This window comes from Loxodonta africana, chromosome X (genome assembly GCF_030014295.1).
Source record: "Loxodonta africana isolate mLoxAfr1 chromosome X, mLoxAfr1.hap2, whole genome shotgun sequence".
Classification (NCBI taxonomy): domain Eukaryota; kingdom Metazoa; phylum Chordata; class Mammalia; order Proboscidea; family Elephantidae; genus Loxodonta; species Loxodonta africana.
In genome coordinates this window covers 135,872,225-136,150,375 of record NC_087369.1, presented here as the reverse complement: position 1 = coordinate 136,150,375, position 278,151 = coordinate 135,872,225, and the positions used below count along the sequence as shown (strand labels likewise).

The 278,151-nt window shown below is 37.2% G+C and overlaps 1 protein-coding gene across 1 annotated transcript; it reads right to left on the bottom strand.

Moving 5' to 3' along the window:
- Positions 1-70,228: 70,228 nt before the first annotated feature.
- Positions 70,229-219,761, bottom strand: HTR2C (5-hydroxytryptamine receptor 2C). The gene is made up of 4 exons (XM_003414794.4): positions 219,727-219,761; positions 213,667-213,980; positions 127,656-127,856; positions 70,229-71,055 (listed from the first exon to the last, which is right to left on the bottom strand). Exons 1-4 carry the CDS (start codon positions 219,759-219,761, stop codon positions 70,229-70,231), a joined length of 1,377 nt encoding a protein of 458 aa, XP_003414842.1.
- Positions 219,762-278,151: the final 58,390 nt, after the last annotated feature.

Below are 278,151 nucleotides of genomic sequence, written 5' to 3'. Positions count from 1 at the left end.
AGGCTTTTTTGAGCAGGGTATTGTTCAGTTTCCAAGTATTGGATTTCTTTTCCCTAGTTTTTCTGTTACTGATTTCTACTTTTATGACCTTATGGTCAGAGAAGATGCTTTGTAATATTTGGATGTTTTGGATTCTGTTGAGGCTTGCTTTATGACCTAATATGTGACCTATTCTGGACAAAGTTCCATGTAAGTTGGAAAAGAAAGTATACTTGGCTGCTGTTTGGTAGAGTGTTCTGTATGAGCCTATGAGGTCAAGTTATTGATTGTGGCATTTAGATCTTGCATGTCTTTATTGAGCTTCTTTTTTTTAATTAATTTATTTATTGTGGGTTAGGTCAAAGTTTACAAAACAAGTCAGTCTCTCATACAAAAAGCTGTACAGACCCCACCGTGCACTCCCACCTGCTCTCCCCTTAATGAGACAGCACATAGTTCCTCTCCACCCTGTATTCCTCGTGTCCATTCTACCATCTCCTGTCCCCCTCTTCCTTCTCATCTTGCCACCAGAGAGGAGTTGCCCACATAGTCTCATGTGTCTACTTGAACCCCGAAGTTCACTCCTTATCAGCATCATTGTCTATCATATAGTCCAGGCCAATCCTTGTCTGTAGAGTTGGTTTCAGGAATGGTTCCAATCTTGGGCTATCAAAGTGTCCAGGGACATTGACCGTCAGGGTCCCTCTGGTCTCAGTCAGACCTTTAAGCCTGGTCTTTTTATGAGAATTTAAGATCTGCATCCCACTGGTCTCCTGCTCCATCTGGAGTTCTCCATTGTGTTCCCTGTCAGGGCACTGATCAGTGGTAGCCAGGCACCATCTTGTTCTTCTGGTCTCAGGCTGATGGAATCTCTGGTTTATGTGACCCTTTCTGTCTCTTGGGCTCATATTTATCTTGTGTCTTTGGTATTCTTCATTCTCCTTTGCTTGAGCTTCTTTCTGGATGTTCTGTCCTTCACCGAAAGTGGTGTGTTGAAATTTCCTACTATTATTGTTGAGCTGTCTATTTCTCTTTTCAATGGTGTTAGAGTTTGCTTTATGTATTTTGGAGCCCTGTGATTGGGTATGTAAATATTCATTATAATTATGTCCTCCTGGTGTGTTGACCCTTTAATCCTTACATAGTGTCCTTCATCCTTTGTGGTAGATTTTGCTTTAAAGTCTATTTTGTCAGACATTACTATTGCCACTCCTGCTCTTTTCTTGATGTTTGCTTGATATATTTTTTTTCCATCCTTTGAGTTTTAGTTTGTTTGCTTCTTTAAGTGTAATGTGTGTCTCTTGTAGGCAGTATATAGACAGATCATGTTTTTTTATCCATTCTGCTACTCTCTGTCTCTTTATTGGTGCACTTAGTCCTTTTACATTCAGCATAATTATTTTAAAAAAAAATCTTTTTTTTCTTTTATGAGTTTAGTTCTGTTATTTTGATGTATTTGTGTGTGTGTGTGTGTTATTGACAGTTTCTTTGTTACACTTAATTTTCTATACTGAGCCATTTCTCTTCACATATTTTCTTTTTATCTTTTTCTTTGTTGTTGATTTTTTATTTGCTGAGTCTGTATGTTTTTCTTGTTTCTTATTTTGATGTGTAGGATTGTTAGTTTCCTTTGTGCTTACCTTACTATGTACCTCTGTTTTTCTAAGTTTAAATTAATCTTTTATTTCTTTATATCACCTTGACTTCCTTTCCTTATGAAAGTTCTATGACTACATTATTTAGTCCCTCTTTTTTGTTTTAATGTTGTCATTTTTTATATATTGTGGTCTCTGTTTCCCTATTTTCAGTGTTTTAGTTTTGTGACTTCCATATCTGGATTGATATCTGGTTGTTCTGTCCTGCGTTCTAGTTTTGGGTTGTTATTTGATGTTATTGATTTTCTAACCAGAGGACTCCCTTTCGTATTTCTTGGAAATTTGGTTTGGTTTTTGCAAATTCCCTAAATTTCTGTTTATCTGATAATGTCCTAATTTCACCTTCATATTTGAGAGACAGTTTTGCTGGATATATAATTCTTAGCTGACAATTTTTTTCCTTCAAGGCTTTATGTATGTTATCCCATTGCCTTCTTGCGTGCATGGTTTCTGATGAGTAGTCAGATCTTAGCCTTACTGACTCTCCTTTGTAGATGACTTTTCGTTTATCCCTAGCTGCTCTTAAAATTCTCTCTTAGTTTTTGGCAAGTTTGATTATAGCATGTCTTGGTGATTTTCTTTTGGGATCTACTCTGTGTGGGGTTCTATGAGCTTCTTGGATAGATATCTTCTCATCTTTTGTGATATCAAGGAAATTGTCTGCCAACAAGTCTTCAACAATTCTCTCTGTATTTTCTGTTATCTTCCCCTGTCCTGTACTCCAGTCTCTTGTAGGCTATTCCTCTTGATAGAGTCCCACATAATTCTTAGGGTTTCTTCATTTAAAAAAAAATATTTTATCTGATTTTTCCTCAAATAAGTTGGTGTCAAGTGCTTAATCTTCAATGTCACTAACTCTGATTTCCATTGCCTCGATTCTGCTCCTATGCTTTTCTATTGAGTTGTCTAATTCTTAAATTTTGTTGTTAATCTTTTGGATTTTTGTTTGTTGTCTCTCTATGGATTCTTGCAGCCTGTTAAATTTGTCATTATGTTCTTGTATAACTTTCTTAATTTCCTCTGTTGCTTTGTCTGTCTGTTCCCTGGCTTGGTCTGCAATTTGCCTGATCTCCTTCCTGATATCTTAAAAAAAAAAAAAAAAAGAGTTCCACATATTAATCTTTTGAATTCAACCCCCCCCACCCCCGGTACTTCCAAGAAGTTATCTTCTTCTGGAAAGTTTCTTGGTTCTTTGTTTTGGTGTCTTGCTGAAGCCATCATGGTCTGCCTCTTTATGTGATTTGATATTGGCTGTTGTCTCTGAGCCATCAGTAAGTTTTTATATCAATTTATTTTATGTTTGCTTGCTGTGTCTTAGCTTCTTGTTTTGATATGTCCAAATAGACTGGTTGTGTGAGCTAGCTCGGTTATTGGCATCTTTGAAGCTCTCACATCCTGCCATCAGGCCATTAAAGCTGTTAGTAGGTATGTGAGCCCAGGAGTCCATTTTCTTTTCTTTTGTTGATTCAGCTCAGGTGTCCAGGTTGTAGGTCACTGAGTCTGTGATGCAGGCTCTCACCTACAGTCCTAGACGGGCAGGAGTGATTGAAGTAGGCACATTTATCTGGCTGTATTAGAGGGTCATGTGCTGAGCAAGTCTGGGGGCTGCTGTCTGCCCCTGAGTTTCTGGGTGGAAGGAGTGTCTCTGTTCTCACGGGTGCATAGGTGAGTGGGTTTTGCAGCTGGACTATGGGCACCCAATGCTGTTGGCTGTAAGGACTGGGAGGCACCACTTATTCTAGAATTCCTGTCGTGGGTGGCTCAATGGAGTGGGTGGAGACACCAGTCAGACCCCTGATGACAGTAGGTAAGGACTGTGCTTAATGGGCAGGGCAATGTCAAATATCATGAAATGCCACTCCCCCTTATAGCTGATGCAGTTGAAAATAGGCTTCAGCTATATACCCTGTTGTACAGTGCTAATGGAAAACCCTGGTGGTGTAGTGGTTAAGTGCTACAGTTGCTAACCAAAAGGTCAGCAGTTCAAATTCACCAGGTGCTCCTTGGAAACTGTATAGGGCAGTTCTACTCTGTCCTATAGGGTCACTATGTGTTGGAATCAGCTCAGCGGCAATGGGTTTTTATGGGTTACTGTGCTAATGATGGCCTATGCTGTTGAAATGGGCCCACTCATCTATGCAGGGGTGAAAGGCATTCAAAGTCTGTGGACCCCTTATGCCTATGCCTAGATTTTTTACTATTGTTATAAATGAAAATGTCAGATAACAAGATAGTTGATAAATGAGGAGTAGGTGTATTGATTTACAACAAGAAATATAACTACCAAGAGTACCAGAAAACTAATATTGTGACACTGCATGGGGGTCAAGGCAGAGATTATTTGCTCCCCATTTTCTGTTCGCTCTTTCTCTTAATTTTTAGTAATTAGGTCATCATATTGCTTCCTAGGATAAAGACTAAAATTCTGTGTAGTCACTAAATAAGTGGAAGTGATATATGCAGCTTTGTGTTGCCTAAAAGAGAAGATGAAAGTCGTCCCCTTCTCCCTTTTACCTTCCTGCTGGCTAGAAATTGGACATGGTGGAGAGCCATCTTGGACTCTGCAGAAGAATAAATACCCTACAGCTGACTGAACAAAAAGGTAGAAAGAGCATGTGTTATTGAGGGTTTGTGGAGTAGAGCCACCATAGTACCTTGAATTTTTAAATGGGAGGATAAATAAACACCCTTGTTTAAGCACTGTAAATTTTGGGTCTCTGTCACATGCAGCTGAAACTATATTTTAAGTAAATTAGGAAAAACAGAGCTATTTGAGAATATGTACTTTCTCCAGAAATATATGCCTATGCACATACACTTAATATTTAACATACATTTTCAGGTAACTCATCAACTCCTTTAAGCCTATCCGTGGTCCCCTTTTCCCCATTCCTACTTAACTGGCATTCCATGTACCCCAGGTTAAGAACCCTTGCTATACAATAATATATAGGTTCTAACATAGGAAGGCAAATCATAATCAGAAGACTGGCAAGTAGGGAATCAGAACTGGGGAAGTTAGTTGTTTCTTAGCTAAGTTAACTTCAACATAACCTTTCTAACTACAGGAATAATCTTTCAAATGGGAACAGAAATATTTGAAGTCCATCATATACGACTTCCTCTTCCATAGACAGTGTCAATATTTGCCTCTGTGCCTCTCCTTTTGCTGTGCTTCAATGGCTGAACAATCCCTACTGCCTGACAGATTCTTTTTCTCTATGTGTAAATTAGATCATTTTCAGGCTTTGCTCAGCTGGAAGCCCTTCTTTCTCAGTAGTTGGAATATTTTTTTAAATAATTTTTACTGTGCTTTAAGTGAAAGTTTACAAATCAAGTCAGTCTGTCACACATAAGCCTTTATACACCTTACTACATACTCCCATTTACTCTCCCCGAATGAGTCAGCCCGCTCCCTCCTTCCAGTCTCTCCTTTTGTGACCTTTTTGCCAGTTTCTAACCCTCTCTACCCTCCCATCTCCCCTCCAGACAGAAGACACCAACACAGTCTCAAGTGTCCACCCCATACAAGCAGCTTGCTCTTCATCAGCATCTCTCTCCAACCCATTGTCCAGTCCCTTCCATGTCTGATGAGTTGTCTTCAGGAATGGTTCTTGTCCTGGGCCAAAAGAAGGTTTGGGGACCATGACCGCTGGGATTTTTTAGTCTCAGTCAGACCATTAAGTCTGGTCTTTTTATGAGAATTTAGGTTCTGCATCCCACTGTTCTCCTGCTCCCTCAGGGATTCTCAGTTGTGCTCCCTGTCAGGGCAGTCATCGGTTGTGGCCGGGCACGATCTAGTTCTTCTGGTCTCAGGATGATATAAGTCTCTAGTTCGTGTGGCCCTTTCTATCTCTTGGGCTCATAGTTATCGTGTGACCTTGGTGTTCTTCATTCTCTGTTAGAATTTATTTTTTTATCTCTGGTTTGTTTGATCAAGTCCTTCTTGATTTTGTTGTTGTTGTTGTTGTGTGCCATTGAGTTGATTTTGACTTATAGAGACCCCATTTTTCAGAGCAGAAGTGACCCATGGAATTTTAGTGGTTGTAATCTTTACGGAAGGAGCCTTGTGGTACAGTGGTTAAAACTCTGCTGCAAATGAAAAGTCAACAGTTCAAACTCACCAGCTACTCTGTGGGAGAAAGATGTGGCAGTCTGCTTTTGTAAAGATTACAGCCTTGGAAACCCTATGGACTAGTTCTACTCTGTCCTATAGGGTTGCTATGAGTCAGAATCAACTTGACACCAATGGATATGTTTTGCTTTTGAATCTTTAGGGAAGCAGATAGCCAGGTCTTTCTCCCAAAGAGCTGCTGGGTGGTTTCAAACCACCAACCTTTCAGTTACCAGCTGAGCACTTAACCATTGTATCACCAGGGCTCCTTCATTGCTGAACCGAAATTACCTAGTTTCATGAAATGCTAATACTTTAACACAGAACAATAAACCCCTAACGGTATTATTATTAGAGACTTAGTGAGTGGTAAATGACGACACTTGCATGGAGCAGGCAGTAGACTTCCCCAAAGTACTTCTCAGATCACAATATATAGATGAATGCTTACATTTCTAATGCCCAACACAGTCCCTGAATATGTCCAATGTATGCATTTATGTAGCATACTATTTTTTTTTTTTACTATAGTAGTTAATTGCTTGGATTCTGGAGTGACACTGATTAGGTTCATCTTTTAGACTCACTTCTACTGCTTCATGATGGGACAGCTAACCTTTCTGATCCTCAGTTTCCTCATCTGTATAATAGGGATACTACCATTAAAATAACTACTACACCACCATCACCATTTGTAAATTAAAAAACAAACAAACAAAAAAAACAGTGATTAAAAGGAATTATCAACTCTACTTGTTTGGTCATAAATGAACATGCACACAGCAACTATGACATTTTGTCTCAATCATTCTTAGCACATGTCCTCATTAAGAAGAGTGGTAAATTATTTCCATTTCCAGCTGAAAAATCAGCAACAGCGATAGCAGCAACAGGTCTTGAGGCTTTGCTAATTTTAGCTTTGTCAGATCTTGGCAGGAATGCATATTATCCCTTTAGAAAGTAGAGAGTGTTCTGTCATTTTTTTCCTTAAATACACACACACGCACACACACACACACACACACACACACACTCCACGCACACTACTTTTCTTTAGGTTGAAAGGAACCTAAGATCCTGTTAAACATCAATTGGCTTTTTCATTTCAAAAGTTTTCAATTGGCCCTTTTCCTACTAAAAAAAGCAGACTGATTCCATTCAGGAAGTTTTGTAGAAATTCAGTTCTTTAACTTGAAATAAAAATCAATTTCAAATGCAGAGAATGTATAAAGTCATTATGGCTGAATCTATTTGTCAAAACTGATGTCTCTTACCAACCAGTTTTTTATAATTTTGGACTTAGTTTCTTGAACTGTCTATGTCAGGATATTTTAAGTTTCTAGAAGGATTTATTTATTTATTATTATAATTTTTTAGAAAAAGCAATATTTAGACCTATGGCAAAAGACCGAATGTACATTAAAATGATCGCTTTTCTAGGATCCACAGACAGCTTTTGAGACCTTAACATTCCCTCATGTTCTTACAGTCATCAAAATAATAATAGCAAGAAAAATAGCAAACACTATGCACAAAGTGTTATTCTTAAATTGTTTTTAAAAACATAATTCTTATAAATAGTGGGGATGTTCAAAATTTTACTTATTAATGAGGTAGCCTGTAGAAAACAAGAGAGCCAGTTCAAAGTACATTATAAAAGCAGATATGTACTAAGTCAGGAAAGGAACATAAAGCCATAATTTCTTTGGAGTTTAATTCTTTACCAGGCCAAAAAAACCCCATAAATTTTAAAATTTCCTTTAAGTTAATTTAGGGTTGCCAGATTTAGCGAAGAAAAATACTTGTTGTCCAGTTAATTTGAATTTCATGTAAACAACAAATATTGTTTTTTTAAAGTATGTCCTATGAAAAACGTGGACATACTTATACTAAACAAATTATTGGTTGTTTATCTGAAATTGAAATTAAACTGAGAGTCTTGTATTTATCTGGCCACCTGCAACTTCTTAACTTTATAAGATTGTAGAATGCTTGGGCTGTTGTGAGTCAAACAAAGGTCCCTGAAGGAGAGTCAGATGAGAGTCAATGAGTTTATGAGAAAATGCTGTAGCATGCTGTGAATAAGTCAAGCAGTCATCATTTTGCCTTATTTCTAAGTTTGGAATAAATTATTCTTTAACTGTGAAACCTCATTGAGTATTGATACTGTATCAGGCACTGTTTTAAAGGAGTTTATACTTATCATGGCATTTCATCCTCAAAACCTCATGAAGCTAGTGCTATTATTATCCTCATTTTACAGATTAGGAAAATGAAACAGAGAGAAGTTAGATAACTTACCCAAGCTCACAACAGGAAGTAGAATTTAAAACAAGTAGAATTCAAAGCAAGTATCCATCCTGAGTCTGTGCTCTAAATCATTATGCTATCTTGCTTGTTTATAAAGCAAACACTTTAATATAAAGTATATTCTATTAATCACTGTTCAAACGATTTGATAATATCTGTGGAATAACGCCATGGTCATAATTCCTATATGTCTCAGTTAGCTGTGTTCTATTTCAATGGTCTTCAAGCACTTTTACTCATGTACCCCCTTCAATAATTTTGAAAAACTATGTACCCATTTGCCCAATTTAGAGTTGACAGCTAAATTTTTTCACCTTAAATTTAGGTATTGCAAAATAGATAGTTTTTCATGTGTTTCAATGTGTGAGAGTTCCAAAATTGAGGTACCTGACTAGTATTAGAATGATCGACCCATGTCTGAGCCCCAACTCCATTTTAGCTTTTGTTTTATTTTCCCTGCAACCATCAAACCCTAAGTCAGACTTAAGTACATAACAAAGGATTTTTCTTGCAATCATCAAAACCTTGTTGTTGCTTTAGGCATCCTGGAGCATTCAGACTCATAGCAACCCTATGTACAACGAAACAAAACACTGCCTGGTCCTGCGTCGTCCTCAGAATTGTTGTGCTTGAGCCCATTGTTACAGCAACTGTGTCAATCCATCTCATTGAGGGTCTTCCTCTTTTTTGTTGACCTTCTATTTTACCAAGCAAGATGTTCTTCTCCAGGGACTGATCCCTCCTGATAACATGTCCAAAGTATGTGAGACTAGTCTTGCCATCCTTGCTTCCAAGGAGCATTCTGGCTGTACTTCATTAAACCCTTAGAGGGACTTAAGTACATAACAAAGGAAACGTTTTTCTCTGTGGCTATCTAAAGATATGGAAAGAATGTTTCTAATGAAGCATCTTGACACAAGACCCTTATCAGGAATCCCCTTAGCCCTTTTCTTCACATCATATCAAGGTACTTAGTATCAGCATGACTTGTTACTATTGATGTGGACCATCATCACCTGACTGAGATAGTGGTTGTCAGGTTACTCTACTCTAGTTACTTTTTTTCCCCCCATTGCCATATTAGAAAGAAGTCACTATGTGTGGCTCACACTTCAAGAGTAGGAAGTTATTCCCCACCTCTCTGAGGGTACAGTGTCTACATAAATTATTTAGAATTCTTCTGCTTGGAAGATTTGTCTGTTCTCTCTATTTATTCATTCAATCATTTATTTATATCAGCATAAAAAACCCGAAACAAACCCGTTGCCGTGGAGTTGATTCTGACTCATAGTGATCCTATAGGACAGAGTAGAACTGTCCCACAGGGTTTCCAGGGAGTGCCTGGTGGATTCAAACTACTGATCTTTTGGTTAGCAGCAGTAGCTCTTAACCACTATGCCACCAGAGTTTCCCCTGAACGTGCCTGATCTCCTGTTATCTTAGAAGCTAAGCAGGGTCGGGCCTGGTTGGTACTTGGAGGGGAGACTGCCTGTAAATACTGAGTGTTATATATATATATATATTTTATATATATCAGCATGGACTCACGGATATTTATTTTTATACTTTGGGTTATAATCCAATAGTATTTCATTCATTTTGTTGCTCAGATTGTTGCAGCTTTGGCCATTGGGAGCTCTTTCACTCAGCATCGGTGTCTCTTTGACACGCCCCCATCATTGTGGATTTTCTTTTATTTTAAGCACTTCTTCCTTTTTGGCCTTACAATATGCTCCAGTCTCATCTTGTATATTTCTTGCCGTAGCCCAAAAATCAGCCATTTCTCCAAAGAGCCCTTGTTCCTTTTATAGGAGAATGGTATTAGAACCAAGATCGGGGCTTTAGGTGTACTCATTCTACTGGAATGCCATTACTTTTAAGTCCTCTCAGCTGACAGAAGAAGTAAATATATATGTGTATACTAACCCATGTATATACACATATCTATATTTCCACCACGTGTCTATCAGTTTGTCATACTGTAGTGGGTTGTGGGTTGTTGTGATGCTGGAAGTTATGCCACAGTTATTTCAAATACCAGCGAGGTCACCCATGGTGGGCAGGTTTCAACAGAACTTCCAGAATCAGACAGACATGGTGGTCTACTTCTGAAAAGAATTCACCAGTGAAAACCTTATGAATAGCAGTGGAACATTGTCTGACATAGTGCCAGGAGATGAATCCCTCAGGTTGGAAGGCACTCAAAATACAACTCGGGAAGTGCTGCCTCCTTGAAGTAGAGTCGACCTTAATGACATGGATAGAGTGAAGCTTTTGGGACCTTCATTTGCTGATGTGGCATGACTCAAAATGAGAAGAAATAGCTGCAAACATCCATTAATAAGTGGAACATGGAATCTATAAAGTATGAACCTAGGAAAATTGCAAGTTGTCAAAAATGAAGTAGAATGCATAAACATCAATATCCTAGGCATTAGTGAGCTGAAATGGACTAGTATTTGTCATTTTGAATCTGACAATCCTATTGTCTACTATGCTGGGAATGACATATTGAAGATGAATGACATTGCACTCATCATCAAAAAGAACATTTCCAGATTTATCCTGAAGTACAATGCTGTCAGTGACAGGATAATATCCATACGCCTACAAGGAAGACCAGTCAATATGACTGTTATCCAAATTTGCGCACCAACCACTAATGCCAAAGATGAAGAATTTGAAGGTTTTTACCAACTTCTGCAGTCTGAAATTTGTCGAACATGCAATCAAGATGCATTGATAATTACTGGCAATTGAAATTTGGAAGTTGGAAACAAAGAAGTAGGAACAGTAGTTGGAAAGTGTGATTTTGGTGATAGAAATGATGCCAGACATTGTACGATAGAATTTTGCAAGATCGACGACTTCTTCATTGCAAATACCTTTTTCCACCAACATAAATGGCAACTATACATATGGACCCTGCCTGATGGAATACACAGGAATCAAATCGACTACATCTGTGGAAAGAGATGATGGAAAAGTTGAACATCATCAGTCAGAACTAGACCAAGGGCCAACTATGGAACGGAGCATTAATTGGTCATATGCAAGTTCAAGTAGAAGCTGAAGAAAATTAGAATAAGTCTATGAGAGTGAAAGTATGACCTTGAGTATATTCCACCTGAATTTAGAGACCATCTCAAGAATAGATTTGATGCTTTGAACACCAGTGACCTAAGACCAGATGACTTCTGGAATGACATCAAGGACATCATAAATGAAGAAATCAAGAGGTCATTGAAAAGACAGGAAAGAAAGAAAAGATGAAAATGGATGTCAGAAGAGGCTCAGAAACTTGCTGTTGAACGTTGAGTAGCTAAAGGGAAAGGAAAAAAACCATGAAGTAAAAGAGCTGAACAGAAGATTTCAAATGGCAGCTCGAGAAGGCAATGTAAAGTATTATAATGATATGTGCAAAGACCTAGAGTTCTAAAACCAAAAGAGAAGAACACTCTCAACATTTCTCAAGCTGAAAGAACTGAAGAGAAAATTCAAACCTCATATTGCAATATTTCAGGGTTCTATGACAAAGGAAGCATCAAAAGAGATGGAAGGAACACACAGAGTCACCATACCAAAAACATTGGTTGACATTCAACCATTTCAGGAGGTAGCATATGATCAGGAACTAGTGGTACTGAAGGAAGAAGTCAAAGCTGCACTGAAGGCATTGGCGCAAAACAAGGCTTTAGGAATTGATGGAATACCAATTGAGATGTTTCAACAAATGGAGGCAGCAATGGAAGTGCTCAATCTCCTATGTCAAGAAATTTTGGAGACAGCTATCTGGCCAACCAACTGGAAGAGATCCATATTTATGCGTATTCCAAAGAAAGGTGATCCAACTGAACATAGAAATTATCAAACAATATTGTTAATATCACAAGCAAGTAAAATTTTCCTGAAGATCATTCAAAAGTGGTCGCAGCAGTGCATTGACAGGGAACTGCCAGAAATTCAATTGTGTAATAAACCAAAACCAAACCAAAAATTAAAACAATAATAAAATACTATAAAAAACAATAATAAAAAATTGCGTAACAGTATTTTATTATTGTTTTAATTTCATCGCTTTTTAAAAAAAGTTGTCATTTCTATGTTGTCATTGTTTATAGCACTTACATTGTATTTGATTACCATAGTTTTCACATCTGTTTTATCCTTAATCATATATTTAATTAGATTCAGTTCTCACTAGCAGATTTTTTGGTGCTGTTTTTATAATCAGTTCTTCATTTGATAAATCAATCTTCTAATAGTTTCTTCATGAAGGGGTCATTCCCTAGGTCTTGTATATTTATAGTTGAACAACGTTGAACCACATCTTCTATTCCTGAGTATTGCTTTGCTCACTAATGTTTAGTGTTCCTAAGGAAAAGTTTTAGCTCAGCCTGATTTCCAGCCCTCCCATCCCTTGTATTGTTCGTTTGTGTTTTTTCCCAATCGTTCTAAGAAGTCATTCTGTATCTTTGAAATCCAAGAACTTTACTAGGATAAAGTCTTCATTATTCCTGGAATGTCATGTTTCCTTCAATCTATATATATATTCAAGAATTTTTTGAATTTTAGGAAATTTTCTTATATTGTACCTTTGAATAATTTTTCTGTCCTAATTTGTTCTGTTCTCTTTTTCTAGGAAACCAATTATGTATGTGTTGGAGCTCCTGTTTCTGTCTTCCAAAGTCAACGGTTTCTCTCTAAATCTTCTATATTCTTTTCCATTTTGTTTTGATCACTTTTCTCAAGCCAGTCTTTGTTATCCCTTACTGTTAATTTAATGATATCTTTTCTCCTTTTTGCTGCTTGTACAATAGTGTCTTTATTTCTATGATAGTTTTATTTTTCTCTTCCACACCTTTTCTTAGCTCTTCCAATTCATTTCAATCTTCTTTTATCTTATCCTTTATTTCTTGAACACGTATACATATTTTTGGGTTCTTGTTTTTTTAAGAGACAAGATATTTTTCCCATTAATTTCTTTGGATTCTTAGCAATATGTTTGGTCATGTTTTTCTACTGTTCCATAGTAATATGTTATACTGACTGTTCTTCCTCTGCTGTTTATTTGCCTTTCCTTCCCTCTTTTTGTTTTCTTTAGTGCATATTTGCATATGTATTGGTTTCTTTTGAATTATTCTGCACCTTTAAGTAAAGCAGTTCTTCCTGCATCATCTGTTTGTGGGTATATACAATGTCACAGCAGCTAGGGGAGCCCTTTAAGCCAGCAGAGTCTTCCTGACATACTGAAAATATGTAAGCACAGGGTTTTGTGTCAGTTTGTGTGTTTGATTGTAGTATAGTACTCAGCACTATTCCTGCCCCCTTCTATGATCTTTCCTATATTGCTGGAATTGGAAGCTTGGGAGCTGCATTTCCCATCTCATTGAGATTTTGCTAATGAAGTACTTACATGAGATTTACAAGGTGTTTTTTTTTTTTTAAGGGAGTACCCTGGTGGCATAGTGGTTAAGTGCTACGGTTGCTAACCAAAGGGTTGGCAGTTTAAATCCACCAGGAGCTCCTTGGAAACTCTATGGGGCAGTTCTACTTTGTCCTATAGGGTCACTATGAGTCAGAATCAACTTGATGGCACTGGGTTTGGTTTGGTTTTGGTTTAAGGGAGTAGAAGTCATTATTCCTTCTTGGTAGTGGTGACAAAATTTTGTCCTTTGGGAGGTGTGAGGTGTGAAGTGTGAGATTTAAATTCAACTTCTCACAGCAAGCTGTGACTATTGATTGTATTTTCTGCAATTTCTAACCTGGATGACATTAACAACTTCCTGATTCCCTGCGAACTAGCAGTGTCTAAGTTATCTAGTGCTGCTGTAACAGAAATACCACAAGTGGATGGCTTTTACAAACAAATTTATTTTCTCACAGTTTAGGAGGCTAGAAGTCTTAATTCAGGGCACTGGCTCTAGGGGAAGGCTTTCTTTCTCTGTAAGCTCTGGAGGAAGGTCCTTATCCCTTCTGAGCTTCTGCTTCTGGGCAATCTTCATGTACCTTGGTATCTTTCTTCCCCAGTCTCTTCTTCCTAGTTTGAGTTTAATCTCTTTTATATTTCAGAAGAGATTGACTCTAGATACACCCTATACTAATCCTGCCTCATTAACATAACAAAGACAATCCATTTGAAAATTAGCTTATAACCACAGGCATCAAAGTTAGGATTTATAACAATATTTTGGGGGAACACGATTCAATCACAGTGAAACTGAGAACTAGCTGTGTACTTCCCTGATATTTGATCTTCTAGTCTTTCCAATAGTATTATAAGCACTCAATTTCCCTTTCTCTTTTCTTGACCAAATTCTGTCTGATATATTATGATCCAGCTTACCTTTTCTTTCCCATAGCAGTCAAAGATCAGCAGCTGAAATGCTGCTTATCACTCACAGAATTTCCTCCACTCTGAATCACAGTTGCAAATAGGTATATTTTAATATTTTCCTATGTAGTCTCACTTTCCTTACTACTCCCTGAAGTTAAAAGTGTTCAGAAAGGCTTTTCTGGCTGGACATACTCCAAACTGATCCAATCTGATTGTAGACAAAGAGTAAATGGTTTTGCATTTCAGGGTATGCCACTGACTTTGAGGGCTGTTTGCTTTGTTTTCTCTGCATGTGATCTACAGCCACAGACATGCTCTGTGCACGTTATACATCACTGTTGTCAAATATCTGTCCTCAAGGAAACATTTTATATTTGTTTATTCAGTCAACAAATATTTAGCAAGTACTTACTATGTGTTCTGCAATTTTTAAGGTGATGAGGATATCTAGGTTTTCTTTAATACTTTAATACTCAACAAAATTTTGTAATTTTCTTATTTGTTTCCTCTTTGTTCATGTTTAAGCATCTCTTATTTATTGAAATATATTAAACAATATGATGTTGAATTTTGTTTCTGATAATTCCATTGTTATAAGTTCTGCTTGTCTAATTCTTCTATTGTTTTTCTGCCTGTTTATTAATCAAGATTCTTTATCACCTAATGTATTTAAATATTGTTTGTGGTCTGTTCACTTTCCTCAGAAGTTTTTCTGTGGAAATTTTCTGAGGACTGAAATAATGGAGTTCTTCCGGAAAGGATTTTAATTTATTCTGTCAGGCTAAAGCTTTGATTTGAAGTTTTGTGAAACCACTCAGTTAACGTGAATTTAGGCTACTGACTCATAGGAGGGCTGGCTATGGTTATTAATTCTGAGGGACGTTTCCCCCTTCTACTCACAAAGTTCAGCATAGGCAATTTAACTTGCAGCCCCTCAACTCCATCCCTCTGGTAGGAGTTGAGGTGAGTTTAATTCAAGTTTACTCTCATCCTAATGGTAAGCTTTGTTATTCCAGTTTCATGTGGGGTCTTCTATGGGACTTTGAGCACTTAGATTTTGCTTCTTGTCAGATCCTATAAGCCTGCAAGTAAACCCCGATCTCAGATTCACAGAGTTCATTAAATGCTGTTAAGAGTAAAGCCAGCTTTTGTGCTCTGGGTTCTTGACTTCACTCATTCCTTATCCTGAGTATTTACATTTTTTTGGTGAACTTGTGGGTACACTTGAGTTTTTTTTCAGCACTTTACCTTGTTCTCATTTGAAGGGCCAATCCGACCACCTAATTTTCTGTTATGACAAATGACCTGTACTTGTGTTCATCAACTGCTCCTCTGAATTCTTTTTCTTTCTCAGTATAATTTACATAGAGTGAAATTCATATATTTTGAGTGTACAGTTTGCATTCTCTTTTAAAATATAAATACCCTTGGGAAGGTTTCATGAACATCTTATTTTTTATCTTTAGCAGTCTTTGGCAACTTATTATTAATTAATAATTATTTTATTAGTTTTCTTCTCACCCTATCAAAGTGCTTTGTACTGAGGGAAAGGGAAATTCCATTGGAAAGTAAGGATAGGCTATAAAGAAACACCAGGATGTATGCTTCTGGATGTTTAGCAAGCAGTGTGAAAGTCTTATGCTTGTAGAGGAAGTGATGTTTAGAAAGAAGAGTTAGGATACTTGGATTTTACTGTACGACTTCTTTTACTGCATGACTTTAAGGAAACCACTTCTTAACACATCACACATCTGTGCACATAAAGATAAGAGGTGTTTGATGGCAGCTTAAAGGATAAATCACTAACAACTCCATTCAACTACAAAAAGGTAGAAATCAATAGTTTTAGTCCATAAATCTGCCTAGATCTGTAGGCAGAACACCTGCAGCACAGCAGGCCAGAGGGATTCCTTATCCTCCTGGAAACCGAGGTTCAGAGAGTCAAGAAATGAGACAACTATCCATGTTTTTTCTATTACCTTTGGAAAAATACAAGCTGGACAACTAAATCATTTCTAATACCTGTGAGTAATAGGGACTATTGGTTCTCATATACTTCTTTTGAGATTTTGAGATGATATTATACTGGTATCAGATCTAGACCATTGCTGGCCCTTCTAGGCCATAACTGGATGTTTACTTCATGAGACGTATCAGCAAAAGACTCATCTTATTAGAAATCTCTTTTCCCACCAGAACATCAAAATATCTGAAGTCCTTACACTTACTTGTTTTCCTCAAGATTAAGGCTTCATTAAAAACACGTGCATTTTCATTGTGTTGACACAATCTCTTCTTTGGCAAGAGTAACACAATAGCAAGCAATATGTTGATAGGTATTGATTTATCTGATAAATTATTTTAATTAAAATTTAAGTAAAACAGAGTAAGGTCATAGACGAATAAAACACAGGCCAGCAAAATTTTCCTAGAATCATACACACACAAATATCAGAGTTCAAAGGCACTTTAATGACTCTGTTCCAGCCCAGTTTTTACATATTGCAAACGGGAAAACCGAGGCTCTGATATTGAAACCAATCATTTCAAATTCACTTATGAAAGTGCTGGAACTAGATGCAGATCTCTGATTTCCTACTCCATTGCTTTTTATACTACTTTATATTACTTCACGGTATTCCTTATTACAGAAGGAAACAGGAAGCCTGGATAACTGATACACCATTAGGCACTGCTTTGGAATCCTGAGCAGCCAGGAAGCAGCATGAGAAAGCTGAGTACTTGGTAGTGGTGGAAGAGGAGCGGTGGAGAAATGGAAGGTCATATAAATTGCAAATCAAGCCTCAGTTCTTGGGACAACCTTATTTATTATAGACTTGGTCATTCTTCGCTGACTCTTAACAGCCTAATAATGGAAAAATAATACACAGTATTCTTCCTGGGCTGCTGGTGGCACAGTGGTTAAGATTTCAACTGCTAACCAAAAGATTGGCAGTTTGAATCCACCAGTTGCTCCTTGGAGCAGTTCTTCTCTGTCCTATAGAGTCGGTATGAATGGGAACGGGTTTTTTAAATTTTTTTTTATTCCTGGGCTGTAGCCTTGAAAAAAAAATTTGGTTTCTCCCCCGGGTTTCAGCTTTCAGTTACAAAATCCCTTTTGCTTCATATAACAAAGATTCCAGGTTTATTTGTTCATTGAGCTCATGTCTTCTGCATGCCAAGAATCCTTGTACAATGCAGCTGCTGACTAGAATTTGAGTTTATCTGACATAAAGGTTCAGAGCCCCCATAAAACAGACTGCATCAGGCTATTCAAAGTCCTGTCCAAACAACCCTGAGATGACCAGGATGGTGTTGCTGTTGGGCACTAACGGGGGTTTTCATGCTTTTTACAGTATGTGTACAAACATGTCTTTAATTGTTTCTAGCAGCAAAACTATAAGGTATTTAGGATTAATCATGATGACATTTAAAAACAAAATTCTCGACCAGGATGCTAAATTCCCAATTATGATCCAGGCTCATATACCAGTGGTATAAGAGCTTCTGGAGAGAACAGAATACATACTCCACGCAAAGGAGAGCTGTATATTACTAAATGAGGCTTTGTGCACCCCATTGCTGAGCTGGACTGTTGTTGTTGTTAGGTACTTTTGAGTAGGTTCCTACTCGTAGCGACCATATGTACAACAGAACAAAACACCGCCCGGTCCTTCGCCATCCTCACAATCATTATGTTTCAGCTTATTGTTGCAGTCACTGAGTCAGTCCACCTCATTGAAGGTCTTCCTCTTTGTTGCTGGCCTTCTACTTTACCAAGCATAATGTCCTTCTCCAGGGACTGGTCCCTTCTGATAACATGTCCAAACTCTGTGAGATGAAGTCTCGCTATCTTTGCTTCTAAGGAGCATTCCGGTTGTACTTCTTCCAAGACAGATTTGTTTGTTCTTCTGGCAGTGAGCTGGACTGCACTGTTCATTTATTCTCTTTTACAACAGTATTTAATGAGTGTCTTCAATGTGTCAGACACTGCTAGTTGCTGGGAATACAGTGTAACAAAATATAAGCTAGAGCTTCCCCCACTGAGCTTGCATTATAGGGAAAGTGACAAACCTAAATAAATAAATAAATAAATAAATAATGATAAATAAAGATTGCAATCAGTGCCTTAAAGAAAATAGTGTACTATGAAAATGTGTATGTGGATTCTTTATGTATTCTAAACACGAGGCATTTGTCAGGTGTGTGATTTGCGAATATTTTCTCCTAGTCTGCAGTTTGGTTTTTCATCCTCCTAAAAGGGTCTTTCGCAGAGCAAAAGATTTTAATTTGATCAAGTACAGTTTACCAGTTTTTCCTCTTATGGATCAGGCTTTCAATGCCATGTTTAAGAACTCCTCGAGAAGCTCTTAGTGTGGTGATTTTCTCCTATTTTACCTTAAAAACTTTTACATTTAAATTTATGATTTATTTTGAGTCAAATTTTGTGTAAGGTGTGAGGTTTAGGTTGAGTTTCTTTGTGTGTGTGTGTATGTGTGTGTGTTAAGAAGATGATGTCACCCTCTAAAAAGGCAGAGGCCCTTGGCCCCTCTTACTACACTGTTGTATGGGAGAACATGTCAAAAAGCATGAATTAGCAGAACAAATACAAAAGAATTATAACCCAAGAAGGGAAAAATATGAACTCCATTTCCTCTTCACACAGAGAGCTCCAAGTTTTTGTGGAAAGCCCAGGAATATTTTAGGCTTTAGTTGTCTCTCTCTACCAGCATTCATTCTCAGAGTTTAAAAAAAGTGAGATAGGTGAAAGAGTGGGCTGTGGGATTTGAACTCCTCCTAGAAACTAATAGGTAACATAGCTAGTGGTGGGGAAATTGGGACATGGCAAGGTTTAATGATTTGTGAGGATCACAGAGAAAGGCAGCTGTGGAGGGCAATAGAAGCCAGTCTTCTACTCTAAAGCTCTATCTGCTGTACTATCCTACAGGAAATGAATAGGGGCTCAGAAAGTGTTTGGATAGTGACCAGAAAGAGTTAAAATCCTTACCCTATAAAGGAAGACGCAATAGCCTGAATGAAGAGCTTTTTTATTTATTCATTCCCTGCACTGTTCATAAAATTAGCCTAGGTTATTTTCCATCATTCAAGGAACATCAAAAGTTCTTGCAGTTTTTTTTTTAAATGTCTTACATTGAACAGTTGTCTGTGCTACTATGTCAAAGAAATTTAGTCTGCAATTCAAGTTTACTGAAGACAGTTAGAATTGCAAACTAATTAAGTAAAATAGACTTTTAAGGTGAAATAGTGCTTAAAACATGATACCAACTAACAAAGAAAAGCTGAAATACAGATTTCTACTTTTTCAAGTGCTAAATTAAAAGATGTTTGCAAGCTATTTTCTGGAACAGACAACATCAGTTTGGAAAGTGACTCTTTAGAACAAGAGTTGCTCTACTAAGCACTAATAACAACTCAGTGTTTAAAGACAAAGAAGGTTACTGGAGAATTGCATGTCGCTAAGTTTGAATCCGCCAGGAGCTCCCTGGAAACCCTATGAGGGGCAGTTCTACTCCATTCTGTAGGGTAACTATGAGTCAGTTTTTGACCTAGGAATGATTCCCAAAATGTGAAGATTACTCATATCATTGCTTTTTCACTTCCCCATTGTCTCTGACACCAGCTATTCACGTGGCACTTTCTCTCTCTGACTCTAACCACCCAGAGTTAGGGCAGACCTTACCAGTTAAAAAGACTCTGTCCTTCAGATAGATTGCCTTGAGCAGTCCTTCTCTGTCCCCCAGCCACGCAGAGCTGGGTCTTCCCTAGTTAGAAGTACTCTATCCTTCAGACTGCCATATAGGCAGACACCAGCCCTTGCTGGCTTTCTCTGCCCCCTGTGGGTTTGATTATTCACTAGGACAAATCACAGAACTCACAGAAAGTGTTATACACACCATAACAACTTTAATACAGCCAAAAAAGAATGCAAACAAAGACAAAAAACGGTCTTGGAGAGTCCCCGACACTGGGCTTCTATGTCCTAGTGGATGTGTCATCCACCACGTGCATCAATGCTTTTCAACAACCAGGAAGCCTAAGGGAACTTTCATGTTCAAAATGCTTTTATTGGCTTCACCCTATAGTCATGGCTGGGGCCTAACTGTGGAGTCAAGATTGAATTAATCATTGAATATGTATGATCAATTGCATTATGCCCCCCTCCCTTTCTGAGGTTTTCTGACCAGGTGTGACCTTGTGGTCCCCACTCATTTGCACACATTTAAGGGTTGTCTGGCTATTTTAGAAAACAAAAGACATCTAGATTGCTGGGGAATTCCAAGGGCTGTCTTTCAGGAAACAAAGACAAAAGCCAAATTGAGTTCTTTGTATCTCAGTTCTATGGAACATCGTCTGCTGGATGTTAGTGTTTCAAGGAAAAAGCATTCTGGTATCAAATACTTGGGGACATTCTGGATTAAGCAACCTGAATTATTTTTTTTAAAAACTACAGGATTTTGCAAAGCCTAAGAAACTTTAATAATGCTAATATGTGTTGTAACTCTCCAATTATAATATTCAGCATTTTCCAAAATCATTTGACTTGGGAACCCCCCCCTTTTTTTCCCTAAAGATCATAGCTATTTACATCTCCCAAGAGAGCATCTCAGGGACAAAACAGTTTGAGGAATGTTAACAGCTCCAAAGCCCTGATTGTCTCTAAAGTGAGGTGATGCTTACTCTGAGGACTGGAGTATCATTTAGGAAGAGAAAGCCATTATGGGAGAGTGCCTGTGTAACCTGGGCACATGGGGGTTTAGATTTGTTATAAAAAACAAAAAACTATTGCCATTGAGTTGATTCTGACTCATGGCAACCCATTAAAAACCCAAAACAAACAAAAAACTCGATGGCATCAAGTCAAGTCTGACTCAGGGCAACCTCACGTGTTACAGAATAGAACTGCTGCTGCTTCCTAGATTTTTCTGGCTGTAATTTTTACAGAAGCAGATCACTGGGGCTTTCTTTTGTGATGCTGCTGAGTGGGTTCAAATTGCTAACCTTTAGCTTAGTAGTCAAGCGCAACTCTTTGTGCCACCCAGGGAGACCCATTGAAACTGGACCAATGGGTCCATGCCCAGTGTGCAAGAAGTCAAACTCTCAGACGCTGGTTTTAAGAGGAAGAAGTTTATTTCACAGGCCAGCAAGTGGGAACTTAGAGGTATCGGCCTCAGATTGAGTTCCTCAATTTGATGAAGCATTCACATTTTATAATTATACATATTCATGCACTTATGGAGGAAGGCAGTGGGCAGGACCAGGGAATTTTAACTATTCATAGTTTCTATTGATTATTCATTACAAGGTGGGGCTAAGACTCGGCATAGACATGACCAATGGACTCTTTGCTTTTGAAGTGGGTTCGCCTACTGCAGATGACATATGTCCGGTGACTTTGGTTCCCTGACATGAGCCTTTCATTCCTTCACATGAGTTCTCTTGTGTTATAGAGCATGCATGTTGGTCCGGAGTCATCTGCTGGTCATCTTTGTCTGTTCTGCATATGTCTGACCACTCAGCTGGTTAGACCTGGACCCATACAGGGCTCTCCAGAGGGTTTGCAAAACAATTTAGAGGAAGTGAGTGACGTGGTGTGGACGTGACTGGGAGTGGCCTGATAACTGGTGGAGTATCAATTAATTAGGTGTCTTCAGCCTCTAGGGTCCCCTAACACCATTAAACTAAAAAAAAATTTTTTTTTTTACTGCCCACTTAATCAAAATCTCTGAATGAATCTGATGCTGAATGAGAAACAAGTTGGCTTTTAGAATCCTCAAGGATGGGATAAAAATGTATATGTGACATGACAGTCAGTGTATGGTGGAATTCATACTCCTCGTCCCTCATATATTGTCTGGCTGATGAGACAGTACATAGAGCAAAGCAAATTTATGGGCAACTTGTTCTCTGCTTACTTCCCTAGCAATTTTTCCTCCCTTTGGCCCTGTTCTTGCCATGTAGCCAGATCCCAGCACTCTGTCCTGAACCTATTCCCTTCCCTTCTCTTCCTTTTCTTCACTTCTTCCTTGAATAACCTCATCCATTCTCTTGGCCTCTGATGCCACCTTCCAAATCTGTGCCTCCAGCCCAGAATTTTGACCTGATTACCAGACCTGCGTCTCCATTCAGATGTCCCATCCAAAAACAAAACCAAACTGATTGCCTTGGATTCCAACTCACATAGGACAGAGTAGAACTGCCCCATAGGGTTTCCAAGGAGTGGCTAGTGGATTCAAACTGCCAACCTTTTGGTTAGCAGCCAAGCTCTTAACCTCCGTGCCACCAGGGCTCCTAATATACTAGAGTTTGCCATAATACAATTTTGAGGCTAACTGACCTGTAAACCCTTTCAAATAAATAAATAAAAGTACATTTTAAATTATATAAGAAATGTTAAACATTACTCATTTGTGCCTTAAGCATTCTCTTTTCTCTCATTGTCTTTAAATAGGAATCAGTTTAGGTAGGAGAGCAACAAAGCTACTCAGACTTCTCTGTTCTGGCATTTGGCAAATCACCATTGCCAATATCACTTTGTGCACACCTGGCCTTTTGTAATTGCATCCACTTGAGGGAACTGATGAATATTTAAATGCTATGTTTCCAATGCCCAGGCTTTGTATGTTATTCTCTGAGTTCCACGGTACCCTCATTGTTAGGGAGAAGCCTCCAGGCCAACAGGTTCAGATATGCCTATTTGAGGCTGGGCAGGAGAGCTTCCTGTGCTATCTTCTCAGTGTTCTTCAGGCCTTCAGAAGGCTCCTGGAAGAATAGAAGGATACAGAGCTTCATATTTGGCTTCCTCACATTTCGGAAATTCCAGGTATCTCTACACTGGACTTCATGACAAAAACTCCTTGAAATGTACTTCTGGATATCAATATACTCAATTAAGATTCATGTTGGCTTTCTGAAAATCCCCTAAAGCTGGAGGACCTTCATGATTGAATGGTGAGAAAAAAGCAACACAAGGCAAAATAGTGATTTTCAGGTCAAGTGATACACCTCTCTACCCCTTCTCTTTTCTCCTGCCCCACGCCCTTAGCCAGGAGAGGTAGCTGTGGCATGAATGTGACCTTTACTTACTTCTCTCAATCCTCAGTTGGCCAGTACGTCAGTTATTAAGTTGCTGTCTTCAAATCTACATTTCTACTTTCCTTGAGATGCTGGTGCTGGAATCTACAAACTGTATTTTTTTGCTTGCTCCTTACTAGGCTTCTGCCAGTGTAGAAAACTAGAGGAACGCAGAAAAAGGGACTTGCTCCTTCCTATTTTGCCTGCTGCTTCTATCAACATTACTCCAGGAATGGCCCTTTACCATAGTCTCTACCTTCTTTTAGCACTCCAGAACCAGCCTCAATGTACCCCTCAGATGTACCAGAATCATTTGGGCAGTGCCCCCTCCTTAGAGGTCTGAGGCCCAGCCCTGTGTTGCCTTAGCATCCCCTTTTTGCTTTTTCAGTCTGCCACTGCTTCTTTAACCAATTCCTTATGTTGGTCTCTCTGTTGAAATACTTAATATGATTTCTGTTTTTCTGTGGGAGCCTTTTATTCAGTGTCTTGATGTCAAAAATAGATGACCTCAATCAATCAGGAGCCTTGTTGCATTTCCCATAATTTTCCTGCTTTTTGTCACTGACCCAAATTCTTGGCAACAAAAGAGGCCCAGAGAAGGTTAATAGGGCAAAAAAAAATTTTTTTTGCAAGATTCCCATTGATCTCACTTGATTTAATCATCTGTAGTTTGTCTTCAAGGAAGAGAAACACATGTAGGTCATTTGTGGGAGCGTTTTGGTCTACTTGCAGCTTCCTGACCTATATTCCATGTGTTGGAGGATTACAGTAGTGCTGAGACAGTGATCCTCTCAAACACTCCCCTCTCCTGGTCAGTGATTTCGCATCCATTTACCTTCTCATGCCACAAACATGTTAACATTTCTTTCCACAAATATATTAACATTTCTATGTGTGTGAAGACAGGAAGTGATTGGGAAGCATTGATCTTTTGCATATTTTCTTAAACCTCCTTGCTTATTGTTCTCCAAAGTGTTTTCTTTGGAATAATATTCAATCAAGAAGTTAGCAGATGTTACTAGGGGAAAAAAAGTTCTGTGGAAATTGCTGGATAAAACAGCAGGCTAAACTTAGGTCCCAATTTTCCCAGGATATTTCCAGTTATGTGCTTATCATCCCAGTGTGATTGTTAACAACATTCCCTTTGACACTCAGAAGTGGCCCAGTTTGGTTGATTAATTATAGGCATGTTATCTTTGAACTTCATAGATTATGCAGTATTTCCAACACTTGTTTAACCATGGAACTTTTTTTCATTGTCTTATGGGCTCCATGAAATATTTTTAGGAAATTTTGTCTTAGATCTATTTGCTCTCTATGACTGTTAGCATCTTGAGGACATTTAGTTTAGTAAAGGAAATTTAGTTTTTATGAGGCCTATCCCCATTTCTTCTGGGAAGAACAGGGGAAATGTGACCCTTTACTTTTTCTTATAATCTACAAGATTGGCCCAGGACAGGTTTCTTGGGTTGGAGTCTGAAGCTGATTGGGATAGTTAGGAGATAGGGAACTTGATTTGCAGCTATTAAATTTGGGAGTATCTGCTTTTTCTATACTTTGACATCAGAGACTGGAACTACCATAGGAGAGAGAGAAAAGAGATCCTTGCGCTTCACACAAAATGCCCTGCTGGATTTTGTATCAGGTAAAGAAAAAAACATTTTTTTTTCTTTAATCACAGCTACACTGATCCCAGTATCATTCTGGAATCTCATTTCCTCTGCTCTCAGATGATTGTCAACTAGTCTCTGTTAAGGTATTGTTGTTGTTGTTAGGTGCCAAGGAATTGGTTCCAATTCATAATGACCCCATGTACAACAGGACGAAACACTGCCCAGTCCTTCACCATCCCCACTATCATTGCTTTGTTTGAGCTCATTGTAGAAGTCACTGTGTCAATCCATCTCGTCGAGGACCTTCCTCTTTTTCACTGACCTTCTACTTTTTTTTTTTCTACTTTACCAAGCATGATGCCCTTCTCCAGGGACTGGTCCCTCCTGATAACATGTCCAATGTACGTGAGATGAAGTCTCTCCACCCTTGCTTCCAAAGAGCACTCTGGCTATACTTTTTTAATTAGCTGACAAAAATTTAAAGAAATAGATTTATATATCTTTTAAAATGGTAAGATGCTTTCTTCATTTGAAATCTTAAGTGGAACACTAAAACATAAAACAGATAAAAGTGAAGTTGCTCTAGCTGAAGTGTAAGAGCAGTGGGAAACAGAGGCATACCCTCTCAGCCTCCCTTCTGCTCCCCCTATCAATTCCTTCCTCTACATGATGACCCTTGACACACATACACAAAGCCATAGTGTTCTCTGAGGAATAGTTGGACAACTACTGGCTTATGTTATGACAGTTTAACGGTATAGACTGGTGGTTAAACACACAGAGTTAGTATCAGAAAAATCTAGATCTGAATCCTGCCTTTGCTACCTTCTATTCTGTACGTGTATAATCACTGGAAATTTAAATAAAAGCTTTGAGTTTCTTCATTTGTAAATTATAGATAAGGTTACCTTTTGGCAGGTTAGTTTGAAGGTTAAATGATAGCTTGTTGTTGTCAGGTGCCATCGAGTCACTTTCGACTTACAGCTACTCTATGTACAACAGAACGAAACACTGCCCAGTCCTGCGCCATCCTCAAAATTGTTGCTATGCTTGAGCCCATTGTTGCAGGCACTGTGGCAGTCCATCTCATTGAGGGTCTTCCTCTTTTTTGCTGACCCTCTACCAAGTATTCTGTCCTTCTTCAGAGGCTGGTCCATTTTGACAACATGTCCAAAGCGTGTGGGATGAAGTCTAGCCATCCTTGCTCCTAATGAGCATTCTGTCTGTACTTCTTCCAAGACAGATTTTTTTGTTACTCTGGCAGTCCATGGTATATTCAGTATTCTTTGCCAATGCCATAATTCAAAGGGTATCAATTTTTCTTTGGTCTTCTTATTCATTGTCCAGCTTTCACATGCATATGAGGTGATTGAAAACACCATGGCTTGGGTAAGGCACACCTTAGTGCTTAAAGTGACAACTTTGCTTTTTGACACTTTAAAGAGACCTTTTGCAGCAGATTTGCCCAATGTAACGCATCATTTGATTTCTTGACTGCTTCTTCCGTGGGCATTGATTGTAGATCTGAGTAAAACGAAATTCTTTACATTTAAATGATATAGTGCTTACAAAATGACTGGCAGAGTTCCCAGCATATAGTAGGAACTATATAACAGGTAGGAGGAGCCCTGGAACTGCAGTGGTTAAGTGTTTGGCTGCTAACCAAAAGGTCGGCAGGTCAAACCTACCAGCCACCCTGCGGGAGAAAGATTTGGCAGTTTGCTTCCGTAAAGATTTACAGTCTTGGAAACCCTATGGGGCAGTTCTACTCTGTGCTATGAGTCAGAATCAACTCCATGGCAATGAATTCTTGGTATATATTTATTTATTTTTATAACAATTAACTAGAAATATTAGAAAGTATAGGCTTAAGAGTCAGATTTTGGAGTGTGACCATTCGCAGCTAACTTAATCTACGGGTTAGTTGCCTTCTCAGTCAAGTTGGGGTATTAACAGTACCTAACTCATGTGGGATTTTGTAAGGTTTAATTGAGAAAATGTACGTAGTATTTAGCACGGTGCCTAGCACATAGAAAGTGATGCACTATTAGAATTATTTATGTTCCTATTTTTATTATTATTTATGATTCTATAGGGATTTGAAGATGACGAAAAATTTGGGAAACCAAAGAATGGTTCTATGTCACTGGAGTTGTGTAAGTTCCATGACAAACAACAAAATACCAAACCCAATGCTGTCGAGTCGATTCCGACTCATAGCAGACCTATAGGACAGAGTAGAACTGCCCCGTAGAGTTTCCAAAGAGCTCCTGGCGAATTTGAACTGCCAACCCTTTGGTTAGCAGCCGTAGCACTTAACCACTATGCCACGAGGGTTTCCAAATTCCATGACTGTTAAGTGGAATAGGGGCCCAAGTAGAGCTGGGTATCTTTACTGAAGTAATTCCTTCGGAAATGAAAGCTATTCAGGCGATTGGACATGAGGGTCACTGCATTACAGCTACTGTAAGATCTTAAAAAACGTGGTAATATAAGTTCTAGGGTGAAGTTGGTTGAGACAACTTCTTTATGGACAACCGATTCCAAAATAATGATGTGTTAGGATAAATTATGAAAGAACATTCAAAATTTTCATTCCTTCAATTAAAGTATTATAAACTTAAACACTGTTTAAAAATAGAGCGCCCACTTAATTCACTGCCTTAGGAAATTAGCAAAGATGAGTTTTCTTGTGAACTATATACCCTTCATGACCCCAAATGAGGTACTTACTTGACCTGGGTAATTTATGTCACTGCTTATGAGTCATCTATGGCCTTTTTGTGAGCTGATTCAGCTTGATCCTAGAGTAATTTAGATTGTCAGAATCTCTCCTAGAGCCCTTTGTATTAATGTTTCGATGCTCAGAACAAAGCCAGACTGGCCATGAAAATAGAAATTAAGTTCAAGAAAAGTTGAGCAGAATAAAACCTTCCTTCTGTGAGAAGTGAGTGTTTTTTTTTAATTGTACTTTAGATGAAGGTTTACAGAACTAACTAGTTTCTCATCAAACAGATAGTACATACATTGTTTTATGACACTGCTTAACAACCCCACGACATGTCAACACTCTCCCTTCACAACCCTGGGTTCCCTATTACCAGCTTTCCAGCTCCTGCCTGCCTTCCGGTTCCTGCCCCAGGGGTTGGACTGTTTTGTTCAACTTTACCCTTGTTTTTTTCCATGGGCCTGTTCAATCTTTGGCTGAAGGGTGAACCTCAGGAGTGACCTCATTACTAAGCTGAAAGGCTGTCCAGGGGACATACTCTCAGGGTTTCTCCAGTCTCTGTCAGGCCAGCAAGTCTGTTCTTTTGTTTTGAGTTAGAATTTTGCTCTATGTTTTTCTCCAGCTCTGTCCAGGGCCCTCTATTGTGATCCCTGTCAGAGCAGTCAGTGGTGGTAGTCGGGCACCATCTTGTTGTACTGGACTCAGTCTGGTGGAGGCCGTGGTAGATGTGGTCCATCATTCCTTTGGACTAATCTTTCCCTTGTATCTTTAGTTTTCTTCATTCATCTTTGTTCCCAAAGGGGTGAGATCAGTGAAGTATCCTAGATGGCCCCTCACAGGCTTTTAAGACCCCAGACACTACTCATCAAAGTAGAATGTAGAACATTTTCTTTATAAACTATGTTATGCCAGTTGAGCTGGATGTTCCCCAAGACCATGGTCTTGATTTTTCTGTAATGCAAATCTGATTATACAATTCCTCTGCTTAAACCTTTCAATGTGTTCCTGTTTCTGTCAAGATAAAGACCAATTCAACTGCATGAGATACAAGGCCTTTCATGAGCTGGCCCGTGAGTAGTTCTTACTACATCTCTTATTTCTGAATGCATATGTTTCCTCCACTCTCCTTTACTGGTCCTTCCCTGTCTCTCTCTACCTTTATCTCTCTCTCTCCTTCATATTTTAGGCACTGTCATGGTTAAGATTGTGTTAACTTGGCTGGGCCATGGTCCTCAGTGGTTTGGCAGTCATATAATGTTATGATTACTTCCCTGTTGAGATTCAATAGGTAATCACCTCCATGATGGTATCTGTGGGTAGCCAATCAGTTGAAATGGAATTTCCTTGGGAGCGTGGACTGCATTCAATATAAGTGGACATTCTGGCAAGCTTTTGCTTGCTCTGGATCCTGCAGCTGGCTCCTGTTTGTCTGACCTCTGATTCTTGGGATTTGAGCTAGCAGCTTACCTGCAGTCTTTTCCTGCCAATCTTGGAATCCATTGATCTTCACAGCCTGTGAGCAAGATCCCTGCTTTCTGACCTGCCAATCTTGGGTTTGCCAACCCATGTAGCTAGGTGAATCTGGAGAAGCCTTCCAGCCTGACCCACAGACTTGGGACATTCCAGTCTCTACAACTGCGTGAGCTTTTTCCTTGATATAAATCTCTCTGTATATATATTTATATGCTTACTGGTTTTGCTTCTGTAGAGAACCCAGCCTAAGACTGGCATGCTGAACTATCTGCAGTTCCTTAATAAGGACGTGATCATTCTTGCCTCATGTCCTTAAAACTTACCACCCTCTCTCTGCCTGAAACACCCTTCAAACACCACCTCTTTGGTTCACCTTGATAACTACTAATTGTCCTTTGTAGGACTAAATGTCTTTTCTCCAGAAAGCCTTATCTGAGACTAGATTTCATTCCCTTCAAATATGTTCTTATTGTTTTCCAGCCTTTTAAAATTCATATGCATTTTAGATCAACAAAGTCATATTACCTTTGTAATTTAAAATATGAAACAAAATTAGGTGCATTTTCCTTCCAAATAAAAATTATATTTTAACAATTTATATGTTTGAAAATATACCCCTCCCCCATTCTAGAGACTCTGCCAACACTCCTTCCTGATCTCCCTTAGCGTCTACCCATATGGCTGTGAATCACTGTTATAGGTAGTAACATTTTCCTTGGAGAGAGAATGAAGGAGAGTGCCAGAAAAAAAAATTGTGATTATGTATGGAACCTCATCCTTTCTCAGGGATTCAGGCCCATTAAAGGCATAAGGGAGCCCTGGTGTCACAGTGGTTAAGAATTCAGGTGCTAACAAAAAGGTCAGCAGTTTGAATTCACTAGCAGCTCCTTGGAAACCCTATGGGGCCATTCTATGATGTACTAGAGGGTCGCTATGAGTTAAAATCTACTCTACAGCAACAGTTTTTTTTTTTTTTTTGGAAAGGCATAAGAGGAGGGAGCTCCAGATATAGAAGCTGGTGTGATAAATAAGTTAGAGTTCTGCCTCTTCCACTAAGCAGCTTTGTTTGTTAATTTGGGCATTTCACAAACAGTCTCGGTCTTTTTTTCCCCTCATCTTTAAAACGAGAAAATTGGACTTGATTAGCAATTCCTGGAATATATTGAGGTATACTAAAAATATTTTGGTTATTAATATTTGGCTTTGTTGTTGTTGTTAGGTGCCATCGAATCAATTCTGACTTATATTGACCCTATGCACAACAGAACAAAACACTGCCCAGCCTTGCACCATCCTCACAATTGTTGCTATTCTTGAGCCCATTGCTGCAGCCACTGTGTCAATCCATCTCATTGAGGGTATTCCTCTTTTTTGCTGACCTTCTACTTTACCAAATATGATGGGCTTCTCCAGGGACTGCTCCCTCCTGATAACATGTCCAAAGTATGTTAGAGATAGTCTTGCCATCCCTGCTCCCAAGGAGCATTCTGGTTGTACTTCTTCTAAGACAGATTTGTTCTTTCTTTTGGCAGTCCACAGTATATTCAATACCCTTCAACACAATTCAAAGGCATCGATTCTTCTTCCGTCTTCCTTATTCATTGTCTAGCTTTCACGTGCGTATGAGGCAATTGAAAACACCATGGCTTGGGTCAGGTGCACCTTAGTCCTCAAGGTGACATCTTTCCTTTTCAACACTTTAAAGAGATCTTTTGAAGCAGATGTGCCCAATGCAATGCATCTTTTGATTTCTTGACTGCTGCTTCCATGGCTGTTGAGTGTAGATCCAAGTAAAATGAAATCTTTGACAACTTCAGTCGTTTCTCCGTTCATCATGATGTTGATAATTGGTCAAGCTGTGAGGATTTTTGTTTTCTTTATGTTGAGGCGTAATCCATACTGTGGTCTTTGATCTTCATCAGTAAGTGCTTCAAGTCCTCTTCACTTTCAGCAAGCAAAGTTGTGTCATCTGTATAAAGTACGTTGTTAACGAGTCTTCTTCTAATCCTGATGCCCTGCTTTTCTTCATATAGTCCAGCTTCTCGGATTATTTGTTCAGCATACAGATTAAATAGGTATGGTAAAGGAATACAACCCTAGGGCACACCTTCCCTGGCTTTAAAACAATGCAGTATCCCCTTGTTCTGTTCAAAAGACTGCCTCTTGATCCATGTACAGGTTCCTCATAAGCACAATTAAGTGTTCTGGAATTCCCATTCTCCTCAATGTTATCTATAATGTGTTATGATCCACACATTACAGTCAAAACACAGGCAAACATCTTTGTGGTATTCTCTGCTTTCGGCCAGGATCCATCTAACATCAGCAATGATATCTCTGGTTCCACGTCCTCTTCTAAATCTGGCTTGAATTTCTGGCTATATACTGCTGCAGCCGCTTTTGAATGATCTTCAGCAAAATTGGCTTGCGTGTGGTATTAATGATATTGTTCAATAATTTCCATATTTTGGTTGGATCACCTTCCTTGGGAATAGGCATAAATATGAATCTCTTCCAGTCGGTTGGCCAGGTTGCTGTCTTCTATATTTCTTGGGATAGATGAGGGAGCACTTCCAGTGCTGCATCTGTTTGTTGAAACATCTCAGTTGGCATTCTGTCATTTCCCGGAGCCTTGTTTTTCGCCAGTGCCCTCAGTGCAGCTTGAACTTCTTCCTTCAGTACCACCTGTTCATGGTCATATGGTCATTAGGGTTCAATGCATCAGATCTATTCCTGAGATGATCTCTAAATTAAAATGGGTTATACTCAGGGTCGTACTTTGGCTCTCGTGGACTTGCTCAATGTTTTTCAGTTTCAGCTTGAACTTGCAGATGAGTGATTGATGGTCTGATCTGCAGTCCACTGCCATCGAGTTGATTCCAACTCATAATGACCTTATAGGACAGAGTAGAACTGCCCCATAGAGTTTCCAAGGAGCGCCTGTTGGATTTGAACTGCTGACCTTTTGGTTAGCAGCCACAGCTCTTAACCACTATGCCACCAAACCCTGGTGAAATCCTTCTCATTGAGAATCTCTTGTAGGCCTAGTATTCTGTGGAACACAATTGGACTAGATGATCTCTAAGTTCCTTTCCTGGACTGACATATTTTGATCCTTTTAATGAAATCGATTGACACTTTGCCCGTAGGTTTTGTTGAGACTTTTTTTTTTCTACCCAAAGCAGCCTTAAGCATTCTCTTCCAGTTCAGTGATAATCCGATTATTGACACACCCTACACAGCTGCTGGTGTACAATTTTCATGATTCAGTTTCTTACGTCTTTTCAAATGACTGGACATTTTTGGAATGCAGAATTAAGAGGATGGTGACTAGCTTCAATTAATTGCTTTTCCGTATACAAGAGGCTTTGGAGTGTTCTATGTTTGTCATTAGTTATGCAACATAGGGGGCTGTGCTGAAAAGCTTTCCGGAGAAAGTACCTTGGGAAACCACCTAAAGGAATATGGAACTTTTAACTGTGCTCATGAGTTCCTATTGCCCAAAGGCCTCAAGACCCTTTTTCTAGATTTAGAATGATGTGTTGCTGTTGTTAGGCGCCAAACATTTGGTTCTGACTCATAGTGACCCTAAGCACAACAAAACAGAAAACTGCCCAGTCTTGCACCATCCTCATGATCGTTGTTATGCCTGTGCCCATTGTTGCAGCCACTGTGTCAATCCATCTTGTTGAGGGTCTTCTTCTTTTTCACTGACCCTCTACTTTACAAAGCATGATGTCCTTTTCCAGGGACTGGTCCTTCCTAATAACATGTTCAAAGTTTGTGAGATGAAGTCTTGCTATCATTGCTTCTAATGAACATTCTGGCTGTAATTCTTCCAAGATGGATGTGTTCATTCTTCTGGCAGTCCATGGCATATTCAATACTGTTCACCAGCACCATAATTCAGAGGCATCAATTCTTCTTTGGTCTTCTTTATTCATTGTCCAGCTTTGGTGTGTATATGAGGTGATTGAAAACACCATGGCTTGGGTCAGGCATAGCTTAGTCCTTAAAGTGACATCTATGCTTTTTAACACTTTAAAGAAGTCTTTCCCAGTGGATTTGCCCAGTGCAATATATCCTTTGATTTCATGACTGCTGCTTCCATGGGCATTGATTGTGAACCCAAATAAAATGAAATCCTTGAAAACTTCAATATTTTCTCTGTTTTTCATGATGTTGCTTATTGGTCCAGTTGTGAGGATTTTTGTCTTCTTTATGTTGAGGTGTAATCCATACTGAAGGCTGTGGTCTTTGATCTTCATCAGTAAGTGCTTCAAGATGTTGGTGATTGGAATGGGAAAGTTGGAAACGAAGAAGAAGGATCAGTAGTTGGAAAGTATAGCCTTGGTTTTAGAAACTTGATAGCCTTGGTTTTAGAAACTTATTGATATAGTTTACTTTAAATCTATTATCTTATTTTCTTTCTACTTGTACCCCTGTTTTTTGCCCACTCTTCTTTCTTTATTGCCCTGTTTTAATTTGATTATTTTATTATTTCACGTTTTCCTATATTAGCTATGTACATATACATTCTTGTAATGTTTTTAGCAGCAACCCTAGATATTACAATGTGAGTCCTTGATTACCCAGGTATTATATAAATTAATACTTTTACCTCTTCCTGGACAATCCAATGACCATAGAATGTTTTAACTCTACCTTCTTGGCATGTATTCTAATTCTCTATATTTTTAAACCACTCAATACCTTATTGTTCAACCTAATCAATACTAATTTTCTTGTACTCACCTTTTTATCCATTTGTTGCTTTTCCTTTTTTCCTGTGTCTTCAAAGTTGTTATAGTCCGTCTTCTTCTGCAATATCATCCTTTAGCAGTATTTGAACTGTGGGTGTGCTGTTGACAGATTTTCTGTTTTTATCTAAAAGTGTCTTTCCTTCTTAAGGGATATTTTTGTTGTGATAAAATTATAGGTTAGTCATTTTCTCTTTTCGTAATTTCAAGATATGCCACAGATTTCTGACTTTTACTTTTCATTTACAAAGTCAGTTGTCAGTCTTACTTGTGCTGCTTTATAACAAATCAGTCTTTTAATCTGGCTGTTTTTAAGATACTTTTTCTTCATCTTTGGTTTTCAGAAGTCTTCCTATGATGTGCCTAGGAGTGATTTTGTTATTATTTATCATTCCTGAAGTTTGTAGTTCCTCTTGAACCTGTAGTTTGATGTCTTTCCTCAGTGTTGCAAAATTATCTGCGTTTATTTCTATTGATATTGCTTCTTTCCCATTAGTTCTTTCTTCTCCTTTTGGGTCTCCAATTACATGTTTATTTGGTGTTTTCATTACATCCCCATGAGCATTTAAAATGTAAAACTACCTAAACCTAAAGTCCTCTGAACTATTTAAACTGGGGAGTGACACAGAGTCTGACACTGAAAATATAGCTTTAATAGTTGATGTAGAAGATGCCTTTGAAGCACAACCATAGTGGAGGCGGCAAGTACAGTTATAAAACTATAACTGTAATCCTATTTTTGATCACTTATAATGTGTTTCTTTTGCTGACTTCTCTTTGTCTTCTTTCTAAATGTGGATATTATCCAAAATTATATTTTTGTCTCTTTTATCTACCCATACCTCAAACCAAAGACTTTCAAGCCAAGTATTATTTCTGCTATATGTCAATGTTTTTCTTCTGATTTCCTGTTTCTGTTAATGGCATCACCATATATCCTTAAGCCCAACATTCAGTAAGTTCTAAGATCTGTAGCATTTTTCTCAACATTGTCTCTCCTATCCTTCTCCATCTTTCTGTTCCCAAGATCCAATACCAACTCTCATCTACTCCACGATTTTAATAATTTTCTAACTGGTCTGTCCATATTCAATCTTTTTCACTCTAATTCACTTAATACAAAGGTACCAGGCTAAGTTTCATAAAGACTCATATAATGTTGTTTGCCTTTTAAAAACCTTCAACGTGTCCCATTACTTACCAAATAAAGTACAATTACTCTGCCTGACATTCAAGCCTTCCATAATAAGATCCCAACTCACTTTCCATATTTATCCCTCATCGTACTTCAACACAGACATTTTGCTTCAGGCAAATTGGACTAATTGCCATTCTGTATACACATGCCATGCATTTCATCCTTATTGTATCCATCTGGGATTTTCCACCTTCAGCCATGAAAGCATACCACAATGAATTACATCTTCTACCTAGTGAAATGGTAAATTATTCTTAGGGAGGTGCAGAATATTTTGGCCCCAAGGCAGATAACATTCTGTACTCTTCTGCTTTCATCTGCCAAGTTGTTTATCCTTAAAATCTGGTCAAAATGAATAATAACACTCCTTTGAATCAGAAGTCACCTAATGATTTGAAAATTGGCAGAGAATTATAATAGAAAGGAGGGGCAGTTATGCTCAGAGTTGTACAAATTTTTAATCTCAAAGTGGCAAAATTTAGTGCTCAGAGAAATGATGTGGGTTGTAAAAACTGCCAAAAAGAACTTGAAACTAGGCCCGGGAGGTGAGTGAGTGTTTGAGCTGTTTAGTGGCAAAATTAAACTGTGGTTCCCAAGCAGAGTTTATTTTTATTTGTATCTTTGGTTTACAGGCTCTGACAAAAATTCCAAAAGAGCAATTCCAAACATGCCTTGAGCAATATGGTCCTTGTTGAAATTAGAGTGTATACTGTAAGGTGTCTACTTTGAAAAACAACCTTTCTTTGATTCCAAATCCACCTTGGTTCTGATGAGCTTTGTCCTTATAAGTTTTATAAAAACAAATTACATTGGTCTTTTTTCACTAATACCACATTCTAATCTTGATCCCTGAGATCTTACTACTCTTATATTACCGCTGCCATATATTGAGCATTTAATATGTACCTGGCATGTGCTAAGCATTTTAATTATATAATTTAATGATCATAGCACACTTATGGGACACTTGTATCTTTAACATTTAAATATAAGAAGATCAACTCGAAGAAAGGTTACGTGACAAGCCCATGGTCACATAGCTTAGTAAGGGGCAGAGGTTTGTTTTACACTCTAAAGCCTTGATCCCTAAATGTTCTAAACAGTAACTCCAAGGAAATGTGTTGTTAAATATCGGAGCTTCCCCCCTTCCCCAAGTCTAAAACAGAGCTTGCCTGAGCTATCTATTCTAAATTCTTTTGCCTTGGACATTGTAGGTTTTTTAAGAGCAAGCTTCTTCAAAGTGGGAAGGATCCCCAGACCCGTTTTATTACAACAGTTGTACGAAGTTTCAAGAGACACTCTTTAGAGAGAAATCTCCAAAGAAAGGAATTCAGATGGTACATGGAAGCTAAAGTTTGTAACCTCATTACTCCTCACATTGAAAATCCCACTGTGTAGCACTATTGAAGAATAATGTTCTTGTGCCAATGCTCTTTCTTGACATTGAAAGCTACGTTAAGTTTGGAATGTGCAGATAGTTCACCACATATCTATGTATGTTGCTTACATTTACCTACATCATTAGCAAATTAGTTCTGAAATTTGGCAGTCATAAGTACAAATAGTATGTTAAATGTTTTGTTGTTGTTGTTAGATGCTGTCGAGTTGGTTCCAACTCATTGTGACTCTATATACAATGGAAAGAAATAGCTATCCTCACAATCATTGCTACGTTTGAGCCCATTGTTGTAGCCACTGTGTGTCAAGCCATCTCATTGAGGGTCTTCCTCTTTTTCACTGACCCTCTACCTTACCAAGCATGATGTCCTTCTCCAGGGACTGGTCCCTTCTGATAACGTGTCATGCTTCTAAGGAGAGTTCCAGCTATACTTCTTCCAAGACAGATGTCTTCCTTTTTCTGACAGTCCATGGCATGTTCAATACTATTCGCCAACGCCATAATTCAAAGGCATCGATTCTTCTTGGGCCTTCCTTATTCGTTGTCCAGCTTGCACAATCATATGAGGCAATTGAAAACATTATGGCTTGGGTCAGTCACACCTTAGTCCTCAAAGTGACATCTTTGCTTTTTGACACTTTAAAGAAGTCTTTTGCAGCAGATTTGCCCAATGCAATGCATTATTTGATTTCTTGACTGCTGCTTCCGTGGACATTGATTGTGGTGGATCCAAGTAAAATGAAATCTTTGACAACTTCAATATTTTCTCCTTTTATCATGATGGTGCTTATTGGTTCAGTTGTGAAGAGTTTTGTTTTCTTTATGTTGAGGTGTAATCCATACTGAAGGCTGTAGCCTTTGACCTTCATCAGTAAGTGCTTCAAGTCCTTTTCGTTTTCAGCAAGAAAGGTTGTTTTACTCCTGTTTAATTAAAAAACATTTTATGAGGAGATAATTAATTTTTAAATGGCATATGCAGATATTCCAGGTCATGCAAATTTTAAACTGGATGGAAATAGAATGGTAACTGAGGCTTGAAGTTAATCTAATACATAGTGTAAAAAAAAACAAAACCAAACCCGTTGCCACCAAGTCAATTCGACTCATAGTCATAAGGGCTTTACTACGGAAGATGTTAAACTTCTTCCACTAACAGACTTAATTAGTTCATTTTTATGTGGTGATTTCATGGCACAAGCTACTAACTTATTGGCCCTTACTGTAACAAAATCTTCTTCCATAATAAAACCTTTTTTCCAAGTACGAGTGATATGGACATGAATGTTAAGGGGATAAAGCGAGTTGGTAATAATGTCACGTATAGTGCTTACTGTTTTCCAGGGACTATTCTAACTGATTTACCTTCATAATTACCCTAAAATGTAGGTGTTATGGATTAAATTGTATCCTCCGAAAACATGTGTTGTAAATCCTAACTAACCTCTATGCTTGTGGTTATAAACTTATTTGGTAATGGGCTGTCTTTGTCAGGTTAATGAGGCAGGACTATTGTAGTATGTGTCTTGAGTCAATCTCTTTTGAGATACAAAAAGAGACTAAATGAAAGTTAGCAAGCATAGATGGGGGAAGAGAGTTGCCAAGCCATATGAAAATGGCTCAGGAGCAGAAGCTCAAAGAGGCAAGGACCTTTCTCCAGAGTGACAGAGAGGGAAAGCCTTCTTCTAGAGCTGGCACCCTGAATTCAGACTTCTAGCCTCCTAAACTGTGAGCACATAAATTTCTGCTTCTTAAAGCATCCACTTGTGGTATTTCTGTTATAGCAACACTGGATAACTAACACAGTAGGTAATTATTTTTATTTTCATTTTGCACGATGAGAAAACTGAGATCAAGTAATTTACTCACACAGATCAAGTAATTTACTCATAGCTGGTAAGTGGATGAAAGCCAAACCCAGGCAGTCTGTTTCTAGAATTCATGCTCTTGTCTACTACACTATACAATGTAAACTTCATTTTTCCAATACATTCAGTCTATGGGAAAGAATAGCATTCTATGGGAGGGAAGGTAAGTTCTCCTTTAAGAATGAATAGATAGTCCAAATTCAACTGAAACTGTCTAAACCAAAAAAACCAAACCCATTGCCATTGAGTGGATTATGACTCATAGCTTCTCTACAGGACAGAATAGAACTGCCCCATAGGGCTTCCAAGGAGCAGCTGGTGGACTCGAACTGCCAACCTTTTGGTTAACAGCCAAGCTGCATAGTAGAAACTGTCTACGATGGGATTATTCTATTTGCCCTTCATGATCTACAGCATGTACTTTAGGACTTTTTCTTCCCTAAGCCCACAGTAGTAACCAACTTCCATTTGCCAACCTGATGACCAATGTTCATCTTTACCTCATCATCTCTGCATCTATTTTTTCCACATCTGTTGCTACCTTCTGAGAACACTTGACTTATAGTCTTAATTTCCCTTTAATTTCACCATATATTTCTCCTCCATTTTGGTTATGTATCCCCTGCTTAGAAAGGAAAAACCCCAGCATTTCTCCTCAGAGAACAGTTACTCATTAACCCGTTGCTGTCGAGTTGATTTCCGACTTATAGCCACCCTATAGAGTAGAACTGCTCCACAGGGTTTCTAAGGCTTTAATGTTTACAGAAGCAGACTGCCACATCTTTCTCCCTCAGAGTAACTGCTGGGTTCAAACTGCCAACCTTTCCATTAGCAGAAGAGTGCTTAACCATTGTGCCACCAGAGCTCCCTCATAGAACCCTAGTTAATAGATTTTGCTTTAATTAATAGATTCAACATGAAATAAAAGGATTTTCTGGTGAACTAAGTTTGAAAAATATTGAATTCAAATCCTGAATCTGCCCCTTACTAATTGTGTTAACTTGGTAAAATCTCTCTGCATCTCATTTTTCATCTTCATTAAAATGAAGCTAAATATATTATCTATTTCTCCAATTTGTTGCAAATATTATATGAGGTAATACATGTAAAGCACTTTGTTCAGTGTTTTGCTCAGTTAATATTCAATACGTGGCAGCTGCTATAATTAAATTATGATCGTTATTATTATAAGCCAGGAAAGATCCACAAAGTTTGAATTATGACCAAGTTTGAAATTTCCTGGTGGAGCAGGTAGCCCAGGTCTTACATGCAGTGTATCCCAAATTCTGTTCTATGAATCTCTCTGCTTCAGAATCCCTGCAGATGCTTTTAAAAAATACAGACACCCAAGCTCTGTTCCTGGAAATAGTTTTAGTACATTTTGTGCATTATTTTTATAACACTCCATGGATGATTCTGATTTGCAGTCAGATTTGGGAACCACTAATTTAGAAAAGGAGCCCTGGTGGCACAGTGGCTAAGATGTATGGGCTGCTAACCAAAAGGTTGGTAGTTGGAATCCACCAGCCAAGCCAGTCCTTGGAAACTCTATGGGGCAGTTCTACTCTGTCCTATGGGGTCACTATGAATCCGAATCGACTCGACAGCAACGGGTTTAATTTAGAAAATAATATTCCCCAGCACAGAATTCAAAGCTTTACTTTATCTGGCTGTATCTTCTCTTTCCTTTGGTAGCTTTCTGCTGTTGTAGTAGGGAATACTTTAAAAATAGAAGTTTTGGGACCCCCACATGGCATCTAAAAAAGAAAAGAGCTATAATTGATAGACAAAAATCCTCCAGTGCAGATTTCCAGTACTTTACAAGCGGGCATTTCAAACTGGATACACACAAAAAATCACCTGGAGGCACTTGTTAAATATCCACATCCCTGAGCTGAACCCTGGAGCTTTCGTTGGGGCAGATATGATGGGGCTTGGGAATGTAAATTCTTCAAAAGCTCTTCATATGATTACAATGAGGAGCAAGGTTTGGAAATCCCAGTTTTTTTCCTCTATCTAGATCTGCATTTGTTGAAAGCTGAGACTAGATAATTTTTACTTCTTTGTATTGTCCACAACCAGTAGCCCATTGATCACACCGAATAAGCGCCAATTTTTGATCCCAGTAAGAGAGGAGGGCTGGTTGGTTCAGAATGGATGATATCTTTTTGCTGTGCCACCAAAATGTCTTAATATGTATCAGACACATCCTTCTCTGAAATGAAGAAGGAGAAACAAGACAATCGAATATTCCTCTATTCCAGACTTCCCTGAAACCACTTGTAAGGACACTAAAGATATAAATTTATGCTCTTTAATGGTGTCAAAATCCAAATGTAACCAACTTGGACTAGCCATATTCAATTAAAACTATTACAATTTTTCTTTTTGTAGTCTCTTGTTTACGAAAGCAAGGCAAATGAGCTATTCAAATCCAAAGCCACAGGATGGTAAATAATACAGGCTCTGGATTCATGTTTTGTGTCTAAATCTTTTCTCGGACCCCTGCCAGCTGTGTAACCTTAGGCTACTTAACTTCTCTGTGTCTTAGCTTCCTCAACCATGTTGTTGTTGTGTGCCATCTCCAAGTCGATTCCTATTCATATCGACTGCATGTGACAGAGCAGAGCTGCCTCCACAGGGTTTTCTAGGCTGTAAATTTTTAATCTTTATGCGAGCAGATTGCCAGGCTTTTTCTCCTCTGGGGCCGCTGGGTGGGTTCAAACACATGACCTTTAGGTCAGCAGAGGAGCACTTAACAATTGCGCAACCAGGGCTCCTTTCTTCAACCATAAAATGTGAATAATATTAATACCTACTTCATAGGATTATTTGTGAGAATTGAATGAGATAATGCAAATCGAGCACTTAAATACTGCCTAACACGTAAAAGATGCTGAATACTTATTTATTCAAGTGTCTCTTCCTATCTAATGAAGAACTTCTTACATACATATATCACAAATTTCCAGAGAGTTCTAATCCCATGCCTTTAAATCATACACTTTGATCAATTAAACAACCTCTCGTGTTGAAGCCACGTTTCCCAAGTAGTGACAGAAGGAAAAAATTGACAGTGCATTCTAGAGGAAGGGTTTCCAGTTACTGGTACTTGCTGAAGTTTTCACTAGTCTGTGAAAAGTGGAGAAAATAAAATGGTGTAAGATTATCACACTGTTGTGTCTTGAGACTGATTGTTCTTTAGACTTTGATTATTGCATTCCTATATTTTCGATGTTACTGTACCCCCTTTTACGGAATGGTATGATTGCATGTGTTTTTTTAATCATGTTTGGAATTTTTTTTTTAAAAAGCAACAAACCTGTTAGACCTCCAAAAAACAATTTTTTTTTTGAGATTTTACTGGTCCATGAAATACAATGGTTTAAGAACCACTATGTTAAGGCCTATAATCACTGTGAGATACACTTAAAGCTAAAACATCAAAGCAGAAAGTCTCACTTCCCTTGGCTATCTACCATCGCAAACACATATTTCTTCCAGCTGTCTTCTAAATGTGGTTTTGATTTTCAGTTGACAATTTCCCAGAGCAGTTGCCACCTTGACAAACACAGTGATGAATTTTGCTCAAACCCTGACAAGAGACGAGCTTCATTAATGATAGTATCGGTGATCTTTATGCGTCATTTCAGGATTATTTATGCACTTCACAAGCACCAAAATGACTTACTGTACTTTTATCAGTTAAATAGTTAAGACATGAGAATATTATAGGAGACTATTGATTCTGTCATTTAATGATTGCATGTTAATTCTACTATAAAAAAAAAGAGTTTTCTTGTGTTGCAATAAGGTATCACACAAGGTGTTCAAAATTCTCTGTAAAAATTAAAGCACTAGAAAAATGCAAAATCTTATTAGTACCCACTTGAAAACTACTTCCTTTGCTTTTTTTTTTGATACATCTCTCATAGCTTAAATATTACATGAATATGACGTTTCATGTGCTATAGAAAAGATCTAGGCAGTGTGTTTGAGTACTCCCTATACAACACAGCTTTTATGATTTCCATTATGTTTAAAATTACATCAAAAATATTGAAACTGTTGCTTCTTGATGGTTGGTTAATAAATAATATTCTTTGAAATTTCTGTACCTTACAAATTTAAAAAAAGTATTACCTATATAAAGGAAAATATAAAAGATAATTAAAACAAAAATAGTAAAATCATTCAGTAGAGTTGGCAATGAAAATCAGTATATACACCAAGCTTGCTTTATATCAGATTACCACTGGGTGTCAGCAATGTGTGACTTTCAACCTACAATCTATGAATAAAATTGGGTAATAATCCCAAAGTTTATTTTTTTATTAGTATTTAACCTAATATTTATTATCACTTGAGATTTTTTTGAACCAATCTTTCCCTTATCTATTAGTTGTCATTTTATTCCCCGTCTGATAATGCTTCATAATCACCACGATATTATAGAAAGTATAATAAATGACACTCTCTTATAACTTGATATCATAAGATGTTGAAGACTTCAAGAAGGTAAACAAAATGTAATCAAGCCGTTGCTTAATTTTTTGTAGATTCAAGCAAGGTAGGCACTAGATGGAGCAGGATTGCTCATGTTGTTGATAGGCGCTGTGGAGTCACATCAATTTTTTATTTATAGTGACCTCATGTGACAGGATAGAACTGCCCCACAGGGTTTCCTAAGCTATAATCTTTATGAAGCAGATCATCAGGTCTTTCTCCCCCAGAGCCACTGAGTGGTTTGAACCACCAACTTTTTGGTTAGCAGCAGAGTGTTTAAGCATTGTACTACCAGGGCTCCTCTTGGATTGCTCATAAAACAGATTAAAGAGGTCATTCACCGATTCAACAGTACAGTTATACAATCAACAAACACTTACTAAATGCTTAATGTGTCCTGGGAATTGTTCATGGTATATCATCCCTTCTTTCAAATTGTTCACAGTTTAGTTGGGAAGTCAAATACGTACAATCACAATTGTAGGGAATTTAATATGTGACATGCACTATGAAGGAAACCCTGGTGGCATAGTGGTTAAGTGCTACGGCTGCTAACCAAAAGGTTGGCAGTGCAAATCCACCAGGTGCTCCTTGGAAACTCTATGGGGCAGTTCTACTCTGACCAATAGGGTCGCTATGAGTCGAAATCGACTCGATGGCAACGGGTTTGTTTGTTTGTTTTTTTTAATGCACTATGAAAAAGGGAAGCAAGGACATCATTAGGTTTAAATGCTCTGGCTCTGGAGTCTGGCTCTTTGGTTGGATTCCCATCCCTGTTTCTACCGGCCATGTGACCTGAGCAAAAATATTTAACTTCTCTTCATTTTTTCCCATGTGCAATGAGTATAATAATAGTTTCCATCTCACAGGGTTGTTGTAAAGATTGAGATACTCCATTTAAAGCATTAAAACAAACAAAAAACTGAACCCTTTGCCATTGAGTCAATTCCGACTCATAGCGACCCTACTGGACAGAGTAGAACTGCCCAAAGGGTTTCCAAGGAGCGCCTGGTGGATTCGAACTGCTTACCTTTTGATTAGCTGCGGAACACATAACCACTGGCACTACCAGGGCTCCAATAGGAATCAACTCCTCAGCAACGAGTTTTTTTCTTTAATAATAATATCTAAAAATAAAGTAGCGAGGATAATTTGTAAACAGCCACACAAAATGTATACAGAAAATTTAGTCACGTTTTCTTCAAAGTAAGCATCTTTTGTAAATATTAATATGATTTTTTTTTCTTTTCCTTCTCCTGATCTCTCTCATATTCTGAAAGAGTCATACCCAGTGAGGTTTAGGACGGTGAAGGAGGGATTTGAAAGGACAGTCTGTTATTAGTTTCTAATATTCAATATAGTTTAGGTTAAGATCTTCGTGTGAGAGATTTTAGGAGTGAAGTTGAAGGAGCTATTTCCTCTCAAAAGCCAGGCTTTGTTGAGGGGTCGGAGTTTTTATCTCCCCATCTCTTTGCTCCACTTATTTGTACGGGAGATTTTGTTTTTAAATAGAGTTCAATCAGAGGACTTTTGGAATGGGAGCAGGGATTTCAGGGGGAGATGAAGGCATTGGTGACAGAAAAAAATGTCATAACTGTCCCCTCCCTGGTCAGCTCCATGGACTAGATTGAACTCCTAAGGTGAGAAATTTTGAAACTGAAGTTGAAGGAGCTATTTTCAAAAAACATGGTAAAACTTTCTGTCTTGGCTGTTATTTTTATAAGAGATGGTGAAACTTGCTGCATTAGATCCCACATATAAAGGTGTGACAGCAACTTAGAAAGATTGTTTACCAAGAAAGGGATACCTTACTCGATTATCTCTGATCAATGGACTGTGGACAATGAAAAAATCAATCCTTCATCCCATCGGACAAATAGGGACATCACTTTATGTACTTCTGGCATGCCGAGTACTGTCAGGAAACCAGGTAAAATGGCCAAGTTATCAAGATAGTATGTGAAGTGGAATATTACCTAGTAGCTTGGCAAATATAAATACTATTATATCCAAGTTCTTAACTGTTCTCGAGTCCATGTGTGCTGACACTGATTCAGCCCCATGTCCAACAAAGTACAAAGCTCAGCACCAGCTCTGATTTTCACAGTAAGCTCAAGCATATTGTGGTTTGTGTTGGTAGCCTTTAAGTTTTGTGGGCGCGTGGGGAGGGCACACAACATTCCACTAAAAATCCATGTTAGACATTTTTTTTTTCAAAGACCCTTCTTAGGCAAGCCACGTACAGGATACCGTACCCTTAAAACGTCCCTACAGACCAGAAAGCTTCTGGCTCCTCCCTCTCTTGTATTCTGCGGACCAGCCATCAAAACAAAACAAAACAAAAACCAAACTCATTGTTGTTGAGTTGATTTCAACTCTTAGTGAATCTATAGGACAGAATAGAACTACCCCATAGGGTTTCCAAGGAGCGGCTGGTGGATTTGAAACTGTCTACCTTTCGTTTAGCAGCCGAGCTCTTAACCACTGAGTCACCAGAGCCCCTGCCATCATGTTCAAATTCTTCAGTTATACCCTAGCTTTTAGCCCTGAACATCCTTGCAGGAGCTCATCTAAGTGCTCAAATAAAAAGGGTCCCACATTTATCTGGACTCTCCCCTTAGAAGGCCATTTAAGGGACTAATTTTTGTTCTTCAATACACACTTTGGAGATTCATTAGTTACCCCTAGCAGTTTATCAACATGCTCCTTCCAAACAGTGAATTCTTAGATTAGACATTTTTTTAAAAAGAGTGTTATGCCTTTCATTATATTATTATTTAATGATTCTGTGATTTTAAACATATTTGTATAAAAATGAGTTTGAAAACTTTAGAATCAAAGTGTGTTATCTGAACTCCAAATGGGGGAATTTTTTCCAGATGTCTTCTGTTACTGATTTCAAATTTAGTTCTGTTGTGGTGAGAGAACACACTCTGGAGTATTTCAATCTTTTAAAAACTTATTTGAATCATTTTTGGCTGAGCATGTGGTCTATCTTGTTGAAAGTTCCATGTGCAAGTTAAAAGAATGTGTATCTACCATGGTGGTCTGAGTGTTCAATTTGGTTATTAGTGTTGTGATTTTTGGTCTACTTTATCAAATGAACTACTGAGAGAAAAATATGAAAATCTCCAACTGTAATTGTGGATAGCTCTATTTGTTCACCTCAGTTCTGTCAGTTTTTGCTTCTTGTATTTTGAAGCTCCACTGTTACTTTCATACGTCTTCTTAATGAATTAAACCTTTCTCACTATGAAATGTCCCTCTTTATCCATAGTAATATTCCTTGTTTTGATGTTTCCTTTGTCTGATATTAATATATCCTCTTGTCTTAGCTACCTAGTGCTGCTGTAACAGAAATAACACAAGTAGGTGGCTTTACAGAACAGAAGTTTATTTTCTCACAGTTTAGGAAGCTAGAAGTCTGAATTCAGGGCAGTGGTTATAGGAGAAGGCTCTTTCTGTTGGCTCTAGGGGAAGACCCTTGTCTCAACTTCTGTAGTCCCAGCATTCCTTAGTTCCTTGTAGATTTTCACATGACATCTGTCTTGCCCCAATTTGCACTTCCTTCTGTGTTTAATCACTCAGAAGTGATTAGGTTTAGGACACATTTTGCATTGATATAGACTTATTAACATAACAAAGAAAATCCTATTCCCAAATGGGATTACATCCATAGGGGTTAGGATTCCAACACGTATTTTGGGGGGATGCAATTTAATCCATAGCATCTCTCTATCTTTATTCTGATTATTCTTTTCATAATGTATCTTTTTTTTCATTTCTTAGCCTATTTATGTCTTTACATTTAAAGTGCATTTCTTTTTTTTTTTAATTCAATCTATTTAAACTTAGTGGGATTATCATTATGTTGGTTTAAATCTGCCATCTTGTTATTTGCTTTCAATTTGTCCCATCACTTCATTGTTCTATTTCTTATGCATGAATTATTATTTTTCATCTTTTTAGAGTTTTAGTTATAATCTTTTCTTGTGTTATTTTAGTGGTTTGCTTTAGGGTTTATAGTATACACTATTAATCTATTATACTCTACCTTTAGGTGATATTACACTAACTTACATAGAGTATAAGAACCTTACTACAGCATACTTTCATTTCTCTTCTTTCAGTCTTTATGTCATTATTGCTGTATGTTTTGTTTCTACGTATGTTGCAAACATATGTAGACGTACGTTTGCTTTAAATAGTTTTCATGGATTGAATTATGTCCCCCCAAAAATGTGTGTATCAGTTGGGCTGGGCCATGATTCCTGGTATTGCGTGATTTTCCTATAAGTTGTAAATCCTGCCTCTATGATGTTAATGAGGGAGGATGGGTGGCAGTTGTGTTAGTGAGGCAGGACTCAGCCTACAGGATTGGATTATATCTTGAGGCAATCTCTTGAGATATAAAAGATAGAAGCAAGCAGAGAGACAGGGGGACCTCATACCACCAAGAAAGCAGTGCCAGGAGCAGAGTGCATCCCTTGGACTCAGGGTTCCTTCCCAAAGAAGCTCCTAGTCCAGCGGAAAATCAATGAGAAGGCCAACGGAGAGAGAAAGCCTTCCCCTGGAGCTAACACAATGAATTTGTACTTGTAACCTACTAGACTGTGAGAGAATGAATTTCTCTTTGTTAAAGGCATCCACTTGCGGTATTTCTATTAAAGCAGTACTAGATGACTAAGACAATAGTCGATCAGCTTTTAAACAGACTTTAAATAAGAAATAAGTCTTTATACTCATCCGTATAGTTACCATCTCCAATCTCTTCATTCCTTTGTACAGGTTCAGACTTCCATCTGATATTGCTTTCCTTCCACTTAAAGGATGTTAACATTTCTTGTAATGCAAGTCTTCTGGTGATAAATTCTTTCACCTATTATGTATCTGCTATTCATAAGATTTTCACTGGCTAATGCTTTTCAGAAGTAGACTGCCAGGTCCTTCTTCCTAGTCTGTCTTAGTCTGGAAGCTCAGCTGAAACCTGTCCTACTTGGGTGACCCTGCTGGTATCTGAATACCAGTGGCATAGCTTCCAGCATCACAGCAACAAACAAGCCCCCACAGTGCGACAAACTGACAGACACGTGGGGGATCAAAGATCAAAGACCACAGCCTTTAGTATGGATTACACCTCAACATAAAGAAAACAAAAATCCTCACAACTGGACCAATGAGCAACATCATAATACACAGAGAAAAGATTGAAGTTGTCAAGGATTTCATTTTACTTGGATCCACAATCAACAGCCATGGAAGAAGCAGTCAAGAAATCAAAAGATGCATTGCATTGGGCAAATGTGCTGCAAAGGACCTCTTCAAAGTGTTGAAGAGCAAAGATGTCACCCTGAAGACTAAGGTGCGCCTGACCCAAGCCATGGTATTTTCAATTGCATCATATGCATGTGAAAGCTGGACAATGAATAAGGAAGACCGAAGAAGAATTGATGCCTTTGAATTATGGTGTTGGCAAAGACTACTGAATATACCATGGACTGCCAAAAGAACGAACAAATCTGTCCTGGAAGAAGTGCGGCCAGAATGCTCCTTAGAGGCAAGGATGGCGAGACTGCGTCTTACATACTTTGGACATGTTGTCAGGAGGGATCAGTCCCTGGAGAAGGACGTCATGCTTGGCAGAGTACAGGGTCAGCGGAAAAGAGGAAAGACCCTCAACAAGGTGGACTGACACAGTGGCTGCAACAATGAGCTCAAGCATAACAAAACGATTGTAAGGATGGCACAGGACCGGGCAGTGTTTCGGTCTGTTGTGCATAGGGTCACTATGAGTCGGAACTGACTCGAAGGCACCTAACAACAACATTGTGTATCTAAAACTGTCTTCATCTAAAAAATATTTTATTGTTTATATTTTGCCATTTTAACTATTTTTAATGGTCAATTCAGTGACATTAATTAATTGCAATATTATGCTACCATCACTACTATCCAGTTCCAAAGCTTTACATTGCCAAAAAGTCAATTGAAACTGGCTCAGAAAACCCAGGTGTTGGACTTACTAGACAAAGACTTTAAATCAGTTATTTTAAATAAGTTCAAAGAACTAAAACCATGTCTAAAGAACTAAAGGAAAAATTGAGAATGATGTTTCATCAAATAAATAGTATCAAGTAGACAAGTGTTTACTTCAGTGTAGGGAAAGACAGCACACAATATAGAGGAAGTCAGCACATCTTGACCAAGGCAAAGTATAGAAGCTTCCTAGACATAGCCAAACACCTTGAGGGACTGAGCTACTGGGGCTGAGAGCTGGGGACCGTGGTTTCAGGGGACATATAGGTCAATTGGCAAAACATCGCTCATAAAGAAATGTTCTACATCCTACTTTGGTGAGTAGCATCTGGGGTCTTAAGAGCTTGTGAGCAGCCATCTAAGTTATATCTATTGGCCTCATCCTGTCTGGAGCCAAGGAGAATGAAGAAAAACAAAGACACAAGGAAAACATTAGTCCAAAAGACTAATGGACGACATAAACTACAGCCTCCATCAGCCTGAGCCCAGAAGAACTAGATGGTGCCCAGCTACCACCCCCGACTGCTCTGACAGGGATCATAACAGAAGGTCCCAGACAGAGCGGAAGAAAAATGTAGAACAAAATTCAAATGAAAAAAAAAAAAAAGCAACATAAAAGATCAGATTTACTGACCTGACAGAGACTGGAGGAACCCCGGAGTCTATGGACCCCAAATACCCTACTAACTCAGAACTGAAGCCACTCAAGAGGTTCATTTTTAGCCAAAGATTAGACAGGGCTATAAGATAAACAATTACACATGTGGGGAACATGCTTCTTAGTTCAATCAAGTATAAGAGATCAGATGGGCAACACCTACCCAAAAGCAAAAATGAGAAGGCAAGAAGGGACAGGAAAACTGGGTGGAGGAATGGACACGGGGAACCCAGGGTGGAAGGAGAAAAGGGTAGAGTGCTGACACAATGTGGGGTTGTAAACAATGTCACAAGACAATTTGTGTGTAAATTTTTGAATGAAAAACTAATTTGTGCTGAAAACTTACACCTAAAGCACAATAATAATAATAATAAAATGAAATGTTGGGAAGGAAGCACATTCGAATTTCTGAACATATGTATGTTATTGCTGACTTTCAGCTTTGGGCCATTTCATTGGGAAACCAACAATGTCACTAACGTTGGATTGATCTGGTCAGATTCCCGGAGAAGCCTCTTTCATTTCCCAATTGGAAGGTTGCCCACATTTTCGTTGCCCATTGGAGGAATAGGGGTACTGTCCTCAGCATTTTATTTTCAGTATTGTATTGGCCATGGTACCCTGACCTCAATAAGAAACATGAGGAGAGTTTTTTGAAACACAAATTCCTGGGCCCCACCTAGACCTAGAAAATGAGTATCTCCTGCCCTGAGTGATTAGGTTGCAGCCCAGGAATTCAGTTTTGTTCTTTTTAAAACAAACTCCCCTGGTGAATAGGTAACCTTTGCCCCTCTACCTTTTTGTAGATAAACATTTGAGAATCACTGCCCTGGAGTGTTTCGGTTGTTTCTCCTGTCATTGATACCTAAGTAACCGGGAGAAATCTGCTGAAACATGCCGACTATCTATAATGACAAAAGATTCTTACTGGATGTAAGGTGAAACTAGGTAATTTCTTCAATACCTATGAACAGTACCTTCCCAGATGTGGAACTTGGGTATGGCATGTATGCAGATATTGCACCGTCCCTGGACATGTGGCATCACTGAGCAGTTTCTATTAACCCAGTACCACCAGTGGTGTATCTATGGAAAATGGCCCCTATGGTGAGCAATGAAGTTGTGCCCCTGTCCAAACATCTGACACCCCTCTTCTATCATAATATCAGCTCAAAAATACAAGTCAAGCTCGTTAATATTTTAATTAACATATTACTGTACTTGAGGAAGGACTTTGGGCCATACCGGGTTAATAGAAACTGCTCAGAGGCACCGTATGCCCAGGGCCAGTGCTATATGCCGTGGTCATCAATGCCTCCATGTCCATGCGATAAAGAAATAATTCATTCTTCCAACTAATCTCAGAAAGACATATTAGAATTCAGCTCCTGTGTTGTGATCAGTGTTGTCAGTCAGAAAATCTTCTCCTGTCATTCAAAAATTTCATGAAGTTGTAGATAAGGCTATGGAAGAAGACTCACTTATGTGGGGAGCAGGATGTCATAGCTTCGAGCCAAAATGTTGCAGCTTAGAGCCAAGATAATAAAATACTTCTGAGTGGATGTAGCCTAGCATATATGTGTGTAGCCTTTTAGATCCCCAGGGTTTAGCATGATCTTAGCTGGATCCTTTTTGGTTATCTCTGTTAAACTTCTCTCGGGTCTGCTGTTTTTGTTGTTGCTACTAATTTCACTGAGATAATAGATTTCTCTTGATTGCTAACCACTAACTAGCCACTCTGTGGGAGAACAGACCTGGCAATCTGTTCCCTGAAAGATCACAGCCTAGGAAACCCTATGGAGCAGTTCTACTCTGTCATATAGGGTGGCTATGAGTCAGAATCTACTCAACAGCACACAACAACAATATCTCTGTTGCTTTCAACAATGCCTTTTGGAATGATTTCCTCCATGTCAGTCCCCTCTCGCGGAGATGTAGAGCAGCTGGTACTTGAAGCATGCCTCTCCTCCTTGGCAGATCATCTGTGCTACCCCACTGGAGCTGAGGATGAGAATTGTGGCCTGAGTGATACCTTTGCATATAAATGGGAGTTGGGGAGTGGTGGTGGATGGTAGATCCCAATCTTCTCAACTTGTCATTCCTGTCATGCAACTTCCACTCCATGAGCAGAAGCTGGACAGAATGGTAGCCCCCAGTCTTCTTGACTTGTCTCTTTCCACAAGGAACCTCCACTTTACAAGTGGGAGTTAAGAGGACAGCAATTAGGGTCCCAGTATTCTCAGCCTGCCATACTTTGGATGGAGTCTCTGCTCCATGAATGGGAACTGAGTGGGAGAAGGGAGTTTAATCTTCTCAGCCATGCCCACCCAGAATAGAGCTTCACCAGCTGTGATCAGGGGCAAGGTGAGAGATGCTGATGGCCTGCCCCTCCTGGAGTGAAGCTGTAGATATAGAATGGAGCTGGGAGAAAAGGAAGCCTCCATCTTCTTGGCCACACTCCCCAGAATAGAGCTTTTGTATATAACATGAGGATCACGGGAAGTGCAGTGGTTAAGAGTTCAGCTGCTAATCAAAATGTTGGCAGTTTGAAACCACCAGCCGCTCCTTGGAAACCCTACAGTTCTATTCTGTCCTATAGGGTCACTACAAGTCGAAAGTGCCTTGACGGCAAACATTTTTTTTTCTGCTTTAAGTGAAACTCTACAATTCAAGTCAGTTTCTCATACAAAAACTTATACACCCACTGTTACGTGACCCTAGTTGTTCTCCCTACAATGTGACAGCACGCTCCTTCTCTCCACTCTGTATTTCCCGTGTCCATTCAACCAGCTCCTGTCCCCCTCTGCCTTCTCATCTTGCCTCTGGACAGGAGCTGCCCACATAGTCTCATGTGTCTACTTGAGCTAAGAAGCACACTCATCACCAGTATCATTTTATGTCTTAACCCACCCCAGTTTATGTCTTATAGTCAGTCTAATCTCTGTCTGAAGAGTTGGCTTCAGGAACAGTTTTAGTTTTGGGCTAACAGAGAGTCTGGGGGCCATGACCTCTGGGGTCCCTCCAGTCTCAGTCAGACCATTAAGTCTGGCCTTTTTACTAGAATTTGAGGTCTGCATCCTGCTTTTCTCCTGCTCCATCAGGGATTCTCTGTTGCATTCCCTGTCAGGGCAGTCATTGGTGGTAACCGGGCACCATCCAGTGCCTCTAGTCTCAGGCTGATGGAGTCTCTGGTTTATGTGGCCCTTTCTTTCTCTCGGGCTCATATTTTCCTTGTGCCTTTGGTGTTCTTCATTGTGCTTTGCTCCAGGTGGATTGGGACCAATTGATGCATCTTAGATGGCCGCTTGCTAGCTGTTAAGACCTCAGATGCCACTCACCAAAGTGGGATGCAGAACATTTTCTTAATACCTTTTGCTATGCCAATTGACCTAGGTGTCCCCTGAAACCATGGTTCCCAGACTCCTGCCACTGCTTCTCTGCCCCTAGAAGTGTTTGGTTGTGTTCAGGAAACTTCTTAGCTTTTAGGATTGTGCAGTGGTGCTGTCTTCCCCTGTATAGTGTGTTGTCCTTCCCTTCACCTAATTCTTGTCTATTATCTAATTAGTGAATGCACCTCCCTCCCTCCCAACCCTCAACATAACGATCAAAGAATGTTTTCTTCTGTGTTTAAAACTTTTTTTTTTAGTTCTTATAATAGTGGTCTCATAAAATATTTGTCCTTTTGCAACTGACTAATTTTACTCACCATAATGCCTTCCGGATTCCTCCATGTTACGCGATGTTTCACAGACTCATCCTTGTTCTTTATCATTGTGTAGTATTCCATTGTATGAATATACCATAATTTGTTTATCCATTCATCCGTTGATGGGCACCTTGGTTGCTTCCATCTTTTTGCTACTGTAAACAGTGCTGCAATAAACATGGGCGTACATATATCTGTTCGTGTAAAGGCTCTTATTTCTCTAGGATATATTCCAAGGAGTGGGATTGGTGGATCATATGGTAGTTCTATTTCTAGCTTTTTAAGGGAGCACCAAATCGATTTTCAAAGTGGTTGTACCATTTTACATTCCCACCAGCAGTGTACAAGTATTCCAATCTCTCCACAGCCTCTCCAACATTTGTTTTGTGTTTTTTGGCTTAATGCCAACCTTGTTGGAGTGAGATGAAATCTCATTGTAGTTTTGATTTGCACTTCTCTAATGGTTAATGATCTTGAACATTTCCTCATGTATCTGTTAGCTGCCCAAATGTCTTCTTTGGTGAAGTGCCTGTTCATATGGTTTGCCCATTTTTTGATTGGGTTATTTGTCTTTTTGTTGTTGAGTTTTTGCAGTATCATGTAGATTCTAGAGATTAGACCCTGATCGATTTTGTTGTAGCCCAAAATTTTTTCCCAGCCTGTAGGTTGCCTTTTTACTTGTTTGGTGAAGTCTTTGGATGAACAGAAGTGTTTGATTTTTAGGAGCTCCCAGTTATCTAGTTTCTCTTCTGGTGTTTGTGCATTGTTAGTATACTGTTTATGCTATCTATTAGGGCTCCTAGCATTGTCCCTATTTTTTCTTCCATGATCTTTATTGTTTTAGATTTTATATTTAGGTCTTTGATCCATTTTGAGTTAGTTTTTGTGCAAGGTGTGAGGTATGGGCTGTGTTTCATTTTTTTGCAGATGGATGTCCTGTTATGCCAGCACCATTTGTTAAAGAGGCTGTCTTTCCCCATCTAACAGACTTTGGGCCTCTGTCAAATATCAGCTGCTCAAAGGTGGATGAATTCGTGTCTGGATTCTCAATTCTGTTCCATTGGTCTACATATCTGTTGTTGTACCAGTACCAGGCTGTTTTGACTACTGTGGCGGTGTAATAGGTTCTAAAATCAGGTAGTGTGAGGCCTCTCACTTTGTTCCTCTTTTTCAGTAATGCTTAACTTATCTGGGGCCTCTTCACTTTCCAAATGAAGTTGGTGATTTGCTTCTCCATCTCATTAAAAAATGCCACTGGAATTTGGATCAGGACTGCATTGGATGTGTAGATCGCTTTGGTTAGAATAGAGATTTTCACAATGTTGAGTCTTCCTAGCCATGAGTAAGATATGTTTTTCCACTTATGTAGGTCTCTTGGTTTCTTGCAGTAGTGTCTTGTAGGTTTCTTTGTATAGGTCCTTTATGTCTCTGGTTAGATTTATTCCTAAATATTTTATCTTCTTGGGGGCTATTGTAAATGGTGTTGATTTGGTGGTTTCCTCTTTGAAGTTCTTTTTGTTGGTGTAGAGGAATCCAACTGATTTTTGTATGTTTGGTTTGTTTCCTGATACTTTGCTGGAATCTTCTATTAGACCCAATGGTTTTCTTGTGGATTCTTTGGGGTTTTCTGTGTCTGAGATCATATCATTTGTAATTTGGGATACGTTTACTTCTTCCATACCAATTTGGATGCTCTTTATTTCTTTTTCTAGGCTAATTGATCTGTCTAGGACCTCCAGCACAATGTTAAATAAGAGTGGTGATAAAAGGCATCCTTGTCTGCTTCCAGCTCTGAAGAAGAATGCTTTCAGACTATCTCCATTTAGGATGTTGTCTGCCGTTGGCTTTGTATAAGTGACCTTTATTATGTTGAGGAATTTTCCTTCTATTCCTATTTTTCTGACAGTTTTTTTTTTTTTTATCATGAATGGGTGTTGGACTTTGTCAAATGCCTTTTCTGCATCAATTGATAAGATCATGTTGATTCTTTTGTTTTATTTATGTGGTAGATTACATTGATAGTTTTTCTAATGTTGAACCATCCCTGCATACCTTGTATGAATCCCATGTGGTCATTGTAAATTATTTTTTTGATATGTTGTGGAATTCTATTGGTTAGAATTTTGTTGAGGATTTTTGCATCTAAGTTCATGAAGGATATTGGTCTGTAATTTTCTTTTTTTGTGGTGTCTTCACCTGGTTTTGGTATCACGGTTATGCTGGCTTCATAGAATGAGTTTGGTAGTATTGCATCCTTTTCTGTACTGTGAAACACCTTTAGTAGTAGTGGTTTTAAGTCTCCTCTGAATGTTTGGTAGAATTCTCCAGGGAAGCCATCAGGGCCCATGGCTTTATTTTGTTGGGAGTTTTTTTATTACATTTTCAATTTCTTGTTTTGGGTTTATTTAGTTGTTCTACCTCTGTTTGTGTTAGTTTAGGTAGGTAGTGTATTTCTAGGACTTTGTGCATTTCCTCTAGTTTTTCAAATTTGTTAGAGTACAATTTTTCATAGTATTCTGTTATGATTCTTTTAATTTCAGTTGCGATTGCTGTGGTATTGCCTATTTCATTTCTCATTCAGGTTCTTTGCTTCCTCTCCTGTTTTATTTTTGTCAGTTTGGCCAGTGGTTTATCGATTTCATTGATCTTCTCAAAGAACCAGCTTTTGGTCTTGTTACCTGTTTCGATTGTTTTTCTGTTCTCTATTTCATTTAATTCTGCTCTAACTTTTATTATTTGTTTTCTTTTGGTGCCTGAGGGCTTCTTTTGCTATTCTCTTTCTATTTGTTCGAGTTATAGGGTTAATTCTTTGATTCTGGCTCTTTCTTCTTTTTGAATGTGTGCATTTATTGCTATAAATTGACCTCTGAGCACTGCTTTTGCTCTGTCCCAAAGATTCTGGTTGGATGTGTTTTCATTCTCATTTGATTCTATGAATTTCTTTATTCAGTCCTTAATTTATTCTATAAGGCAATAGTTTTGAGCAAGGTGTTGTTCAGTTTCTAAGCGTTTGATTTTTTCCCTTGCTTTTTCTGTTATTGACTTCCATTTTATGGTCAGAAAAGATGCTTTGTAATATTTCCATGTTTTGGATTTTGTTAAGGCTTGCTTTATGGCCTAATATGTGGTCTATTCTGGAAAATGTTCCATGTGCATTGGAAAAGAAAGTATACTTGGCTGCTGTTGGTTGGAGAGTTCTGTATATGTCTATGAGATCACGTTGGTTGATTGTGGCGTTTAGATCTTCCGTGTCTTTATTGAGCTTCTTTCTGGATGTTTTGTCCTTCACCAAAAGTAGTGTGTTGAAGTCTCCTACTATTATTTTGGAGCTATCTCTCTTTTCAATGCTGTTAGAGCTTGTTTTATGTATTTTGGAGCCCTGTCATTGGGTGCATAAACATTTATTATGGTTATGTCCTCCTGGTGTATTAACCCTTTAATCATTATACAGTGTCCTTCCTTATCCTTTGCGGTGATTTTACCTTAAAGTCTATTTTGTCAGAAATTAATATTGCCACTCTGCTTGTTTGTTGTCTGCTTGATATATTTTTTTCCTATCCTTTGAGTTTTAGTTTTTTTGTGTCTTTAAGTCTAGGGTGTGTCTCTTGTAGGCCCCATATAGATGTATTCTGTTTTTTTAATCCATTCTGCCACTCTCTGCCTCTTTATTGGTGCATTTAGTGTGTTTACATTCAGCATAATTATTGGTAGCTATTTTTTATGAGTTTTTTTAAAATATTTTTTATGAGTTTAGTGCTATTATTTTGATTTTTTTGTGTGCTGTTGACAGTGTCTATGACGAGTAGTTTTTCTTTATATATTTTCTTTTCCTCTTTTTCACTGTTGTTGATTTTGTATTTGTTGTGTCTATGTTTTTCTTGTTTTTTTTTTTTTAATTTTGGTGTGTAGGATTGGTAGTTTCCTTTGTGGTTACCTTAATATTTACCCTATTTTTCTAAGTTTAAACTAATCTTTTATTTCTTTATATCACCTTGACTTCTTCTTCATATGGAAAATCTATGACTACTGTTTTTAGCCCCTCTTTTTTTTTTTTTAATGTTGTCATCTTTTACATAATGAGGTCTCTGTTTCCCTGTTTTGAGAGTTTTGGCTTTGATTCATTTTTGTGACTTCCCTAACTGGGTTGATATCTGGCTGCTCTGTCCTGTGTTCTAGTTTTTTGTTGTTATCTGATGTTATTGACTTTCTGACCGGAGGACGCCCTTTAGTTTTTCTTGTAATTTTGGTTTGCTTTTTGCAAATTCCCTAAGTTTCTGTTTACCTGGAAATGTCCTAATTTTTCCGTCATATCTGAGAGACAATTTTGCTGGATATATAATTCTTGGTTGGCAATTTTTTTTCCTTCAAGGCTTTACAGATATCATCCCACTGCCTTCTTGTCTGCATTGTTCCTGCTCAGAAGTCTGAGCTTAGTCTTATCGACTCTACTTTGTAGATGACTTTGCTTTTATCCATAGCCATTCTTAAAATTCTCTGTTTATATTTGGTTTTGGTAAGTTTGGTCATAATATGTCTTGGTGACTTTCTTTTGGGATCTGCCTTGTGTGGGGTTCAGTGAGCATCTTGAATAGGTAGCTTCTCATCTTTCACGATATCAGGGAAGTTTTCTGCCAACAATTCTTCAATGATTTTTTCTGTTGCCTCCCCTCCCCCCCGCCCCATTCTGGTACTCCAATCACTCTTACATTATTCCTCTTGATAGAGTCTCACGTAATTCTTAGGGTTTCTTCATTTTCATAAATTCTTTTATCTGATATTTCCTCAAATATCTTGTTGCCAAGTGCTTTACCTTCAATCTTACTAATTCTGATTTCCATTGCCTCAATTCTGCTCTTGTGACTTTATTGAATTGTCTAATTCTGAAATTTTATTGTTAACCTTTTGGATTTCTGTATGCTGTCTCTCTATGGATATTTACAGTCTATTAAATGTATAATTATGCTCTTGCCTAATCTGCTTGAGTTCCTCTAATGCTTTGTTTGTGTGCTGCTTTGCTTGTTTTTCATTTTGCCTGACCTCCTTCCTGATTTCTTGAAGAGTTCTGTATGTTAATCTTTTGTATTCTACCTCCAGTAATTCTAACATCCTGTCACCTGGTGGTTAGAGCTGTTAGTACGTATGTGAGCCCAGGAGTCTGTTTACTTTTCTTGTATGTTTTCAGCTCAGGTGTCCAGGTACTTGGTCACCGAGGGTGTGGTGCAGGCTCTCACCTACAATCCTAGACGGGCAGGGGTGATTGGAGTAGGTACCAGTATCTTGCTGCAGTAGAAGGTCACTCACTGAGCAAGACAGGGGGCTGACAACCACCCCTGAGTGTCTGTGAGGAAAGCATGTTCCTGTTTCCTAGGGCACATAGGTGGGTGGGTTTTGCAGCCGGACTATGGGCACCCAATGCTGTTGACCTTAAGAACTGGGAGGCACCACGTATTCTTGAACCCCATCGCCAGTGACTAGGTGTGGGTGGAGCCACCACTTCTCATGCCCCTTATGTGAGTAGGTGGGGACCCTGCTTAATAGGCAGAGTGGTGTCAAATGTCATGAATGTGCCTCTCCACCACGTAGCTGAACCAGTTGAAGTTAGGCTTCAGGTATATACCTGTGGTACTGTGCTAATGAGGGCCTAAGCTGTTGAAATGGACCCGTGCAAGCCTATGCAGAGATGAAAGTCATTCAAAGTCCATGGACCTCTTATGCCTGTGTCTAGGCAAAGGAGTTTTTTCTGTCCTGAGTTCCTGGCTAAGGGGAGCTGGGAGATTATTTTTTTTCCTGTGTTTGTTAATTTGTTCACTCTCCAAGGCTGGGAGAATGGCTCAGAGAGAGTGCAGGCTCCTTCTTCCAGCCCAGGGGATGCAGCCAGCTGGGACCCAGTGCACAGCGGGAAGGGAGCAAGTACGTGGGAGAGAGGTTTTTCCTGAAGCAATATTTTTGTTCCATGTGATAGGTTAAACACAGGTACTTAACTTTTGCCAGTTGAGGGCCTATTCTCACTTGTTCTGGAGGGTTGAGCAGACTCTTGGCCACTTGTTCTCTCCCGATGTGGAAAATGCATCCCTAACACCACTGCTCGCTTCACCGTGCTTGGGCCAGTTGAATTGTCCTGCATGGTGCCGGAGCCTGCAGGGTCAGGTCTGGCAACTCCTTACTGCTTCTGAACTATCTCTTCCTCCCCATGCAGCTCAGTCTGATTCCTCAACTTTGCCTTTGTTGTTCAGGGCTCCTAGCTTGTCACATATAGTGGATTCACTTGTTTTTTCAGGTCTTTGTTGCAAGAGGGATCACAGGAAGCATCTGACTACTCAGTTATCTTGGCCCTGCCTCCTGTATTTTTATTTTTATCTATACATAACATGAAGCTAAGATGGGATTAAAAGCAGATCCTGACACAAATGTCACAGACTGCTGCTGTTTCTGCCAATATTTAGTAGGTTGTTTTGAATAAATGTTTCTCAGTTTGCTATGTGCTCACAGGTCAACTTCCAGTGACTTCAAATGGTTGGTTTTTATAATTTTCACAAGTTAAATGGTTGTTTTGCTGGAGTGAGAGTCTGCCTAGCTCCTCACACAGCTATTGTAAAATATGCCACTCATATTCTTTTTTGATTAGTATACACCTCCTTTGCTAGAATATAAGCCCAATTAGGGTTATTACTGTATCTATTCATAGCCACCATTTTTGCCCCAGTATCCAGTACTGTTCCTGGCATTTAGTAGGTTCTCAATACATAATTTTAATGAATAAAATAAAAAAAAACTGGTATGTTAATTTTCTATTTTTTGGGTCAGAATTAGAAGATTCTTCTATATTTCAAGGGTATAAAATTGTTCACCTATAGTTCCTTGGAACTTTATAGTTTTTTGTTTTATTTCTAAATATTTAATTGATCAGAATTTTATTTTAGTATACTGTAGAATTGTGCTGGACTACTAACCTAAATGTTGGTAGTTTGAACCCACCCAGCAGAGCTGCAGAAGAAAGGCCTGGCAATCTGATTCTGCAAAAATTACAACCAAGAAAACCCTATGGAACAGTTCTACTCTCTAACACATGGGGTTGCCATGAGCTGGAATAGACCCCATGGCAATGGCTTTGGTTTTTCCTTTTTTTGGAAATATAATGTAGTTTAAGAAGAAATAATACAAATTTTATAGAGTAAGTGTGAAAAACCCTATTCTTTGCCTTCTTCAATTGCGCTTATTGCCTCAAAGGTCAATATTATTGGTCTTTTTAGGTTTTCGATTTAATCAATATTGGTAATTTATATAGCAGGAAAATTGACAGGTAGGTCTACATTTTTTAGGACAACCATAGTCTTGGTATGATAATTCTTCGATCTCTGCCCTCTGTTCCTATACACCTCTACCCCAGGTAATAGGCACTCCATCTTCAGGCTTGAAATTCAATATCCCTCCTCCTGAGATTGCCTATGAAACCTGTTGTTTACCAGATCCCTATATAGAAAGGAAAATCAGATATTGATCTATAACTCCAGCACCTCTGAGTGCTAAGAACTGTTGCTATCCAGAAACTCTTTCTTCTAGCTTTGTCCAGGCTCTTGAAATCATACTTCTCAGACACTAACAACAGTCTGAAGAGGATTAGGTTTACCTATGACCATTTAGGCAAAGTGGAGAGATTACTTCATACCTGAAATAAAGTACTCGGATATGTAGGCTAGAATCCAGAAGTCTTATCCTTGAATATTACAGAGATAGTGAATTATTAGTCAAAGAGTGTAGGCAGAAGGCTGAGCTAGAAAATTTGGGGAATTTTTTTGTGGACAAGGATTAATGAAGGAAAGAGTTCTGTGTAAACCCAGTGCCCTGAACTGGCAAGTAATATGTAAATAATTTTTTTTTTCTGTATTCTTCTTTGGAGCTCTGGTGATACAATGGTTGAGGACTAAGGTGAGCTATGGCTGGTAACCAAAAGACTGGCAGTCCATATCCACCAGCTGCTCTGTGGAATCCCTATGGGGACGTTCTACTCTGTCCTATAGGTTTGCTATGAGTCGGAATTGACTCGATGGCAACTGTCTTTTTTTTTTTAATTTATTCTTTAATCGCCAAAAAGAAAATGGCTTGCATTTGGGAGCAGGAATGCTATTGATTGTCTTGTGGCAGAGAAAGGAGCCAGAATTTTCCTAAAGTGAACCACAAGGACAACAAAAGAATGACCCAATATTATTCTGTCGAGGCAATATCTTTCTGACATAGCTTCTAGCCTGTAGTATCATTTTGGAAGGGCCAGAGGAAGGACTGAGAATATGTGTAGATACATAGACATTTACTTCTCAGCTGGCATAGTAGGGGTACTTTCAAGGCACTTGGCTCACTCCAGTTGTTAAAACCATATATTCCTGAAGAGCCATTTCTGAGTTGGGACAATAGAGCCAGCAAGCTGTTGAGTAGGCTATAAAACCTTGTGCGCTATATCACAGCAATGGGAGGGAGGGGTAAAAAAGGGTACGAATCTTCTGGAGAAACAATTAGACTTACCAAAACCTTAAGTTCCTACCTAGATAAGAGATCTCACTGCCACGAAGCTCCAGTGGCAATATGGGCTGTTGTTTGCTCAGGGGGTGCCAAAATCACTGGAGTGGTATCTTTGGACTCATTACCTGCTTTAATGTATTGTTCACAGTGCATCCACTCAAAATGCTACAAACATTGTAACTACAGAATTCTATAATTTTCGGGAGATTGATAGAGTTGTGCAGCCAACACCAGAATCCAGTTTTAGAACATTTCCATCACTTCCAAGCCTTCCTCATGCTTGTTTTCAGTCAATTCTGCTCCTACTACCATCCCTAGGCATGTAGATTATACATTAAAAAAAAAAAAACCAAATCCATTGTGAGAAGAGTCAATTCTGGCTCGTCAATTCTGACTCATAGCGACCCTACAGAACCGAGTAGAACTGCCGCATAGAGTTTCCGAGGAGTGCCTGGTGGATTCGAGCTGCTGACCTTTTGGTTAACAGCCATAGCACTTAACCACTACACCACCAGGGTTTCCTATACCTAAAAAAACTCTTAAAATTAAAAAAAAAAAATCTAAATGAAATCTTATTTTGCTTTCTGCAATATTGATTTTATTTTTGTTAAAAAGTGAAATACTATAAATCTAAAAAAAAAAGCAAAACAATGGTACAGATTAGAAAGAAGAAAGTAGTAAGCATTAGAGGGTAAATGTTTAATGATGGGGTCTGGAGACAATTGAAGCTGGAGTAACCTCATACTCTAAAGATTTGCTGAGTGCCCATGCCCCTGATGCTTAAAGGCCTGTAAAATTCTCTTTAAAACCATATTGGAGACTCCAGAATATTTTAGTGTCTAGCAGCAACTTTTATGTAAGTTATTGCCACTTCTTAAACAAACTGCTTAGGAGGTTTTGAAATTGAATGTCTTCCCGACTCTTTTTTTCCTTTAGATATTTGTGTTGACCACCCCTATTAGGTTCTCCTAGATGGAAAGAAAACCCAAGCTGGGAAGGGTTAAGCTTGTTTTGTGCATAAAAACCATATAGTTTACTTATGAATTAAGTATTTAAATAAGATCATATCCCTTTTAGCTAGGAAGTGTTAAACTAATCTTAGGATAAGTTCCCTGTTGAAATAGTAATTTCATTTTGTTCGATGTTAGAGCATCATTGTCAATAACATACTCTTCATCATCATCATTATTTTATTGTGTTTCAAGCACCCTGGAGTGGGTTGCATAGTACCCCGCCCAAATTCATGTCTATCTAGAACCTCAGAATGTAACCTTATTTGAAAATAGGGTCTTTGCAAATGTAATTAGTTAAGGAGCTCAAGATGAAATCATCCTGAATTTCGGTTAAACCTTAAATCCGATGACTGATGTCCTTATAAGAAGAGGAGAGGACACATAGACCCAGAGAAGAAGGCCTTGTGAAGAGGGAGGAAGAAATTGGAATGATGCTACCACAAGTTAAGGGATGCCAGGAGCCATCAGTAGCTGGAAGAGACGAGGAAGAATCCTCCCCTAGAGCATTTGGAGGGAGCGTGGCTCTGCTGACACCTTGATTTTGCACTTCTGGCCTCCTGAAGTGTGAGAGAATAAATTTCTGAGTTTGTGGTGATTTGTTATGACAGCTGTAGGGGACTAATATACACTCCTGTTCACCTTAAGCATAAATAGGTCACTTCCGAAAGAGATGTCTTTGGGGGTATTTATTTTTTATAGCTGCTTTGTCACTACGAATCTCATGTTAGTAGCTGTTTGTTTAATCTTTGTCCTTCTTTCCAATCTCTTTAGTGAAGGGCCTTCTCATGATAGGGATTTACAGGGGTGTATACACAGTCACTTTTACTATCAATAGGAAAGACATCTTAGCGGCAGGAGTGAATGAATTGTAAAGGCTTATTCTCTTTCACTCTCATCTACTTCCTTACCCCATTTTGAAGGGGTCATACTTGGGAAGACACGCTTTGAAATGTCATATGGTTTCCGCTCTGGGAAAGCTAGTTTTGCTTCTGGGACACTAAGAATGACCAACACACCAGACTGGGAACAGCACATGCTTTGAAATCAGACCGTTCCATCTCTGCCTCTTTCTGTCAACTGCTAACCAAAAGGTTTGTGGTTCAAAACCACCAGCAGCTCTGCGGGAGGAAGATGTGGCAGTCTGCTTCCAAAGATATTTACAGCTTTGGAAACCCTATGGGGTCGCTCTAAGTTGGAATTGACTTGATGGCAGTGGGTAGACATAGGTGAAGACCCTTTACCTCTCTGATCCTCAGCTTCCACAATACTGAAGTGAAGATTTTAAATGTAACAACATATTTACCTACAACAATGGTGGCGTAGTGGTTAAGAGCTCAGCAGCTAACTAAAAAGTCGGCAGTTCAAATCCATCAGGCACTCCTTAGAAACCCTATGGGGCAGTTCTACTTCATCCTATAGGGTCGCCATGAGTCAGAATCAACTTGATGGCAACTTTTTTTTTCTTTAAATAGGGTTCTTGTAAGAATTAAATGAAGCAAAGCATGTTTGTGTCTGGCACATTGTCAGTGCTTGATAGATGATAGTTATAATACAATTAGTAATAACAAGTTAGGGTGTCCTGGGACTAAGCAGCAGGGAACAGATCATATAATTTACTTCTATGTCTTCTAGTTCAGCTTCACAGGCTTGTTGCAAAAAGAGAGTTTTCCAGAATAAAATGGAAATAATTAGTGGTAGAGTTTTGGCTTAGGTGTAAGGTTAGAAGTAAGTTTACAGTCAGCCCTAATGGAGTGTTAAAAGCACGGGGAAGTGTTAGATCTAATGATAAGAGTAGGCTTAGAGTTGGAGTAAAGTTAGAATTGGCAGAAGGGCAGGATCAAGGTTAGAGGTTATGTTAGGATTTAGAGGAAAAGTTAGGGTCACAACTAATTATAAAGTTAAGGCTGGTGATAGGATTACATGTAAGGCTAATTACAAGGATAGAGTTAAGGACAATGATGTTATAGGTAAGGTTTAAGGATATGGATAGTTAGAATTACAGAGAAAAGGAGAGGTATGGTCAGCTTTAGTGGAAGAGATAGGTTCACTAAGTTCCTTTCCCACTGAAGCATGGAAGCACATGTCAAGAAGGAGCCCCCATCAGCCTTTTTATTCCAGAGTAATTATGATAAGGAGAGGTGCCCTGGTAACCTGCATTGGACATGTTGTGTGAGCAAGAAATAAACATTTGTTTTATTAAACCACTGAAACTTTGGGATTATTCATTAATGCAGCATGGCCTAAGCTATCCAAAGTGGATTCAGAAATCTAAGAATCCTAATAAGCTTCTGGATTGGAAGCACATTTAAGAAGCAAAAGAAACCACGAACAAAAAACGTATTCCCTTTCAGCTCTGTTTTGGCTGAACAGACAGCCAGCCAGGTTGTTTGTGTTATATAGGTGGTGAACTTGGTGGTGAATCTTTTCTACCCAATGAATACACTATCTGTTATGGATGTGAAAGGTCTATTCACCAGGTGCTGGAAAGTTTGTGGACTGAGCTCCCAGCTATAAGTCCTCTTTGGGAATTGCCTCTGTTGAAAAGAGCAACCTGGCACAAGGTCACACATCTCTCTTGGGCAGCAGCCACATACAATGACTGGTCTCACTAGAGGTATAGATGAGACCTGGCCCCCTCATCTCAACTTAGGACAACTCTGAAGGATTATGGTTATCTCAGATTCAAAGATTCCCACAGAGGTCAGATAAATTATGGTTGCAACTACATCACAGCCCAACTTCTCCCTCTGTCTAATCCTGTTTTCTTCTTCTTTGCCTATGCATGTGGATTCTAAGAGCACTTCCCAATAAACCTCTTGCACACTGATCTTCATCTCAGAATCTGCATCCTGGGGATCCTAACGAATCTCTTAGGCCTCTTTATAAATGTGCAATAGATCACATATTTGGGAACAATTAGGATGCCCTGGGGGTGCAGTAGTTAAGAGTTACGGCTGTTAACCAAAAGGTCAGCAGTTTGAATCCACCAGCCGCTCCTTGGAAACCCTATGGGGCAGTTCTACTCTGTCCTATAGGGTTGCTATGAGCAGGAATCGACTAGATGGCAACATGTTTGATTTTTTTTTTTTGGTTTATGATGCCACCTACGCTTTTTGGTGTTGCTTATAAAAAATACTTCCTCATATATCCAGCTCCCTAGGTAATATTTAATATATATTTAGGAATAATACACCAGAACAAATGGGCCTAAACCTTGTAAATTGCATTGGGATAGGTGGGAGCTATAGAAGCCCTGTGTGGATATGAGATATCCTATTGCTACTTGCTGGCAAGAAGCGTGCTTCTTTCTTTCCTCAGACTACAGAGACCTCCCAGTCCTATGAGATGAAGTGCTTCAGCCTTTCCTTGGCCACCTCCACTTCTGTTGATAGTACTGACTCCAGTAGTGTGCCATGAGAAATTCCAGTTTCTCCTCATTGCCTCACTCTTGAGCTAGAGTAGCCCCTAGCTTCCCACAGTACAAGACATCTCTGGGCATGGCAGCAGTGACGCTATTGTGGTGTTAGTTGTACATCTCTGCCCCCCTTCCTTACTCTTGGCAGCAGTGTTTCTATTATTTCAGGTGGCAGTTCAAACTTTATCTCTTTGGCCAACTGTAGGAATGAACCCAGGCGTGGTTATAATGGAATGAGATATTCCTGCCTTCTTCTCAGGGAACTGAAGTCACGCCCATATCTTTTAGGCTCACCCAACATCAGGAAGGCATAAATGTTGAAACAGAAGGCCAATGTATTATACCATCCCAGGCTCCAGGTATGGAGGAACAGAGGGCTTATGTAGTATTGTGACTTTGATGATTGCAGAGGTATATAAAGCCATTTGTGATTGAGTTTAATTAAGGCGACCTTGCCACGCTGGCATGATTGAAGCATGGGGAGTTGTAAGGCCCATTTTAGCAACAGGAACAGATAATACAATGCCTGCACATGTTGATGTTCAATACATATCTGTTGAATAGAGAATGACTAGTAAATGCTGGTGATAAAGCCATCAACAAGATAGACAAAGTACTTTCAATGCTTAGGACCCCCAGTGGCGCAGTGGATAAAGTGCTTGGTTTTGAAACCACCAGCTGCTCTGCAGGAGAAAGACATGGCAGTGTGCTTCTGTAAAGATTTACAGCCTTGGAAACCCTATGGGGCAGTTCTACTCTGCCCTATGGGGTCTCTATGAGTCTGAATGAACTCAACAGCAATGGGTTTGGTTTCGTTTGGTTTCTGTGCTTAAGGGGCTTAGAGTCTGGTGCGAATAAGATAGTAACAACACCTAGAGCAAGGAGAGCATGTGAGCCACCCCAGGCCAATGCTTGGGTAAGGAAAGCACTCGAAATAATTTGAGGGTGCAGTGTTTCTGCTCATGAGGAGTCGGAGATGTTTTCCTTGATACTGTTTTTGTTGTTCACACCTCTTAATTGTCTTTTCTCTGCGTGTTGTAGCTAATCAGGAAGAGCGGTATTTTCTGATTGTATTTGTCTTTGTGAACTTATTTTAAATAATTCAATATAATTTTCAATGAAAAGGAGGTGAAGTGGTATATTTTCCCCTGCAAAGATAAAGGGGAAAGACAGGCACATGACATATTAAGCAACATTTAATAAATTTAATAAATTAATTTTATCACAAAAACCTGCAGTGGATAACACACAGGAGCCAGGAATAAGACAACACTTTGCAACCATTCACAAAAAGTACCATTTGACGAAGGAGAAGATTTACAGGAAATAATATAAGGCAGTCTGTTGCACGTGTATTAAACAGATATACATATATCATAGTACATCAAAATGATTTGTTTGATGGGAAATTCACCACGTTTACATTTATCACATGGACTTTTTTAAAACATTTATAAAAGTTTGTAGATTTAACACCGAACTGTAAGATTTATATCCAAATGAGCATATTTGTTTCATACCAAACTGCACGGAATTTAGGAATAGCACACAATTTGAAGATATTTTGCCAGGTACTATTAAATACTACTACTTGATGACAGAAGAATTATTAACAAATGTGCTGTAAGCTATCATCACTCAACTTATTGCTAGTGCTTTCGAAAATTCATGGTTTCTATTTTTCTTCTTTGTAAAACATGTGCTATGCGCTTGCCCTGATTGTTAAGAAATCAGATGTTTCCAGTTTTCACCACTACTCACAATCCTTCTCATCTGAATGCGTGATCTCCTTAAGGACTGCTGAAGGATTTTCTGTAGTCCTTTTTATATCAGCTACCCTGCCCTACGTTAATACAAATTGATGGATTCATGCAGCATACATGGCATCCATGCAGGGCACCATCTGTATGGGCAGAACTCATGCTAAGTGCATGCTGTGTTGCTTCAGACATTTTCATCTCAGTAAGAATTAGATCAACTCATTCAGTTTCATATAATTGTTTTAACATGCAGTTCAACAGAGCTAACAGGCAGGTGGACTTTACCTTCACGTAAATATCTGGGCATGCTCAAGCAATTGACTGACATTTGGCAGTGTTGCAAATCAAGTAGAGACTGTATGAGTTTCCTCAAATACAGCACCTCTCCCACTGCCCCTGGGACAGACTGTTGGATTTACCTATGCTGTGTGTTGAGGACGCACACCAGAGTTTTAGAAATTCAGATTCTGCAGTCACCAATTCCAAGAAACTGAGAGGCACACTCTAAGGTGTGCAAGTAACTGTCAGGTGGAAGAAAGAGCATCATGAATTCTTCAGAAAATTAGCCACAGTTGTCTAAAATGGGCACACATGGAAATACAGTTACTGGACACACTTGTATACTCTGCACATAGCATAGACTTAATGGTCTGACTTTAGCAATGCTTGAAAACCTTTTATGGTTAACAAACTATTACATGGCACTGAATTCTTTTGAGAGCAGTAGGCCCACGAATGAAACGATGGCCAGCACTTATTGTAACACAACAGTATATTTTAACAAAGATTTAAATTTCTGGTACGCAATTGCAGTACAATGAAGAGCTTGCCACTTTCACAAATTAGCTGCAGCCTTTGCCTGCACTAGAGAGTTTGGAAGGATCTGAAAGTGTGATCGATTTTGTTTAAAATCCAAATGGAAACTCTGAATTTCTGTTATTCCCAGAGTTCAGTAAAAGCTTCTTTTTAATTAGTTTTTTTGCACATTCTAAGGGCCTAATTCTGTAGTCCTTAATCAAGTAACACCTGCAAAGTTTTGATCGTCCTATGCTTCCAATACAAGTTTTACTCCAAAATGGACTACGAAATCAGGTCCTGTAGATAGAGGTACTGTAACTAAGAAAATATTTTAATAAGGCTCGAAATGCTAATTTCACTTTGTGTGTAGCACACAAATTTCCAGGATCCGGAGATCAAAACCCAATTGATGTTGAATACTGGATTGGGGAACAGCCCTGGGACTCATTTCCCAGTTTAATCATGGAATTAGGTATTTACTAAGGACCAGAATGAAACCACTAATTCCAGTTTGCTTTTCAGAATTGCTAATCAGAATTTGAATATCGTCTGTAAGAAGTGAAAAGCTGTTGGTGTAGATCTCTTACCATCCTTCCACTTCTGTAGTCTTGGTTAACCAGCTGCTGTGTGAAAATACCACTATGTTTGGGGACAGACATTGCAGTAAAATATCAACACAACATTCTGACAATGTCAAATTTTGCCCCATATGTAACAACAAGGTTAAGTTCTGCCTTTGACTAACTGATAGATGTGACAAGGTGTCAGAAGGCAGAACCTATCTTATTGTGTTTACATGTGCACATGAGCTGAGCTAGAATTTAAAGTATATATTTACTGTTAACCCGGAAAAAGATTCCACTGAATTTGTTAATTTTGCTGTGGTTGAAATATAACCACTGTCATGTGTATCATTCTGGTCTCCTGCAAATCCCACCTGAGATAAACATCAACATTTCCTTATCCATAAAAAGAAAAAGAGGAAAGAAGGAAGGAAGGAACGAACGAACGAACGAAGGGAGGGAGGGAGGGAAGGAGAGAAAAAGAAAAAAAAATCAACGTTCTCTATTCATCAAGAAATCAAAATAAGTTATTTTTGATCTATTATAAACAGTAAATATAGAACCCTAAATCTCACTATTATGCATGATTGTAAAGTATGGGATTGCAAAGCTATCTATAAAAACCCTTTTTTTAGACAACAATATTTACAGTAGTTATGTCTGACAGAAGAATTAAAGAAGAAAAATTTCCTACGCTTGTAGTGTTAGTGTAGGAAAAGACTGTGCTGCTCTTTCTTACACACTACTAATCCTTTCACTAACTACATTAGAGGGATTTACTGGTAGCTCCAAATTCTCAACTTGCATCTCTATACCGGGCTCACTGTCACTGGCTTTCTTCATCACCGGTTCATTGGTATGCCGGTAAATGTTAACATTAAGCTCCCTCCCGGATAAAGCAGTGGCGGCAACTCTCGGAATTTGTCTGACTGGAGGCTTTTTTTCTGCCTTGTAATTGCAGCGCAAATAATTGGAGAAAGCCCTTCGGTAAATTTTGTTGAAGAGCGTATACACCAGAGGATTAATTCCTGAACAAACATAGCCAATCCAAACAAACACATTCAAAAGCTTTTCCATGAGCTTTTGGTTACAAGCCTTCTCACACAGAACCGACATGATATTGGTAATAAAGAACGGGCACCACATGATCAGAAAGACAAAGAAAACAATCCCAAGGACTTTTGAAGCTTTCTTTTCGTTGTTGATAGCCTGCATGGTGCCCCTAGGACGTCGATCTTTCTTCTTTCTTCGGCGTTGGTTCGAATCTTGGTTAGGGTTTGCGGAGTCTTCTTCATCAGCAGTATTCCTCTTGCAGCACTTCAAGAAATCCAAGCTTAGTCCAGGTGGTTCCTCGGTGTGGCCGTGCAGTAACATCAAAGCTTGTCTTCGAAGGACGTGAATCGTCAGACAGTAGGTAATCACCATGATCGTCAACGGAATGAAGAAAGCTACGAAGGACCCAATAAGAACGAAATTTGGGTCATTCAGCACGCAGGTCGTGTTGTTCACGAACACTTTGCTTTCGTCCCTCAGTCCAATCACTGGGATAGGAACTGATACTCCTACAGGAATTAAAAGGTAGAACATTGTTACAGCCTATTGAATGGGTTGAATAAATTGGTAAAATGGCATACATTCATTTGCATTTTATTGAAAAAAATTTAGAGCTCATTTTTGTTGAAAGCTATTCACAGCACAAACTGATAGTAGCATGTTAGGAATGCCTTTCCCTCTCCAATTTCTGTAGAAGGCACGGAATTACGATTATTGAACTGTTGTAAATATGGGTATAAGAGAGAATTCTATCTCTTTTGCATTATTTCCTGTTCCTGGAAGTGTCCTGGCTCATAGAAGGCAATCAATAAGTATTAGTTGAATGAATGATTAAATTTATACCTGTACTCAGTGACATTAATGAAGCCAATCATTCCTTCTTCTAGCATACCATTTTCCAAATTCAATAAAAATGAGATATATACCACCTATCAGAGTAATAATAATGCATCAGGGTGGGCTGGGATGAGTTTGAGATGAGTTTATAGCTGACTGCATTTGTCTGCACGTCCCCTCTTTCCCAAGGTAGGGGTCAAGGAGAAGAAATTTTATATCTGAGTCCCTTGGAAATGGGACTTGAGGGCTCTGGAGTTACTGAGAGAGAGGACAGTATGGGTGCCCAATGTGCTATAGGGAGTAGGTATGACCACTAAACAGAAATAGTCTGTAAACAGAAACTGCAAGAGTTCTTTTTTCGCAAGGGTTTTTGTGAGACTCTGGGCATAAGCAGTGTTGGTTCAAGGCCAAGAGACAGAGTGAATTTCAGAGATAGGGAGAGGTACAGTCTTCCCATTTCTGAGTGGAACACTGAGCATTTTGTTGATTAGTTGATTGAAGAATACTGAGAGGCGGTACCCTAGGTAAGTGCCTCCTTCAATAAATAGGCTTGGAGGCAAAAACTGTCCACAAGGAGGTGGGAGCCAGAAGGTGATCTTGTTCCAGAGGATCAGTGAGAAACCTGGGAACTTGCAGACAGAGCCACGGTAGACCTTGAAGAGGCCCTGCTTCAATAACTAGGTATACCTTGCAAGTGAAAGCCATAATTTTAATGTTAATTTGTCCTTTCTTGTGTGCCCTTGGAACGTGGAAACCTGGGCAAAGTCAGATTTCGCTTTTGGGATTTGATCACAAATTGTTAGGAATGCTGAGCTAATGCATATCTACACCATGAAATGTGACAAGGGATGGGAGTAGACTTTCAGAGATAATTGCTGGCCTTAGGGAATAGCAGGGAACTGTGATGAACCTGAAACATCTGCAGTCAGGTATAGAGTGTTTGGCTGGATTGTCAAGAAGAAAAAAAAGATCAGTGCTTCTTTCCTAGAGTTTGCTGAGAATGCTGATCTCTTGAATCTCTGGGAAGATACAAGGAAGAGAGAGTGTTTGGAAAGCTATCTTTACGTGGTCTTCCTTAAACACTTTATTTCTAAAACGACTGGCCTTTTTCTAGAGAAAGAGGCCAAGTGATACAATAAAGACTCCTCGGGGTGTTGGTCCATGCCTACAACTCTGAACTTAGCTGTGCCATTCGAGAAAGTAGGAAAGGCTATGAAAATTAGGAGACACTGCAAATTGAAAGTATTCTCAGGTAATACACTGCCAGATCCTGGGAAAGAGACCTGTGAACCCTGGGAGGGAAAAGTGGCAGGTATCAGAAGGGGAATGCAAAAGGTAATTTCTCACCAAATTTGATGAAATATTTGGGAGAACTTCAACAAGCCTTTTGTAATATAGAGAGCAGCAGAACCACAGAGGTTCCATTTCTTAAGAGTTATAAAAAGGTAGGTAAGAAAGCTGCCAGCTGCATATCGTATAAACAAAAACAAAAACCTTTATTTCAAAGTCAGAAATATAAGACCATCTCTAGAAAGAGTGCAGATCAAGTTTGCCAGAAAAAGGTCAGTACTAGTCTACCCTTAATGAAATGTTTTGGTGAAGGGTTAGGCTGCAGGAAATTCTCTGGAATTCCGGAAACTAATATGGGATTGTGTCACCTGCGTATTGCTTGCTGAGAGTGAAGAGGGTTTGAAGTACTTGCTCTCAGGACTAAGATGCGCCTAACCCAAGTCGTGGCATTTTCAATCACCTCATATGCATGTGAAAGCTGGACGATGAATCAGGAAGACTGAAGAAGAATTGATGCCTTTGAATTATCGTGTTGGTGAAGAATATTGACTATACCGTGGACTGCCAGAAGAATGAACAAACATGACTTGGAAGAAGTACAGCCAGAATGCTCCTTAGGTGGGAGGATGGCGAGACTTAGTCTCACATACTTTGAATATGTTATCAGGAGGGACCAGTCTCTGGAGAAGGACATCATGCTTGGTAACATAGAGGGTTAGTGAAAAAGAGGAAGACCCTCAATGAGACGGATTGACACAGTGGCTGCAACAATGAGCTCAAGCATAGCAACAATTGTGAGGATGCTGCAGTACTTGGCAGTGTTTCATTGTGTTGCACAGAGGGTTGCTAAGAGTTGGAACCAATTCAACGGCACCTAACAACAATATGGGATTAAGAAAAGAGGGAAGAGTTTCTTTAAAATAAATAAATAAATTGTAAGAGGAAAAAATTGGAGGGAGAACCTCTAGAATATAAGAGACTTAAAAGACCTATCAAAGGATTGCACTGTGTGAATCTTATTGAGATCTTGATGTAAGCAAACTTTAAAAAATATTCATGACATTCATGAGTCAGTTAGAAATCTGAACAGTGATTTTTTTTGATGGTATTAAGGAATTATTGTTCATTAATTTTTTAAGTGTGATGATAATATTGTGGCTATGTAGAAAAAGAGTACTTATATTTTTAAATATACACACAAATATTTATGGATGAAGTATTATGATGTCTGGGGTTTATTTCAAAATAATGTGGAAGGGAGAAGTGGAATGTGAGTATGGATGAAACAAGACAGTCCGTAAGTTGATAAATGTTGAAGCTGGATACATTGGGCTTTATTATATAATTTTATCTATTTTTTAGCCTTTGGAATTTTCCCTAACAAAAAGTTTTAAAAGTTCTAAAACATGAAAACAAGAGAAAGAAGATTTGGAGGTTTCTTTCTGAAAACAACCTCAGATCAAAAGGTCGCCAAGACTTAGTGGCTACTGTTAACCTTGAATGTGATTACTTCTGGAGCAAAAGACTTGGACTCCAAAGTGGAAACACTCATCACTTAGGTATAATTGGAGGGAAAAAAGCCATTTTCTGACACAATATGGTAGAAAGCTCTGTTGTGCATTTTCAGGATCCCACAGTAAGACCAGGGGAAGTGTGAGGAGGAGGTGGCTCAAAAGAGGCAGGAGAACTGCTCCTCTGCTCCCCGCCCCCACCCCAAGCAATGTGGTAACTAGAGCCTGAGGCTAGCGACTTAGTCTAAAGAATTCACCTTCACCGTGACCATTCCTTCCATTTCTTGCTTTTAAGCTTTAGACAGGTGCCTGCTTCTAGCATCCAGAAGGGACTTTCTCAGGCTCTGGAGGAGTATTGACTAGGGTAGAGATACCTATGCCCAGGAAACAGGTGCTAGAGTGGAGATCCAGTTCCCCACAGGAAATGCTGCACAATCTTCTAGGTATTCCTGGCGATTCCTGAAGTACCCAGGGAGGGCCTTAGTCACTGGCCAAAAGATCATCGGAAGTCAGCGTTCCACAGAGCCCAGCTCTGGAATAGTATTAGCTTCCTTCTGTAAAAGATGGCTTATTTATTCACCTTCCTAGGAGGGACTTTGGGGCCTAAGGGTGTGCCTTTTCAAAAGTAAACAAGAGAAGATAGGTCATTCCAGTTGAACTGAAGCTGTTATTGGATATGTGAAGCCAGCTTTTCCCTGGCATCTATTTGTATAATTTTATGTACATTGAAGAAAGGGTGATTTTAACAGCTGCCATCTATTGAAAAAAAATTTTTTTTTTTATCTATTGAGTCCATCTTATGTGCCAGGCACTGAGCTATGCATGTTACTGACATTCCAGATTTAAAATGCATTGTCTCAATTTGGTCAAAAACTGTATAAGACTGGTATTATTTGGTGAAGTAGTTTAGCCACTTTACCAACGTTATACTATCATTAATTTTCTTTTCTTGTTTTTACGAGAAACCATGAATGCAGTCAACAAAACAAGTAGAAATTCAAGCTTTTGATAATACCCACCACTGCTGTAGAGATAATATCAGATAATTATAAATAATAACAAGAGCAGCATCAATAACAAAAAAACACACTGCACAGATTATTCATTCATTACTTAAAACAATTTAAAGGCTTGTGTCAGCAGTTCTCAAAGTATGGTTCAAGGACCCTGGGGGTCTCTGAGAACCTTTTAGAGGGTTCTCTAGGTTTCCCTTTCCAACTATTTTCCTTTAAGACTTCATTTTCCTCAGAAACTTGACAAGATCTTGCAACATGTAGAATGCAGATACAGATATGAGAATCCAGCCCTGTTTCTACAGAACTAGATATTAAAAATATTTGCAAAACTATAAAACAATGCGTCTCTTTTCTTTAATATTTTTGTTTTGAAGATGTACTTAGTTTTCATAAAGATATGCTAGTTAAACATTAAATGGGCTTATTATTGTTATATAAAGTGAAATGACACATATATAATTTAAACTTTTTTAATTTTAATGTCTAGTACAATAAATATCAATACATATAACTCACATAAACAAAAGCTCATTGGAGTCCTCATTTATTTTTAAGAATATAAAGGGCTTTTGACACTGAGGAAACCATGGTGGAGTAGTTGTTAAGTGCGACAGCTGTCAACCAAGAGGTCGGCAGTTCGAATCCACCAGGCGCTCCTTGGAAACTCTACAGGGCAGTTCTACTCTGTCCTATAGGGTCGCTACGAGTCGGAATCGACTCGACGGCAGTGGGTTTCGTTTTTTGGTTCTTGACACCGAAGAATTTGAGAACTGCTGTTCTATGTTACTGTATGAAGTTACTTAAGCAGCAAATGCATCAAGTCTTTCTTAGTATTTTTCAAACTTTAATTTGTCAACCAGTAGAAATTCAGGTGATATTATAATATAAGGTATATATAAATAGAAACAATACCAGCAACCAAATACTTTACATGCATTATTTAATTCATTCTCATAAAAATTCTGAAAGGCACATGTTATTTGGTGACGTTAACCTCAGAACAGTTAAGTAAGTTTAGTAAATATGATTGAGCACTGTTTAATATTTTTGAAACCCTTCATTTGGCCAAAGACGAAAAGTTTAAATTAAGTACCATTAAAAATATCAGGTACCAATAACTACATTACAATACGAAAAACAATTACATTTTACTGAGTGTTTCTTATTTGTCATATACTGAGCCAGGAATTACATATTTTTTATATGTTGTTGTTGAGCGCTGTTGAGTCAATTATTGACTGATAGTGACCCCATGTGACAGAGTAGAACTGCCCCATAGGGTTTTCTAGGCTGTAATCTTTACGGGAGCAGATCTCCAGGTCTTTCTCCAGTGGAGCCGGTGGGTGAATTTGAACCACCAACCTTGCAGTTAGCTGCTGAGTATTTAACAATTGCGTCACCAAACTCCTATTTTTATACGCTTTCATATGTTATTTTATTCAACCCAGACCAAAAAACGTAGAATAAAGGAATTATTAGGTGAAATCACTTAATTTTTTTGAGATTAACTTCAAGAACTCTGTATCATCCTCCTCAGAATATTAGAAAAAACAAAGACAAGTTATAATTCACATCCTGCTGAAAATCTCAGGTACTACATCAGCTAATAAAGTCACGTATTTTGCATGCATTATCTCATTCAATTCTCATAAAACCCTGAAAAGTGGTTATCTTGTAGTAAAGTTACTTAATCGCAGTAAAGTACCTTCAGTACACATGCAGGATCTTACTTAGCATTTTAAAAACCTTTAATTCAGTAACAAAGTTATAGTTCAGGCATCACTGAAAATATACTGCACTGCTACTAAAATAGTACTGCTACTACTACTACTACTACTACTAAAAAAAAAACCTACTATTAACTCTCGCTCACTGAGTGCTTATTATGAATGCTTACTGACTGGCACTTTATCTGCATCACATACTTTACATGCATTATACCATTCCAATCTCATAAAAGCCCATCAAAATGGGTACTATTTAGTAAAATTACTTCAAAGAAGGCAAATAAATTCAACAGCTGTATAAAAATGTTTATATTATTTCTTTAAGTATCGAATTCAGGCAACACAGATCAGTTTCCTTCAAATAATCACATAATAATACCATATGCCAATGATTTGAAGATGCACATTTCTTTCAGATTTTAGTGTTTTGGGAATTGTGATGTGTCGTGCAACTGATGGTGTCTTACAATCGTTGTCTAGGCAACAGTCGATACATAGTTGTCACTGTTAGTGCATGGGTGAACCTGGTCTGAATAAACTTTCTTTTGCCGTCTTCTGGTAACATCAGAACAGTACCAGCAGCAAAATTTGAAAAACAGATGTTAGCATCATGGAAATAATCCAGTGGAAAAGAAAATTTATCTTGTAACAGGCAACAGGAGTGAATGTTCCAAAGAAGGCATCATCAACAGTGTGAAATGTTACAGAGGAGTCTAGAATTGGAAACGTTTCCTGTGTGTTTCAAAATTAGGAGGTCACTGGTGATTATACAGAGAACAATTACAGTTGAGTTGTGAAGACAGAAAAAAGACTGCTAAGAGATGAATAATAAATAGTGATAAGAAAAAAGAGAGATTAAAAAACCACCTATATGAGACCAAAAGGTCAACAATTACTCTAAAGCAAAAATGAGAAAATAAGGGGGTGGAGAAATTAGAGTACTGGAAAAAGAACAACAAGAACACAAATAAATGATAGTGACTGCAACGGTAGTAATAAGGAGAAATCCTTAATTGAATTTGAGAGAAGTTGACCTAAAAGAGGAAGATTATATACAGGAAAGCACGAGCAGACAATCCATGAGCTGACAAGAGGAATTCCCAGGGATTGTAAAATGTACCTGGATAAGAATTTGCAGAGAGCTGGTTAGGGGAGGTCCTGGTATTCAACTACAATATAGCTAACGGCATGAAGCAATGGAATTTGAGGTAGCACTGGAAGATGACCGTGTCTGACACACAAGTTAATGAAAGTGCAAGAAACCAAGGTTATTTTTAAGCCAAGATAAGGTAGTTACACATTAGAGGAAAAATCCAGTAGAGTGGAAGAAATTAAAGATACAGAAGAGAAAGCTTACAAATGATGGAGGAAGGTCCCTGAGGAGCAAAGTCAGAAATATTTGGAAGGAATTATGCTAGGACAGAGTATGACTATTACTTCCTATTAGGAGAGATGGTAGTATGAATGGGTGACAAAAAATATCAAGGCCTAAATGAAAACAATGAGAGGGGGATAGAGATAAGAAGTATTAGGTGGCAAAATGAGCAAGCACAGAAAGTAAATAAAATGCATCTGTGAAGCAATGAGAAATAGGGATCACAAATGCAGATAGATGGGTGTAGATAGTGACCTTTTCTTAAAGACAAAATCAGACATTTGAACTATTATATGCTATTGGAAAAATATTCAGGAGACAGAGTTTGAAGATACAGGATAAAAAGACAATGGGTAATGAAGCAAGACCCTGAGGACCTGAGAAAAGATGGATTCCTGGGTCTAGGAAGAAAGTTAAGACTTGGATAGATGGTAGCAGAAGAAAACAGATGGAAGATAGAGATTAGAATACAAGAAGAAGAGCATCTAAATTAAGGGAGTGGTAAAGAGGATTATAGGAGATAGGCAAATTTTTGAGATATTTAGGAAGTTCCATTGAGAGGACATGGGGGCTGATTGGATATGGCATGTGAGGGAGAGAGAGAAGTCTATGAGTAATTGCACATTCCTGGTTTGTGCCTTTAGGTGGATGGGGTTGCCACTAAGCATGAGAACATAAGCAAAGGGACAGGATTGTGGCAGGGAAGGTAATGGACTCATTTGGGTTGTATTAATTTGGAGGTGCTTGTGGGGTATCCATATGAAAATCTAGGTGAATATAGGTGTTTGGAACTCAGGAGACAAGCGTGGTTTGGGGACAAGATTTTTCTTACAAGAGTTAATTATGAGGCCACGATCTTTTAAGGAGAACTTTTGTGAAAAGAGAAGATCAAAGAAGAACCTAGAACAAGAGTTCTAAACCCATTTTTGTGCCTATGGACTCCTTCTTAGAATAACCTTTTAGAATGTACAAAATAACATGCAAGGAATTACAAAGGAATTATTTTAACATTCCATTATCAAAATATTAAAAACAAATACATTTTAGAAATAGAAATATATGTACATCTTAGCACATTAAATGATAAGATCTAGTGGTGGGTCTAATAACTACTGAAGTTTTGAAATAGTGACGAGCATCAATTATATGTCAAGATATCTGCCACAACTGAAGTGGTATAAAAACATCTCTTATTCCTATTCGTGATAATGGTTAGATACTGCAAATTACTATTCTGGTTTATTACTTACATTTGTAATTGATGTAAATCCCAAATTTCAGTTATAGGTTAGCTAAAATAAATATACAAATTTTTTCACCATCAAAACATACAAATCCCAGTTACAGTTATATTGGCGTAGCTGGTATCAGTTTTAACTTCCTGCCACAAACAACTATGAAAGCTGGTGAGAAAAGACTATCATTTTGTAAATATGGTGGATAGCTGAAGACGAATACTCCTACTGATAAGAATCAAACTCTGAAAAATATTTAAACAAACAAGTGTTTTTAGGGGCTTGAGAGTGAGCAAAAAGCAGGTAGAAACTACAGGATACTCAGCCATTGAAAGATGGGAACTATGCTGGTTGAGTTCCAATTTTTTATGTCTCTTCGCCTGAGGACATTTCCCAGTCTGGGTGGCATGGAGGTTAGATCTCAAGCAGAAAGTGTTAGTTTAACGGAATTGAGGAGACAGATAACAGAATTAAGGACTGCCAGAACAGCTGGAATTTGAAGGGCAAAATCAGGGAAAGGAAGAACCATGTGGGGAGTAAGTCCAAATTTTAATACAAAGTCCCCTGAAATTCTTGCTTGACACCTAGATCCTGTAGGTAAGAGACTCTAAGGAAGCCATGGAGAAAGCATCACTTAGGAGGTTGAAAGAATTGAGCAGAGATTTCAACAGTTGTCTACTACAAGGGAAACATAATTGGGAGTTTGCATGGCGCCACGTTAGAAGGACTTAGTAAACACGTCTGGCTTTTCATTGATACTCCAGATGGAGTATGCCTTAGGAGGAAAGGATTTGCTTTAGAACTAAAACAAATTTGAAGCCCATCTAAAACAGCAAAAAACAAAGCCTCAATAAGAGCATATTTATAAAGTTACTATAGAGACAAAGAAACAGAAAAATGTGACCCATAGTCAAAAAGAAAATAAACCAATAGAAACAGACCTACACATGATCAAGATATTGAGATTAGCTGATATGAACTTTAAAATAACTACCATAAACATATTACACAGTCTACTAGAGAATCATAAATATAGTGGTTGTAGAAATGGGGATTTCAGGAGAGATGTGAAAACTAAAGAAGGAAATTCTGCAGTTGGAAAAATGCAGTATTTAAAATAAAAAAATCATTGGATGGGATTAATAATAGAAGCAATGATAAAGGAACTCGAAGTCAGTGTAAGTCATCAAAACCTATGTACAACGATAAAAAAAATTTTCAAAAATTGTACTTCAGTTTCCAGCCATGACAGAATTCCTGGTACCAGAGTTGCCATCCCCCAAACAACTGTGAACCCGGACAGAATATATAAGACAACCATTTTCAGTCATTTGACAATAATTAATGCAGGATTATGATTTTTTGAGATAAGGGAAACACATAAGATAAGCCCTGTGTTTACCCTGTATTTCTGCCTAGAAACAATTTCTTGACTGTGGCACAGGGAAGGTGGAGCCCAAGCAGGGATTGACTACCCTGAAGAACTAAGACGGCAGAGATTAGAGTTCAACACTATGAAAACAACTTGAAGTTCCTGGGCAAGGTATAGGAGAGGAGTGAGCTGTGCAGAGTGGAGGACCTAGAAGTATGCATGGGTGTACTTCTGGGTTGCACACCCACAAGGTGAGACTCCACAAAGTCTATGAAAGAATCGCAGGTGTGCAACATTCTTTCCAAGAAAACGAAACATTCCACACTCCTTGCCATGTATCACCTACTATGCTTTGCATAAAATAATATAAAAGAATAGATATACTAAGAGGAAATTGTGACCTCAGTCACTAAAACGCAGTCAATAAAACAGATCTCTGCATCAGCTAAAAGAAGCCTTGTGGCACAAGCAGTTTGCTATCAGCTGCTAACCAAAGGTCGAAGGTTGGAACCCACCCCAGCAGCTCCACAGAAGAAAGGCTTGGCGAACATCTTTCAGGAAGATTACAGCCAAGAAAACCCTATGGAGAAATTCTACTCTGTAACATATGGAATGGCCATGGGTTGGAATCTACTCGATGGGAACGGGTTTCTAGTTTTTTTTTTTTTTGAGTTTACGGTAATGGTAGTGGAATAAGTCAGAAAAGGATAGGGACAATGATTGCACAATATCAAGATTGTGGTCAATGTCATTGATTATACATGTAAAAAATCATTGAATTGACAAATGTTTTGTTATGCGTATTCTTACCACAAAAATGTAAAAAGAAAGAAATAAATGTAAATTTGGAAAGAAAAGGTAAAATGAGACAGGTTGGGATTGAGATCTACTGAAGGAAGGAAGAGCACTTGAAGTGGTAAATATGTAAGTAAACTTAAAAAAATACCTTTTGTTTCATTTTACTTTTTTTAAAGGGCAAATGACATTTTGAAGCCAAATACTTTAATTTTAATATTGTGCCTATCCCATATATAGAAATAGCATACATGAGAACAATCACTAAAAGAACAGACTTAGTAAATGAAATTATACTGTTTTAAGTTTCTTACATTTCTGAAGTCTGAAGTGAGAAAGACCTTATTAAACTTAGTTTAATAATGCAATAAATAAGTTGCAATACAATACTAAAAATATTTGATACACAGAAGAGACAACAAGAAAAAAGGAACAGTGGGAAAAAATCAGGTGAAATAAATAGAAAACAAAGAGCAAGCTGTTAGACTTAGACTCAACCATATCACTTTCCATGATGTGATCCGATGTGATCAGCCAATCAGTTGAAAGGGGAGTTTCTTTAGGAGTATAGCCTGCTTTCAATATATAAATGATGTTCTGGCAAAACTCACTCTCTCTCAACCCTGCACTCTTCTTGTCACCTGACCTCTGATTTCTGCGATGTAAGCCAGTAGAGGTCTCCAGCCGGCCGCTTGACCTATGTATTTGGAACTTGCCAGCCTCCACAATCACACGAGCCATTTCCTTGAAATAAATCTCTCTCTCTCTATGGAAAACCTGGTGGCATAGTGGTTAAGAGCTATGGCAGCTAACCCAAAGTTTGGCAGTTCAAATATACTAGGCGTTCCTTGGAAAGTCTATGGGGCAGTTCTACTCTGTCCTATAAGGTCGCTATGAGTTGGAATTGGCTTGAGGGCAATGGATTTGGTTTTTATTTTTTTACACACACACACACACACACACACACACACACACACATGCCTCACTGGTTTTCCTCCTCTAGAGAACCCAGACTAAGGCACCAACTAATTTTCAAGTTTCTCTATTAGCTTTAAATTCTACCACCTAACAGTTCCCAACAATGAGGCACATGTTTTTGGCTGTCCAATCTGAGTACAGTTCTGTTCCTACTGAGATCTTCAGGTTTGCTGTGCATTTGAGCAAGAGAGTTCCTCGACCTGTACAAAACCTGAGTAAATAATCTACAAAATTATTGCTTGATCTTTAAACTACACAGGCATAAGAAAGACCTTAGTGAAACACACTAAAAAAAGAAGCAGCTGGAAGCCAAGAAAATTGCACAGCAGCATCAGCTTCTGCAGGATATAGACAAAACAAGTTTTACAGTTTGAGACTAGGAAAGTTACCTGTCCAATAGAAGAGAAAAAAACAAAATGAAACAACTGTAATCCTCAGAAGAAGAAACACATTCCAGGCTATCTACAATGTATTAACAAAGTCCAATTTTCAATCAAGAGTTATAGCACATACAAAGAAACATGAAAATGGAAATCATAAATAGGAAAAAGAGAAGTCAATAGAAATAGACCAAGATTGGTTACAGATGTTGGGTTCAAAAGATCAAGATCTCAAAAAAGATATTTTAAGTATATTCAATGAATCAGAGGAAATATGGCATTAATGATTGGAGAGATTATATATGCCAACAGAGGAATGACAGCTATAAAAAGACCAAATGGAAATTGTAGCATTTGTAAAGCTCAATAATCAAAACAAAACAAATCACTAGATGGCACAGCTGCATACTTAGAGGTCCAGCAGAAAGAAAAAATAACTAAAAGATATTAAAATTAGCAATCGGAAATGTATATTTCATACACAGACACAATGATGTAATTGTCAGCTGAGTTCTCCTCAGAAAGCATGAAGGCCAGAAGACACTCAAATGACATATTTAAAATGCATAAAAAAAACAACAATCAATAATTCTATACCCAGTGAAGTCAGCCCTTAAAACTAAAGGTAAAATGAAAATATTTTCAGATTAAAAAGAAAATGCAGAGATAATTATTACTAGCAGACCTGCATTACGACAAACTTTAAATCAAGTCCTTTAGGTTGAAAGGAAATAATATGAGACAGTGTTAAAGATTGAATTGTGTCCCCCCCACCCCCGACACACACAAAAAAGTTGAAGTCCTAATCCTCAATGCCTGTGAACATGACCTTATCTGAAAATAGAGTCTTTAAGATGTTACCAGTTAGGTTAGGTCAACATGTCATACCAAGTTGGGTTCTAATCCCATCTGAGTGGTGTCTTAAAAAGAGGAGAAAGACACAGAGACACACAGGAGGGTGTCATGTGAAGATGTACCTACAAGCCAAGAAATGCCAAGGATTGCCAAGAACCACCAAAAGATAGGAGAAAACAGTTTTTTTTCCACAGCTTTCAGAAGAAATCAACAAGACTAATACCCTGATTTGGAGGTCTAGCATCCAAAAATGTGAGGCAACAAATTGCAATAAATTTATGTTCTTTCAAGCTATCTGTTTTCTTCTCAAGTGCACATGAAACATTCTCCAGAATAGACCATATGCTAGGCCCTAAAACCAACTTCTATGACTTTAAAAGGATATAAATAAAACAAGCTGCATTCTTCAACCACAATGGAATAAAATTAGAATTCATTAACAGGAAAAAATGTGGGAAACTCACCAATAAGTGGAAATTAAACCACAGACTCTAAGTAACCAATGAGTCAAAGGAGACACAAAAAAGGAAATTAGAAAATACATTGACAAAAATGAAAATAAAAAACAATACACCCAAACTGCTGTATGTGAGTCTGGAGCGAGTAGGTGGCATAAGCAGTTCCATGGTCCTGTCTCCCCACAAAAATACTAAAACAAACAAACAAAACCCCACACACAAGCAGAAACTGGCAGAACCAACTTTGTCAGAACTCTGGAAACCTCTCAAAGGATTACAGTAACTGATTAAATGCTGAACCAAGGAAAAAGGCAACCTCTAAACAGTAGAAAAGATTTGGTTTTCTTCTCAATTGTGTCAACTCCCTCCTCGATCAGCATGGCCACCATAATGTGTAACAGTGGTCTGCACTACTAGAGAGGAGCCTAGTCTCTGGCTTTACATGGAACAGAACAGACTTTATTGGCAAATTATTGTTTGTCTGCTCTAACCTGTCCAGAAGCTGCTTGCAGGACTGAAGCAAGGCACTCATCTTGGTTTTCTGGATTGCAGCACTCACACAGATCTAAGAAGCAGCAGGCAATGACCTAATGCTATAATTGCCTTGGCTGCCTGAAAACTCAGGCTTTGAAAACCACTGTGTATGTGGTAGAATTGAAAAAGCCACCTGCATGACCAGAACAAGATGCATGCTCAGGACTTATCCTAGGCTCAGTGAAAGTCTGGCTAAGTGTTGAAGGAGAGCCTCAGCACATGCCAGTTGCAAAGACTGGGATAAGTTTTCTTGTTGTTGTTTTATTTTTCCTCTGATGGTATGCGTTCAAAGAAATCTGTGAAAACACTAGCTGGACACACATTCAGGAAGGCAGTCTTTGCAAAAATAGCTAAGGAAAGGACCTAAACAAATGGATGACTACAGCCTTCAATGAGACAGATTGACACAGTGGCTGAAACAACGGGCTCAAGCATAACAATGATTGTGAGGAAGGCACAGCACAGGACCAGACAGTGTTTTGCTCTGTTGTTCATAGGGTTGCTATGAGTTGGAACCAACTCAATGGCACCTAACAACAACAACAGTCTTCAACAATTAAAAGAAACAAATCCTGGGAAATGGGAAGAATCTGATTCCCACCGTTACTATGTGATAATATCCAAATGTCCTGGTTTCAATGAAAAATTAACAGGCATACAAAGAAACAGGAAAAAGCTCATTCAATAGAACAAAATACAGTAACAGAAACTGGACCCTGGAAGCCCAGGTAATGAATTTATTAGAAAAAAAAATTAAAATAACAGTATTAATATGGTCAAAGAGCCAAAGGAAAACACATACATGCACACAAATATATATATATATGTATATAGGAAATCAGGAACATGATACATTAAAAAAGGGAATATCAACAAAGAGATAGAAGTTATAAAAAGAAATCAAATAGAAATATTGGGGGTGATAAGTACAATAACTGAAACTGAAAATTCACTGAAGGGATTGACATCAATTTGAGCTGTCAGAAGAAAAAATCAGTAAACGCGTATATAAGGCAATTAATATTATTGAGTCTGAAGAGTGAAGAAGATAAAGAATGAAGAAAAGTGAACAGAAGATAAAGGACTGTGGACCATCATCAGGTAGACCAGCATACGCATATGGAAGTAACCAGAAGGATAAAAGAGAGAAAAAAGGATAGAAAGATTATCTGAATAAATGGACAAAAACTTCCTAAATTTGACAAAAGACATGAAACTACAGAACCAATAAAACCAATGAACTCCAAGCAGGATAAACAAGAAGATTCACACTGAGGCACATTATAATCAAACGCTCAAAAACCAAAGACAGAGAGAATCTTGAAAGCAGCAGGAGAGAAGTGAATTATCACACAAAAGGGATCCTCAATAAGATTGAGTGCCTGTTTCTCCTCAGAAGCCACAGAGGCCAGAAGGCAGTGGAATGATATTTAAAGTGCCGAAAGAAAAGAACTGTCAGATGCATATATATATTTATAATCATATGTCTTTTTCATAAATTGACCCTTTTATTATTACGAATATATGTATGCATCTAACAACAGAGCCCTAAAATATATGAAGCAAACATTGAGAGAATTGTACGGAGAAATAGACAGTTATACAATAATAGCTGGAGACTTCAGTACACATCAGTAATGGACAGAACACCTGGAAAGAAGATTAATAAGGAAATAGAGGACCTAAACAGCACTATATGCCAATTGGAGCCCTGGTGGTATGGTGGTTAAACATTTGGCTGCTAACCAAAAGGATGGCAGTTCAAATCCACCAGCTGCTCCCTGGAAACATTGTGGGGCAATTCTACTCTGCCCTATAGGGTTGCTATGAGTCGAAATTGACTTGATGAAAACAGGTTTTTTTTTTTTTATACACCAACTAGAACTAACAAACATAAGAATCTCTCCACTCAACAACAGCAGAATACACATTCTACTCAGTGCACATGGATCATTTTCCAGGATAGAGCATATATGAAGTCTGAAATTATACAAAATACCTTGTCCAACCACAATGAAATCAAACTATAAGTCAGTATCAGAAGGAAAAATGAGAATTATGCAAATATGTGGAAATGAAGTAATGCACTCATTACTTATTAAAGAACTTATTAAAGAACTTATTAAAGAACTCATGTGTCAAAGAAGAAATCACAAGAGAATTTAGAAAAAAGCACACCATATCAAAACTTTTGTGATGCAGCAAACACAGCCCTCAGAGCAAAATTTTAAGCCTACATTAAAAAGAAGAAATATCTCAAATCAATAACCTAACTTTATCCTTTGTGTAGCTAGAAAAAAGAGCAAATGAATCCCAAAGTTAGCAGATAAATGTAAAAAACAAAAATCATACCAAAGATAAATGAAATAGAGAATAGAAAACCAATAGGCAGAATCAACAAAACCAGAAGTTGGTTCTTTGACATGATCAACAAAACTGACGTACATTTAGCTAAACTGAGAAAGAAAAAAAGAAAGGAGATACAAATGATTAAAGTCAGAGATAAAAATGGGGACATTACTACTGAAACTACAGGATAATAAAGGATTTTAAGAGAATACTATTAACAATTGAACACTAACAAATTAGATAACTTAGATAAATTAGACGAATTCCTAGAAACAAACTACCGACACTGACTCAAGAAATAATAGAAATCCTCAACAAATCTTTAAGTGAAGAGATTAATTCAGTAACCAAAAATTTACCAATGAATGTCTTTTTAAAAAAAATTTTATTATGCTTTAAGTGAAAATTTATACCTCAAGTCAGTCTCTCATACAAAACCTTATATACAACTTGCTGTATACTCCTAGTTGCTCTCCCCCTAATGAGACAGCACACTCCTTCTCTCTACCCTGTGTTTTTCCACGTCCATTCAGCCAGCTTCTGTCTCCCTTGGCCTTCGCATCTCCCCTCCAAACAGGAGCTGCCCGGATAGTCTCATGTGTCTACTTGATCCAAGAAGCCCACTCCTCAACAGTATCATTTGCTGTCTTGTAGTCCAGTCCAATCCCTGTCTGAAGAGTTGGCTTCGAGAATGGTTCCTGTCTTGGGTTAACAGAAGGTCTGGGGACCATGACCTCTGGGATTCCTCTGGTCTCTTTCAGCCAGACCATTAAGTCTGGTTTTTTACTAGAATTTGGGGTCTGCATCCTACTGCTCTCCTGCTCCTTCTGGGATTCTGTGTTGTTCACCCTGTCGTGGCAGTCATCAGTTGTAGCTGGGCACCATCTAGTTCTTCTGGTCTCAGGTTGATGTAGTCTTTGATTTATGTGGCCCATTCTGACTCTTGGCGAAGAAAAGTATTGAATCAGATATTTTCACTGGTGATACATACTAAACTTAAGAAGAATTAACACTAACCCTTCCTAAACTATTAAAAAAAAGACAAACAACAGGAAGGAACACCTCCTATCTCATTCTATGAGGACAGCATTACCCCAATACAAAAGCCAGGTAAGAATGCTACAAGAAAAAATACTGACTAATATCCCTTATGGAACACTGGTGGCTTAGTGGTTAAGTGCTGTAGCTGCTAACCAAAGGGTCAGCAGTTCAAATTCCCCAGGCACTCCTTGGAAACTCTATGGGGAAGTTCTACTCTGTCCTATAGGTTTGCGATGAGTCAGAATCAACTCAACGGCACTAGGTTTGGTTTTGGTTTAATATCCCTTATAAAAACAAAAACAAATCCATTGCCCTCAAGTCAATTCTGACTCATAGCAACCTTACAGAACAGAGTAGAACTGCCCCATAAGGTTTCCAAAGAGTGCCTGGTGGATTCAAACTGCCAAGGTTTTGGTTAGCAGCCGTAGCTCTTAACCACTACACCACAAGGGTTTCCTAAATAAAAGTGCAAAAATACTAGTAAGCTAAATCTAACCAAGTGGGGTTTATCACAGGAATGCAAGCTTAGTTAAACATAAAAAAAAAAAAAACAGAGGTGGGGCCAAGATGGTGGAGGAGTCAGACGCATCCTTTGATCCCTCTTACAACAAAGACCCCAAAAAACAAGTGAATTGATTATATATGACAACCTAGGAGCCCTGACCATCAAAGGAAAATTTGAGGAATTGGACTGAACAGAAGGCGGAGGGAGAGACAGTTCAGAAGCAGTGAGGAGTTGCCAGACCTGACCCGGCGGGAACCAGCACCCTGCAAGCTGGAGTGGCTGGTGTGGGTGGTGAGGCAAACAGTGGTATCTGGGACACGTTTTCCACATCAGGACAAACCGAGTGGCAGAAAGTCTACTTGAGCCTCCAGAAACACTGAAAACCAGCTCTCAATCAGCAAAAGATAAGTACATGTATATAACCTATTGCACAGATCTCAAAACACCCCCTTTGGAAAGAACCTCTCTCCCGTTTACCTGCCCTCTCCCCACTCTGCACTGGGTCTTGGGCCAGCTTCAGAGATTGCCACGTCCCCTGGGCCAGAGGTAGGACCCATAGCATGCCCTCAGCCATTCTCCTGGCTTTGGAGAAGGAACAAATTAACAAACAGGGAAAAATAATCTGCTAGCTCCCCTGAGCCAGGAACTCAGGGCAGGCACAGAATATTTTTGCCTAGGTGCAGGCATAAGGGGTCCACAAACTTTGAATGCATTTTACCCTTACATAGACCTGCATGGGCCAATTTCAGCATAGGCCCTCATTAACACAGTACAACAGAGTATATACCTGAAGCCTAATTTCAACTGTATCAGTTATAAGGTGGAGTGGCAGATTTGTGACATTTGACACTACTCTGCCCATTAAGCAGGGTCCTCACCTACCCACATCAGGGGCCTGAGGTCTGGTGGTTCCACCCATGCCACCTAGTCACCCACAACAGGGCCCCAAGAATAAGTGGTGCCTCCCAGTCCTTGCAATCAACAACATTGGGTGTGCATAGTCTGGCTGCAAAACCCACCCACCTATGTGCTCTAGGGAACAGGGACACGTTTTCTTCCCAGATACTCAGGATCAGGTGTCAGACTCCTGCCTGGCTCCATGCATGACCTCCTACTGCAGCCAGATCCCTGTGCCTACTCCAATCACCCCTGCCTGTCTAGGACTGTAGGTGAGAGCCTGTACCACACACGTGGTGACTGACTATCTGGACAGAATCCATACAAGAAAAATTAATGGACACCTGGGCTCACATACATAGTAACAGCTCTAACCACCTGGTGACACGGTGTGAGAGTTTCAACTGCACCAATAATCAATCTAGCTTACACAACTAGCCTATGGATATATCAAAACAAAACAAAACAAAACAAAACAAAACAAGAAGCTAGGAAGCAGTAAGCAAACACAAAATAAATAAATATAATAACTTATTGATAGCCCGAAGACAACATTTGATATCAAATCACATAAAGAGGCAGGCCATGATGGCTTCAGCAAGCAGCCAAAACAAAAAATCAAGAAACCTTCTGGAGGAAGAAAATTTCTTGGAACTACCAGAGGTAGAATTCAAAGGATTAAAATACAGAGCTCTTCAAGAGATCAGGAAGGAGACAGGCGAAATGCAGAACAAGCCAAGAAACACACAGACAAAGCAATAGAGGAACATGAGAAAGTTATGCAAGAGCATAATGACAAACTTAACAGGGTTCAAGAATCCATAGAGAGACAGGAAACAGAAATCCAAAATACCTATCCAAGAAGCTCATTGAACCCCACACAAGGTAGATCCCAAAAGAAAATCACCAAGATATAATATAATCAAACTTGCCCAAACTTGCCAAAACCAAAGATTAAGAGAGAATTTTAAGAGCGGCTAGGGATAAATGAAAAGTCATCTACAAAGTTGAGTCAATAACACTAAGCTCAGACAACTCGGCAGAAACCATGCAGGCAAGAAGGCAATGGGATGACATATATAAAGCCTTGAAGGAAAAAAATTGTCAGCCAAAAATTATATATCCAGCAAAACTGTCTCTCAAATATAATGGTGAAATTAGGACATTTCCAGATAAACAGAAGTTCAGGGAATTTGTAAACACCAAACCAATATTAAAAGAAATACTAAAGGGAGTCCTCTGGTTAGAAAATCAATAACATCAGATAACAGCCCAAGATTAGAACACAGGACAGAACAATCAGATATGGACCCATATAGGTAAGCCACAAATGAATCAAAGCTAAAACACTGAAAATAGGGAAACAGAGTTGCCAATATGTAAAAGATGACAACATTGAAACAAAAAGAGGGATTAAATAATGTAGTCATAGATCTTTCATATGGAAAGGAAGTCAAGGGGATATAAAGAAATAAAAGATTGATTTAAACTTGGAAAAATAGGGATAAATATTAAGGTAACCACAAACAAAACTGACACAATACAACCACTAACACAAACTAACTAATCCTACACATCAAAATAAAAAACAAGAAAAACATAAAGACTCGGCAAATACAAAATCAAGAATAATGAAAAGAAAATACATAAAGCAAAATGACTCAGCACAGAAAATTAAGTGGAACAAAATGTCAACAACACACACACAACAGTACCTCAAAATGACATCACAACAGCCCCAACTGAAATTAAAAGAATCATAACAGAATACTACGAAAAATTGTACTCTAATGAATTTGAAAACCTAGTGGAAATGGACACATTTCTAGAAACACATTCATATGGAAATGAAAGATATCCAGAATAGCCCAAACAATCTTTAAAAAGAAGAATAAATTTGGAGGACTCACACTTCTTATTTCAAAACTTGTTATGAAGTTACAGCAATTAAAACTGTGTGGTTCTGGCATAAGGATAGCCTTGAAGATCAAAAAAAAATTTTTTTTTTTAAAGATCAATGGAATAGAATTGGGAGTCCACGAATAAACCTTTACATTTTGCATAAATTCGTTTTTGACAAGGGTACCTATACAATTCAACGGGGAAAGATCAGTCTTTCTTTTCTTTTTTAACAAAGGTGCTAGGGCTATTGTATAACCACTTGCAAAAGGATGAAGTTGGACCCCTATTTCACAGTATATACAAAAATTAACTTAAAATATATCAAAGGCCTAAATGTTAGAACTGAAACTACAAACTGCTAGAAGAAAACACAGGAGTAAATCTTCATGACTTTGGGCTATACGAAGTCTTCTTAGATACAACACCCAAACGGTAATATAAAGACAAACAATCTAATAAAAAATGGGCAAAATATTTAGACACTTTACCATAAATTATAAAAATTTGGCCAAAATACTCATGAAAACATACTCAAAATCATTAGTTATTTGGGAAGTGCAAATGAAAACCAGAATGTGATACCCCTACACACAAATTACAAAGACCTACCAAACTAAGTTTTGGTGAGAATGTGGAGGAACTATGACTCTCATATACTTCTGGTGGAAATAAAAAATGGTACAAGTAATTTGGAAAAGTTTGGCAGTTTCTTAAAAAGTTAAATATATACCCATTATACAACCCAGCCATTTCTCTCTTTCTTGTTAACCCAAGGGAAACAAAAGCAAACGTCAACATAAAGACTTGCACACAAATTTCCATAACATCCAAACTCTAGAAAAAAACAAATATCTATGAAGAGTAGAATTTGAAAACAAATTGTGTAATAGCCATACAATGAAATATTATTGTGCAATAGAAAGGAACTAACCTTTTGATATATACAACAAGATGGATGAATCTCAAAATAATTATGCAAAGTGAAAGAAGCTCTTCACAAGAGTAGATACAGTATTTTAGAAAATACAGGCTACTACATAGTGAAAGAAAGTAGACCATTGATTGCCTAGGTACAGGTCAGTATGGTAAGGAAGGGAAGGATTACAAATGGACATGAACAACGATGATGAATATTTTCATTGTGGTGATGGTTTCACTGGTTTACATATATATGCCAATAATCAGCAAATTGAGCACTTTAAAGAAGTGCAGGTTATTTTAGCATTAAATATAACTCAATGAATTATTTGTTAAAAGAGAGAATAACGAAAAATAACAGAAGAGACTAATGGAAAACAAACAGCAAGAGGACAGATGTAAACATAGCTATACCATTGAAATGGTCTAAACACCCCAATAAAAAGCTAATCATTTCCAGATTATATTAAAAACAATGACTATATGCCATTTATAGATTATTTACTTTAAAATATAGGGACATAAATGATTTAAGAGTAAAAGGATAGAAAATAATGTATCCTGGAGACACTAACTGAAAGGAAGTTTGTGTAGCTTAAATCAAAGTAGCTTATATCAGATTTAAAGCAAGATGTATTAGGTGAGAGAAAAAAAGGTTATTTCATAATGGTAAAAGAGTCACTACTAGAGGAAGCTATAATGGTATTATTTATTTAATAAGCCCAATAACATAAATAAGATCATTATGTTTTCAGTCAACTCATATGCATGTGAAAGCTGGACAATGAATAAGGAAGACTGAAGAAGAATTGATGCCTTTGAATCATGGTGTTGATGAAGGCTACTGAATATACCATAGACTACCAAAAGATCGAACAGATCTGCCTTGGGAGAAGTACAGCCAGAATGCTCTTTAGAAGCAAGGATGGTGAGACTTTGTCTCACATCTGTTGGACATGTCATCAGGAAGGACCAGTTCCTGGGGAAGGACATCATGGTTGGTAAACTAGAAGGTCAGCAAAAAGAGGCACACACTCAACTAGATGGACTGACACAATGCCTGCAACAATGGGCTCACGCATAACAAAGATCGAGGATGGTGTAGGACCTGGCCGTGTTTCCTTCTGTTGCACATAGAGTTGACAGCACCTAACAACAACCACAATAACATAGCTTCAAAATTAATAAAGCAAATGTTAAAAGAACAAAAAGACATAGTACGCATTGATAGTTGGAGGTTTTTAACACAATTTTCTCAATAACTAATAGAAAATGGACAGAATACTTACATAAGATTTCTGTTACTATATCCACTGACATCAGAATACATATATTTTTTTAAATACACATAGAATTTATCACAATAAACCATATGCAGAGCTATAAAGCCAAAGTAAACAAATGCCAAGTGATGGAATCATACAGTGTATATTCTCTGACCACTGTGAAATTAACTATGACTCAATAAGAAAAAACATCTTGAAAATTTCCTCAAATCTAGAAATTAAAGCAAACTTCTAAATAATGCAAGGATTAAAGAAGAAATCACAAGGGAATTACTATTTTGAAGTGAAATGAAAATACATGTCAAAGTTTGTGGGATGCAACTAAAATAGCACATAGAAAAATAATAGAGGTTTAAATGTTTATATTAGAAAATAAGAAAGGTCCTAAGTAACAGATACAAGCTTCCTTCTTAAGGAGTTTAAAAAAAGGAACAAATTAAAACCATAGTAAGCAGAAAAAAGGATATAACAAAGATAAAAGCAGATATCAATGACATAGTAAATAGATAAACAATAGAGAAAATTTTTGACATCAACAGGTGTTTCATGGAGAAGCTTAATACAAATTTTAAATTCCTAGTAAAATGAAACAAGAAAGAAAGGAAACAGCAATTACCACTCTCAGGAAAGGGAAAGAGGAAGTTAAGACAGATTATATAGATATTAAAAGGGTGATAATAGGATATTATAGAACACTTTTTAAAAATAAATTTAACGCTTTAGATGACATGCACAATTTCTTGAAACCACAGTTTACCAAAACCGACATGAAAAAGAAAATGCTAATATTTTTATTCATAGTGAAGCAATTGAATACATAAGAATCTTTTTATGCACAAACACACAGATACACACCTGCAGGCTCAGATGACTACAGTATCAGTTGGCTACACTCCTTAATTCTTACAAGCATTTAAATAAGATGAAATAACATCTTACACAAACTCAGAGGATAGGACAAAGGGATGAGTTTTAAACTTATTTTATGATGTTCCTATAACTTTAGTACCAAAACTGGACAAAGACACTACCAAATAAAGGGAAATGGCAAAGTTGTATCTCCCATTACAATAGATGCAAAAATCCTAACTAAAATACTATAATGAACAATCCAATGATTAAAAAAAAAATCCCATAACCAGGTGAGAATCCTTCCAGGAATGCATGACTGCTTATCATTCCAAAATTGATATAATTTACCATGCTAACACCAATTCCTATGTATTCCCTGAATACGCAGGAATCAAGTCAGCTACATCCTGTGGAAAGAGACGATGGAAAATCTCAATATTATCAGTCAGAACAAGGCCAGGTGGCTGACTGTGGATCAGACCATCAATTACTCATATGCAAGTTCAAGTTGAAACTGAAGAAAATTAGAAGTCCACGAAAGCCAAAGTATGACCTTGAGTATATCCTACCTGAATTTAGAGACAATCTCAAAAATAGATTGGACACGTTGAACACTAATGACCGAAGACCAGACGAATTGTGGAATGACATCAAGAACATCGTACAGGACGAAAGCAAGAGGTCCTTAAAAAGACAGGAGAGAAAGAAAAGACCTAAATGGATGTCAGAAGAGACTCTGAAAGTTGCTCTTGAAAGTCTAGTAGCCAAAGCAAAAAAAAAAAAATGGTGAAGTAAAAAAGCTGAACAGCAGATTTCAAAGGGCAGCTCACGAAGACAAAGTATTATGATGACATGTACAAAGAGCTGGAGATAGAAAACCAAAAGGGAAGAACGCACTCAGCATTTCTCAAGCTGAAAGAGCTGAAGAAAAAATTCAAGCTCCAAGTTGCAATACTGACGGATTCTATGGGGAAAATACTAAATGACCCAGGAAGCATCAAAAGAAGATGGAAGGAATACACAGAGTCACTATACCAAAAAGAATTGGTCGACGTTCAACCATTTCAGGAGGTAACATATGATCAGCAACTGATGGTACTGAAGGAAGAAGCACAAGCTGCACTGAAGGCATCGGTGAAAAACAAAGCTCCAGGATTGACGGAATATCAATGGAGATGTTTCCAAAAAACAGATGCAGCACTAGAAGTACACACTTGTCTATGCCAAGAAATTTGGAAGACAGCTACCTGGCTAGCTGCCTGGAAGAGATCCATATTTATGCTTATTACCAAGAAAGATGATCCAACTGAATGTGGAAATTATTGAACAGTAACATTAATGTCACATGTAAGGAAAATTTTGCTGAAGATCATTCAAAAGCAGTTGCAGCAGTGTATTGACAGGGAACTGCCATAAATTTAAGCCATATTTAGAAGAGGACGTGGAACCAGGGTTATCATTGCTGATGTCGGATGGATTCGGGCTGAAAGCAGAAAATACTAGAAAGAAGTTTGCCTGTGTTTTGTTGAGTATGCAAATGCATTAGACAGTGTGTGTGATAACAAATTATGGATAACATTGCAAAGAGTGGGAATTCCGGGACACTTAATTGTGCTCATGAGGAATCTGTACATGGATCAAGAGGCAGTTGTTCGAACAGAACAAGTGGATACTGCGTGGCTTAAAGTCAGGAAAGTTGTGCATCAGGGTTGTATCCTTTCACCATACCTATTCAATCAGAATGCTGAGAAAATAATCTGAGACGCTGGACTATATGAAGAAGAACTGGGCATCAGGATGGGAGGAAGACTCATTAACAACCTGTGTTATGCAAATGACACAACCTTGCTTGCTGAAAGTGAAAAGGACTTGAAGCACTTGTTTTGAAGATCAAAGACCACAGTCTTCAGTATGGATTACACTTCAACATAAAGAAAACAAAAATCCTCATAACTGGACCAACGAGCAACATCATGATAAATGGAGAAAAGATCGAGGTTGTTGTGCATTTCATTTTACTTGGATCCACAATCAACACCCATGGAAGCAAATCAAAAGATGCATTGCATTGGGCAAATAGGCTGCGGAAGATCTCTTTAAAGTGTTGAAAAGCAAAGATGTCACCTCGAGGACTGAGGTGTGCCTGACCCAAACCATGGTGTTTTCAGTCGACCCATATGCATGTGAAAAGTGGAGGATGAATAAGAAAGACCAAAGAAGAATTGACGCTTTTAAGTTGTGGTGTTGGTGAAGAATATTGAATATACCACGAGCCGCCAAAAGAAAGATCAAATCTGACTTGGAAGAAGTACAACCAGAACGCTCCTTAGAAGCAAGGATTGCAAGACTATGTCTCACATACCATTGACATGTTATCAGGATGGATCAGTCCCTTGGGAAGAACATCATGTTGGTAAAGGTGAAATACTGGACACTTTTCCACTGAGCTCAGGAAAAAGACAAAATGTTCACTAGCTCCACTTTCATTAAACACTATTCTCAAATGAAGCGGTTAACATTCATGTCTAACATGACTGAGTATGCAGAATATTCAAATGACTCTATTTTAAAACAAATACTAAGCAAATTTAGCCAGATAGCTGGATGCAAAGTTAACACACAAAATTCTATGTATTTGTATATACAGCAACAAACACATGAAAATGAATTTTAAAATACTGGTATTAATTAGAATAGCATCCTAGGAAATCAAATTGTTGCTGTTGTTGTTATGTGCCTTTGATTCTGACTCATAACAACCCCATGTGACCGAGTAGAACTGCCCCATAGGGTTTTCTAGGCTGTAATTTTAGTGGAAGCAGATTGGCAGGTCTTTCCCCCTCAAGGTCATTGCATGGGTTTGAATTGCTAACCTTTTAGTTAGCTGCCGAGGACTTAACCATTATGACAACAGGGCTCCTTGGTATTGGTAAAAAACTACCTAGGGATAAACCTAACAAAAATATTCATGACTTCTAAGGTGAAAACTAAAAAGTCTAAAATGTGTAACAGGAAGACCTAAATAAATAGAGGACTGTTTACACGCACATATGTACATGTACTGAAAGCCTTAATATTGTTAAGATTTCATTTCTCACTTAACTAATTTATAGCTTCAATACAACTCTGATTTTTAAAAAGCTGCAATTTTTTTTTCTGGAAATTGACAAGCTAATTTAAATTTTGTATGAAAATGAAAAGGACGTTTATATGAAAATAGCCTGCATAATTTTAAACAACAGGGTTGGAGAATTTAGTCTACTAGATATTAAGTCTTAGTACGAAGCTATTTTAATTAGAACACTGTAGTACTGGTGCAGAGACAGAATATCAGACCAAAAGAATAGAGCAGATAGCCCAGTAGAAACAACTTAAGTAAGGTCACCTGACTTATGACAAAGACTCCATTCTAAAGTAGTGGGAAAAGATAATCTTCAATCATTTGTTGAAATGGTGCAGCGTCAATGCGATATCTATATGGTAAAAGAAAATTCCAACTCCTAGCTCACATTAGGTGTAAAAGTTGAGATGGTTCCAAGGTCTAAATGTGAAAGTTAAGATCATCAAGCTATAAGGAAACAAAACCAAAAGAAAAGCAGAGGGAGCTATCTTCTTGAACTTTGGATAAGCAAAATTTTCTTAAACTGGACAAAAAAACCACTTACCATTAAAGAAAACTCTGACAAATTGAACTTCATTAAGAGAGGAAGAAGCCCAGGATAAACTGGGAGAAAATATTTGCAATGCATATTCCTAACAAAAGACTCAAATCTAGAATATATAAAGAACTCATAGAAAAAAAAAAAGAACTCACAGAAATCAAAACAGTCAAATTGAAAATAGGCAAATGGCTAAAAAAGACACAAGAACAGATATCCAAATGCTTAAAAAACATAAGAAGAGGTGCTCAGTATTATGAATCATCAGAGAATTAAAAATAAATGCTAAAATTAGATATCACAAATCAAGAGAACAATCCCCTTTCCAATAAAATCTAAATGAATAAAATACCTAGACATAAACATAACCAGTTATATAAAGGACTTATAAGCTGAGAACTATAAAACACTGCTGAAAGAGGGACTAAAGCCTACCTAAATAAAAGGAAAGACATTCTGTGCTCATGGTTTGGAAGACTTAATATTGTGAAAATGTCAATACTACCCAAAGTGATCTATAGATTCAATGCAACCCTGATCAAAATTCCAGCAGAATTTTTTTACAGAAATGGACAAAGTAGTCCTCAACTTTATATGGAAAGGCAAGAGGCTCCGGATAGACAAAGCAACTTGGAAGGACAACAAAGTAGAAGGACTTATATTTCGCAATTTCAAAATATTCTCTACAATTACATTAATCAAAACAGCCTTCAGGAGGCGGGGCCAAGATGGCGGACTAGGGAGAGGCTACCTCGGATCCCTCTTGCAACAAAGACTCGGAAAAACAAGTGAATTGATCAAGTACATAACAATCTACGAACCCTAAACAACAAACACAGATTTAGAGATGGAAAACGAACAAATACGGGGAAGCAGTGATTGTTTTCAGAGCCTGGAGCCAGCGTCCCAGTCAGGTAACCTTTGGCGCCCGATTTAGGGGAGAGCCCAGGGGAGCTGAGGGCGCAAACAAGGGGCGTGATGACGCAGCCGGTGGGAGAAGTCCCTGGGAGGCAGTGACTGGTCTTGGAGCTGGGAGAGCAGTGTCCCAGCCAGGGAACCATCCCGCCGGGATTTTGACTAGGCGCTGGCACGGCACAAGCACGGAGAGCTGCTCCACTCCCCTGAACTAACCCCGGGAGTGGGCCCAGCCAGTCCGCGGAGGTGGCGCGGTGATGGCTGGCGGGACGAGAAGTCCCCAGGAGGCAGCGACCGATTTTGGAGCCAGGAGTAAAGCGTCCCAGCAGAGGAACCTTCACGCTAGGATTTAGACTGGCAGTGGGTGGTTTCAGAGGGCCAGACCGCCGGGGGCAATCTCCACACAGCCAGCACACATAGGTGACACGTCCCACGGGAATCTCAGATATAATAGTCATTCCAAGCAAGACAAGCAACTCTGGCTATATTCTGAGGTGCTACTCTCCTATCTCTCTGATGCCTCCCCCACCCTTCCCAGGCGGCTTCATTAACATTAGAATTGCCTGAGCCAGAGGGAGAATGGCTCCGCAGCGGCTTTGCTTCCCCCCCTTTTTTTATTCTCTTTTGGTCTTTTCCTAACCCAATCTTTCGGCCTGAGAGAAGGAACAAAACAAAACAAAACAAAAAAACCCAGGGACCAAAAATCCACCCCTAATTGGACTAAAAACACAGAACCAGCTACAGCCAAGCATATATAATCCAAATCTCAGACTTTCATCCCTACAGGGAACAAGGTGGCAGTTATAACCCAAAGGCAATTCTGATAGGGATCTGACTGCATTTTTTTTTAGCGGATTGTCTGGAAAAACTGGTTTCCCAGTGATGGCTCAGAGACAGCAGTCCATATCAAACCACATAAAGAAACAGATCATGACAGCTTCTACAACCTCCCAAACAAAAGAATCAAAATCTTTCCCAAATGAAGATACAATCCTGGAATTATCAGATACACAATATAAAAAACTAATTTACAGAATGCTTCAAGACATCACAAACGAAATAAGGCAAACTGCAGAAAAAGCCAGGGAACACATTGATAAAACAGTTGAAGAACTCAAAAAGATTATTCAAGAACATAGTGGAAAAATTAATAAGTTGCAAGAATCCATAGGGAGACAGCATGTAGAAATCCAAAAGATTAACAATAAAATTACAGAATTAGACAACGCAATAGGAAGTCAGAGGAACAGACTCGAGCAATTAGAATGCAGACTGGGACATCTGGAAGACCAGGGAATTAATACCAACATAGCTGAAAAAAAATCAGAAAAAACTATTAAAAAAAATGAAGAAACCCTAAGAATCATGTGGGACTCTATCAAGAAGGATAACTTGCGTGTGACTGGAGTCCCAGAACAGGGAGGGGGGACAGAAAACACAGAGAAAATAGTTGAAGAACTCCTGACAGAAAACTTCCCTGACATCATGAAAGACGAAAGGATATGAACCCAAGATGCTCACCGAACCCCATTTAAGATTGATCCAAAAAGAAAAACACCAAGACATATTATCATCAAACTCGCCAAAACCAAAGATAAACAGAAAATTTTAAAAGCAGCCAGGGAGAAAAGAAAGGTTTCCTTCAAGGGAGAATCAATAAGAATAAGTTCAGACTACTCAGCAGAAACCATGCAGGCAAGAAGGGAATGGGACGACATATACAGAGCACTGAAGGAGAAAAACTGCCAGCCAAGGATCATATATCCAGCAAAACTCTCTCTGAAATATGCAGGCGAAATTAAGATATTTACAGATAAACACAAGTTTAGAGAATTTGCAAAAACCAAACCAAAGCTACAAGAAATACTAAAGGATATTGTTTGGTCAGAAAACCAATAATATCAGATATCAGCACAACACAAGGTCACAAAACAGAACATCCTGATATCAACTCAAATAGGGAAATCACAAAAACAAATTAAGATTAATTAAAAAAAATAATAATACACATAACAGGGAATCATGGAAGTCAATAGGTAAAGGATCACAATAATCAAAAAGAGGGACTAAATACAGGAGGCATAGAACTGCCATATGGAGAGGGATACAAGGCGATATAGAACAATATAAGTTAGGTTTTTACTTAGAAAAATAGGGGTAAATATTAAGGTAACCACAAAGAGGTATAACAACTCCATAACTCAAGATAAAAGCCAAGAAAAACGTAACGACTCAACTAACATAAAGTCAAACACTACGAAAATGAGGATCTCACAATTTACTAAGAAAAACGTCTCAGCACAAAAAAGTATGTGGAAAAATGAAATTGTCAACAACACACATAAAAAGGCATCAAAATGACAACACTAAACACTTACTTATCTATAATTACGCTGAATGTAAATGGACTAAATGCACTGATTAAGAGACAGAGAGTCTCCGGCTGGATAAAGAAACAGGATCCGTCTATATGCTGCCTACAAGAGACACACCTTAGACTTAGAGACACAAACAAACTAAAATTCAAAGGATGGAAAAAAATATATCAAGCAAACAATAAGCAAAAAAGAAGAGGAGTAGCAATATTAATTTCTGACAAAATAGACTTTAGACTTAAATCCACCACAAAGGATAAAGAAGGACACTACATAATGATAAAAGGGACAATTGATCAGGAAGACATAACCATATTAAGTATTTATGCACCCAATGACAGGGCTGCAAGATACATAAATCAAATTTTAACAGAATTGAAAAGTGAGATAGACACCTCCACAATTATAGTAGGAAACTTCAACACACCACTTTCGGAGAAGGACAGGACATCCAGTAAGAAGCTCAATAGAGACACGGAAGACCTAATTACAACAATCCACCAACTTGACCTCATTGACTTATACAGAACTCTCCACCCAACTGCTGCAAAGTATACTTTTTTTTCTGGCGCACATGGAACATTCTCTAGAATAGACCACATATTAGGTCATAAAACAAACCTTTGCAGAGTCCAAAACATCGAAATATTACAAAGCATCTTCTCAGACCACAAGGCAATAAAACTAGAAATCAATAACAGAAAAACTAGGGAAAAGAAATCAAATACTTGGAAACTGAACAATACCCTCCTGAAAAAAGACTGGGTTATAGAAGACATCAAGGAGGGAATAAGGAAATTCATAGAATGCAACGAGAATGAAAATACTTCCTATCAAAACCTCTGGGACACAGCAAAAGCAGTGCTCAGAGGCCAATTTATATCGATAAATGCACACATACAAAAAGAAGAAAGAGACCTGTCCCTACAACTTGAACAAATAGAAAGTGAGCAACAAAAGAATCCATCAGGCACCAGAAGAAAACAAATAATAAAAATTAGAGCTGAACTAAATGAATTAGAGAACAGAAAAACAATTGAAAGAATTAACAAAGCCAAAAGCTGGTTCTTTGAAAAAATTAACAAAATTGGTAAACCATTGGCTAGACTGACTGAAGAAATATAGGAAAGGAAACAAATAACCCGAATAAGAAACGAAAAGGACCACATCACAACAGAACCAAGTGAAATTAAAAGAATCATATCAGATTATTACAAAAAATTGTACTCTAATAAATTTGCAAACCTAGAAGAAATGGATGAATTCCTGGAAAAACACTACCTACCTAAACTAACACATTCAGAAGTAGAACAACTAAATAGACCCATAACAAAAAAAGAGATTGAAACAGTAATCAAAAAACTCCCAACAAAAAAAAGCCCTGGCCCGGACGGCTTCACTGCAGACTTCTACCAAACTTTCAGAGAAGAGTTAACCCCACTACTACTGAAGGTATTTCAAAGCATAGAAAATGACGGAATACTACCCAACTCATTCTATGAAGCCACCATCTCCCTGATACCAAAACCAGGTAAAGACATTACAAAAAAAGAAAATTACAGACCTATATCCCTCATGAACATAGATGCAAAAATCTTCAACAAAATCCTAGCCAATAGAATACAACAACATATCAAAAAATAATTCACCCTGATCAAGTGGGATTTATACCAGGTATGCAAGGCTGGTTTAATATCAGAAAAACCATTAATGTAATCCATCACATAAATAAAACAAAAGACAAAAACCACATGATCTTATCAATTGATGCAGAAAAGGCATTTGACAAAGTCCAACACCCATTTACGATAAAAACTCTCACCAAAATAGGAATTGAAGGAAAATTCCTCAACATAATAAAGGGCATCTATGCAAAGCCAACAGCCAACATCACTCTAAATGGAGAGAACCTGAAAGCATTTCCCTTGAGAACAGGAACCAGACAAGGATGCCCTTTATCACCGCTCTTATTCAACATCGTACTAGAAGTCCTAGCCAGGGCAATTAGGCTAGACAAAGAAATAAAAGGCATCCGGATTGGCAAGGAGGAAGTAAAATTATCTCTGTTTGCAGATGACATGATCTTATACACAGAAAACCCTAAGGAATTCTCCAGAAAACTACTGAAACTAATAGAAGAGTTTAGCAGAGTCTCAGGTTATAAAATAAACATACAAAAATCACTTGGATTCCTCTACATCAACAAAAAGAACACCGAAGAGGAAATAACCAAATCAATACCATTCACAGTAGCCCCCAAGAAGATAAAACACTTAGGAATAAATCTTACCAAGGATGTAAAAGACCTATACAAAGAAAACTACAAAGCTCTACTACAAGAAATTCAAAAGGACATAATTAAGTGGAAAAACATACCTTGCTCATGGATAGGAAGACTTAATATAGTAAAAATGTCTATTCTACCCAAAGCCATCTATACATACAATGCACTTCCGATCCAAATTCCAATGTCATTTTTTAAGGTGACAGAGAAACAAATCACCAATTTCATATGGAAGGGAAAGAAGCCCCGGATAAGCACAGCACTACTGAAAAAGAAGAAGAAAGTGGGAGGCCTCACCCTACCTGATTTCAGAACCTATTATACAGCCACAGTAGTCAAAACAGCCTGGTACTGGTACAACAACAGGCACATAGACCAATGGAACAGAATTGAGAACCCAGATATAAATCCATCCACGTATGAGCAGCTGATATTTGACAAAGGACCAGTGTCAGTTAAGTGGGGAAAAGATAGTCTTTTTAACAAATGGTGCTGGCATAACTGGATATCCATTTGCAAAAAAATGAAACAGGACCCATACCTCACACCATGCACAAAAACTAACTCCAAGTGGATCAAAGACCTAAACATAAAGACTAAAACGATAAAGATCATGGAAGAAAAAATAGGGACAACCCTAGGAGCCCTAATACAAGGCATAAACAGAATACAAAACGTTACCAAAAATGACCAAGAGAAACCCGATAACTGGGAGCTCTTAAAAATCAAACACCTATGCTCATCTAAAGACTTCACCAAAAGAGTAAAAAGACCACCTACAGACTGGGAAAGAATTTTCAGCTATGACATCTCCGACCAGCACCTGATCTCTAAAATCTACATGATTCTGTCAAAACTCAACCACAAAAAGACAAACAACCCAGTCAAGAAGTGGGCAAAGGATATGAACACACACTTCACTAAAGAAGATATTCAGGCAGCTAACAGATACATGAGAAAATGCTCTCGATCATTAGCCATTAGAGAAATGCAAATTAAAACTACGATGAAATTCTATCTCACTCCAACAAGGCTGGCATTAATCCAAAAAACACAAAATAATAAATGTTGGAGAGGCTGCGGAGAGATTGGAACTCTTATACACTGCTGGTGGGAATCTAAAATGGTACAACCACTTTGGAAATCTATCTGGCGTTATCTTAAACAGTTAGAAATAGAACTACCATACAACCCAGAAATCCCACTCCTCGGAATATACCCTAGAGAAACAAGAGTCTTCACACAAACAGATATATGCACACCCATGTTTATTGCAGCTCTGTTTACAACAGCAAAAAGCTGGAAGCAACCAAGGTGTCCATCAACGGATGAATGGGTAAATAAATTGTGGTATATTCACACAATGGAATACTACGCATCGATAAAGAACAGTGACGAATCTCTGAAACATTTCATAACATGGAGGAACCTGGACGGCATTATGCTGAGTGAAATTAGTCAGAGGCAAAAGGACAAATATTGTATAAGACCACTATTATAAGATTTTGAGAAACAGTAAAAACTGAGAAGAACACATACTTTTGTGGTTACGAGGGGGGAGGGAGGGAGGGAGAGGGTTTTTTATTGATTAATTAGTAGATAAGAACTGCTTTAGGTGAAGGGAAAGACAACACTCAATACATGGAAGGTCAGCTCAATTAGACTGGACCAAAAGCGAAGAAGTTTCCGGGATAAAATGAATGCTTCAAAGGTCAGCGGAGGAAGGGCGGGGTTTTGGGGAACATGGTTTAAGGGGACTTCTAAGTCAATTGGCAAAATAATTCTATTATGAAAACATTCTGCATCCCACTTTGAAATGTGGCGTCTGGGGTCTTAAATGCTAACAAGCGGCCATCTAAGATGCATCAATTGGTCTCAATCCACCTGGAGCAAAGGAGAATGAAGAACACCAAGGTCACACGACAACTAAGAGCCCAAGAGACAGAAAGGGCCACATGAACCAGAGACTTACATCATCCTGAGACCAGAAGAACTAGTTGGTGCCCGGCCACAATCGATGACTGCCCTGACAGGGAGCACAACAGAGAACCCCTCAGGGAGCAGGAGATCAGTGGAATGCAGACCCCAAATTCTCATAAATAGACCATACTTAATGGTCTGACTGAGACTAGAGGAATCCCGGCGGCCATGGTCCCCAGACCTTCTATTGGCACAGGAGAGGAACCATCCCCGAAGAGAACTCATCAGACATGAAAGGGACTGGACAGTGGGTGGGAGAGAGATGCTGATGAAGAGTGAGCTAATTATATCAGGTGGACACTAGAGATTGTGTTGGCATCTCATGTCTGGAGGGGGAATGGGAGAATAGAGAGAGTGGGAAGCTGGCAAAATTGTCACGAAAGGAGAGACTGGAAGGGCTGACTCACTAGGGGGAGAGCAAGTGGGAGTACGGAGTAAGATGTAGGTAAACTTATATGTGACAGTCTGACTTGATTTGTAAACGTTCACTTGAAGCTCAATAAAAGTTAATAATAAAAAAAAAACAGCCTAGTACTCCTTTGGGGATAGACACATAGACCAATGGAATAGAATTGAGAGTCCAGAAATAAATCGATATATCATGGTCTACTGATTTTTGACAAGGTTGCTAAGTCCATTCAGTGGGGGAAGGAAGGATTTCTTCAACAAATGGTGCTGGGAAAATTGGATTCCTACATGCAGAAAAATTAAACAGGATCTATACCTTATATAAAAAAAAATATTACACAAAAACTAACTCAAAATGGATCAAGAACCTAAACGTTAAATTTAAAACAATAAATTTTTTGGGAGAAAATGTAGGAGTGAAGCTGTGGGTCCTAGTTTTTTATCAAATGTAACAACAAATGCACAAGCTGCAAAAGACATAATTAATTGGGACATCATGAAAATTAAATAATTATGTTCATCAAATGACTTTACCAAAAGAGTAAAGACAACCTAGAGATCAGAGAAAAATCTTCAGGGATCATATATACAATAAGAGTCTAATATCCAAAATTTATAGAAAACTTATACAACTTAACAACAAAAAGAGAAATAACCCAAATAAAGAAGGACAAAAGACTTGAACAGACATTTCACCAAAGAGGATATGCAATTGGCCAACAAGCAAGTGAAAACATCCTCAATATCATTAGCCATTAACCAAACCCATTGTCATCGAGTCGATTCTGACTCACAGCGACCCGGTAGGACAGAGTAGAACTGCTCCATAGGGTTTCCAAGGAGCGGCTGGTGGATTCAAACTGGTGCCCTTTTGGTTAGCAGCTGTAGCTCTTAACTGCGGCGTCAGAAATATGCAAATCAAAGCTACAATGACATACCAATTCACTCCTTCTAGAATGGCAATGGTCAAAAAAAGAGAAAATAACAAATGTTGATGAGGATGTGGGGAGATTGGAACTCTTATCTATTGCTGGTGGGAATGTCAAATGGTACAACTGTTATGGGAAACAGTATGGTGATTCCTCAAAAAATTAAAAATAGAGCTACCACATGACCCAGCAATTCTGCTCCTAGATATATAACCTACGAACCTAAAAGTAGCATCGGGAGCAGACACGTGTACACCTATGTTCATTTCAGCACTATTCATGATAGCAAAACTGTGGAAACAACCTAAGTGCTCACCAAGGGACGAATGGATAAACAAAAGGTGGCACATTCATCCAATGGAATACTACTCAGCTATAAAGAGAAATGAAGTCCTGATACATGCTGCAACATGGATACACCTCAAAGACATTATACTGAGCAAAATAGGTCAATAACAAAAGGACAAATACGGTATGGTCTCAATTATATGAAATGGCAAGAACAGGTAAAAGCATAGAGACCAATGTTTATTAGCAGTTACAAGGTGTGGGGGGGAGGGAAACCATTTTTTAGAAGTAGTAAGTTTTTATCTATGATGATGGGGAAATTGACATCAAATAAGGGTAATGGTTACTGTTATGGATCGAATTGTGTTTCCCCAAAATGTGTATTAATTTGGCTAGGCCATGATCCCAGTATTGTGTGGTTGTTCTCCATTTTGTGATCTAATTACCTATGTGTTGCAAATCCTAACCTCTATGATGTTAAGGAGGCAGGATTAGAGACAGTTATGTTAATGAGGCAGGACACAATCTACAGGATTATGTTGTATCTTGAGTCAATCTCTTTTCAGATATAAAACAGAGAAGCAAGCAGAGAGGAGAAGGACCTCATTGCCATCCAGCAAGAAGAGCCAAGTGGAGTGTGTGCTTTGGTCCTAGGGTCCCTGCACTGAGAAGCTCCTAGACCAGGGGAAGATTGATTACAAAGACCTTCCTCCAGAACCAACACAGAGAGAAAGCCTTCCTCTGGAGTTGGAGACCTAAATGCAGACTTCTTGCCTCCTAAATTGTGATGATAAATTTCTGTTTGTTAAAGCCATCCACTCGTAGTATTTCTGTTATAGCAGCACTAGATAATTAAGACAGTGATATAAATTGGCTAATGTAACTGATATCACTAAGCTGTACACCAGAAAAAGGTTAAATTGATTAATGTTATGTTATATAAAATTGTACAACAAGAAAACAAAAAGGGGTGGGGAGGTGAAAGTACCTGCTGATGCTACTTAGAATCTGCCGATACTAGTTTGGTCCAACCGAACACCTCATGGGATTAGTTTTCTTGGTTCAGAGGTTTAAGGTCATGGTTTCATGGGAACAGTTCACTCAATTAGCCTAATTTTTTTTTAGAGTTTCTGTTCTACCTCCTAGTGCACTGAGTAGTGCCTGGGATCTTAAAACTTTGTAAGCATCATCCGAAGTACACCAATTGGTCTCTATTTGCCTGGAGCAGCAGGGGAAGAAGACCTAGGAATTGGAGGCAGAACTGAATCTCAGGTCTAACTGCTTCTATGAAATATTGCTGCTTTGCCATGAGACCAGAAGAACTGAATGGTGCCCAACTACCATTACTGAACATTTCAATCAAAGAGTCAACAGATGGCTCCTGATCAAAAGGGGAAATATGTGGAACAGAATTTAAATTTTTATGGAATCCAGACTTCCTGCATCCATTGAGACAGGAGCAACTGCCGAACCTATTGCCCTAAGAAAATCTTCAAATCTTGAACTGAAACTATTCCCTGAAGACTTCTTTAACTCAAACAACAGCTTAGTTCAATTAGTAAAGAATGATTACCTTGAGCATTGCACACTTAAAGAATTATACATATGAGATTAATTTGACAGTAGTAACTCTACAGCACAGATGGTAAATTAGGGGGCAATGAGTCTAAGTTAATAAAAAAAAAAAGTTAATAGTGGTGAAATAATTTGGAAAAAGATAGTGAGAATGATGACACAATGTGAAGAACGCAACCGATTTCTACATGTGCTGAATTGTAGAAACAGAAATTATTGAATGGTTATATGTTTTGCTGTGTACATTCTCACCAAAAAAAATTAGATATCATTACACACTTACCTGAACAGATTTTATGATTAACACCTGGGGTCAGCAAACTGTGGCCCATGGGCCAAATCTAGCCCACGGCTTATTTTTGCATGGCACATGAACTATGAATTATTTTATGTTGTTATAGGGTTATTAAAAATATATGCAACAGAGATAGTATATGGCCCACAAAGCCTAAAATATTTACTATCTGACCCTTATAGAAACAGTTTACTGGCCCCTGATTAAAATCGACAATACTAATTTTTATCAAAAATGTAAAATCTCTTACATTTTGATGGCTTTGTGAACAGATACAATGAGTTTTGAAAAATGCTTGACATTATATACTAAAGGAGTCTAAAATGATTCTCAGATTTTTATTTTAGATATAGGCACAATGGAAATGTGTGCTTATATCCGACAAAATAACTATTTTATTTGTAATAGACAAAAACCGGAAACAAACCAAATGTCCATCAACAACAGTAGGAAGGTAAATTAATTCCGGTGTGTTTATACAGTAAGGCCTGGTTGCAGAGTGGTTAAGTAACCACTGCTAACCAAGTAACAGCTGCTAACCAAAAGGTCGGCAGTTCAAACCCACAAGGCATCCTTGGAACTCTATGGGGCGGTTCTACTCTGTCCTGTAGGGTCGCTATGAGTCAGAATTGACTCGATGGTGATTTTTTTTTTTGTTGTTGTTTTATGCAATAAAATACTACATGACAATGAAAAAGAATCAACTATTAATGAATGCAACAATATGGATGAATCATTCAGACATAATATTGATTGACAGAAGTCAGATGCAAAAGATTACATATTACAAGCTTTCACTTATATGATGTTCCCAAACAGGCAAAACTAATCTATGGTTATAGAAGTAAGAATAGTGGTTACCCGTGGAGGATTACTGAGAAAGATGGGACAATAGAAGTCCTCAGGGTATTCAGAATGTTCTATATCTTATTCTGGGTGTTCATTACAAAGGTGAACACATTTTTAAACTTTCCTCAAGCTGTACAATTAAGATTTGTGCACTTTACTGTATATAAATTGTACTTAAGAAAAAAAAAGTTCACAGGTACAACTGAATTCTCTTCACAGATTTGGACCTCTTACTAGGGTGAAAATGATATATAAGATACGATTGGAAGATGAGATATTCCAAGGGCAAGGCTTGAGCTTAGTAAACCAAAGCTGCTAATGGGCTGTGGAGCTACACAAAATTCCTTAGTCCAAGATTTCTTATTGGGGGAAATTATTAAATCACTAATATGATAGGGAATTTTATATAACACAAAATAGCTCCTTGGGAGAAAGATGTGGCAGTCTGCTTCTGTAGAGATTTATGGCCTTGGAAAACTTATGGGGTTGCCATGAGTCAGAATCAATTTGAAGGCAGTGGGATTTTTTTTTCTTTTTTTGGTTGAATCTAAATGACAGACTATACAAGTTCACTTACTTTAGACACTTCATCAAGAATGATAAATCACTAGAAAAAGACATATTTGGTAATGTAGAAGGTCAGTGAAAAAGAGGGGAATCCTCAATGAGATGAACAGCCACAACAATGGGCTGAAGCATACCAAGGATCATGAAGCTGGCATAAGACCAGGTGACATTTCATTTTGTTATACATAAGGTCACCATAAGTCAGAGCTGACTCAATGGCAACTAACACCAACATTTTTAAAATGTTAATTTCTTCCTGAATTTATAAATAATCAAAATATATACAGGCTTTTACTGTGGAACTAAGAAACTTAATGTTAAAGCTTATATGGAAAGTTAAACATTCAAGAACGTCTAAGAAATCTCTGAAAAATAAGAGTAATGAGTGTGGACTAATCATATAAGATAATAAAAATTTATTATAATACATTTATAATTAAAATAGTGAGGAATTGGCACATGAGTAAACAGATCAGTGGGATAGAACGTAAACTTAAGAAATAGGCTCAGACACACGAGGAAATTCAATGTATTACAAATGTGGCATCTCAAATCACATAAGTAAAGAGACTTTTTAAAAAATGGCATGAAGCAACTGAATAATTATGTGGAAGAAGATAAAATTGAATGCATACCTCACATGACATACAAGAATAAACTCCAAATGAATCAGAGGTTTAAATGGAAAAAAAAATTAAGAAAATATGGATGGATTGCTTTTCTAACCTGGTATGCAAAAATAATTTATAACTATCACGAAGCATGCCAATGAAATAAAGAAGATGGTTGATAAAATGAACTGCATAGTAAGAAAATAACTTTGCATGCTAAAACCACCATATGCCATCACAAATAGTAAAAACAAAATGTTTGCATTTGTAACATGTAAAATGGTTGCTATCTGTAGTATATAAAGAACTCTTAAAAATTATAAAATAAAATGGTAAAAAAAAAACCCAGAAAAATAAGCAAAAGGTGCGCTGCGCACACTTTAATATCTTGATTTTTTTCACTTGATAATATATCCTGGGAATCACTGTATACAATAAATAGCAAGATGGTAGATGTAAACCCAACCGTGTCATACAAATGGTCTAAACACTCCAGTTAAAATTCGTGTTTTTCACATGCACTAGTACTACATTGTGTACATAGACCATAATTATTTAATCAATATTCTGTGTATGAGCATTTAAGTTGTTTCCAATATTTTGTAATAACAAATAATTCCACAAGGATTAATCATGTGCCATGTGCACCACTACCACATGTGCACAGGTGCATCTTGATATCTGTGTGTGTGTGTGTGTTTGTATTTTTTTCATACTATTTATCTTCAGGAAAAACTCTTGGAAGTTGAGTTGATTGATTAGAGTGATAATGTATATTTAGTTAGGGGATAAATAATTTTGCATTCTCACTAGCAATGCAAGAGACCCTCTGTTTCACCAAAGCCCAAAAACAGTGTATTTTTAAACTTTTAAAATTTTGCAATTTGATAGGTGAGAAATATCTCCTTGTAGTTTTAATTTGCATTTATTTTGTTATGATTGAGGTTGAGCTTCTTTTCATATGTCCAAATGCCTTTGCAAAATCACTTTTTTTTTTTGCAAAGTGGACCTGTACTATTTGGAGCCCTGGTGGCTCAATGGTTTAGGGCTCAGCTGCTAACTAAGAGGTCAGCAGTTCGAATCCACCAGCTGCTCATTGGAAACTCTATGGGGCAATTCTACACTGTCCAATAGGGTCACTACGAGTCAGAATTGACCTGATGGCAAAGGTTTTTTAATTTTATCTTTTACCTAAGAAAGAACAAACACTGATATATGTGTGTATGTTTCTTTTCATAAAAATAAACTCAAGAATACTACTCCAGATAGTAATGAATGGGTTAACCAAGATGATAGAAGGAAAACGGAAAGAATGCCACTTGTATGATTATGCTATTTACATAGCTTAGACTTTTGGCATACTATATTAAGGTTTGATATATTAAAAAATGAAGTCAACAAGGTTGGGGGAAATCAATACTGACTACATAAAAAACAAAAACAAAAAACCCCAAACAACTAGCTGTATAAAGATTGATTAAAAAAATATATATATATATAAATGAATCACAACTTAAAACGAGAAGAAGCAGTGGCAAACATCTATTAATAATCGGAACTTGGAATGTACAAAGAATGAATCTAGGAAAATTGGAAATCATCAAAAATGAAATGGCATGCACAAGCATCAATATCCTAGGCATTATGAACTGAAATGGACTGGTATTGACCATTTTGAATCAGACAATCATATGGTCTGCTATGCTGGAAATGATAATTTGAAGAGGAATGGCATTGCATTCATCGTCAAAAAGAACATTTGGAGAACTATCCTGAACTACAACACTGTCAGCGATAGGATAATATCTATATGCCTACAAGGAAGACTAGTTAATACGATTATTATTCAAATTCACACACCAACCACGAAGGCCAAAGATGAAGAAATTAAAGATTTTTACCAGCTTCTGCAGTCTGAAATTGATCAAACATGCAGTTAGGATGCATTGATAATTATTGGTGATTGAAATGTGAAAGTTGGAAACAAAGAAGAAGGATTTGTAGTTGGAAAATATGGCCTTGGTGATAGAAAGGATGCAGGAGATCGCATGATAGAATTTTGCAAGACCAAAGACTTCTTCATTGCAAATTCCATTTTTCACCAACAAATAGTGACTATATACACATGGACCTGGCCAGGTTGAATACACAAGAATCAAATCGACTATATCTGTGGGAAGAGATGATGGAAAAGCTCAATATCATCAGTCAGAACAAGGCTAGGGGCCCAATGGGGAATGACCACCAATTGCTCATATGCAAGATCAAGTTGAAACTGAAGACAATTAGAACTAGTTGACAAGAGTCAAAGTATGACCTTGACTATATCCCACCTGAATTTAGAGACCATCTCAAGAATAGATTTGATGCGTTGAACACTAATGGCCGAAGATCAGACAAGTTGTGGAATGACATTAAGGACACCATACATGAAGAAAGCAAGAGGTCATTAAAAAGACTGGAAAGAAAGAAAAGGCCAAAATGGATGTGAGAACAGACTCTGAAACTTGCTCTAGAACTTTGAGAAGCCAAAGCAAAAGGAAAAAATAATGAAGTAAAAGAACTGAGCAGAAGATTTCAAAGGGCAGTTTGAGAAGACAAAGTAAAGTATTATGGAGTAGCAGGGTCAAGATGGTAGAGTAGTCAGATGCTTCTGGTGAACTCTCTTACAACAAAGACCTGAAAAAACTAGTGAAAAGATTACATTTATGATAAGCTAGGAGCCCTGAACATCAAAGGGAAAGTTAGAAAACAGACTGAGAGGCAGGGAGAGGGAGAGAAGGTCCATAATTGTTGGGATCCCTTAGGCACCATTCCTGGAAGCAACTGTAGTGGGCTGCTGGTAGTGTTTGGCTGCAGTTTCCTCACAGAGAAACAGCCACCCACACAGCCTACTCACACCTCTGGAACCAGAGAAGAATGCCACTTTCTACAAAAGCTAAGTACTTGCATATATTTTACCTCATTCCCCACCCCAAAGCTGGCTTCAGTGGCTGTTGATTTCCCTGGGCCTGAGATAGTGCCTTCTGAGCACTCTGAGCCATTCTCCCAGCCTTGGAGAAGGAATAAATTCTCAACTGGGGGAAAGATAATTTGCCAGATCCACTAACCTGGGGAGCTCAGGATAAAAGCGGCTCCTGTCCAGGCATAAATGGTCCATGAACTTTGAATACATTTCCTTCTGCATGGAACTGTGTTAGCCTATTTCAGGAGAATAGGCCCTTGTTAGCAGACTGCAACTGTTTCAGCTGTGTGGTGGAGAGGTGGGTGTTTGATGTCTGACGCTGCTTTACCTATTAAACAGGATCCTTACCTACCCACATCAGGGGCCTAAGTAGTGGTGGCTCAACTCAGGTCACCCAGCCACCTGCAACAGGGGTTCAAGGATAACTGATACCTCCCAGTCCTTACATTCAAAAGCATTGGGTACTCATGGTCCGGCTGCAGAACCCATCCATCTGTGCACTTTAGGGAAAAAGGATGCATTTTCCTCACAGACACTTGGGGGACAGTTGTCAGCAACTGCCTTGTTCAGAGCATGACCCCCTTCTGCAACCAGATACTAGTACCTACACCAACCACACCTGGCCCTCTAAGACTGTAGGACAGAGCCTGTAACCACACACTTGATGACCAGCTACCTGGACACATGAGCTGAATCCATGCAAGAAAAGTGAATTGACTCCTAGGCTGATATACCTGATAACAGCTCTAACCATCTGGTGACAGGACATCAGAGCTTGAAAGGCGAAAATAAGCAAGCTCACTCAAGTAACCCATATGGGCATATCAAAACAAAACAAAGCAAAAAACTAGGAGACAGTAAGCAAACATAAAATAGACTAATACAATAACTTATAGATGGCTCAGAGACAACAGTCAATATCAAGTCACATAAAGAAGCAGACCATGATCACTTCAACAAGCTCTCAAAACAAAGAATCAAAGAATCTTCTGGATGAAGGTGCATTCCTGGAATTACTAGGTGCAGAATACAAAAGATTAATATACAGAACTCTTCAATACATCAGGAACAAGACTAGGAAGGAGATCAGGCAATATGCAGAACAAGTCAAGGAACACACAGATAAAGCAGTTGAAGAAATTAAAAAGGTTATTCAAGAGTATAATGAAAAATTTAATAAGCTGCAAGAATCCATGCAGAGAGAGCAATCAGAAATTCAGGATATTAATAAGAAAATTACAGAATTAGACAACTCAATACAAAGTCAGAGGAGCAGAATTGAACAAGGGAAGGCAGAATTGGTGCATTTGAAGATAAAGCACTTGGCACCAATATAGTTGCAGAAAATCAGATAAAAGAATTAAAAAAAAGGAAGAAACCTTAAGAATCATGTGGGACTCTATCAAGAGAAATAACCTACGAGTGATTGGAATATGAGAACAGGGAAGGATTACAGAAAATACAGAGAGAATTGTTGAAGATTTGTTGGCAGAAAACTTCCCTGATATGAAAGATGAGAAGATATCTATCCAAGATGCTCATCAAACTCCACATAAGGTAGATCTTAAAAGAAAGTCACCAAGACATATTATAATCAAACATGCCAAAACCAAAGATAAAGAATTTTAAGAGCAGCTAGGGATAAATGAAATGTCATCTACAAAGTTGAGTCAATAACACTAAGCTCAGACAACTCGGCAGAAACCATGCAGGCAGCAAGGCAATGGGATGACATATTTAAAAAATTGAAGGAAAAAAATTGCCTGCCAAGAATCATATATCCATCAAAACTGTCTCTTAAATATGAAGGAGAAATTAGGACATTTCCAGGTAAACACAAGTTTAGGGAATTCGTAAAAACCAAAACAAAACTACAAGAAATACTAAAGGGAGTACTTTGCTTACAAAATCAATAATATCAGGTATCAACCCAAGACTAGAACACCGGGCAGAGCAACCAGAAGTCAACCCAGACAGGGAAATCCAAACACACAAAGCAAGAGCATAAAAAAAAGCTCAAAACAGGGTAACAGTGATGTAACTATATAAAAGAAGACAACATTAAAACAATAAGGAGGGACTAAAAAAAAAAAATTTTTTTTTTTAAGACATGTAATTATACACCTTTTATATGGAGAGGAAGATACAGAGATACAAAGAAATAAAAGTTAGGTTTAAAGTTAGAAAAATAGGGGTAAATAATAAGGTAACCACAAAGGAGACAAACTACCCTACTCATCAAAATAAAGTGCAAGAAAAAAATAGAGACTTAGCAGAAACAAAATCAACAACAAATATGAGGAAAGGACAATATATAAAGATACTCTACTCTGCACATAAAATTAAGTGGGAAAAAGAAACTGTCAACAACACACAAAAAAAGACATCAAAATGATAGCACCAAATTCATACCTATCCATAATTACCCTGAATATAAATGGGCTAAATGCACCAATAAAGACACAGAGAGTGGCAGAATGGATTAAAAAACAAGATCCATCTATTTACTACCTACAAGAGACATGCCTTAGACTTAGAGACACAAACAAACAAAAACTCAAAGGATGGAAAAAATATAGCAAGCAAACAATGATCAAAAAAGAGCAGGAGTGGCAATATTAATTTCTGACAAAATAGACTTTAAATCCATCATAAAAGATAAGGGAGGACACTATATAATGATTAAATGGACAATACACCAAGAAGATTAAGCCATATTAAGTATTTATGCACCCAGTGACAGGGCTGCAAGATACATAGAACAAACTCTATCGGCATTGAAAAGTGAGATAGACCAGCTCCACAATAATAGTAGGAGACTTCAACACACCACTTTTGGCGAAGGAGGGGACGTCCAGAAAGAAGCTCAATATAGACACAGAAGATCTAAATGCCACAATCAACCAACTTGACCTCATAGACATATACAGAACACTCCACCCAACGGCAACCAAGTATACTTTCTTTTCTAGTGCACATGGAACATTCTCTAGAATAGACAACATTTTAGGTCATAAAGCAAGCCTCAGCAGAATCCAAAATACTGAAATATTGCAATGCATCTTCTCTGACCATAAGGCCATAAAAATGGGAATCAATAACAGGAAAAGCAGGGAAAAGAAATCAAACACTTGGAAACTGAAAAATACCCTGCTCAAAAAAGACTGGATTATAGAAGACATTAAGGATGGAATAAAGAAATTCGGAGAATCCAATGAGAATGAAAACACTTCCTATCAGAACCTTTGGGACACAGCAAAAGCGGTGCTCAGAGGCTAATTTATATCAATAAATGAACACATCCAAAAAGAAGAAAGGGTCAAAATCAAAGAATTATCCCTACAACTTGAACAAATAGAAAGAGAGGAACAAAAGATACCCACAGGCACCAGAAGAAAACAAATAATAAAAATTAGAGCTGAACTAAATGAAATAGAAAACAGAAAAACAATTGAAAGAATTAACAAGACCAAAAGCTGTTTTTTTTTTTTTTAAATCAACAAAATTGATAAACCACTGGCGAAATTGACAAAAGAAAAACAGGAGAGGAAGCAAATAACCCACATAAGAAATGAGATGGGCACTATTACAACAGACCCAACAGAAATTAAAAGAATCATATCAGATTACTAGGAAAAATTGTACTCTAACACATTTGAAAACCTAGAAGAAATGGATGAGAAACACAGTACCTACCTAAACTAACACAGAGGTAGAACAACTAAATAGACCCATAACAGAAGAAGAAGTTGAAAAGGTAATCCAAAAACTCCCCAAAACAACAAAAAAAGTCCTGGTCCAGACGGCTTCACTGCAGAGTTCTACCAAACGTTCAGAGAAGAGTTAACACCACTACTATTAAAGGTACTTCAGAACATAGAAAAGGACGGAATACTACCAAACTCGTTCCATGAAGCCACCATATCCCTGATATCAAAACCCCGTAAAGACACAACAAGAAAAGAAAATTATAGACCTATATCCCTCATGAATGTAGATGCAAAAATCCCCTAACAAAATTTTAGCCAGTAGAATTCAACAACATATCAAAAAAATAATTCACTATGACCAAGTAGGATTCATACCAGGTATGCAGGGATGGTTCAACATTAGAAAAACAATTAATGTAATCCACCACATAAATAAAACAAAAGACAAGAATCACATGATTTTATCAATTGATGCAGAAAAGGCATTTGACAAAGTTCAACACCCATTCATGGTAAAAACTCTCAGCAAAATAGGAATAGAAGGAAAATTCCTGAACATAATAAAGAGCATTTATACAAAGCCAACAGCCAACATCACCCTAAATGGAGAGAACCTGAAAGGATTCCCCTTGAGTTTGGGAACCAGACAAGGATGCCCTTTATCACCGCTCTTACTCAACATTGTTTTGGAGATCCTAGCCAGAGCAATTAGGCTAGATAAAGAAATAAAGGGCATCCAGATTGGCAAGGAAGAAATCAAAGTATCTCTATTTGCAGATGACATGATCTTAGACACAGAAAGCCCTAAGGAATCCTCCAGAAAACTACTGAAACTAATAAAAGAGTTCAGCAGAGTATTGGGATACAAGATAAACATACAAAAATCAGTTGGATTCCTCTACACCAACAAAAAGAACATTGAAGAGAAAATCACCAAATCAATGCCATTTACAGTAGCCCTGAAGAAGATAAAATACTTAGGAATAAATCTAACCAGAGATGTAAAAGACTTATAGAAAGAAAACTACAATACACTTCTGCAAGAAATCAAAGAGACTTACGTAAGTGGAAAAACATACCTTGCTCATGGATAAGAAGACTTAACATTATAAAAATGTCTATTCTACCAAAAGCGATCTATACATTTAATGCAATTCTGATCCAAATTCCACCGACTTTCTTTAATGAGATGGAGAAACAAATCACCAACTTCATATGGAAGGGAAAGAGGCCCCGGATAAATAAGGCATTACTGTAAAAGAAGAACAAATTCAGAGGCCTCACTCTACCTGATTTTAGAACCTATTAAACCGCCACAGTGTCAAAACGCCTGGTACTGATACAACAACAGATACATAGACCAACGGAACAGAATTGAGAATCAAGACATAAATCCATCCACATATGAGCACTTGATATTGGACAAAGGCCCCAAAACAGTTAAATGGGGAAAAGACAGTCTTTTTAACAAATGGTGCTGGCATAACTGGATATCCATCTGCAAAAAAATGAAACAAGACCCATACCTCACTCCATGCATAAAAACGAGCTCAAAATGGATCAAAATCCTAAATATAAAATCCAAAATGATGAAGATAATGGAAGAAAAAATAGGGACAATATTAGGAGCCCTAATACATGGCATAAACAGTATACAAAACATTATTAAGAATGCAGAAGAAAAACTAATTAACTAGGAGCTCCTAAAAATCAAACACCTATGCTCATTCAAAGACTTCACCAAAAGAATAAAAAGACTACCTACAGACTGGGAAAAAGTTTTTAGCTATGACATTTCCGATCAGCGCTTGATGTCTAAAATCTACATGACACTTCAAAAAACTCGACTGCAAAAAGACAAATAACCCAATTAAAAATGGGCAAAAGATATGAATAGACACTTCACCAAAGAAGACATTCAGGTAGCTAACAGATACATGAGGAAATGTACACAAAAAAAAAACCATTAGAGATATGCAAATCAAAACTACAATGAGATTTCATCTCCCTCCAACAAGGCTGGCATTAATCTAAAAAACACAAAATAATAAATGTTGGGGAAGCTGTGGAGAGACTGGAATACTTATACACTGTTGGTGGGAATGTAAAATGGTACAACCACTTTGGGTATCGATTTGGAGCTTCCTTAAAAAGCTAGAAAGAGAACTACCATACGATCCAGCAATCCCACTCCTTGGAATATATCCTAGAGAAATAAGAGCCTTTACACGAACAGATATATGCACACCCGTATTTATTGCAGCACTGTTTACATTAGCAAAAAGATGGAAGCAACCAAGGTGCCCATCAATGGATGAATGGATAAATAAATTATGGTATATTCACATAATGGAATACTACGCATAGAGAAAGAACAGTGAGGAACCCATGAAACCTTTCATAACATGGAGGAACCTGGAAGGCATTATCCTGAGTGAAATTAGTCAGTTGCAAAATGACAAATATTGTATAAGACCACTATTATAAGAACTTGAGAAATAGTTTAAACTGAGAAGAAAACATTCTTTTGTGGTTACACGAAGGGGGAGGGAGGGAGGGTGGGGAGAGGGGTATTGCCTAATTAGATAGTAGATAAGAACTACTTTAGATGAAGGGAAAGACAACACACAATACAGGGGAGGTCAGCACAACTGAACTAAACCAAAAGCAAAGAAGTTTCCTCAATAAACTGAATGCTTTGAAGGCCAGTGTAGCAGGGGCAGGGGCTTGGGGACAATGGTTTCAGGGGACATCTAAGTCAATTGGCACAATAAAATTTATTAAGAAAACATTCTGCATCCTACTGTGAAGAGTGGCATCTGGGGTCTTAAACACTAGCAAGCAGCCATCTAAGATGCATCAATTGGTCTCAACCCACCTGGATCAAAGAGAATGAAGAACTCCAAGGACACAAGGTAATTACGAGGCCAAGAGACAGAAAGGGCCACGTGAACCAGAGACTACATCATCCTGATACCTGAAGAAATAGATGGTGCCCGGCTACAACCGATGACTGCCCTGACAGGGAACACAACAGAGAACCCCTGAGGGAGCAGGAGAGCAGTGGGATGCAGACCCCCAATTCTCATAAAAAGACCAGACTTAATGGTCTGACTGGCTGAGACTAGAAGGTCCCTGGTGGTCTCAGCCTCTAGACCTTTTGTTGGCCCAGGACATGAACCATTTCAGAAGCCTACTCTTCAGACATGGATCGGACTGGACAATAGGTTGGAGAGGGATGCTGGTGAGGAGTGAGCTTCTTGGATCAGGTGGTCACTTGAGACTATGTTGGTATCTCCTGACTGGTGGGTAGATGAGAGGATAGAGGGGGTTAGAAGCTGGCAAAATGGACATGAAAAGAGAGAGTGGAGGGAGAGAGCAGGCTGTCTCATTAGGGGGGAGAGTAATTGGGAGTATGTAGCAAGGTATATATGGGTTTTTGTGTGAGAGACTGACTTGATTTATAAACTTTCACTTAAAGCACAATAAAAATTATTAAAAAAAAAGAAAAATCCTCACAAGTGGACCAATAAGCAGCAACACGATAAACAGAGAAAGATTGAAGTTGTTAAGGATTTTATTTTACTTGGATCCACAAGGAACACCCAGGACCACTTTAAAATGTTGAAAAGCAAAGATGTCACCTTGAAGACTAAGGTGTGCCCTTCCCAAGCCATCGTATTTTTAATTGCGTCATATTCATGTGAAAGCTGGACAATAAATAAGGAAGACTGAAGAAGAATTGATGCTTTTGAATTGTGGTGTTGGCAAAGAATATTGAATATACCGTGGACAGCCAAAAGAAGGATCAAATCTATCTTGGAAGAAGTACAGTCACAATGTTCCTTAGAAGCAAGGATTTTTATACTGTGTCTGTGTTGTCAGGTGGGATCAGCTTCTGGAGAAAGACGTCATGCTTGGTAAAGTACAGGGTCAGTGGAAAAAAGGAAGAGCCTCAAGGAGATGGATTGACACAGTGGCTGCAAAGATGGGCTCAAGCATAACAACGATTGTGACCGTGATGTAGGACTGGGCAGTGTTTTGATTGTGGTACATAGGGTTGCTATGAGTCAGAACTGACTCAACGGTACCTAACAACAACATAAATGAATCCAAGCTCTTGAAACATAATGATTTGACTATATACCTGAAGTGGAAAACGTTCTAAAAAATAATGCAATGAAATGTTAAAAATTGCAGTTTATTTATTGGTAGGGGTATAGGAAAAACAGTTTGGACATCAATTTGTTATATTTAGGATTTATAAAATGAAAAAATATATTGGTGCATTGGGAATCCAGGATAGCCCCTGTGAGAAAAATGAGAAAAAATAAAAAATTGGGAAACTATAGGAAGAACCTTGCATCAGTGTGTTGAGATTAAAGGCATGGATGTATAGAAGCAATGATATGAGCATACCTTGCTCTCATATCTTGGTTTGTAAAGCAATTCCCTCTAAAAGGATCAAGGGTTCCACGAAAAAAAAAAAAAGGTTGATTTCAGGGCTAACCCATTGCAGTCAAGTCAATTCCTACTCACAGAGACCCTATAGGACAGAGTAGAACTGTCTCACAGGGTTTCCAAGGAGCAGCTGTTGGATTTGAACTGCTAACATTTTGGCTAGCAGCTGAGCTCTTAACCACTGCACCACTAGGGTATGGAAAGTAAATTTATGCCAGGAAGTCAGAAAGTGTTAAAAAAAAATTTAAGGGACTTATCACAAAGTGTTCTCACCAGACAAATCTAGGACAATGAGAGCATCGAAATAATTAAGGAGATAAAGAATTATATTGAATTCAAAAGAATTCATGTGTTTCTACTGACTACTGGTAGACAAACAGTGGGAAGAAAAACTCAACTACTAAAGATAGAAAGAATGATAAAGTAAGAAAGATCACCATTGCACATCATCTTAGTCATGAATGATAATTCTAAAACCACTGGATCAAAGATGGTTAGGAAGCAACAGCTGGAGTATATGAAGAAGAAAACTGCATCGGTATTGGCAGAAGACTCTTTAACTACCTGCCATATGCCAAAGACACAACCTTCCTTATTGAAGGTGAAGAGGGCTTGAAGCACTTACTTATGAAGATTAAAGACTCTAGTCTTCAGTATGCATTGTACCTCAACATAAAGAAAACAAAAATCTTCACAACTGGACCAATAAGCAACATCATGATAAGTGGAGAAAATATTGAAGTTTTCAAGGATTTCATTTTACTTGGATCAACAATGAATGCCCATGGAAGCAGCGGTCAAGAAATCAAATGACGCATTGCATCGGGCAAATCTCCTGCAAAAGAGCTCTTTAAAATGTGAAAAAGCAAAGATGTCGCCTTGAGAATGGAGATGTGTCTGACCTAAGCCACGGTCTTTTTAATCATATGCATGTGGAAGCTGGAAAATGAAAAAGGAAGACTGAAGAAGAATTTACTTATTTGAATTGTGGTGTTGGGGAAGAATACTGAATATACTGTGGATTGCCAGAAGAAGGAACAAATCTATCTTGGAAGAAGTAGAGCCAGAATACTCCTTAGAAGGGAGGATGGTGAATCTTCGTCTTTATTATTTGGGACTTGTGATCAGGGGGACCAATTGCTGGAGAAAGACATCATGCTTGGTAATGCAGAGGGTCAATGAAAAAGAGGGAGACCCTCAATGAGACGGATTGTCACAGAGGCTGCAACAATGGGCTCAAACATAGCAATGATTATGAAGATGGCTCAGGACTGTGCAATGTTTCATTCTGTTATACATAACCTCACTATGAGTTGGCCTAACAACAACAAGTTCTCTCTTTAGTAGATATTTCTATCACATTTGCATTTCAGTCAAAGAACATATTGGTGGCGCAGTAGTTAAGTGTTTGACTGCTAACTGAAAGGCTGTAGGTTCGAACCCACCAGCTTCTCTGTGAAAGAAAGATGTGGCAACCTGCTTCTGTAAAGATTGCAGCCTTGGAAACTCTATGGGGCAGTTCTATTCTGTCCTACACGGTTACAATGAGATGAAATAGACTCAATGGCAACTGGTTTGTTTTTTTGTTTGTTTGTTTTTTACTTATATTTATGGCCATATGTATGGTCAATTTTGATAAATATTTCTTGTGTAATTGATGGGACCATGTACTTTTCAGTTGCTGTCAATGAGTTCAGGCTTGTTAATAGTGCTTATACAATTACTGATGAAGATTTGTTAAAATCTTATACCATTATTGTAGATTTGTCTATTTGTCGTTGCAGTTGTTAATTTTTGCTTTATAAATGTTGAGATTGTCTTACAAATCCATAATGTTATGTCTTCCAGCTGATTAAAGTCTTTCATTATTTTGAGGTGGTGTTCTTTCTCTCTTTTTGTCTATCTGACAGATATTAATATAGCTACACCAGTTTTCTCTCGGTTAGTGTTTGTGTGGAATACTCTTTTTCTCTACTTTTACTTTCTGTATGCTTTATATATCTCTTGAAATATCTCTTGATATTTCATATATGATTTATATATGTGTCTTGAAAGCATATAGTTGGGTTGTTTTTTTTTCAGATCTTGTCTAATAGTCTTAAAATATTTAACCCATTTATATTTAATGGAATTATGGATATATTTGGTTTTAACTCTGTCAATTTGCTATGTTTTTTATATTTGTCCCACCTGATCTGTGTTCATTTTTTAAATATTTTATTGTCTCCTGTTTTGTTTTATTATTCTATAATATTCCTCTGTAAGTTTGGAAATTAACCCTCCTTTCCTGTTCTATTAATGGTTACCTTTGAATCCACAGCAAGTTATACTTTAGTCATCTAAGTTTAATATTAGATTCATTTTAACCTTTCTCCTGAACAATTAAAGAAGCTTATTTTCAACTCCTTTTATTGATATGCCATTGTTTTTGTGTTTAATTCCATAAATATCCTAAGAACCAGAAGATATTATTATCACTGTTTTGTAAAGACAATGTTTATTTAGATTTAACCACACATTTACAATTTTCATTCCTATGAATTGCTTCCTGCATCTCCAATTTTCCATCTCTGGACAATTTTCTTTTCTTTAAGAGCACTCTTTAGTGCTTCTTTAAGTATAAGTCTGCTTTTGGCATGTTCTCTCAATATTGGCTTGTCTGATAAGGTCTTTATTCCACCTCTATTCTTGAGGTGTAATTTTGCTGGGTGTATAATTCTAGTTTATCATTTATTTTAGCACATTGAAGTTTATTATTGCACCATATCTTGGTTTTCATTGTTGCTGTTGAGAAAGCATTTGTCAATCTTCTCATACTCCATTGAAGGTACTTTCTTTATTTTTCCTCTAAGGCCCATATTAAACTTTTTTTTGTTTCTACAGTTTCACTATGATGGGTCTAGATGTTGATTTCTTTTTATTCATTCTGCTTGAGACTTGTTGGACTCTTTAAATGTGAGAATCAATGTTTTTTATGAATTCTAAACCCAGTGCCATCGAGTCGATTCCAACCCATAGTGACCCTATTGGACAGAGTAGAACTGCCCCATAGAGTTTCCAAGGAGCATCTGGCGGTTTTGAACTGGCGACTTCTTGGTTAGCAGCCGTAGCACTTAACCACTACACAACCAGGGTTTCCTTATGAATTCTAAAAAGCCATTATTTCTTCAAATATTGTTCTCTGCCATTCTTTTTCTCTCCTTGTGGAACTCTTCTTATTTATACTGTATGTCTAATATTCTATTTATGCTGTGTGTTTCCTATTATTACAAGTCTTTATGCTTCACTCATCACAGCTTCTTCTCACCTGTCTCCTATAATTCTCCCTTTACTCATGTGTAATCTGCCACTGAGATCTTAGTTCCCGAATTTCTAGTTGTTTGTCAAATCGCCAGTGATACGTTTTATAGTTTTCAGTTTTTTGCTGAAATATTTAAGTTCAGCTTTTGATTTCCATGTCCACAGCACAAATAATTATTTAAACTCTATATCTGATAATCCCACTATCTGGAGTGACTGTGAGTTCATTTGTATTATTTTTTATTGTGCTGTATCTGGTTCATATTGCCTTGTCTCTTCATGTGCCTATTTATATTTGTGTGCCAGTTATTGCATGTGAAAATTATTGAAAGAAATATTTTGAGGCCTAGGATTTTGATTTGTTTTGTTTGTTTCTGCCAAAAATTTGAAAATATTAATGAAATGAAATCACCTTAATCTAATTTCAAGGCTCTGGATTTTTCTCAGTTACAGACATGACTTGAACCAGAACTGAATGCCATGTTAAGGGTGGTTTGATTCTGGTCCATTCTTATTCCTAGTGTGTACATTTTTGAGATCTCAACACTAAGTTCAAGTTTACGACCCTTGCCAGACTCTGTATTCCTGGTTTGTCCCTCTCTTGCTTTGTGAGGCTGTGAAATTAGCTTCTCAACCTTTCAGCCACATCTTCAGCTTTGCAAATGTGTCATTGGTAAAGTGACCCAAAAGTCATGGTCGTTTTTCTGGGTTTTTGTCTTTTTCTGGATCTTGGTCCAATAGTTCCTCACTATCTTAATAACTTGGCAATGCTTTTAATATTTGTTTCATATTTTTAGTTGTCTTTAGCACCAGGGTCATTAAAAATTATTCAGTCTGCCATTACTGGAAGTAGATGACCCTAATATTCTAATTTATCTGTGTATTTCCTTTGTAAGGACCATAAAAGCAGGTACTCCTCTATGGATATATATATATATATATTCAGCTACAATACAAAAATCTTAAGACTTAAATTTATTTGACCAATAAATGCAGAGTCCAAATCTTTAGATGTTATCATTGAAGAATATATGAAATTCTTGATCTTATTCATTTTACCTGAATCTTTTACAGAAACATATGTTTAAAGGGAAATCGCTTAATAAGACACAATATAATCTCCAAATGAAAGAGGAACAAAATAGATTGTAAAAACCCTTAAAGTCCAGTTGATTTTTTTTGCTGTAATGTTCATATTGTTAAGACAATTATGAATATCTCAAATCCTATAAGAAATAAAGTTATTTCTCAATAGCTGCTTTGACTTTTTGTATAACCAGAGTCCAAGAAGACATTTAAAACAGAGGAAATAGTGTATTTTAATTTGATTAATAGCACAAACTTAGACACATTTACTTCATAAATATTCAGATTATAATATTAAATTTTCCACTGAAGAGGATATGGAATTAGAACAGAACTATTAAAATTGATATTCCAGGACAAATGTATCTTTTTCAATGATATGAATGTTATTTTTTTTAATTTAGACTTTACAATATATCATTTTCATTTTCAAACTGTTTTAAGTATCTCAAAGGTTTTATGTGTCTGTGTTGCAGAATTCATTGGCATATTGATGCACAAAATGATTAGCGGTATAAATAAAAACTTTAAATTTATATTGTCATATACTTTACATTCCTTTCATTATTGTTAACCTAAATATCAGATAAATAGGTTAAGAATAATTATTAGCTAGGAAAACAATCCCGATTAAACGCAAATGTTACCAGTCGACGTCTGTACGTTGTTCACAGTACATAATCCGGAAGTATTGAGCATAGCCGCTGCAATTCTAATGGCCAAGAAAGTTATTAATTACCTATTGAAATTGCCCAAACTATAGCAATCTTCATGATGGCCTTAGTCCGCGAATTGAAACGGCTATGCTCAATAGGATTACGTATTGCTACATACCGATCCAGCGATATAGCGCAGAGGTGCATGATGGACGCTGTTGAAAATAAAACATCTAAAGCAATCCAGACGGGGCACAAATATCTTGGCAGGGGCCAGACATAATCTGCAAGAGAACAGAAAGAAGACAAGAAAACATTATGCAAATTATATACATTATAATTTTAAATTTTAGTCTAATTTTTTCCTCTCATAATGAAAACCTTTGGAAGAAAGTGAAATTGAAAGAAATTATTTTCCATAATAATGATGTTGATGATAACAATGATGCTTTCAGTATTATATGCATTATTTTTTATTGAGGTAAAATTCACAGAACATAGAATTATCCATTCTAAAGTGTACGATTCAGTTGCATTTAGTACATTCACAATATTGTGCAGTCATCACCTATCTCTAGTTTCAAAATATTTTTCTTACCCCATAAGAAAACCACATGCCTGTTAAGCATACCCATTCTCTCATCCTCCCAGCTCCTGGTAACTACTAGCTTGCTTTCTGTCTTATGGATTTGCATATTTTACATAAATGGAGTCATACAATATGTGACATTTGTGTCTGGATTCCTACACTTAGCAAATTTTTAAGATTCATCCATGTTGTAGCATGAATCAGTACTTCATTTCTTTTCATGGCTGAAGAATATGCCATTGTATGGCTATAACACATTTTGTTTATCCATTCATCAGTTAATGGACTTTGGGCTGTTTATACCTTTTGAGTATTTTGAAAAATGCTGCTATGAACACTCACGTACACTTTTCTATCTGAATACCTGTTTTCAAGTTTAAGGGTATATCCCACCGCTGTTGAGTCAATTTCAACTTACAGTAACCCTATAGGACAGAGTAGAACTGCCCCATAGTGTTTCCAAGGCTGTAAATCTTTAGGAGAACAGACTGCCACATTTTTCTTCTACAGAGCAACTGGTGGGTTGACACCGCTGACCTTCTGGTTAGCAGCCAAGTGCTTAACCATTGCACAACCAGGGCTCCTTCAGAGGTATATAAAAAAAATATATAGGAGTAAATTGCTGCATTATATAGTAATTCCATGTTTAATTTTTTGACAAAAGGCCAAACAGTTTTCCATAGTGGTTAAACCATTTTACATTCCCACCAGTGATGTGCGAGAGTTCCAATCTCTCCACGTCCACTACAACACTTGTTATTTTCTGTTTTTTTTTTTTTTAAGAGCCATCTTAGTGAGTGTTAGGTAGTATCTCATTGTGATTTTAATTTGAATTTCCTAAGTGACAAATGATGTTAAGCATCTTTTCAGGTGCTTCTTGGCCATTTGTGTATTTTCTTTGGGAACGTGTCAATTCAAGTCCTTTGTCCATTTGCAAACTGCGTTGCTTGTTGTTTTGAGGTTGAGTTGTAAGAGTTCTTTATATATTCTGGATATTAAACCCTTATCAGATGTGTGCTTACCAAACAATTTCCCCCATTCTATAGGTTGTCTTTTCACTTTCTTGATAGTGTTTTTTAATGCACAAAATGTTTAATTGTGCTAATGTTCATATTTTTCTTTTTTGTCTGCTTTTGGTGTCAAATCTAAGAATCCATTGCCATATCCAAGCTCATAAAGATTTATCCCTCTGTTTTCTTCTAAGAGTTTTACGGTTTTAGCTTTTATATTTAGGTTGTTGATTCACACTGAGTTAATTTTTCTATATGGTGTGAGGTAGGGGACCAAGTTCATTCTTTTCCAAGTGGAAATCTGTTGCCCCATTAACATTTCTTGAAGACACTATTCTTTTCTCATTGAATGGACTTGGCAGTCTTATTGAAAATCAATTGTAGATATATAGGTTTATTTCTTGACTCTCAATTCTATTCCATTGGTCTATACACCTATCCTTATTCTAATATCAGACTGTTTTGATTACTGTAGTTTTTAGTAAGTTTTGAAATTGGAAAGAATGAGTCTTGCAACTTTGTTCTTTTTCAAGATTGTCTTAGGTATTCGGAGCCCATTGCATTTCTATATGATTGGTTTTTCCACTTTTGTGAAAAAGGCTCTTGAAATTTTGATAGGGATTTTGTTGAGTCTAGATTGCTTTGGGTAGTATTGACATATTAACAATATTACATCTCATCTTCCAATCATTAATATGGGATGTCTTTCCATTTATTTAGCTCTTTAATTTCTTTCCGCAATGTTTAATATATTTTTCACTGCACAAGTCTTTCACCTTCTTGGTTAAATTTGTTCCTAGATATTTTATTCTTTTAGATGCTATTTTAAATGGAATTGCTTTTTAAACTTCCTTTTCAGATTGTTCACTGCTGGTGTATAGAAACACAACTGATTTTTGTATGTTGAGCTTGTACCCTTCAACTTGGCTGAATTCATTTATTAATTCTACTAGCTTTCTTGTGAATTCTTTGGGATTTTCTATATATAAGAACATGTTATGTGGGAATAGAGATAATTTTACTTCTTTCTGTCCAATTTGGTAACCTTTAATTCTCATTTAATTTCTCTGGCTAGAACTTCAAGTACAATAATGAATAACAGTGGTGGAAATGGGCAACCTTTTCTTGTTCCTGATCTTAGGGAGAAAGATTTTGGTATTTCTCCATTGAGTATGTTAGCTGTGAATTTTTCATAAATGCCCTTTATTATGTTGAGGAATTTCGCCTATATCCCTAGCTTGCTTAGTGTCTTTGTCATGAAATGGTGTTAGATTTTATCAAATTCAGCCTGAGATGAGCACGTGGTTATTTTCTTTCATTCTCTTAATGTGGTGTATTACATTGGTTGATTTCTACATTGAACAAATCTTGCATTCCTGGGATAAATATACTTGGCCATAGTATATGTTGTTTTAATATGCTGTTGGATTAAATTTCCTACTATTTTGTTGAGAATTTTTTTTTTACTTATATATTCACAAGGGCTGTTGGTCTGTAGATTTCTTGCAGTGTCTTCATCTAGCTTTGGTATCATGGTAATGCTGCCTCTTAGATTAAGTCAGGAAGTGTTCCCTCCTCTTCCATTTAATTTTACAAGGCTTTAAGAAGAATTCGTGTCAATTCTTTAAATGTTTGGTTGAAATCCTGAGTGAAGCTGTCTAGTCTGTGACTTTATTTTCTTGGGAAGTTTTTGATTATTGATTCACTCTCTTTTTATGTGTCTGTTGAGATTTTCTGTTTTTTCTAGTTTCAGGTTAGGTCTATGTTTCTTGGATTTTTTTCTATGTTATATAATTTCATTTCTCATCTTAGTTATTTGCAACTTCTTCAATTTTTTTTGTCAGTCTAGCTTTGTCACTGCTACCAATTAATCTTATTGATCTTTTAAAAAAACAACTTCTTTTTGTTGATTCTCTCTATTGTTTTTCTAATCTCCATTTCACTTATCTCTGTTGTGATGTAGGCATTTACTGCTATAAATTTCCCTCTGAGCACTGACTTTGCTGCATGTCGTAAGTTTTTGTATGTTGTGATTTCATTTTCATTCGTTACTAAGTATTTTTTTTACCTCCCTGTTGATTTCTTCTTTGACCCATTGGTTGCTTAATACTGTGTTGTTTCATTTCCACTTATTTCCATAATTTTAACGTTTCTTCTGTTATTGATATCTAGTTTCATTTCATTGTGGTCAGGAAGGTCCTATATATGATTTCAATCTTTTAAAATTTATTGAGAATTGTTTTGTGACCTAGCATATAGTGTATTCTGGAGAATGACCCATGTGCAATGAAGAATGTATATGGTGTTGTTGTTGGGTGATGCAATCTATATATATCTGTTAGGTCTTATTGGTTTATGTTGTTGTTGTTGCTAGGCGCTGTTGAGTTGGTTCTGACTTATAGCGACCCTGTGTACAACAGAATGAAACACTGCCTTGTCCTGCACCATCTCCACAATCATTGTTATATTTGAGCCCATTGTTGCACCTGTGTCAATCCATCTCATTGAGGGTCTTCTTCTTTCTTGCTGACCCTCTACTTTACAAGTATGATGTCCTTCTTCAGAGACAGGTCTCTCCCGATAACATATCCAAAGTATGTGAGATTAAGTCTCACCATGCTCACTTCTACGAGCATTCTGGCTGTACTTCTTCCAAGACAATTTTTTTTCCTTCTTCTGGCAGTCCATGGTATATTCAATATTCTTTGCCAGCACTGTAATTCAAAGGCATCAATTCTTCTTCAGCCTTCCTTATTCATTCATTGTCCAGCTTTTGCACACATAAAAGGCAATTGAAAATACCATGGCTTGGTTCAGGAGCACCTTAGTCCTCAAAGTGACATCTTTGCTTTTTAACACTATCAAAACATAGTGTTGTTCAAATGCTCTATTTCCCTATTAACCTTCTGTCTAAATATTCTATCCATTACTAAAACTTGTGTATTGAAGTCTCCAACCATTATTATCAGTGGAGTTTCCAGACTAAAACAGACTAGGAAGAAGGACCTGGAGATCTACTTCTGAAAAAATTGGCTGGTGAAAACCTTATGAATAGCAGCGGAAGATTATCTGATATACTGCCAGAAGATGAACCCCTCAGGTTGGAAGGCACTCAGAAGAAGACTGGGGAAGAGGTACCTCCTCAAATTGGAGTCTACCTTAAAGATGTGGGTGGAGTCAAGCTTTTGGAGCCTTCATTTGCTGATGTGGCATGACTCAAAATGAGAGGGAACAGCTGCAAAATCCTTTAATAATAGGAACATGGGAAGTATGAAGTATGAATCTAGGAATATTGGAAATTGTAAAAAATGAAATGTAGCACATAGACATTGATATCCTAGGAATTAGTGATCTGAAATAGACTGTTTGAATTGGACAATCACATGGTCTACTATACAGGAAATGATATATTGAAGAGGAATGGCATCACATTCATTGCCAAGAAGGACATTTCAAGATGTATCCTGAAGTGCAACACTGTCAGTGATAGGATAATATTCATACACCTACAAGGAAGGCCCGTTAATACGACTATTATTCAAATTTACCCACCAATCACTAATGCTAAAGATGAAGAAAGTGAAGATTTTTACCAGCTTCTGTAGCCTGAAATTGATCAAACATACAATCAAGATGCGTAGACAAATACTGGCAATTGGAATGCAAGAGTTGAAAACAAAGAAGAAGGGTTGGTAGTTGGAATGCATGGCCTTGGTGGGAGAAATGAAGCTGGAGATCACATAATAAAATTTTGCAAAACCAACAACTTCTTCATTGCAAATACATATTTTCAACAAAGTAAAATGGTGACTATATACGAGGACCTCAGTGGATGGAATACACAGGAATCAAACAGACTGTATCTGTGGAAAGAGATGATGGAAAAGCTCAATATCAATAGTTAGAACAAGGCCAGGGGCTGAGTGAGGAACAGATCATCAATTGTTCAAGTTCAAGTTGAAGTCAAAGAAAATTATAACACTTCCATGAGAGTCAAAATACAATCTTGAGCATATCCCACCTTAATTTAGAGACTATCTCAAGAATAGATTTGACACAATGAACACTAATGACTGAAGACCAGAAGAGTTGTGGAATGACATCAAGAAAATGATACAAGAAGAAAGCAAGAGGTCATTAAAAAGACAGGAAAAAAAGGAAAGACCAAAGTGAATGTCAGAAGAGACTCTGAAAGTTGCTCTTGAACATAGAGTGGGTAAGCGAAAGGAAGAAATGATGAAGTAAAATAGCTAAACAAGATTTCAAAGGGTGGCCCGAGAAGACAAAGTAAAGTATTATAATGAAATGTGCAAAGATCTGGAGATAGAAAACCAAAAGGGAAGAACATGTTCGACATTACTCAAGCTCAAAGAACTGAAGAAGAAAATCAAGCTTCTAGTTGCAATATTGAAGGATTCCACAGGGAAAATACTGAATGATGCAGGAAATAACAAAAGAAGATGGATGGAATACATGGAGTCACTGTGCCAAAAAGAATTTGTACATCTTCAACCATTTCAGGGGATAGCATATAATCAAGAATCAATCATACTGAAAGAAGCAGTCCTAGCTGCACTGAAGGCACCAGCAAAAACAAGGCTCCAGAAATTCACAGTGCACCAACTGAGATGTTTCAACAAATGGATGCAACGCTGAAAGTGCTCACTTGTCTTTGCCAAGAAATTTGGAAGACAGCTACCTGGCCAACCGACTGGAAGAGATCTATATTTATGCCCATTCTCAAGAAAGGTGATCCAACCCAATACAAAATTATTGAACAATATCATTAATATCACAGGCAAGTAAAACTTTGCTGAAAATCATTCAAAAGTGGCTGCAGCAGTGCATCAACAGGGAATTGCCAGAAATTCAAGCCGAATTCAGAAGAGGACATGGAAGAGGGGGTATCATTGCTGATGTCAGATGGATCATGGCTGAAAGGAGAGAATACTAGAAAGATGTTTACCTGCATTTTATACAAAGGCATTCAACTGTGTGGATCACAACAAATTACGGATAACATTGCAAAGAATGGGAATTCCAGAACACTTAATTGTGCTCATGAGGAAGCTGTACATAGAACAAGAGGCAGTCATTCTAACAGGACAAGGGGGTACTGTATGGTTTAAAGTCAGGAAAGGTGTGTGTCAGGGTTGTATCCTTTCACCATACTTATTCAATTTGTATGCTGAGCGAATAATCTGAGAAGGTGGACTATATGAAAAAGAATGGGGCATCAGACTTGGAGGAAGATTAATTAACAATCTGCGATACGCAGATGACACAACCTTGCTTGCTGAAAGTGAAAACTTGAAGCACTTACTGATGAAGATCAAAGACCACAGCCTTCAGTATGGATTACACCTCAACATAAAGAAAACAAAAATCCTCACAACTGGACCAATAAGCCACAACATGATAAACAGAGAAAAGACTCAAGTTGTCAGGGATTTCATTTTACCTGGATCCACAATCAATGACCACAGAAGCAGCAGTCAAGAAATCAAAGGATGCATTGCATTGGGCAAATCTGCTGCAAAAGACCTCTGTAAAGTGTTAAAAAGCAAAGATTTAACCTTTAGGACTAAGGTGTCCCTGACCCAAGCCATGGTATTTTCAGTTGCCTTTTTTTTTTATATGCATTTGAAAGCTGGACAATGAATAAGGAAGGCTGAAGAAGAATTGATGCCTTTGAATTTTGGTGTTGATGGAGAATATTGAATATACCATGGACTGCCAGAAGAAAGAACAAATCTGTCTTGCAAGAAGTACAGTTATAATGCTCATTAGAAGCATGGACTGCGAGATTTCGTCTTACACACTTTGGACATGTTCACAAGAGGGATGAGTTCCTGGAGAAAGACATCAGGCTTGGTAAAATAGAGGGTTAGTGAAAAAGAGGAGGACACTCAATGAGATGCATTGACACAGCGGCTTCAACAATGGTGCCAAGCATAAAAATGATTATGAGGATGGTGCAGGACCTGGCAGTGTTTCATTCTGTGGTACATAGGACACCATGAATCAAAACCGACTCGACGGCACCTAACAACACAACATAACAACAACCATTATTATAGAACTGTCTGTTTCTCTGTTCGATTCTGTCACTGTTTACTCCATATATTTTGGTGCTCTGATGTTAGGTGCATATATATTTATAATCATTATTATTTTGACACATTTATTATTATATAAAACTCTTCTTGTGTGTCTGTTAGCATTGCCTTTATTTTTTATTGTGCGTTAAGTGAAAGTTTACAAATCAAGTCAGTTTCTCATACAACAATTTATATACACCTTGCTATATACTCCCAGTTGCTCTCCCTCTAATGAGACAGCACATTCCTTCCCTCCATTCTCTCTTTTTGTGTCCATTCAGCCAGCTTCTGACCCCCTCTGCCCTCTCATCTCCCCTCCAGACAGGAGATGACCACATAGTATCATGTGTCTACTTGATACAAGAAGCTCACTCTTCACCAGTATCATTTTTTATCCCATTGTCCAGTCCAATCCCTGTCTGAAGAGTTGGTTTTGGGAATGGTTCCTGTCTTGGGCTAACAGACGATCTGGGGACCACGACCACCGGGGTCCTTCTAGTCTCAGTCAGACCATTAATTCTGGTCTTTTTATGGGAATTTGAGGTCTGCATTCTACTGCTCTCCTGCTCCCTCAGGGGTTCTCTGTTTTGTTCCATGTCAGGGCAGTCATCGGTTGTAGCCGGGCACCATCTAGTTCTTCTGGTCTCAGGCTTTTATAGTCTCTGGTTTATGTGGCCCTTTCTGTCTTTTGGGCTTGTAATTACCCTGTGTCTTTGGTGTTCTTCATTCTCCTTTGCTCCAGGTGGGTTGAGGCCCACTGATGCATTTAAGACTCCAGACGCCACTCTCTGAACTGGGATGCAGAATGTTTTCTTAATAGATTTTCTTGTGCCAATTGACTTAGATGTCCCCTGAAACCATGGTCCCCCAAACCCCACCCCTGCTATGATGGCCTTTGAAGCATTTAATTTATTCAGGAAACTTTTTTGCTTTTGGTTTGGTTCAGTTGTGCTGACCTCTCCTGTGTTGTGCATTGTCTTTCCCTTCACCTAAAATAGTTCTTATCTACTAATTAGTGAAATCCCCTCTCCCTCCCTCCCTCTCTCCGCACTCTAGCAACCATCAAAGAATATTTTCTTCTCTGTTTAAACTATTTTCTCGAGTTCTTATAATAGTGGTCTCATACAATATTTGCCTTTTGCAAGTGACTAATTTCATTCAGCATAATGCCTTCCAGATCCATCCATGTTATGAAATGTTTCACGGATTCATCATTGTTCTTTATCAATGGGTAGTAATCCATTGTGTGAATATACCATAATTTATTTATCCATTCATCCATTGATGGGCACCTTGGTTACTTCCATCTTTTTGCTATTGTAAACAGTACTGCAGTGAACATGGATGTGCATATATCTGTTCGTGTAAAGGCTCTTATTTCTTTAGGATATATTCCAAGGAGTGGGATTGCTGGATCGTATGGTAGTTCTATTTCTAGCTTTTTAAAGAAATGTCAAATTGATTTCCAAAGTGGTTGTACCATTTTACATTCCTGCCAGAAGTGTATAAGTGTTCCAGTCTCTCCACACTACTCTCCAACATTTATTATTTTGTGTTTTTTTGATTAATGTTAGCCTTGTTCGATGGAGGTGGAATCTCATTGTAGTTTTGATTTGCATTTCTCTAATGGCTAATGATCGTGAGCATTTCCTCATGTGTCTGTTAGCTATCTGAATGTCTTCCTTAGTGAAGTGCCTGTTCGTATACTTTGCCCATTTTTTAAATTGGGTTTTTTGTTCTTTCGTTGTTGAGTTTTTGCAGTATCATGTAGATTTTAGACATCAGGTGCTGATCGGAAATGTCATAGCTAAAAACATTTTCCCAGTCTGTAGGTAATCTTTTTACTCCTTTGGTGAAGTCCTTGGATGAGTATAAGTGTTTGATTTTTAGGAGCTCCCAGTTATCTAGTTTCTCCTCTGCATTGTTAGTAATGTTTTTTATACTGTTCATGCCATGTAGTAGGGCTCCTAACGTTGTCCCTATTTTTTTCCATGATCTTTATCATTTTATATTTTATATTTAGGTCTTTGATCCATTTGGAGTTAGTTTTTGTGCATGGTGTGAGGTATGACTTTTGTTTCATTTTTTTGCAAATGGATATCCAGTTATGCCAGCACCATTTGTTAAAAACACTATCTTTTTCCCATTTAACTGACTTTGAGTCTTTGTCAAATATCAGTTGCTCATATGTGGATGCATTTATGTTTGGATTCTCAATTCTGATCCTTTGGTCTATGTATCTGTTGTTGTACCAGTACCAAGGTATTTTGACTATTGTGGCAGTATAATAGGTTCTGAAATCAGGTAGAGTGAGGCTTCCCATTTCATTCTTCTTTTTCAGTAATGCTTTATTTTTCTGGGGCCTTTTTGCCTTCCATATGAAGTTGGTGATTTGTTTCTCCATCTCATTTAAAAATGTCATTGGAATTTACACCAGAATTGCATTGTATCTATAGATGCCTTTTGGTAGAAGAGACATTTTAAAATGTTAAGTCTTCCTATCCTTGAACAAGGTATGTTTTCCCACTTATGTAGGTCTCTTTTGGTTTCTTGCAGTTTTCTTTGTATAGATCTTTTACGTCTCTGGTAAGATTTTTTCCTAAGTATTTTATCTTCTTCAGGTCTACTGTAAATGGTATTCATTTGGTGATTTCCTCTTGTGTTCTTTTTGTTGGTGTAGAGGAATCCAACTGATTTTTGTATGTTTATCTTGTATCCTGATACTCTGCTGGCCTCTTATATTAGTTTCAGTAGTTTTCTGGAGGATTCCTGAGGGTTTTCTGTGTATAAGATCATGACACCTACAAATAGAGATACTTTTACTTCTTTCTTGCCTATCTGGATGCTCTTTATTTCTTTATCTAGCCTAATTGCTCTGGCTAGGACCTCAACACAATGTTGAATAAGAGCGGTGATAAAGGGCATCCTTGTCTGGATCTCGATCTCTAGAGGAATGCTTTCAGGTTCTCTCCATTTAGGGTGATGTTGGCTGTTGGCTTTGTATAAATGCACTTTATTATGTTGAGAAATTTTTCTTCTATTCCTATCTTGCTTAAAATTTTTATCATGAATGAGTGTTGAACTTTGTCAAATGCCTTTTCTGCATCAATTGATAAGATCATGTGGTTCTTGACTTTTGTTTTATTTATGTGATGGATTACATTAATTGTCTTTCTAATGTTGAACCATCCCTGCATACCTGGTATGAATCCCACTTGGTCATGGTGATTATTTGGCTAGAATTTTGTTGAGGATTTTTGCATCTAAGTTTATGAGGGATATAGGTCTGTAATTTTCTTTTTTTTTGTGCTGTCTTTACCTGGTTTTGGTATCAGGGATATGGTGGCTTCATAGAATGAGATTGGGAGTATTCCGTCCTTTTCTATGCTCTGAAATACCTTTAGTAGCAGTGGTGTTAACTCTTCTCTGAAAGATTGATAGAACTCTCCAGTGAAGGTGTCTGGGCCACGACTTTTTTTTTGTTGTTGTTGTGAGGTTTTTGAGTACCTTTTCAATCTCTTCTTTTGTTATTGGATTTATTTAGTTGATCTACCTCTGTTTTTCTTTTTTACCTCTGTTTGTGTTAGTTTAGGTAGGTAGTGTGTTTCTAGGAATTCATCTTTTCTTTTAGGGTTTCAAATTTGTTAGAGCACAATTTTTTGTAGTAATCTGATATGATTCTTTTATTTTCAGTTGGGTCTATTGTAATATTGCCCATTTCATATCTTATTTGGGTTATTTGCTTTCTCTCCTGTTTTTCTTTTGTCACTTTGGCCAGTAGCTTATCAATATTGTTAATTTTTTCAAGGAACCAGCTTTTGGTCTTGTTAACTCTTTCGATTGTTTTTCTATTTACTATTTTATTTAATTCTGGTCTAATTTTTATTATTTGCCTTCTTCTGGTGCTTGAGAGTGTCTTTTGTTGCTCTCTTTCTATTTGTTCAAGTTGTAGGGATAATTCTCTGATTTTGGCCCTTTCTTCTTTTTCAGTGTGTGCATTTATTGATATAAATTGACCTCTGAGCATTGCTTTTGTTGTGTCCCAAAGGTTCTGATAGGAAGTATTTTCATTCTCATTGGATTCTATGAATTTCTTTATTCCATCCTTAATGTCTTCTATAACCCAGTTGTTTTTGAGCAGGGTATTGTTCAGTTTCCAAGTGTTTGATTTCTTTTCCCTGCTTTTTCTGTTGTTGATTTCTACTTTTACAGCCTTATGGTCAGAGAAGATGCTTTGTAATATTTGAATGTTTTGGATTCTGCTGAGGCTTGCTTTATTACCTGATATATGGTTTATTCTAGAGACTGTTCCATGTGCACTAGAAAGGAAAGTATACTTAGCTGCTGTTGGGTGGAGTGTTCTGTATATGTCTATGAGGTCAATTTGGTTGACTGTGGCATTTAGATCTGCTTCTTTAGTGAGCTGCTTTCTGGATGTTCTTCCTTCTCTGAAAGTGGTGTGTAGAAGTCTCCTACTATTATTGTGGAGCTGTCTATCTCACTTTTCAATACTGATAGAGTTTGTTTCATGTATCTTGCAGCCCTCTCACTGGATCCATAAATATTTAATATGGTTATATCCTCCTGGTATATTCTCCATTTAATCATTATATAGTGTCCTTCCTTATCCTTTGTGGTGGATTTAACTTTAAAGTCCATTTTGTCAGAAATTAATATTGTCACTCCTGCTCTTTTTATTTGCCTGGTATATTTTTTTCCATCTTTTGGGTTTTAGTTTTTTTGTGTCTCTAAGTCTAAGATGTGTCTCTTATAGGCAGCATATAGACCAATTGTATTTTTTTTTTTATCTATTCTGCCATTCTCTGTCTCTATTGGTGCATTTAGTCCATTTACATTCAGCGTAATAATGAATAGGTATGAGTTTTGTTTTGTCATTTTGACGTCTCTTTTTGTTTGTTGTTGGCAGTTTCTTTTTCCCACTTAATTTTTTGTGCTGAGTAGTTAATCTTTATGTATTGTCTTTTCCTCTTATTCGTTGTTGATTTTATTTCTGCCGAGTCTCTATTTTTTTTCTTGTATTTTATTTTGTTGAGTAGGATTGTTAGTCTCCTTTGTGGTTACTTTAATATTTACCCCTATTATTCTAAGTTTAAACCTAACTTTTATTTCATTATATTGCCTTGTCTTCCACTCCATATGAAAGATCTAAGACTACATTTCTTAGTCCCTCTTTATTGTTTTAATGTTGTCTTCTTTTACATAATATCATTTCCCTGTTTTGAGCCTTTTTTTTAACCTTGATTTATTTTTGTGATCTCCCTACCTGGGTTGACATCTTATTGGTCTTTCCAGTGTTCTAGTCTTGGGTTGATACCTGATATTATTGATTTTCTATCCAAAGAACTCCCTTTAGTATTTCTTATAGTTTTTTTTGTTTGGTTTTTATGAATTCCCTAAACTTCTGTTTATCTGGAAATGTCCTAATTTCACCTTCATATTTGAGAGGCAGTTTTGATGGATATGTGATTCTTGGTTGGCAATTTTTTCCTTTATTGCTTTATTTCTGCCGAGTAGTCTGAGCTTATTCTTACTCACTCTTCTTTGTAGGTGACTTTTCATTTATCCTTAGCTGCTCTTAAAATTCTGTCTTTATCTTTGGTCTTGGCAAGTTTGATTATAATATGTCTTGGTGACTTTCTTTTCAGATCTACCTTATCTGGAGTTCAAAAAGCATCTTGGATAGATACCTTCTCATCTTTCATGATATCAGGGAAGTTTTGTGCCAACAAATCTTCAACATTTCTCTCTGTATTTTCTGTTATTTTTACCTGTTCTGGTACTCCAATCTCTCATAGGTTATTTCTCTTAATAGAGCCTCACATGATTCTTAGGGTTTCTTCCTTTTATAAAATTCTTTTATCTGATTTTTCTTCAAATATATTTGTGTCAAGTGCTTTTTCTTCAGTCTCACCAATTCTGCCTTCCACTTGATCAGTTCTGCTCCTCTGACTTTCTATTGAATTGTCTAATTGTGTAATTTTATTGTTAATCTTCTGAATTTCTGATTGCTGTCTTATTAAATTTTTCATTATGTTTTTGAATAACGTTTTTAATTTCTTCAACTGCTTTATCAGTGTGTTCCTTGGATTGTTCTGCGCATTGCCTGATCTCATTCCTGATGTCTCGAAGAGTTCTGTATATTAATCTCTTGTATTCTGCATCCAGTAATTACAGGAAGTCACCTTCATTCAGAAGATCCCTTGATTCTTTGTTTTGAGAGCTTGTTGAAGTGATCATGGTCTGCTTCTTTATGTGATTTGATATTGGTTGTCATCTCTGAGCCATCTATAAGTTATTGTATTAGTTTATTTTATGTTTGCTTACTGTATCCTAGCTTCTTGCTTTGTTTTGTTTTGCTATGCCCAAATGGGTTGCTTGAGTGAGTTAGCTTGATTATTTTTGCCTTTGAAAGCATGGTCCACGGAGTGTCACAACTGCCTCTGCTGCTGCCACAGAGCCATTGTATTCTAGGTACATTTCAGATAAGGGATATGTGAAAAGCCTAGAAGCAGTTGCATAGCAAAGAAGCTAGAGCACATTTTCCATGGATGAGGTCACTGTATAGTTTGGTGGGATTAAATCTTATTTTCAGAGGCAAAAATTGGGCATAGTATCTCATAATATATTTTAAAATATACCTTCATTCATTCATTCACTCAAAGGCTACATGTTCCTCATTAGTTCTAGGAAACACAGGTATATTCAGAAGTACTGAAAGAGATGTCAAAGTTTGAATAAAAGACACTATCAATTTTCAGCTCTCTTGCACAAAGGAAATATAAAAGAGCTTTATTTCTATTAAATGATAAAACAATCTTTATCTTAGCGAAAAGAATAATAGTCTAGTATTCTGACATTATAATTAAGAGGTGTAGAAATGTGGGGACAGCTGTGAGGTACTCCACAAGCTAGAACTTGGAAATAAGGAATTATAAAAAAATTCATTAACATATAGGAAAAGGTGAATAGCCATAAAAAGATTGATAGTTCCCTAATTCATTTCACAGGACATTATAGTGTTAATAGCAAAATTCTGATATAGACATGGCAAAAAAGAGATTAGAGATCAATCACATTTATTAAGATAAATTCAAAGTTCCAAATAAAATACCAACAAATAGAGTCCAGGAGATTGTCAATAGAATAATACATTATGAAAAAATAAAATTTACTCCAAGAATGCAAGGGTGGTTCGATATGAGAAAATTTATCAATATATTCTCTAACATTAACAATTTAAGAAGAGATTTTATGATTTTAATAGATATTAAAGAATAATTTGTTAAGTTACAGAAGCCATTCCTAATTAAGACTGTAATTATATAGGAATAAAAGGACCTCCCTTAAATTTGATAAGGATAATTGACTAAAAACTAGCTATAAATATCATAAACAGGAAAGAAATAAATGCATTTCAATTACAGTAAATTCAGGAACTGGACAGGGTATCAGCTAGGTATTACTCATTATTTTATTAATTTGCATTAAGACAAGGAAATGAAATAACTATATATTTTGGAAAACAAGGGATGAAATTACCTTTTGTTATTGATATGATTGTAGGCCTAGCAAATCTGAAACTGTTTTAAAAACACTACCAGGTTCAAAAAGAGACTTTTTTAAGGTGTCTGGATACAAGACAAACATAAAATTATCTAGAGGTTTAACTAGTCTAAGAACAAGTGCTAAAATGGAAAAAAGGAAGAATTTTCCATTTACAACAGTTCCAGAATTTATAAAATATCTTGTTAAACCTATAACAACATAGGTATAGAATATATATATATATCATGAAAAGTATAAGTTTACATTACAAAATGGAAAATTATGCTATGCTATTTTTTTTTTATTGGGATGGGAAAACATAATATATATAGAAAATTCCAATTTCCTCAAAACAATTTTAAATCTAACGTAATTACACTACAGCAAGCTTTATAAAGGAATTGGATAGAAGTATCTTGAAGTATTTGTGTAAAATAAATCTCTTAAATAGCCCAAAATTATATAAATTAGAAAATGCTGGACATAGGACAGAGGTGAGAGCAGGGGTGAATTGAAAGCATAGTAAAACGGAGAACATATTATAAAGTCACTGTAACCAATTCAATATAAAATAAGTGTAGGAACAGAAAAGAGAATCCCAAAATAGTTAAGTGTATGATAACTTAATAATGATCAAGATAGTGTTTCGATCCAATGGGAAAAACATATTTTTTTAGATAAATTAACCTAGCATCACTAGCTAACTCTCTGAAAGAAAATAAAACTAGACCTTCATGTCCTATCATATGTGAAAACAAATCTAGATAGATTGAAGACAAATCTAAAAACATATATATTTTAAAATATTTTCAAATAAGTCTATAAGATTTCATGTTCAATTCAGAGGCAGGGGAGATGCTTTTAACCAAGTAAGGAAATTAAAAAAATAAACTTATAGGCACATTTGACTACATAGGAGTTAAAAATTTGTATAGCAAAAAAACCCATTGCCATCAAGTCAATTCTGACTCATAGCGACCCTGTAGAACAGAGTACAGCTGCCCCATAGAGTTTCCAAGGAGTGCCTGGTGGATTTGAACAGCCAACCTTTTGGTTAGTAGCCATAGCACTTAACCCCTATGTCACCAGGGTTTCCTTGTATAGCAAAAGGTGCCATAAATATAGTCAACAGACAAACTATAGATCCGGGAAAATATTTGGAATGCACATGACAGATAAAAATGTTTGGAATATACAAAAATCTTTTTAAAATTGATTTTTTAAAAAGATAAACTAGTAGAAAGAAGTGAATGTTGATAAGATGCTTATTGAAAATTTGTAGTAATCTGAAATTTTGAAAGGGTACAAGCAATAACAATCTTTGATTTAGCAAAGCAGCACTGTGTAATGTTACATATGCCAGAAATTTTACTGTAACATTGTTTATAGTGTCACTTAATAGAAGCAATGGCTGCTAAAGAAGAGGTGAATAGCTAAAAAACATGGTAAATCCCAACTTTCACCTTGAACAGTGTTGTACTGGGTAATTCAGACCAACTCCCTGCCTGAAAACAACTAGAAAACTTAGACAAAATATATATATCTAAAAGTATCAAAGAGCTAAAAACATGGAGAAAAATTATGGGACAAAGATTCAGAAGAAGAAAGAAATTTACAGAAGTGAGCTCAGTTTTGGCGTTGCTTATCCCCAGTGGCATTTACTATCCCTAAATAGGTGTCTGAGATGAACAGAAGTAAGCCAAACTTTGACAGATGCATGGAAGTAGGGGGACAAAAATTGGAATTCAAAGCCTGCCAATGGGAAAAAAAAAAACCTGGAAAATTATTAAGGTTTGGGGTTGTTTATTCTGAATTTATAAATCCTAGGATTTGGTCGAGTGGAGCCCTGGTAGCATAATGGTTAAGTGCTTGGTTGCTACCCAAAAGTTCGGCAGTTTGAGTCCACCAGCCACTCCTTGGAAACTCTATGGCACAGTTCTACTCTGTCCTGTAAGGTCACTATGAGTTGGAATTGACTCCATGGCAACAGGTTTGGTTTAGGATTAGGTTCAACTATAATTATACCAGTTGCATTCCATATAAGGAATATGTGAAGAAGGACTAAAGTTAGAGTTCAAATCATTTAAATTTCTGATTAGATTATAGTGATTCAGGATTGCTAGTTCCCCTAGAATATTGCATGTCTCAAAAATAAACCGTCTTTGCAGGAAGATATCATCTTTCTAGTCCTGATATTATCGCTACAATTTTTTAGTACACTCAATGAAATATATCCAGGAATGTGAGGGGAAAAATATGACTGAAAAACCAGGAAAAACAACAGACCAAAGATCAGCAAACTTGTGTAGTAAAGGGTAAGCGAGTATGTATACCTTGGAGTCTGTGGGTCGCATGGTCTCTGTCACAATTACTCAATTTTGCCATTTAGTGCAAAAGCAACTATATGTAAATAAACACCATGACTCTTCCCAATAAAGCTTTACAAAAACAAGTGGCAGACAAGATTTAGCCCACAGGCCATAGTTTGACAAGCTCTGCAACAGACAATTGAAAGAGAAGCACATGTGATCTATAAAGTGGAGTTATCAAACACAAACACATACCTCAAAATAACTATACTTAAAATAACCACCAGAAAAAAAAAAGATTGAAAATTTTGACAGAGATGTAAAAATTATAACATTGAATCAAATGGTAATTCTGTTATTGAAAAATACACACCTGAAATGAAGAATTCGTTGGGTACCATTGAAGAGAGAATTTGTAAACCTAATGATAGGTCAGATATAAATATCCAGACTAAAATACAGTAATATAAGAGAATAGGATATATAGGAAAAAAGTCTGAGAGGTGCAAAGGTACAACGAACAAGTCTAGCATATGTTTGCTTGGAGTTTCAAAAGCAAAGGATAGAGAATGAATCAGCAGTTGTATTTAAAGGAAAGATTAGCATTAATTTTACAACTGGTCTGCCAACAGAAACCAGGTTTCATGAAAGTCATTCCTAAATGAAAACTGTCTTGAGAAAGGAAAAGAAACCAACAGTGTCCATCTTATTTAAAAATGTAGTGGAATTCATAAGAGAACCACTGAAAATTTTGACAAAGCTGCTGAGATGGGAGAGGGCTCCTTCAAGTACGCCTGGGTCTTGGATAAAAAAAAAGCTGAACATGAGCATGGTAACACTATGCTTTCTCCCTGTTAAATTTTGAGATCATGAAGTATAATGTGATCATCATCAGTGCCCCAAAACACGTGATTATAAGCACATCTTAGGCTGACTGATTTTTCCTGATGGTGATGGTGAATTTGAAGCTAGTATCAATAAAAACAGATCTGTGAGCGTATTCTCACACACTGGCTATGAAACAGCTTATCATTGGTGTAGACAAAACAGATTCTACTAAGCCACCCTAACATAAGAAGAGATATAAGAAAATTGTTAAAGAAATTAATATCTACATTAAGAAAATTGGCTACAATCTTGACATGGTAATGTTTGAGCCAATATCTGGTTGAAATGGTGACAACATGCTGGAGCCAAGTGCCAGTATGTTTTGTTTCAAGGGCTGGAAAGTTTCCCATAATGATGGCACTGCCAGTGGAACTATGCTGCTTGAAGCTCTGAATTGCATCCTGCCACCAACTCATTCAAATGACAAGCCTTAATGTCTGTCCCCCCAGGATGTCTACAAAATCCATGTCACTGGCACTTTGTCTATGGTATAAGTGGAAACTGGTATTCTCAGACCAAGCATGATGGTTATCTTTGCCCCAGGCAACATCACAACTAAAGAAAAGTCTATCAAAATACACCATGGGACTTTAGTTGAAGCTCTGCCGGAAGAAAACACGTGCTACAATGTCAAGAATGGATCTCTCAAAGATGCTTGCATGGCAACACGGCTCGTGTCAACAAAGATGATTCACTAATGGAAACAGCTGTTTTCACTGTTCAGGCAGTGATCAAAAATCATCCAGACCAAATCAGTGCTGGCTATGCTCCTGTGACGGTTTGTCAAACTTCTCCTAATGTTTGACTTATTTCATTTTGTCAGGGTGTAAAATGACCTCAAATTTCTGAAATCTGATGATATCTTTATTGTTGAAATGGCTCCTGACTAGCCCATGAGTGTTTAGAGATTCTTTGATAATTTTCCTTTAGTTTTGCTGTTCATGACATGAGACAGATGTTTGTTGTGGGTGACATCAAGTTAGTGGGCAACAGGGTTGTTGGAGATGGCAAGATCACCATGTCTGCCCAGAAAACAAAGAATGATAAAAGTAAATATTATGTAAAACATCTGCCACTTCATTCTTAATCAGTGGTAGAAGAATGGTCTCAGAATTGTTTACCTCATGTGGCCATTTAAGTTTACTAGTAAGAAATTGGATCATATCAATGGTTCATTGAATCTCCACAAGGAAAGGGATATTTAATGAACATGTTTTATTGCACTTTTAAGCCACTAGATTTAATATCAGTACTTTTTAAGTGGAAATGACCAAAAATCTCTCACAGAATTTTGAGATCCATTCAAACACATTTAGTGAGAAAAAGAGAGAAATAATGGGAAAAAATTTTCTAAAATTGATGGAACATTCCTGAATACAACCAAACACTTTGAGGGACACAGCAGCAGGGGCAGGGGTCTGAGGACCATGGTTTCAGGGAACATCTAAGTCAACTGGCATAACAAAGTTTATTAATGGTATAATAAAGTTTATTAAGAAAATGTTCTGCATCCCACTTTGGTGAGTGGTGTCTGGGGTCTTAAAAGCTAGCAAGCAGCCATCTAAGATGCATCAATTGGTCTCAATCCACCTGGACCAAAGGAGAATGTAGAACACCAAAGACACAAGGAAAATATGAGCCCAAGTGACAGAAAGGGCTGCATAAACCAGAGACTCCATCAGCCTGAGACCAGAAGAACTAGATGGTGCCCAGCTACAACCGATGACTGCCCTGACGGGGAACACAACAGAGAATCCCTGGTAGAGAAGGAGAAAAGTTGGGTGCAGAATTCAAATTCATGTAAAAAGACCAGACTTAATGGTCTGACTGAGACTAGAAGGACCCCAGAGGACATGGTCCCCAGACCTTCTGCTAGCCCAAAACTAAAACCATTCTGGAAGCCAACTCTTCAGACAAAGATAAGACTGGAGTATAAAGACATAAATTGATACTGGTGAGGCATGTACTTCTTAGCTCAAGTAGACACATGAGACTATGTGGGCATCTCCTGCCTGGAGGGGAGATGAGAAGGCAGAGGGTGAAAGAAGCTGGCTGAATGGACACAGGGAATACAGGGTGGTGAGGAGGAGTGTGCTGTCACTTCGTAGGGAGAGCAACTAGGGTCACATAACAATGTGTGTATAAGTTTTTGTATGAGAAACTGACTTGAATTATAAACTTTCACTTAAAGCACCATAAAAAAAAATTGATGGAAGACATCAAGGAACCAATTTAAGTATCCCTACAAAACACAAAGTATATAAATGCAAAGAAATTGACACTCAGAAGCATCATATTAAAACTGATAAAAACTAAAGATGAGGAGAAAAATTTGCCCAAATTAAGAGAAAAAAGGAAGAGCAAACATTCAAATAAACACTATCAGCTGATTTCTCAATGGAATTAAAAACACCCAGCAGCCAAAAGACTTGGAAAAATATGTTCCAAAATCTGAAAGTATATAACCACCAAACTAGAATTCTATAGCCAGTGAAGAGAAATTTCAAAAATGAAGGAACATAAAAGCACTTTCAGACAAACAAAAAGCGAGATAATTTATCAACAACATACATACACTTAAGTATTTACTGATGCTTTCTTCAGACAGAAGGAAAACGGTATCCGATAAAAGCTCATAGATGCAGGAAGAAATAAAGAACTAGAAAAAGAATAAGTATGCTGATAATTCTAAACCAATATTGATTACATAAAACAACAAGAGTAAATTCCTAAGAGTTTAAAATTAAAAGCTGAAAATGTATGGCAATAACATAATAAATGTTTTGAGATGGAGGCAATTGGATATAAAGTATTATAAGAAACATGCATTATCTGAAATGACAGTAAAAGTACTAAAAAAACAATAATCTAGGAGCCCTGGTGGTGCAGTGGTTAAAGTGCTCAGCTGCTGACCAAAAGGCCAGCAGCTTGAAGCCACCAGCCACTCCGAGGGAGAAAGGTGTGGCAATCTTGGAAATCCGGTGGGGCAGTTGGAATAGACTTGATAGCAGTGAGGAATAATACTCTCTGATAAGTTAAGGAGGGATACTGTAATCACTAAGATACTACTAAAGTAATGTAAAAATCTGTATAAATATCAAGCTAATAGAGTAGAAAAATTGAACAATAAAAAATCAAGAAAAGGAAACAAGAAAGGAGAGAAAAGGGAACAGGGTAGAGGTGGGAGAAATAAAACAAATAAGATCGTAGAATTAAACACAGATATAGAAGTAATTAGATTAGATATAGAACCAAAACGAAACCTGTTGCCATTGAGTCAATTCCAACTCATAGCGACCCTATAGCACAAAGTAGAACTGCCCCCTGTGGTTTCCAAGGAGTGGCTGGTGGATTCAAACTGCTGACCGTTTGGTTAGCATCAGAGCTCGTAACCACTGCACCACCGGGGCTCCAGATCACAAATGTTGTTGTTGTTGTTAGGTGCCGTTGAGTCGGTTCCAACTCATAGCGACCCTACGCACAACAGAATGTTATCATTGCTGATGTCAGATGGATCCTGGCAGAAAGCAGAGAATACCAGAAGGATGTTTACCAGATTAGACATAGACGAACTAAACACTCCGATTAATTAAAAGACAATTCAATTTCAGAATAAATTAAAAAATAAAATGTTACCATACGTTGTTTGCAAGATATGCACATAATATACAAGTATACAGAAAGGCTGCAAATAAAAGGATATAAAAAGATACCATGTAACAATAACCAAAAGAAAGCTGATACAGCTATAACAATATTAGAGATAATATACTTTAAACCCCACCCCCCAAAAAAATCAAACAGAAAACAAAAGAACATTACTAGAGATAGAAGCAATACTTCATATTGAAATAAATCATCAGGAAGACACAAATATTCTAAAATTACGTAAACATCATATTATTGTTTTAAAATATACAAAAAATTGATAGGCATACCAGGAAAATACGATCGATCAAGAACCATAGTGGGAGAAATTAACATAGCCTTTCATAACTGACAAACAAAAAATAAATAAGGATATAAAAGATTTTAACAACATAATTAACAAGTTTAAAATAGATACATTATATAGAAAATGACACCCCAAACTTTAGAATACAAGTTCTTTTCAAGTTACATAGAACATTTATAAAAGTAAACCATAATGTGAGCAATAAAGCGAGTTTAAAAAATAAGAAATGTATTTCTATGCAATCCATTGTTCAAAGAAGAAATCACAATGAACATTTCAAACGATATAAACTAAATGATAATGTGACATATTAAAGTGATACAATATAATTTCTGCTTATAGAGAAATTTATAAACATGTTAATATATCAGAAAGGGGGAAATGCTGAAAATAAAATACAAATAATCTAACTAATGTAGTTAGTAAAAAAGAAAAACAAAATAAACTGAAAGTAAAGGTATAAAGGTACATAAGAGCATAAAATATTGAAATATACATTAAAAACTCAATATTAAGGATAAACAAAGACAAGTGAATTTTCCATGAAAAGAATAAAAAAAGTAATACCGTACAAGACAGTGACAGAAAGAGAAAGAGAGACAGAAGGAATAAAAAAAATAACTAATAACAAAAAATTAAGGGGCAGTGATGTCTTTGAAAATGTTGGAGTAAACACAAAAGAGAATATTAAAATGGCTAGTAAACATAAAAGGTTTTCAATCTTCATTAGCATTGAGGGAATATAAATTAAACCCAAAATAGGATGTCATTACATACACACCAGAATGGCTAAAATTGGCTAAGACTGATAATATCAAGTGTTGACAAGGATGCGGAGCAATACGAACTCCCATAAACAGAGGGTGTGAGCAGAAATTGGTTTAACTCAGTTTGGAAAACTGACATTCTCAAGTACAATTTAATAACACATGCTCCATGACCCAGTAATTTCAATTTATGTACGTATTCAACACAAATGTTTGTAAATGTGCAACAAGACATGAAAAGAAGGTTAATTGTAGCATTGTTTGCAATAGCCAACAAATTGGAAACAATCCAAATGTCCACTAATATCAGAATGGATACATAAATTGTGTTTTACACTAGGATATTGTACAACAATTAAAACAATCACTGAAAGATGCTACACCATGCATATATTGAACAACTATGTTGAGCTGAAGAAACCAGAAACAAAATAATGCATATTTTCCATTTAGATACTGTTCAAAAATTACAAAATTATTCTATAGCGTTAGAAATCAGTAAAGAGAATAAAGGAGTAGTTTTGAGGGCAGGGAAAAGGGGGCTTTTTAAGATGCTTGTAATAGTTTCTTTCTTGAGATAGGTGAGTTATACAGGTATTTTCAATTTGCGATAATTCATTTGTACTGTACGCATATAATTTTTGCACTTTTAATATTTGTGTTATAATTCAATAAGAGCTTAAAAATTGTAATACATTCAAACCAAGGATTATTATACTAAAAAAAACCAAACCAAACCCAGTGCTGTTGAGTCGATTCCGACTCATAGCGAACCTATAGGACAGAGTAGAACTGCCCCGTAGAGTTTCCAAGGAGCGCCTGGCGGATTTGAACTGCCGACCCTTGGGTTAGCAGCTGTAGCACTTAACCACTACGCCACCAGGGTTTCCAGATTATTATATATATTATTAATGACTGAATTATTATTATTATTATACAGTCATTAATAATACCATTAGCATTATACTTAGAGGAATTTCCATGAGATTTTTTTTATTGCATCTCAGCAACATACAGAACATTGAATGCAATATCTCAATTTTGAAGAACAATGAAAAAGCCCATTAATGTGTGTGTGTGGTGGGGTGGGAATGTGTGTGTGTGTATATATAATGAGATTGTATGAACATAGAGAAAAATATGGAAGGATACATATGAGTTTCTTTGTATCAGTTATTTTAAGTGTATGCTGAAGCTGAAAACTGATGTGGCTGGAAGGTAGAAGAGAGAGGGAGTCAGATAATAAAGGAAGGAAGGCAGGAAGGAAAAAAGGAAGATACGAAGCCAGACAGGCAGGCAGGATAGAAGGAAGGAAGGAAGGCAAAATAAATGATTCTACAAGAATGATGCATGGTATGGTGATATTTATGCATTTATGTAAAATTAACACTTGTCAGTATATGTTTAAATCTATCAAAAACATGACATTTTAAAATAACCATACAAACTCTAAAAAACATTTTCTGTATGGCAGTGGTCTTAAACTTTATTGTGTATAATATTACTTGGGAAGCTTGTTAAAATACTGACACCTTGGCCCCAACATCTGCCCAAGAGGATGAATGAAATGTCTCAATATCTCCCACTTTTGCCCTAGCACCGATAATCTTGATTTCTGAACTAAGAGTGGAAGTGGGACTCCACACAGCTCGGCGGGCAAACACAACAGGGGCTTTTTCATTATTTTTCAAAACCAAGATATTACACTCAGTGTTCTGTATGTTGCTGAGACACAACATCTCATGGAAATTCCTAGTGTGGTTCTGAGAGTAGGAGGCACAGTTCGGGAGGCATTACCTTTATGACCAGTGGAGTTACAGGCAACATAGTAGGCTCTACAGCTGGTTAATGTGGATCAACACAGACCTACTGGCCTTGGGCTTACTGATCCATTCACTTACCTGCTGTCTCCTATGACCCAATGTCATAGCGCTCAGTGCTTTACCCTGTATTAAATATTTTTGTCAGAGGGCCTTTCTGGCGACGTAGCCCAGCATCTGTGGTTCCTTGACATGCAGATTTCACGTTTCTTCAGTGAGGCCGAGTAGTGTTTTTGGTATCCGTCACCGATGAAGTGGGCGGGGAGATGGGACATCCTACATATGCAACCAGCCAGCCCCCTCTTATTGTAAAATAGGGGTTTCCTGGCAGCACTATGCAGGATGTTCAACCTCCCCACCCATGTGAAGGTGAACTGCTACACCATGGAGTTCCAGCTTCTGTCCAAGGTCTTGCTGTAAATTGATGCTTCTCTGTGTAAGTGATTTCATGAAGGCCCTTTCTGACCTGGTCTTCTGTTGTTGATGAACTGGCTGTGATGACTAACAACCTAAATAATCTAGAAACCTGGTAACTAAACTCATCTCTTACTAAAATTGAACCCCATTCCTCCAATAAGACCAACTTAAATAAAAGGAGAAGATCCTCCTGACACTAACACACACAAAGATATGGACTCTAACTCCACTCCCATTTAGTCTGACTGCTTGCCTCTCTAAATAATATAAAGACTTCATACATGACAATAAGGGTAATTCTGTTGCTGCAAGACTTAGATGGGCAGCATACACATTTTTGCCAAAGCTATCTCACTTGAAATTACCTATGTCATATGTATCAGATGTTACTTGTCAAAAACATGGGCCTAGATGCATCATACTGAGACTCAAATGTTCTGTGGCTATGTACTATGACGACTACCATCTGAAATAAAGACACTTACCTAGACACTCCCTACAGAATCCAGAAGTCAAAGAGCCCATAGGATTGGCTGGATTGAACTATCTTTTACTATTTCATGTCTTTCAGCAGAAAAAATTCTATATTATCAACTTGCCCATCTCGAGCCACTTAGCCCTGAAAACTTTTCTACCTGTGAACCTTTGTGAGCCTGCAGTTCCACGAAGAACTGACACTTAAGAGATTCAATATTGATCTATAATTTCTTTTCAAGGATGCCCTGGATTTGCTCCCCTGGGATAATTTCACAATCTACCTTCCCTTGAGTTTTCCATATAATTTGAGATTGAGTTAGTTCTTTTCAAGCTCATCTCAAGTTTTTCCCTATGGGCACATAGTAAACATATCCCTTTCTCTTTTGATATTTCCTTCAGGGTTGGATGGAAGGCTCAATCGTTTTATGGACTTTGGGTGGTAGGGAAGAGGGAAGGATAAAGAAGAATTGCTATTGTCCTGGTGCTCTCTGCCTAACTAAATAAACATTAATGAGGACTTCTGTTATTTGTACTATCTGGCACTGCCCTTTCAGCAGTGAGAGAAAAGAAATGATGCAGACGAGGGAAAAAAAAGTAATTATTACTTTAACTGTATCCCTCTAGATATTTGGTTTTGGTTCTGGTTTCTTTTTATTACTTTAAGCATACCCTTAATCTGGTATTTTGTTTTCAAAAGAAAGAAAAATAAGTCTATTTGACTATGTCATGATGCAAAGTGACTTCTAGGTCAATAGAAGACAACATATTTTTTAAAAAAGTATCTGCCATATTTTTACCCAAATAAAGCACACCTTTTATGTTTGTTTACCAACTCTCCCTGCTCCTCACGAGATGTTTTTTTAAGCACGTTATGCTAATTGTTTTTAACAACACTGGTTAAAAACCAAACCTGTTGCCATGGAGTCCATTCCAACTCATAGCGACCCTACAGGACAGAACATAACTGCCTCATAGAGTTTTCAAGGAGCACCTGGTGGATTCGAACTGCTGATCTTTGGGTTAGCAGCCATAGCTCTTAACCACTACACCAACAAGGTTTCCAATTTTTTTTTTTAACAGCAACACATAAAAAAAAAGTGGCATAGTGGTACTTAAGAAAATACCTTGTGGGGGGAGGGAGCAGTTGGCAAACGAAGGTAGAAGGCATATGTTATTTGTGGAAAAAATACAGTAGTCTTCATAATTTATCTAATATTGACAATGCTAGCAGGATTAAAATTTGGTAATTTTTGTAGGTACTTGAAGGATAAGTAACATGACCACTCCATCATTCTAATGTTCACTAAAGACCAAAGTGAAATATAAAATTATTTTTGAATAATGCTTTTTACATTGATTCTTTTAATCTCTAGTAGCATAGTCATCAATGCTAAAATACAGATTTTGTTAAATATTACCCCCCAAAATATTAGCATTCTAAATAATGAATGACATTTCTGATCAAGTAATCCATGATTAGAACTTTTTACACCAATGCTTCTAACTTCTTGGTCGCTATTGCTTCGTTTACTATGGAATTTAACTACAAGTGGGATAAATTATTTTCTATAATATATTTAAAGTTAAGGACATAGGACACTACTTATAGAGCCAATTTCCTTTTATCTTAAATTTAAATATTAATATTTACCCAACAATCCATCCAAGACCATGTTAATAGCTACAGATACTAGTGTCCACAACATACTGTCAGGTATCAGGCAGATTTCATAAAGCATCAGGTAGCAAGCATTCTTTTAGAACCATTAAAAGTATCATTAGGTCAAAGAGACACCATCTACAGCTTTAGTCAGATCACCTTAATAGCTGCTGTTTGTGACCTTGTAACCTATACCCACCTATTTTCTCTAGTTAGTGATTCTCCTGACTGCTTGCAATAATCACTCCAAGCTTGGAGAGGCTTCGCCAAGTAAATGAACACCAGATATTTGACCATGAATGCCCCGTGATCTCACTTCTTTTACATCATGGGTTGATCCAAAATTCATTCACTATTGTTTATGTGTGCAACTTGCAAATATCACCACATTCTAAATATTCCTAATGCATTATGCTTGTTATTTACTCTCTATTCAATTATTCAAACAGTTCACTATTCAATTTAAAGATGAGTGTAACATTTTAATTATCATAAAAGAGTAACTCTTCCTAAGGCTTCCAAAGGGAATCAGAAAGTATTATTGATATACAGCTTCATAGCAGAAGCCAAATGATAAATGTGTGTGTGTGAGAGAGTATGTGCATGAATGACAAACTTGTGATTTACAAATAATTAAATTATTGGCATTTTTAAGATTTCCCTAACACTTTCTCAAACTTACTTTAAAAAAATCAAACAGCAATGACAATGTATTTAAGGAACTAAATGTTAAAATAATTCCTATATTGTAAAACAGGAATTCAATCTGTATGCTGAACAAATAATCCAAGAAGCTGGACTATATGAAGAAGAACGGGGCATCAAGATTGGAGGAAGACTCATTAACAACCTGCGTTATGCAGATGACACAACCTTGCTTGCTGAAAGTGAAGAGGACTTGAAGCACTTACTAATGAAGATCAAAGACCACAGCCTTCAGTAGGGATTACACCTCAACATAAAGAAAACAGAAATCCTCACAACTGGACCAATAAGCAACATCATGATAAATGGAGAAAAGATTGAAGTTGTCAGGGATTTCATTTTACTTGGATCCACAATCAACAGCCATGGAAGCAGCAGTCAAGAATTCAAAAGACGCATTGCATTGGGTAAATCTGCTGCAAAGGACCTCTTCAAAGTGTTGAAGAGCAAAGATGTCACCTTGAGAACTAAGGTGGGCCTGATTCAAGCCATGGTATTTTCAATAGCATCTTATGCATGTGAAAGCTGGACAATGAATAAGGAAGACTGAAGAAGAATTGATGCCTTTGAATTGTGGTGTTGGCGAAGAATATTGAATATACCATGGACTGCCAAAAGAACAAACAAATCTGTCTTGGAAGAAGTGTGGCCAGAGTGCTCCTTAGAGGCAAGGATGGCAAGACTGCGTCTTACATAGTTTGGACATGTTGTCAGGAGGGATCAGTCTCTGGAGAAGGGCATCATGCTTTGCAAAGAACAGGGTCAGCGGAAAAGAGGAATACCCTCAATGAGGTGGATTGACACAGTGGCAGCAACAATGAGCTCAAGCATAACAACGATTGTAAGGATGGCGGAGGACCAGGCAGTGTTTTGTTCTGTTGTGCATAGGGTCGCTATGAGTCGGAACTGACTCGACGGCACCTAACAACAACAGGAATGTCCTTTTCAAAGTAATACAATACTCAACCTTTTAGCACGACTGCAAAAATACTGACATAGGTTTTAGGAGAACTTGAGTATTCTAACAACTAATGGATTTATTCTTTTCCTTGTTCCAAAAGAAGTTTGAGATGGCTTATCAATGTGACATTACTTTATGTACTTAATAAATATTAAGCTCTTACTGTGATTAAAATATTTTTATCATCCTCAAAAGAAATTCTATGCACATTAGCAGTCACTTCCATTTACCTCTCCCTCAAGCTCCTGGCAACCATTAATCTACTTTCTATCTCTATTGGACTGCCTGTTCTGGATATTTCATATAAATGGAATTATAAAATATGTTATCTTTTGTAACTGGCTTCTTTGATTTAGTGCAGTGTTTTCAAGGTTATCCATGATGTAGTCTGTATTAATACTTCATTCCTTTTCAAGGCCAAATAATATTCCATTGCATGAATGTACTGCATTTTATTTATCCATTTATCATTTGATGGACATTTGGGTTATTTCAGGTTTTTGGTGATTATGAGTAATGCTGCTATAAACAAGTTTTTATGTGGACATATATTTTCAATTCTCTTGTGTATACACCCAGGAGTGGAATTGCTAGTTCATGTGGAAACTCTACAATTTCAGGAACTGCCAAATTGTTTTCCAAAGAATCTGAACCATTTTACATTTTCACCAGCAATGTATAAAGGCCTCAATTTCTCCATATCCTCTACAACACTTATTAATGTCCCTATTTATAATTATAGCCATCCAAGTGGATATGAGGTGGTATCTCATTGTGGCTTTCATTTACGTTATATATTGAATTGTCTTCCCCACCCCAAATATGTTGAAGTCCTATTCCCCTCAAAAGGTATGTTGAAGTATTGTTAAAGTTTTCTCTTTCCTTGTTGAGCTTCTGTGTAGTTGGCCTTTCCATTGTGGAAAGGTGGGTAGTGAAGTCTTCAGTTATTATTGTAGAACTCTCTATGTCTCCCTTCAAATCTGTCAATGTTTACTTCATGAATTTGGGGAGTTTGTTGTTAGGTGTCTATGTATTGATACGTCTTCTTCATAGACTGACACTTTTATCATTATGAAATATCCTTCTTTATCTCTAGTAACAATTTTGGTCTTAAAGCATGTTTTGTCTGATAATAGCATAGCCACTCCTGCTGTCTTTCGATTACTGTTTGCATGGTGTATTTTTCCCATTATGTTACTTTCAACATTTGTCTTTCACTCTAAAGTGTTTTTCTCATACACAGAATACAGTTAGAACATTATTTTTTAAATCCATTTTGCCAATCTCTGCCTTTTAATTGGTGTTTTTAATCCTTTTTAGATTTAATGTGATTATTAAAGGCAAGATTTTCCTCCAATGGTTTGCTATTTGTTTTCTATATGTCTTATGTTACTTTTGATCTTGTATTCCTATCTTACTGCTTTCTTTTTAAACACTTTATAGTGTACTATTTTGATTCCCTTCTCATTTTTTTTTTAATTTTATTTTTTGGAGTTATTTTCTTAGTAATTGCCATAGTGATTACAATTAACACCCAAACTTATAACAATCTAGTTGAAGTAATACTAATTTAATTGTAATAATATAAAAAAGTTTGCTTCTACATGGCTTCATCCTACCATGCCCTTTTGTGCTGTATTGGCATACAATTTACATCTTTATACATTATGTTCTCATCAATACGGATTTGTTATTTTGTGCAGCTATCTCTTAAATCAGGTAGAAGAAAATAAGAGCTACAAAATACATTTACTTATGTAGTTATCAGTGCTCTTCAGTTCTTTGGAGCAAGTTACTGTCTAATGTCCTTTTATTTCACCCCGAAGAACTTCTTTTAGTAATTATTATAGAACGGTATGCTAGTGATAAATTCCTCAGTTTATGTTTACCTGGAAATAATTATGCTTTCATTTTTGAAGGATAATTTTGTTGGATATGAAGTTCTCATCTCTCAGTCTTTTCCTTTCAGCCCTTTGAACATGACACCCAAATCCTTAGGACCCCATGGTTTCATATGAGACATTAGCTATTTATCTTATTATCTCTTGCTTCTTTCAAGGTTTTCTCTTGGTGTTTGCCTTTTGAAAGTTTGGTTACAAAGTGTCTAGATGTGGATCTCTGAGTTTATCTTACCTGGAGTTCCTCAGCTTGAGTGTGCAGATTCAAGACTTTCATGAAATTTGTATGGTTTTAAGCCATTGGTTTTTCAAATATTCTGTCTGTTCATTTTTCTCTGTTCTCTCCCTCTGGGACTTCCATTTTGCGTGTGTCAATATGCTTGATGTTGTCCAATCAGTCTCTGGGACTCTGTTCATTTTTATTCTTTTTTGTTTGTTTTTGTCTTTGTGCTTCAGATTGTATAATCTCTGAATCTTTCTTCAAGCTGGCTAGTTCTTTCCTCCTTGCCCCAGTCTGCTGCTGAACCCCGCCCAATGATTTTTTTTTTCACTTCAGTTATCTACTTTCCGACTCCAGAATTTCCATGTGGTTCATTTTTGTAATTTTTTATCTCTTTATTGATATTTCCTATTTGGTGAGACACTATTTTCATGCTTCTGCTCAGTTTTTTAAAAAACATATTCAAAATAGATGATTTAAAGTCTGGGCTTCATCCGTGTCAGTTTCTCTTCATTGCTTTTTTTTTTTCCTTTGTATAGGTCACGTGTTCTAATTTTTTTTTAGAAACTGGCCATTTAAAATAATCTTTTAAATATTATTTAAATATAATAGAATATGGTATTGCCTTCCTAGGCAATATATAATATTGCTTTATAATATTTAATATTGCCTTCCTTGGCAAGTCAAGGAATCAGATTCTCCTTGCCCTGCAGAATTTGGTTTTGTTGCTGTTAATTCTTTGGTTTATGACTTTTCTGAACTAGCTATGTAAAGTCTATATCCTTTGAAATGTGCAGCCACTGAAGTGTCTGTGGTAAGCTAAGGATTGGGTGGAGATGTGCTTTAATGAATGGAACCAATAATTCTCCGTGTGTTTGCCAAAAACCTGTTCCCTTGAGTTGATTCCGACTCATAGCGACTCTATAGGAGAGAGGAGAACTAACTCATAGGGTTTCCAAGGAGTAACTGGTGGATTCAAACTGCCAACCTATTGGTTAGTGTGAAGGTTAAGAGCTCGGCTGATAGCCAAAAAGGTCAGCAGTTCGAATCCACCAGCCGCTCCTTGAAAACACTATGGGGCAGTTCTACTCTGCTCAATGGCAACGAGTTTAGGTTTTTTTTTTCTTTTTGCCAAAGGGCTCTGTATTCGTGTTGGAGAAATCCTTCAGCGCTCAACCAGGCAATTGTCAATTCCCCCTTAACCTCCACTTCCTGCTTATGCAGCACCTCAAGGTTAGCCAAAGGTGATAGCTTAGAACTTTCTTAGGTCTTTCCTGAATATGCACACAGCCCTGCACATGAGCATGGCTTTCTAGATTCCCAGGATTATGTCAGTGTTTTTTAAGCCCCTACCAACATCTTTTCCTCCAGCTTTTTGCTTAGTCTATTTTTACCCCCAACTGTTATCTACCACCTCACCTCAAGCAGCAGTGATGTCAACAATTCTAATTGTTTTTGAATAATGCCCCTAGGAAACTCTTCCCATTTGCAGTCTTAAGTCTTGTCAAATAAAGACAGTCTTGTGAGTGGAGTCTTCTGGGTAACCACCAGACAGGACAAATAATGAAGTTTCTTTGGAAACGAGACTGTGAAGGAGCTCCAACCGTACTCTGCCCCATCTAATGGCTTTGAGACTTCGGATTTTCACTGAAATGGCAGGCTGTTGGTTTTTAAGGCTACCCTGGAGTCTGAAAGGATGAATCAGAAGAGGGCAAGTTAAAATGCCACGAAGCTCATTGTTTTTACCAAGATTCAGCCATTTAATTTCCAGAGTTTTGAAAAAGTTGATTCTGACAACTTTTGCAAGTTTTTTTTTCACTGCTTTTGTAAAGGAGGAAATTTTTGAGATCCTTCTCCCATCATTTTTTGATGATGTCTACAATGTAATTTTTATTTATAATTTATCTTATTTTTGTTGTTGTTATTGAGAATATATGCAGCAGAACACACACCAAATTAACAATTTCTACATGTACAATTCGTTGAGACTTATTACATTCTTCAAGTTATGCAGCCATTCTCACCCTTCTTTTCCAAGTTGTTCTTCCCCCATTAACGTTAACTCACTGCCCCCTAGGTTTCCTATATAATCTTTAGAGTTGCTATTGTCAATTTGATCCCAGATCTTAGAGGAGGTCAAATCGTAAGGCAGATATTCTTCACTAATTAAATTAAACTATTGCTTGATTTTGAGAAGACTTCAGGGGATATTTTTGGCTTAAGGTTTAAAGATTATCTCAGGGCAATAGTTTCAGGGGTTCATCCAGCCTCCATGGCTTCAGCAAGTCTGGAGTCCATGAGAATGTGAATTCTGTTCTCCATGTTCCCTCTGTTATGGACTGAATTGTGCACCCCCCCAAATGTGTGTCAGTGTGGCTAGACTATGATTCCCAGTATTGTGTGGCTGTCCTCCATGTTGTAATCTGATGTACTTATTCTATGTATTGTAAATCTTAACCTCTCTGATGTTAATGAGGTGGGATTAGAGACAATTATGTTAATGAGGCAGGATGCAATCTACAGGATTAGGTTGTATCTTGAGTCAATCTCTTTTGAGATATAAAAGAAAGAAATGAATAGAGAGGAGCGGGACCTCATAACACCAACAAAGAAGCACCAGGGTTAGAGCACAACATTTAGAGCCAGGGTCCCTGTGCTGAAAAGCTCCTAGACCAGGGGAAGATTGATGACAAGGACCTTCCCCAAGAACTGATGGAGAGAGAAAGCTTTCCCCGGCAGCTAGTACCTTGAATTCAGACTTCTGGCTGCCTGGACTGTGAGAGAATAAACTTCTGTTTGTTAAAGTCATCCACTTATGGTATTTCTGTTATAGCAGCACTAGATAACTAAGGCACACTCTTTTTACCAAGATCTTTCTATAGAATTTTTGATCAAAATGTTCAGTAATGGCAGCTGGGCACTGTCCAGTTCTGATCTCATGGCAAAGGAGGCAGTTGTTCATGGAGGCAATTAGCCACACTTTCCATGTCCTCCTCCTATTCCTGGTTCTCCTTCTTCTGATGCTCCAGGCAAATAGAGACCAATAGTCAAGACTTGAATGGCTGCTTGCAAGATTTTAAGACCCCAGGCACTACACAACTAACTAGGAGGTAGAACAGAAGCACTAAAAATGTTACTTGGCCAATTAACTGGGAAGCCCCATGAAATCACGACACTAAGTCTGCAAACCAAAGAAACTATTTCCTCTCCTTTCCATCCCTGGTAACCACTAATCAACTCTGATATATATCTTCCTGTTCTTGTCTTTTTTTATGTAAGTGTGGTCATACAGTATTTGTCGTTTTATGATTGCCTTATTTCATTCAGCATAATGTCTTTCATCTCTATCCATATTGTAGCATGTATCAAGACTTCATTTCTCCCACTGGCTGAGTAGTATTCCACTGCATGTATGTATCACATTTTGTTTATCCATTCCTCTGTTGATGGGCATTTAGGTTGTTTCCAACTTTTGGCTATTGTGAACGGTGCTGCAATTAACATTGTACAAGTATCTGTTTGAGTCTCTGCTTTCAAGTCTTTTGGGTAATCCTATAAGGGTAAATTGATAGGTCATATAGTAGCTCCATTTTTAGTTTTTTTGAGGAACTGCTACACTGCTTTTTACAACAGCTGTGTCATTTTGCATTCTCACCAGCAACAGGTAAGTGTTTTGATTTCCCCACAACCTTGTCAACATTTGTTATTTTCTGTTTTTTTTAATCTTAGCTATTCCAAGGAATAGCTGGTGGATTCAAACTGCCCTCATTTTGGTAAGCAGCCTAATGCTTAACCACTGTGCACCAGGGCTCCTTTCAAACCAAAAAACCTGTCACCACTGAGTTGGTTCTGACTCATAGCGACCCTATAGGACAGAGTAGAACTGATCCATAGAGTTTCTAAGGAGTGCCTGGTGGATTCAAAATACCGTACTTTTAATTAGCAGCCACAGCACTTAGCCACTATGTTACCAGGGTTTCCAGGGCTCCTTCCAAAACCATTGCTGTCAATTCCGACTTATAGCCACCCTATGCACAACAGAACAAAACTCTGCCCAGTCCTGTGCCATCCTCATAATTGTTGCTATGCTTGTGCTCACTGCTGCAACCACTGTGTCAATCAATCTCATTGACGGTCTTCCTCTTTTTTCACTGACCCTCTACTTTACCAAGCACGATGTCCTTCTCCAGTGACTGATGCCTCCAGATAACATGCCCAAAGTATGTGAGATGTAGTCTCGCCATCCTTGCTTCTAAGGAGCATTCTGGTTGTACTTCTTCCAAGACAGATTTGTTCATTCTTTTGACAGTCAATGGTATATTCAATATTTGCCAACACCATAATTCAAAGGCATCAATTCTTCTTTGGTCTTCCTTATTCATCGTCCAGCTTTTGCATGCATGCGAGGGATTGAAAACACCATCGCTTGGGTCAGGCGCACCTTAGTCCTCAAGGTTACATCTTTGCTTTTCAACATTTTAAAGAGGTCTTTTGCAGCAGATTTGCCCAATGCAATGTGTCCTTTGATTTCTTGACTGCTGCTTCCACTGGTGTTGATTGTGCATCCAAGTAAAATGAAATCTTTGATAACCTCAATGTTTTCTCCATTCATGATGATGTGGCTTACTGGTCCAGTTGTGAGGATTTCTGTTTTCTTTATCTCGAGGTCTAATCCATACTGAAGGCTGTGGTCCTTGATCTTCATCAGGAAGTGCTTCAAGTCCTCTTCACTTTCAGCGATCAAGATTGTGTCATCTGCATAAGGTAGGTTGTTAATGACTTTTCCTCCAATCCTGGTGCCCCATTCTTCTTCATATAGTCCAGCTTCTCAGATTATTTGCTCAGCATACAGATTGAATAGGTATGGTGAAAGCATACAACTCTGACACACACCTTTCCTGACTTTAAACAATGCAGAATCCCCTCGTTCTGTTTGAACGACTGCCTCATGAGTACAATTAAGTGTCCTAGAATTTCCATTCTCCAAAATGTTATCCATAATTTGTTATGACCCACACAGTCGAATGCCTTTGCAAAGTCAATAAAACACAGGTAAAAATCTTTCTGGTATTCTCTGACAACATTATGCTAAATGGGGAAAGATTGAGAACTTTTCCCTTGAAAACGGAACAAGACAAATGTGCCTGCTCTCACCACTTCTATTCAATACCGTATTAGAAGTCCTAGCTAGAGCAATAAAGCAAGAAAAAGAAAGAAAAGGTATCTAGATTGGAAAAGAAGAAGTAAAATTATCTCTATTTGTGGACAATACAATCATATTTATAGAAAACCCCAAAGAATCCACAAGAAAGCTTCTCGAGCTAATAGAGAACTTTCACAAAATTGCAGGGTACAAAGCCAACAAACAAAAATCATTTGGGTCTATACACGAGCAATGAGAAACCTGAAAGGGAAATTAGGGATACAATTCCATTTATAATAGCATCTAAGAAAATAAAATATCTACAAATAAATCTAACCAGGGATGTGAAAGACTTATAGAATGAAAATTATAAAACACTGCTGAAAAAGGTTAAAGAAGACTTAAATAAATGGAAATATGTTCTGTATTCATGGATTGAAAGACTTAATGTTGTTAAGATGTTAATAGTACCCAAAGTGACCTATGGATTAAATGCAATCCTGGTCAAAATTCCAACTGCCTTCTTTACAGAAATGAAAAAATCAGTCCTCAAGTTTATACAGAATAGCAAGAGGCCCTGAATATCTAAAACAGTGTTGAAAGAGTAGGAGGGCTCACACTTCCTGATTTTAAAACAGATACAGCTACCGTAATCAAAACAGCCCGGTACTGGTATAACAAGACAGATAGACCAATGGATAGAATTGGGAGTCCAAAAATAAACACACAAGTCTATGGTTCAACTGATTTTTTAAAAAGGTGCTAATTCCATTTAACGGGGGAAAGAAGAGTGTCTTCAATAAATGGTGGTGGGAAAATTGGATTTCCACATGCAGAAAAATGTAACAGGATCCATGACTCACACCATACACAAAAACAAACTCAAAATGTATTAGAGACTTAAATGTGAAACCTAAAACCATAAAATTATTAGAAGAAAATGCAGGGGCAACTCTGTCAGGCCTAGGTTTTAACAAAGGATTATCTAATATAATAAAAAACACAAACGGCGAAAGACAAATAGGACCTCATAAAAATTAAAAACTTTTGCTCATCAAAAGACTTTACCAAAAAATTGAAAAGACAAGCTACCAACTGGGAGAATATCTTTGGAAACACAATGTAATTTTTGTACTATAAACACATCTTAAAATTTTATAATTTCAGAGCGTAGAAACGCAGTTGTGGCAAAATTGTGCACAAGGAAACCATATTACTAATATAGAGGATAAAATGGTGATTTTGAATAGAGGTATAAATGAGAATAGAGAAGTATCTTGTTCATATTCATTTTCCAATATGAAGGGGGTGCATTACACACTGTTATTCCAAATAAAATACATATGTATCTTATAGTATAGTATTTTTTAGTTAGTAATAAGTATCTCAATATTTTCTTCCAGTTTTTTCTGAATCTTTTAAGTTTGCTGATGTTTAATTTTGATGCAATTATTTTAAGTTAATCTATTTTAGGTTTTTTTTTTCATTGTCGTAGTTAAAAGTTACATATTTATATGTAGTTAAATCTTTTAGTCTTTTTACCTGTGTAATGATCTGTGGCTTCTTCATCTTAGGTATTGGATAAATTTCCTACTCATTTTCTTCAGATATGTTTTAAATAGTAAAAGTTTTACTCTTCCTAGAGTTAATTTTTTTGTGCGGTATGAGAAGAAAATGTAAATTTATCTAACATATTTTCTTTTATCATTGATTTTGGGGCCCCTTTTATCACACACCAAATTATTGTAAGTATTATGACCTATTGCTGTACTTTTTTCTTTTCTGTTTATTTGTTTATTCTTGCATCAGCACATTATTATTATAATGACTGTTGGTTTGGAATATATTCCTATCTTTCAAAGGTGTTTATTAGAAGTAGACATTAAAATTGATCAAGATATTTCCAGCTTCTATTAGGATAAACTAGAGCTTGTCTTGTTTAACCTACTGCAGTACCATATTAATATATTTCATAATTTATTGAACCAGCTTTAAATTCCTGAGATTAAAAAGAAACTAGCATTATTAGTTCAGTAACTTTTTCCAAGAAACTTTACATAGAGTATCTCATTTACCCGTTACAACAATACTACAAAGTAGGTACACATTAAAAAAAATAAAGACCTCGAGTTTTATTTAGGTTAATTACCAGTAAGTAAAAAATACTATACTATAAAATATATCTGTACTTTATTTGGAATAACAGCGTGCAATGCACCCCCTAGATACTGGAAAGTGAATATGAACAAGATACTTTCCTATTGTCATTTATACCTCTATATTCAAAATCACCATTTTATCTTCTATGTTATTGTGAATGAGGGAGTTAAAGAGCGGAAAGGAAAGACTTTACATACAGAAGTAGGAAATTTATTGTATAGGTAGAGCAGTTCTTAAATTTTGACAGATTTTAAAAGTAGCCATAAAAATCATGTGGCTCTGTGAATTTGCAAGAAGATAGTTCTTTTTAAAATGTTTATGGCTACATTAGTTGGCATATGCTCCAGTTGTATTGTATATTCTGCTCTCTCTACTGCCATTTTCTTAGGTTAATGGAGATTTTCCATTCTCCTTTTTCTCTTGTACTATCAAATAGGGTTCTATTTATTTATTTTGTGTCGTCACTATTTATGACTTCCCTATTTGGTCTGAGGAGCTAGTTCTTAAGTTGAGAAACCCTGATGGTGCAATGGTTAAGAGCTCAGCTGCTAACCAAAAGGTTGGCAGTTTGAATCCACCAGGTGCTCCTTGGAAACTCTATGGGAAGTTCTACTTTGTCCTATAGGGTCGCTATGAGCCAGAATTGACTGGACGGCAACGGGTTCAACAGGTATAGTATTTTTTCCAATTCTACTCCCATCATTGTGAGTCTCAGAAACATTTAAAAATTCCATTATGCATTCAATGTTCTTTTTTAATTCTTGGTAAGCTTTTAGATTTCTGTTTGATTTTACAGGGCTTGTACTAAATTCTAAGAGAAGTCTCTAGCAGCTTTACATATTCTGATACTTTAAGGAAATCCAAAGGGTATTATTTTAGGTGTGGCATGGGGTTGATGTTTGCTTAATTGCCTGAGGTAGCAATATCATATTCTAATTCTTATTCAAATACCTCTTTAGCTCCTCTAAAAATAATAAGGAGAATGTACGGTCAAATATATTGATATAAGGCAGAGTTGTCAAGTGGATGCATACAGAAATGAAAAAAAAAAAAAAAAGAAATGAAAGGCACTCATAAAAGTGACTGTACTACTTAATGTTCTTTTGAAATACATGCCAATGCTGAGTAAAACTTTATCTTACTGAGGGAAAGTTATGCTTATAAAATAAAATACAGTCTATTATATTATCTGCTCTGTGGATTTTAAGCCAATAACTTAAACAATATATGGCTCCAGTTTGAATCAGGGCAATTAATATTTTATTATTATTTTGACACTCTGTTAATAATTCCATAACATTATAGATGTTGATTACCTAATACTACTCTATTTTTTTAGTAGTATTCAAGTTGTACTTTAACTTTCTACTAATGAATCATATAAAATGGTTTGCTGCCCTACAAATTCTCAGCACTGGGTAGATGCATTCTAGGTATTGTTTTGTGTTCCACAACTTCACAGGAAAGTACCTAGGATGATAATATGCTTTCTTCTTCAACCTCATCTCTAGCCATTTTTTCCCTTTCATTTTCCATGCCTTTGTACACTTTGTCTCTTGTGCCTAGAATGACATCTGTAAAAATACCTCATTCTCCTGACCCCTTCCGGGTCCACTAAGCAAACTCCTACCTATAAATTTAAGACCCAGTTAGGAAGACTCATTTGGGGAATCCTTCTTAAACATTGCATATAGAGTTAATCACTTCTTATCTGTTTCCGTATTGCCCTGGGTATATCTATATCATAGTGTACATACTGTACAGGATTATTCTATTTATCCTGGTACACTGTGAACTTCTTGAGGTTGTAGCCTGCCTTAGTACTCTGTAGTGTATCACATAAGTCAGTTAATAACAAAAATGTCAGTCCCTACCTGCCCTATGATGTCACAATTCACCTGATTATTGATATAATCAGCCCCACCCAGATTTTGGACCAGTAGGAGACAGACCTAGTAGCATATTACAAACTCCTCACAACCAGCTCTTGGCCCTCTGTGGCCAGGATGCTTGACAAGAGATTTCACCACACAAGTTTCTGGTACTTAGCTTTTCCTTCATCCTCGTTACAGAAAAAATCTTCGGCTGACTAGAGACCTAATGTCATTCTGTCTGGGAGCAGAATATCTACTTTTGATCATCCATATCTCACCTCGTTGTAGATTCTTCTACATGAAAATCTTCACCTATGGTATTTCTTCTTGCATGACTGAATATCAACAGTACCAGAATCTCCTGATGTGACATGATAAGCCAATGCCTTGGACCAACGATATATTCCAAGATTGAACTGTAGCTTGGGACCTTAGACTTGTGAATTTGGATTCAAGCTTCTGAACAACTCACCAAGATGGGGATAGCATTTTTCGCTCGACTATTTTATCCTGCCCTGGAAGAGATTTATGAAGGTATCAATGGCCCGCCTCCTCGAACTTCTCGCCAACAATTTCCAAGGCCTTATTTCTTGACCCTGTTTCTGACATTATTTAAACATCGAGGATGTAGTTTTAAATGCTCACGTGCATTAATAAAGGAGATCGTGAAATATATTTTCAGTGTTAAGTGAGTCTTTTTTCTAAATTTTCATTTGTGGGTGTCCTGGATTGAATTGTGTTCCCCAAAAATATGTGTCAACTTGGTTAGGCCATGATTCCCAGTATTGTGTAGTTGACCTCCATTTTGTGATTGTAATTTTATGTTAAGGAGGATTAGGGTGGGATTGTAACACCCTTACTAAGGTCACATCCCTGATCCAATGTAAAGGGAGTTTCCCTGGGTTGAGGCCTGCACCACCTTTCATCTTACAAGAGATAAAAGGAAAGGGAAGTGAGTAGAGAGTTGGGAGCAGAGTGTGTTCTTTGGACCTGGGGTTCCTGTGCAAAGAAGCTCCTCATCCAGGGGAAGATTGATGACAAAGACCTTCCTCCAGAACCAACAGGGAGAAAAAGCCTTCCTCTGGAGCTGACGCCCTGAATTTGGACTTGAAACCTATTCAACTGTGAGAAAATAAATATTTGTTTGTTAAAGCCATCCACTTGTGGTATTTCTGTTATAGCAGCACTAGATGACTAAGACAGTGGGGTAGGATGAGTATTACCCTTATAAATGAAAATAACTTTATTAGATGAAACTCTAAAGTCCTTTTTGATTTCATAAATCTACAGTAAATTTTTAAAATAGTAAGTCATAAACTTAAACATTAAAGGACTTTTGTTAGGCAAACACACACAATATTGTTAAACTACTTGGTATTTTTATTTTCTTTTACACACTATACACAATTTAAAACATTAATTCAATTTACAAACAGGTATTACTAAGGGGAATATTAGAAATTAGTATCAGCTACTTTAATTCACTACCAGGTTACTTGGGCTTAAAAAGATGGTGTTTTAATCATTCTCTTTAAACATATTCTGGATCTGTGAGTGCTACCAAGGAGTGGTTGTCTTCATAGAATAGGACTTGATTTTCATAATGCAGTCTTTAAAGTGTTTAATCTACATAGAGGTGGAGAAACAAAAGCATGATAGCCAAAGAAGAAGTCACAGTGCTTGAGGATGGCTACAACTCTAGATAACATTTTCTTTTTATTGTAAAAAAAAATTAAAATTTTAAAACAACTCTTAAATATGCTCAAAGAAATAAAGAAAAATCAGGACAAAAAATTAAGGAAATCAGGAAAATAATGCTTGATCAAAATGAGAGTATCAAAAAAGAGATAGCAATTATAAAAAGGAACTAACCAGAAATCCTGAGGCTAAAAAGTTGAAAAAATACAATAACTGAAATAAAAAATTCACTAGAGTGTTCAATAGCTGATTTAAGCAGGAGGAAGCAAGAATCAGAGGACATGAGATAAAGAACTTAAAATGAACAGAAAGAAAAAAGAATGAAGAAAAGTGAACAACACCTAAGCAATCTGTGGGACACCCTCAAGCAGACCAGCATACACATTATGGGAGTCTAAAAAGTAGGAGAGTGAGAAAAAGAGTAATTTTAAAATAGTACTTCCCAAAACTTCCCGAATTTGACGAAAGACATGAATCCATATATTCAAGAAGCTTAAGAAACTTCAAACAAGATAAATTCGAAGAGATCCACACCAAGACACATTGTAATTAATCTGTTGAAAGACAATCTCTTGAACACAAGAAAAAAGTGAATAATCATGTACAAAACATCTTCGATGACATTAAAAACTTATTTCTCATCGGAAATCATGGAGGAGAGAAGGAACTGGGGTGACAGGTTTAAAGTGCTGAAAGAAAAAAATCTGTCAATCAAGAACTCTATAACCAGCAAAACTGTCCCTCAAAAAAAATGAAGCCAAAATTAAAATATTCCCAGATAAGCAAAATCTTAAGGAGTTGACTACCACTAAACTTTCCCTTCAAGAAATACTAAAGGGAACCCTTAAGTTAGAAATAAAAGTGCAAAAATAGTAACTTGAAGCCATACGAAGAACGAAAGTTCATCAATATAGGAAACAACATGGAAAAATACAAAAGTCAGTATTACTATAGCTATAGTTTATAACTCCACTTTCTATTTTCTACATGATTTAAAGACAAGTATATAAAAATTATATTTATGTTATTGAGTACAAACTGTATAAAGAAATAATATGTGACACAGCAACGTAAAGGCAGGAAAGAGAGTTGTATAAAAACACACTTTTTGCTATTGAAGTTACATTGGTATTCAATTCAAACTAGGCTGTTATAAATTTAGGATATCTAATATAATCTCCATGGTAACCACAATGAAAATGTCTAAAAATCATATACAAAAAGAAAGGGAGGGAGCAAAAATGGTTCACAACAAAACATGAACTAAACATAAAAGGGGGCAGTAGTGGAGAAATGAAGGACAAAAAAGTTATAAGATATACAGAAAGAAAATAGAAAAAAGACAGATGTACATCCTTTAAACCATTTACATTTAAACTGCTTTAAATGTAAATAGTTTAAAATTTCCAATGAAAAGCAGAGATTGGCAGAATGGATTTAAAAAAATACGATGCAACTATTTGCTATCTACAAGTAACTCATATTTGCACCAAGGAGAAAAGTTGCTTGAAAGTGAAAGGATGGAAAAAGATATTCCATGCAAATAGTAACCAAAAGAGAGCTGGGTATCTATACAGACAGCAGATGAAACAGACTTTAAGTGAAAAATTGTTACAAGAGACAAAGAAGGACATTATATAATATTAAAATGGTCAATTCATCAAGAATACTTAACAATTATAAACATGTAATATATGCACAAATAACAGAGTGCCATAATATAAGAAGCAAAATGGATAGAAGTGAAGGGAAGAAAAAGACAGTTCTACAATAATAGTTGGAAACTCTAATGCACTACTTTCAATAATGGATAGAACATATAGACAGAAGATCAGTAAGAAAATAGAGAACTTGAACAACACTATAAACCAAGTAGACTTAACAGACATATATAAAACACTCCAGCCAATAACAGCAGAACACACATTATTCTCAGGAAAACTAGGAAATTCTCGAATATGTGGCACACACTATTAAACAACTAATGAATCAAAAAATAAATCACAAAGTAAATTAGAAAATAGAAACAAATGAAAGGCACAACATAACAAACTTATGGTATGCAGTGCGGGCAGTGGTCAGAAGCAAATTTATAGCTATAAATACCTACATTATAAGAGAAGAAATATCTTAAGCCAATAATCTAATTTTGTACCTTGAGAAACTAGAAAAAGAGCAAACTAAGCCTAAATCTACCAGAAGAAAAAGTAATAAATATTAAGGCAGAGATAAATGAAATGGAGAATAGCAAAACAAGAGTGAGAATCAACAAAACCAAAATTGGTTCTTTTAAAAGATCAATAAGATTGGTGAAACTTTAGCTAGACTGACAAGGAAAAAAAAAAAGAAGATGCAAGAAACTGAAATCAGGAATGAATGTGGGCACATGACTACCAAAACATACAGAAATAAAAAAGATAATAAGAGAATATCATGAACAATTACATTCCAGCAAATTAGATAATCTAGATGAAATTCCTAGAGACACACAAATTACTTAAATTGTCTTAAGAGGGACTAGAAAATCTCAACAGACCTTTAACAAGTGAAGAGATTGAATCGGTAAACAAAAACCTCCAAACAAAGAAAATTCTAGGACCAGATGGCTTCATTGGTAAATTTTACCAAACATTTAAAGAATTAACATCAATCCTTTTCAAACTCTTCAAAAAAAAAAAAAAAAAAACAATTGAATAAGAGAGAACATTTCCTAACTCATCCATTGTGGCCAACATTACAGTGATACCAAAACCAGGTAAAGACACCACAAGAAAAGAAAACCAGAAGCCAAAATCCTTATGAATATAGATGCAAGAATTCTCAACAAAATACTTGCAAACCAAACCCAACAGAACTTTAATGGGATTATACACCATGACCAAACTGGATTTATCCCAGGAATGCAAGGATAGTTCAACAGAAAATCAATTAGTTTTATATTATTGATTATAGAACAGTGTAATGTAGGTATTTATATCACTTTATGGAAAAAGAAACACATGATCATCTCAATTAATGCAGAAAGGCTTTTCCCTAAATCTAACACCTTTTAATGATAAGAACAAAGCTGGAATAGAGGGAAAGGTAGGAATAGAGGGAACATCCTCAACATGATAAAGGGCATTTATGAAAAACTCAAAACTAACATCATAGTCAACAGTGGAAAAAAAAAGTTTCCCCAATAATGTCGGAAACAATATAATGACTTGCTTTCACTGCTGCTATTGAACACTGTACTGGAAGCTCTAGCCTGAGCAAGTTAGTCAAGAAAAAGAAATGAAAGGCATCCAAATCAGAAAGGAAGAAGTAAAATGATCTCTATTCATAGACAATATGATTCTTTCTATAGAAAATCCCAAAGAATCCATAGAAAGGCACTAGAGCTAATAAATGAATATCATCAATGTTGCAAGGTACAAGATCAAGACACAAAAATAATTTCTGTTTCTATACACCACCAATGGCCTCTTGCCATTGAGTCAATTCCAACTCATAGCGACCCTATAGCCACATACAGTTTCCAAGGAGCGGCTGGTGGATTCGAACTGCCGACGTTTTGGTTAGTAACTGTAGCTCTTAACATCACCAATGAACAATGTGAAAAGGAATTTAAGAAAACAATTCCATCTATAATAGCATCTAAAAGAATAAAAATGCCTAGGAATAAATTTAAACAGGGAAGTTAAATATTTGCATGCTGAAAAATATAAAATATCACTGAAAGAAATTAAAGATGATCTAAATAAATGGAAGCCATTCCGTGTTAATAGATTGGAAAACTTAATATTGCTATGATGCCAATTCTACCCAATATTATGTACAGATACAAGTAATCCCCATCAAAATTCCACCAGCCTTTTCTGCATAAATTGAAAACCAATACTCAAACTCATACTGAAGTGAATTTATGCTAGAATAGACAAGGAAATCTTGAAAAGGAACAAAGTAGGAGGACTCACACTAAAAAATAGGTTGATATTGGTATAAGAATATAAACAAAGATCAGTGAAATAGACCTAAGAGTCCAGAAATAAACCTACACATTTATGGGCAATTGATTTTCAACAGAGTGCAAAATCCATTCAATGAAGAAAGAGTAGTCCCTTCAACAAATGGTGCTGGGTGGGACAACTAGATCTCCACATCCAAAAGAATCAAGTTGGACCCATACATCATAATGCATTAGAAAATTTACTCAAAATGGATCAATAACCTAAATATAAGGACTAACACCATAAAATTTTTAGAAAATACCAGAAGGGTAAAGCATCAAGACCTTGTTTTTGACAATCAATTCTTAGATATGGCACCAAAAACATGAGTAACACATGAAAAATTGGATAAATTGGACTTCATAAAAATGTGTACCAAAGGACTTTATCAAGAAAGTGAACAGACAGCACACGAAATAGGAGAAAATATGTGGGAACTATGTATCTAATAAAGGTTTAATATCCAGAATCTTTAAAGAACTCCAACAACTGAACAAAAAGTAAACAACACAATTAAAAAATGATAAAGCATCTGAATAGACATTTCTCCAAAGAAGACATATAAATGACCATTAAATACATGAAACGATGCTCAACATCATTAGCCATTAAGGAAATGTAAATCAAAATCACAATGAGATATCACTTCACATCTACTAGGATGGAGATAATAAAATGTGAAATAACAAGTGTTTGTGGTAATACAGAGAAATTGGAAATGTCGCCTTTGCTGGTGGAAAGACAAAATCTCATACTTATGGTGAAAAACAGTCTGTCATTTCTTTAAATGGTGAAACATTGAGGTAGCATATGAGTCAGCAATTCCACTCCTAGGTGTATACACCAAAATATTAAAATCAAGTACTCAAACAGATACTTGGACAGCATTATTCACAATAGCCCAAAGTTGGAGACGACTCAAGTGCCCATCAACAGATGAATAAACAATGGAATATTATTCAACTATAAAAATTATTGAAGTCATGACACATGCTACGACATGGATGAAGCATTATGCTAAGTAAAATAATCCAGATAAAAAAGGGCAAATAATGTTGTTGAGAGAGGTGCAAGGTTGCAATAATGGGTTTAGTTCGAATCCTCCAGGTGCTCCTTGGAAACTCTACGGGGCAGTTCTACTCTGACCTGTAGGGTCGCTATGAGTCGGAATCAACTCAACGGCACTGGGCATGGAATTATATCACAAGAAAATGACCTGAGTCCTGGCCAAGGAACCAGGCACTTGAAGGCATGATTGGCAAGGATGCCATGGAAGAAGAGAGACACCAAGTTTTAACTTGGGAATGAAGCTGCTTGTCTAGAGTTTAAGAAACAGGCTAATGATATGCCAAAGTTTGAGAATCATGCAGACTTGAAACAAAAGAAAAAAAGACAAAAAAAAAAAAGTGGGGGAAGGGATAGGGAATAAAATGGAGTAATATGGTAGCCCATGGGACATACAACAAAAAGCAAAACCAAACCCAGTGCCGTCGAGTTGATTCCGACTCATAGAGACCCTATAGGACACGGTAGAACTGCCCCATAGAGTTTCCAAGGAGCGTCTGGCAGATTCGAACTGCTAACCCTTTGGTTAGCACCTGTAGCACTTAACCATTATGTCACCAGGATTTCCGGGACAAACACATAAACATAAAAAGAAAAAGCCTCATTTAACCCACTGGTACCTTTGGTGTATTCCTGTTCCTGTCCTTCCTGTTTCCTCTAGATTAATGAACTATTTGGCTGTATGCCTCACTCTCAACCTTTATATTTTGTTCCCTGGATCAGCTTCATTTTCTTTTGGCATGGTTTTTTCACAGATAAGCCCTTCTCTTGGCATAGAAAAATTCATACAACCTGAAGAGAAAGGGCTCAAAGTGTAGGAAAAGCTTGTGTCCTGGATTTTTTATTTGGGTGTCATTGGCAGTTGCTAACCGAAAAAATGAAAGTGGGTGTATCGGCCTAGGGAAAGAATATAGAAGAAGAAGACACCAGACCAAGGACTAGGACAGCTTTTTGAATTATTTTCTGCCTGAAATTAATGTTACAAGTCCCTGGAAATACCAGTTGATGGCATTAAAGGGACCACTAGCATAGGACTCTATGGGGCAAAAGACTTGATTACTTGCTATGATCCTCAAGCTTGTGTGTCACCCTGGCTGGGCCATGATTCTCGGTGGTTTGGCAGTTATGATGTAGTTTGGCAGTGGTATGGTGATGTGATCACTTCTAGGATGAGATCTAATATGATGTGATCACCTTCATGATAGGATCTTGTGGTTCAACACTGTATAGTCTCTACTATACTATGGCATAACGGAAAGAACCTGGACTTTGAAATTAGACAAAACGGAGTTCGAATCACCTCCACAAAGTCTTTCCTGAAACTCTTCCTCCTCCGTCATTAAATACTTTCCTTCTATGTTGACAAGAAACTCAGGAATAGATTTGCCGTTGCAATTATCCCACACTGTGTTAGAACTGGAAACCCAGATAGCATAGTGGTTAAGAGCTATGTCTGCTAACCAAAAGATTGGCACTTCAAATCCACCAGGTTTGATTTTGTTTGTTTGTATTAGAATTATCAGTTACTGATAAGGTTCCCCCACTACAAAGCCTTTAGGTAAATAAATATGTTTATTTACCTTTATATTCCCAGCATCCAACATAGAATCTAGCACATATTAGGTGCTCCCTTAATTGTTTGAAAGTATAGGCCAGTAGACATTATGTCAAGTGGCTTGATTTATCTTTTTCTTAAAGGACAAAAGAAAAGAAAATGATAATAACATTTTTTCAAATATGTGAATAAAAAGAACTTAAGCATAGTGTCAGTAAAATAAGACCAGAAAATATAAAGCTAAAGGCAACCTGAGTAAAACTCGATGAAGAAAGTAGAGGCCTTCCTGTTGAAATGATCTGTCACCATAGACTACGTAACAAATTAGATTTGGACAAGTACACTGAGGAGCTTCCAGCAATCATCTGGCTCTTTGGAAATATTGAAGCATATTTCTGACAAAAAGTTAAGTGGTCAAACACGATGATACACTCTAAGATGTGTTTATTTTCCCAAAGCATGTGTCGGGAAACAGCACAGAAAATTGATGCAAAAGATCCTGACCTCAGTCTATAATTTCCCATCACTATGTCTAATAATGGAGCCCCAGTGGTGTAGTGGTTAAGAGTTCGGCTGATAACCGAACTCAGCAGTTCAAAACCACCAGCTGCTCCATGAAAACCCTATAGGGGAGTTCTACTCTGTCCTATAGGGCTACTATGAGTCAGAATTGACTCCACAGCAAGGCAACGGGTTTGGTTTTAAGTCTAATAATATCATTAGATCAGACTTTGAAGCTAGTTGCCATAGAGAGAATCCAATTTACTCAAGTAAAAGAGATAGAAAAGAAAGTTCATTGTCTTGTATATAAATGGAACTTCATGCAACTAGAATTACTTATGAATAAAAAAAAATAGACCATATAAATGCTAAATATTTACTGGACAGCTCCTATAATTCTATTGCAAAATCCCTGTTGCTGTTTTTGAAGTTAACAATGCCTCCCTTAAGATGATTCATCAGGCAGCTCTTTCAGGAATGTCACGTAAGAAGTTTCACAAATGGACTTTTTCGGAGCAGTGGAAATTCTTTGTTACTCCCATGCCTCATTGCACTACTTGCTTTCATCAAAAACCTGACTGTATTTTTCTAACTTATTATTAAAAAAAATTTTTTTTTATTACTATTGTACTTTATATGAAAGTTTACAGAACAAACTAGCTTCTCATTAAAAAATTAGTACACATTTTGTTTTGTGCCATTGGTTAACAACCCCTTGACCTGTTAACACTCTCTCTTTTCAACTTTGGGTTCCCTATTACCAGCTTTCCTGTCCCCTCCTGCCTTCTAGTCCTTGTCCCAGAGCTGTGCCCCTTTAGTCTTGTTTTGTTTTATGCACCTGTCTAATCTTTGGCTGAAGGGTGAACCTCAGGAGTGACTTCAGTACTGAATTAAAAGGGTTTTTGGGGCCATACTCACAGAGTTTTTCCAGTCCCTCCCAGACCAGTAAGTCTGGTCTTTTTTGTGAGTTACAGTTTTGTTCTACATTTTTCTCCAGCTCTGTCTGGGACCCTCTATTGTGATTCCTGTCAGAGCAGTCAGTGGTGGTAGCCAGGTACCATCTAGTTGTGCTGGACTCAGTCTGGTGGAGACTGTTGTAATTGTGGTCCATTAGTTCTTTGGACTAATCTTTCCCTTGTGTCTTTGGTTTTCTTCATTCTGCCTTGCTCCAGGTGGGGTGAGACCAAGGGAGTATGTTAGATGGCCGCTCACAAGCTTTTAAGACCCCAGATGCTACTTACCAAAGTAGAATGTAGAGCATTTTCTTTATAAATTATGTGATGCCAATTGAGCTAGATGTTTCCAGAGACCACAGTCCCCACAGCTTTCAGCCCAGTAATTCAGTCCCTCAGGGAGTTTGGATGTATCTATGGAGCTTCCATGATCTTCTGTATTTTTTAATTTACAAAATTATATCCAAATTTAGGGAAGCTTCAGCAGGCTCTTAAAATTAAAACCATTCAGTTGAATAAATTCATACTATATATATTCAACCAGGCTTTCCAAGCAAGGGAATTCTTTGCGTGGTAGGATCTTGTCAAAGTGTGGTTTTAGTTGTCCCCAAATGCTCAACTTGAATTATGAAGTCAATGTTTCACTTGGTAGGACCTAACTCATAAAATTCGAATATCTACGTGAAGTGTGCCTTGCTAGCAGGAAGGCAGATAAGGCACCCCAATGACCCAACAGTAATGAAAGGAAGCTACTCTTGATTGGTGCTTATTTTACCACCTATACATACCACATCGATCTATAGCAATAAATGTATCTTGCATTCTTTTCTGTCTTTAGATTCCATGTATATTAGTGCTTGCTTTTTCTTGGATATGCTAATGATGAACTTTGGAGATAACATGTATGATTCTAAGAATGTCTGCCATGATTTAGGCAGGTGTTTTCAAATGCTGATTGGTTAATGCCTAGGTAAAATAGAAAAGCCACAGAGAAGATAATAACATGGGAAATCACTCCTGAAGAAAAAAAAAAACCTCCTGAATTAGTTCATGGTAGCTGCGTTAAGGAGTCCCTGCATGGGACAAATGGCTAAGTACTCAACTACTAGCTGAAAAGTTGGTATTTTGAAGCCACCCGAGGCACCTTGGAAGAGAGGCCTAGAGATTTGTTTCTAAAAGCTCCCAGCTTTGAAAACCCTACAGGCAGTTTTACTCTGCACACATGAGGTCAGCATGAGTCAGAATCAACTCGATGGCAACTGACAACAAAACTTAGTTAACATGCAGGTTGGCTTCTCTAAGCTGCCTAATATACTTTGCCTACCCATTGTCCTTGAGTTGATTCCAACTCATAGAGACCCTATAAGACAGAGTAGAACTGCTACACAGTTTTTCCACAGAATGGCTGGTGGATTCGAACTGCTGACATTTTGGTTAGCAGTCGAGGGCTCCTGGTGCTCTTTATTATGTAATATGGGCTTCCTAAGTTCTTTTATTGCTTTATATATGTTACCTAAAGTCCCCCCTGGAAACCCTGGTGGCATAGTGGTTAAGAGCTACAGCTGCTAACCAAAAGGTCAGGAGTTCGAATCCACCAGCTCCTCCTTCGACATCCCATGGACCAGCTCTACTCTGTCCTATACGGTCACTATGAGTCAGAATCGACTTGATGGCAAAGGGTTTGGTTTTTTGAATAATGTCCTCCTTGCCTGATATGTGTTTGTTTTTTGCCTGATAGGCAGCCTTGAGTCCGTTTGTGACTACTATGCCCTGACACACACACAAAGTAGACAATTGAATCATTTCTTGCCATGAGATGTGTTGCTTTAGTGATAAGAGGGCTCAATAAACTGCTGTAAAAAGTTGCTCCCTTTGGGATGGGCCAGTATGTAATATGTGCTCAGTAAAAGTTTGGATTAATTTTAAAGTTAGATTGGTCTTTGACTTCATCATGAAGGTCATAACTATACTATAAAAGTCCTGCTTTGTTGTTGTTGTTTTAGATGCCATCGAGTTGGCTCCAACTTTATTGTATGTTGTTGTTGTTAGGTGCCATCCAGTTGATTTTGACTCATAGCAAACCCATAGGGTTTTCAAGGTTGGAGCCTTTATGGAAGCAGATTTCCACTGGGTGGGTTCAAACCACCAACCTTTCAGTTAGTAGCCTAGCACTTAACCGTTGTGCCACCAGGGCTCCTGACCTCAGGTATAACAGAACAAATATTGCCCAGTCTTGCACCATCCCCAAAATCATTGCTATTTTTAAAAACATTGTGGTAGCCACTGTGTCAATCCATCTTATGGAGGGTTTTCCTCATTCTTGCTGACCTACTTTACCAAATATGATATCCTTTTCTAGTAATTGGTCTTTCCTGATGATGTGTCCAAAGCAAAAAGTTCTGCTAGAAATATCTATTTTTACTAAATGTTGCAATAATACATGGAGCACTTTAAGTTTATTACCAACTACTAACGTCTGGGATGTATAGTTGTTCTTTGGCATAACGTATGAGAAAAATAAGAGCCAAGAAAAAAAAATTTATATACATATGACTAGCCAAAAAATACCAAAGAATTAAATGGTAATGCTTAAATTTTCCATCAATTTGAAATGTGACCAGGTTCAATCTGATGCCATGAGCTACTACCAGGGCTTAAAAAGTTCTCCAGATAGGATAGTGACTTGAGAAGGCTTGGGGCAATGTGTAGAAGACGAGTGTATATAAAAGACGAGTGCCTTTAATCCTCCTCCCCTTGAAAACAATCTTCACAATCCTATAAAACTTATTATTGTAAACTTAAAAAATATTATTTCACTCACAGCTTCAAAAACTTTTTGTGGGAAAAGAATGATATTCTGTTGTCTATACAAGAAATGCCAATTCATTTTAATTTCAGTTGAAGATCAAGGTACATTATAACTTGACAGTATCTACCTTTTCTAGTTTCCTCTAATATAGATACACCCAGCATTCGTATCACACAGGGCTGATTTCCCTGATCATATCATGCACGGTAGACCCTAAATGAATATTATTTGAATGAATGAATGAGTGAATGAGGCTTCTGAGCTGATACATTCTTTTCAGAAGTTTGTGTATGCCTCTACTTTAGCATGTATGAAATATTATCATAGTGGAAAATATATATGTGTGTATATATATATAATTGCGGATCCCTGGTGGAGTCGTGGTTAAGAGCTCGGCTGCTAACCAAAAGGTCAGCAGTTCAAATCCACCAGCCGCTCCTTGGAAATCCTATGGGGCAGTTATACTGTCACTATGAGTCAGACCTGACTTGACAGCACCTAACAACAACAACCTATATCATATATAAATATACTTCCCCTGGTAGGGTCTGATTCCTTGAAAGAACTGACCTGGGTTTATCCACCTGTGTTTTCTAAAAAATGTAGTAAATTCCTTAATACAAAGTAAAGGTCCTACCTAGCACTGACTTGTTGAATGATTGCATCTACTACTAAATTCAAGTCTACAATACTTATTTTTCATTTTATGAATTTTGTATAGCCTATTTTTTAGATATTAAAAAGTGTTTTTTTTTTTTTACTATTGTAGTGGGAAAGAACACATACTAAAATTTTTCAAATATCCTTCAAAAAAGAATCTATTTGATTAAAATAATCTTTTTTTCCCTATGAGGGGTTATTGAGAGAGACAATTGAGCTTATGGCTCATGCCAACAATTTGTGGTTCACATGTAGTGATATAAATTATGCTAACAAAGGCCAAGGGGTTCATAACGTTGTGATTTACCTTGTAGTTATTTTACCATTCATTGTTAGTGGCTGCCGTAAAAACTGCATTTATCTACAGAATTTCATCTTGATGGAGAAACTATCGCATCGAAAATAAGGTTAACAGTTCTCTAGTCTTCGAAATTCACTAATGGCAACTTTGAGCTTCAAGATCTTATCATTTGAATTTGATATTATCTCAGTGTGACCACCAATCTTTCACCACCTCTCCTTATCTTACCTCACATTAAACTTATTGTATAGTTGTCATTTGTTCTAAGTGACTATATTTTTTCTCTTTCTGTAAACACCAAGGGTAGGGATTATATCGTATCTCTGTGTCACCTGTGCCTAAACCCATTGCCATAGAGTCGATTCCAACGCATAGCGACCCTATAGGACAGAGAAGAACTGCCCTGCCTAGGCACCTAAAATATTTGAAGGGAAGAAGGATGAAGATATTCTCTCTCTCTCTCTCCCCCCACCCCACATTTCTTATAGCTAAGATGTAGTAATAAACTGGTATGGTCAGAGATTAAGTAAATTTTAGACTGGATAAAAACCAAACCCATTGCTGTTGAGTCGATACCAACTTATAGTGATCCTAATTTTTTTTTTTATTTTTTTATAGCACAGAGTAGAACTGCCCCATAGGGTTTCCAAGGATCGCCTGGTGGATTTGAACTGCCAACCGTTTGGTTAGCAGCCATAGCTCCTCACCACTATGCTACCAGTGTTTCCTTAGAGTGGACGGATAATAGTAAAATTTAGAAGGAAGAGATTATTTCAAATATAATTGAATCAGTGCTACATAGTATAGAAGACGAGCAATGTTATCATTTTATGGACTGTTTAATTTTATAGAAATAAGTTTATCAAACATTCTATTCAATAATTAAGTACTTAACTCTCGTAAGAGATGTTTATTACTGCTTTAGGAGTCAGATAATTAGAAATACATAGCAGATTTGTATAGAATAAAAGTTTTTTCTTCCAGTATTAAGATAATGCATTGTATTTACTACAAACCAAACTGGCATATTATGTTTAAATAGAATTTTATGTGACAACTGACACCATAGCCTATTGAACTTTGTGTGGAAAACACAATGGGTTTCTGCTGAATTATAATCTGTGGAACATAAGCACTATTTGAGATTTCTCTTTTTCTAGGCAACATACTACATGTCAAAACCATCAATTAAATCCCTTAAGGTATAAGTCTTTCCATTCGCATATGCATTTTAAAAAATATTACATAAAAAATTACATAGAGCTGAATGAAGTCTTTAGACATTGAGGCCCATGTCAACATACACATACGCTCCTTGCTCTCCGACTACTTATCTCTGTGTCTTTAGACAAGTGGCCTCACTTCAGTGAGCTTAGACTCTAAACCCGTAAAATGAAGGAGCTGAGCTATTTAATTTTTAAGGTCTCCTCTGGTTCTCAGACTTGGGTATAAAGTGGTAGTTGTCTCGCTAATTACCCAAGGAATATGTAGAGATGCCTAAACTACTCTTACAGGCTCACCAAATTTATATTAATAAGGTAATGTTAATAATTTGTTCAGGAAATACTAATCTACAGCAAGAGACGTGTTTGAAATCCACATGGTGGAAGCAAATCTTCTTACCAAAATTTGGCTGAGAGTTTAAAATATGGGGTTTCTAAAGGGCCCTATTTCAGCATATGCATACCATAAACATCTGGTGTAGGCAACTAATATGAAGTTGATTTTACTATTGTGCCCCAAGGGGACATTGTGTTTTCCCTGTCCCTTTGCTCTAACTGCTGACTGTTCAGTCCCAATCCCAGGAATTACGCTTTTTCATAATATACATCTGTCCTATAGCCAGGTGCTATATTTATAGGCTAGATCTCATTCCTGTGTAACTAGCAGTACTTCAGTCACACACTGTCTGCCTTGGTAAAATTTCTTTTGCTTGATTAAATACTCTGCCAAATTCCCAAGTGAGAACGTTTATGGAACAATGTGTTCTTTCAAAGCCACTAACCCTATTTAGCCGATAGCACAACATTTAATTCATTCTTTAATTAAAGACCAAGTAAAATCTGGGGATCATTTCTGTGCCTCTGGATGTTTAGTTTATATAATCCATAGCTTAGGTTAGAAACCCAAGACACGATGTTGCCTTATCAGTGAAACTGAAATCTTAACAATCAGAAAATCATATATTAAGAACCTTGATGATAATAATATATTTGGAATCACACATATCTGGCTCCAAAACATCTGTCCCTTCAACTACCTATACTGTTTCTAACAGTCTTAACTGTCCAACAATCAATTTCTAGTCCAGAGTTTCTATCAATTTATTTATTTTTACTTGTTCTGTGTCGTTTTAATCAGATCTTACAGACATACTTCATCTACAAATCCATGATGTTTTCTGTGATTTTCCTATATCTAGCACTTAGGTTTTATGCAAATTAGAATTTCAAAAGTGGCAACAATTACCAAATCAGAGCTTTAGCCTTCACTGTATCTCCCATATGCTTGCAACTACTCACCGCTAACAACAAAAAAAAAAAAGCCAAAAGTCACTATAAATCAACACCTTAATATCTTGGCAGGAATATATTCAATTTGATTTCTATAAGCTAGGAAGTATCTCAAGAAGAAAGCTCAAGAGAAAAACAATACAACAACAAAGAAAAACATTAGATCTGAGGCATTACAATTCTGACACCTAGTGTTCTTAGCTGAGAAACGGGAGCTCTCTGTCAGCACAGAGATCATAAGAAAGATACCTCCACTCTGGACCATAGATTGCTGATTCTTGGTGAACTGTCTCATTTCATGTGAGGCCAGAATGGCCTCTTACATTTCAACGAGGTGGCTAAACTAGACAATATATCGAAGAAGAGGGCACACCCTCAGAATATTACCTGATTGTATTCTGCTCCTTAACAGAGACAGCCACAAATTAATAAACACAAACACAACAGGTGTTTATAATTGTTTGCTTCTTACACAAGCAAAAAAGAACACATGTAAGAACAGGGTGCAAGCATCCTGATTATGTAATTTTGATGTTTAGTATAGTAGTGCTCTTGTTATTTTCATGTTGTTTTCTGATTTAGGGAAGAAGGAGTATAGCATACGTTTCAAGTGTCACAAACACAAACCAAATGCTAAAATCATTCATCATGATCAAGTGATAAATTACCTTGTCTGAGCATCATTAACAAAACACTGTGTATGTGTTTTGTATCATGTTTCTGTACATGCAGGATGATTTCAACTTTTCAAAATGCTTTCATGGCTATCTCACTTAAACATTACAGCATCATGAAAAGCTGGCAGAGAGGTGTTTTATGTCAACTTTTTAGATGAACTTCCTTTCTTCCAGACTTTACTTAAATGTCACCTCAGAGAGGCCTTCCTGGCACATGTGCATGATATACATATATATATACACACACACAGTGATATTTCCTATTCCCTCCCTGCTTTATTTTACCTCATAGCACTTATTACCATCTGACCTACTTTATAGTTTACTCATTTATTTTATTTACTATCTTCTCCTATGAATGTAACCTTCATGTATTTTATTTACTGCTCTAGACACTGTGATTAGAACAGTGCCTGACACAAAGTAGGTGCTTAATACGTATTGGTTGGATGGATGGATGGATGGATGGATGGATGGATGGATGGATGGATGGATGGATGGATGGATGGATGGATGCACAAATGAATAAAGAAAGAAACCAACGCCTAGGGATTTGCCTGTTCTCATTCATCATTCGGAAATCCTGATGGCGCAGTGGTTAAGAGCTATGGCTGCTAACAAAAAAGGCCTGCAGTTCAAATCCACCAGGCGCTCCTTGAAAACTCTATGGGACAGTTCTACTCTGTCCTATAGGGTCACTATGAGTTAGAATTGACCCGGCGGCAACAGGTTTGGTTTTGTTTTTATGGTATACATCATACAGTAACAGAACCAGCCCTAGAACCTAAATCTGACTCTGTATATTGTACTCTCTTTATTATACCATGTGTCTACTGACAATGGAAGATAAGACAACTATGAAAACTCATATTAATTTCCCCCTAACGGAGAATAGGAGTGGGGTAATACAGATAATACATGCAATGAAAAGATCATTCTTTGCAGACTATTTTATTTTTATTTATATAGGAACTTTTTCAATCAAAAGTTAATTGTTCTAAGTCCGAGGGACATTCTGAAGCCAATGAAGCATAGCTTCCATATTTGGAGATATAGAGATTAGGTCAGTTAACCATCAACTTATTCCTAAGATGCTCATAATTAAATATTTGTTTTTGCTTTGTAAGAAAACAATTAAAAAAAAACATTTTATTGTGCTTTAAGTGAAAGAAAGTTTTGAGAATATTTTTAACAAATTCTTACTCTTTCTTCTACACTGGCCGAGATGAATGTTTTATTATATGGGATCATGGTCAAGATATAAGACAGAATGACCCTTAGGAAAGTATTGTGCTGCTGTTGTCATATCCATGGACAATAATGGGTGGACTTTATGTCTCAGTAGTAGGAATTCTCTTTCTAAAAAAAAAATCACAAAGACCAATGAGTCTTAAATTTTAGAGTGCATCAGAGTCACCTGAGGAACTTGTTAAAATGCCGATTCTCACACCAGATAATTCTGACACAGTTGGCCATATATTTTAATAATTGTGGCTACAATGAATGAGAAAAACTATCTAAACTTCATAGGCTGAGTTTATGTGTAGGCAATACAGATTGATAAAAGCAGATCTCTCAGATTCCTTAGGCACTTCATAATTATTTGTTCAAACCACAGGCTGAACTCTTAACACACTTAATATTATCTTTATTTATATTGTTGAGTGTTTGCCTATTGCCTGCATTCTCTACAAAATTATAAGCTCCTTAAAGGTATGGACAATGCCAGTTTTGTTCACCAATGTAAACCTAGCACCTATTATAAACCCATTGCCATTGAGTCGATTTTGACTCATAGCGCCCCTATAGAACAGAGAACTGCCCCATAGGGTTTCCAAGGAGCAGCTGGTGGATTTGAACTGCCAACTTTCTGATTAGCAGCCATAGCTCTTAATCATTGTGCCACCAGGGCTCCAGCACCTACTATAGCTACTTAATAAATTTATGAATGAATGAATACAGTACCTATCTGTAATTGGCCAATTTGGCTCAAGCTATCCTATTTTCTCACTTATAAACTTGGGAGTGAGAGGGACACTTTCCAAAGTTTTCTGACACAAGAGGAAGAATTCCTTTCTCTCTTTTACCCTATACTTTCCTTCTCTCATGTCAATTCAATGGATTAGCTATTCATAAAGCGATTCTGCTTTGACCTCCTGTGGATTGAAGAAGGGACTGAGAAAATTTTTGTAGGCTGCTATGTCAATTCTTGATGAGTGTTTGTGCATTTGTTTTTTGTAAGTATGCATTCCCACACTTACGAATATGCCTATATATAAATATTCATGAGACTTTTCAAATTAATGAGCTGGGACATGATAAATATGTTTTGGCCACTTATTTTTTCTGCCAATCTCATGATCACATCTCTACTGGCATAGAATTATAATTTATGAGTTTGGATGATATGCTTGCAGTCCTGTTGATCGGCCTGGTCAGAAAGTCTCATCTGTTCTTAATTTAAAAGCATCTTGGTAATTTCTCTTTAATGTTACTGCTAGAAAACAATAGTTAACATTTACTTTGCTCATATGGAAAATTCTCAGCATTACAGTTATAAAGGAGAAATTCATGAAGCTCCCTTGGCCAAAGTAAAAATGACTAAATTAATCTAGCCCCCTGCTGCATTCAGTAAAATTAGATTGGGCATTTTACAATGCCTGACCTTTGGGCTCTTTGTATTGCTAGCAACCAGGTAGTTAAGGAGATATTTTCTTTGCAATCAAGCCAGGATTTGGAAGGAATGCACCCTAAGGAGGGAATCTTGAGACAAATGCATTTGTGTAACATGGCCCCAAGAAATATCCCTTCCATGATAAGAATGTAGAAACAATGTCTCAGGAAAAAAAACTTTGGCACCAACCTGTCATCTGAATCTCCCAGGCAACTGGAAAGGTTTTGTTTTCTAAGGAAGGGATCTTAGCAAAGGGGTCTTAGCACCAGTGCTTACCAGAAAGCCTCATTGTCAGGTATCCACAAGAAATATTTTACATCAAAAAAGATGTTTTTACAATCCATTCTGGAAAATATATATTGTAAGCATCTTATGACTATGATTTTAATCTCTGTGCCTGCAGGAACTTCTGCAATTAACCCCTGTAACAAATCCCTGTAGCCCACCTATACACATGTATCCAATGGAAGCACCTTCACCAGTTCGTTTAACTTTCCCTTTTGTGACATCAGTTGAAGACTAGCCAATAAATGATTTTTTGTCGTAACTTCTTGTTTTAGCCCTATATCCATTCTTGCTTGAGACCCTTTCCCTTGAATTCACTAGTTTTCACTTGTGTGAGCTGGTAATTCTCCATTTGAATGAATCCTTCTTGTTGAATAAATCTTCTGAATTTTCATTTTAAGGTCTGAGTGGTTTATCATGATGACACAGTGATGAACTGAATAATCTTGAACATCAGGGATATTTATATGGCACTGCTTCTATAATAGAACTTGTGATTGAGGGGACAATGGGTTGTAGCAGAATGGCAAAATACTCTTTTTTGTTGGTGATTAAAGCTTTATGTAATTCATTTGTATGCAGACAAAACAAGGGCCATAGTCTATGGAATACACTTGTGGGAGGGTAAGCACTGTCGTATTCTAAATGGATGAAAGAAAATAGATTTTCACTTTCTACTCTATCTCTAATATATATACATATTGGTTTGAGTGCTCATTTATCAACATAACTTCAAAAATAAAATTTTAAAAGTAGAAGGAAATATCTATCATCCATCCATCCATTCATCATCTACTCTATTAAAATGAATTCCCATAAAATGGAAAATTATTTTTGCTGTAATGAGATGGGTCAACTCAAATATTGCAGAGCATGTCCTTTGAACCTGAGGTTCCTGGGCAGAAAAGCTCCTAGACCAAGGAAAGATTGATGCCAGAGCCAACAAAGAAAGCATTCTCCCGGAGCTGACGCCTTGAGTTTGGACTTGTAACCTACTAGACGGTGAGAGAATAAATTTCTTTTTGTTAAAGCCATCCACTTGTGGTATTTCTGTTACAGCAGCACTAGATGACCAAGACACCATATGATAGGAAACAATTGCATTTCAAACTCATTACTAAAACAATATAAGGGGTAGAGGAGTAAGGGTCTTGAAGTTCGTAGTCACATTTAGAACAATTAGGGATTTTTTTTAATACCACAAGACTTTTGATTATCCTGAAAAACAGCAGTGGAATCTTTGTCCCTAGATATCTTGAAGAAAGGGATAGGCCTCTAACTACATGTACTATATGGTCATGTATTGAATTATGTCCCCCCAAAAATGTGGGTATCAACTTGGTTAGGCCATGATTCCCAGTATTGTATGGTTGTCCTCCATTTTGTGATTGTAATTTTACGTTAAAGAGGATTAAGGTGGGATTGTAACACCCTTACCCAGGTCACATTCCTGATCCAATGTAAAGGGAGTTTCCCTGGGGTGTGGCCTGCACCACTTTTTATCTCTCAAGAGTTAAAAAGGAATGGGAAATAAGCAGAGAGTTGTGGACTTCATTCCAAGAAGAAAGCAGTGCTGGGAGCAGAGCGCGTCCTTTGGACCTGAGGTTCCCATGCTGAGATTCTCCCAGACCAAGGGAAGACTTATGCATCACAAGGACCTTCCTCCAGAGCCAACAGAGAGAGAAACCCTTCCCCTGGAGCTGGTGCCCTGAATTCGGACTTCCAGCCTATTGGACTGTGAGAAGATAAACTTTGTTAAAGCCATCCACTTGTGGTATTTCTGTTATAGCAGCACTAGATGACCAAGACATATATATATTTAGGTTCTAACAAAGAAATGCACTAATGTCTCCCATAGACCACTCAATCACTTATCGTCTATTTCAGAATAAACAATTTATTTTATGCAAAATGCAGCCAAAATGTAAGCACTTAAATGCACAAAAATAATCCAGTATTGTTCAAAAGACACTTCAAGGGCCTGCAGATAAACATGAACACTTGATAGGAAATGAAACAAAATCCCCAGAATACCAAACATATTATTTTACAACAATAGTAGGTAATAGTCATATGGTGCTTACTACGTGTCAGGTACTGTTCTTCGTGCTCTTTTATTACATTGCTTAGTCCTTACATCAAATGAGGTGGGTACCATTATTACCCCCATTTTCAAGATGAGGCATCTGGAGTGTATCTGCATAAGAAAAGAGGTTATTCTTTTCTTCTTTTTTATCAATTTTGCCCCTGGTTGTGGGTGTGAAGGCAATATTTTCTTGAAAAGAATTGCAGAGCCTCCATGCTCTGTAATTTCTAAACTCAGAGCTCAGTTTTCAAGTTTTCAGAGGTCTTTGGCCTTTTTTTTTTTATGTTAACATTTAAGATTCCTTCTAATTACTCGTAATTGTTTTCTCTTTCTTACTGAGAAAGGCCTGTAATAGGTTTGCTTCCCCTCAGTAATCAGCTGGAAAAGAATTAAACAATTTCAAGGGCTTTAATTTCCAAAGAGAAGCTGAGACACTGGGAGGATCTGACTCATCATTTTATAGGGTGTATGCCCGCAGTTAATAAGAAACATTGGAAAATTTTGTTCCTTGTAAGTGTAAAGCAAGATAAGACATGTGAATCATAAATCTCAAAAGGAGACAAAATAATAACTACCCTAAAATATTTGGCATTGTGTAGCACAGTTTAGTTAGAATCCCAAGTGGTCCTTCATTTTAATTACCAAAAATGGATAATTAAGCTGTTTCAAAATCTTTCCCAAGAAACTCTCTCTGGGTCAGAATCTGAAGCAAATAGCTTTCTTGAGAAGGTGTCACTTAGGAGGAGGTCTCAGCTTTCTCGAGAACTGTGATTCTTTTAATGGTTCTTCTAAGAATAGACAATGGCATGTGTACTTTGAGAATACTTAGATTAATAGTCATTCCCTCCCCCAAACTAAGTTAAAGTAGGAAAGTGAAAACTTTAATGTGTAATAGCAATATTTAAAAAATATATATTTATTGTACTTTAAGTGAAAGTGTAGAAATCAAGTCAGTCTCTCATACAAAAATTTATATACACCTTGCTATATACTCCTAATTGCTCTCCCCCTAATGCGACAGCTTGATCCTTCCCTCCAGGAGCGCCTGGCAGATTCAAACTGCTGGCCTTTTAGTTAGCGACCATAGAACTTAACCACTACGCCACCCGGGTTTCCATTCAACTGTGTGGATCATAACAAATTATGGATAATATTTCAAAGAATAGGAATTCCAACCCCCCCCCCAAAAAATCCCATTGCTGTTGTGTCGATTCAGACTCATAGCAACCTTATAGGACAGAGTAGAACTGCCCCATTGGGTTTTCAAGGTAGTAAACCTTTAAGAAAGCCAACTGTCACATCTTTCTCCCTCCGAGTGGCTGGTAGGTTTGAACTACCTACTTTTTGTTTAGCAGCCAAGCACTTATCAACTATGCTACCAGGGTTCCTGTTGTTAGGTGCCATTGAGCTGGTTCCAACTCATAGCAGCCCGACAGGACAGAGTAGAACTGCCCCATAGGGTTTCCAAGGAGTGTCTGGTGGATTTGAACTGCTGATCTTTTGGTTGGCAGCCAAGCTCTTAGCCGCTACGCTGTCAGGTCTCCTACCAGGGTTCCTATCTGTATTAAAAAGAAATGAAGGCAATGTCATTCTCAATTTCATGAGACTAGTATAAGCTTGACACTGATGAGAAAAAATATATAAGAAAATCTCAATCATCAACATCGATGCAAAAAATCCTAACAAAAATTAGTAAGATGAAATCTATATAATTTTTTTAAAAAAAGATTAGATAGATCTAGATGTATATCTACCTATCTCTTTATCTACTACCTATTTATTATCTGTCTACCCATCCATCCATCCATCCATCCATCCATCCATCCATCCATCCATCCATCCATCCATCCATCCATCCATCCATCATCTATCATCTGTCTGTCTATCTATCTATCATCTATCTATCTATCTGATCCTTTTTAGCTAACTCCGTTGGCTAAGACCATCAGGACAATATTGAATAGAAATGGTCATTGCCAGCATTCTTTTCTGGTTGCCAATCTGAAAGGGAAAGCTTTCAATATTTCCCCATTAATTATAATATATAGGTTTTAAAGATGCCCTTTATCAGATTAATGAAATTACCTTTCATTTCTAATTTGCTAAAATATTTAACCATGAGAGGATGTTGTATTTTACCAAAGCGTTTCTTCACCTATACCTTCATCATTTGGTTTTTTTTTCCCTCTAATCTGTTAAAGTTATGAAACACGTTAATTGATTTTATGATATTAAACCTACTTTGTATTCCTAGGATAAGCCTTAAATTGGTCTTGATGTATATAGCTTTCTTCACTTTACTATTTTTTGTCAGTATTTTTTTGCATTTATGTTGATGACTGAGATTTTCCTATATAAAAATACTAAATTTGAGAAACAACTGACTATTTATCTGGCACAGCAAAGTAGACTGGATGGAACATAGGTTTTCAGGTTGAATCTAAACTCCCCCAGTTGTACAACCTGAGTCTAGGTTTCTTCATCTGTAATATATGAATAATAACACCTACCTGAAGTGATTGTGTGAGGTTCAAATATAATATTTGAGTAAAGTGCCTGGAAAATACCTGGGCCACAATAAATCACAGCTATTATTATTATTAGCCTTATTATTGTTATTTGTATGAGGTTTTTTTGCATATAATAATTTTCTAAAGGCCATAGTTCTGCTGCAATAGGCACTGAATTAAAAAAAAAAGCAATAGGTAAGAAAGTAAGGTAAGTCAAGTTTATTTTTTGTTATCCTAATACATTTCCTGCCTGTATACTTTTATTTTTCCTTTCTATAGAAAAAAAATTTTTTTTCTTTTTTTTTATTGGCTATCACCTTAGTGTACTGTCCATTTATTTTTGTTTCAAAGAATCCTAACCAATGTCTGGCAAAAAACAAATCAAAACAAAAAAACAACTGTAAAGGAACACTAAAACCCATTGCCATAGAGTGGATTCTGACTCATAACAACCCTGTTGGACAGAGTAGAACTGCCCTATAGGGTTTCCAAGGAGTGGCTTGTGGATTCAGACTTCCAACCTTTTGGTTAGTAGCCAAGCTCTTAACCACTAAGCCACCATTATTTATTTACCTGCCTGATATTTTAAAATATTTTTTCCATTTGAAATTAAATATATGAAAGTTAGCTTCAGCTATTAGTTTAATAGCACATATTCAGTTTGTGCTGTACTTGTTTCCAAAAAAGGAAATCTAGAAATGTTCTTTTTCCTTATGAGTATGAAGGATATTTAAGTTGAGAGAGTAAGCGATGGGGTTAAAATAAGAGAGAGAAATGAATAAATGCTTAATTTAATTAGCTTCTCTTTAATCCCCTTGAAGATTCTTCGAATTTTGAGGAGACAAATTTTTTTTTTTTTAGCTAGTGTAATTCTCTTGGGTTCCAAGAATGCCCTTGATGTAGAATAAAGAAAGATCTTGCTTTACAGAAGATAGCCTAGTCCATCTTTCCTACACGTATCCTAATAACTAACTCAGAATATTTCCTATCTCCTTCATTCTGAACAGGGTGGAAATCCACAGGTCCTGTGATCCTACAATTGCATAGGAAACAATAATATAGAATCTACGGCAGTTTAGACTAATTTCTAGTTGTACATGCTTCCATGTAAGACCCCCAAATATCCCTTAACATGTCATTAAAGAATAAAATAGTGATAATAAGCTGTAAGTTAAAATTCTCTCTCTATTCCCTACCTCATGAAACTTTTCTCAGTGAGAAAAACCACATTGAAAAACAAATCTCACTCAGTGCTGGAGATGGTTCTGTTGATGATCTTATTTAGAAAAAGCAATGGCATCAAGTCATGGAAAAACAACTTATTAAGTGTTTCTTTTGGGACTTAGTGTTATGTAAACATGTGTGAATGGCTTGCCTTTGCTGTATTCTGAATGTAAAAAAAATTACAGTTCAAAAATTTTAAATTATTTATATGTTTTATTTGGAGCACAAAACATTTCAGCAGTAGAGGAACATCAAAATTTGACTAAGGAGGAAGAGAAAGAAACTTTTAGCTATCAATCCAAGGACCCTGATACTATGCAGTTCAAACACTAAATTAGGAGTATATGTAGATAAATGTGAGCAATTAAGATTCGTAGTGGTAAGAGATTTGATTTAGCTTATGAAAGACAGCTTTCAAGATTGAATTATTGCCCTTTTAGATAAAGGCTGGAGCCCTGGTGGCACAGTGGTTAAGAGCTACAGCTGCTAACCAAAAGATCAGTAGTTCAAATCCACCAGCCGCTCCTTGGAAACCATATGCGGCAGGTCTACTCTGTCCTATAGGGTCGCTATGAATCGGAATCGACTTGATGCCAACAGGTTCGGTTTTTTGGTTGGATAAAGGCTAAATACAAAAAACAAAACCAAATCGATTCTTGTCAAGTGAATTTTGACTCGTAATTTTTTTTTTTTTTTAATGATCCTATAGGCTATTCTCATTCATCTCTTAAAGTCTAAGAGTGAGGATTATGGGTACATAGCCGGTGAGTTGGAATCAACTGGGCAGCAATGGGTTTGGGGAGTCCTGTTGTTGCGGTGGTTAAGAGCTCAACTACTAGCCCAAAAGGTAAGCAGTTCGAATCCACCAGCCACTGCTTGGAAACCCTCTGGGGCAGTTCTACCTTGTCCTATAGGGTCACTATGAATCGGAACAATTAATGAGCAGGATTTTCATCCAGGGTCTCTTGTTGGGACTAATCAAACTGACTATAAAGATCATAGGCACATATAAGCATATATGAAATGTAACACTGTAGTATGAAATAGTAATTTATCTTTTTTATCTCCTGATCATTCACAAAGGCTCTGTACTTCTATCTTTATAATTATAATGATCATTTCAGACTGCTAGTAACTTGTTCAGACTGCAAGTAACTTGTTGCAAAGGATCTCTTTAAAGTGTTCAAAAGCAAAGATAACACGTTGAGGACTAAGGTGTGCCTGACCCAAGCCATGGTATTTTCAGTTGCATCATATGCATGTGAAAGCTGGACAATGAATAAGGAAGACCGAAGAAGAATTGATGCCTTTGAATTGTGGTGTTGGCGAAGAATATTGAATATACCATGGATTACCAAAAGAATTAACAAATCTGTCTTGGAGGAAGTACAACCAGAATGCTCCTTAGAGGCAAGGACAGCGAGTCTATGTCTCACATGCTTTGGACATGTTGTCAGGAGGGATCAGTCCCTGGAGAAGGACGTCATGCTTGGTAAAGTATAGGTCAGGAGAAAAGAGGAAGACCCTCAATGCGGTGGATTGACACAGTGGCTGCAACAACGGGCTCAAACACAACGATGATGGCAAGGATGGCACAGGACCGGGCAGTGTTTCGTTCTGATGTGCATAGGTCTGCTATGAGTCAGAATCGACTTGACGGCACCTAAGAACAAGTAACTTGTTCAAAGTGATATGACTAGGAAGCTTAACCACAGAATCTTAAGAGATAGAAGAGAATCTAGAAATTATCTAGTTCAATCTTCTACCTAAGGCACAAATCCCTTGTATAAACTACAGTGATGAGGAATTTCTCATTGAAAGGAAGAGTTTTTCAATGGTAAAGCTCATTTTACTAGACTCTAATGTACTTCTTTCTGTATCTTTTACCATTTATCTTGACCTTGCCTTCTGAAACCATATTAGTATAAAAATCTTTCAATTATTCGAAGATACAACATGATTCCTCACATCTCCTTAATTCCATTTTCTAATCACATGGCAGCAGAGTCATTGAAAATCTCGGCCTTGAATCTGTCTTGTTTTTATTGTTAGGTATCATGGTGTCAGTTCCGACTCATAGCGACCCTATGTACAGCAGAATGAAACACTCCCCGGTCCTGCGCCATCCTCACAATCGTTGTTATGCTTGAGCCCCTTGTTGCAGCCACTGTGTCAATTCTGTCTTAGGCAGGTATTACTAGAGTCTGAAATGCACTGAAATGAAATTACTTTGGGCAAAATTATGGCTGTATAACAGTTTCTATTACCAAAGACCATGTACAGCACTAGTAAGTACCCAATAATTGTGAACTATTTTTATCAGTATGGTAGGGCTTGGAGAAATTACTCCTGGATATAAAAGAGACTATTTTCTTAGTTATGTTCATCTGTGTCTCTACAGATAAAAGAGACTATTTTCTTAGTTATGTTCATCTGTGTCTCTACAGCCATATCAAGATAGAAAGCATTAATCAATATTTTATTTTAAAGTCTTCAGGAACATAGCATGTTCCACATTTCCATGAACTGTTGTCAGAAATATAAGTCTGGCTAGCTGGGGAAATGGGGCCTGGAACTGAGCGAGTGCTCTGTTAGGTCTTATGTAGTAGAGAAAACTCGTACTGTATTTAAAAGTATAACAAAGAGGTTTATTAATGGTTCAAGACAGTTGAAACCAGGAATTCCTCAGCTCATGAACATGAAACCATGAATTCAAGGCATGTTAATCACACAAGCTTTTCTTAATAGGGTTTAGACAAAGAACGGGGCTACAGTATTCTGGTTGGTTTCCAGGTAATCAGGGAAGTTAGAGGCAGGACATTTCCAAAGCAGGGACTCATACATGATTGGATGAAAGGGTATATATGGGAATTGATTGGTTACAATACATAATTACAGAAGGACGTGCTTGCAGGTGGGTCTGCAGAACTGTCACAGGACAATGACAGGATAGGGCCTATTCCTGTAGTCAGACCGAAAACAGGTTTGTTAGATATTGATGAACTATCATAAGACATAGATTTCCTGAGATTGTATAGTGCAGGCATTTCTTAAGAATATTGCACACAAATCAAGCTGCATTATTTTAGAATGGTGAACAAAATAAGTTGAAAATAACTTGCTTGTGGAACATGTTTCTTGAGAACATCCTGCATAAGGGGGTTTCAGATAATCATTTATGTCTCAACTCCCTCTGGGAACACATCTGCAGGAACAGTGTTGCCCTGACCACAGAGAGAAGCATTTCCTTAGTTACAAAGCTAATTCTTTAGATACAGCCATACCAAAAACAAAAGACAAATTCAGTGCCATCAATTCGATTACAACTCATAGTTACAGGACAGAGTAGAACTGCCCCACAGAGCTTCCAAGGAGCGCCTGGCAGATTTGAACTGCTGACCCCTTGGTTCGCAGCCATAGCACTTAACCACTACGCCACCAGGAGATACAGCCATAGATAGGGGCTAAAGCTTACTTTCTCACAGCAGAAGCAGAAATGGAGTCTAGTCTCAGATCCTAAATCAGCCATTTTACTTATGCCAAGCACTTCATTTTGAATGTTCTTGATCAGTTAGTTATTATTTAGCTCCTACGGTGCTGCATATCTGCCATGGTGAAATAACCTTTGCAAGCAGAACTTTATAAAATTATTTTCTAAATGTATTAGAAATTTAAACCAATAATTCATCTGTAAAAGTTATATATCTCTCAGGAGGAAAGAAGAGAGAGAAAGTACCAGGAATGACTGGAGGTAACACACTCTAGAGAATAAGAATCAGGACTTCTGGGGTGCATTTTTAAACATATGTCATTGTAATTTTCTTTAATTATACTGGGTGCAAGTCTTCCCTTTTACACTTAGAGTTGAAACTTGTCTGGGGAAGAATTTTTCCTCAAGGGTAAAGAACCTGCAGTGAAATGATTAACTATATTGGTAGAGGGAAAGAGGATATCGGGAAAAGAGACTAGCCAAAAAGTGAAGATTCATAGTTCTAGATGTTAGGGGCTGGCAAATCCTCATGAATTGGTGCCCTCATTTATTCATTCAACAAGATTCCAGATACTGGAATAAATGCTAGGTAAAATCACAAGGCTGACAGGGTCACTGCTTAGCCTTCTAGCAGGAAGTTTTTATGTGGATACTCGAGGACAGGACTTAGGCAATGGTAGGTCTCTAGACTAGCCCTGCGTAATGAGTAATCTTTTGAGAGAGAATGATAAAAAAAAAAAAAAAGGAAAGAAAAAAAAAAGTTGTTTTCTAGAGGGATTTTCTGACAGGGACAAGCATTACTTTTCAATGTTTAGATGACAAACCATGCCACAGTTATAGATGGACATTTTGCTAAGTTTTGCATGGACCATAGCAAAGTACAATGAAGACTGGAGGAAATGCAGCATCATATGGAATTTTGATGGTGTGTAGGTTTGGTAGCACCAGATGACAGCACCCTGGGCAGATAAGCAGCATTCTCATGGAAGGCACTGGTGGAGAAATGGCAGAGCATCAGCAGAGACCACAACGCTTGATGGGAGATTTTGGATGCCCAACAGACATGGCGGTACTTAGCAGATGCCCAGCGAATGATGATGCATGCTCAGTGGTAGATGATGGCTGCCCAGTGGGAGATGATGAATGCCCAGTGGGAGATGATGAATGCCCAGTGAGAGATGATGGATGACAAACAGAAACAGTGAATGCTGGCAGGTAATAGTGGATACTTGGTGGATACATACATGCTTGATGAAAGCCCAGAAATTTTCATCAGTGCCTGATGCTAGTTGACTTGTTCATGATCATACATGAGACAATCCCCGGGGACTCCCAGAAGTGCTTTGGGGAAAGGAATGGCCTTTTCTAGAGGACTAGAGGGTATATGTAGGCACATGGGAATAATAAGCCACTGAATTTAGGGTATCAATATCAAGGTAATCTCATTTGTGCTCACAACCTTTGAGGCCTGGGAAAATCTGAGTTACAAAATGTTTATTAAGTTGTCACAAATTTAAATGCTTTTATGGACCAGGTAGGTGATATCTGTGAGTAAGACAGCTAGGTATAAGACAATGGTGGGTGACAGAAAACATATCAAAGCTGGAAACCCACACTCCATTAAGAGGTATTCAAATTACAAAGTTCAGAAATTACTGGCTAGGCCAAAGCAAAATTCACCTGCAGGCAAAAGTCAGCCAATTTCATGATCACCAGTTCATAACCTCTGTTGTATGTAAATACTAAGAATCAATGTCCTAGAGCTTAATATATCATTTATTCAGGAATGTGGTACCTCTTTTACACAAATAAGAAAATTGTTTCACACTGAGAATGAACTCAAAATATACAAACCTTGAGAGATATTTAATATATGTGAGAAGATCGTTTCCTATTATTTGTTAACCAACCATAGAAATCCGGGGAGATTCTAGTTATCACATATTATTCCCATGAACTATAGCTTTTCCAGAACGTTTAGGACAACTTGGACTCCACTGAATGAGCATTGGTGGAACCCCTGAAAATCCCCAGAGATGTCAGTGGAAAACATGAGGATGGATCTATACCTTCTAGATATATTCCCAAGCCCTTTCTCCCAATTGTATTTCTGGAGACTAGATTTGAAAATAACTATGCTTTACTAAAAGGCACAAATCTATAGCAAAAGAAAGTTAGGGTTCAAGGAATTCTTTAAAAGATATGAAGACAAAATTATAAAATGGAGGAAGGCCTAGCTTATAAGCATATATTCCCACTGGGTTTTTTTTTTCCACTGTAATGGGAATAATAAAATTCCAAAGACAATTCACCATGATTAATATGTGTGACATGTAGTAATTTTATAGGAGGTGAGGTGATTATTTTAGCAGTTCTATATTTCTAATATAGTTATTCTTGGACAGAATGTTTTAAATAACATGTAACAGGAAGCAATTATTAAGACCTAAGGCTTTGGAGTTTATTAGGCCTGTGCTTAATATTTTTTAGTTTTGCCATGGATTAGTTTTGAAGTCTTGAGCATATTACTTAATGTCCCTGAACTTAAGTTTCTTCATATTTAAAATACAAAATCATAATAAATAGATCAGAGGTATTATTTTTGTGAAGATAAAATTAGTTAATACATGCAAATTTTTTCTTGCAGAATGCCTGGGAAATATGATACTTTCAATTAATGCTATTTATTATAGATGTGAAGATTAAATGCAATGATGTGTAGACTAGTGCCTTATACAGTAACTAATCAACAATTTTAATCCTCTCTGCTCCGAATCCTCACATCCTTCCAAATTCCTGTTAACGTACTTAAACAGTTAATTTGCTTTGTAGCATTGACCATCCTACGATACATTATGGTACACTAACCTTTTTATAACTTTTATATGAATTGTAGCTACCAGACCTACTTCTGCTCAACAGATTTCTTTATTCCAGTGAACAGAAAACCAAGTGTAATACACTTATCTTTCTCAAAAGATCCAAATTGAGTAATATTGCAACTAGTCCTAACTTAGAAAGACAAGCAAAATGATAAGAAATTTTTAAAATCTTAAAAAAAATATTTTGCTGGTACTCATTTAGTACGTTAAAAAATGGCTGCATACGAAGTATGTAGTTTTCAATTTCTGAAATTCTTTCCTTAAAGAAGAAAACAAAACAAAACAAGACTACTAAAAGAGGTAACACATTTCCTCACCAAATAACCTAGTATCGACTTTTGTACACAGATGGTTGAATAATCCGTGGACTACATATTAGTGGTGATGGGGAAAACCTCCAAGTCCCCTGGATGCCTACTTTGGTTGTGAACTTTCAAATGAGTTATAAATATGTCGTGTCTGAAAAGAAACCATGGTTAGCAGAATAAAAAAAAAAAAACTTGGAATAGTATAGTTGCGTTGAGGTAAATTTAAATAATATATGTGAAAGCATTGTGAGTGCTCAGTGGTAAACATTTTGTGATAATATCTGGATAGAGAATCAGAAATCCAAGCACGAGCTCCCTGGCTCTGGATAAATTAATTCAATGGCTTTGAAAAAGAAATTCTCTTTATCTGGTTTCCCCAAATACTGGTAGCGGGAAAATTACCCAAGAAAAAGGCTTTAGAAATTTGGCTGGAGGACGTTCCCTTCAGCAGACATCGGTTTCAAAACCCTATACAACTGTATAATAATAATAAAATAAAGAATTTCAGTTTAATCATGCAAAACTACCTAGATTGGCAGACATGATTTCAAAAGTTACATTTTTCATTTTGCTTATTGCTTTTTGCTTATTACCGAGAAGGGTGTTTTTCCCAGTCATTGCCAACTCCTTCTTACTCCAAGGTATGTACCACGTGAATGACTGTCAGATCCCAAAATGAGAATGCCGCTTTGCTTCTCTTCTGCCTCTATCTCCTCAACTAGATTGTGGCTTCCATGAAGACAAGGGCCATATTTATTGTCTTCTCTTGCTGTATTCCCAGTCTCTAGTATGGTACCAAATAAATGCATAGCGAGCAGTCAAAACTGATGAAGGAATAAATGATGTTGAATTGATTCCCACAGAATGGCGGTGTGGTGGGTTGAGGAGAGTCATGTGTGGGGAATAAAATGGGGATTTCTAAGGCTCAGTAAACTCTGCTGAGAAGTTGTTACTCCATGAAGAGCAAAAGAGAAGGATCAGACCTTACAGCATGCAAGGTGGCAGACAGCGGGGCTCTATTTCAGTCAACAGTGAGACCGTACAAAGCACTAAGAGTCCAGAAACAACCCAAGGAGTTGAGACTGATACATTGGGAACCATTAGTTTGAGGGGCCCTGCATAAAGTTAAGTATGACTTAGAGATTTGCAAACTTAGTAAAGAAAATCAGAGGAAAGGGTTAGATTAAATTAGCCAGATCTGTATTTAAGTTTTAAACCAATTGTTCTTCATTTAGTATTTTAAAGGATACACTTTATATGACAAAAAAAAACACCCAGTGCCGTCGAGTCAATTCTGACTCATAGCGACCCTATAGGACAGAGTAGAACTTCCCCATAGAGTTTCCAAGGAGCGCCTGGTGGATTCGGACTGCCAACCTTTCGGTTAGCAGCCGTAGCACTTAACCATTACGCCACCAGGGTTTCCTTACATGACGAAGCAGTTAAATTTTAAACATATAATTTTAACAAGTGTATGTACATATATTTCTTAATTTTAAATAAATATGAAGTAGATTGAACCTAAATAATAGAATGCATTACTACTAGCACGGAGACTACCAAGTTATAAGGAATAAACGAAGACAGCATACCAGGAGGCCTGACCTTTACTGGAGACACTCCAGTGTGTAAATATACACACAATAGTAGGCTACAAACCAGTCAAACAGAAGGTGCTGATAATAAGGATGGCTTACACAGAAAACATATTTATTTTTCAAGAGGAGAATAGGATAGGAAACAAGCAAGCTAACCTGAAAGGCCTGATGTACAACCGGATAAACCCTAGAAATACAGAACCAGAGGAAAACTACCTTGAATTGTAGGAACTAGGAAACTATGACTCATTTCTTCAAATTTGGAAATATCTGCAAACCTGGATGTGAGTATTTTTTCTTCCTACTAATGAAAAATGGAGGCTGTAATTTTATGAAAAAAATTTTTTTGCTTACACAAGAAGGTAGAAGAAAATTGTTACTATTATGTGAATGCTAAAAATTTTATTTATCTGAGTTATTCCATATAGCTTTATTCACCCAAGGTCAAAGTATCCATGCCAGGCAAAAGAAAGCAAATAGTTTAAATAGAAGATTCAATATTTATCATGAACTCTTTAAATTTTTAATATGAATAAGTATGAATATGTTTCCAAGTGTAATATTTGCATTTGCATCCATATTTATTTTGATTTGCTTGTGCCCTTTTTTTCCTCTGTTGATAGTTACTTGTGAACTGGGCATTAATTTGTCCTGGTAATAATTTAGTGTTTCTTCTTTTCATTTAGGGATAGTTCTACATGACAGAGAAAGATTTGTATACTTGATAATCTTGGAATAACCACCTATTCTGGAAAGATATAATAGGAATTTAAAGGCATTTTAATAACAAAACACTTTTCTTTAGGTTGAACGTTTATACTATCTTTTATTTTTTTCCTTCTGAGATGAATGGTGATTTTTATAAACTGAAATATACAGGGATATCATATTATCTTTACGTTAAACAGAATAAATGCAATAATATTCAATTTTGCTTAGAATAAAAATAATAGAATAAGGTGATATAATTTCACTATGTATGAGTTTGATTGTTATTATTAATACTTTGTGTAGCAAACTTATGTGCAGTATAAGAGACATAGGATCATACGTGCTGGGCAATTGTTTACTATTCTAAGTGTGTGTGTGTTTTCTAAGGTTTTATTCCTCCGTGGTTTACAGCAGTGGGAACATGCATCTACCTTTTTATGGGAACCTTGGCAGGAGATAAGGAGCAGAGGCGGGACTAGTTTTCTAATACATTTTTATGGAAATGTTTAGACCAGGAATTATTTTCTGTTACATAATAAAATGATGCTTATAACTTGAAATTGTGGAATATAATTCTGTTAGCAAAATTACAACTAGATATATTTATACTACTTGGTACCTGTAAAATGGCGATTTTAAGCAGGTGAAGAGAAATTTCTGTTGGTGAATGTTAATGTTGAGAGATTTTGCTTTTTATTAGATAACTCTTTTGAGTGTCATCACCATGGAATGTCAAGTTGGGTTTTCAGGCAGAGTATCTTATCCACCTGAATCATGTGGTATTTGTGCAGTTCCAGGAGAATTTATAATGGAAAAGTAAAGACTTGATTTTATACATTTTTGTGTTCCCCTACTTTTTGCTTTCTATTGTTTTTGAAGATTATGAAGCTGTGGCTAGAAAAAATTTTAATTGTATCAAAAATATCTGAGACGTGATTGAAATATAGATTTGGGGCTGACAGTGCTCTAGAATCTAACCTCCTCTGGAGTATTATTTACAGAAAATAGGATTTTCAGTTAAAGATTTAATGATTTATAATAGAATGATTTATAATAGATTTATAATAGAATGATGCCAAGGACAGTTTGTTTTTCAATTATTCATTAACTTTGTGGTAAAAATCATTCTCACTGAAGTGTGTAATTTCTAAAATTATACCAATTTTGTATATAGAGATCCACTTTCTTCAACCTACATTTGTATTTACATTTTATATATTATATATGTATTATTGGAAACCCTGGTGGCGCAGTAGTTAAGTGCTATGGCTGCTAACCAAAGGGTCGGCAGTTCAAATCCACCAGGGGCTCCTTGGAAACTCTGTGGACCAGTTCTATTCTGTCCTATAGGGTTGCTATGAGTCGGAATCGACTTGACGGCACTGGGTTTGGTTTTGTTTTTTTTTTATATGTATTATTACATATTTTTATTTATATATATATTATTAAGGTTTTTTTTTTATTATTATTATTAAGGAGCCCTGGTGGCCTTGTGGCGGTCTGCTTCTGTAAAGATTTACAGCCTTGGAAACCCTATGAGGCAGTCCTACCCTGTCCTATAGGGTCACTATGAGTCAGAATTGACTCAGTGGCAATGGGTATATATGTTATTCCTCTCTAGAGTGATCAAGGCCCCATTACCTTTCAAAACTATACTGTAATATCACAATTCAGATATTGACACGGATACAGTCAAATTACAGAACATTTGTATCACCACATGAGTTACTCCTTTTGTCTTTATATAATCACTGTCACCTCCCATTCCAGCAACCCCATCCCTAAACCCTGCCAGCCATTAATCTGTTCTTCATTTCTATAATTTCATCATTTAAAGTATGTTATATAAATGGAAGCATATAATGTATGACATTTTGGAATTGGTATTTTTCACTCAGCATAAATCTCTGGAGATTCATCCAGGTTCTTGCATGAATCGATAGTTCATTCCTTTTTATTGCTGCATAGTATTTCATGGTGTGGATGTACAGCTTGCTAACCCTTTACACGTTGAAGGATTGTTGTTTATGGTTTGGGGCTATTATAAATAAAGCTGCTATGAACATTTGTGTACAGATTTTTGTCTGAACTAAGTCTTCTTTTCTGTGAGATAAATGCCTAGGAGTGCAATCGCAGGGTTGTATGGTAGTTATAAAACTGGAAACCCTGGTGGTGTAGTGGTTAAGAGCTAAGGCTGCTAACCAAAAGGTTAGCAGTTCAAAGCTACCAGAAGCTCCTTAGAAACCCTATGGAGCAGTTCTACACTGTTCTATAGGGTCTCTATGAGTAGGAATCGACTTGACGGTAGTGGATTTGGTTTTAAGAAACTGCCAAACTGTTTTCCAAACCCATTGTAACATCTTACATCCCCTTCAGCAATGTATGAGTGATCCAGTTTCTTGGAATCCTTGTCAGTATTTAGCCATTCTGATATATGCGTAGTGATATCTCATTGTGGTTTTTATTTGCATGTCCCTAATGGCTAATGATGTTGAAAGTCTTTTCATGTGCTTATTTGACATCTGTGGGTCCTTGTGAATTGTCTGTTTTTTTCCCCCATTACCTAATTGGATTACTACTTTTTTTTAAATTGAGTTTCAGAGTTCTTCATATGCTGTAAATACTAGTTGCAGTAGAATGAAAAATGGCCCTCCAAAAGATATCTGAAACCTAATCTACAGACATGTGAATATTATCTTAAATGGCCAAAAAAGGGGAGATCTTTGCAGATGTAATTAAGCTAAGGATTTTGAGATGGGAAAAACATCTTGGACTATCTGGGTGGGTCCTAAATGCCATCACATGTATCCTTATAAGAGAGAGGTAGAATGAGATTTCAGAAATAAGAGGAAAAGGAAACGTGACCACAAAGGCAGAGGTGATTGTGGGGTGACGTGGCCACAAGTCAAGGAATGCTGGCAACTACCAGAAGCTGGGAGAAGCAAGGAATGGATTGTCTAGAGCCTACGGATGGAATGAGACCCTGTTGAAACCTTGATTTTACTGCTGTGAGACCTATTTTGGACTCCTGGCCTCCAGAACTGTGATAGTAAATTTCTTTTGTTTTAAGCCACTGAGTTTGTGGTAATTGGTAATAGCAGTCATATGAAACTAATATACTAGTCCTTTGTCAGATACTTGGTTTGCAAATATTTCTCCCACTCTGTAGATTATACTTTTATGCTCTTAACAGGGTCTCTTGCAGAGCAAAAGCTTTTAATTTTGACAAAGTCCAATTTCTCACATTTTTCCTTTTATGGATCACCCTTTTGGTGTCAAATCTAATTCTGCATAGCCCTACATGCTGAAGATTTTCTCTTATGTTTTTATTTTTAAAAGTTTTAGGGTTTTACATTTTGCATTTAAGTCTGTGGTCTACTTTGAATTAATCTTTATATAGAGTGTGAAATTTAGATCAAGATTTTTTTTTTCCTATGAAAGTCCAATTGTTTCGGCACCATTTGTTGAAAAGGCTATCCGTCCTTCATTGAATTGCTTTTGCAACTTTGTCAAAAATCAGTCGGGCATATTTGTGAGGGTTTATTTCTGATTTCTCTATTCTGTTCTATTGAGCCATGTGTTTATTCCTCCACCTACAAGACAATGTCTTGATTATTACAGCTATATCCAAAAGCCAAGCCAAATCCATGGCTGTCCAATGGATACTGACTCATAGTGACTGTATACGGCAGAGTACAACTGCCCGGTAGGGTTTCCAAGGAGCAGCTGATGGATTGGAACTGCCAACCTGTTGGTTAGCAGACATAGCTCTTAACCACTGTGCCACCAGGGCTCCATTACAGCTATATATAGTAAGCCTTAATATCAGGTAGAATGTTCAGCTGTAGCACTTAACCACTACGCCATCAGGGTTTCCAGAAGATTCCTAGGTGGTGCTAATGGTTTGTGCCTGGCTAGTAACCAAAAGGTTGGTAGTTGGGACCCACCCAGCAGTACCACAGAAGAAAAGACCTGGCAATCTGCTTCCTTAATGGAATACTACTCATTGATAAAGAACAGTGAGGAATCTGTGGAAGGAACCTGCAAGGCATTATGCTGACTGAAATTAGTCAGTTGCAAAAGGACAAATATTGTATAAGACCACTATTATAAAAACTTGAGAAATAGTTTAAGCTGAGAAGAAAATATTCTTTTGTGGTTACGAGAGGGGGGAGGGAGGGAGGGTGGGAGAGGAGCATTCACTAATTAGATAGTAGATAGGAACTGCTTTAGGTGAAGGGAAAGACAGCACACGATACAGGCGAGGTCAGCACAACTGGACTAAACCAAAAGCAAAGAAGTTTCCTGAATAAGCTGAATGCTTCGAAGGCCAGTGTAGCGGTTTCAGGGGACATCTAAGTCAATTGGCATAATAAAATCTATTAAGAAAATATTCTGCATCCCACTTTGAAGAGTGGCATCTGGGGTCTTAAATGCTAGCAAGCAGCCGTCTAAGATGCATCAATTGGTCTCAACCCACCTGGATCAAAGGAGAATGAAGAACACCAAGGACACAAGGAAATTACTGGATTTGTAAAATTTCACTTAAAGTGCAATAAAAAGTATTAAAAAAATTACAGACAAAAAACCCTATGGAACTCAATTCTACTGTGTAACATAGGGGGTCACCATGAGTTGGAATCAACTTAATGGTATAAGACAACAACATCAGATATAGTTATCCCTCCCACTTTAATTTTTTTCAAGATTGTTTTAGCTATTCAAGGGCCTGTGCTTTCCCATGTAAATTTTAGAATAAGCTTGTTTATGTCTAAAAAAATATTGCGGGGATTATGACGGGAATTGCATTAAATCTATAGATCAGTTTGAAGAGAACTGATCTATACTATATTGAGTCTTCCAATCCACGAACATAGTATGTGTCTCCATTAATTTAAGTCTTTGATTTATTTCATCAGCATTTTGTAATTTTAGGATACAAATGCAGTACATGCTTTATTACATTTACTCCTGAGTATGATGTTTTCTTTAGAGTGATAATAAATGATATTGTATTTTTAATTTTGGTTTCCACATGCTCATTGTTAGTATAAAAATGTGTTTGATTTCTATGGGTTGATCTTTAATTCTCTGACCTTGCCAGACTCATTTAGTACCAGGAGGTTTTTTTGTATATTCTTTTTTTATTTAGGATTTTCTACATAGATAATCATGTCATCTGCAAATGGGGGTAGTTTTATTTCTTCCTTTCTGATCCATATGTCCATATGTATGTATGTATTTGCCTTACTGCAGTGGCTAGAATTTTCAGGACCATTTTGAGTAAGAGTGGTGACAGCAGATATCCTTGCCTTGTTCCTGATCTTAGGGAGAAAGCATCCACTCCTGCATGTGGGTTCCACTGTCCACCCTGTCACTGGGTATGAATCTCCTCACTAAATCCTTAACTGGGCTTCTCTTTTCAGGTTTTTTCAGCCAGAGAAAGCTGGCTTTTCTTGTTTTTGTTTGTCTGTGTCTGTTGGTGGCCCTGAGTTGCAAGCCTCTCAATCACCTAGTCCAGGATATTATGAGAGATAAAAAGAAAACCCAAGTAACTCACTTCATTGTCAAGTTTCAATTTCTTATTTCCCCAGCCAGTCTGCATTCTTCTTTGCACATTTCGGAGTGTTTTTATGATCATCTGCTAAATTATTTATTCAGTGTTCATTTGCATTTAAGGGGGAGGAGCAGGGAAAAGTGCATCTCCACTGTCTTGTCCCAGAACCATGCATATTTTTATAGTTATCAAATATTACATGTACAAGTTTTTTTTTTTAAAGAAGATAAGCCTTTATACACCAGTAATGAACAAGCTGAAAAGTAATTCCATTTATAATAGCATCTAAAAGAATAAAATACCTCGGAATAAATTTAACCAGGGATATGAGATGCCTGTACACTGAAAAGTACAAAACATTGCTGAAAGAAATGAAAGAAAACCTAAACAACTGGAAAGACAGCCCATGTTCAGAGATTGGAAGATTTAATACTGTTAAGATGTCAATACTTCCCAAAGAGATATTTTAACTTTGAGTTGAGATAGCCTTCAAAATTTTGCTTTTAGTACTTTCTAGTTTTACTGCACTGTTATCAGAAAGTGCTTTTTAAGACTTCTACTTCATGGCAGTTTCTACTAATTTATTTGTGACCTAATACATGATTAATTTTTGTGAATACCCTATGTGCGGTTGAGAAGAAGGTCCATTCTTTATCGTAGGTGTTTAAAGTTCAACATACATCCATAAAATCTATATCCTTTCTTATTTTTTGTCAAATCTTGATAGTACTGAATGTGGTTTGTTAAAACTCCTATTATTAGAATGTATCCATTAATGTACCCTAGCATCTTTTTTACTTTTTGCTTTATAAAAGTAGTTGCTTTGCTATTTACTAGTATTTATTTGTAACTGCTCTTTCTTGTTAATTGTGACTTTTATCATTAACAAGCATCTTTCTTTTCCACTCTTACTGCTTTCTTTCACTTAAAATTTATTTTGTCAGCTATCAAGATCACACCTTCTATTTTCTTACTGTCTTCATTTGCTTGATACACTTTTTGCCCAGCCTGTTACTTCTAGCCTTTTCAAATCACTGTGTTTCAAGGGTTCTTGTATACAGCATATAGTTGGGTCCTTGTTTCTAAACCAGATTGGAAATCTTTTACTTTTAATGAGTTAGATTGTTTCAAGTTTATTGATATTACTGATAAATTTGGTTTAAATTCTGTCATACTGTATTATGGTATAATGTTAGGTGCGCTACGTTCTGTTGTGTTTCTTCCTCTAGTTAATTTTGGGGAAGGGAGATGCCTTTTTTCTTTTGGTATTTAGAAAAGTTTATATTTTTGTTCTAGTGGTTAACTTTATATTTATATCATATTTAATGCACTTAGACCCCTGTTCTCATTAAGCCTATTACTATCTAGTCTGCCTTTTTTAAATGGTATTATTTAACCCCAATCTCTTGCATATAGAAAGCTCAACGAGATTTTTCTATTTTCCTCTTCTGCTTTCCATTTCTCTTTTCGATTTTTAGTTGTAATGTTTCTATTTGGTTAGAACATATAACACTTAATATATACTGTATAACACATAATATAGAGTTTTTCTGCCCTTTCTTCGACCCTATTTTTGTCCTAGCTCTAAAACTAAGTACAGGTAGTACCCGACTTAAGACGAGGTCCCATTCTGACAACTCCATTGTAAGTTGGTTCTGATATAAGTAGCATACCAAAAAAAACCCAGTGCCCTTGAGTCTATTCCGACTCATAGCGACCCTATAGGACAGGGTAGAACTGCCCCATAGAGTTTCCAAGGAGCGCCTGGCGGATTCGAACTGCCGACCCTTTGGTTAGCAGGTGTAGCACTTAACTACTACGCCACCAGGGTTTCCATAAGTAGCGTATCTCATTTTTTTTATTTTTAGTTTTCATTATCGTTGCCTTTCGTTATCAATATCTTTATAAATCTGATCTTTATTTGTCTTTGGGGGTTAGCATGAGAATGATAACATCAGCAAATTACGCTCTGCAACATATATGTAGTGCGTATTGCTAATGAAAAGATGTACAGAAAAAAAGGCAGTCATTAAGTGTAGTACATCATAACTCGAATATGTCAGAAGTCGGAGACTACCTGTATATTAAATGCTTATCATCAGTCTTTTTGATGAAGCTTTTGAGTCAGCTCTTTGTTAATGAATCCCATCCACTCTTAGGTTTCTTTCTTAAGAAGGTTTCAGAATTTTCTAGGTTTTAGAAACTTAAAACTTTTAATAGCTTTGATGGACAATATGTCTTGATATAAAATCATTGTTTCAATTGTCTCCATTCAAGTATTTTTTATATTTAAGATATAATTTATATATAGTAAAATTCATCCTTTTAAAACTATAAAGTATATAGTTGTTCAATTTTTGACAAACATATCTCGACGGCACTGGTTTTTTTTTTTATATATATATCTGTGTAACTACCACCACAATCAACATATAGAACAATTCCATATACAAAACAAAACAAAGATATTCACTTGGGATCACCCGCCTACCCTAAGCCCCTGGAAACCATTGATCTGTTTTCTGTAGCCATAGATTGCCTTTGAAAGAATGTTCTATAAGTTGCTTTGTTTTTTGAAAATGTCACTTCACTGTTGCTTTGCTTTTTTATTTTTGTGAAGTGTGGAGTCAGTCTAATTCTCTTGCCCTTGTAAATTATTTCTTCTTTTTGCCTGGAATCCCTGTGGATGTTTTCTTTATATTTGAAAATCTAACGTCTTCTATATCATATATAGTTGCTATGAGTCAGAACCGACTCGGCGGCAGTGGGTTTGGTTTGGGTTTTTGGTCTTCTCTGTATTTCGGAGTTGATCATTACTGTTCTTTTTTTTTTTTTTTCTGGTAGTGGATTGGCCGTATCAATATGTTGATTCAGACTTTATTTCTGGAAAACTTTCTTGGAATTTAAATATTAATGCTGTTTCGTTATTTTTTAGATTTTGACTTCCAGGCATTTTTCTCATAGCTTCAAATGCTTGTTTTGGGATATTTAATTTAGTTTTAAGTGTTGTGTTATGGTTTTGTTCTGCCTGGTCATTCTTTTTTTTCAGTGGGAATTTTCATAAATCACCTTGTTTTGATTCTCATGTTCAGTTTTCTTTTTATAGTTGTTTAGTATATATGAAGATTGCTTGCATCTCTGAATTTCTATGGTCATGGCTGACAGTTTGGGGGTGGTTTCCAAAATTCCACCAGCCTTTCCTTGGAACCCCTTTGGGGGCAGTTTTACTCTGTCCTATAGGGTTGCTATGAGTCGGAATCAACTCAAGGGCACTGGTTTTGGGCTTATAGGGTCTCTATGAGTTGGAATCGACCTGAAGGCAGTGGGTTTCAAAATTCTAAGGAATTATGGTTTCTTTAGTAGAGGGCTTTTGGGGAATGTTGAGGGCAGTAGCGGGAGAAGTGATGCCCTTAGATTTTGTCTTTTTTTTTTTAAATCTGGTAAAATTATAAATTCTTCCCTCTTGCCTCTTTTTCCTTTCACTGTGCATTTTTCAAATGTCATGTCTCTCTTCCTTTTTATCCTCTTTTGCCTCCAAAGCAAGACTGTCTTCTTGGGTCTTGGGCACACTTTTAAGTCTCTTATGTGTCTATAAGAGCTTCTGTTCAGTAATTTCATTCTTGGGGTGCATTTTCTTTCTTATGGTGATTTAGATGATCTTAGACTTGGTACCAACTCTCCAGTCCTTTTTCTCATGCAGATTTTCCTGGACTTGCCTCTGTCTACATAACAGCATGTGATGGGAGCCTAACCCATAGCTCAACGTGATTTCCTATTGATTTTCTACTTACAGGTAATAGAAAATTTCGATGTTTCTCCATATTAAACCAAAACCAAACCAAACCCAGCACCGTCGAGTCGATTCCGACTCACAGCGACCCTATAGGGCAGCGTAGAACTGCCCCATAGAGTTTCCGAGGAGCGCCTGGTGGATTCGAACTGCCAACCTTTTGGTTAGCAGCCGTAACACTTAACCACTAGGCCACCAGAGTTTCCGCTCTCCACATTAGCTGGTGGTATTGTCTAGTTTTGTTATTCTTGTTTCCTTTATTGTTTTTCAGGGAAGTAATAGATGTGTTAGAAGATTTGGATTTATGCTGATGCCATTATTTGGCCACCTGCACATTTTTTTAAGGGAGAAACTAGCAAAATGCAACCTATATCACAAGACAAAGTATAACATCTAAATCACAGTTCCACTTTATTTCAGTAGCTCTTACTTCTATGGAAACCCTGGTGGCCTAGTGGTTAAGTGCTACAGCTGCTAACCAAAGGGTCAGCAGTTTGAATCTGCCAGGCACTCCTTGGAAACTCTATGGGGCAGTTTCTACTCTTACCTATAGGGTCGCTATGAGTCGGAATTGACTCGATGGCACTGGGTTTGGTTTTTTGGCTTGTTTTTACTTCCATAATTTTGGAGCTGTAAAGTGGCAGGATACTCACTGAGCCGGTAAAATACTGATACTTTGAGGTTAATGCATCACTAAAACTCAGTGAATATAAGAATATCCTCTGGGAACACTGTTTATAAAACGTCTGTTCAGATAATCTATTGCCATTGTATATTTAGTACAATATAATTAATTTTAAGTCCCATAAGGAATTGTTTTCTAGATGCATTCATCTTTTCTAGGATTTGAGAGCTTGATACACTGTCAATATTATTCCATCTAATGTAATTCCATTATACACTCCAGGAAACAGGGAATTTATTTTCATTCCTTGGTGAGATGAGTGTATCAACAATTAAATTTAAACTGGGTTCGCCAACTTTGTAGTAAAGATAATTGCAGTTTTGTGTAAGTGATTTTTGGTTGTTAGTCATAAACATTTACCAGAAAAACAACTTAGGTTAAAATGAATGCAACAAAGAGATGGCAGAAAACCAAAAGAAAAATTAAAAACTTCTCATATATATAGCCTCTCTAAAAATATATATATATATATTGAAAGGTTCAACTTCTGACTTCTTATAGTGATGACGTGAACTTGAACTTGTATACTTAGTAATTAATTTCGTTATCCCCTGTCTCTTTGTAAAAACATGAATTACAAATGGCATACAGAAGAATAATAGCTGTTATTGAGTGTTTATTATGTACCAAGCACTTAGTTTGGAAACCTTAAAGAGGATTACTTAACATATATTTGTTAAAGATCATGAGCCTATTTTTCCCTCCTTGTGTTTGATACGGTACCAGGTGTGTGTAGTTCCCAGAACTCTGCTGTGAGGGATGTCTCTCCCACTATCCCCTCCTGTATACTCTAAGGCAACGTTCATCCGTTATTTGCAAATAACATTGGGCAATAGAGCATCTAGGTAAGATTTTCATTTTTTACAAATTGTGTGCTTTAACTTTTTGAAGAGCCTGTTACTGACTTATTTAACAAACATATCCAATTCTTTTTGTCACACAATTTGCCTTTTTCTTCATTTTTCAAGTGCTACAAATAATTAACTTTATGAGTGTTTACTATGATACCCGCGACAAATTTAGATAGAAAAACAAATCAAATTGACTTACCATAAAGGATTGCCAGCAGAGACAGTGGCATGACAAGTAGTCCCACCAACATATCAGCGATGGCTAGGGACATTAGGAAGTAATTGGTGGCATTGTGCAGTTTCTTTTCCAAGCTTACTGCCATGATAACGAGGATGTTGCCACCTATTGTCATGATTATTATTACCACGATTGAAAGTGCTGGCCAGTTTTGTACCCCGTCTGGGAATTTGAAGCGTCCACCATCGGAGGTATTAAAAATGTCAGTTACTAGAGCTGAAACTGGGCTCACAGAAATATCACATTGCCAAACCAATAGGCCAATTAGGTGCACACTGAAAATAAAGGAAAGAAAAAAAAAGGTCAGATATATATTATATTGCTTATACATAGTATATTGCTTTTACAAAAAAAATTACTTCTTCAACAATCATAATCATCATCTTTGTCATCATTTCTACTCTCTCAGTTAAATTTCAGTGCTTCACTTTTTTATCCACAGAATTTTTTTATTGAATGCTTGTTATGAGTCAGGCACTTTGCTTACTGATACAGATATGTATATGTATATATATATAAAATCTTATTTGATCTCATGCAACAGCCTCGTGGGGTCTGTACTGATTTATACCCGTTATGTAGATGGGGGAGACTGAGGTTTAGAGAGTTTAAGTAACATTCTCAAGGCAACACAGCCAGTAAGTGGCAAGGCCAGGGTCCATGCTCATGTGACCTGATTCCTAAACCTGTGTTTAAACTTTTATTCCATGCAAGCAAGCCACAGTGTTATTTGATATTGATTTTTTTTTTAAACCACAGTGTTATTTGATATTGATTTTTTTTTAAACCACAGTGTTATTTGATATTGATTTTTTTTATAGGGTCGTTATGAGTTGGAATCAACTTGATGGCAACTCTTCTTTAGAATTTTAAAATATTAATTTCTTCTAGATATTGTTTGAGACAACAGACAGCAGAATGAAGGGAGATTTTTTTTTTTTAAGTATCCAGCACCCTGACAAGAAAACTGAAGCTTGCCTTTTTTTGATCCAAAGCTAAGAAGGAGTAAGTTGCCATCAGGCAAACATCAGGCAAAATTTTGGAAGAGGCACAGCTGGATTTTGGCACCAAAACACAGTTATTTTTTTTAGAGCTCTTTCTACATTCTCAGTTCCAGAGTGACTTTAAACTGGCCCATAGTTTCTTAATGCTATAAACTTCCCTTCTAACTGCCACTCTACCCATTTCTAATCTATGTTTTCTGGCCTTGTTGTAGGCTACATAAGAATTTGTGGTTATGTTTCACACCTATGAGTTTGTGGCTTTTCCTAGGTTAGGAACTAAATCCCTTAAGTCCTTTAAAATGTACATTTGTCATGGTAGTACTCAGAAAGATTCTACTGTTGTTGTTATGTGCCTTCGAGTCAGTTCCGACTCATAATGACCTGTGTACAACAGAACAAAACATTGCCTGGTCCCGCATGACAGGCTAACGCAAGAGAGATTGACATGGTTGTGTTTTGCACATCCCAAAATAATTTCCTCCAATGGTGATATGAGATTTATTCAGGTTAAATTAAGTGTCCTCTTCAAGTTTTTGCCACTAACATGTTTAATACAACTAACACATGTATTTTCCTTAAGAAAACAGACAACACAGACAAGCATGTTAAATATTTCCTGCTTAAAAGCAAGAAATATTATCCGTGAATGGCTGCTTTGTATGTATTCTATGTGCAGTAATAGTTATTTAATGAATATTAAGTAACAACATGAGGAAACATTTCCTATAAGTAATAGGAAAATTTCCTCTGCTGGTAAAATATAAACTAAATAATTATTCTACACAAGACAGTTGAAATAAATTTCTTTCTGGAATCAGTGAGATGGAGTATATATAACATTACAACATCTCAAATCTATGAGTTCTCCATTGTAAATGTTTTTACCTCATTATCTTATCCACCTGTTCTTTGAACCGAAAGTCTTACCTCTATGCAGAGAAAATATATGTGTGGTCCGATTAACTCATTGTGTATTGTCAGTCATTAGAGAAATTTAAAGTAGTAAAATTAGATGATTATTATTATCATAATCAAATCACATCTATTCTATAATGGGAACACTTAGTCTGATAACAATAATGGGCATTTTTTTAACTTGTCAAAATGTAAAAATTTTCTAGTATATTTATTATTTTTCTTGGTTTCTCTTAATAGCTTATTAATATGCTTTTGTCTTTAACAACATTGATGAAATCATGTAAATATTTTAGTATTCTTATTCCACAAGGAACAGAAAACAAATACTTTAGTCTTCAGCTTCAATACCTCTTAAGTCAAAGTTCTCTAATATTCTAAGCAACATGGAGGGGGGAAAACATAGGTAGTAATTTTTGTCAAATAATGAAAAATAATCAGTAAAATCTTTAAAATGCTGGCTGTACTATTTTCCTGAAACGTAAAACAATAAGCTAAAATAATACGTGATTCAATGATCTAAATCACAATCTGTGCTAATGTGAGTGATGGTTATTCAAATAAAGGACCAAATAAACAGAAATAAGCTATTTGCTCTTGGCTTTGATGATTCTGTCACTGCAGTGGGAAGATTTGTCATGTGGCCAATGTTGTGGCTGTAAAACCTCAATGGTTATTTGATCACTTATTTAACCTCTCAGAACATCAATTTCCTCATCTGCACAATGAGAATGATCTCTATCACACGGGTATTACAAAAATTAAATTACATAATATATGTAAGGCTCTTATTTACTTTTTATTTGTATATATTAGATATATGGAGCTCTGGTGGCTAAGTGGTTAAGGCTACAGCTGCTAACCAAAAGGTCAGCAGTTTGAATCCACCAGCTGCTCCTTGGGAACCCTATGGGGCAGCTCTACTCTGTCCTATAGTGTCACTATGAGCTGGAGTCGACTCAAGGACAACTGGTTTGGGTTTTTGGTTTGGTAATGAAGTAGGAAAACTTGCCCTTTCATTTTTTCATACCTGGTTCTTCTTTTCCCTTATTTATAAATAAATTCCAAATAAGAAAAAAAACCCAAAACACTGCCATAGAGTCAATTCTGACTCATAGTGATCCTATAGGACATAGTAGAACTGCCCCATAGGTTTCTGAAGGCTGTAAATCTTTTACAGAAGCAGACCGCCAAATCATTATCCCATGGAGTGGCTGGTGGGTTCACACTATCGATCTTTTAGTTAGCAGCTGGGTGCTTTAACCACTGGGCCCCCAGGGCTACTCCTTGTAAATAAAGTTCCAATAAATTGGAGCTTATCCTCTTTCTACATTCAAACATAGACAAAAAAAAAATTATCATTTCTATACCCCAACTCATGCATTTTAGAATTTGCCAGGAATTTAAGACTTAACTTATTTGAAGAAGAAATCTATGAAGAAAAACTGTGGCAGACACTAATTTTAAATCCAGGGTCTTTCTATTCTACTTGATGAAAAGCTGATCTTTCTCCTGTGTCTTTTTTTATTTTGGGTTTAAGTCAGTTTATAATCATCTCACATAATCCCATAAAGTTTTATGTTCACAGTAATATGCTACATCTTCAGTTGTTTGTTACAGAATCACAAATAATTTATCTTTCAACCTAGAGAATAAGGTCCTAGGAGAATATGCAGTCCAACTTCAGATTTTCTAAGTAAATTACAAAATTGCCTAAATCTTTTCCTATTTCTATAAAAATGGTAGAAGAGCGTAGAATAAAATTGTACATAACAGAAAAAAAAACATGCAAAACTTTCTAACTATAAATTTTATGATTTTAATATCATAGAATTTGGGGTATATACCTTCTCTATATCTACTGTCCAGAAATTATTTTTCTTTTTAGTTAAAGAGTTCATGAGACAAATACTAGATCACTGAAGAGGCCTGTAGAATCTCAATACATCTGATGTGAATTTATAAAATAAAGCCATGGTGCTAGGGTAGATCCTGAAAGAGTATTTACTACAGCTTCCTGGTTTCAAATCAATTCCACTTAAACAATTCTTACTGAACACCTTTTATGGACAAAGTTTTATGATTTTCACTGCAGTTCAATCCATATTCTACCATTTTGTAATCAAGAATTGGATCTACTATAATTAAATGTAATTTTTAATACTTAAGTGCTCAGAGAAATATCTAACATCATTTTCAAAAAGAGTCATGATCCTAAAAAAAAAAAAAATTTTTTTTATCCTAAAGCTTATATTAATTCTTATTAAGTCCGCAGGAGTCTCATAAAATATGTACATGAAAATCACAATTTCTCTGAAGAATGCAAGTAATTTATTCATTGCTATTAAATTTTTAACAAAAAATGTAATTTAAAATTCTCAGGAGGTAAACAAAATGATAACTCAGTTTATAAGTCTGAGTACATTTTAAAGCTATTGAGGTTTTGCAGGGCATATGACAACGGGCATTATTAGAAGGCATCAAATAGTTCCTAGTTTCTTCCAATCGAATGGAAAAAATTGTGTATGGATTCCTTGATTTCATACCAGAACAATTTGGTACTCTTTAAGTAGCCTCTTATTTTGGCATATGAGCCAGTAACTATATGCTAAGTTGGTACAGGCAAATGAATTCGGACTTTTGCCCTTTTAGTTTCTCATACCTGACTCTTTTACTTTTACCTTATTCATTGCTCTCCTTCACCATTTACCTTCCCTGTTCTCCTCTCTAGTTCTATTGTAATTACACATGGATGAGACTATAATCACTATAATGACATCCAAGATGTTTTACCGTGATGTACATTGTAGAGAACCCAATGTTGATGCACTTTCTATCTACTCTACTCTGTAAAGGTTTTCAAGGGTAAGCTTTTTTTACAGGAATCAGAGGAGTCCATATATAAAAAGTAGCAAGGAAATTCAAGACTTCTCAAATGCAGTGATCAGAGAGTTTACACAGCCCTGGATTACTTTTTCCATGCCCCATTCCTTAAAGGGTAGGTTTGGAAAGAAAGCTAATCCAACATTCTATGACCTTAAAAAAGAAGATATACTTGGATTTGATCAGATTTAAAATTGCTCAGTACTTGAATCCTATTCCTTACCCACCCACTTTTCGTTGCATTCTTTTAATTAATCCATCTTTGTAACAGAATACACACCAAGGATTGAAATTCAGTAGCAAGACCTCCTAGGATGACATTGTTTTCTTCTTTCTAGCTACACCTCTCCCTACCCCTACTCCCTACCTTCTGTCCCATGCTTCTTCAACCTCAACTACTCTTCCTGAAACCAAACCCAAAACAAACCCTTTGCGTCGATTCCGACTCCTAGCGACCCTATAGGACAGAGTAGAACTGCCCCATATGGTTTCTAAGGAGCGGCTGGTGGATTCAAACTGCCTACCTTTTGATTAGCAGCCGTAGCTCTTAACCACTGCGCCACTAGAGTCTCCCATGAAACCAAAGGCTCACCATAAAGACATTTCATTCTTTTGCCTGCTCATTCCATTCTTTCTCCTTTTGACGTTTTACCCATGGAGAGAGCAACCATGAGCAATGTGCTCATTGGAACTGAGAGCATTATCATCACATTGCTTGTTTGAATACATGAGCTACTGTGTTTAATTAAAGTTAAAATTGATGTGTGTTTTTTCTGCATTTATTGTTTTTGACTATGAAACACCTATAATATTAGTCTTTGGGAGGTAAGCCATTTGTGTAGATTGAGGTAAATATAGCTGAATGGTCATATGCAGAGGCGTAGAGAGGGTAACGAGTTAACGAGTACCCAGGGGCAATATCCAAAATGTGTCTCGCCCTCGCCCCATTTCAAGATGAATAAATGTTGACAGCAGAGACTTGTAACCAGAAACACCTTTCTCCCCCATTGTCGGGCTACCTCCATCAGGCCTTTTTCATATTTGTGGTGCCTGGGGATGTCATTCTGAGCCTTGTCTGGAGCCCCCTTGGACTTGCGCCACTCTCCCCCCCCCCCATCGCTACGCCTCTGGTCATATAAAAGCATTTTTTACATTTTTGATCTAACTAACATAAAAATGATCTTTTTATTAAAAGGATAAGTAATAAACACATCCTTACAGGAGCGAATGCACCGCATTCTTCAGGTTCACCATGATTTCTTCAGACTTAAGAAACCACAGTTTAAAATTGAGAGAAGCAAATTAAGAGATTAGATTTATCATGTCGTCCTTTCTGGGGAGAGAAAAAAAAAAGGAAAAGAAAATTAATAAAATTAATAGTTAAAAGTTCACTTAACTTACATAACAACAAATCAAACTTAAATGTATTTATTTGGTATTAAGAAAAAGCCAATACCTAATTGAGCAAATAGGTAAGAATGTTATATTGAAAAGTTATACTGAGTGATTAAAAAAAAAGTCAAAGAGAAGATTTTCCATTTATTTACCAATGTACAATCATCACAGTTTTTCTAAAATTTCTGGCATAATCTTTATTTATATGGGACTTCTACTTTATCTCCCTCTGGTGGAGTCCACATAGCTTCAAATCAATGCTTTAGAAAAGAAATGAAGAATATAGGTTTCTTAATTTGCAAACCACTGGCAGAAAGTTTGTGATGTAATAATTTAGTAGCGTGGCTAAAGTAGAAAGATTTCATCTTATGGAGACATGCAAAACTAAACCTTTAAGCATCTTTATAAAGTGAACATATTTTGCACAACATACTAGTTTTTCTTTTCAAATGAAGCAATCTGTATTTATATAGATAGCTTAATTAACACTTTTTCATTAACCAGCAATATTCTCCAGAGGGCAGCAACAGGTATATAACAAAATTAACTAATTGATCAAATTTACTGCATTCAAATATAGCAATCACCGTATGTGTTAACCAGGTAGTAGTCAACAGGTAGTAGTTACCGTCAGGGCATATCAACTAATGCTGAAAACTGCAGACAAATAGTCAATTACACTCGGTGGCTAAAATACAAATCTTTAGATTTTTGTGGTTTAAGAAGTGACAATATATCTTTTCAGGTATTAGAAGAGAAACATGAGAAATCTCAAATGATTTATCAGAGTAGTTCAGAGTGTATATTTTTATTTCTGTTGGCTATTTTTCAAGGTGCTATTTGTTGTTATTTGTTGTATCACAAAACCCCATCAAATATTTACATAGTACAGTCTTCACCACTTAGCACTCACTATACTCAGTATGTTAAAATGTTGACTAAAAGTAGAATAGGTTCAAATTTGCTGAGAATTTCTGCTCTCTTCTTGTGGAAATGACATCTTAACATATTGGAAACATGTCAGTGTTAATCTTTACATTGACATTGAAGAAATACTTGCGTGAAATCTGGTTACTTACAAAGATACCCTTTGATTTTTCTACCTAGAGATTTCTAGCTGGGAATACAGTGGGTAAACTTCTCTATTTAACGTCTTGCCTTTCCTGTATCTTCTATTTAGGAGTTTGATTATGCTCTTTTCTCAGACCAAGTATCTCACTGTTTTCTGGGATCAAAAATCTGTTATGTGAGTGAGGACCGTGAAGCTGTTAAGTTCACATGCACTGGTTTGTCGCTGAGAAGAAAATAGATTTTTTTCTGGTGGGGGGAGGGAGCATAAGGTGTTGAATCACTTGAGAACACAGACTAACATTGAAAGACTTTTTAAAATTAAAATTTGTAAATATTTTTGAGGAATATGATAATAGAAATCTCTTGATAATCTTTCTTTAGTGTTTCTAGCACCTTCAAGAAATTTGGGAATAAGATTTCAGTGAAACAACATACACTCCCTTGTTTCCCATCTCATTTTATAACACTATTCTTCTAGTTGCTCAAGTTACAAATTTAATTTTCCCCCTCTTCTTTATCCCTGAACCCCCATTTGTCAGTTCTGTCAGTGCAACTCCTAGTAAAATCTCTCTCAAAATCATCCCCTTATAGTAGTACTGCGTAAAATATGATCACCAGCACCTAGGAACTCAAAATATTGTGTGAGAGGGGGAGAGTTATTAGCCAAACAATTAGTCAGGCCATTACTGTCCCATAAAATCTTGCCAGACAAAATATAAATCCCTTTTCTGGAGGGTGTGGAAATAAGAGACAGAAAAGATGGTAAAAGGAGACAAAAAGTCGTAGCCTGTTCCGTACCAGCTGCCATCGTCTCAGTTCTGCCTCTTGGTGACCCCACATGTCGCAGAGTAGAACTGCACCCCACAGGGTTTTCACGGCTGTGACTCTTCGGAAGCATGTTGGCAGGCCTTTCTTCTGAGGCACCTCGGAGTGGGTTTGAACCGCCAAGCTTTTGGTTAGTAGCTGAGCACAACCGTTTGCACTTCATTTTTTGTAGTGGCTTAAAAATAGACCTCAGAAGGCAAAAGACTGGATTATTTGATCACTGATAACTTCAACTCTAAGAGCTCTGTAAATTCATAATTGTAAAACAAATTAAGACTGTACAATTGAATAACACAATGCAATTAAAGATTTCTCTGCCACCAGTCAACACAAGATCTTCATGTGTGTTAAACTTATTTACAAATTTATTCTATGAAGCTAAATAAATTCAAAACTTGTATCTTCAATTGTACGGTCTTAATTTGTTTTACAATTAATGAATTTTCAGAGCTTTTAGAGCTGAAAAGTTATGAGTGATCAAATAATCCAGTCTCTTGCCTTCTGAGGTCTATTTTTAAGTTTGAGAACTGACCTCCAGGAGCAGCAATTTCCAACGTTTAACAATCTGCAGTATCAAAAAATGTTCTTTTATATTAGGCAAAAAGCCTCAAGTTAATAGACTTCAATGGAAGTGGCCTTATAAAGTCAAGAGCCCTGGTGACTCAGTGGTTAAGCATTTGGCTGCTAACCAAAAGGTCGGCAGTTCAAGTCTACCAGCTGCTCCTTGGAAACCCTATGGGGCAGTTCTATTGTGTCCTACAGGGTCGCTATGAGTCGGAATTGACTTGCCCCCAACAGGTTTCGCTTTGGTTTTATTAAGTCAACTGTCTATACCACAGAGTATAAGGCAATACTAGCAACTTGCTTACTGTATTTTTCCTTGGCTTGTCCCAGAGTGCAGTGCTTCAGACACAGAACTGGACACTTTTCCATAGCGTTCCAGAGAAGAATCTAACAATTCTGAATATACAATTATATATATATATATATATATATATATAATCAAAATGTTATATATGATTATACAGTTTCTCCTCCAAATCCAGACACTTCTATGGCTCAGGGGGTCTCCTGGGCATCTCATTAGATCTGCCAATAAACTGATTTTTCTCTTTGAATGCAGATCTCTTGGTAATACTGTCATTTCCTGCTCCCCTCAGCCCCTACCTCTAGCCCTCCCAGGATAACATACGGAGTTGTTTAAACAAATTTAACTGTTTGTCCTGTACTTGGAATTTAAATGAAACATGAAATATTTTCCCCTTATTTGCATTTGACTAAGTGCTTCTGCTTGAGTTTTACATATTTAATGACCTTGATTACTGTTAAATTTAGTGAGAATTAAGATTAGTTAACTCCTAAAATCCTACAGTGTAATATTACATCCTAAATTTTTCGCATCTGTTTGTTGTTGTTAGGCGCCTTCGAGTCGGTTCCAGCTCATAGTAACCCCACGTACAACAGAACAGTACCGCACCATCCTCACAATCGTTGTTATGCTTGAGCTCATTGTTGCAGCCATCTCGTTGAGGATCTTCACCTTTTTCGCTGACCCTCTACTTTACCAAGCATGATGTCCTTCTCCAGGGACTGGTCCATCCTGGTAACATGTCCAAAGTACGTGAGGTGAAGTCTCGCCATTCTTGCTTCTAAAGAGCATTCTGACTGTACTTCCAAGACAGATTTTTTCGTTCTTCTGGAAGTCTGTGGTATATTTAGTATTCTTTGCCAACACCTTAATTCAAAGGCGTTAATTCTTCCTCGGTCTTCCTTTTTCATTGTCCAGCTTTCAAATGCATATGAGCGACTGAAAATACCATGGCTTGGGTCAAGCCCACCTTAGTCCTCAAAGTGAAACCTTTGCTTTTGAACACTTTAAAGAAGTCTTTTGCAGCAGATTTGCCCAATGCAATACTTCATTTTATTTCTTGACTGCTGCTTCCATGGGTGTTGATTGTGAATCCATTTCACAGCTGGAGCTATTCTGTTTACCTAAAATAATACTTCAAAAACAAAACAACTTCCAAGTTGTGTAGCTACCACAAATCACTCCACGATAGTAGTAACAGATATTGAGAGAATCTGTCTTAGTGGGCAGAGAGCCCAGCAATTTTCTCCACAGGTGGTGGCAGAACTATCCCTTAATTATCTCAGCATAAATATCCATGTAACAAAGTAAACTGAAAGCTTTTAAACAGCAGAAGCTAACGGAGCAAGCCATATGCCAAATCTCTGTGTTGGAGACCAACTCCAACTAATTTGCTGGATTGAAAACTCTTTGTATAAGAGTTCCTTCATGTATCCAAATATTTACTGAATGCCTAATATGTGATAGGCACTATGCTGGCTGCTGGATATGTACTCGTAAGCAAGATAGACAAGGCCCCTGCTCTCTTGGAGCTTACATTCTTGTAGGAGAAACAGACAATAAATATTTAAACAAATACGATCACTTCAGATAGTGATAAGTTCTGTGAATACAATGAAATAGCATAACAGGATACAGGGTAACTTCAGAGAAATGTTAGACGAACCTGTACATGTACCCATATCATTCCACATCCTCTTCTGAATCTGGCTTAAATTTCTGGCGGTTCCTTGTCAATGTACTGCTGCAACTGCTTTTGAATGGTCTTCAGCAAAATTTTACTTGCCTGTGATATTAATGACATTGTTCAATACATTTCCAGATTTGGTTGGATCATTTTTCTTTGGAATAGATATAAATATGGATCTCTTCCAGTTGATTGGCCAAGTATCTGTCTTCCAAATTTCTTGACATACATGAGTAAGCACTTCCAGCTCTGCATCCATTTGTTGAAACATCTCAACTGGTATTCCGTCAATTCCTGGAGGCTTGTTTTTTGCCAATGCCTTCAGTGCAGCTTGGACATCTTGCTTCAGTACCATCGGTTCCTTATCATGTGCCACCTCTTGAAATGATTGAACGTTGACCAATTCTTCTCGGTATAGTGACTCTGTGCATTCCTCCCATCTTCTTTTAATGCTTCCTGCATCGTTTAATATTCTCCCCATAGAATCCTTCAATATTGCAACTTGAGGCTTGAATTTTTCTTCAGTTCTTTCAGCTTGAGAAATGCCGAGCGTGTTCATCTCTTTTGGTTTTTTAACTCCAGGTCTTGCACGTGTCATTATACTACTTTGTCTTCTCAAGCTGCCCTTTGAAATCTTCTGTTCAGCTCTTTTACTTCATGATTTATTTCATTTGCTTTAGCTTCTCAACTTTCAAGAGCAAGTTTTAGAGTCTCTTCTTGCATCCATTTTGGTCTTTTCTTTCTTTCTTGTCTTTTTATCTACCTCTTGCTTTCTACATGTATGATGTCTTTGATGTCATTCCACAACTCATCTGGTCTTCAGTCATAGTGTTCAACACATCAAATCTATTCTTGAGATGGTTTCTAAATTCGGTGGGATATACTCAAGTCATACTTTGGCTCTCATGGACTTGTTCTAATTTTCTTTAGCTTCAACTTGAACTGGCACATGAGCAATTGATATGAATATGTGAAAGCTGGACAATGAATAAGGAAGATGGAAGAAGAATCGATGCCTTTGAATTATAGTGTTGGTGAAGAATATTGAGTGTGCCACGTACTTTCAAAAAAAATGAACAAAGCTGTCTTGGAAGAAGTACAGCCAAAATGTTCCTTAGAAGCAAGGATGGTGAGACTATGTCTCACATACTTTGGACATGTCGTCAGGAGGGATCAGTACCTGAAGAAGGACATCATGCTTGGTAAAGTAGACGGTCAGAGAAGGAGAGGAAGGCCCTCAACGAGGTGGATTGATACAGTGGCTGCAACAATGGGCTCAAGCACAACAACAATTGTGAGGATGGTGCAGGACAGGGCAGTGTTTCATTCTGTTGTACATGGGGTTGCTATGAGTCTGAACTGACTCGATGGCACCTAACAACAACAATATGTAGTCATAGGTTAGATATTTAAAAATATTATAATATCATGTTAATATCAGCCAGCATTTGCTAGCTATTCTCAATTACAATTTTAAAACTGCAGTTCTTTTTTACTGCCAAGTTAAGCGCACGACAAGCATTACTTATGGGACCGGTTCAAAATGTGTTCAAGATTTTTCTGTCAGTTTGATTTTAATTTTGGAGGCTAGGAAAACATTACAAAACAAAAAACTTGTTTATCTTTTGCTAAGATTCTTAAAATTCATATTAGCTGCAAACTAAAATGCATTCCTGATTAGTATTTACAATTCTGTTTCCTCACCCACAGGCAGCTCCCACTTATCATTGCATTAGGTTAAGAGATCACAAACATTGGCTAAATAGCCAGTACTTCTGGTTGTATGAGATTCCAGCTGAGTCATGAAAAGTGAAAAGTTCGATCAGTTGCCCAGATGTATTTATTGCCAAATAACGGGGTACTTGGATACATCTGGACAGCCGAATGAACTCTTAATTCCTCATCTCCTCCTTTCACAGCTTCAGAATCTCCTATACAAGGGGAGGAGAAACAAAATCACCTTGGAGTTGAAAGTTCAGTCTGTTCCTGGCTCAGCTTTCCCATCCGAAAATTAAGCAACTTCTGCTATTGTTTTGTAATTTATTGCCATAAACTGTACATAAATCATTGGCTTTCAGCAATAGCTATAGATAACATATGAATAATGTGAAATTAAAATATACAACAGTACAGAAAATGAATCAAAATCAAAATTATAGGGTTGTATAACATTGCACAAGACGGGGCAACATTTCCTTCTGTTGTACATAAGGTCACAATGAGTTGGACCAAACCTGATAGCAACTAAAAATAACAACAACATAATTCATCCCAGTACACTTCAGTGCTCCAAATGTAAGGTATGTGTGGCAGTTCGTGAAGAACACTGGGCTGGGAGGTAGGAGACTTGGGTTATAGTTCTCATTCAACTATTTTGTGGTTTACTTGGAATAAGTCACTGGTCCTCTTTGGGACTCAGTTTTTTTCAACCATGGCTTGAAAGGATTATGATAGAGGGCCTCTATCCCTTCTGGCTCTGAAATGCTGTAATTCAGGTTTTATCCCTATTTCAGCTTATCATTTATGTAATCTTGGCTATTTTCTAAATAATGTGCTTCTAAATAGCTTGGTTACAGTTAGATTTTACTTGTTATTGACAATTAAATGTAAACCATGATATTCACATGTGAAAGCCTTTTGATTTGAAAGGAGTGGGAAAGTGATTTTTTAACTTGAATATTCTCATAATGGAGCCCCTGGACGGTACAAACGGTTAACGTACTCAGTTGCTACCAAAAATTTGGAGGTTCAGATCAACCCAGAGGCACCTTAGAAGAAAGGCTTGGTGATCTACTTCTGAAAAATCAGCCACTGAAAACCCTATGGTTTGCAATTCTACTCTGACACACATGAGGTCACCATGAGTTGGAATCAAGTGATAGGCAACTGTTTTTTTTTAAATTAATCTGCACGCATTCTGTTTCACCTCTTCTATTTAAAATATGAATCCTAAATACATGCCTTATTCTTAAAGATCTAGAAGAGTAAACAGACTCATAAAAAAACAAACCAAAACAAAATTATTTCACTGAGATTTTATAATTAAAAAAAAAATTTATTGTGCTTTAGGTGAAAGTTTACAGCACAAATTAGTTTCTCATTCAAAAAATTTTACACTGTTTTTTTGTGATATTGATTGTATTCCCCACATGATTTCACCACTCTCCCCCTTTCCACCCCAGGTTCCCGTGTCCATTCATCCAGTTTTCCTGTCCCTTCCTGCCTTCTCGCCTTGCCTTTTCACAGAAGTTGCCCATTTGGTCTCCTAAACTTGATTGAACTGGGAAGCACGTTCCTCATGTGTGTTACTCTTCATTTTATAGGCCTGTATAATCTTTGGCCGAAAAGTGGGCTTCTGGAGTGGTTTCAGTTCTGAGTTAGCAGTGTGTCTGGGGACCACATTGTTGGTGTTCCTCCAGGCTCTGTCAGACCAGTAAGTTTGACTTTTTTTGTGAATTTGAGTTTTGTCTTACATTTGTCTCTCGCTCTGTCCAGGACCTCTAATTGTGATCACTGTCAGAGCGGTCAGTGGTGGTAGTTGGGCACCATCTAGTTCTTCTGGGCTCAGATTGGTGGAGGCTGTGGTTCCTGTGGTCCCTTAGTCCTTTGGGCTAATATTTTCTTGTGTCTGGTTTTCTTCATTCTCCTTTGCTCCGGACGGCATGGGACCAATAGATGTACTTTAGATGGTTGCTCACAAGCTTTTAAGACTCTAGACACTGCTCACCAAAGTAGGATGTAGAACACTTCAGTGGTTAAATGCTCAGCGAAAACGTGTTTACTGCTTGGTTGACTCTTCTATCAGGAACTCTCGAACACTGCCCTTTTAATTTGTTTATCGGAAAAAAAAAAAACTAATTCAGCTTGACAACTTTGAAAAAAACTGCTTTTTGCACCAACTCCATGGATTTTTTATATTAGATGAATGTCAATAGTAATTATTTAAAGGAGCAGAACTTCTTATTTTATAACTCCCTTCAATGTGATTAATGGCAAAATATTAGACCACAAATAACTTATAGTAGGTTTTCACTTTTTAAAAATTTCTAACACGATGTGTGAAAAAAATCTGTTACTCACCCTCCTAGGGTACCTCCCGTGTCACTCATTTTTGTTTTCTTAACTTTTTGTCGTGCTTACGTGATGTACCACTCAATTTACCAAATAAACTCTGTCAGGAAGTTCAAACTAACATCAGTTCTCAAATCCAAATCCCTTTTTGCTCATGATTTGAAACCGCATGTGTGTGTGTTGGTGCACGTGCACCTGAGTGCTAGGGGTGGAGAATAGAAAGAAACGTGTTACAAATAAACAATTTTTATTATTACTATCCTCCAAAGCACCATAATTTTATAAGTTGAAATAATTTCATGATGATACGAAGACCCTTTGAGTGACTGAATCTTTTCATTAGTGTTTTGGTAAGCAAGAGAAATAACTTACCTAATATTAAAATCTACAAATTACTGATTAACTGTAAAATTTAGGAAAAAATTTCATTTGTGAACTAACTGATGCTTCATAAGAGCAACATCTGTTTGTACATCACATTGAAAGATTTTTCTATATATATTAAAAAAAAAAACAAACCTACTGCCATCAAGTCGATTCTGACTCATAACGACCCTATGAGGTAGAACTGCCTCATAGAGTTTGCAAGGAGAGGGTGGTGAATTTGAACTGCCAACCTGTTGATTAGCAGCCAAGCTTTGAACCCGCTATACCACTAGGCTCCTTTCTATATATATAAAACCGGTTGCTATTCAATTTGGACTCATAGCGACCTTATCGCACAGAGTAGAATTGCCCCATGTGGTTTCCAAGGAATGGCTGGTGGATTCGAACTGCTGACCTTTTGGTGAGCAGCCAAACTCTTAACCACTGAGCCACCAGGGCTCCTTTATATATATAGGCAATCACAATTGTTCCACTCATTTGAGCAGAGGCAGAGAGTTTTCTATTATCTAAGACTTATACTATAATATAGACCTATTATAAGCAATTTTGCTAAAATATTAACATGTTGCTCTCCAGTTTCATCAAAAGTTGAAGAAACTTTAAAAAGAACAAAATAAAAAGTCACTTCTGGGATAATAGAGAAAATTTGAATATGGAATGGGGCATTAGATTATACGAAAGAATTATTCTTAGTGTTGTCCGGTGTGGTAATTGCATCATGGTTACATAAGAATATACCAAAAATGTTGGCAATGCAAGATGAAGCGAAACAAAATGTATTAAAATCATTGAACAAAGAGAGAGAGGGAGAAAGAGAAAGGGATAGACGAATCAAATGCAGCAAAATCTTAAGAATTATTGAATCTGAGTGATGGACATCTGGAGGACCACTGTACTATTGTCTCCACTATTGTGCACATATGAAAGTTTTAAAAAAGAATTTATAACTGCAAACTGGATGTGCTTGCAAGTTATATAGTAGGCAAAATGTTAAGTTTTCTCAAAGATGGTGGATCTCATTATTTTATGCCCAATCCCGTGGTATTTTTCAACACCTTAATGTGCAACCAGTCCCTTTGCTAAAAACAAAAACTAAGCACTATTTGAGCCATCTCCTAAAAAGATGAAGATGATATATTTTCCCTAGTAAAAAAAATGATCTTTCCAGATAATATAAAATTATACACGCATCTCTCCTCTCTGATGATTTTCTCCCCAGTGGAAGCTATGATAATGTATTTTGAGAGAAATGATCCTTGCGTAAATCACACTTCTACTAACAATTTATTAAAGTCTTTTTTATGAGTACCTCCCTCTCCACTTAACAGCAGCTTACAACCTGAGTTCTCTCATTTAAAGATCTTGAGGGAGGTGTAATAAAGGTGATTCACTATGCATAGTTCCAATTTGGCAAATGTCTTAAAAATCTTGCAGGACAATGTGATTATTTAGAGAAAGGCGAGGTGGCAATGACTGAATTTCAATAAGACTTTCTGACAGCTACACGTACAATATGCATATCATATTATCTAAATTTGTTCTGAATTTGTTGTCGTTAGCTGCCGTTGACTCAGCCCCTGACTCATGGTGACCCCATGTGTCTGAGAAGAACTGCTCCATAGGATTTTCTTGGCTGTATCTTTCCAGAAGCAGTTCACCAGGCCTTTCTTCTGAGGAGCCCCTGGGGGATTTCGAACTGCCTACCTTTGGGTTAGCAGCTGATCGCAAACTGCTTGCGCCAACCAGGCTCTGTGAATTTCTCTAGTAGTTGTAAATTCAAAGTTGGTTCCATAACGTATCACTGAGCATGGTTTTCAATATAAGTGACTAAATATATTGAAAATTGTCATTAATTAAATATATTAGTTTCTCATTGTAAAAGTGTTTTAGCTCAAGAAATTTATAAAAGAAAAATGCGTTCAGTGCAAATCGTCACTGAGGTATGATGTGACACCTCACTTGTGATTTTGTAGACCTTTTAAATCATGAAGCAAAATAGGTAACTAGAGTATTTTATTCTTTTCTCTCATTTCAGGGCTCGACATTTCATGGTATCACAGAAATGCTATTTATGTAACGCTTTACTTTTCCAAACAGCATATAATGCTGACTAAGTTATGCATGTGTTTAACAAAAATGTGTTATGTGCTTCAACAGAAACATTTGTTCTTTAAGTAGTAAATCCTAGGCAGCACAGCTACTTCTATTATTACATTTTAAAGGGTATCAGAAGGAGTCATATTTTGTTATTCTATAAATAACATTTTGTAGGTTAAAGTTGGAGGCCCCTGTTTTTAAAACTGTAGGGTAGAGTTCTTATAAAACAAAATCCACATTTAATGAATACCTACTATGTGCCAGGCACCGTGATAATTTGTTTCATCTCATTTAAGTTCCACCACTCATTTTACAGAAAAAGAAATTGTGAGGTGCAAAGAAGTTAAGCAATTTGGCCTAGCAAGTGACAGGGCGAGATTCTAAAAGAATATTTTGAGGGTTCAAACAAACCAACCCCAGCACATTTAGGATGACAGTATAAACAAAGAGTTTATGTAGTCAACAGGGCATTGTTGATTTATCCACCACACTTATTCAATGTCTACTTTGTGCCTGGAAATGTTCTAGATACTTGGTACCCATCTGTGAATAAAGCAGAAAAAACCCCTGCCCACGTAGAGCTCACATTCTTGTTCTTTTCATTCATTATCAATTTTGGTTAACTGAGAGTTTATTCTAAAATACCTTGGTATGATTTCTAAATGTTTTCCAAAGTTTACTCATCTGTTCTACGGGTAAGGGGAGGAAAGTTATGAAAGCTACTTTTGGCAAATTACTTCAATCCTAAAAGTTACTGCCTAACATATTGTTTATTTTATATTCACTACTCTTCTGTACTTAAACTTAATTTTTTCCCACTATCTGTTAGTATCAGGTTTCTGAAATGAAAATCAGTTGTTGCTGCTTTACTTGTTATTGTAAGAAAGATTTCTTGAGTTATCAAATCTAATTTTAAATTACTAAAATATTTTGGTCCAAATTCAAACCTTGTGTATACAGAAGCAAACACAAAATAAAAATCAAAGACAGAAAAGATGGCAACGTAGTGTCCCCGTAGCCAATCACATTGGACTACAAATATATATAGATTAGGACTGAGGTTTGAAAAATTCTACAGATCTCACGAAATGCCTGATATGCAGAGGAAGGCAGAAATCTTCCCTAAATGGTCATCGCAACTAACTAGTCAGAAACTGGAAAGTTACATTCATGAAACAAGTACCAAGCTCCTTCCAATATTTGTAGAAACATTCATCAGCCTTTCATATACCTTTTGGCTTGATAACTTGCATTCTGGCAATAGAGAAGCTGTTAGTATTAGACTTTATAAAGTTCATGCCACTGAATCTGTCATTCCGCTATGCCCTGGAAAATGTTACAAAGTCACAGTCTGTCACCCTAAGATAAGAAGGGAGAAGAATAAAGAATATTCTTGATTAAGTAAATTCCTATAGAAATTGCTCAACCACAAAATGAATACAAAAAATAGGATTCTTAAAGGTAGTTTCTCTTTACTAATTTATTATTATATGGCAGGCACTGTGGGAAATATTTTATATAATTTTTATCATTTAATCTCTACTTTCCACAACCATACAAGAAAAATTCTATTAGCTCAATTTTTCACATTTAAAAATAAGACAAAATACCTGAGATTGTGATGTTAAATTACTTATACAGAATCATAGAGCTAGTATGTGGTAGAGCAGGATTCAATTTCTGATTCATTTCACTCCAATGTCTACACTCTTTTCAGTCTGTAGACCAAAGACCATGATGAGTCTTTGATTCTTCTAAGAATTGAACTTTGTCCCTGTTAATTTCTGTTTCATAAGTATATTTTCAGGGAAGTTATTGAAAGGGCACTCGAAGACCATCCAACTTCCTTTTATGATCTAGGAAGAATCTAAGGATTTTGAAGTGATTTGTCCAATGTTCCACTGTTATTTTTTGTCCACGCCACGATTAGCAACCAGGAGTCCTATTCCCTTTCCAGTCCTTTGATTCTAATCCTTACCAAGAGCAGAGAACCCATGAGAATCAGAGATGAGTAAAGTCACACTAGTTTACGCATAACTTTTAGTACAATCATCTCTTATCTTCTCTTTAAGTGAAAGAAAATGAAGAACATGTCATAGATTACAAAATCAAATGCAGTAGAAAGCTACCTTAGAATACATTCCTGAACAACTGGCTCAGGAAAGGAAGTCAGCAGAAAGACAGGAAAAAAGGAAGGAACAAAGAAGGAGAGGAGCCAAAAAGGAAGGAAGGGAAAGAAAACTCATGCCCTCAAATCTGTATTAATTCCTAGATGTCTGGAAGCCCCACATGGTTATGTAATGCATGCTGTTTCAGGGACTAACTCTGGCAGGAATATGCTGGCAGGGCTATTCTCAAACATAAGTTGTTTATGCAAAAACTTTGTTAAATATCACAGTTGCTTTCTTGATCATTTGAGTTACCCACAACAATAGTAGCAGAACAAAGTGATTTTTAAATGCAATTAACATTCCATGAATAAAGCAAAATTTTAAAGAAAACAATTTTGTTTTAATACATCTTTTTGAGTTTTCTATCTAAATGTCTGCAATAATATCAAGTTAGCATTTTCTAAGCAGATCTATAGCAAATATTTCCTTTAGCTATACACAGTAAACTCATAAACAGAACTCGTTGCCATCGAGTGGATTCCCATTCATAATGACCCCATAGGACAGGGTAGAACTGCCCCATAGAGTTTCCAAGGAGCATCTGGTGGATTCGAACTGCTGACCTTTTGGTTAGCAGTCATAGCACTTAACCACTATGCCACCAGGGTTTCCTAATGCATAGTAGGCACTCAAAAATTAATTCTTGAATTTTTTTGGGTTGAGGTTTTAAGAATAAATAGTTCTTAGAATTTTTTTTTTAATTTGAAGTAGGATGATTGGCTAGTAGTCATTGACAGTTTACATGTTCTCTATGCAATAGCAATTGAAATGTTTGATTGTTTTTAACAAACTAGGAAAAAATAGCCTTGACAAATCCTAAAATCTTAATATTCAAAAAACACTGATTAAATCTAATACATTACTATCTACTATTTTTATTTCAAAAATTGCATAAAATTTTACAAAAATGATATGTAAACCTATTTTATAGATCATGTTTTTTTGTGCTCATTGTTTTAAGTAAGAATGAGACATTTTTACTTGTAAGTTCACAAAATTCACGACACACAGATGTGGTAAAATGAGGGTGTCCAATCCATTTAAAGCTCTTATATTGACTCAAAGCCCATCATCGAAACATCTTTGAAGCTTTTTATTTCAGTGGGGGATTTGTTATTCAAATAAAATAAGAATACTCAAAAAACCAGTGAATTAGGGAAGGTGTATTATGTTCATTAAACTTTAAAACATGAGGGAATGCTTTTTTATTGACACCTTCACATTTATTTATAATGACTTAGAGTACCATGCCAGTCCTGTTTACACTTAGGCATAATTCATAATCCACTTCAAGAAATAACTCAATGCCTCATTACAATAGGTAGGTTTTTATAAAAGAAAAAGAATATGAATGAGTACAAAAAAAAATCACCTGCCAATACTAACTGCTAGAGAGAAATGAAGAGATACATTCATGTCCATATTATATATTTTCAAATATGTAGACTCATGCTTTCTTGCCAAGAAATTCATAATTGAATCTTAAGAAATGCAATAGAGCAATATGTGGCAGCACCCTTTGATGTTAATAAGGGGCTTGGCAGTCATATGAAATCTGATGGATTACTGCAAATACAGCTGCAAGAAAACATTCGCTAGCATCTTAATATTTCTTCTCTTCCTCCACGCAAATTATAGGTATGAAAAGATTTTTTTTAATGAACATTTTCATTCAGAAGTGTTGGAGATAGGCTTTGAAAGTATACCTACGTGTGATTGTCTCCCATTGCATTGAAAGTAAACTGAATGACAAAGGTGATTCACTTTAGTCTTGGTAGCCTTTGAGAAAAAGTTCACATGTACCTAAATATTAAAAGATATTAGCACCCATAAAATTTCCATCGCTGTCAAGTCCGTTCCAATTCCTAACAACCCTAAAGGACAGAGTAGAACTGCCTCACAGGGTTTCCAAGGCTGTAATCTTCATGGAAGCAGATTGCCACATCTTTCTCCCGCAGAACGGCTGGTGAGTTTAAACCACTGAACTTTTGGTTAGCAGCCAAGTGCTTAACCACTGTGACACCAGAGCTCCTTAATGTTAGCATGGTCTCTACCAAAAAATATTTGATGTGGAAAAAAAAAAAGACAAGAATGATCTCCTTACTCATAATAATCATTTATTAAATAAACCTTAATTGAGAGACTTCCATGGATCAGGCACTGCTAGGTGCTGTTGATACAGTGATAAGCAAAATAGACATGATCCTTGTGTACGCGGAGAATAAAGTCTAGTGTGTGTAACAAACCTTATATAAATAATCAGAGCAAGTCTGTACACTAGAGATTGTGATCAGTGCTAAGGAGCAAAAGGACACGGTGTAATGAAATGAGAGAGTTTAATTTAGATTGGATGGCCAAAGATGGCTTCTTTATAGTTAAGTGGGGCCTGAAGCATTCATTATGCCAATTTCTCATCAGGCTACAGAGTTATTGGAAAACAACTGTATCTCAGTCCCAACTCTAGCAGACCCAAGCCACTTTAGTGCTAGTGCTGTGTAATGGGTAGGATAAAAAAATTCACAGTTTAAAAGCAAAAAAAAAAAAAAAAAAAAAGGCTTATAAATGTTCTTAAAAGAAAATTGTCAACATTAAAAAGTGGAAACTACACTACATTACTAATGTTTATTTTTGAGAAATTTTAAGAATACATAGAATGTGTAAGGTAGAATTCTAATACTTAGTAAATAGACTCCTCTGTGGGCACCCTTCATTTTGGGTAATACACATTTTAGAGCTGCCATCTAGTGACTACCACAATAACTACTGCAAATGGTCATTTATATCGGCCAGCACTAGGATGATTTTTGGAAAGCCTGGTGGTGTAGTGCTTAAGAGCTACAACTGCTAACCAAAAGGTCAGCAGTTCAAATCCTTGAAAAGCCTATGAGGCAGTTCTACTCTGCCCTATAGGGTCATTACGAGTTGGAGTGGACTGGATGGCAATGGCTTTTTTGGCTTTAGGATGATTTTTACAAACTAAAATGCTCCTACCCACATGCAGCATTCTATGTGAGTACAAATTAAATTCCTGAGCCTCTTTCTTCACAGTAGAAGTAATTCTACATGTACATTGGAAAGATGCTAATATAAATAGGAGAATAGGATAAGTTACAATTAAAAATAGGTGACAACTCACTTCCAATATTATCACATCCCAATTTGATAGGTCAAAATTACAAACGGGTTTTCAAAAAGGGAAAAAAAATGTGACTGTCTTCCCCATTATGCTTGGGCATAAATGTAGTAGATCAAAATAAAGATTTTCTTTTTATGAAATAGGTGAGAACAAAAAAATCAACTTTTAATGCACACAGAAAATACTTTTTTGTATACTGTTTATTTCAGATGCATGTGTGTGTCTGTGTGTCTGTGTGTGTGCTGAGTTTTGCAGGCCACAGCCCAGGGAAACTCCCTTTACATTGGATCAGGGATGTGACCTGAGTAAGGGTGTTACATCCCACCCTAATCCTTCTTAACATAGTCTAATCTTGACCCATTAATGACAGTCAGAGATTAGGATTTACATAAGAAAATTACATCAATCACAAAATGGAGGACAACCACACAATATTGGGAATCATGACCTAACCAAGTTGACACATATTTTGGGGGAACAAAGGGAAGCGAGCAGAGAGTTGGGGACCTCATATCACCCAGAAAGCAGCACAGGGAACAGAGTGCGTCCTTTAGACTGGGGGTCCCTGCACCTGAGAAGCTCCTTGACCAAGGGAAGATTGATGAGAAGGGCCTTCCTCCAGAGCCAATGGAGACAGAAAGCCTTCCCTTGGAGCTGATGCCCTGAATTTGGACTTGTAGCCTACTAGACTGTGAGAGAATAAATGTCTCTTTGTCGAAGCTATCCACTTGTGGTATTTCTGTTATAGCAGAGCTAGATAACCAAGACAGATGATTAGGGATAATTGTGAGATATCAGGAAACTTAAGGGAGCGAGGACCATGGCATGAGGAAAAACAGTCTAAGCAAAAGGACTGGTAAAGAGCAGGGGTGAGGAACAGAAGGACTACAGGATATGGCAGGGGAGGGTTTGTCCTTTCTGGTAGGTCAATTTATTTCTTCCCTATCAGAGAGAATGGGTGTGAAGAAGACTTTTACATTTTAATTTATTTTTTTGTAGTATTCTCTGAGAAGTCCCTAGGGGGTGCAAATGGTTAAGCACATGGCTACAAACCCAAAGACTGGTGGTTTGAACCTACCCAGAGGCACCCTGGAAGAAAGGCCTGGTAATCTGCTTCCAAAAGGTCCCAGCCATGAAAACCCTATGGGCTGCAGTTCCACTCTGAAGCACGGGGGGTCGCCCTGAATTGGAACTGACTCAACAGCAACTGGTTTGTTGCTTGGTAGTATTCTCCAAAATAGAAATGGCAGAATTAAGCTCAAAATTTTCTAAAGGTATATTCTGAAGAATAAAGAAGTCTGGGAAAGAATGAGAAGGTGCACACTGCCACAATCCATCTTAATGGAAAAGCTTTATTGGATTTGAATAAATAGGAATATAAATTGAATTAGCTTTATGCCAAAAAAGCAAAAGCCACTTTATGTGGATTGATGCAGACTAATGAATCGAGCAATCGAGTCAGTACATTGTTAGACTGGTGGCACAGAAGAAAATGGAAACATTGGAAAGCTCTGCTTGCTTAATATACAGAATCAGGTAAAACACTGACGGATCCAAAGCAAATGAATGGGAAATTTATTCCACATTGCACAGATTGATATTCTTATGAGACCCTGGATAACAAACACAACCTACTTAAAGAAAGATTCTCAAAAAATAAAGCCTAGAGACTTCAGATCTTGAAAAGGAAATTTCCGAATAGGCTGTAATTGTTATCGAAACACTGAGGCAATTAAAATCTTAAATGGGAGGAAAGGCAAAGAGATGATGGCTTCCTAGGAGAATGCCAGAAAACTTTAAATAGGAGTGCTTTAAACCACTCAAAGAACTAAGCAGGGATTATTACATTTTTAAATCCTTTCCCTGCAGTGTAGCCTCATAGAAAACCATTAATAAGCATCTACTATGAACAAAATGTTATTTTCTTCTCTTCAGGGTTTATATAATAAGAGGATGAAAGCTAGATCTACAGAAAATTAATAATTTTGGGAAACAGAAGAGAGATGAACAGGGATTATAATCAACATTGTACAATTGTATCGATAATCATAAAACACTTTTTCTCGTATTGTAAACCTTTGTTGTTGTTAGGTGCCGTCGAGTTGGTTCCGACTCATAGCGACCCTATGCACAACAGAACGAAACACTGCCCGGTCCTGCGCCATCCTCACAATCATTGCTATGCTTGAGCTCATTCTTGCAGCCACTGTGTCAATCCACCTCATTGAGGGTCTTCCTCTTTTCCGCTGACCCTGTACTCTGCCAAGCATGATGTCCTTCTCAAGGGACTGATCCCTCCTGACAACATGTCCAAAGTATGTAAGACGCAGTCTCGCCATCCTTGCTTCTAAGGAGCATTCTGGTTGTACTTCTTCCAAGACAGATTTGTTCATTCTTTTGGCAGTCCATGGTATATTCAATATTCTTCACCAACACCACAATTCAAAGGCCTCAACTCTTCTTCGGTCTTCCTTATTCATTGTCCAGCTTTCACATGCATATGATGCTATTGAAAATACCATGGCTTGGGTCAGGTGCACCTTAGTCTTCAGGGAGACATCTTTGCTCTTCAACGCTTTAAAGAGGTCCTTTGCAGCAGATTTACCCAATGCAGTGCATCTTTTGATTTCTTGACTGCTGCTTCCATGGCTGTTGATTGTGGATTCAAGTAAAATGAAGTAGACTGCTTGGTCCTTCTTCCTAGTCTGTCTTAGTCTGGAAGCTTAGCTGAAACCTGTCCTCCATGGGTGACCCTGCTGGTATCTGAATGCCGGTGGCATAGCTTCCAGCAACACAGCAACACACAAGCCCCCAGAGTACGACAAACTGACAGACATGTGGGGGTCGTTGTTGTTAGCTACTGTTGAATCACCTCCCTCCCCCAACTCATGGCAACCCTATGAACAACTGAAAGAATCTCTGCCTAGTCCTGTGCCATCCCCATGATTAGTTGCACATTGGACCTTTGTGATCAATAGGGTTTTCACTGACTGATTTTTGGAAGCAGATCTCCGGGCCTTTTTTCCTAGTACATCTTAGTCTGGAAGCTCCACTAAAAACTGTTCAGCATCATAGAGACACCTAAGCCCCCAGTGAGAGTGGGGCGGTGGCTGAGCATGAGTTGAATTAGCCAGGAGTCCAACCTGGGTCTCCAACATAGAAAGCAAGAAGTCTATCATTGACCCACCAGTGCCCCCGTTGTAAATCTTTAAGACAGTCAAAGCCAATGAAAATAAAGTCACTTTCAATTTTAACTTGAGTTAAATGAAAATAAAATAAAAAGCTGTAATCTGTATACTTTCATTCAATTTTGCTCCTGTAACTTCTATTACTGTCCATCTTTGTAGGCTTTCTTGGCTAAACATAAACATTGTTGCCAGAGTTTCTAATCTTATTTTCCACACCAAATGTTAAATGTTACACTTAATTTCATGAGTTTAGATAGCATACATAAGACTTCCCTCTTTTCTTTAGCAAATACTTATTAATTGCCCAATAAAATTGAAGAATCATTTTAGTAGGTGCTATGGAAACCTTGGTGGCATAGTGGTTAAGTGCTAGAGCTGCTAACCAAGAGGTCGGCAGTTCAAATCCGCCAGGCGCTCCTTGGAAACTCTATGCAGGCAGTTCTATTCTGTCCTATAGGGTCGCTATGAGTCCGAATTGACTCAATGGCAGTAGGTTTTTGGGTTTTTATTGATTAGATATTGATTCTGTTTGCAAGTAAGGGAGAAAGGCCTAGAAGTCACTATATGCAAGGAATGATAGGTGAGCCGAGTGTTGAAGTTAATAAGAGGTATCAGTGAGTCAAATTTTATCTCAGTCTTTAAAAAATGGTTATGCTTTTACTTTTTTTTCTGTTGTGCTTAAGGTATGGTCTTGTTTGAAGGGAGAGAGGAGGACTAATACCTATATAAAACCTAAAATAACAAACCTATTGCTGAGTTGATTCTGGCTCATAGCGACCCTATAGGGCAGAGTAGGACTGCCCCACAGAGTTTCCAAAGAGCATCTGGTGGATTCAAACTGCCAACCTATTGGTTAGCAGCTGTAGCACTTAACCACTATGCCACCAGGGTTTCCCAATGCCTTTATAGTCCTGTTCAATACTGTATTAAGCACACTCATTTATATGACTTTGAAGAGTTGACTCATATATTGACAACATTCTAAAAAAAAAAAACAAAAAACCAAGCCCACTGCTGTCGAGTCAATTCCGAGTCATAGCGACCCTAAAGGACAGAGTAGAATTGCCCCATCAGGTTTCCAAGGAGCAGCTGGTGGATTCAAAATGCTGACCTTTTGGTTAGTAGCCATAGCTCTTAACCACTATGCCACCAAGGTTTCCTGAAAACATTCTACTTAAGAAAAAAACTGCTTCATTAGTGGTGACATTCATTTGTTTCCTAGTGTGAACATATGATTCCTACTGTTAATGAAAAGAGCAAAGTTTGCTAAATCCAATTTTAAAATATAATTAAATGCAGAGTATGACATTAAGCTTCACTGAAACTCATTATTATTATTATTTTGGTGCATTTATATGACATTATATATTTGCAATATGCCAGAAGAATGACCTCTTATCAATAATACTCCTACTGAGTTTGGAGAGTCTGGGCGAGCATATAACTCTACTGTTCATTTAGCCAAGTGAAAAGCTTACGAAATCTCATAGGTATTGTTTGTTCACTGTAGCTACCATATGCACAGAGCTGGTGGTTCCATGCTAGCGTTTATTACTGAGTGGAAAAAGATTTAAACTCATATTCACAATTCTCCTCCTTAAAAGTTCATAATTAAAAATATCTCAGTAAAGAAAGATCATGGTGCTAGAAATTATATAATACAATATTTTCAAAAGTAAATTCCTTGTGTTTATTAGGATCGATTTGTAAAGGTTAAAGGAAGACAAACATCATGAGGTTGAAGACGAATTTGAGACAGAGCAATAAGACTGAGAGCTGATTATTTAAGAAAAGCAGTTGCTCAGAATTGGAAAGTCAAAGAGCTTTTTATTTCTAGTTCCTTGTCCCTACTCTTGTCTCAAACTTCACAACCCTATTCTCATCTAGGAGTCTCAAAAAGCAAACAAACAAGCAACAACATAAAAAAAACCCAGAATTAGGCTTATATTTCCATCATACAAAAATTGTCATATTTACTTTTTCCAGGTTTATTTTATTTTAAATTCCCCCATAAAAGAGTCTTTTCGCTGTTGAAAACATAAAAAATAAGATTTAAGCTTGGATAAATGACACCATTGCTTCATATAACAAATTTCCCTTTAGGATGACATTGCAGTCAGCACACTCTTCAAAAGCCAGAGGATATAACCTTGTAGAGGACAAGTTTCAAGGGAGGCACGGCGTCAGTAACTCTTGCCCCTTAAAAGTCAATGATAAACTGTGAAATTAGCTGAATATATATATATATTTTCAAAGTTAAAATGTTTCTATTCCTTTGCGCAGGTAGCCATTCAACGTGATCAAAGGAATGTTAAAAGGATACTGGAGCCCTGGTGGTTTGGTGGTTAAGAGTTCAGGCTGCTAATCAAAAGGTCAGCATTGGAATCCATCAGCTGCTCCTTGGAAACCCTATGGGGAAGTTCTACTCTGTCCTATAGGGTGTCTATGAGCAGGAATCTACTTGACAGTACCAAGGTTTAAAGAGAACACTGATGGCTTAGTGGTTAAGAGCTGTGGTCGCTGACCAAAAGGTCAGCAGTTCGAATCCACCAGGCTCTCCTTGGAAACCCCGTGGGGCAGTTCTACTCTGTCCTATAGGGTCGCTATGGGTCAGAATTGACTCCACAGCAAGGGGTTTGGTTTTTTTATTTTTTAGAGAAGAATACCTTGTTAATATTCAATGGTATAACACGCTGACTGAATAAAAATGTTCTTCCCTTACCACAATCTATGTAAAGTCTGGCAAGTGTCTTGATTTGCCCAATATATAAAATATGGATAATATCTATTCTGCCCAAAGTTAAAGAGCTGGGAAAATAACCTTGTGAGTTATCTCCAACTTTATAAATAAGAATTCTTAATACGGGATAAAATAATTAAAACAATTTTGCAGAACAGACACTTTATCCACAAAAATATCAATATCAACAAGCTCACTCATTCACTGCTCACTATGTGCCAGACACTGACAGGATTCTGGGAATCAACAATTAAAGATAAAACACAGTCCCCACTAAGAAAGGGTCCAAGATCGAGTGTGAAAAATTCATAGCAAGGATTGCTACCCATTTGCTGTCTTGAATTATCTTCTCCATAAATTAATGGCTATTTGAGAGTGTCCTCAGAAGCTTAGAAGAGGATGTCGAATATACTAGAGAAAAATATGCCGAGGGTGAGAGGGGTGTCATTGGATTGCTGCGCAGAAGATATGCTGAGTTCAAAATATGTCATTTGTTAAATTAGAATGGGGCTGAGAAAGTAAAGAAATGAAATAGAGACAAAGTCCCTGCCAAAGTTCTTGCAACAGATATGGTTCTCAAAAATATTCAATGTACTTTTTATTTATTTTCCATAAATTTTATTTGTTGTTGTTCTTGAGAATATATACAGCAAACCATACACCAATTCCAGTGTTTCTACATGTACAATTAGTGACACTGATTACATTCTTCAGGTTGTGCAACCATTCTCACCCTCTTCTGAGTTGTTCTTCTCCCATTAACATAAATTCACTGCTCCCTAAGTTCCTGTCTTTCCAGCTGCTATTGTCTTAAATGGAAACCCTGGTGGCGTAGTGGTTAAGTGCTACTGCTGCTAACCAAGAGGTCAGCAGTTCGAATCCACCAGGCACTCCTTGAATCCACTCAACAGCAGTGGGTGAATTTGTTGTCTTAAAAGAGCATAATGCTCAAGGCAGTCATTTTTTACTGTTGTTGTTAGGTGTCATGGAGTTGATTCTGACTCATAGCTACCATATGTACAACACAACGAAGCACTGCGCGGACCTGCACCATCCTCACAATCGTTGTTATGCTTGAGCCCATTGTTGCAGCCACTGTGTCAATCCATCTTGTTGAGAGTCTTCCTCTTTTTCACTGACCCTCTACTTTACCAAGCATGATGTCCTTCTCCAGGGATTAACCCCTCCTGATAGCATATCCAAAGTACATGAGATGAAATCTCACCATCCTCATTTCCAAGGAGCATTCTGGCTGTACTTCTTCAAAGACAGATTTGTTCATTCTTCTGGCATTCTTCTGGCAGTCCATGGTATATTCAATATTCTTCACCAACACCACAATTCAAAGATGTCAATTTCTTCCATCTTCCTTATTCATTGTCCAGCTTTCACACGCGTATGAGGCAATTGAAAATGCCATGGCTTGGGTCAGGCGCACCTTAGTTTTCAAGGTGACATCTGTGCTTTCTAACATTCAAAAAAAGTTTTTTGCAGCAGATTTGCCCAGTGCAATGTGTCTTTTGATTTCTTGACTGCTGCTTCCATGGGTGTTGATTGTGGATCCAAGTAAAACGAAATCCTTGACAACTTCAATCTTTTCTCTGTTTATCATGATGTTGCTCATTGGTCCAGTTGTGAGGATTTTTGTTTTCTTTCTGTTGAGGTGCAATCCATACTGAAGGCTGTGGTCTTTGATCTTCATTAGTAAGTGCTTCAAGTCCTCTTCACTTTCAGAGCGCGAGGTTGTGTCATCTGCTTATCATACATTGTTAATGAGTCTTCCTCCAATCCTGACGCCCAGTTCTTCTTCATACAGTCCAGTTTCTCGGACTATTTGCTCAGCATACAGATTGAATAGGTATGGTGAAATGATACAACCCTGATGCACAACTTTCCTGACTTTAAACCAGGAAGTATTCCCTTGATCTGTTGGAACTACTGCCTCTTGGTCTATGTAAAGGTTCCTGATAAGCACTATTAAGTGCTCTGGAATTCCCATTCTTCCCAATGTTATCCACAATTTGGTATGATCCACACAGTCAAATGCCTTTGCATTGTCAGTAAAACACATGTAAACATCTTTCTGGAAATCTCTGCTTTCAATCAAGATCCATCTGACATTAGCAATGATATCCCTGGTTCCACATCCTCTTCTGAACCCAGCTTGAATTTCTGGCAGTTCTCTGTGGATATACTACTGCAGGATTCTGAATGATATTTAAAATTTTACGTTGGTGTGGTATTAGTGATATTTTTCAGTAGTTTTTTTTTTTTACTAGTTTAGCTAAACTATTATCTGATTTTAAGAAGACTTCAGGAGGTATTTTTGGTTTAAGGTTTAAAGATTATCTCAGGGCAATAGTTTCAGGGGTTCATCTAGCCTCCATGGCTCCAGAAAGTCTGGAATCCATGAGAATTTGAAATTCTGTTCTGCGTTTTTGCCCCTTTGGATGAGGATTCTTCTATGGAGTCTTCATAAAACCAGACAATAGTTCAGCTAAACTAGTAAAAAATGCCTGCCTTGAGCATTATGCCCTTTTAAGAAATATCTATATGGAATAAATGCAACAACAGCAACTTGAAAAATATTAGATAGGAATCTCAGGGAGCAGTGAGTTTATGTTAATGGGGGAAGAACAACTGAGAAAATGAAGGTGAAAATGGTTGCACAACTTGATGAATGTAATAAATGTCACTTAATTGTACATGTAGAAATTGGTGTATGTTTTGCCATCCATTCTTGGATAACAATGGCTTAGAAGCTGTAAAGACAAACCCTGCAGATAGGCAAACAAAAATGGGTTGATACCTTGATATCTAGCTGTTGTACCTTCAGTAAACCTAATTTTCTTTACCATTTAGTCTTTAGCGGAAAGAATGAAGTCCGCTTAAGTATTCTAAACCACAGTCTACTTTGGGAAACGTCTGTGATTCATACTTCAATCATATTTTTTAAAATGACTTCATTTTCTTCTTGTGTTTTTATCTTGTACTAAGGTTAATTCACTGAGCTTAGGCGAACATTACATGGGTTAAATCAAAACACATTTTTTACAGCCATGAGCGTTGGAAATCTTTAATTTGGATATTTGGTTTAGAATTACAGAAAGTGAGACTTCCAAAATTTGAGTTCTGTAGGGTTTTCTAATACTATTTATATTACCCACAAGTGTCTACTATGTTAACAATTTTTATTTATTAACTTTTAATAATTTATTTTTTTATTTTTATTATTTATTTATTGTGCAATACTCTTTATATTTTATCCTCACAAACCTTTGAGATTGGTATTTTGTTTATTTTACAGAAGAAAAAATTGAGGCTCAGAGAGGTTAAGAGTCTTACCCTGAGGCCACAAAGCTAATAATTGACAGAGCCAGATATCAAACTTAGGTCCAGATATGTGTCATGTTTTTAATATCTCTCTATGCTTCCTTTATCTCCAGTATATGTCTCTTTTATCTATCCACCCTTTTTACTTCCCTTTCTGTATTCCTCACTTTATCCCTCTATCTTACCTATCGAAAATAACAACAAAAACCCCAAAAGCTTTAAACATGCATTTTTTTCCTTGTTTGCCATAAGCCCTGAAAATTTCTATTCTTTGTTCTTAATTTGAAAGTTAGTTGAGGGAATATTGTCTTATTTATCTGTAAAAACCGTAAAAACATGTTACCTGCTACTTAGATGACCATTGAAAACCAGAAATAATCTCTCATCTCTGATTTCCTTTTAGCCCTTTTACATGGTTCCATCCACATGGTTCTTTCCATATTCTCCCTTGTATTATATTATTTTTATGCTGCAAAATCCCAGTGCAGTGCTCTGTGCATAGTCGGCACTGAATAAGTATTTGTTGAATAAGTTTTTTGTGAGCCTTTGACTTTCAAATAAAAAAAAGGCAAACTATGTATTTTGAGATGGAAATAGGCTGATAAATAAGGTTTGATGGGCTAATTCATTTTCCAAATTTATCTTCTAGGCAGCATTGCTGCTGATGGCCTCTTTTTTTTTTTCTCTTGTCTTTTTTTTTGTTAACTTTTATTGAGCTTCAAGTGAACGTTTACAAATCAAGTCAAACTGTCACATATAAGTTTATATACACCTTACTCCGTACTCCCACTTGCTCTCCCCCTAATGAGTCAGCCCTTCCAGTCTCTCCTTTCATGACAATTTTGCCAGCTTCCAACTCTCTCTATCCTCCCATCCCCTCTCCAGACAGGAGATGCCAACACAGTCTCAAGTGTCCACCTGATACAAGTAGCTCGCTCTTCATCAGCATCTCTCTCCTACCCACTGTCCAGTCCCTTTCATGTCTGATGAGTTGTCTTCGGGAATGGTTCCTGTCCTGAGCCAACAGAAGGTTTGGGGACCCTGACCGCCGGGATTCCTCTAGTCTCAGTCAGACCATTAAGTCTGGTCTTTTTGTGAGAATTTGGGGTCTGCATCCCACTGATCTCCTGCTCCCTCAGGGGTTCTCTGTTGTGCTCCCTGTCAGGGCAGTCATCGGTTGTGGCTGGGCACCAACTAGTTCTTCTGGTCTCAGAATGATGTAGGTTTCTGGTTCATGTGGCCCTTTCTGTCTCTTGGGCTCTTAGTTGTCGTGTGACCTTGGTGTTCTTCATTCTCCTTTGCTCCCCGTGGGTTGAGACCAATTGATGCATCTTAGATGGCCACTTGTTAGCATTTAAGACCCCAGATGCCACATTTCAAAGTGGGATGCAGAATGTTTGCATAATAGAATTATTTTGCCAATTGACTTAGAAGTCCCCTTAAACCATGGTTCCCAAACCCCTGCCCTTGTTCCGCTGACCTTTGAAGCATTCAGTTTATTCCAGAAACTTCTTTGCTTTTGGTCCAGTCCAGTTGAGCTGACCTTCCCTGTATTGAGTATTGTCCTTTCCTTCGCCTAAAGTAGTTCTTATCTACTAACTAATCAGTAAAAAACCGTCTCCCTCCCTCCCTCCCTCCCCCCCAGTAACCACAAAAGTATGTGTTCTTCTCAGTTTATACTATTTCTCAAGATCTTATAATAGTGGTCTTATACAATATTTGTCCTTTTGCCTCTGACTAATTTCGCTCAGCGTAATGTGATAGCCTCTTTTGATGGATTCTTTTCGCCAGGAGTTGGAATCAACTTGACAGCAACTAACAACACAACATAATTAACACGTGATCTTTTAAGTTATGAGATGTTTTGCATACGCTATCAACTTTTGGTGAAACTTTTCCTTCAATGCTAAAACAACTTCTTAGAGTGCTAAATATTACTGGTATTATTAGTGTTGTGACAAAGGAAGACCATGGTGAAAAAAGTAGAGGCAGAAATTGTAAAGGATATATTGACATATTAGTTCATTTCATCATGGCCAAGCCACATGCTTCTGGTTAATAAATGCATATATAGAAAAGACCTTACATTACTGACTTAAACCAAATCTTTTAACTAAATGTGATAAGGTAAAGCTACTTAATTTTTAAGAAAAATTAAGCATGATTTTCCCCTTTGAATATGTTCATAAGCTGTAGCTCTTAATCAGTGTGCCACCAGGGCTCCCTAGTTGACTACATCAAAACCAAACCTGTTGTCATTGAGTGGATTCCTACTCATCGTGACCCTATAGGACAGAGCAGAACTGCCCCATAAAGTTTCCAAGGAGCGACTGGTGGATTCGAACTAACTGCAGACCTTTTGGTTAGCAGCTTGAGCTCTTAACCACTGTGCCACCAGGCTTCCAGTTGACTATAGAACTCACTGATTTTCTTATAATACACAGTGGATTACTTGAAATCTTGCTATTAAATGAGTGGGCAGAAATAAGTATTTCTAAAATATTCTGCTTTTGTTTGACTGAAGAAAGAGACACATTTGGAAGGGTATTGAAGCAGGTGGAACAGGTTAAACAACCTAAATCATATAACGCTAGTTTTTAGTTTCTTCACGGTATATTCTGGGAGGGCAGAGGAGAAAAAGAAGGAAAACCAGCATGTATTGAATAGCTGTCTCTGTGCTAGGAATGTCATGTATTAACATATTTAAGCCTTACGCACAATTTGTTGAGGTGGAAACGGCCGGGTTGCAAGTTGAAAGTTCTTAGCCAGATATTTATTTGCATCTTGCAAGAGTCAAGAAGTGTCATGATCGTCTTAAGAGGCCTGAGAAAAAAGGCTGCCTTTTTAGAGTGCTACCAAGATAAAAGATATGTTGACCAAAATAATTCCTCCCCCAGGAAACAGACTTTTCAAAAGAGTGATAGACACGGCAGATGCTTTAGTTGGGGATTACGCAGAAAGTTGCAACGCTGCTGTTTCTATTATTTGAATAAAAAACATGAAGTGTGTTTCCAGAGCTGTCAAATGGATACCTTTTATAAATACTGATCTTTTTAAAAAATGAGAGATGAGTTAACTCACAGATGACAGGGAAAGTTCCTAACCATAACTGCAAAGTTAATTTTACTTAAAAAAAAATTCCTGCATCAAAAACCAAACTTAATTTATCATATTATACTATAGCTCCATTTTAACTGTTGAGTTACTGACCAATATCAGGACTAGCTCTGTATTAAAACTACAGTAAATACTAGTTTTTGGTCCAACCTCTTTGTGTTATTTTGGTTCTAACAAATCATTTTATATATTACAAATCCTATGCTCAGTTCCACTTGGGGGAAATGATGCTGTCTTTGCAGTCACGCAGAAATGGTCGTTTAGAACACCAGACTCATGCAAATTTCCCCTTTATTGATAAAGCCCCTGGCCAGCCAAACTGTACTAACAAACTCCCTTGAATCTGATTTGTCAAACAAAAAGATTGCTTATTTACTAATTGAGAGTAAGAAAATATGTAGCCCTATTTTAAGAAACTGAGTGCATGTCATTCTGAGAACTAAATCAATGCAAGGCTAATTAATATAGAACCAGAACGACATTGTGATAGCCTCAAAGTGACCTTTCTATCCAGATTAAATAGACCCTTCTTGGATAGCATACTTATACCCTAGAGGATGTACATGCATGATAAGCTATCACTGGGTACTAAAGGACAGTTGCCACCAAAAATCTGCTCTTAAGTATTCTAAGTCTCTCCCTCTCCTCCTCATCCTCTCTTTCTTTTTCTCTTAAACAGTTGGGCTGGAAGTTTCTAAAAGTGCAATCGTTTGAATTTTCAGATCTATTTCGAAAGTGTAGAATTTTGTCTTTTAAATTCATTATTGAAAAACCGTTCTCAGATATAGCATTTGCCTCTGGTTTAGGGAGACTGAAGTATTCTAATACAAAGTAGACTTGGTACAAATGAAATCCTACTAGATTTGCTCTGATTCTACAAGTCTGTGAGCCTCTCCTTCCCAGCACCTTGTTTTCCTGTTGAGAATTAATATCATGGCAGAACACAAAGCTATCATGTTTTTTCTATTTTTAGTCACTTGAGGAAAAACTCCATTGGTTCAGAAGAAAAACTGACCAAAATATCTAGTGACTGATGTAATCTTAACTCAGATGCAGATCTCTTAAAGACTCTCTCTACACTATTTCACCAAAGAGCACTGCAAGACCTATTCAGGCTAGAGAAACCCCCAAACTGTTGCTCTCAGAAAATCTTCAAATCATGAACTGAAATTATCCCCTGAAGTCATCTTGAAACTAAAAAACAAAAAGAAGGGGGTGATTGCATGTCAGCAGCATACGTACTATGATGGAGGCACAAGTGATTATCACAGCAAAGAAGAAACACATCTCATTGAGACTTAAGAATAAAAGAAAGCTTCCTATAGTAGATTAATTTTGAAAGATAAAAAAAGATTGGTTAAAAGGGGGACTTAGGATGGGTACAAAGACTGTTATCTGAAAATTAGATCCTTTTTATTTCTTCTGCCCTTCCAGTACTGCATCTTTCTGTATAATATGTAGATATGAAGATGAAATTCTCATCCACACTTCTATGACCAGAAATAAAAATCTGCTGAAATTAGAATTCTCCTAATCTATTATACAAATTTCATTAAAAAATGAATGATAAAATCGTTTTCTAACCCCAGGCAACAAAAGCACTACCTGCACATATTGGCTGAATCAAATATAAACCGAGTCTATTCCGACTCATAGTGACCCTATAGGACAGAGTAGAACTGCCCTGTAGGGTTTCCCAAGAGCAACTGGTGGATTTGAACTGCTGACCTTTTGGTTGGCAACCGAACACTTAACCACTACACCACTAGTGCTCTGAATCAAGCGCATACCAAAAAGACCAAATCTGTTGCCGTGGAGTTGATTCCGACTCATGGCGACCGTATAGGACACAGCAGAACGGCCCCATAGGGTTTCCAAAGAGCAGTTGGTGGATTCGAACTGCGAGTCTTTTGGTTAGCAGCCAAGCTCTTAGCCACTGCGCCATTGATTCAAGTATACTACTTATTAAACCTGACTTTAAATTATAAGATACCTTTTTTTATTATGTTGCAGTTAGTTTTGTATATTTATAATTGGTAATAATAATTCATTATCTAGCCAGCTGCATACACTGTCTGCCAGTTTCTACTTTTTTTCCCAGATGCTAATATGAGTATCAATTCCTAGTTGTTAAAAAAACAAAATGCTGTTTATGAAGCAAATGGGAAACAGTGTTAACATTTATAACCATCCCACAGAGAACTTTAACGAAGATCAGGAGCATAGTACATGGGAAGATCTTAAGACATTAAAATTTACCAAAGAATGTCATTTGTGGTTATGAGAGGGGGGAGGGAGGGAAGGTGGGAGAGGGGCATTCACTAATCAGATAGTAGACAGGAACTACTTTAGGTTAAGGGAAAGACAGCACACAATACAGGGGAGGTCAGCACAACGGGACTAAACCAAAAGGAAAGAAGTTTCCTGAATAAACTGAATGCTTTGAAGACCAGCGTAGCAGGGGCAGGGGTCTGGGGACCATGGTTTTAGGGGACATCTAAGTCAATTGGCATAATAAAATCTATTAAGATAACATTCTGCATTCCACTTTGAAGAGTGCCATTGGGGGTCTTAAACGCTAGCAAGCAGACATTTAAGATGCATCAATTGGTCTCAACCACCTGGATCAAAGGAGAATGAAGAACACCAAGGACACAAGGTAATTATGAGTCCAAGAGACAGAAAGGGGCACATGAACCATAGTCTACATCATCCTGAGACCAGAAGAACTAGATGGTGCCCGGCTACAACCGATGACAGCCCTGACAGGGAACACAACAGAGAACCCCTGAGGGAGCAGGAGAGCAGTGGGATGCGAACCCCAAATTCTCATAAAAAGACTAGACTTAATAGTCTGACTAAGACTAGAAGGACCCTGGCGGTCATGGCCCCCAGACCTTCTATTGGCCCAGGACAGGAACCATTCTCAAAGCCAACTCTTCAGACATGGATTGGACTGGACAATGGGTTGGAGAGGGATGCTGGTGAGGAGTGAGCTTCTTGGATCAGGTGGACACTTGAGACTATGTTGGCATCTCTTGCCTGGAGGGGAGATGAGAGGGTGGAGGGGGTTAGAAGCTGGTGAAATGGACACGAAAAGAGAGAGTGGAGGGAGAGAGCGGGCTGTCTCATTAGTGGGAGAGTAGTTGGGAGTATGTAGCAAGGTGTATATGGGTTTTTGTGTGAGAGACTGACTTGATTTGTAAACTTGTACTTAGAGCACAATAAAAATTATATAAAAAAAAGAATGAAAGAATCAGAAAAATTTAAAAAAAAACCACTAATGAGAAAAAAAATCAGCTATAAATAGTTTTTCTGTCATGGCATGCAAGAAAAATCAGTTCGATTAAATTAAAAATAGCTGCACTAATCTGTATTTTCCTGAGACATTATGATTAATAAATAATTCGAGTTTATAAGTCCTAAAAAAAGAAAATTTACCAAAGAATGGATTTGATACATATAAAGGAAAACAAATAACGTAGTACATTCAGAGAGCATAAGTTTAAGAATCTCAGCAGCAATTTACACTTACATATGAATTGTCTGTTCCATTCTTTCATTGACTAAAAAACAATAACTGTTCTCACAACTAAATTGCTCTGAAATTATGACGCTAAACTTTACAGATCATGCCAGGTTGGTCTTGAGGTTAGACACACTCATTCTTAATTGTTGTTGTTGTTAGCTGCCGTTTAGCAATATAGAGTTCATGATAAAGTAAAAATAAATGTTACGCATTTATCTATTTTCTGACAAAGGCATTGCAATTTTTTTTTTTAATAAAACAAAAGTGCTATTTATTGTAAGCAATGTACTACTAAATGCTAGGATCTAGGATACCTTAAGGTCATGTCAATAGGCATTTAAATTCTAAAATCAACACAATATATGAAACATGGATATATTATTAAATGATGAATAATACACAAAATTATTTGTGAAAGTACAATATAACAGTGTGTATGTTTTTTTTTTTTTATGTACCAGTACTGGAAACCCTGGTGGCGTAGTGGTTAAGTGCTATGGCTGCTAACCAAAGGGTCCGCAGTTTGAATTCGCCAAGTGCTCCTTGGAAACTCTATGGGGCAGTGCTACTCTGTCCTATAGGGTCGCTATGAGTTGGAATCGACTTGATGGCACTGGGTTTGCTTTGGTTTGATGTACTAGTACTAGACCTTGTTGTTTTCTAAACAATATGTTGAGTTTAAAAGTACTGCTTTTCATCTATATTTTCTATTTTGTCTTTCGTAATGCACAGTAACTGTTCTGCATAATATTTTCCAAAGCAAATTTTAAACCCTTATTGGAAGAAAATACAGCTGGTGTAAATGACAGGATTTATCTTTTTAATTTAAAAAATCTCTTCTGAACCTCTGAGTAATAAAGTCAATGCCGTGAATTCCACTATGGTTGTGATTTTCAAAAAGATGTTTCAGTCACTGACTTTACAAATTTTATTTCAGATAAGAAAAACTTCAGCTACAGAAGATACATCAAATATTAAAATAAAGCAATTTTAAAAGTTTCCCACTCTTCTTTCAAAAAGAAAACAAAATGACACTCATGAGATTTTACTTAAAAAATTTTTTTATGTATATTAATTTATTTTTTCTTATCTAAAACATTATATAAGTATTGTTATTTTTATTAAACGTAAGACAAAAAAAAAAAAAAAACCCAAACCCACTGCGATCAAGTGGATTCCGACTCATAGTGACCCTATAGCACAGATTAGAACTGCCCCATAGAGTTTCCAAGGAGCGGCTGGTGGATTCAAACTGCTGACCTTTTGGTTAGAAGCTGAGCTCTTAACCACTATGCGACCAGGGCCCCCAAAAGTTATAGTATATATAATTGTACAATGGCTATATATTTGTACAGTTATGTTTTTTGATATGTCATAAATTTTTTTATAATTTTGTTTAAAAGTTATTTTTAAAAATTGTTTAATAAAACAAATTATTAATATACTGGGTAAAAGAAATATGGGTAAACTTTTTCTTCCTTTATAGCTTTGCTTATTTTATTTATTTCCTTGTTTTAGAATATTTGATTGTATTTTAGGTGAAAATTGACATGGAAAATTAGTTTCCCATTTAAGAATTTTTGTACCAATTTTTCCGTGACATTGGTTACAATTTTTGCACCGTATCAGCATTCTTATTATTCCCATTCCGTTTGTTCTGTTTCCATGTATCTAGCTTCCCTGCCTCTCCATGCCTTCTCATCTTTGCTTTTGGGTAAATGTTGACCATCTGGTCTCCTATAGTTGATTGTTTAAGGGAGCACAATACTCTCGGGTGATATTGTTTATTTTATAAGGCAATCTATTATTTGGCTAAAAGGAGACCTCCAGGAGTGGCTTCAGTTCCAAGTTAAAAGGGTGTCTTGGGGCATTAGTGTTGGAGGTTCCTCTAGTTTCTACCAGTCCAGTAAGTCTGGTCTTTTTTGGAAATTTGAGTTTTGTTCTACGTTTCTCTCCCATTCTATCCAGGCCCTTCTGTTGGGTCCCTGGTCAGAATACTTTGTAGTGGTAGCCAGACACCATCTAGTTCTTCTGTTTTCAAGCCAGAAGAGGCTGTGGTTCATGTGGGCTATTAGTCCTCTGGACTAATTCCTTCTTGGAAGCTTTGGTTTCCTTCGTTTTCCTTTGCTCCAGACAGGAAGACATCAATAGCAGTACCTTAGAAGGCCGTTTGCAAGCTTTTAAGAGCCCAGATATTACTCACCAAACTGGGATGTAGAACATTATCTTTATGAACTATGCTATGCCAATCGACTGAGTTGTCCCACGGGACTATGATCCCGAGTCCTTTAGCCCAGTAAACCAATCCCATGAGATGCTTGGATATGTCTAGGAGGTCTCCACAACTGTGCCCCCATGTGCTTTATTATATATATGAATATATATGTAGCACACCCAAACATGTATATACTTATGCATACAAATATACCTATAAATGCATATGTGTGCACTCACATATACTTTCCTATACACATGTAACATACATATCTACGTCTGTAACCACACACAGAGTTTTTGGTCGTTATTACTGTTGCTTCAAATTTGTATGTAACATTTACTGTAATTGTCCTTCATTCTTGTGTACCTCTCAGTGTCTTCATTGACCTTGGTCAAGTTGTGCTGACTTGTGTATTGCCTCTCCCAGCACTAGAAATAACAGGTGACTACAATGTATCAAGTGATTGCCCATCCTTCCCCTTCCCATCCCTGGTAACCATCAAAGAACTTTGTTTTCTGTGTGTATGCCTGTTCTTAACCTCTTATAAAAGTCAGACTGTACCGTATTTGTCCTTTTGTGATTGATTTATTTCATTTAGCATAATGTCCTCCAGATTCATCCATGTTATGTTTTTCAGACTCATCATTATTCTTTATAGTTTCGTAGTATTCCATAGTATGTAGTTACTACAATTTGTTTATCCATTACCCTGTTGATGGGCACTTAGGCTGTTTCCATCTTTTTCCTATTGCGAATAACGATGCAATGAACATGGGTGTGCATATGTGTATTCCTGTGAAGGCTATTATTTCTCTAGGATATATACCTATGAATGGGATTACTGGATCATAAGGTATTTCTATTCTAGCTTTTTGAGACAGTTTCATATTGTTTTCCATATGGTTGGTTTGTGTTATTAGGTGCCATCCAGTCAGTTCCCACTCATAGCGACCTCATGTACAACAGAATGAAACACTGCCTGGCCCTCCACCATCCTCACAATCTTTGCTGTGTTTTAGCACATTATTGCAACGACTGTGTCAGTCCATCTTGTTGAGAGTTTTCTTTTTTTTGCTTATCCTCTACTTTACCAAGCATGATGTCCTTCTCCAGGGACTGGTCCCTCCTGATAACATGCCCAAAGTACATGAGAAGTCTTTCCATCTTTGCTTCTAAGGAGAATTTTGGCTGTACTTCTTCCAAGACAGATTTGTTCATTCTTCTGGCAGTCCATGGTATATTCAATATTCTTCGCCAGCACCATAATTCAAATGCATCAATTCTTCTTCAGTCTCCCTTATTCATTGTCCAGCTTTCACATGCATATGAGGCGATTGAAAATATCATGGCTTGAGTCAGATGTGCCTGAGTCCTCAAGGTGACATCTTTGGTGTTTAACACTTTAAAGAGGTCTTTTGCAGCAGATTTGCCCAATACAATACTTTTTCTTTTAAACCTGTGCTATGATTTTATTCCTAACTCTTCCCTTAGAGATTATAATTAACTCATTTATTTATTTTCATTTTTATTTTACTTTAGATGAAGGTTTACAGAGCAAATTAGTTTCTCATTAAACAATACACATATTGTTTTGCGACATTGGTTGCCAACCCCACGGCATATCAACACTCTCCCCCTCTTGACCTTGGGTTCCTGTTACCAGCTCTCCTGTCCCCTCTTGCCTTCTCATCCTTGCCCCTGGGCTGGTGTGCCCATTTAGTCTCATTGTGTTTTATGGGCCTGACTAAACTTTGACTGAAGGGTGAACCTCGGGAGTGACTCCAGTACTGAATTAAAAGGGTCTTCAGGGCCATACTCTTGGAGTTTCTCCAGTCTCTGTCAGACCAGTAAGTCTGGTCTTTTACTGTGAGTTAGAGTTTTGTTCTACATTTTTCTCCAGCTCTGTCTGGGACCCTCTATTGTGATCCCTGTCAGAGCAGTCGGTGGTGATACCTGGGCACCATCTAGTTGTACTGGACTCAGTCTGGTGGAGGTTGTGGTAGTTGTGGTCCATTAGTCCTTTGGACTAATCTTTCCCTTGTGTCTTTGGTTTTCTTCATTCTCCCTTGTTCCCGACAGGGTGGGACCAGTTGAGTATCTTAGACAGCCGCTAATAAGCTTTTAAGACCCCAGACGCTACCCACCAAAGTAGAATGTAGAACATTTTCTTTATAAACTATGTCATGCCAATTGAGTTGTGGGGGGGATAGGGGGATACACTGCCAGTAGCCGGGTGGGGTAGCCAGGTGGGCGAGGAAGGCAGCGGGGAAGGAGCTTGCACCACTGGTTTTTTTGCGGGTGGGGCAGGGAGGGGGAATGTGCTTCTGTGGTCACTGGTCTGAGAGCTGGGATATTCCCCATAGGCTGCATCTGGTGATCAGGACCTGGCCATGACAGAATGCGAGGGGGTGGGCTGCTTGGAGTCTGGCTGGGTAAGGAATCTCCAGCTGCCACTCCATGGATCCACTACTCCGGGGGCAGCACCCACCCAAATGATCAGGGACCATTGCTGGTGAGTAGTCCTGTCCCTAGTTTCTAGCTCCCTTCCTGCTCTGTGGTTGCCAGGATCCCTGGAGCTCTCTACTGCCTACCTGCACTTTCCTTCCTTAGATCCAGTTCATGTTCTTCTCACCTTGTTTCACTTCAGGTTTGTCTGCACAACAACAATGTCTCCTATTGAGAATTCTGTGACGTTGCCTTCCTGTGCTCCTCACCAGAACGTTGCTCGCTTTTGTCTCAAGGTAGCCAAGCTGCACTGGGCTGGCTGGCAGGGTGCCTACGATCCATAAATCTCCTCGTTCGTTGTTTTCATTCAGTTTCTCCTTCCAGTCAGTGTTCAATCTAATTCTTCATTCTTCTGTTTGCTGCTTAGGGTTCAAAGATTGTCATCTGTATCTGTTTTACTTGGTTTCTTGGGTTTTTGCTGTCAGAGGATGGCATGATGTGTCTGACTAAGCTGCAATCTTTGTCCATCTTTACCTTTGCTTTCTTTTAAATTGTGGATATTTTAAAATAATTCAAAAAAGCATTATTTTAATTAGACCTAATACCCCCCATATACCTGTTGGTTTCTTAGAAATATGTTCCAAAAATATTCTCATATTGAAACTTCAGTCTCAACTGAAGATGAGTATTTTAGCAATAAATTGTCAAGAGTTACCACTGGAAACACCTTTTGAAGGCAAGAGTAGAAAGTTAGTATTTTCTGACTGGAGGAAATATAGTTCCAAAATTTGTGTGTGCTAGGTGGCATCATATTGCCTATATTTCGTGTTTTTCTTTCTATTTTCACATGAAAGAAATGCTCTGGGGGATGTGAAACCTATGGAGAATTATTATGGGAGCATGTTGTGAAGTAGGGTAGCTAAAAAATTATTCCTTCTGTTGAAGGACTCTCATACCCTAAACTGGTCAAAAGTTTTGTATAGCAAGATGATTTTTAGTAAAGAACATGTTTGAGGATAATAAAATATTGAGTTAATGGTGAAAACTAACAGAGAAGGAATTCTCATGAGTGACCACAATGACCTTCATTTATATTGCAGCTTTTAAAAGGATCTATCAATTGCCATTTATATAAGACCTGTTATTGCAAAATTTCATTGACTTGAATAGTAACACTTTTAATGAGGAAAAAGTAGAGGCTAAGTACAAACATTTAACCTGATTCTCGTTTTTCTGCTTTTGTAAAATAAAACCATGGGGCTAGATTTCTTCTAGTTCTAAAATACTATGAATCTATGATAATCAACTGTTGTAACCTGTCTCAGATAAATGCATGCCACTAAGCAGGCATCTGCCTGGTGACAAACCCGATGGTGGCAGGCTACTCTAGATAATGTTAGGTTTATTTGCCTTCGAGAAATAATTTAACTCTTAGGAGCTGTATCAGCATATGGAAATACATACAGTAATAATAACAATTATGTCAGTTCCAGTGGTTAACACTGGATGAATTCAGAATTTATATAACCAGTCCAGTGAAGTGTCACTAATTCTTAAAACCCCTGAGTAGACTCAAACTCCCAACCTTTTGGTTAGCAGCTGAGCACTTAACCCTTTGGATCACCCAGGGACTTGTCACTAATGCATAAAAACCAAAAAACCAAACTTGTTGCCATTGAGTAGATTCCAACTCATAGCAACCCTATAGGACAGAGTAGAACTGCCCCATAGATGTGTCCAAGGCTATAATGTTTACAGAAGCAGACTGCCACACCTTTCTCTCAGGTTTGAACCGCCAACCTGTCAGTTAGCAGCTGAGTGCTTAACCACTGTGCCACCAGGACTCCTGCACTAATGCATAGGGATAGCGTTAACGGGGCTTCTACGTTATTCATGATTAAGAGATAAAGACCTATGCTATATTCTTCACATGGCCATCGAAAGTTTGCAAGAAGAGTATTCTATTAACATTTTGCTTATAAGCTGTGTAGTCAAGATAATTAAACATTGCTCTTGTTGGGTGGGGAGATTTAATTAGGCCAGGGCATTTAGAAACTATTAATAAAATATTAATCAAACTTAAAGCCGTTGTTAACTGGATCATGGTATTTATTTAATAGAGTAATTGATTTTAAAAAAGCATGATTTAAGCCTTTTTGAAAAAATATCTGTCAAATTTGAAGGTCAATAAAATGTCATGACCACAGTGCACAAATCCTATTATTGCTCTTCTAATTTTCTTTCCAGTGCATGAAACTATATGTCATTTTTTGTTGAAAGATTTTAAGTTTCAGTCTATTACATCTATTTATATAAGCTTCTCATCTGTCTAGACTTAGACATAAAAGCTTTTACAGCAAAGGTTTTTCATAAAAAAATAATTATTTTAAATTAAACATTTAAATAGAAAATTAATTTATATCACAGTCATTTTTAAAAATGATATCTTGTTTTAGTCTTTTTCCTATAAAGACATATTTTTAAAGTACCATAGTGAGGAGAAATACAATCCTCCCACTTCCGTTCCCATTTTCATAAATTCTGTATTTTTGCAAAAAAGCTTCAAAACTTTATATGCCAAAAAAGCATTTGCACTTATTCTTAGAGTGTTTTTAAATAGTCTCTCATGAAAGTGGAAATTATCTGTTTTCTCTTTAGAAAAATATCTCCCTCTTCCATGAAATACTGAGAGAATCAGGATAAGTACTAAGTAAAAGTAACTTTATAAGTTTTAAGACTGAAATAAGAGATGTTTTCTGTTATTACGTACCTGGCTTCTAAGAAAAAAATGAAAGCACATTCCAAAGCATACTATTCTTTGTGAAAGAAAACCAAACACTTAATTTCAGTATAGTTAATGCCTCTTTTTCAAATACCTAAATCTTTGGACTCCTGTCCAGCCACATTTAATCCTCAGCCATAAATTCTTAGAGCAATATATATAATCTCTGTGAATAATGTCTGTCTTACTGAATTCTTCAGCGTTGGTAGACAAACCATTTTACAAAATGTGAAGAGCAATCATGATACAAAAATATCCTAGGATAATTCAGTGAAATGCTAAGATAAAATACAAAAAAAAAAAAAAACCTCAATCTGTAGATAGTTAATAAAAACCAAGTAGCTTAGGAAATTTATATAGTCTATCTCAAAGGGTGTTCAATACAAAGCTGTTTGCTTATGTCCTAAAAATATAATTTATATTAAGTAAATATATTTTCAGAACTGCCAAGTGTCTTTTTTTCTTTCAGAGAAAGGACTGTGCCTTAGCAATTAGATTAACTTGTACAGAGAACATTGTTATTTCAAAAGTTAATTCCCAGAAGCTAAGCATTTTGAACATAGACCGATTCTCTTACTAGGCCACCATTTTCTGAAATTCGTAAAGGCCTTGGATACTCTGATTCTTCTTTTCCAATGCACTAATTTGATGGAGGATGAGTCCTGCCTCTACTCGCCCTCCATCCCCACCCCAGCCCCAATTCCAGGATGAAACCGGGGCTTACACTTACTAGGGATAAAAGATGAAGAAGAAAAAGATTTAAAAAGTGAAAAAGTGCAAATATAGTATTCAAGACACCTGTGTAAAAAAGTATTTGTCTCTTATGACTAAATGATATACCGGCATAGGTGAATAGCACAAAGCTAATTTATCCCTATCTTCAATCTCACATTCATCATTTATATTTCAGCATGTGTTATAAAGATCATAGAGAGAACACTTATCTTTCATATATGTCACAGCCATTAATGGGTTAAAAAATAGTCAAAAACTCAACCTACGTTTCAAAGTATTTTATCAGACTGCAAAGAGTAACACAAAGCTGTGACATCTCCATCATGCTTGGTTTGTTTATATTGTTGCCTTAATAGCAACTTCATACTGTAATTACATCCATAAGAGATGCAGCCAGCTCTGCTTGCTTGATGTTATAAGTATGGGCGTGTATTTTCCAATTTGGGAGAAAGAGGAACTTCTAATTTCATTCAAATAATGTTAAATTAATGGCAAACCTTTGCAAGAAGCAGATAAGGGAATATTGCTCTTTTTCAAATAGTTGTTGTTAGGTGCTGTCAAGTCGACTCCAACTCATACTGACCCTATGCACAACAGAACAAAACACTGCCTGGTCCTGCACCATCCTTACAATCGTTGTTACGCTTGAACTCATTGTTGCAGCCACTGTATCAATCCACCTCACTCAGGGTCTTCCTCTTTTCCACTGACCCTGTATTCTGCCAAGCATGATGTCCTTCTCCAGGGACTGATCCCTCCTGACAACATGTCCAAAGTATGTAAGACGCAGTCTCGCCATCCTTGCTTCTAAGGAGCATTCTGGCCGCACTTCTTCCAGGACAGATTTGTTCGTTCTTTTGGCAGTCCATGGTATATTCAATATTCTTCACCAACACCACAATTCAAAGGCATCAATTCTTCTTTGGTCTTCCTTATTCATTGTTCAGCTTTCACATGCATATGATGCTATTGAAAATACCATGGCTTGGGTCAGGCGCACCTTAGTCTTCAGGATGACATCTTTTTGCTCCTCAACACTTTGAAGAGGTCCTTTGCAGCAGATTTGCCCAATGCAATGCATCTTTTGATTTCTTCACTGCTGCTTCCATGGCCGTTGATTGTGGATTCAAGTAAAATGAAATCCTTGACAACTTCAATCTTTTCTCTGTTTATCATGATGTTGCTCATTGGTCCAGTTGTGAGGACTTTTGTTTTCTTTATGTTGAGGTGTAATCCATACTGAAGGCTGTGCTCTTTGATCTTTATTAGTAAGTGCTTCAAGTCCTCTTCACTTTCAGGAAGCAAGGTTGTGTCATCTGCATAATGCAGGTTGTTAATGAGTCTTCCTCCAATCCTGATGCCCCATTCTTCTTCATATAGTCCAGTTTCTCGTATTATTTGTTCAGCATACAGATTAAATAGGTATGGTGAAAGAATACAACCCTGACACACACCTTTCCTGACTTTAAACCAGTCAGTATTCCCTTGTTCTGTCCGAACAACTGCCTCTTGATCTATGTAAAGGTTCCTCATGAGCACAATTAAGTGTTCTGGAATTGCCATTCTTTGCAGTGTTATCCATAGTTTGTTATGATCCACACAGTCAAATGCCTTTGCATAATCAATAAAACACAGGTAAACATCCTTCTGGTATTCTCTGCTTTCAGCCAGGATCCATCTGACATCAGTGATGATATCCCTGGTTCCACGTCCTCTTCTGAAACCAGCCTGAATTTCTGGCAGTCAATATACTGCTGCAGCCATTTTTGAATGATCTTCAGCAGAATTTTGGTTGGGTGTGATATTAATGATATTGATCTGTAATTTCCACATTCGATTGGATCACTTTTCTCGGGAATAGGCATAAATATGGATCTCTTCCAGTCAGTTGGCCAGGAAGCTGTCTTCCATAATTCTTGGCATAGAGGACTGAGTACCTCCAGCGCTGCATCTGTTTGTTGAAACATCTCAATTGATATTCCGTCAATTCCTGGAGCCTTGTTTTTCGCCAATGCCTTCAGAGCAGCTTGGACTTCTTCCTTCAGTACCATCGAAATGGTTGAATATCGACTAATTCTTTTTGGTATAATGGCTCTGTGTATTCCTCCATCTTCTTTTGATGCTTCCTGCATCATTTAATATTTTCCCCATGGAATCCTTCACTATTGCAACTCGAGGCTTGAATTTTTTCTTCAGTTCTTTCAGCTTGAGAAACGGCAAGCGTGGTCTTCCCTTTTGGTTTTCCATCTCTAGCTCTTTGCACATGTCATTATAATACTTTATTTTGTCTTCTCGAGAGGCCCTTTGAAATCTTCTGTTCAGCTCTTTTACTTCATGAATTCTTCCTTTTGCGTTAGCTGCTCGACGCTCAAGAACAAGTTTCAGAGTCTCCTCTGACATCCACCTTGGTCTTTTCTTTCTTTCCTATCTCCTCAATGACCTCTTGCTTTCTTCATGGATGATGTCCTTGATGTCATTCCACAACTCGTCTGGTCTTTGGTCACTCGTGTTCAAAGAGTCAAATCTATTCTTGAGATGGTCTCTAAATTCAGGTGGGATATACTCAAGGTCATATTTTGGCTCTTGTGGACTTGCTCAGATTTTCTTCAGTTTCAGCTTGAACTTGCATATGAGCAATTGATGGTCTGTTCCACAGTCGGCCCCTGGCCTTGTTCTGACTGATGATATTCAGCTTTTCCATCGTCTCTTTCCACAGATGTAGTCAATTTGATTTCTGTGTGTTCCATCTGGTTAGGTCCATGTGTATTGTTGTCATTTATGTTGGTGAAAGAAGGATTTGCAATGAAGAAGTCATTGGTCTTGCAAAACTCTATCATTCGATCTCCGGCATTGTGTCTATGACCAAGGCCATATTTTCCAACTACTGATCCTTCTTCTTTGTTTCCAACTTTTGCATTCCAATCGCCAGTAATTATCAATGCATCTTGACTGCATGTTTGATCAATTTCAGACTGCAGAAGCTGATAAAAATCTTCTATTTCTTCATCTTTGGCCCTAGTGGTTGGTGTGTAAATTTGAATAATAGTCATATTAACTGGTCTTCCTTGTAGGCGTATGGATATTATCCTATCACTGACAGCGTTGTACTTCAGGATAGATCTTGAAAAGTTCTTTTTGACGATGAATGCAATGCCATTCCTCTTCGAGTTGTCATTCCCAGCATAGTAGACTATACGATTGTCTGATTCAAAATGGCCAATACCAGTCCATTTCAGCTCACTAATGCCTAGGATATCAATGTTTATGGGTTCCATTCCATTTTTGACGATTTCTAATTTTCCTAGATTCATACTTGGTACATTCCAGGTTCTGATTATTAATGGATGTTTGGAGCTGTTTCTTCTCATTTTGAGTAGTGCCACATCAGCAAGTGAAGGTCTTGAAAGCTTTACTCCATCCCCGTCATTAAGGTCAACTCTACTTTGAGGAGGCAGCTCTTCCCCAGTCATCTTTTGATTACCTTCCAACCTGGGGGGCTCATCTTCCAGCACTGTATCAGACAGTGTTGCACTGCTATTCATAAGGTTTTCACTGGCTAATGCTTTTCAGAAGTAGACTGCTGGGTCCTTCTTCCTAGTCTGTCTTAGTCTGGAAGCTCAGCTGAAACCTGTCCTCCATGGGTGACTCTGCTGGTATCTGAATACAAGTGGCATAGCTTTCAGCATCGCAGCAACACACAAGCCCCCACAGTACAACAAACTGACAGACACATGGGGGTTCAAATAGTTACATGCATTAATTAGACTCTTCCATTTTTTTATTTCTTAATTAGAAAAGAAGCTTAAGGAGAAGATTACGATGAAGTTTATTACACACAGGCATTTTATAGGGTTTTAGACCCCTGGAGAAAATATAATGGAGGGAGGTGGAGGGACAAAGAGAGATAGAAAGAGAGCGAAGAGACCATATCTCATTCACTGAATTATAGATTTCTATTTTTTTCTGTATAAGCCAGAAATAAAAGGTTTATTTCAATGAAGATAAAATTGTTATGAGCTTTTACCATAAAACCTAATAAGCAGCAGAGAGCTACCAAAATATCCTTTTAAGAGAAAGAAATATAAATCTCACTTCTAAGGTAACCTCAGAGACCCTGGTGGTGTAGTGGTTAAGAACTATGGCTGCTAACCAGAAGGTCAGCAGTTGGAATCCACCAGGTGCTCCTCGGAAACTCTATGGGACAGTTCTACTCTGTCCTATGGGACAGTTCTACTCTGTTGTATGGGGTCTCTATGAGTCGGAATCCACTCAGTGGCAATGGCTTTAGTTCAGTTTTTTTTTTTAAGGTAACGTTATTTCTCTGAACTTTGAAATCTTAAAAACAGCAGCATAGTAGCAATATAAAAAACCACATTTACATGTGGAAATTTCAATACAAATGAGTTACCACCCATAGATACTAAGTAGTTCCAGTTTCATAAAAGATTCAGTTTCTACCTAAAATAATACCACTAGCTTTAAAAATATATCTAAAAAATTATCATTGAAAGAAAAATGACAAATTTGAACTTAGAGTAATTAAATCTCAGTTGCAGCATTGTAAATGTATTCGTTTATGTTTCTTCAAGGAATGCTTTTAACATTTGCTTCTTTGTGTTTGGTTCTAGGTATTCATTTCTCATTTTATTTATTTGAAAGAAAAAATTTAAATCTGTGAAATGAATTTCCTAATCTTTAAATCCTTTCTTTGAATGAAAGCTAATTATATATTAGTGACATGTACACATTCTATATAACTGAATTTTTTATAAGGGGAAATACTTTCAGGTAAGAAAGAAGGAAAAAATCCTCCTAAAAATTCAAATAAGGTATCCATGTGTCCCTTACCCATTTTTATTGAATGCATTTTCTTTCTTCCTTTTTTGAAGATTTTGCTGGCCATACATATAAATGTGTATTGGAAGTCTCATGTTTACAGGAAGGGCAGTACGATTAATAAAAAGCAGACAGGCAGAGAGGAACAGGTCTTGACAATAGAAAGCTCTAATATATCCTAACAGATTACAAAGCAGTAGGAGTAAGCCCCTTCAACGTAAATTTACACTCCAGAAAGAATTAAGGTGGCTACCACGATTACCTCTTGGCAATAAAATAGATTATGTAAATACCAGAGGCTTTGCAATCGAGTTTTTGCATATTAATCTGAGAGGTAATAGACAAGCCAGGGAAAGCATTATCAAAGAGTGGAAATTCTTATAGATGCCCTTTGGAGCTACAGATTAGAAAACTCAACTGCAAATCAGAACTTGAGGCCCCTTTATCCTTCCGTTTCTTGCAGTGTTACTTGGTGTTGAAGCTAGCTCTGCCACCTCCTAGCTGATTTAGGACAAGTTATTCTAAGAATCGGCTTCCTCATCTGTAAAAAAGAGGTAATATCTACTTCAAAGAGCTGTGGGAAACATGTGCAATGTTCAAGTAAAATTGCATAGCACCTAACAAGCACTGAGTACATGTTAATTGTAACAGAGTAGAACTGCCCCATAGGGTTTCCTAGGAGTGCCTGGGGGATTTGAACTGTGGACCTTTTGGTTAGCAGCCATATCTCTTAACCACCACACGACCAAGGCTTCCAATTATTATTTAGACTGGCAAAAAGCAAGATGCATAATTTAATAGTGATATCTAAATGGAGCCCTGGTGGCATAGTGTTTAAGAGCTTGGCTGGTAACCAACAGGTCTGCAGTTCAAATCCACCAGCCACTCCTTGGAAGCCCTATGGGGCAGTTCTACTTTGTCCTATAGGGTCGCTATGAGTCAAAACTGACTTGACAGTACCTAACAACAACTACGGAAGCAACAAATATAAATAGTAATCTCACCTAGAATAAAATTACCAACTGTCCTCAATTTCCACTCAGGGTATGGATTATGGAAGAGGATAGTTTTTGGCATAATATATTTAGCTATGATATAAGAAAGGAAAATACCGAAAAGTATTTGTTATATAAATAAATTTCCAGATCAAATACAAGGTGGTAATCAGGAGAAATGAGGTTTCCCTGTGGCTGTCATCAATCTTAACAAGTATAATATACTACTTTCTCTTCCAGCATCTAAATTAATTAAACAACTTATATGGACACCTGATCTGCATGAAAGCATTTTACCTGTAGGAGGCAATGGTGGAATCTTTTTGTGGAAAGCATTAAGCTTGAAATTGCCAAATTTTGGAAAAATTTGGGTACAGGGAGATATGATACTTTTGTTACCACCAAGCCAGTTAAAACCAGTTGTCTTTGTGTTGACTCCAACTCATGGCGACCCCATGTGTGTCAGAGTAGAACTGTGCTCCATAGGGTTTTCGGTGGTTGATTTTTGGAAGTAGATCACCAGGCCTTCCTTTCTTTCAAAGTGCCTCCGAGTGGATTCAAACTACCTACCGTTTGTTTAGCAGCCAAGCATGTTAACCGTTTTCGCCACCCAGCGACTCAAAGGTTTCTTTAAACCAAGAGTCTCTGCACATGTCTTTTTGTGTATATGCCTTTAATCTCTATAGACTTTAACCTACCGACTGATCTTATATTTAATTTTTTCTGGAGATTTTTTTCTTTAGCGTTCATTCTTGGCAAGATAATTAAGAATGTCCGTGGATATTAAAAGTGGCTTTGGAACTGGTCACTATCCGTCAGAATTGACTCAATGGCAATGGGTTTGTTTTTTGTTTTTTTAGTTTAGAACTGGTAATTAACTACTGCCTATTCAAAGAGAACAACAATCCCCTTTTTGTTAATATGGCCACCTAATTCTGTTTATCTTCTCCATGGTTCTATATTTACCTAGGGATTTTGTAACCAAATATCGTTCCAATTGTGAAACCAAGTGAAGCTGGTATAGTCTTTTAATTTGCCAGTATATGTCAATATAATCAGATTTAAACATTATGAATTTAGCACTAATTATATGTTAATAACCAAGAAAACATTATTCTAGAAAGTAGATGTTACTGGTTCAGAGATGCCATCAGGTTCTTAAGGAGGCTCAATGTGGCATGGAGGGAAAAGCACTGAGCCAGGAGTGACAATCCAGATTCTAGTTTTGTGTATTTGAACAAGCCTTTTACTCTTTCTATGACTCAATTTCACCTCCTATAAGTATCTAGTATCCATACACAATAGTCTGTACAAGCTATTAGGTTTAGTCACTGAAGAGAATACAATGATGAGTTTGAAATAACTCTTTTTTTCAAGGAGCTTACATTCTACTTGGGTGTGCTTTTTCTCATTGGGTAATATCTAAGGTCACCCTCACTTTTGAAATTCAGATACTAATGTTCTTGAGATAGCCAGGTATAAGCCAGAATGACGGTGTAGTAAAAGAAAGAATATGTAAAACTTTCAATTAAGTATGGAATGATAAAAAGAGGGAATTATGCTAAAAACTCTGGTGGCATAGTGGTTAAGTGCCACGGCTGCCAACCAAAAGGTTGGCAGTTCGAATCCACCAGGCATTCCTTGGAAACTATATGGGGCAGTTCTACTCTATAGGGTTGCTATGAGTCAGAATCGACTCTACTGCAACGGGTTTGCTTTTTTGAGTTTATGTCTTTAAAAAAAAACAAAACACCACTGGCTTCGACTTGATTCTGACTCATAAGCAACCATATAAACTGGTTGCGGTTGAGTCAATTCTGACACATAGTGACCCTATGGGACAGAGTAGAGCTGCTCCACAGGGTTTCCAAGGAGTGGCGGTGGATTTAAACTGGCGACCTTTTGGTTAGTTATCGTAGCTTTTAACAACTGCACCACCAGGGCTCCATATATCGGCCTTATTAAAAAAAAAAAGCCATTGTCCTCGAGTCCATTCCAACTCATGGTGGCCTTAAAGGACATGGTAGAACTGCCCCACAGGGTTTCCAAGGGGCACCTGGTGGGTTAGAGCTGCTGACCTTTTGGTTAGCAGCCATAGCTCTTAACCACTACACCACCAGGGTTTCCAGTGACCTTATAGAAAGGGCTTAATTCCTAATTGTTCATATGATCATCTCAATAAAATAATTGTCTAGCTGTATGTCTCTGATTTGTGGTTAAGGTTTTTTTCAGCATTTTTATATTTCTTGTATATTTATTTATTTATATCTTTTTTTAAGGAAAATCTTGTAGAAGTTTAAGGAGACAGGGGTCAAAAATACCCCAAACTACACCAAACCCATTGCTGTCCAGTTGGTTCTAACTCATAGTGACCCTATAGAACAGAGTAGAACTGCTCCATAAGGATTCCAAGGCTGTAGATCTTTACGGAAGCAGACTGCCACATCTTTCTCCCATGGAGCAGCTGGTGGGTTGGAACCACTGACCTTTTGGTTAGCAGCTGAGCGCTTAACCACTGCACCACCAGGGCTCCTTGGGTGAAAAATAGGCCCTTCTAATTGTCAGATTACTTACGCAGCAAGAACACTTTATTAGCTAAACTCATAGCTCTTCTAAGTAGTTACATAATAAAAAAGAAACTTCCTAAGGCTAACATTTTCAAAGTGATGCGTGGGTAGCTGAGAAACTAAAACCGAGTAGAAGTGGTAAAAATTTCGATATCTTTTGTAATGTTGTTACCTAGAACCAAACGTATAATGTCCCTAAATATTTATGTGGCACTTTAGAGTTTACAAAGCACTTTCAAATTCATGATCTCATCTGAGCCTCACAAGACTAAGATCATCAGAATCTGAAGCAGAGGGGTTAATGCAACGTAAGTGTTATCTTTCCTATCAGTAAGTAGCATAGAGGCTCTACTGGTTACAATGTCCGATGAGTGATCTGGCTGCTACTAATCTCCAATACCACTGCAACACTTAAGTTTTACTCTCTCTCTCTGTCTGTCTCTCTCTCTTGTCTCCACCAGTTGCTGTCGGGTCGATTCTGACTCATAGTGACCCTATAGGACAGAGTAGAACTGCCCCAAAGTGTTTCCAAGGAACGGCCGGTGTATTCCAACTGCCAGCCTTTTAGTTAGTAGCCAAACTCTTAACTGCTGTGCCATCAGAGTTCTGTCTTGTCCCCACACTCACTACCAAATCAATACTAACATTTGGTGGTTTCGCCTATTGTTTTTCCATTTGGGTTTGGAACATGGAAGTAAGAATACAGGTGGAAAGGTCAATAGGATTTGAGGGATGTTCTTTTAATTCTGTTTTGTATTAATCTTTATAAACATGTGTGTGTGACCAAGTCGACAGTCTTAAAATAGCTTTTAAAGCACATACTGCCTAACCAACCTTTAATATTTACTACATGTTCAGAGGAAGAATAATTCTGGTCATACTTTTTTCACAGGGCCTATTTACCTTGAATTATTCTAGGGTTCAAAAATAGTTTAAAGAACAGGAAAGAGGAGAGGAGAATGGCCAGACCTTCTGGTTCAAAAATAAATATTGTAAAACGGCATTGTTTCAAAGCAATACCAAATGACCTTACATCTCACAAAAATTCCTTAAATCAGGGTAAAAAAGTACATTAGGATACTTATTCTTTTAGACAAGGCCTAGAGGATTATTTCAATGATTTGATAAGCTGTAGAAGAGAAAAGTGATGACACTAGAAATGGACATAATATTTTCATTTTTTCCTGATCCTGGATGCATAGAACTGAGCTCCTTTATTTTCTGTTTGAGAAGGCAGAGAATAATTGCAAAACCGTTAGCCTTTTATAATTATTATTCTTTTTTCCTCTATTGTTTACCCACCATAAAGGTCAGTGTGATTTGTATTAATGAGGGATTACCTTCTGAGATCCTCAATGCTGAAAATTGTCAGGTCTTAATGTATTTTAAAATATAAATCCTTATTTTGTCAAAGAAACTCGTGCTTGAAAAATAGCATCTTGAGATCTGTCCAGTATACTATTTCATTGTGTCACATTTAAGTTGCCAGTAAATGCTTCATAATTCCCTAGTGCTGAACAGCTTTTCGTAATTAACTTAGGTTTGCACTCCAAGGACAAAATAAGAGCAGTACCTCACTGAGATGTTATACACTGGTGATGTCCCCAGATAATTTATGCTTAAGCACTGCATCATCAAAATGTCTCTGAATCAGTCCCTTCATATCCATTTACGCCCTCATTAACTTTTATCTGGAGGATTCCAACAGACCCCACCTAGTTTTCTTTGCCTCTAGACTCTTATCCCCTCTAATTCTTCTCAAAACTGCCACCATGGTTTACTTTCTGTATGACATAAGAATATCATCCACGAGCTGGAAAAAAAAAAATTGCTGTGGAGTCGATTCCAATTCATAGCGACCTCATAAGACAGAGTAGAACTGCCCCATAGAGTTTCCAAGGAGCGGCTGGTAGATTCAAACTGCTGACCTTTTGGTTACCAGCCAAGCTCTTAACCATTATGCCACCAAGGGTTCCACAGAATAAAGTTTAAACTCTCTACCCTTTCACAAAATCCCCACAGTCCAGTTTTCATTTTCCCGTTCAACACTGCCTCTGCGAACTCAGAACGTGCACACGCATACACATCCTTGAACAAGTCATTCAATTTTATGCCTTTGTTCTCGCAGAGAGGAAATCAAATACAATTGCTTGGGATTTGAATTAAATTAAGGAGTTTAAACACTGAACTGGAGGAGGATTTCAAGTAAGCAAATCTTCCTCTTCTATCCCTTGAATTTCACACCCACCCACTCAGGCCACCTGTTATCTGAACATTTTTTAGCTCAAAAGCAGACAGTTTCTAAGGATTAAAAAAAAATAACTTGGTGTAGAGTATATTCATTCTGATCTAAAAGCAAACAAACAAACAAAAACTACAGTATCCATGTTGTTGTTAGCTGCCATCAAGTCGATTCTGACTCATGGCGAGCTCACGTATGGAGAGCAGAACTGCTCTATAGGACTTTCAAGGCTGTGACGTTTCAAAACCAGAGTGCCGATGGTACAGTCGTTAAGGGCTTGGCTGCTAACCGAAAGGTTGGCAGTTCAAACCCACCAGCGGCTCCTTGGAAACTGTATGGGGCAGTTAGTTTTACTCTGTCCTATGGGGTCACTATGAATAGAAATTGACTCAACAGCAACAAGTTGGACCTTTCAGAAATAGATCACCATGCCTGTCTTCCGAGGTACCCCTGAGGGCTTGAAGCACCAACCTTTCAGCTAGTAGCCCGGCTCTTAACTGTTTGCACCACCGAGGGACTCCTCAGAGTATCACAGGGCAGCAACAGCAAATCTATTAAGCTCATTTTTTCTAAGAAGTGATTTTTCATATTCCAACATAAAAGCTCTCATTAGTAATTCTTCCAGCAATTAATAAATTCTTATGAAAGGAAAATATATATATTGCAATTCAAAAATTATTACCCCTGCAGATCACATTTTTTTCTTTTCCAAGTGATGTCTTACCAATGGGTTTTTCAAAATGAGTAAAAATACAAACATTTCACATCCCAAATGATCTTTTTACATGCTTGTTCAAAAAGTGGGTCTGAACTCAGAAAGCTAAAGAGGAACAGATTCCTTTTTCAGCATGAAATAATGGCTATGGGCAACACAAGGTGATTATATCACAAGAGTCGAGAGAATTCTGAAGTTGGAGGGATCCTTTTTGCTTGGTCATTTTGCTAGATTAGTCCATTTCACTTAAGCTGTTTTTTTTTCCCCTATATGTGTTAAGCACCCATAGACAAACTTTATGATTACATGCAGATTATTTTCAGGGTTGATATCTACCTATTCAATATTAGATATAGTTACCAAAAATATTTCTTAAAAATCTGTGCAAATCTCTTAACATTACAATAATTCTTCATCTTTTTTGGCAAAAGTCATTATTTTCCTTTGGATTTTTGTTTAATGAAATGATTGAGATGTCACAGCTTAAACTATTCCCACTTTGGTACCTTGGGAAGCTATAGCAAAACTTTCGGGTCATATTACATATTAGTTGATGAGTCATTCTTTCAGTGTACTACAACAAACCTCAAGAACATAAAAGACATCACATAAATGCCAAAGGTGTCTAATTTGGAACTGTCAAGGAAAGAACATAAAATGACCTTTCAACAAGCACACCTTAGACTATGTGCAACACATCAAGAAAAATTAAACTCCACCATTGCTAAGGTCCTTTTCTACTTTTAAGAGCCTATGAATATAGATTGGTTACATTTTTGGTTTCCTTTGGAATTCATTCATTGAAGTACATGACAGATTAGATGTTTGAATAAAAAACAGAACAGAAGACTCCGACATTTTAGAAGGATGTGCCAGGGTAAGTGTTGAAGTTAAAAAACAGAAAAGATTTAACTAGAACTCCTGTTGCCAGAGTGTTCCAATTAACCAACATTAAACTGTGTTGGGTTTTCCTAGTACAATTTTTATAACAAAGACTATGTTTTTACCTATATCACATGTTTTCAGCACTTTAGCCTGGCTAACCACACATGTATTAAATAATGTAGAACGTTTGCTGCTGAATATGCATGCTTTTCTCATAAGTATGCCACTAGATTATTTATAATACATCTATGTTGAGGAAAATGTTAATGTAATATTTACAAAGCCTCTAGGTTGCTTGCTTTGTTGATACAATGTGGGAGCAAAAGGTAGTAACTGCACAGTGCCTGCCATATTTAGCTCTAATCCAAGCTAATTGTAGTTCCCTATTTCTTTGAAGTTTAGATAAATCTGATTTTGCATTCAGGATTCATTGTGAAGAGAATATGAACCTGTCAAATGGGGTATAAGATCTGTCATCCTCCTTAGACAATAGTAATGAACACAGTATCTAACCTGTCTGGCAGACAGCAAGGAGTTCAAATGAGAAAATATAGGTTCTAGAACCAACGCGTCTTTTACTACATGTGTGACCTTAGGCAAAACACCTCCTCATAACTTAATTGCCCACGTGTTAAGTGGATATAATAACTGCCCTATATTTCAAAGTATTATTGAGAAGCTTAAATGAAATAAAAGATGTTATAATTTTTTTAAATAAAGATATAGGTCATATATAAAGTCTCATCTGTTATTATGCTATGCCATTTTCACTTAGGAGCACTGATTAGCCTCAATCACATATCACAAATATATCAGTTCAAATTTTTAGACTTACAACTTGGGAAAATATAAAGAGAAACAGAATGAGAAAGCTGTCTGAAGTGGGGAAGCAGATAAGGAAAAGATGTGACAGAAGACACATTTTACTTTTTTTTCCTGCCCATTGCAAACTTAGAAAAAAAAATTCTTCAAAACCACTCTCTTAAAGTCACTAGTACGAGGTCAGCAGTTTCCATGACAAAGTGTAGTGTTTAACATGAGAAATTGTAGCAACGGAGTATTTAAAATTCTAACATTTAGTCTGTTGTTGTTGTCATAGAAACACAGCTTTAAACACTGGATAGAATGAACCATATGTCACTCATTTGTATTCCGATAAGGGTTTTCTTGATGGAAATAGCCCAGGAAACTTGATTCTGAAATAGGTGGAAAGATAGGTTTTGAAGCTCTTTGCCGGGGCTGTAACTGCAGAGTCTGGGCCTTGTGTAACCACCCAACATATTTGTTCATGTGTTAAAAGGTGTCCTTGTGCTGCCCTGGGGCACATTGTCTTTGGAAAAACACAACTGCTGAGAATAGAGCTGTCCTCTCTACTGTTCCTAACAAGCTGGAAGTTCAAAGACTCATCAAACATAGCCTTGAAGCAGCCAGTGGCTGAAGTGCTTTGCTTATTAGACTATATTAGGATATATTATTAATGTATTTTGAAAGATAGATTTAGCAATCCAAAATATTAGATATAGAAGTAGAAATTATTGAGAATCCTTTCAGTCTTTGTGATAAAGTTTTTAAAGTTTTAAAATATATTTTATTGTTTCCACTGCTTAGAAGTAATACATATGCTCACTGCATAAAATCTGAAAAAGAAAAAAAAAGTAAAAAACCCCAGGTTATTCTAATACCTATATATAACTACTGTTAATCTTACGTGTATTTTCCCAGAATTAAAGTCAAATACATAGTTTTATACACATATTTTTCTATTTGATATCTAGGTATTTTATTTAAAACAAAACCTTACATGCTGCATGATGTCAGCCATTCTTTAATGAGAAGAGTAGAATTCAAGAATATTGAATTCCAAATGCTGTATCTCTTTTTTCCTTTTTAAATTTATTTGCACCCCTCTCCCTTGGGAATGTAGATGCTGAAAACAGGCAGTAGTCAAGAGGCTTGCTGAAAGTGTATAGGAAGGAAAAGTTGAATTGTGACTTTAGGTTTCTTAATCTTATTTTCAAAATCTAGGTTTGTTTAGCTTAACATCATATGTGTCCAATTTATTAATCTCCATAACCCATTGCCGTCGAGTCGATTCCGACTCATAGCGACCCTGTAGGACAGAGGAGACTGCCCTATAGGGTTTCCAAGAAGTGAGTAGTGGATTTGAACTGCTGACCTTTTGGTTAGCAGCCGAAGTCTGTAACCACTGCTCCACCAGGACTCCTTTAATCTCCATATTTACCCTCAAACCTATTAAAAATAGAAAAACATAGAGACACAAATGAAGGGTAAAAGAAACAATTTCAATAAGTTAGTGAAATAATTTACCACTTACTGCTTTTTTTATTCACCTAATTATTCAATATAAAGTTCACCCCCAAACTGAAGTTAATTTCTCGTTAATTCAGGCCACTAAAGTGAGATTCAGTGTTATTGCTTTAGGCCAGTTAGAGTTCTTTGATGGCCTTAAGAGTTAAAATAGTTTTCAAAGGTTGTCTACTTGACAATCAGGGAACAGTTTTGCCCACAGAAAATCTGGCTGATGAATGGAGAGTTACAGAATTTTAAAGTCCAGTTACACACGAGAAAGCAGCACTTTAAGTAATTCCCACTAATTTTAAGGATGGGATCAGTTGAGCCTCCTGATCCATTTTAGACTTGTTATACTTCAGTTAAGATAGCCTTCCTCGTGGCTATGCTGTTCATGTGTTTAATTAAACAATAATGAAAATTTAAAGCAGGAAACACTTGAACAATCCAGTTGTTGTTGTTAGGTGTGGTCGAGTCGGTTCCGACTCATAGCGAGCCTATGCACAACAGAATGAAACACTGCCCGGTCCTGTGCCATCCTTACAATGGCTGTTATGCTTGAGCTCATTGTTGCAGCCACTGGGTCAATCCACCTCATTGGGGGTCTTCCCCTTTTCCGTTGACCCTGTACTCTGCCAAGCATGATGTCCTTCTCCAGGGACTGATCCCTCCTGACAACACGTCCAAAGTATGGAAGACGCAGTCTCACCATCCTTGCTTCTAAGGAGCATTCTGGTGGTACTTCTTCTAAGACAGATTTGTTCATTCTTTTGACAGTCCATGGTATATTCAATATTGTTCGCCAACACCACAATTCAAAGGCGTCAATTCTTCTTCCGTATTCTTTATTCATTGTCCAGCTTTCACGTGCATATGATGTGATTGAAAATACCATGGCTTGGGTCAGGCCCACCTTAGTCTTCAGGGTGACATCTTTGCTCTTCAACACTTTGAAGAGGTCCTTTGCAGCAGATTTGCCCAATGCAATGCGTCCTTTGATTTCTTGACTGCTGCTTACATGGCCGTTGATTGTGGATCCAATAAAGTGAAATCCTTGACAACTTCAATCTTTTCTCTGTTTATCATGATGTTGCTCATTGGTCCAGTTGTGAGGACTTTTGTTTTCTTTATGTTGAGGTGTAATCCATACTGAAGGCTGTGGTTTTTGATCTTCATTAGTAAGTGCTTCAAGTCCTCTTCACTTTCAGCAAGGTTGTGTCATTTGCATAACGCAGGTTGTTAATGAGTCTTCCTCCAATCCTGATGCCCCATTCTTCTTCATATAGTCCAGTTTCTCGTATTATTTGTTCAGCATACAGATTAAATAGGTATGGTGAAAGAATACAACCCTGACGCACACCTTTCCTGACTTTAAACCAATCAGTATTCCCTTGTTCTGTCCGAACAACTGCCTCTTGATCTATGTAAAGGTTCCTCATGAGCACAATTAAGTGTTCTGGAATTGCCATTCTTTGCAGTGTTATCCATAGTTTGTTATGATCCACACAGTCAAATGCCTTTGCATAATCAATAAAACACAGGTAAACATCCTTCTGGTATTCTCTGCTTTCAGCCAGGATCCATCTAATATCAGCAATGATATCCCTGGTTCCACGTCCTCTTCTGAAACTGGCCTGAATTTCTGGCAGTTTCCTGTCGATATACTGCTGCAGCCGTTTTTGAATGATCTTCAGCAAAATTTTGCTTGCATGTGATATTAATGATATTTTTCTATAATTTCCACATTCAGTTGGATCACCTTTCTTGGGAATAGGCATAAATATGGGTCTCTTCCAATCAGTTGGCCAGGAAGCTGTCTTCCATATTTCTTGGCATAGAGGAGTGAGCACCTCCAGCGCTGCATCTGTTTGTTGAAACATCTCAATTGATACTCCATCAATTCCTGGAGCCTTGTTTTTCTCCAATGCCTTCAAAGCAGCTTGGACTTCTTCCTTCTGTACCATTGGTTCCTGATCATATGCCACCTCTTGAAATGGATGAATATCGACTAATTCCTTTTGGTATAATGACTCTGTGTATTCCTTCCATCTTCTTTTGATGTTTCCTGCATCATTTAATATTTTCCCCATGGAATCCTTCACTATTGCAACTTGAGGCTTGAAATTTTCTTCAGTTCTTTGAGCTTGAGAAAACCCGAGCATGTTCTTCCCTTTTGGTTTTCCATCTCTAGCTCTTTGCACATGTCATTATAATACTTTACTTTGTCTTCTCGACATGCCCTTTGAAATCTTCTGTTCGGTTGTTTTACTTCATGAATTCTTCCTTTTGCTTTAGCTGCTCGACCCTCAAGAGCAAATTGCAGAGTCTCCTCTGACATCCACCTTGGTCTTTTCTTTCTTTGCTGTCTTTTCAGTGACCTCTTGCTTTCTTCTTGTATGATGTCCTTGGTGTCATTCCAGAACTTGTCTGGTCTTCGATCACTAATGTTCAATGAGTCAACTCTATTCCTGAGATGGTCTTTAAATTCAGGTGGGATATAGTCAAGGTCATATTTTGGCTGTTGTGGACTTGCTCTGATTTTCTTCAGTTTCAGCTTGAACTTGCATATGAGCAATTGATGGTCTGTTCCACAGTCGGCCCCTGGCCTTGTTCTGACTGATGATATTCAGCTTTTCCATCGTCTCTTTCCACAGATGTAGTTAATTTGATTTCTGTGTGTTCCATCTGGTGAGGTCCATGCATATAGTCGCCCTTTATGTTGTTGAAGGAAGGTATTTGCAATGAAGTCACTGGTCTTGCAAAATTCTATCATTCGATCTCTGGCATTGTTTCTATCACCAAGGCCATATTTTCCAACTACTGATCCTTTTTCTTTGTTTCCAACTTTCGCATTCCAATCGCTAGTAATTATCAATGCACCTTGATTGAATGTTTGATCAATTTCAGACTGCAGCAGCTGATAAAAATCTTCTATTTCTTCACCTTTGGCCCTAGTGGTTGGTGTGTAAATTTGAATAATAGTCATATTAACTGGTCTTCCTTGTAGGCATATGGATATTATCCTATCACTGACAGCGTTGTACTTCAAAATAGATCTTGAAACGTTCTTTTTGACAATGAAGGCAACACCATTCCTCTTTGAATTGTCATTCCCAGCATAGTAGACTATATGATTGTCCAATACACAATGGCCAATACCAGTCCATTTCAGCTCATTAATGCCTAGGATATCGATGTTTATGCGTTCTATTTCATTTTTGACGATTTCCAATTTTCCTAGATTCATACTTCGTACATTCCTGGTTCTAATTATTAATGGATGTTTGAAGCCGTTTCTT

Coding starts and splice junctions, on each gene's coding strand:
- HTR2C (XM_003414794.4), bottom strand. CDS start 219,761: ATGGTGAACCTGAAGAATGCGGTGCATTCGCTCCT. Junction 213,981..219,726: donor AATGCGGTGCATTCGCTCCT/GTAAGGATGTGT, acceptor CTTTATTTTCAG/TGTGCACCTAATTGGCCTAT. Junction 127,857..213,666: donor TCTGCTGGCAATCCTTTATG/GTAAGTCAATTT, acceptor GTTCTCTTGCAG/ATTATGTCTGGCCCCTGCCA.